The sequence below is a fragment of the Notothenia rossii genome, assembly GCF_949606895.1.
Source record: "Notothenia rossii genome assembly, chromosome: 6".
Taxonomy (NCBI): Eukaryota; Metazoa; Chordata; class Actinopteri; order Perciformes; family Nototheniidae; genus Notothenia; species Notothenia rossii.
Window position 1 is genome coordinate 73,206,210 of NC_136909.1, and position 212,500 is coordinate 73,418,709.

Consider the following 212,500-nt stretch of genomic DNA (forward strand, 5'->3'; position numbering starts at 1 on the left):
TAACCCGCAAGAAGACTTCACAAGTCTTTGATTTTGAAATTTGACTTTTAATGTAACTCCATAAATTGCTTATGTTTGATTTTTTTTTCAAAAGCTGGATTGTGCTTTGATATGAAGAAATAGTTTACATTTGTATTTAAAGGAAACAAAAGAAATAAATCATATACTGTATGTAAATAATTTTATATGAAAAAATAAATATTCTTTCTCACATAACGGGTAATTGTTTTTGATAAATAAAACCACTTCTGTTGTCTGTGTCATATTGAACACTGTTTAACGGGTCTTAACAGTTATACATGATGACACTTATATGCACTATAGGTGAGAGTAAGATGAGAAGATTGATACTCGCATGTTAAATGAACACATGTGTAAGCCTACTTCTTTTCATCTGGATTCTTTCTTTTGCCTGCTAACAAATGAGTTGTTTTCAACAGAAATAACTACTGCCTGGCTGTAGGTTTATTTTTAGTTGATAGGAATAAGGGTTCAATTTGAAATCTCATCTGATTCCCTCTCATCTGAGATAAATCATTACACAAAATACATTTAAAAAATGATTTAATAATGGTCAAATATGGAAACCACAATGTCTGTTATTTAAACGTATGTTTGTTTGTGTGTCTGTATTTGTAATGCCTACTATTTATTGACATAGATCTTTTCACACCCTCCTCCCATTTAGGGGCATAAAACAGAACCCACAAGGTAAATATGAATTGTCTTACAATGGTTCTTTGTTAAGGCTTACATGTGTCTCAAGGGAATATATGTATGTCTCAAGACTGTCCTTCTAAGTGACAAAAACTAGAATGTGTATTTTTCTGTATTGCAACTGTGTATGTGATGCACCTCTATTTCCTTCAATAGTCTAGTGAAGGACAGATGCGAAAGTGCGCTGGTGATTATACGCATGAAACATCCAGAAATGTTCTCTGTGAATCAACAATGCTGGCGGGGGAAACAAGTCGTTCTCTGGAATATCTTGGTTAATAATAAAAAAAAATCTACACAAGCTATCAGACTGTCTTGCCTGTTTAAGCAGCAACTTATTATTATTTAGGAATTTGAATTATCAGCCAACCATTTGACTGTATCGATTGTGGAGAGAGAGGGAATTGGATGGAGTGAGGCAGAGAAGCTGAGGGAGAGAGAGTTACAGAGAGAAAGTGATATTGTCAGAGGGAAGGAGGGAGATGAACACAGCAGGGGGTTTTCTGTATGTGAGAAGAGCTGATGGGCTTCATCCTGCAATATCGACTGAAGGTAAGTCTTGATTTTTATTTATCCAATACACCTTTGAATAGTTGATTAAACTTTACATCAACGCCTCTAGGAAATCTATTTTTTGTGTGCGACTGGCTTTATTTGCAGCGTAACAGGTAGGACAGTGTGTGCTTAGATGTGAATCAGACTCCTGTTTAGGTTGATGAAATCCTTGAGGGATGAATATATTGGCAGACAATACCATGCACTCTGTATGCCTTTCCCTCTCATAATGTTTGCCTTGATATTAACTTTCCCTCTAGATTTCATTCACTGTAGTGACATCATTTGGTCTGAAAATGCAACAGGTGTCTGCATGCTTCAGGATGGCTGATCTTCTTTTGGTATTTTTGTATGCACATTAATGTCTTACAGTATGTCGATCTCTTTCACTTAATATGTATTTGGTTATTATTATTTAACTAAGATTGATTTGCTTTGTGTCAATTACCTTTTTTTTTAGATTTAGATGTGCTTACTTTAGGATTTGGGTAAATCTACATTACATTATTTTGTAACCAAGGCTTAAAATCACTGCATGTGTATTTTTATTATTATTATTATTATACCTTTACAATTGTATTTGCATTTTAGAAACATAGTACACCAAATAGGGGTGAATTAGAATTGTTCATTCTTAAATGTGTCCCTTCTTCTTCTCTTCTCTCAAAGCTTATCCTTGATGAGAGCCCTCTTAAAATGAATAAGATGGTTTGAGAGAGCAACCGAAAAATCAGCCGGTTGAATATTTAAAAAAGCAGATATTGCAGCACTAATCTAAAAGCCTACTCACTAAAAAACAATAACCTCCATCTGGAATAATGCCTGCTAATTGAAGCACTATTGTCACTTTCATTCATAATAATGATCTATTTCTCTTTAACAGCTGCATCACCATGAACCTCTCAGATCACATTTCGTCCCTCTTCAGCTGCAATGTCAGCACCGGCGAGCCGCCACAGCTATATATTAGTGTCACCAAAAGGGAGCCACTGACAATTGCTGTCCCCATGACCATCTTCTACGGCATTATCTTCTTCTTTGGAGTAAGAACAGTCAATATACTTGGCTTACTTCACACACAATCAAATGTTACCTTCTGTGTTGAGTGTGTTGATCAAATACAGCACTAAGCTAAATTGCAATTCATACAATGCATGTTGATGCTGAAAACAAACCAAGGTTCTGTTTTAGGTCCATTATTATTCTCCATCTATATCAACCGTTTAGGTCAAAATGTGGATGGAGCAACTTTACATTTTTATGCGGACGATACCATGATGTATTGTGCAGGTCCCTCCATTAAGGAGGCTGTTGTTAAATTGCAGGCAGTTTTTTATATTATTCAGACTCGGCTCTCTGAGCTTAAGTTTCTTTTAAATGTTGATAAAACTAAGGTGAAGTTATTTTCAAAAGCCAAAAATACACCGGAGACCACTTTGGATATTGTTACTATGCAAGGACAAGTACTTGAAGTGGTTACCTGTTATAAATACCTTGGTATCTGGCTTGATAATTGCCTCTCTTTTAAACTTCAGGTCAATAATCTGCTTAGAAAGCTAAGGATGAAGCTAGGTTTCTTTTTCAGAAACAATTGGTAGATAGGCTGTATTTACACCATAACGGTGCACAGCGGATAGAAAGGGACACCTGGTGGTTAAAGCACATTATTGAATTTTATTAGCCAATTTGTATTATTAGATATTAATAGGAGGATGTGCAAAACAGACAAACTAATAAGGCTTAATTGAAATATTAAAGAATACTTTAGGTTAAGGTCTTCTTTTGAATAAGAAAAAAACTTTGGGGGTATAGAAGAAGAATATGGAGGGATGAGACCCTCTTTAATGGTCACACATGCAGAGCACACAGCACAGTGACATTTGTATCTACAGATAAATATTAAGCCTGACAAAGTACTTAACGTTTCCTGCAATGTTAAATATGTTTAAGCGCTTATTTTAACTGACATTATACATATGTATTATACTCTTATAAGATGTAATGTATGTAGATAGGAAATGTGCAGAATATGACAGTTTAATGGTGGAGGTATATACACATATTGATAGATGTCTTGTAATGCACTGTTGAGGAACCTGCAACCTAAGTTTTTCATTCATTGCATAACTACACCGTAGTTGTGTATGATATGTCAATAAACCTTAGAAAATCTTGAAAGGGATGTGCAAAATAGTCATTATATACAGTCTTTAATTTACTATTAGTAGAGAATAACAAGTAATGAATATACTTTATAGGGATCCTATAAATCAGCTGTGCAACGTTATGGTGTAAATACAGCCTATCTAACAATTGGATCAAATATAAAAGAAAGCCGAATTAGTATTGATACTTCAAGGAGACGTATTGTGTGAAAAGAAATGTAAGATGTTGTTTAATTGCTTATATATTTATGATCCACGTCACGTTTTCAGTTTTGGCGGCAGTTATTCCTGTTTATCAGGGCTCTATAAATAGAGAACTACGGCAGATATGTAATATTTAATGCAGCCGAACCCTGTATTACAATGCCGTTATGTGATGACTTTCAAAGAGAAAAGCAAGCATACTCGGAATAAAGTATTATTTTATTTTTTAAAAATATTTTCGGATTTCACATCGCATAAACACCAAATCCCAGCGTGCATTGCGGCTAAACCAGGGGTACTCAAACTTTTTTGTTAAAGGTCCACTTGTGAATTTTATACAAGGTCTATAGAGAGGTGAAGTCCCTCCCCTTCCGGTGGACCTCCATGGGACCTTTTTTCGTAAAAATTATGTATTGAAGTCAATGGAGAGAGAAAGATTATCTTTTGATCCCGTTTGAATTGTGCCACCAATTACACATATGATGTTTGTCAATTTAAAAGATAATTTTGCAAGTCAAAAAAACAAAAATGTGTCGTAAAACTTTGAAGTAACACATTAGTTTGTGTGAAACGCTCAATGAACTACATCTCTGGTCTCGCAGAACAACACACGTCACCAAGATGGCCGTCACTACTGTCTTGTCAACAAAACTATTGACTACCCTCACTATCACCACAATGAAACATGTCCAGAAGAATGTCATGCAAAGCTGCCTGCCGGCCTTCCTTTGATTATCTCTGAACTGCCTGGTCTTTTTAATGTTTAATGTCAACCATTTGTGCAGATAGTATGAAGTAGAAAAGATCGGCGATCGCCGATGCTAGCGTTAGCATTTCTCCCCCGGGCTTAAATTGTGTATTATAGAATGATCACACCGGTGACAGTACTCTCAAAGGGTTCACGAAATATGACTACTACTCTTACTGTTTAACATTTTGGGTTACTTAATGTTACTTCATATTAAGGCTAATACAAATGACAAGGCTGTAATGCTAACTAACGTGCTAGCTACTAGCTAGGTAGCTAACTTGATCCAGCCACTCCTGCTCCTTTCATCCTTTCATCAGAAGCGAAAGAATGAGCAAGACCCATTGCTGGTATGATAACAACCTGGTACTAAGCAAATAGGCATCTTGTTAAAGTTATCTGATCTTAGCTATCTCTTAGTGGAGGAAAACAATTGTGACATCACTTGCGCGACTCTGGGATTTGTAGTCTTTCTAGTTGCGTATTTTTCATAGTCTTATACTTCGACAGTTTTAAGACAAACTGTGACTTTTTTGACATGGAAATTATTTCTTTAAGATTGAAAAACATAAAATGTGTAATTCGTGGCACAATTCAAATGACAGTAAAGTCCCCCTGTAGCTAATGCCTTGAACCTCGCCAAAAATGTTATTATAAAGTCAAGGTAAACTTGCAGTTAACTTGCGGTCTGCAATGCGTGTCACGCTCACGCACATAAGTACATATATATGCACGTTCATTCTCACAATGCGTTAGACACAAGAAAATATACATTAATGGGGTCCTATCATGCAAAATGCACTTTGAGATGTCTTTTATACATAAATATGTGTCCCCGGTGCGTCAGGGAACTCACGCAGCGTCAGAAAATAAAACCCTCTCCCTTTTCCTCCGTGCCAAAATCTTTTAAAAACAGGGGTACAACGAGCGGATACAGATTTGCTGCCGATCTGACGTCAAATCGGCAGCGGACCCACAGAAAATTGCTAGCAGAAACAATGCCTGACGTGTTTTGGACGTAATCTCGTCTTTGTTTACATTAGCAAGACTCGCTAACTCTCAGAGCTAACCTGTACTGTGTCTAAAAAGCAGGAAATAAAAAAAGAAAGTGACCTTGTGATAAACTCGCAAGAGAAAAAGCATTTGAGCTTCATACTGTTTCAGAAATAATCTTTGATGTGGTTTAGAACAGGATGGCGTTTGATCACAGCAGAATTTAACTTTATCTCCGGTAGAATTCTGACCAGGCATTAGCTCCGCCTCCTCTTTTTTTTTTCCAAGCTAAGGACCCAAAGTCCGCGTTTCTCTAACCGGGCTGCAAAAGAGGGGTATGAGCAGTATGAGGCATGGCTACAATGGGTGAACTGTTTGGTATTAAGCAAAAAACTTCACAGACATGTTTTGTATAGGTATGGCCCTACAATATATTTTTCCAATATAGCATAATAGGTCCACTTTAATTTTTTTTTAAATTATTATTATTATTTTTAATAATGGGACACAGAGTTTGGTCCGGATTGATTTGCAGTTCGGTCCGGATCCGGACTTGGTCCGGAGTTTGAGAAGCCCTGGGCTAAACCATCCAATCATCGAGCTGAGGATCTTGCCTACGTCTGTTTCCGGTTTCGTTTAAGACAGATGTATTTTGTTATACACACATTCCTTCACATTTAAATTTGAATTTGCATTAAAGTATTTTGTGAGGCCTTCTAACATGTTTTTAAATATAACTACGGTTGTAGTTGAAGAGTTTGTAAATTAACATGAACCGAAGCTGTTGGCTGGCAACGCAATCGCACAACGTCATGTCCGTTAATTCCACATCCATACGCATGGATTAACATCGATTTAACACATTAATGTAGCCTTGGTTTCTGCTAAAAGAGGTGTCGACCAGCTGGGGCAACAACAAAATCGGCGTAATCGAGTGTGACTATTACAAAATAAATAATTATTATGTTAATATTGACAATAACAACCGACCGTCGGGGTAGCATTTGCTTGGCATTTCCGGGTATTTCTCCACTGGTTAACATGGGTTAACAATACCGTGTAACTGTCACGTTTGAAGGGACGGAATTGTGAAAACTTCACGTCTCCCAGCATGGTAAATCGTCACATGTTCACGTCTTGCCGTGATACCGGGTTGGCAAAAAGAATGGAAACTGAGCAATTTGGTTCCACTACACGTTTTTAAAGCTCGGATAGATGCTATGCAATCTGATACTGTTGGTACCTGTAAATGTCGTATGTAAATTGTAAATCCCTGTATCTATGTTGTATGATTTCCTTTTTGTTTTTCTGTTGTTTTATGTCAGTGGAACCTACTTGCACCAGGTCTCCCTTGAAAAAGAGATCGATGATCTCAATGGGATTCACCTGGTTAAATAAAGGTTTGAAATGACACACTACTTGTTTTTTTCTCGCTGTAGACCACTAAATGCTGTCCCCCTACCACTTAACAGCTGGCATTCAATGGTGTGAGCATCCTGACCCTCCTCATGGATCCTCACATGAGAGTCCGTGCCATTCGTTTCTACCTTATCAGCCTCGTCATATCAGGTATGCTGCTATCATACGCCTCATGGTAGACTGCTTCATGACAATATTGAACTGATATCTTTCAAAAACTGCCAGCCTTAATTTGCATGTAGTCTTTGGCCAAATTATAACTTAATTAAACAATTTGAAATGTCACGTTTGAATACACAAATTTGAAATGTTTTAAAGTTGCGACCAACAATATATGTTAATAATATACAATATATATACATATATATACACAATATGTTAATGATGAAATTCAATGTATTGTATTGGAAATGTAATTTTCTTTGATTTAATTTGAAATTAAATTATGTGAATATAACATGAAAATTAAATGGAAATGCCTTTTCCATTTAATTATACACATAATGTTTTAGCCATGTTAATTGTCCTGTGGGGGACGTTGAGTGAAACAATCACATTCATCCACAGACCAAGTAAAGTGCTTCTATGTTTCACATTCCGTTTTATTATAATTATGGCAAGGTTGTAGACTGAATATAATTTAGCCATCAATTTAATTTGGGCATGGACTAATGTTTTTTAAACCTAAAACGAATTAATATCGTACATAAAGTGCTCACATTTAGGACTAACAACATTAATTTAATGTTGTCAGTCCTGCACTTCAGTAGTTCCTTTTAACATCACACCTTTGGTTTATTGCCGTCTTCAAGAAACCATCATCGATGTGAAAACCTTAAATTACTTTCTTTTTACATTTTAGACATTCTTCAGCTGTTGACCGTCCCTATCACTCTATATCGGTACTACTGGGAGAACTACCCATGGCGCCTGGGCTCGACAGTGTGCAAAGTCTACTTCATGATCCGTCAAGTTTACTGTGCCACCACAAGCTGGGTTATCATGATCTTCGCCATAGAACGCTATGCAGCCATTTGCCACACCATGTGGTCCGTCTCTAACAAGAAGGTTGATAACCTTTCACTTTTCAAACATTACAGAAAAGCAAAAAAAGCTAAGGATCATTAGGATGGTGTCTATTTTAACCAACATGATTTGAACACATTTTATTTTCTCGCTTCTCCTTCCTTTCCAACAGAAGTCTCGGCTGCCATGCCTTCTTTCAGTATGGATCCTTTCTCTGGTCTCAGCCGTTCCCTTTGCTCTGGTCTATGACCAGGCTCGTGCCTGCATCCTGGACTACACTGCCGCCACGCGAGAAGAGGCCATCCATGTTTCCACTATGTGTGAGATGATCGAGCCTGATCCTGCACACATCTACAAAGGAGCTTTACTTCTGAGAGCAGTAATATTCTTTCTGGTAAGTAAATGCTGTACAATATGCTTGTTTATCGACTAACCACAGGCACTCATCATTGCAAACCTCCAACTCCAGATCCCACTGGTCTCCATCTGTACTCTTTATCTGTTAATCCTGCTCTATCTGAGGCGGAACGGACGTCAGAGGAGAAACATGGGTCTCACTCGGCCAGTTCCAGAAGGAAGACGAGACATCCAGTGCCATCAGAATGGAAAGTTACTTTTGAATGAGAAGAGGGCTCTAAAGCTAATGGGTGAGCCATTGAACATGATTGCATCTTGTTATCTATCTCCCTAGTGCTTGATTTGAGTGCTTGTCCCTTAATGACTACTTGTGCTCTTGGTTACTAACCGGACAATAAATGAACTGAACATAACTCCGCATTGGTTTTAGTTGACTTGGGTTCCCTTTTCTTGACAAAAAAAACACTTTTTCATTTAAGATGAGATCAAAACTACCATCCAGAAGTTTCGCAACCAATAATAAACATACAGTATGACACTGTGACCCTAGAGACATTTAGATTTTGTCTGATTTTCCTGGACAGTCAGATAGCACCAGAGATGCTGGACTAGATGTGCAGTGTTGTTGATATTAGCTTGAAGTTACCTAAAGATAAAGATGTTTATACATGTCATGAACTGTCTACGGTATGTTTTTGATATTCTGCATTTTGCCAAAATATTATATTAAATAGTAATGAATTGCAATATTATTTGAATGTCCTTCAAGCTGAGCAATTGTGCCCTCTTTTTTCTTCCAGGTGCAGTTGTGGTGGCCTTTTTTGTTTGCAACTTTCCGGACATTGCCTCGTCGCTGATGCAGGTCTACGTAGTTGTGTGGACGGAAACTGTTCATTCTGTCTACACAATCTTGAAAACGTACTTGTCGCTTCCGCTGTGGTATATAAACGGTGCTCTGGACCCGCTGCTGTTCTGTATTTCCTCCCACACATTTCGCAGGGCCTGCTGGAGAACATTGGGTAGGCTCGGGCCTCGCTGCTACTTTAAGTATGGAAGTTTTTTTGGGCGGCGGCAAAGACGTTCTAGTGAAGAAGCAAGCTCTACAGCCAGAGAGAGGATGGATGCTAAAAGCCGTAGAGAGAAGATGGATAAAAAGACAGTTACAGTCACTTACAAATCAGTTCAGAGGAACGGCCCCATTCAACCAGAGCTGCAACAACAAGCACTCTGAACCATTGTATTTTTCACGCTATGAAAAATAAATGAATCATTTTAGAATACTAAAGATAAATATGTAAGTTGTTACGGGTCCCAAAAGCTTGGGTACCACAGCAACAATAAAGAAATCTGTAGAAAACAGAAAAGTGCAGCAGCATGAAATAGACACAGGATCCGGTTGATCATCTGGATTGCTTCTTATTCAAAATTCAAAGTACACATACAGTTACATACAAATAGCTGTACTTAACAAACATATCACATTTTTCCATTTAAGTTATTCGTCTATGTCACAGTCAATTACTGTATCTCAAGTGCAACATCATTCCCAACTTAAACATGTATCTCACTCACTAGTAGGCTATTTGACACAGTTTTATACTTCTCAAAACATTCTGTATAATATCACATGTGCAATAGCGAAGCAGGTCTACTATAATATATAGTGCAATTAACAGTAATACTCACTGTATAAAGGGCAAATGTCAAATCTGCACACTGGGGAATTACACTATACAAAGCTGTTACTCAAGGATAAATTCAACAGTAAATATAAACACATAAAGCTATCAAATAATACTTTCTATCAATATATATACCTTTAACAAATATAACATATTATTTTACAATTCACAATGACATTTGTAAGTTGAACTGTTTAGTTTATAAAGCATTCAATGAAAAGCCCAATTAGTATAGGTATAGGAGCTCACATAAATACACTGTCAGTTAGGGATGTCCCGATCACCTTTTTTTGCTCCCGATCCGATTCCGATCATTTGATTTTGACAATTGGATCAGTTCAGTTGTGCAGCATTGGATCAAAACAAAATAAAGCTTATCAGTACTCGTTAGCTTACTGCTACAATTAGACACTGCGCCCTGCCCACTCTGTTGCCAGATTTGAGAGAAATAAGCAACCAGGTCTATGAAAACAAGCCCCAAAGAAGCAACACATACATGATGTTGTGTAATTTGAAACCAAAACTAAGGACTCAAGATGACTTTAAGACTTGAACATGGTCATTTTTGTTTTGTAACATTGAACAAATAAAATAAAAGTATTTATAAAAAAAAAAAAAAATCCCGATCCCCGATTTTTTTCTCCCGATTCCGATCTTTTGAAAATCACGTGATCGGCTCCGATCCCCGATCACGTGATCGGATCGGGACATCTCTACTGTCAGTGTTCATAGACAAAAAGGCATTGTGCCTGCAAGACTTCACTCAGGTAAACAAAACATATCATATAGCAGCTAACCTGCCTGCGAGCCTTTGCTCAGGTGACATTTAGACACGGCGCCGGTGCGGCTGAAGCCCGCGAAAACGGCATCTATAGTGGCCGACAGTTTACTATTTTTAAAGTACCGTAGTACTATGTCAAACATGCTCAAAACTTTCTGACACACTCTCTTAAACATCTCTAACATTATGTCTCATTTACACAAGTTAACATCGATCATTTTCATCATGTACTGACCTGTAGAAAACAGAAAAGTGCAGCATCATGAAATAGACAGGACACGGTTGATCGTCACTCTGGATTGCTTCTGAGGAGGGGGCGGAACTGTCCCGCCTAGGATAACCCAGGTGTCACCGCTCACCTGCCAAAAGTTCCACCTTGGCGCTACTTACTGTTTCTCAAACAGTAGGCCTACAGATAAACCATAAAATGATATGAATGTCACCAAAAATAAATACAGATAATGTTGGGCTTTTCAAAACAATAAATTCACGGTTTAGCAACAATAAATAAAAGTAAACACACAAATAATTGTACCATTTTGTGTACACAAAATGATGTTTAATTTGTTTGAAATATGTCCATATAATTTGTGGGATGTACCCCTATTTAGATGTCAATCATGTGTTTATTGCTTTAAATATTGTATTAATGTTACTGATGTAAAGACATCAAGTGTGATAACACTTCTGTTCGTAAGAAATTATGACAAGTGTGAGATGTTGAGTTTGAAATATATGTTGTTGAAGAGTTTTTTCTGTGTATTGCTCAAGTCTTAACTGTAAATATGACCAGCAGAATGTAACTAACTAATAGGTTAATTTCTTGTTACTTAAAAACTATTTGGAAGCACTTTATTTTGTATTGTTTCAGCTTTTTATCCACCACATTTTGGTTTTAGTTGCCAGTTTTAGTTTGCAGATCAGGACTTTTAATACAAAACATGAATCATCACACCACACATTTAGTGCGAATGCTGTGCAACAGGGTCCATGTTGTATTTAATTGCAAATGACAACATTTCCCCTTTTTTCTAGACTACTATAGACCGACAGTAGATGAGAGCTCTTGACGTGCGTATATTTTCTGCCAATCACAACGCCGTGGGCGGGACTAAAAATTAAACAGCGGAAGATTCAAATCGAAGATGGCGGCTGAAAATGATCCTCACAACAATCACAAACTGAGCCGAAGGTACAAACTTTTCGTGTAGTAGGTCTTACAATCAACATCTAACCTCACATCGTGAAGTGTGAGTTCTTGCCTTGATAAGTGCAGATGCATTATCTTTGTTGTGAACTATTAAGTAGTCGAGTAAGTTAGTATCAGACGTGTTAGCGTTAGCCAGCTTAGCTTACCTAGCAACAGATGGTGCTTTCATTAACGAACATTCACAATCGGGTTTATGCAAAGTGCGTTTACACATACAAGGAATTTTCTTTGGTGTATGGTGGTGCAAACACAAACAACATATGAAAAGTAGTTGTAACAGAAGGTCAATAAAATATAACGATTATAAAAAGAAAATATGTTAACAAAACTATTTTCGCATTCAAACACCAAATATAAATACACAAGAGACTAAAATACCGTACAACTATGAATATATGACAAACTGCACTTTGAAGAATCAATCTGTGCAGATATTTAGAGTGAGGTAGGGATGTATAGAAATGTTCAAAAATATTGTCAGGGGGATGAACATGGCTCACAGTATACAAAAAGAAAGAGATGCGTATGTTCGTATGCATGTTTGTTTACGTTACATGTCATCCCTTCTGTTTTAACAGCTGCATTTTAGAGCCCATTTATTTTAGCCCAAAAGGTTTACTAACCCAAACCGTTGAGCCTTTAAAATGAGCCCCAACCAGTGGTGTAAAGCAACTAAGTAGATTTACTCAAGTGCTGTACAAAATGTAATGTACAACACTCTAAGGCATAAATAATAATAATCAAAACATATGATATCAGGGCTTCCTACACATAGACTATACTTGGGCGGGCCGCCCAGGTATATTAACGGCCGTCCAAGTATATTTCGCGACCCATTTAGTTTTTTTTTTTTAATTAACTTGTGAACAATGATCCCTCGCTCCCTTGCTCTGATCTCGCCTCCTTCTGGCCTGTTAAGTGGCCTGCCTCACACAGGGTGACTGGCTGTCCACATGATGTGGCCTGCCGACATGGCCACTGTCACACAGATCATAAATCAAAGCCCTTGATTGGTCTCTGTGTGTCGTTCAAGCTCGGGATAACCTCAGCTCAGGTGAGGTAAAGGACTCTCTGAGTATTTAGATAGTTAACTTAGTCTAAGTTCTCAGTGGGTTTCAAACGGTGTGGTCACCATTTATTTAAACACATATTTCCATTTGAGAGGGTAGTGACTGGTCTAATGGATAGTGAGGTGGGCTGAAGATCGGAAGGCTGTGAGTTAAAATCCCGCCAGCTACACCACCACTAGTGTGCCCTTGAGTAAGGCACTTAGCCCTTAGTTACTCCAGGGAGAATGTCCATGTAATCGGTCATTATAAGTCGCTTTGGATAAAATATGCATGAATAAATTAAAAAAAAGTTAACTAGGTGAAAAAAGGTAAGATACACTTTTAAAACTTGTTGAGAGGAAACTAGTCTTTGCTGCTGCCTCAAAGAGGAGCAGGGGGAGAGAGACAGGAGAGGCTGATTCAGGAGCACAGACATACTCACAACTATAAATGAACCAAAAATAAATTAATAAACAAGTTTCAGTGTTTTTTTCATATTGGAAATGGTATGATATTGGTTATGGCCATGATTTTATGATTATTGAAATGTATACAGTTCTGTTTAATATAGGTGTTTCTATAGTTCTAGTCTCTTTATTTTCCCCTCAAAATCTTACCGGGGGGGAAAGGCCCCCGGACCCCCCTGGAGGATTTGAGGTCGACCCCCACTTAAATGTAATGGATAGGTTCCTAAATACATTTATAAATACATTTTTTTTTTTAAATAGTAAACCATTTCCATATGGTCATGTGTGGGTAGTAGATTTAAACTATAGGGCTATCATTATGGCCTGTACCTGTTCGCTCTGCCATCGCGTGAAGGGTCTGCTAACAAGCGACTAGCATAAAGGTTAATGTTAATGTTGTTGCACGTCACCTCAACCCCCCCAAGTATATTTCAGATCTGTGGGAAACACTGGATATATATTATTCTGAAATGGACTGATGCATAATGAGTACATTAACTTTTGGTACTTTAAGTATATTTTAATGCTAATACTTTTCTACTTTTACTTAAATAACATTTTGAATGCAGGACTTTTAGTTGTAACAGAGTATTCCTACACTATGGTACTGATACTTTTACAATATCTGAGTACTCCTTCCACCTCTGGTCCAAACCCACCCACTCTGTTTGTCTTCAACAGGGGAACAAAATGCACCATGTTTATCAGCCAGGTCAAGCCAAGCACAAGCCAGTCTGTGATCTTTAACCCGGACTTCTTTGTGGAGAGGCTGAGGCACGAGCATCCACAGGCCTTCGCGGATTTGGTGCTTAGCAATATCACCCGACTCATAGACCTTCCAGGGGAAGAGTTTGCACAACTCACCGGAGAGTCAGAGGCCAAGCTGCCGTCTGCCTCTGGCTTTCTGCGCTCCTTCAACTTCCTGAAGCGAAAAGGTTAGGACACGGTTGTGTTTACACTCTTTGAAATGCAGTTTTAGACTGATATAGTATTTGTGCAATAGCATTGACAAATGGTAAACAACCAACAAAATAAGTGCTGTTTGTTTATCCACAGACCTGTTTAAAGTCATTAAATAACATTTCAGACATACAGTGTTTTTATAGTCCTCCAGAGCTGAAATGATTTGTCCATTAATCCATTAAGCAGTCAATTTATAATTCATCTGTTTATCATTATTATTTGTTGAAGTAGTTTTTAGCTAAGAAAATACCACTTATTTTCCTGAACCTTACAATATGGGTTAGCCTGAGATTATTCATTGTTGGTTCCATTTAATGGATGACAATGCTACAATTTATTAAATGATTCTTATAAGTGATTGTAGGTCATAAATACAACATATACAAACTATACAATCAGTCTTACTGTGTTTCTGATGACTTTCAGACAAAGGAATTGTTTTTGGTGCACCACTAACTGAAGAAGGAATAGCACAGATCTATCAACTCATTGAATACCTGAGTAAAAGTGAGTATTACTCCATACATACTTACATGATGTCATGTTTAGCACACATCCAAAGCCAATATGATGAGTGATATCTTGAATACAGTTTGCATGTGTCACATTGTCACTCCAGGGGGAGACACATCTGAAGACATGACAGTATTTGTGTCAGATAATTCACCTGTAATATTGACCTGATTTACAAATCTCTTGATATACCGAGTTTAATTGCTTTATTCTGTGTCCCTGTTCAGACCTCGCATTACCATTAATGTTAGGAAAATCCATTCACAAGTAGACAGCGCTACGTACTCGTATGAATGGACCCATTAGACTTGGAGATTCGATAACCCACACTACTACTTTAAAATGACCACTTTATTCTAGCAGTGTGTATATCAATGCATCTTGTGCTACATTGAAGGACCACAATCTCAACTGTGTGGGTGTTTGATGTGTGTTTGCTACCCATCAAGAGAAAATATCTTGTAAAATGATGGAACAGTCTGTGCTGCAGATTGAATCCACAACCATTATTGTCCTCTTCACTTGTGTTTCATGCTGGTTACCTAGCACACAAGGAGCCTACAGACAGGTTACATTATCAGTACTGGTTACAAACATCCTCAGAAGTAAAGGAGATGCTAACTTGATGAAGGATTTTGTGATTTCATTAGAAAATATTTGGTTTAAACAGATTAATTATGCTGTTTTGTCCTGAATGTTCTCCGTGAAGTTCGCTGGAGGTGATTTAAATGTGATCGCTGAACCACACTTATTATGTTCTTGTCTGCTCTGATTATTTTTCCATGCAGTTGCCCCTGTGATAATTTTGTTTAAATGAAAACTGAACACGTACGTTTTTATTTACATATAAATAGGGAAAGCGAGATCTGATAACAAGTGGTCACTCGAGGCGCTTGTTGAGGCGCAATCATATGCCAGGTGTGAACCAACCTACTCACAGCTTTTGACTTGTGATTATAATGCCAGGGCTGAACAGGGTCTTTAAGTCTTATAAGAATTTGATTTCTTGGGCATCAAGGCTGTAACCAAGTCGTACTACTTGTTCTTTGATTTAGTTGGAGCGCAGTGAATTAGCATGAGGTCATGGTTTATTTCTAGAAAGCGATGATGTCATGCTCTGAAAGTGGACACTAGGAGAAAATGCTTGGGTCAATAATTTATCTGAAAGCACTTTGCTCCGGCTGTCTCCCTCCTTTCTATTTTGATTCACTCCGTCTCCCCCCCTCTCTTCTGTGTCTTTGTCTCCCTATGCCTCCTTCACTCTTTGTCTCCCCGGCTACACGTCACATCATACTTTTCCCCCTCCACTTTGGCTGTCGCTAACTATCTTCCTCTCCCACCCTTCAGATCTCCATGTGGAGGGGTTGTTCCGTGTGCCAGGCCACAGCCTCAGGCAGGCCGCCCTGAGGGAGATGCTGAACGCGGGGGCAGATATAGATCTAGAGACAGGCGACTTCCACCCCAATGATGCGGCCACACTGCTCAAAGCCTACCTGGGGGAGCTGCCGGAGCCCCTGCTCACACACAGACACTATCAGGCTCACTTGAAGATCGCAGGTGTGTGTTAACTCATGAACAGACCCTTATTATGTCTCAAGATAGCATCATCCTGATCAATTTAAAGACAAGAAATAAATGAAAAGTTCCCCACTTGCTCCCTTTGCAATAATCCTCTTATGTTTTGTGTCCAGAGCTGACTCGCTTTGATGATAAGGGGGATAAGACGAATGAGCCTGACAAGGAACGTCAGATTGAGGCATTTCAGCTTCTGTTCATGCTGCTCCCACCGGCCAACCGCAGCCTGTTGAAGCTGCTGCTGGACCTGCTCTACCACACCGCCCGCAATCAGCACATCAACAAGATGTCTGCTATCAATCTAGCCACTATGTTCGCTCCACACATCATCTGGCCCAAAAATGTAAGGGCCATTTTGATCCTTCGACCTTCTGATAACGATATAACTGTCCACGCTATGTTTGCTATCCAGTAAACTTTAAATATTTGTATGAATTATGTTGTCATGTTTTTTTGTTTGTGTTGCAGGTGATGGCAAGTGATCTTCAGGGAAAAATTGAGCAACTGAATAAAGGGATTGCGTTCCTTATCAGGCATTCACAAAAGCTCTTTAAGGTAAGCAGCTTTATTTCCCCTGCAGTTGACTTCTTATTCTTTACAAATATATATATGTGTTGTTGCTTCTCTCTGTATGATAGGAACAACAACATGATCATGATATCATTAGAATAATACATATAATAAATCACAGCTTGGAGGTTGGGATGTTTTCTTTCTTACTTTATAATGTGTTGCTTATAATGAACCTTTCCTGTCAAGTGATGTTGTTGCCATGGTTGCATTAAATGCAAATGGGGTAAAGAAGAAGAACAATATTGAATTTAAATGAGAAACAAATATCCGTAAAGGTTATTTAATTTGTGTCACATAATCAGCAGCCTTTCAAAACCCAAAACTGTGTCATTGTATTTATTTATATTGTATGCCTGCTTTATTGCCAATGTTCCACCCGGACGTCATCGTTTAGGTTGAGTGAGGTCATACATTTCTAAATACCCTTCACGTGGATCGTATGGTAGAATAATTATTCACAATTAGCTCTCAAGAGGATTTATTTTACATTTACTTTCATTGAAGGCACCTACATACATCAAAGAATATACCCGCTTGTACTTCACCGGATCAAAAACTCTTCAGTCAAGGGTGAGTGTTTTTTTCCCTTAGTCTTCTCTTCTTTTTCTAAGTTCTAAGAAGCATGTGGCGTAGAACCACATTATATTTATCTCTAAAGCTCTTTTCAAAGCTTTCACGACATTGTTTGTTCCCTTTGCTCACTTATGAATCTAGTAATGTCACTGTCTGGTTAATTTAGGGTACATCCTGTCTAAATATAGAACCTTGAGAGACTCTCATCTGCTAGTGCGCACCTAATAGAAGGATTTTCAAAGGACACTGAAAGAAAACCCCTCAATGCTGTCAGCCTTTTAAGGTTTCTTGTTTCTTGCTCACATGTTTTGTGCTGTGTGTGACATAGCTCGTTACATTTGATTATGGTCAGGTCCTTTTGAAAAGAAGTAGATATCGAGTCTCGTCACATGTTATCTCCCACATTTCTAGGACGACTCGACACTCTGTTCTGCGAGTAAACAGGAGCTCATACCTGTGGTGACAGCTGCCTCCCCTTCTCCCTCCGTGAGGACCATCAGAGGGGAGGTCAGCAGTTCCTCTTCCCTAAAGTCCCCTGAGAGAGCGAGTTACACCGAGTCTGCCCTCAGAGAGCTGTACCAGCAGGTCAGCACCATGCCCGAGTCTGCCAAAAAGAAGAAACTAATCAGACAGGTACAGTAAAGGTCCCCACAACTATTGCAAGGCGAGAGGTCACACAGACACTATTTTCAACCCTGCACCTATTATGTGTTGTATTTTGTTTTTAGTTTGACAAGCAGCCATTGCTGACCCCTTCGTCTGACTCTCGGACGCCATTCAGCCGGAAACATTGGCGCTCACGCTCGCTGGGAGGAATGATCAAGGTTTGTTTACAGTAGTCCTGCGCACATTATTATGTTTTTCAGCCTTCCTTCCATTATGTTCAGATTCTAAGGAAATGTTCTTTATGCTTACATACCTAACAACAAGGTTCAAGGCTTTTATTGGTCATACGTACATAGCTACAATGTAGTTATGACGATGAAAATCTTAGGTCACAGGCTCCTCCAACAGTGCAACACAATAAAACAGAAAAAATAGTGCAAGTAAATACAAAAAGAAAAATAGTGAAATAGTGCAATACGAGTCTACAAGTGATTGAATATGATATATTAGATAAATAATGTCTAAGTTGCAGCCTGATTAATGTTATGGATGTTGGCCAGTGATCTACTGTAGCTCCCAAGGCCAGGCTTAAAAGTATTCTGATTTAAAGGTTTATGATAAAGAAAATGCATTTGACATGTTCTTGTTGTAATTTGAGGAAAAACAAACGAAAAACAGGTGTTTTTGTTTTCAATAGAAAAACATAGTATGTTTAATACAACCCTGCCGATCTCATAGTAATGCCTTGTTGTTTATGAAACAGAGGAAGGTGTTGGGAAGCCAGATATTAAGAGAGAAAGAAAACAGCAGACTGCAGAGTCCTCCACCCAGTGGGCAGTTGATGGCAAAGGAAGAGAAAACACCAGCTGTGGGGGAGTGAGTATTGTTACAACGCGAACACAGGATTTTTAATCATTCTAATGTTGTGGTCCTGTAGGCTACCTGCTTTCAGATGTTTCCTCACATAACAGGAGATCATCACATTCATGTCAGGATGACTGACTGGCTCAATAAATAGTTTGGAAACTGATATTGTATTTAATATTCCCCTATGATGGAGGGCATTTACGGAAATACACAAAAGTAGCAATTTCCTTTTTATTTAAACCAAACTAATCAAAATGTCACATTTAAATTGTGGGACAGCATGATTCTCTCCTAAAAGTGTCATCGACTATGACAAGTAGTTTTCCTCCTGCCTGTGCTGAAGCAGCTTCCTGTCTGTGGTTCACCACAGGCCGGCCTGGCCTCTCTTTGACTCAACAGTGCTTACATTGCTAATGATGCCTGATGTACTCTGCTGAAAGGATTAAAATAACCTAACCTTTTTTTTTTTTCTTCTCATCTTGTTTAGGATTAGTCGGCTCTAAAAGAATGCGTTCTACAAAGAAAGATCGGTCAGGCTGTTATGTAAAGGGTATTAAAGGATCTTCTCGAGGCGTCGACACAAACTAAACAGTGTAAGGCACTGAGCAGCTTTGTTTTGACACCATGTTTGGATCTGTACTCTGCTTTTTCTTTCTCAAGAAGTAAGATGTCTTAAAGGTTCTTAAGATAGCAAATTCTTGCAGTTTAGTAAGGTTTACTGAAACTGAAAGTCTAAAAAGAGTTCAATCAGATGATCCATTTTTATTTTATTTTAAGTCAATGCAGTTGACGTGTTTTCTTACGCAGTCCATAGGTGGTCCGTCTTCATTTCTTTACATATTTTTAATGACATTTTTAGCAGGAAGCAAATGATCTGATTTAACCAGTGAATTTGTGGGTTTTCAACTTTGTCATCTGGAACGCGTTTATTTAATTTGCAAACCAAATTGTATTTATTTTGTATTGCTCATATGGCTGTTTTATTTCCTGGATTCCAAAGCATCAGATGTTTTGATAAGATGTGATACAAAGGCTCTTTCTATTTAAATGTGACATTTTTCTTTGTAAGCATAACGTACCTTAATTGGACTGACACAGTCAAAGCAGACCCTTCAAGACTTTTTTTTAGAAAAGTGTGAATTCTGAGTGCCTTAAAGTGAATATGTCTTAAGAAACTGTATAATGCAATGTTTTTTTTTTTACATTCCTAATTGCTTTGGTAGTGTGCTGAAATGTCTATGTCTATCTAATTCAAGCATCATATAACAAGAGAAAGACCAAAGGACCAGCTTGTGTAGATTAAATACATTTAATAAATTAGAGTTTGTCTTTGTTTCCATTAGCTCAATTCCTGGGTGTCAAGCTGTGAGTCTTTAAACTACTGCTACTTTAAAATACTTCTTGGTCTTGCTTTTATATTTAAGTTGTCTTATGCCAGTGTTGACTCTTATGCAACATCGTATACAGTTTTATACATTTCTATGCATTTGTGCAGCATTTTTTCTTTTTACTTTTTTAGATTTGTCTATATTTATCTTTTATTTTGAAAAAGTTGAGTTCAAATGAAGGTTTGTTGTTTGCCTTCAAGGGTGGTGGTTAAAGCAGGTGCTTTCTCTCAGAGTTTGAGCCAATGCCACTTTTAAAGCCTGCTTGTTGTCTTTTAACTCTTTCAGTAGCAGTTTTCAGGTCAATGGTCACTCTGCCAAGCTGTTACAATTCAACTATAATGTGATAATTGCCAACGCTCTACTTTCATTGACCATGTAAACTGATGATTGTAATGCTACTGTGAAGCTATGCAACTTACTGTAATTAAAAGACATCAAGCGGAGTTCTGTTGGTGTCTTTTCATTTGACATGATATACTGTGTGCTTGAAGTAATGATGACCCTTTTTTCCATATTCTTCCTTAATTGGTGTTAAAAGGAATTTGAGTGACGCTCCCCTCTGCAACTGTTTTTCTTGCAGCCACAAGGTGATGCTGTTTAGTTGCAAATAGTTATTCAGCCAGAGCACATTTGGTTCATTCATGGAGTGTATGACGTGCTTTGATTTGTTCGTGAAGTAGAGACAACACTTAAAGACGGGTCAATATGAGAGAAATCTGCAAAACACCATAAGTAAGTTCATAAACATTCAATACTTAACCAAAAAAGACTAATTCTTAATGAATGTAAATGAAATGCATCCCATTAGCCACTCTGAAATAAAACTTATTGAAAATACATGTCGCTTTACATTTTTCTTACCCCTTTCTTCAACTTCTTCCAACTACAATAGTACATGTCCCGATGTCAAACAGACAGAAAGTAGTCAACAAGTTGTGTGTTCATGTTTAGGCTTAAAAGTGTCCATTGAAGCAAATAAGAAACTGGAAGAAAATGAAAATTCAAACAAAACAAATTTGACATAAAAGTTTACATGTTGCTAAAGTTTACAGGTTTGTGAAATAAAATGTAAATCAGTTTGAAGCTAAATATGACCCACACTAATAAGTACTCAAAAGGCCACTCAAGGAATCATCTGTTACTCAAAATCATGCTGGATTTGCCCATGAAATGGACATATTTTACGGAGTTTGAGAGGCAGTGGGTGGATGTCAAGAGTGGAAGCTGCCCTCTACAATAGGAGGAATGTCTCAGTGTGTCATTATGGTGTCCATGTCAATGCATGTTTGGTATTGTAAGTATATGTTGTAAACATCTGTGAGAATGGGCCTGCTTTTTCTCATGTTCTGTAAATATACATCAGACAGCTTCCATGATAGGAATAGCATTGTTTTACAGCCAAAACTCTGGAGGGGCTTTATTTAGCATTCCTACTCCAAAATGAGAATGATGACTGTAAAATGAGTCCGACGTACTGTAATCAACTTTACATTATCTGGTGTGCAACAAAACCCACAAGCACTTATGAGTAGATGATTTTGCTAGTGTTTGCAACGAAATGCCTTTCAGAGGGAGCTCATTCTCTAGAACTACAGATAGAGCAAGGAAGCACTTTTAAGGTTTAAATATTCTTTGTAGATTCCAGCATAATTTTGTATTTTCTTTGTGTCAAAAATGGATGGTTGAGGAAACATTCTTTCATTTTGTCTGAGGCACAGCTCTTCTGAGGGTGAAATAGAAATGACTTGGGTTTGAACCATGCTGTGGAACTTCCTGGATGCTGCATTTGGTTTCTCTTTGTTTTTTCTTTCTCTCTATTAAGCACATTTGGTTTTGTAAATCACACATGTAGGAACTAAAAACATAATTCTTTTGTTTAGGTACGAGCAGCTGCCAACTCTGTCTTGTTTCTTTGATTTCTAATTTAGGATTCCAACTGTTGAAAAATAACTTTTTCAACTGGCTTCAGCACTACTGTGAACTTTAAAATTGGGAGCCGTTTCACATTAATTGCAGTTATTTCCTCATCAGAGTCAATTGTTGGTGAGCTTGTTTGTTTTTGCAAACTCTTCCAATCCCCCAGATGAATTGCAAATTGCTGTCATGTCCTCCCACGGCTTTGAAGGCAGGAGAGAATACACGTTGTGTGTTTGCGTATATTCCAATCACGACTGTGAGAGCGAAGGGACGTTACCACCACCCCCCATTACCACTAAACACCACTGTGCCCTTTTTAATTAGCCATTCATAGGAGAAAGATCTACATTGCACTGACACTTTTACGGGGACAGATGGAGTATTTTTTCAGATGAGGGTATCACACACACACACACACACACACACACACACACACACACACACACACACACACACACACACACACACACACACACACACCTCAGCACATGTACTTGTTTCCAGTTGGTCAAGAAACAAAGCAGACAGACACATGTGCACACATTTTTCTGCTTGCTTATCCCCTCTGGGCCTTTGTTGGTTAAAGGGAAAGTGTTCTTGGGTCTTTGGGACTGTTCTGATGTTTATGTTGGGAGGGATCCACCCTGCAGAGACCTGGTGGCTTAGTTTTAGTTAAACACCAACTTTTAGTTTAGTTTGAGCTTTTTTATAACTGTTTTTTTAACAAGCAAAAACTAAGGAGCAAAAACTGCTAAAAAGTAGCAGTAATTCCGAAAAAGAATCATATTGACTCATTGACAAAACCAACACAACTCTACATGAGTGCATAATGAATCATTCTTGATTAATGCTGAATTTGTACTAAAGGACACCAAACCAATAATGCATCATTGACTCTTTTGTTGCTTGTGCAATCCCGTACAAGAGGGGATGTAAAAGTAACTAATGTTTATGGATAAATAGAAAGCGGTCTAAGTATTTTGTATTGATTTTATGCCGTTTAGCAGTTGATCCTGCGTTAATCTAGCAGCCTCAATACGTAGGTGGTGAGTAATGCAGATACACAAATATCCAGGATCTAATCAATCTAATCATCAACAAGACATGTTGTTGCTCGTTAACCTTTCTCAATTTCCTGCACTTTATTTTATTGTGTCACCATTTGTTTTATTGTGTGGATAACTATGAACAATGCTCTCTGGATTCAACCCACTAAAACCAGAGGGCCATTTCCTACCCATTTCCTCACAGTGATTTGCAATTCAAGCAGCTACAAATCAATATGGATTTGGAAAAAGTTTTGTGAAAGCTACAATTACACTGTCAACAGAGGCTGGACTCTAAAATATAGTGTTTTAACTAGATGTCCAACTTTTGAAAATAATATTTATATGCTTATCATTTAGTTTTCCCTCCTCAACACAGTCCAGTTTATGTCTGTATGCTTTGAGTCCAGTGAAATGCACGATCCTGGAATTAAGAGGGGGATGTTTAGCCAGTTACTGCCATAAATCCAAAGGGCAGAGTGGTTTGGTTATGAGAGTAGCAAGCTTGTCTTTTAATGTATTAGGAAATCATTTCTGTTGCTGTTCATGCTTAAAATAAAGTGTTGGCTTTGTATGGCTGTGGTCTGCCTTCCAACAGATCATTAATATCTGTGTCTGAGTGCGTTTACTTTTCATACCAGGTCCTTCCTGCAGCTTCTGTGTGTGTGGGGCCACTCGATCTCAACGTTAGACCCACATTTACGGATTGTTTAGTCCGTATGTTTGCCTCCAAGGATGGAGGTGTTGATTTCCTCTTTTTCCCAGTGGATTCGCTTTCGCTACATGTATTCAGACACACACACGCACAAACACACACACACACTGAAACAGCCCAATCTCCCCACAGAATCTCCCTTCGGGCAGGGGTTATGCAGTGTCATGCAGGTTAGGTCTCTCTCTAGAGGTTTGCCTGGAGGCCAACCTGAGAGAAAAGGATTGGAGTGAGTAAAAAAAAAATAATACAAATACTTGAAGTAGATCTGTAATGTGAATAGAATCAAGGGAAAGAAAGGGATCTGGAGAATGAGAGTGAGTTCAGGCAGGGTTCTGAGGTGGGGGGGGGTGTGTTGTGTGAGGAGGGAGAGAAGTGGGGGTGGAGAGGAGGGGTAGGGGTGGAGTCGGGGGGCTCTGCTATTTGTAGATCCTTGTGATGGATGACTGGTGTGTGTGTGTGAGTGTGTGTAAGAGAGAGAGAGAGAGAGAGAGACTGTTTTTTTTTTTCTCTTTCTGCTCTTTCTCTATTCCCTCTCTCTTCAGGCGAGCAGAGCAGAGCGGGACTGAGTGAGAGGAGGACAGAGACACAGACGTGTGCAGACCAGAGCACAGCAACTCCACAGAGACAAGAGAGGAGAAGAGTTTACAAGGAGAAAACAAGAGAAAGAACAAAACAAGCTTTTTTTAACATCAGCAAACTGTGGTGGATATCATACCTCCATCAAAAGAAATATAGAAGAACAAAAAGGAATTTGCTTCACAGCTTAGAGGAACATATTAGCATTTATTTTAGTTTTGTCTTCTATTTATACACATATTTCATTATTTTAGAGGACTTGCAAGGTGTAGCAGGACTCTTTTTTTCCTGCAGAGAAAAGGTGAACAGAGAGAAGTAAGGGTTTTGTTGAAGAAGAGCTGTCTGCAGTGGAGGTGAATATGCCCGTCAGAGGTAACTGCTTTGGGGCAGGCATGGGACGGCTTGCCCTCTGGATGTGGGTGGGGATGCTCTGCGCTCTGCTCGTGGGCCACAGCAGCGCCTGCCCAGCCCTTTGTACCTGCAGCGGCACCACAGTGGACTGCCATGGACTGGGTCTCAAAACCATGCCAAGGAATATCCCCCGCACCAGTGAGAGACTGTGAGTACCATCTGTACTCCGTGTGTGTGTGTGTGTGTGTGTGTGTGTGTGTGTGTGTGTGTGTGTGTGTGTGTGTGTGTGTGTGTGTGTGTGTGTGTGTGTGTGTGTGTGTGTGTGTGTGTGTGTGTGTGTGTGTGTGTGTGTGTGTGTGTGTGTGTGTGTGCGTGTGTGTGTGCGCGTGTGTGCGTGTGTGTGTATGTCCATGTGTGAAAGAGAAACTCCCATACTGTGTCCCTCGGTCTTCTTTAGTCAATGTTTTCTCTTCTGTTCCCTTTATCGTAGCAGTGCCCATGACTTTGCTTAGACTCAAACATAACAATAGCTGTGTGTGTGTGTGTGTGTGTGTGTGTGTGTGTGTGTGTGTGTGTGTGTGTGTGTGTGTGTGTGTGTGTGTGTGTGTGTGTGTGTGTGTGTGTGTGTGTGTGTGTGTGTGTGTGTGTGTGTGTGTGTGTGTGTGTGTGTGTGTGCGTGTGTCAGTCAGTCAGTCAGTCAGTCACTAACTGGCATTCCAGTCAGGTATAAATAGGCATGAGGGACTGGAAAGAGCAGGAGCAGATGTGTGCCTTTAACATGTGTCCATAATGTACTTACCTGCTTACTGCATGTATTCATATTTTAAGTTGTGAAAGAAAATTAATTAAGTCAAATTTGTTGCCTTTTTTAAATTTGGAATACATTTAGAAAGAGTTTTACCTAAAGTTTTTGAAACAGAACTGGGTTCAGCAGGTAGCTTAAATGCTCTTCTGTTCGGGGACTTGTTCCCCCCCCTCATATCAAGTGTCCTGTCTGTGCAGAACTGTGCCTCTTTTTATCTCTCCCCCCCCCCTCCCCCTCTCCCCCGTTTTCACTTTCCTCCACTCATGGGCCAAAGACTCCTCTCTCGCCCCCTTCTCATGCCCCCGAACACTCACTCCACAAATTGTTAAATCATGTAGAAAATTAAGCAAATCTGCTTCTTAAGTGAGCCTTGCAAGAGGATCACGTAGCTGTCTTGTAAAACGGAGGGAGGATGGGAGGAGGAGGGAGAGGTGAGGCAGACGCCGGCGTGCCGAGTGGAGTTTCTCTGTCTTTTCTGACGTTCCTCTGAAATATTCATCTGTAAATCAGAAGTGAGGAGTGCAAGTGAAAATAGATTGTTCTATTTCAGCTTTTAAAATATCAGTCCTGAATAAAACATGCTGTGGGAAAGAAGGAGAGAAAGCCTGTGTCAGAGGCAGTGTTGGCATTGTGGGAGCTAGCTGCATATTTTATGCTTTTCGTATTTAATTTCTAAGAACACCTTTTTTTGTTATGTTGCAAGGCGGTCTGCATGCTTCCGGGTTGCTTATGGGCACATGCTCGTTCAACATTTAAGCAGAGAGGAAACATGGTCATTTTGTGGTTTCCTTTTACATGAATGGCCATTCACACTGGAAATGTACCCTGCCGCTCCACTCAAGAGTATTTCTGTGTTAAAAGTTGTTTGTGCATTCATAGGTCATGTACAGCAGGGGTTTTTATCGTTGTAACATCTCTGTATGTTTTCATACACGTCTAGCACACTTAGGATGCTGCATCTTTAACATGATGTGTATAAAGGTCAATGGTAATTTATTCCTAGGTCGTTGCCTTTTTTGGGGGGGGGGGAGTGTGTGTTAACTGCATGCATTAGCCGTGTGTAGGTCATGTAGATAGCCAGTCTCCACGGAAAAGCACTATTTAACAATAAAGTACTTTTCGGCAGGCCATTACATGGGGTGATTCATCACGGTGATTGTGCAAGTCAACGCTGCCCACCCTGCCTCATATGATGGTCCCATGTGCAAAGCTAGATTTATGTGTATGCATTTTTAAAATGTGTGTCTATGTGAATGATATTGTGCAAACCGCTACTGGGGTCATAAACTAAGATCGAATGAGTTGGTCAAGTTTTATAGAATTGTGCCAGAAGTTAGGTCACTGGTCTTGAGGACAAAATATCAACTACAGAGAGACAAACTTTTAGATTACAAAGATATAAAATGGATAATGTTGAAAAATGTCCTTGCCTGTGGAAGAAGGTGCTGTAATGTTGGGAGGGAACGCAGATGCAGGCAAGAGAAAGCAAACAAAAAGAAGAGGCGCTTCACTTTGTCACTCTGATTTCCTGTGTGTTTATGGATATCTGTGTGAATGCATATGTGTGTGTTTGCCCTAACGTATACAGGGTGATGCCTTTGGGAGATAGAGTGTGTGTGTTAAAAGAGGGGGTTGGTTTTCGGGAGAAAGTGTGTGTGTTTGTGGGGCGGGTGTGTGTACAAAGGGTGTTGAGACAGACAGCAGAATCCCATTTGCACTTGTCAGTGTGGGTTTGGATCAGGTCTGACCCCTGCGCTCCTCAGACCGAAGCCTGTAATGAGACTGAGCTCCACGTATTAAAATCACACCCTGCCTCGTACGGGCCACCGGCCTCTCCCTCCCCCTGCTCCCCCTCTGCATCCATCCTCTCTCTTTCCTTGTATTTCTTCTACCTTTGTTTTATACCTCTGCTGTGACAAACTAGGACACAGTAATTACTTTGACATCAGGTTATGCTTTGAGGATACCAACATCTGTAAGGCTGCGTAAAGTGACTTATTACAGGCAATAGGGTTGTCAGTTAGGCTTTTAGGTGCAGGTATTGAACAAACCTGCAGCCCTCTCATTCTCTCTCTCTGCTTTATCTCCATAACAGACCAGCTGTTTAGATTAAGTGTGTGTCTCATCTGTGAATTAGTTGATTTGCAGAAGCGGAGGAGCTGTGTGCGTACCTTCCTCTAATTGCAAAAAGCCAGTGTATTGATGTGTTTTCTGTGCCAGAACATACCCTGTGCTGAGATTTAGGGGCACGTTGGAGCTCCTCCAGAAAGAGGGAGGAGGAGGCTGCTGCACACCATATGTGTGTGTGTGTTTGTGTTTCTGCTTTCATGCATGCCTATATAAATCTGATGTTCACTTGTGTTTGTTCATGAACTTAAGCATGTGCCCCCATATGTGACCATGTGTGCAGTGAATAAGTAATGTTAGATGAAAACACATGAGGTTTGATGGTGGTGAAGATGAGGGGCTCCCTTGCTTCGATAACCATGTTTATGTATTTGGGGGGTTGAAGGTGGGAGGTGTGTGTTCGTGTGCCAGGGAATGCCTGCGGTGTTTTTGGCACCCGCACAGAGCTGGTACCTCTGACAGCTAACCAGCCACCTGATCCATAATTTACCCCGACAAGACTGAACACAGCCCTGCCCACTACCTGCCAACTTGGACTTTGGGACTAAAGGGGAAAGAGCAAGATGTAAAAAGACAAAGAAATGGGGTGAGGGGTGGAGCTGTGGGGTCGAGAGCAGGATGAGAAGATCCTTCAAAGCGAGACTGGCACATTATCTGAGGTAGTCATGGAGGGATTACGGCACAGAGGACTGAAGAAACGTGTAAATCAACCACAAAGCTTATGAATGAATAAACAAGATTGCAATTTATGACAAAGGGCAAAAAGGTCTAGCCTTGAGGCAGATTGATTTTCATTCAGGTCTTTTTTAAAGTCTTAATACATCCATCCTTATAGCCGGTAATCCCGTGAGGAGTGATAATGCCTGGAATGAAGATCATTCAGGGAATGTTTATGCTCAGTGGAGGATTGTGAAATTACAGGACTGGGACATAGTCAAGTTGATTTACGCTCTGCACTAAACAGCTGTGGCCTTTCTTCTCTTGTACTGAATACTATGGTGGACACGATCGCTATAGCCGTCTTTCAAATTCAGTTTTCTGTGTTTTTCAGTCTGTCAAAGTGAGTGGTAACATAGGCATCTTAGGCCAAAGTGTAATTTATTTTGTGGCACATTGTGCGGGTTTTTTTTTTTAAATGGCTCCAAGCATTTATTGAACTTTTTACACTTTACATACATGTACCATGTTGCTTGTCTAAGCACCGTGATGCCAGACTGCTGAGCATTAAAGCAGCTGCTGTGTGTCTAAACTCACCCAACACCCTGATGAACGCAGCTACTTTATGGAAGTGTATTATTGCACTCATGAGAAGAAATTACCCCATCAATGCGTGTCAAAGAATGCCTTCCAACACCAATGCATGCACTGTCTTAGAAGCTTATATGATACGTGTGAGCATGTGCATATGTGAGAGTACATGCATGATTGCCTTACACGCCTATTTAAGAGTGGCTGTATCTCAGCAGACCATGAAAATCGAATTTGGTGAATCCACCTACAGTAGATCACCTTTCATCTCTCAGAAGTCCATCTTTCCTTTTAACCCTCCTGGCTAGTCAGTAAGAGGCTGGCAATTGAAGAGTGAAAGGTGTGTGTGTGTGTGTGTGTGTGTGTGTGTGTGTGTGTGTGTGTGTGTGTGTGTGTGTGTGTGTGTGTGTGTGTGTGTGTGTGTGTGTGTGTGTGTGTGTGTGTGTGTGTGTGTGTGTGTGTGTGTGTGTGTGTGTGTGTGTGTGTGTGTGTGTGTGTGTGTGTGTGTGTGTGTGTGTGTGTGTGTGTGTGTGTGTGTGTGTGTGTGTGTGTGTGTGTGTGTGTGTGTGTGTGAAAACACATCAGTGAACACTCTCCTGACGTTGTAGATATCCCTTCATAATCCACATTTCACGCCAGTCAAGTGGCTTTTGATGTGATGCAAGTTCGAGAGGAAATGCACCGGTCTACACACTTATCTTATTGATGCTCTTTTCAGTACTACGTGTTTCAATGAAAATGTTAATTCTCAATAAGTAAATGTATCATTTAATTCTAAGGTATATGAATAGCTTTAAGCTCCAGGAAGATATCTTAAAATCCAATATTTTTGTCTGACCACCATACAAGCATCACAGCTTGCATATTTGCAGCTGAAACCAGAGAAAGTTTGGCATTTTTACTATAAATATGACCCAAAGAATATTTGATTGTCCAAGGAGTTGCAGATACCCTTTTGATCAACTTATCACTTAATTGACATATCATTCCGGCTTTGGCCGTAAGGTTATCTAGCAGATAAGTTCATCTTTGTAAAGACCTGGAGGAATGCAGATATCAGCAGGCTGAGTGGGGGGAGAGGGCTCTACAAAGAACAACTCTTTATTCTCAGGGATCAACAGACACATGCAGCATCCATCAAGTTACCAGTCCTCAGCGAACATCTGTCAGGCAAACGTCTTCTCAGTGGAGTAACTGAAACATAATAGATGTGGCAGAGCAGATGTCTTGTCCACATGGTACACTTTACAGTCAAAGCTCACAGTCATACAGCCTACATGCCTTCATGCAGGACTCAAAGCCACAACAAAACCTCAGCGTCTGTCACTGAACAAACTACAAATACAGTACAAACCATGAAAGACCCTTCAGTCTGCCTCTACAGCGCTGTGTGTGTTCTTTTTTTCAGAAACATATTGGACCAGATGTTTTATTGATTCACTTAGGCCTGAGAGTGTCGTAATCTATGTTTGATCAGAATGTGGCTATGTGCTACTTTCCTCCTTTTTCATTCCTATGGCTCTTTTTTACAATCGTCCACACCCTTTTGCTATCAGTCTAGTGTCTGTATGCCTACAGCAGCATCTGCTACATGAAAACATTCTGAATCTCCTTTTCAAGGTTGCTGTAGCGTTAGGCCAGATAAAAAACAGCAAAAGAAAGAGGCTTGGGTTTTAGTCCTTGACTTTTACCTGTAGCCGTTCATAACATGATGAAGGCTCTTCAAAATGCAGGGGACCCTGCACCGGTCAAGGCTCCGAGAAGTGGTTTGTTGAGTTTGTCAGTGTCTGTGTGCAATGCGTGTAGGATCTGCTTGGTGTTCACCTTTCTTATCAGAAAAACTGCTCTTGAGGCCTGACTGAGCAGAATAAAAACGGTAAATGGCCCTCGAGGAGCACAGGAGCTGGGAAAACACTCTTAGACGTCTTTGCGCACACACACACTTATGCTTGCTGACGCACACACTAGCTAAAATGTACAGGAGAGGGACTTAACTGCCTGTCTGAAAGCCACATTTCAATGTAGAGGAAATGTGGCGTTCAAGTTGAACAGAAATCTAACCTCTTAGTGCGGACAGCATTGTTCCAGTTGCATTAAAGGGTGTTATTTTGGTGGTGGTGGTCGGCTTTCTCTATCTCTCTTTCTTTCACTTCCTCAGTATCTTGTGTATGAGGTTGTTGTAAACCCAGATGGTACTGCCTGGTGCTGTAGCTTGTTGCTTAACCTAATATGTAGGTCACTTTCACTTCATAGTCTACCAGGCCTCGTTGCTACACTGAAGTTTCCCCGACAGCCCGTCAGCTTCTCACTGCCACACGCAACACTCCACCACACTGCTCCACTCCGTCGCTTTCAGGCAGCTAACAACATTGTCACAGCAGCTCTGTCTTCTATCTGTCTCTCAGTGCCTCTTTCTCCCCCCCCCCTTACTTTCCTCCTGCTTGCTTCACGGCTGTCACGTCCATATGTCGCAGAGTTCGGAGAAATACATTCTTTACTCTTCCGCAGCTTCTCAACCTGCTCAGTTCATTCATTAGGGACAGCGCTTGCTGGTCCGGTCAAATAGCATCATCACTGTGTGACTGTAGTTAATGAGCATCTACGCTCTGTCTGTACATGACCTCAGGTTTCTGATCATCAGATTTTTTCCACAGCGAGGAGTTTGGAAAGCTCTGTGCCACCGATCCTTTATCAGCTGGCTTCTGTCTTCCCTGCCAGGCTAAAGCTGTTCAGGACAAATGGTCCTGTGGTGCTAACATCAGCGATTCAGAATGACTGCACTGCTCAAATATAAGCACCTTGATTAGTCAGTGTAAAGTGAGAAAGATGTGTTCGATTCCCCATCAAAATCCTTACTTGTATGCATTGTGAATCTATCAGTCAGAATGAACTTTGACCTTATAAATAGCAACACTCGCCAAGTTTGACCTTTTAGATAATAGATTATTAAGTAGCTACTCGAGTTTGTTCTTGCTAGTTTAACTGTAAGTGAGTGTGTGTGAGTGTTAGGACAGCAAATGAAGTGTTTGATAAAACAAGTGCTATTCTCAACTTGTAAAAGGCTGTTGTAAGCTTGCTAAGGATGTTTGCTAACCTGGCTCCTTTTGTCACAGCCTGTGAGAAGTACTTTTTTGATTGTGAATTATTTTATGCCTGCAAGCATAGGATTATTGAACTGAAGTCTGTACTTACGTCTTTCCCCTGTATTGAGAAGTAAAGCGAAGAGTTTCAGCATAATATCTTTGAATGATCCAAATCCACAGTGTGGCAGCAATTTAAAAGAGCACTTACAATTGACAGATTAAAAGGTGTGAGACTTTAGAGTGGTCCCATATTTTTCTGACAGATCACATCGCCTTGTTTGCTAACCTGTAATATTCCACATTTCAGCTCTCCATAAATAGATTATCATGGTGGAAAGCTGTTCGGCCAACAGTAGTTTGTCTTGTGGTCATTATTTTCTTTTGCTCTCACCAGCTCCCAACAGAGCAACATTGCCTTTCCCACTGGTACTGTTTGTGTACATGCCAGTAGGAGTGCTTGTGTTCACTCCTTGATACTGTATATGTATATAGTCTTTGTGTATGTGTTTAAGAAACATTGCACATGAGAATTTTTTTACATTTGTGAGACTACATCTGTACGAGGGCCTTAGTGAGCCAGTCTGTTTGCTTATTCTCCCTCTCGTCTTGGGTTTTTATTTCATGTAATGTTGCTCAATACAAACCAGGTCCCCCTCAGCCGTGAGACCCCAGCAGCTGCTAGAAATAAACATAATGAGTTTTTCAGCGTTGTAGCAGCGCCCTGAGCCCCTTTGAATTATAGAGATGTGGAGTGTTGGAGTATAGCTGCCGCGTGTCAACCCGAGGGAAGGTGCACCAGGAAGTACTCCCAGGCATCAATCAGCTCGGAAGATGAAGGGGGATTAGATAGTGATGTCATAAATCCACTGGCTCTCCAGGAAGTGTGTCAGCACAGGGAATCCTTGCAGAGTTTCCAGAGGATGGGATGGATTTGACTGAAGCAGTTGAAGGGTGCAAATCCCTTGCTGTATTAACTGGGTATGATAGTACTGTAATGGGAAAACCAAACTAAGTTGGTACAACAAAACATCTGTCAATGAAAGGACTGAACGTGCCTTTGCTGCTGTGCCAAAAGCCATTGCTTAGTCTCCTTTGATTGTAAAACAAAGAAAGTAGCCGTGACTGATATTATAGCTAATAAACAGCAGATTTAGCTTTGAGGCATTGACATCATATATTACTTTGCCATATAGTGCCCTTATTTAGACATGGACTCTACACAAAGACAAGCACCGTGTACCCCAAACTCCAGAGTAATTTATCTTTCTGTATTTAAGTTGTTGCTTCACCTAGATTTATCTTGATCCATGGAAAACTCCAGTTTCAGTGTGTGCGTGCTCATGCAGAAATGACTTCCCGGTTTAAAATGGTCGTGAATCCAAGTTACTTTACATCAAGGACCATTGTCACAAATAAGGGAGTAAATTGGAATATTTCTCCAGAGACAGAATACTTCCATGGCACCAAATATCAACAGATTGGTCCACTTTATTAGAAAGAGTTTCCTGTTTTATGCAAGATGCATGCTTTGTACAACACATGCTTTTTACAGAGCAGTATAAGAGTAACTTTAGAAGGTAATGCCAACATACAGAACTCATCAATCCAAGGGGCAATTTTCAAAACCTGATTATCACCTGCACAAGGAGTTGAAAACATTGCATGGTTTCGGTTGCAAAATGCCAATGGAAAAGGTCAGGATATGTCATAAACAGTGTGGATCCTGACTAGCTAAAACCTCATAGGCTGCTGGTGGCATTTGAGCACTGCCTAAATGTCATGGCATTGTTGAACAGGTGCATGACAAATGTGATTTTTAAAACGAATATTTTCAACAGGAAAATACGTTTCCAGGAATAATACATTTAGGTCAGTTACTAGATCTCAGCTAACAAAACACTTTAAGATGTGGCTGCATAAGAGATTAGATTAATAAACCCTGGAGTACATGCAGAAGCTATTGCAGGTCTCCTGTTACAGGATAAAGCAAAACCTCATTGCTGGAAGAGAAAAAAGTGGTGTTTCACTTTTTCAAGAGCGATACATTTTTCCACATATTCCCCCTTTCACCCCGCACTCTAACCATCTTACTCCAATTTCTCCTCTTCTATCTTTCTCCTTTTTACTGTCCTCCGGGTGTCATCAGCAATGACCACCCTGAAGATAAGACATTGGGAATCCAGAAGTATGTGCGTGGGTGTATGATGTGTGTGTGCCTATCTGCGTAAGCACCTGTAATGAGCACCACATGTGTGTGTATCGGAGCCCGGGCTAATGAAGCCCAGTTCATTATTTATTTCCCGTGGCCCTGTCGTTTGGCCTGTCGATGCACCTGTGTACACACACACACACACACACACACACACACACACACACACACACACACACACACACACACACACACACACACACACACACACACACACACACACACACACACACACACACACACACACACACACACACACTCATGCATGCATGCACGCACACAGACACACACACACACCCACACACCCACACACTCACCATCTGTCTATAATGACCGCTCTCTTTCGTACTGCATTGCGCTACAGTCCCTGGAGTGGTCATTAGACCAGAGAAGGAGAGAGTGACTCAGGGAGAGAGACCGGTGCTTTTGGCGTAGATTTGGATCCAGTTTTTCGGTTTTGGGTTGGGGGGTTAGGGTGGACTTAGAATCCTGTGGACAGTGCAGTAGCACAACGAAATCTTTGCGTGCTTTGCTTGCTCTCTTTTCCCTTTTCCTCTGCGACTGAGTTGTTATATGGCACGGCAGGACAATACAAACCTCTCCTATATCAGCAGAGGGGACTGCACCAGTGAGAGTGCAACAGTCGAGTTCAGCATGCTACAATTAAAGTTGTACACAACACTTGATGGTTAACTTGTAAGAACCCAACAGTAAATTCGAAACCTCTCCTTTTTGACTTTTTTGTCCCTCCCTTCCTTTGCAGCAATGGCCAGCTCTCAGCAGGGAGGCTGCTTCCATTATATCCCCAGCACTTAGCTTTCTGGCCTTGTGGCCCTACCCAAATCCCCTCCGCTGGCTCCTGCTAATCCTCACCAATAGTAGAAGGACAGAGAGAGAGAGGGGGTTTGTGGGCGATGGGGGGAGAGGGCTGGAATAGAAAGACAAACAGGCAGCTCAAATGTGGCTTCCATTTTAATAGAACTTCTTAAAAGCTCCCAGTAGAGCTTGAACTTCTCTCAAACACGACCTTTCTGATTCAACCCGTCATTATATGTTACATTTCACATCTAGAGCCATTTTAATTTCATTTAAGACATTTTCAGTATGCTATAGTAAACAACTTGGAGCACAGTGTGTGTGTGTGTGTGTGTGTGTGTGTGTGTGTGTGTGTGTGTGTGTGTGTGTGTGTGTGTGTGTGTGTGTGTGTGTGTGTGTGTGTGTGTGTGTGTGTGTGTGTGTGTGTGTGTGTGTGTGTGTGTGTGTGTGTGTGTGTGTGTGTGTGTGTGTGTATGTGTGTTGTGTGCCTGAAGTGTTTGGTTATGTGTGTTGCAGGTTCGGAGGGAAAATGAAATATTCATATATGTTTGCATGTCTGTCTGTTCAGGGAGCTGAATGGGAATAACCTCACACGCATCACCAAGAGTGACTTCGCTGGACTCAAGTACATCCGAGTTCTGTAAGTACTTGCCTTCATGTTTGTATGTGTATCTGTGGTGCATGTCCATGTATGAGTTTATCTATTCATGCATACCTGAGCTGTATCTAACCTTGCAGCTCACACATTGTACAGACTTGCTGCTCAAATTAGCATAAACCCAGTGAAGTGGAAATGCTTCTGTCGAGAGTCCTACTCCAGAGTACATTAAGCTACTGAATGATTGCAGCCAGCGGAGTAATGGACTTCTGTCACACTGTATTCTGTATGTTGTAGTGGCACTTATTGTCCCTTAGACGCACATTCGCTCACTTGCCCTCTGTTCCCACACATCAACATGTAATGTGTACACAAGCGCCAGTCCTAAATAGGCTCTCCACACAGTTAACACATTCAGGTAAAGTCATTGACTCCCTCTGTGTTGAAATGAAACAGCACTTGTGACTTTAGGTATTAAAGTAGTTGTAAAAGTGACTATATATGTGCACAGGAGCACACACATACTTGTGAGTAGGGCTTTAAGTGTTTAAAAACACTACCAGAGAGGAAGCTTTGTGGACCTGAACATGTTTTAAATGTATCACAAGCTGCACATAATTCCTACGACACAGCAAAGCCAGACTGTTTTCACTCCTTAGTTGGCCTTTCTGTTCCAACTGTTCTTGTCACTTAAGGCCTTCCTATGCATGTCCCCTTTCCCGCACCACCTTCTACCTCCATGTGGAGATTAAATGCCTTCATGTCTGCACCTTGTCACGAGCAAGAAAAAAGGAAACAACACCTTCAGGGGTTCAGGGTTCAGACAGCCCTTCTTTGCTGTAAAGCCTATAACTCCCTCCAGGCCACATATGCTCACTTTCTGAAATGTCATCCAACTATATACAGGATGTATGATTACATGGTTAGGTGGTGGTGCATGGCATGTCTGAGAAAACATTTCTGTCTCTGTGTACCGGGGCGTGACCTCTACTGGGCAACAGCATAAAGACTAACAGAGGGTTAACCCCTGACCCCTTAGCAACCCTCAGAAGGAGCCGAAAAGGAACAGAAGTTTATCTTTACAGTCATCTGCCATCTATCCTGTCAGTCTAAAATCAACACAGTTGATTTAGCGCCATTCGTCTGGCACTTCTCCTCTACTTCATTAATGTGTGTTTGGAACAATAGAGGAACAATTGGGCGGAAGAGTGCGATAAAAAAAATAAGTTGATCTCAAATCAAAAGTAGTGATCCATTTTTTCCTTCCATCTAAATTCATGAGAAAGAGATCGGAGGTGAATTGCACTTTTCTCGATGTTTATAGAGTCCGAGCAGTGATTAGCATTTATATTCGATGGGGAGGAAGCCCAGACTGCTGAGTTGCAGCGCGGCGTCACAGGAGACATGAGAGGTTGCCTTCAACACAGAACAGTTGTATACGTAATGAAGGAAAGCTCTTGTTGCTTCTAAAGCTGCTGGACGCTTTTCTCTCCTTCCTGGCCTTGTGTTATTGTAACACTTCCAAAACCATCCAAACCTTTTTTTTTCGGGTGCATTAGCTTTGGCAATGTAGGTGAGGAAAGGATGTGTCCCTGCTTGTGTGTGTGTACAGTAAGTTTGTTTGTTTGTGTGTGACTAATCGCTTTGATGTACTGCCTGCGACTTTGATACTCTCCAACAGGCACACATACACACACAGCTGACTTTCCCTTGTTTGGCCAATTGTGAAAACTCTGGAGACCACCTCAGTTTCCCCTCTTGCACTTTCTGACCCCCTGCCTACCTTTTCGTCTCGTCTCCACCAAGCCCCTTCACCCAGTGGACCACACCAGAGCCCGAGCCCACACTTTCTAAGCCACCTTAGAAACTTTCCTGGCTGCTATTCCTGCTTCTTGTGCCAAGATTCCACACTGTGCCCTCAGTCCACACCACTTTCCTCTGTGCGTTTGTGTGTGATAAATACACTGCATCCAGTTTGAATATACGTGCTGCAAAAAAGCCCGCCACCCAAAGCCCCCTTTACTTTGTTAAAGCCTGAGTGACCTTTTACAGACTCGTAAAAAAAAAGCTGAAGCCACACTGTATCACATTGTCTCTAAAGGCTCTCTTTCCCTCCTCTTTGCAGGCAGCTGATGGAGAATCAGATTACTGTGATCGAGCGTGGAGCTTTTGATGACATGAAGGAGCTGGAGAGACTGTGAGTACCACCCAGCATTGTCTGTAGAAAGCCTGATCAGAAAGAACACTTTTTTTCCCTCCTCTTATGTCAAAGCCCTAATACTGATGTATATCCAGGACTTGGATTAGTAATGTGTGATGAGACTAACAGGAGGAACTGACCATGGATGGTGTATCAAGTGTGAGGCACTTCCTGGTCATTCCTTTGTGGTCGGATGGTGCTGAGAGGGTACCGCGTAGGCTGGGAGTATTTTTTTTATTAGCCTTGCCTGACAGGAATGCCCTCAGTGGGATATGTGGGCTTAAGAGGCCTCCCCCACCACAGACCCTGGCTCATCTGGACAGCACCAGGACTCCTCAGCAGCTTGTAAACCGACTGGGAAAACACACAGACAAACACAGCCGACCACACCTCAACCAGCTCATTAGCAAATCAATAGTGCTAGCCGCATGGCAGCCTGCACAGCACATGACTTTAAGGACACATGCCGTCATGCACACACAGTGGTTAACTTATAAAAGACTTTCCCCAGATCTGACACCCGCATTAACAATTTACATTACCATACTCCAGACGTGTACAGCTCGCCCCCCCCTCCCCTTACTCCTTCGAGTTCAACTGATCCCAAACATTGGGTAGACATATCCGTTTGCCAGACCAATGTGGAAATTAAGCGGCTAGTTTCTCTAATGTTTAAAAGCCACTAACCCAGCAGCAGGTACAGCAGACCATTAATGCCCATTAGGCACTAAATCTCCACCTCAGCTGGCCAAGCACCCTTCTCAGTGTATACAGTGAGTGGCGCAGGTCCCAACATCTGTCTGAATGTGTCTCAAGGAATGGCAGCGGCCTGCCTCTCAGATTTGAGGCTCTCAGTGCCACAGCCGCTGCATTCACTCCCATGTGCCTCCAATGGGCCATTCATGGGGAAGAGAGTTGTGGTTTCCAACAGATTAGCAACAGTCTGTTTCTCATTGACTTAATTGTTGTATTTGCATAAAGCCTGCGAGTCCTGGACGTTAGTTGTTTGACGTTGCCAACCACAATTCCTGTCAGTGCTTCCTTTGGCTTGAATAGTCGCATCCATTTCTCAATTTTTTTATTTAGAAACATATTTTTTTGATAGTTCTCCCACGATAAAATCTGTTCATGCTCAGATAACTGGTGTATGTAATTCGCCTGTTTAAATGGAAATGCTGCAATTCCGTTACTCTGAGAAAGTCAACAGAGCACCAAGTTCTACTCGGCGCAGCATCGTAATTTAACTGTGCAGAGATAATTTACGGCGGTGTCTCTGACTAGAAGTTTAATTCCCCTGAACTTTCAGTTGGATATTTATGTGACATTCAGAGCACACTGAAACACAATAGCCTGTGGCTAAGTCGATTCTCCGGCAGCTAGCAGAAATTATTCACAGCCTACACAAGGGCACGCATGCATAGAACACACACACACACACACACACACACACACACACACACACACACACACACACACACACACACACACACACACACACACACACACACACACACACACACACACACACACACACACACACACACACACACACACACACACACACACACACACACACACACAGAAATTCACCGGTTGATCATATGTTTTCCCTGCCGCAGGCGGCTGAACCGTAATCAACTGCAGCAGCTTCCTGAGTTGCTGTTTCAGAAGAACCCTGCCCTGTCTCGACTGTAAGTACATTCAGTTTTTTTATTTCATTTGAGCACACTGATTTTGTTATTTGTAAGCACACACACACGCCATCTCTCTTTGTCTTTTCCATATTATGCAAGCCACCGATATTGCCCGGAGACCGTATGTGCTACAACAATATACTGCACAGCATGGTTTCAAAAAGTCGGAAGAATGTTGGCTTTGATTCGGACTGGTCTAAATATAATTGAAGGACAATAAAGCTTCAATTTCTCTTTTCTGGAATTCCATCAGATGTCATTAACTTTCAGACTTATTAGGTGAAGTTTGTGAAGTGTGCACTGTGATTTCCATTGTAAAGCTGCTGGATGATCGGAAATCTGAGTGCTTTGCACATTGCTGGGCCTTTGTGCCAAGTCATCTGCAGTTCCTCTGAGTCTGTCTGCGAGAGACTCCGCTGAAAGGGAGTTGGTGTGACATTGGGACTATAACTGACTGCCACATTCGACTTTGAGGGTGAAAGGATGTCTGTGTTCCTTAATGAGGTCGTTTTATGTCACAGGAGAAGTCCCCAAAGCTCACTCTGCCAGTAGAATCACATTCTTCAATCATATTTTGAATAAGATGTGTCTTCACAGTTTTCATTCAGTTTCCACTTTTTATAGCCAATCCTGTACTGTCTCACGCCCCCATACTGTGACACTGGTGTGCCCCATGCAGTAAGACAGTCCCACAGTAATGCTAAACTTTTATTCCCTTCTGCTGCAAGACTCCATTTCTTTTATTTCTCTGAGACAATCAGTGTCCCTTTGCTAGCTGATCATTCCAGCTTCCATTATTCCAGTTCGGATTACTTGTAGCATCTGGGAATAATGAAACAGTGGGACATGGAAAAATAATTTCCCTCCCTTCAATCCACATAGTGGTACAACTAACCCATGATCCCGGCCTCTGTTTATCTTGCTTTTGATGTTTAACACCATCTTGAATCTATCTGTCACTTCCTTGCAACTATCGCCTCACCTCACCTACCATTAGGCCGACAACAACCTGCAGGGCTTTAGGGCAAAGACTCATCTTCTGGGGATAAGCTGGCCTGCTTGTGGCTTACACTGAGCCGCACTGGGTTGTCTGTCTAGCTGGAATAGACACAGAGCAGACCGAGGCCTTCCAGACCAACGGATGGCCTTGAACAAGTGTGATTAGTCCATATGTAGCGGCGGGCTCTGCCAACAACCAGAGGATTGTACTAACACAGCTCCCCTGTTTCATCCAATCTAACTTCACGCTCATTATTCTAAACCTAGCGCTGGCTTTTCCTGCCACATTCTGGAGACTTTGTTTAACATTGCTTAATCGATTCGCTATGTGTCTCTGTATACACTCATTTGTTCTCTATCCTTGGCTGGATAAAAGAGAACCGTAATGGGCCTTAAAGCTTTTTAAGTGTGGAGGTGCCTTACATTCTTTAGCAGTTAAAACAAATGTGCAATCCTGGGCCATGGATTTAAAATAATGCCATCTTTATGGTGCTGGTGTTTGATTGACAGCTGTTACTTCATGAAAGACTTCTAGTGCTTGTTAAAAATTAGGTCCAGTAACTGGGGATCAGGAACAGAGGTAGAAGACAAAGGTTTTTCCTAATGCGTTTCTTAACTCCTGAGCGGCGTGTCTGGGCCACACGGTGGGTTCTGGTTCCAGTCTGATGCGGTTAGGTTACAGCCTTGTCTTGCTCCCGCCAGCAGCTTTTAATGGACTTAAAAGGTTCACAGCTCCCAGAGGAAGATTTTTGCGCTTTTTCGTGTGTGTGTGTTTTTCTGAGGATACCAGAAAAAAAGAGATAGAGACATAGATAGAAGGAGAAACAGGGTCTTGGTTGCGTTATGTATTTGTGTGTGTGTGACTCTGTTCACTTGCTCAAAGTGCTCACGGGGGCTTGTTAGGGTCTGTCTTTATGATCCTAACAAGAGAGGTTAATGTGAAATCCTGCTGCCCTCAGGTGGAGCGCTAACCCAGATGGTTTCTCTTCTCCTGGATGCAGGATTAATTGCCCCTTTCCTTTTTTTCTATACTTTTTAACACTCTTTCCCTCCGTCTCTCAGACTCCCCTCTTTCCCTCTCATTTTGCTCCTTCTGGAGAGAGGCTTTGGGGAAAAGCTTTGTATAACAAAGTGGCTATTTGTCTTAGACGTCCCGCTGAGAGGACAAACAGAAAGAAGGACGTAGGGGATGGAAGAGGGGGGGGATAGCAGATGAGATGGTTGCTCTCATTAAACTGTTGAGGAAGAAGCAAGCTGGGTTAATAAAAGGCTGTTGTTTAATGAGTAGAAGACTGTTGATTTGTGGGGAGTTTTTAAACACTCCACTTCCATGCAGTCATTAAGCTAATTGGGTAATGAGGTTCTACTACAAAGGGAAAATAAAGAGTGGTCTTGCTATAACACAGATGTTAAATGGCTAACAAAACCTACTAATATACAAAATGAACAAATGTTACATCATTTTTAATAGCAAGGTTGCTCAAACCTAAGAAGTTTGAAAATGTGCATCTTGTTTCATAGAAAAGGAGATTCTATGAACATATATTTCATTTAATTTTAATTTCAGTTACGTTTTCTGCTTTCTGTTCTAAAAGCCTATCTCTTTATCCACACTCCTGCTTCCCTTCCCATGCCGGAGAGATACCAGCGACACTGATGCATGAGGGGCAGAGGAGAGATAATTGGAATTGATTGGAGATGATTAGAGATAGTTAGAGTTAGTTAAAGCTGCCTGTGATGGATGGCGTCGTCGAGAAGGCATGGGAACAGCGGCCGGGAGGTGAGAGGTGCTCCGAAGAACATCAGTGAACAATAACAGTGAAAATAGAGTTGCATTCATCACTGTTAACGACCTGTTGCCCCCAGCCCACCACCCCTGACTTCTCCTCATCCCACTTCCACTGCACTTCAGATCTGTAATCTACTCATCTCTGTCTGTAATTAGTGTCTTTCGCAGTGGGAGAGCAGGAGGAAGGAAGGACTGAGGGACGCAGAAAAAAAGAAAAGAAAAAGAGAGCGATAGGTGAGCAGAGTTGGAGGAGTGAAGAGCAGTTAGCCTGATAGCTGGCCCCAGGTAATAGCATCTGGTTTGGGCTCAGGATGGGGGGTTGGAGGAAGAGGCGAAGGGGTATTTTGTGGTTTTTGATCACCGTGTTGCTTGTTGCTGCCACAAACAAATGGCGGCAACAACACAGGCTTGTTTGAAGGGGTGTTGCTTTCGTTAATGTCTTACGTGTGCTATCACGTGGTGGGGGTGAGAGGACGGTTAAAGAGAGGTGTTCCCTTGTGTATCACCCCAGGAGGTATGGAGGAGGAGGAGGAGAAGGAGGAGGAGGAGGGGGAGGGGGAGGGGAGGGTGTGGTAGTACCTGCAGGGGAGCCGATGAAACCCTGGCAAAGAGGGGAGGCCATTCTTCTTTACGATCTTTCATTTTCATGTTAATGCTTGACGACGGGTACGCTGATATACACAAACCCTGAACACACACGCTGAAATATTGCCTGGGTGACACACATGCATAGGCGCACACTCAGAAGACAGAGAAAAAGAGGGAAAATGTAAATAACTCTAATTAGACACAAACACTGGCAGAATAGCGCTATAATTACATCTCTGTGCGCTAATGTGTGGATGGCAGGCACACACAAGGGATTACGTTCTTTATATGGCTTTGAGTGTAGATAAAAGAGCGGCTTCAACTATGTGTTGATGCGGAGCTGCCTCCTCTGTGTTTGTGTTGGAGGGATGCTGTGTTTTCTGTTTGTTGATCGCTTGATGCTTAGGGAACGGTAGCTCAGTGGAAGAAGAAAGAACTCTTCGGGGGTAGCAGATCTAGAATAAATAATGTGCACTATCATTACACCTATAAATCATCTCTCTGTCTCAGCATTCCCACTTGTTTTGACTTCCTTACCATTCAATATACAGTATTGTACCCTTTCATTTTCTGAAGATTGATTGGCTTGTAAAGTCACTCTGGTGTTCCAAGACTTTTTGTGCCACAAAGCCAGCAAATTAACTATTTCCACTTTGGACTATTTGTGTATAACTGCCTTAAAGACTGGCGTGAATGTGCCATTTCTTTTCTCCTCGTGACTGTTTTTATGTGTTGTTATAATACTGCGCTGTGCATGTGCGTGTGAGCATGCATGTGTGCCTGGCAGGCTGTTAATGGCCCGAGCTGGTGTTGCCGTTTCCTTCTCTTTGTCTCTGCTTATGAATGACCTGCCTCGACGTGCTAGGTCTCTCTCTCCCTCGGAGGACCGCATGGGCCCCCGCTTGGCAGCAGTCCCCATGGCAACCCATCATTCCATTCATCAGGGGGTTTCTGTGCCATCGATGGGAGACATCCTGATTCCTTGACTGTGGTTTGTCTGACACTAAGTAAACACTGACTGCAGAGACTTTAGTGAACAAAGTTCACTTCAGACACAATGAAAGCAAAATACCTGCATGCATCAGAGGCTTCTTAGGGTAGGTTCCCCATCAAATTAAAGCGGTTTTTACTCCCAATGGTATTTACCCGTACAGATATTTTTGGTTTAGTTAATGTAGATTTTACAGATGTCCTTTTCTAAGTTTTATGGTGCTGACAGCACTAAGAGGGAAAGAGCATTTTTGTTAGTGGAATGAAAATGTTTCATAATGATGTCTGTGGATTGTCCAGAGTAACAGGGTATAGATATCAAAACCTGTAAAAAAAAAAAGGTTCAGGCTAAGAAGAGCTTTTCCGAGTGTGGGCAAAGCCATTCTTTAAGTTCCAACATTCTAGATGCAGGATTAGACTTTTCTGCAGGAGTATAAAATGACCTGGCAGGCATAAGTCCTTGCCCTACCTCTCTCCCTGGCCCTGTCCTTGTCAGCTGGTAAAAGTGGCTTTTATGGCTTGTCGCTGTTTTCTTTACGAGTCGGACCGTGTGTGAGAGAGAAATGCAGACCAAACCATGTGAGGAGAGCGGAAGCCAAAAGGGGGTAATTTAAAAACCACTCCGCCATCTGAAATATTCACAACCGCAGCACAAGGGAAGCGGGAGAAGAATGCGAGAAAGAAAAAGAGAGTCAAATAAGAGAGAGTGAGACGGTCAGAGGTGCAAAAGACAGGGCGAAGGCAGGAGAGAAACAGCGGTGTTTATATTTACTCACGATTCTGTGTCCTTGCTCATGAATTATTGAACAGATGGATTGAGGCTTGTTAAATATTCACACTAAAGCGTTGGGACATCAGTGATGTGTGTGTGTGTGTGTGTGTCCAGCGTCTCGTACACACTGCTCTACATACTCACCCACACCAGCTCTGATGCTCTAAATATTCGTACGGGCAAATCTGCACACAGACACACACACACTCACATGTTCTTCTGCAATGACCGTCCCAGTCATACACATCTGTGTGTGTGTGTGTGTGTGTGTGTGTGTGTGTGTGTGTGTGTGTGTGTGTGTGTGTGTGTGTGTGTGTGTGTGTGTGTGTGTGTGTGTGTGTGTGTGTGTGTGTGTGTGTGTGTGTGTGTGTGTGTGTGTGTGTGTGTGTGTGTGTGTGCGCATGTACGTCTTCACACTGGGGACTGGCCGGGTCATTATGAATTGATACGGCATGAATAAGACATCACAGTGTGGTCTAGATCCGTCATGAGTATACACACACAGGGATTTAACTCACAGAGGCCTCCTCCTCCTCCTCTCTGTGCCGCTGCCGACAGTTTGCCTCTGTGACGGCTGGCTTCGCCTGGTCCAGATTGGAACTGACACACACAGGACGAAAAGGGTGCCTTCATGTCTTCACACACAAGCGCAAACACACACACATACACTCACTCCTTGAAATCACCACGCAGGGGCGTTTGGAATGCTGCAATTCCAGCCAGGAATAACAACCGTATAGCGCTAGTTGGGTTGTCCTGCTTGTCTGTGTGTGTGTGTGTGTGTTCATGGAAACATGCTTAGTGGACGCGTGTGTGCATTATGGCTATGTTAAACAGCATGGAGCATGAATGCAGAGATCAGAATGAAAAATCCAGCTGATTCATCACAGGCTTAATAGAGTGCAATCTCCCTGCAATAGGTGTTTCCCTCGCTCAGTGCATCTGTCCATCTCGTTACGCTACGGTTTGAGATCTGGGGTTTCGATCAACGATATCTGCTCTGGATCATCATGTGGAAGTGTCGTGTGTGAGGAGCTTAGCAGGAAGACTACAGTGTCCGTGTGTAATCTCTAGTTATGAGCTGTTAGGGTCTGGACTTGAGACTCTGGAGATCAGCACTGGAAGTCACCCAAGCAGACCCAAACACAGCCTCTCCGCCCTTGAGTTCAGAAGGGAGAGGGGGATCAAAACCCTTCCCAATGTCCTCAAAAGCAGGAAGAAGCAAACTGCCCACACATGCGCATGTTTTTTCAAACTCACATTGACCAGCAAACCCACATGCATATTGTAAATGGTTGTTTCAGTCCTATCCTGCGGCCTCAGGCTCCGTCTCTGATTCTGAGATTTAAAAAGAACAAACAAACAAACTGCAGGGCAAATTATGCCTGCACACACACACAAGCTCACATGCAATCACACTAATGCCATTGCACAAATACTTTGCCCACCTCCTGCTGATTTGCTGCTGGAGCAACCAATGCTCTGAGGGGCTCGGGTTGTTTACCTTTTCTGAGCGAGCGGAAGACACACAGCAACACCCAAGAGCTGGGAGGTGAACTGGTTCCAAATGAGCCTCATATTTACTGAACGAGATCTCATACAATTTCTTGGGAAAAGAGCGGTGAAATGGATGGAAAGAGATTTTTGGATTTCTAGTTGTGTGTGTGCATACGTAATTACAGGCTTTATCCTGTGGAAGGAGCGTCTTAGGTTAAACTCCTTCCTCTTCCCCGTGGCCATATTTCTACGTGTGTGTGTTCGTGTGTGAACCCTGAGCTCTGTCTCCTCTCTGTCTGTGGTGAGCAGGTCCATTCTTAGGGCTTTATACTTAGCACACCTCCAGGCCTTTTGTTCACGAGACTCCACAGGGTGCAGAGCTGTTGCCACATAGCAGCTGAACTTAGGAAGTTGGTGACTTTTTCACCGTGTAAAGACAAAGCCTGTGTGCCTCAAGATTAATTAGGTTGACATGGTGCAGGCTATGTAATAAAGCAAACTGGTGACAACATGTTTACTCGTTGAAATCTGAGATCGAACATTTGGTTGGTTAAGTGAATGAGGCAACTTTTGTCTGCTGTTGAGGTGCACGTGAGCACACCACCTCCCTCCTACGGCTCCCAAAGAGCTGCTAATATGCAGCTGTGGGCTGCGGTTGTGTTGTTGAGGCTTCCATGTATTATATATCACAGAGGGCGTTTGGAAGCATTGCAGTTATGACAAAATCAAGGCAACTTTCAGATGTATTATAACAAATTAAACATTAATACTTCTTATAAACTAGATTTTCTAATATAAATTGAAAAATGTTTACAAATATTTTTGAAACATGTGCAATTTCCTCCTGTATGAACAAAACCTTCACAGTTTTTTGTACTGGACCTTAAAACTCACTTGAATTTACTTCTTTAATATCAGTAAGGAAGTAACAGTACTTATTTGTATTACTTGAAAAAGCAAATTCAAACCCATCCTCACTATCTTTGCAGTATTAATTTACATGTAACTAGATTTTCATAATTTTTATAATTAATTTGCTCCAGCTGATATGGACAAAAGTGTAATCAACCTCTTAAACAGTAGTCTACATTTAAAGGACATATGGTTCTGTTAATAATTTATACAAGTTTTGAAATGATAACCACCACTGTTCCAAACAAAAAGCTGTTACTTTGGGTCATAAACACTTCAGATCAACCTCTTCACCCACCTCTGATTTTACACAGTTATGAGTTACTGTACGTGTGCATATGAACACACCGTGAGAAGCAAAAACAGACTCAACACTTGGAAAATCAAGTTTAAACATGTGAATACAACCAGAAACTTCTATCCTGCACGTCTGTGCTCTCTCTTCAGCCATCCAACTTTCTCAGTAAACAAAAGACACTTGTCTGCTGAGGTAAACCGATGGACTGCCCACATTCCAGTAAAAATACATATTGAGCCTTGCAGGGCCAGTGAGCACAGGGGGAAAAGTGAATTCTAGTACAAACGTCTATCTGTTTCCTATATTTGCTCCCTCTCACAATACTCTCCTGCTGGTATCACAGTATGGAGCAGTGATCTCATTAGCCCCAGTGTGTGTGTGTGTGTATGCCCACCGTAGAGATATTTTTTGGTGAGAAACAGTATGTGTCTGCAGGGGTGCCTTCACTTCTTAGCTTTGTACAGTCTAACAGGAAATCTCTGAGGGATGGAATCGATTCCCCTTCCCTGCTGTTTCAACTAGAAGTGTGCTGCACACACATTCACACACACCTGCCCAGCCCAGGCAAAGCTTCCAGAAATGAGTGTTACAACTGAGAAGCAGCCAGATCTATGTGTGTGTTTACCTGGTGTGCATTGTATCAGAGGGAGCGCTGAGGTGGAGAGAGGCATCAAGTATTGATTGACAAGGAATAAGGCACAGTTGGAAACCAGACATGATGAAAGATAGGAGGGCAGGGAAACAGTGATGAAGGTGTGGTAGGAAAGAAATATAAATCCTCTTTTGTAATCCTACAGCAGAGATCCTCTATCCGCTCGGAACGTTTATTTCTTTTCCTTGTAAACTTTAAATAGTTTTTCCAGGTAGTTGAAAACTCCATTCTCTTAAAGCCAGTGAAGTGCTGCAATTCAATCAAGTAAACAGACAAAGAATAGGAGGAGTAAAATGAGTTGGAGGGCAATGGAAGGACCTGAAAGTGACAGACAGTGCTAGGAAGCAATACATAGTGTGGGGATAGAGTAGGTTGGCAGATAAAGCGAAAGAAAGAAAAAGAGGCAGAGGGGAGAAAGATTGGCCTCATCTGTACACTATGAAAGGATTCTCATCTCCTCTCATCTATGTGGCTGTGCTGGGAGACAGAGAGGGAGAGGGAGCCACGGGCACCTGCACTGGAGCATTAGCCAAAAGCCCTATTATCACTTCAAAGCTGGACTCTGCTGGAGGAGGCCTGAGTGACACTGGGGCCCTATGGAGGATGAAACACGCCTCCTCCCTCTGTCAGCTTTCCCCATTTCCCCTCTATCATCCCCCCTGCCCCTTTCTCTGTACCTTACTTCTTCTCTGTCATCTACCTTGTCCTACCTTCCTTATCACTTCCCTTTCCTCCCCCTCTATTACTTCCGCCCTGCGTCTTATCTGTATCTTTAACACCTGGCTGCCCTATATGAGCTCTCTTTCCCCATTCCTCTTCCCTCCTCGATGAATTTCTCCATCCTCTCTGGTTTATAAAAAACCTGGGGACGGGAGGCCCTGATGAGCCCCAGGCTGTGGTAATGAGCTCGCAGGCCCTTTCATGTGGAGATCAAGCTGATGGCTGGAGGGGGTGTTGTTGCTGCTGGTGTTAGTGGAGTGGATATTACCAGCAATGGATTGTGGCTTGTAGAAAAGAAGAGTAATAGGTCAAGCCAAGCCCAGACCGGACCTGGAGATGTAGACAGTTCCCATGAAGTCAAGAGTGTCCCAGCCAGACACAGAGACACACAATGCGGTCAAAGAACGGGGCAAATCATTATGGTCTTTGTAACTTAGTGCATTCCTCTGTCCAATACATTATCCCGGAGACCTTTCCCGATATTTACAGGCCACAGAAGGTCAGATGCTTTAAGCAGGGCAACGACTATAGGCCAGAAATCAATGGCAGACACGCAAACTAATACAACTTTTTCCATGACTTCTCCCCGCTTGCTCTTTGAGCGAGTCAACACTTCATAAAATGGACATCTGAATAAATCTAGGGACACAGAGAGAGGGACAGAGGGATTTTTGAACAATGCCTGATGCTCTTTGATTTGACTACGCCTAAAGAAACGTTGCCACTCCTTAAATCCTGTTAAATCCTCCAAAACCAATCTATGCATGTGTCTGTGTGTGTCTATTAATCCGTAACGCATAGCCACACACCATTATTGCTCCCCCCCCCTGACACCTTCATTAGACCCAAAGACCGGAATTACTTCTGACTTGTAGATTAGGACCACTTTTCTGGCTACAACGTTCATGAATGCTAGGGTTCCAACCATAGACTGTATATATAGTATATGTATATATATATATTCCAACTAAATCATTCATTATTGATTGATGTAGTGTTTGGAATTTTAGAATACGGTGAGAAAAGGCCTTCAAAGTTTTTCAATTTACAGTTTAATAGATAGGAAGGTTGCACATTCTTGCTACATATTTAGTGTTAGTGTGCAAGTGTGTGAGAGGATATGCCAAGGTTCCACTTCATAAAGCTGTTGTAAAGGAGAGGAGGCCATTCATGGCTAACAAAGAGTTTTCACATGAACAAGCTAACTGACTGGTGACCGAAAGCCCTTCACACTTCCTCAACGTTCATTTTACACATTTTTATTTCCTGTCTATTTCCTCTCCCTCTTTCTCAGGAGTTTTTTTGTTAAACAGCTTTGGTGATTTTGGTTTGTAGAGTGCGCTATAAGAAAAGACCTCCTTCAGGATTTATTGCCAGACACTTTGGCAGAATCCCAATCGAAGATGGATATGTAATAAATACATCAGTTGAATCATTAGAGCATCAGTCTGTAATCTGGGCAGGGTTGACTTTTTACACATTCCTTTGTCTTTTTATAGTATAGCTCCTAGTAGTTTCTATGGAGACTGAATTGGCAGAGTGTTGTTTTGCTGCGTTTAGCCCCTCGGCAATCTCACCCTCATTCACCTTCATACCTGTGTTTCTGAATATAGAACGATGAAAGATGGTGAGACGTCTGTTAACACCCTTGCTTTTCTAGGGGCAGAGCAGTTAAGTACTGTTAAAAGTTTCTTTCACATTTCGTGTAAAGTCAAAACTGGGGGATGTCGGAGTCAAAATCGAATTAGTTGAAAGTTTCCCCCTGGCTGATTGAAGGGAACCTGGGAGTTGTCATGATGCTGTCAGCCCTTTGAGTCTCTGTAGCATAACAAAGATATATCCAATGTTTGACAGATGTCGTAGAACTGAACTGCACATTACTCAATGTTTTAATTTTCTTGTTATTTGCTTTTCTGGCTTTCCTCCCGGCCTCCCCTGATAGGAGGAAGGTTGGTGTAACTAAAAAGAAAAGGTAGAAGTCAGACTTGTTTCTTTCCAAGTTGTTAGAGTGAGTTGAGCAGAGTTGAGCGGAGACGTCCAGCTGGGTTAGAGAAGCACAGCCTTGTTTCCCAGGCATGCACCGTCTTTGTGACATGGTTAAAGATGTGTCCTAACACCATTCCCATCACCCCTCGTCCCCTCCTCTCCCCACCTCGGCTACCATCCCTCCCTCCATCTCCAGAGAATAGCCTGCCCTTTGCTCAAGCCATTCCGTCTCCTTGGAGCTCATTGTTCCCTGGTTGCTAGGTGATAGCTGGGGCCTCATTTGGTCACCTTGGATACAGGGGGGAGCCTGGGTATTTGGTATGGGGTCAGGACTGACAGAGGTGATGTGAAGGTGTGTGTGTACGTAAGAGGTTGTGCGCAGACATAGTTAGCCATCAAAGTGTGTGTGGGTGGGTGCGTGCGTGATTGTGTGTGTGTGAGTGTGTGTGTTTGGTTAAGGGTCAGGCGTGACAGCGTCGGTACAATAGGGTGGGGTGTGACCAACCCCTCCTTCACCATTTATTAGCCTATTCAGTCACCCACTCCCTTGCTCCGAGCCAGGCTGGGCCAGGAGGCAGCCGAGCTGTCAGTCAACAGGGAGGGGGAGGGGCAGAGAGGGGATCCCACAACACATTATTAATGTGTAACACAAGAACTGCTGCAGAATCCCTCTAAAGAGGAAATTAACGAAACAAGCAGCCACTGTAACGGCAATTACATCGCTCTGAATAGACCAGTGTCTTCCAGTTGTCAATGCTGTGTCTCTCACACCTGCTCTCTCTTTCATCTCTTTCTCGCTCTCTCTCCATCTACACTCTGTGTTTCTCTCTTCCTGCTCATTCTGTAAAACACACACCAGGGGAGAGCCTCTTTGTCAACCGCCCTCCAGAATTCCGATCCTCAATCGTCAAGCTGGCCGTGGCTGGCCGGCCTTGAAGAGCCCTGGAGTGGCTTTCATAAACCTTCACCAAAAACACACACACACACACACACACACACACACAGACACACACACACACACACACACACACACACACACACACACACACACACACACACACACACACACACACACACACACACACACACACACACACACACACACACACACACACACACACACACACACACACACAGCCCTAAACTATTGTTGCCCAAGCTGAAGCACTTCTAGAGAGTGTGAGAGTGGTGAAATTATCAAAACGAATTTCTTTTGAAAATGAACTCTTATTGAATTGAGGCCTATTCTCAAACCTATTCCTCTGTCTTCCTCCCCCTGCCTCCCCTTATCCCTCTCCTTCTCTCTCTGTCTTTGTGCTTTTACAGTAAAGTCAATAAAGTTTATTTGACTGTGTGATTAGCTGCAGAGGCATGTTTTCTGATATCATTAGCTTCTGCGGTGCATCCCTGAGCCCCTAAAGAAAAACCAGCAATGAGCATTTTACCCCTAAATTAAGCTTCATTGAAGATGACTCACTGTTGATGTTACAGTATGTGTCTGTGATTCATCAGTGTGTTTTTGTGTGCTTCTTTTTTAATCATGAGACATGCAAACTTTTCCTCCTCCTTCTGCCCCTCATATGTCTGCCCCATGGCCCTTATCTGTTTCTTCTGAACTTGCTCACATTACAAGACAGTGTATCATGGCCTTCTGTTGTTTGTTTTTTGAGTAGCAACAAACCAGCACCCAGAATGGATTTTGCAATGCGCTGCAAAAACCTCTGTGGTTGCAGTGTAAAAAAGATTATTCCCTCGGGAATCAGTTTCCCCCCCCCGCAGTGCCCACAGTACATGTGTGTGTTCCAAAACCAACCGTGGAGCTAAAATTGTTGCAGTTTACCAGCTAAATGGCTGCCTTGTGTTTTCTTCACTCCTAATGAGTCAGAAGGAATGTGTTGTCCTCACCAGAGCTGTAACTGATAGCGGATATAAAGATGCTCCAACATGCCGTGCTGAAGGAAAAGCAGAAAGCCTGGCATGGTGGAAGGCATACCTGCGCTGAAGGGCAGGGTGTGTCCGGCCTGGGTTCACCGCTCTGACAAAACCGCAGTGGTAATGCAGCAGAAAATGACTCCAGTAGCTGGCACATAAAATTGAGCTCAATTTTACAGCGGGAGAGTATTTTTTCTTTTTCTGAGCCCTGCGCAGTTTCCGGAAGAGTCATTAAAGAATCATTGAGTGGGGTTGCAGAGAGATTCATATTCATGGAATTCATCAAAACAAGTTATTGAAAGCAACCATTGCATTCATTTAGTGGGTCTGCTGAATTCGTCCATTGGGCTGCATTGATGTGGTGTTGACCCCGGACCACAGCGTGCATTGCTGTCAGTGTGGCTTTGTTGGTGGAGCGCTAACCTTTCTTTGTACCCATGTTTGGGCCAGTAACCTTGCTTTGTGATGCAGTGTGTATCAGGGTGTAGTGTGACTCCCCTTCTCCATAAATCACTGTCAGATTCCAATGGTACGAAACAAAGCCCTCGCCTGAAGCTTGGATAATGGGGTTGTTGGTGTTCATGCGTGTGTGCCCGTACGTGCATGTGTGTATCCCTTCATTTACCAATCAGCGACAAACAGTTTATAAAAATTCATTGACTGTGAGATGAGTTTTTTTTTTTCTTCAGATGAATATTGCACGAATTGCAGCATTGGGTGACAAAACACTCCATCGATTTCAAGGAAGGAAGAAGGGAGGGATTGAAGGAGGGGGTGGTAGAAATGGGTAAGGGAATGAGGTTGATCGCTGGTGCGTGATGGAATAAACTGCAGAGTTTCTGTCACTGTGTGCGCGTGTGTGACAGTGTGTGTGCGTATGTCACACACAGGGGGCTAATAAATAAATGATGTTTGAAATGAGAGCAGCTCTCCGTAGACCATCTCCACTTCATGAGAAGTGCCTGTTTACAACTCTGCGCACACACACATATACAGTGCATGCACCAATCCTCATACACACACGTGCTGCATCTATGGCTATCAGAGCTGATGAATAAACTTTTGCTCTCCTCTCGAGGAACATGTCTGTCCTGTGAGCCTCTAAGTGTGTGTTCCCACTCTCAGGCTTTTATCACATTACTCCCTGCATTCCATCTATGTTGATGGCAAGGGGATGGGAAGCATTACTTTGCAGGCCAAAGCAAATACACACACACACACACACACACACACACACACACACACACACACACACACACACACACACACACACACACACACACACACACACACACACACACACACACACACACACACACACACACACACACATGCATATAAACACCTACCTTGTGAGAGAGGCTTGAGAGCATTAGCGAGCTCAGAAGAGCAAACATGGTGATAAAGGCAGGATTTGGGCAAATTCTAATGGGAGGAAGCGGTGGGGTAAGGAGAGGATTTATCCCCGGTATCCCCGCAGGCCCGGGCATGACAGAAGCCATAAGTAACCAAACAATGTGTGGCGCTGAATCATGGTTCCTATGTGTGCTGTGCGGGCTGTCCTAACATATCATTACTTCTCCCTGGAGAGATGACTGCCTATACCTTCCAGACAAAACCTGACCTTTTACTTTCTCCCAACGGTAGATTAACCATTCTTGATGAGCTGTGAGTGAAAATGAGAGGTGGTGGTGTGTGCTGCTCATGGGGGGGGGGGAGAGAGAGAGAGAGATTCATGGGTGTCAAGGAGAGGGCATTTGTTGCACAGAGGATTTCCCACAGTTTCATTGTTTTTGGAAGATTTTCAAACATCACCATTTCTAGGCAACTGAAGCAAAGGTCAGAATGGAGGAAGGAAGAGAAGAACAACAGACTAGGAGGTGAGGGAGAGGGAGAGGAAGAGGAAGAAATTAGTTGGTTGTAGGGGATACAGCTTTGGAATGCTGCAGTGGTTTTAATTACAGACAGAGGGATAGTCTTTTTAAATATTTAGAGTACAGATGAACTCTGGCTGTGTGTGTGTGTGTGTGTGTGTGTGTGTGTGTGTGTGTGTGTGTGTGTGTGTGTGTGTGTGTGTGTGTGTGTGTGTGTGTGTGTGTGTGTGTGTGTGTGTGTGTGTGTGTGTGTGTGTGTGTGTGTGTGTGTGTGTGTGTGTGTGTGTGTGTGTGTGTGTGTGTGTGTGTGTGTGTGTGTGTGTGTACTACGCACATGTGTTTGTGCATTGCCATGTGAGAACTTGTTTGTGTGTGCACATGTTGTGTTTATGCAGTCCTGAGAGTTACTGATCGCTTGGGGTGCATACATTTGGTAGGAAGGAGAGGAGAATTTGGCATTCAGGTGATTTTCATGCTTTCCAATCAGTTTCAATAGGTTTTGTTATGAGTTGAGAACATTGCCTTTCTTCTTGGTTTAAAAAAAAGAAAAAAGATATCTTCATGCAGGTAAAATATAACTTTTGTATGTGCCCACAGTAACATATATCGAAAACTAAGAATGCTTGTGTAAAGATGTTAAAGACTGCTGAACCTAAAAGTGTGCATGTTTTATGAAATAAACAATAAAATAATTTAAGCAAAAACACAATATCCAGTTTGCTTATAGTAAACTCCTGAACAGAGTTTCAGTTTTGAACCCGACGTTCGAATAATAAACACAAAACTGAATAATTGTTCCCTCTAAACAACATTTTTTCCTCCCAGACAGATTGCAACAGAGATTCTCTTCAAACCCGACTTGACACAAACATGCAGGCTCTCAAAAAGCAGCGAAAGCAGTAAAATTTAGCTATAAATGAAATGGAGTGGTGACTAAAAGCCACAGGAGATAGGGGTAAGATTCCAGAAGTTGTTTAAAAGTGCTAAGTGCTAGATCTTGACAATGTGGGTCATGTTGTGAGAGACAAGCTTGAACTGCTCTCATGGTTCATGACTCTCCGGTCGGATGCAACTGTCTGACTGACGTTAGGGTGCAAAAAGATAGAAGGGCCGTAATCTCCTAATCATTAAACAGGGAACTACAGGATGTAAAGAGATGTGACTGCTGTCTGTGAGCGCTAAGCCGGAGGAAGTCGGGATGCCAGAGTTAAGTGGAGCAATATCCTCCTCGCATGTGTGAGGGGGCTACTCTTGTTAAATGGGTGCTATCATGAGCAAACAGTCTCTCCGTCTCTTGCTGTATTGTTTGCTCAGAGCGATGCCAAGGCCAGTGCAGACTCACACCCAGAATGGTAAATAGGCTGTAATTTTGAGGCAGCGCAGCGTTCTGCAGGCTCACATTGATCTGTCATTGACAAAGTTAATGAGCGTGGACATGAGGCACGGAGTCTCTCCACAAAGACATCAAAGTGCCGCTGCTATGACTGGCCTGCTGTGAGACTGGCCTTCAGGCAGACACCCAGGCTGCCGCAACCCCTGACTCCCCAGGAGGGGAGTGAGGGGAGGGGATGGAGGTGGAGGGGATCTTGGCTCTATGTGTAAGGAGTTTGTATGTCTTTATCCTTTTCTCCTTGTCTTGACTGTCTCTCTCTAACACACACATTTCTGGCGCATGTTTGGCCTGTGTTTGTGGCCCGGAGCAGGGTTAATGGAGAGAAGCAGCAACTTTTGAGCAGCAAACAAGATTCCTTAACTGCTCTGCCTCTGCTCACCACCTGCTGCTTGGGAACCTGCTGGCAGCACACACATGCATACACAAAACTCTTGCTACTAGGTAACCCGTTGGCTAGCTGCCTTTTCATTCCTCTCTGTCAACAGCAAATAAGAGAAGGGGAAAAAGCAAAATCCAACAGCAAATATTAGCCTATGCGGACAAAGGCATTCCAGACAGGCCTGTCACTCGCTCATCCTGAGAGTCCCAACGTCCCCAGCTCTCCCCCACCTTCTCCCCTCACACAGTCACTCCTGTTCAGTCCTTTATTTCCTGCCAAGGTCTCTCTTTTCAGTTTGGAGCTAAGCATTTCTGCAATCTGTAAAACTTTGTTAAAATCATATCAGCCTTGTTATGACAAAATGCATCTCTATTTGTCATGATTGTGTTTGAGTAAATGTTCCAGCTCTCAATTAAGAACCAGAAAATCAACTTTATTGTTTTCCACATGGCAATAGAACTTTTTCATTGATACTGTTTGCTTTGAGATTTACTTAAAGCAATCTCTTACTATTTTAATATTGTGGATGTTGTTTCAACAGTTCAGGTGTTTAACAGTCTTATTGCCTGTGGGATGAAACTGTCCCTGAGTCTGGTGGTTTTAGTCCGGATGCTGCGTTAGCGCCTGCCAGACGGCAGCAGACAGAACAGTTTGTGGCTGGGGTGATGGGGGTCTTTTATAATCCGGAGGGATTTCTTCCTGAGCCGCTGGGAGTAAAGGTCCTCCATGGATGGCAGCTCCGTCCTGGTGATGTTCTGTGCAGTTTTCACCACCCTCTGTAAAGCCTTACGATTGAGGGCGGTGCAGCTGCCGTACCAGACCGTGATGCAGCCGGTCAGGATACTCTCTATGGTGCACCTGTAGAATTGGCAGAGTATCCTGGAGTCCATTATGAACCTCCTCAGCCTGCGGAGGAAGAAGAGCCGCTGTCGAGCTTTCTTGGTGATGGTGGTGGTGTGAAGAGTCCATGTCAGGTCCTCAGTGATGTGGACCCCGAGGAACCTGAAGCTGGTGACTCTCTCCACCGTAGTCCCATTGATGGCGATGGGGACTGAGTCCCTCTCTCTGCTGCTTCCTGTAATCCACAATAAGCTCCTTGGTTTTGCTGACGTTGAGATGGAGGTTGTTTGACAAATAAAGAACCTTAGGCGCATTCACACCGCCGTACTTTTCCCACAAAGGTTCATCAGAACTTAGTTCATGAGAACTCTTTAGTTCTCATGAACTAAGTACAGATCACGTTCACACCGGAATAAGTCCCTGGGGGAGGATTAGGCATCACAAAACTTTTTTGTAGTTTTACGGGGCGTGGTTTGCAATCTGCCCAGCCAATCAGACATAGCAACCTTTTTCTCCCATGAAAGTACCTGCTCTCTAGCAGGGACGGAAAAGGGGGTAAAAAAGGTTCTGATGAACTAATTTTAGTTCCGGCTCTTTTTGGTGTGAACGCAACATTTCGGAACTATAACAGAACTAAAGTGGGAAAAGTACGTGTGAACGTGCCTCTTGAACCTTGAACCTTGATTTGATTTCTCAAATTGTAGGATGCTATTCCCTTCACATCAGCAGTCCACATTCTCCCAGCGTTTTAGTAAGGCTCCTCCTGATGCTCGTCTTCCTCCCTCCCCTGCCTCTGGAGGTTCAGATGTCATTCTCATCCTTGTCAGAGGAGTCTAATGGATCGGTCACGCTCAGGGCCCTCCCAACCTGACTCACAGAGCTGGAGTGAAAGGTCATGTCTAGGGTGACATAGGAAGCTCCGAGAGAGGATATCCGCTTGGCTGTTCCCATCTGCGTGTGTGTTGGCAGTTTAGTGTGTGTTGTGTGTGTTATCTTCTAAATAAACACCTTCTCTTCTTCTCTGGACTAGTATGCTGAGGGGGGGATGATATGCACAGGGCAGTAAAATACACAAGAAAATGAATAGTGATAGATCAGCTACAGGATGTAGCATTGTCAGGTAACCATACAAATATGTATTTACACACGCTCTCTCACTCACACACACACACACGCACGCACACACACACACACACACACACACACACACACACACACACACACACACACACACACACACACACACACACACACACACACACACACACACACACACACACACACACACACACACACACACACACACACACACACACACACACACACACACACACTCCCTGCTTCTGGCATATCCATCATCGTCTCTGGGGTCCTCCTGTTCTTTCTGGAGGTCAGAGTTGAAAATGGTATAGAGTACGCCTACATAGACAAACCGCATAGAGCGTGTGTGTGTCTGTCTGTGTGTGTCTTTGTGTATATGTGTGTGCCAGAGCTGTGCAGAGCATCAGTGTTGATTAGGTCTAGACCCGTGGGGTGATCTATGGCCATCTGAAGAAACACAAACCAAATGTATGCCTGGCAATATGGCAAGTCAACACACATGATGATATATTACTTGAAGTTCTCAGGGTCAGCAGCACTTTTTCTCCAAACAGTTGATGGTCTTTCTTGTGGTTTTCATGATACTGACAGGATTTTTGTCGGATGGATTTTTTCCCCATCAAACAGAAATGGTATAGAAAAATCTCAGCGAGCACGATTAATGCATAGCACATTTTCACTCTGTCCCTGCAAATGTCTTTTATTTCCTTTTTGACTTGGGTGATTTTATTTTGCCACTCTATTATGTCCTGTCCTCCCCTGCATCTTTATTATCCTTTGTTTCTCCTCCACCAACCCGTCTCTCCTCCTCCTCCTCCTCCTCCTCCTCCTCCTCCTCCTCCTCCTCCTCCTCCTCCTCCTCCCTCTCCTCCCTCTGACTTTTCCTCTCCCTTTCTTTCCTGGGTGGTGAGTTTTAATTTCATGCCCCCTGCTCTGGCAGTTGGTCCTTTAGCGAGTGCCAGGCTTGCTTTGTGACACACAACATCCTCAGGGGCTACCAGTCCCTCCACACCACACCACACCACACACACACACACACACACACACACACACACACACACACACACACACACACACACACACACAGCCGCAAATATGCATGCTCTCAGCCTCGGGCAATGCATCATCATCCATGCAGAATTTATGGCAATACAATAATCCAGAAGTTGTTTTCAAGAACAGACAAAGACGCATGCTGTCAGAGGCATGATTACACAAGCAGGCAAGGTGGCAGGTTAGTTGAACAACAATGAATGGACTTGATTCAGTGGTCACACATATGGAACAAAAAGCCACTGTATTCCCTCTTATCCATCATAGCTGTCATTGTTTCAGTAATTTATCTAAAGGTATGGGCCTCATCTGGCTAGCGCCAGTGTGCTAACTGTATTGGCATGCATTCATTACTCCACACAGACGACTGGCAGCCGTGGGGAGTAATCAGGCTTTATGCTAATGTTTTTGGATGATGATGGATGTGCTGCAGCCTCCATTATGTTGGACCCTATCTGTTTCAAAAGGGAATACAATTTCCTTCATTCAGTGCCATTGTTATCTACACAGTTGATAAGAGGACTTGTAATGTTGAAATTCACCTTTGAAGTGCGATATGTTTTTGATTTATTTGGAATACAGTGAGGTAGACAAAGAGACCCCTGTGTGTGTGTGTGTGTGTGTGTGTGTGTGTGTGTGTGTGTGTGTGTGTGTGTGTGTGTGTGTGTGTGTGTGTGTGTGTGTGTGTGTGTGTGTGTGTGTGTGTGTGTGTGTGTGTGTGTGTGTGTGTGTGTGTGTGTGTGTGTGTGTGTGTGTGTGTACTTGATAGTGTGTGTTTTTGGCCGTGTAGTAATCCATGCCTGCGGCGGCACCTCTGCAAAGGTTCATTAACCCTGAAATCGTATTCTTCTCAGGCCTCATCTTTATCTCCTGATCATTGTAAATATCATCTGCTGCAGGCTGGTGGTTCATTAATGAGACACCTCAAGGCCACATTCGATTATTCCAAAAATATTTTAAGCAATGCAAGAGGGTAATATCCCATGTCGAATGAATAAAAGAGGCAGGTAGTCCCTCTGTCAATCCTTTGATGAAAGTTTTTGCCTTAAAGGGACAGAAAAAATCATCACAGTTTAAAAACCCTTTAGGCATCAAAGGTAGTTTTGGTTTCAGTTGTTGAAGTTTTAAAAGTAACTGCTATTAAATATTAGTGTTGTCAGCTTAATGGAGTTACATTTGAAAGCAAAGCCTTAAAAGATGACATAGCTACGTGTCTTCCAGAAACAGTGTCGTGGTTATGCTAGGTAATCCACAGACCTCTTTGTAAACAGTTTTCATTGGAAACACTTTAACCGAAGTAATAGTTCCAACAAAAACTGTTCACATTGAGGTCTGCCATTATACCATGAGGAATAATTGTTAATGTCTCGTTGGTCGTAGTGGCGGATCATCTATATCCATGAGCTGAAATTGTTTGTCTTTGTCTGTCATTATGTGGTGGTTGTAAGGTCTGCTTCACTTACTCCCCTGCCTACAATGTATGTTGGCTGTCAGTGTGGAAGGATGAGGGTATTCCAGTCAGAGCAGCATGGAGGACAGAGCAAACATCCAGAGCACTCACTGATGTCCATTGTTCAGCGCTTTTTCTCAGGATTACTCCCACCCACTGCAGCACAGCTGGGACCAACTCTATTGTCCTCATCCTTCCTCTGCCAGTCTCAGTCTTGTTCTTAAAAACAGAACACACACACACACACACACACACACACACACACACACACACACACACACACACACACACACACACACACACACACACACTCACACTCACACTCACACTCACACTCACACTCACAGTCACACTCACAGTCACACACACACACAGTACCCTCAAGGCTTAGTCACAATTCCAGCTGGGTTCCGTTTCCTAGCAACCAGCACCTCTGCAATTTCTGGCCCCTCACCTATAGTTTGGACTGAGATCCCATCCTGACATCAGGGATCGCATGCACGCACGCACGCACGCACGCACGCACGCGCGCACACACACACACACACACACACACACACACACACACACACACACACACACACACACACACACACACTAGTTGGGGTTTGACTTGCTGCCTGAGTGAAATTGAATCAGAAAAGTATTGGGTCGTTAGCTCTAGTGGAATTACTTTCTTTTATGCAGTGAAGTTAATTAAAGATCACTGATAGAAAGAGGAAGAGTGGAAGCAAAACCCAGAGGCTTTGATTCACTTTCACCCTATTTCTTCCTATTTCTTTCTATGAAATTGTAATTTAAAATAGCCCACTCAAAAGAAAGTCAGCCAGTCAATTAAAGAACAAAATCAAAGTTTTAAAGTTTGTCTGTGTTGTTGTTTGAGTAAGTATATCCAATTGCCTTCCTGACGGCATCATGTTATATTCATGAGAAGATTTCCCTGCAGGTATTTATTCATCGCTTCATGAATGCCTTTACTGAACCCTGACATTTACACACACCTGTCACAGGAAGGAAACATTGCCTCTTCAAAGAGGCACGCAAAAGATAAAACCAGTTAACTTTGTCTTCGTAACTAATTTCACTTCTCATTTATTTAACCTAATTTTCTATGCCAAAATGAATTAAAACTGAAATGATAAGTCAATGTAAAAAAAAACATATCAGCAACAGTTTTGATAACCAATTGAGTTAAGTCATTTTGTTGACAAAAATGGCAAAAACCTACTGGTTCGCTTTGTCTTTGTCTTCCATGATAATAACCTGAATATATTTGGACTGTTGGTCAAACAAAAGAAGCACTTACAAAATGTCAACCTCAGCTATGAATAAACTGAAAAATGGAAACATGATTATATCACTATGACAAATAATGTGCAAAAGTCTCAGAGCAAATTTCCCATATACTGTAACCTTATAATGACATTCATAGAGTGTTGCAGTGGCGCTATCAACAGGTGAAATCTGACCCCTGGCTATAAATCAATTGCAACACTAGAGGATCTTAGGGTCTGCTCTCGTAAACTGTGACACAGATCTCTAATTCCACCTTCTGTTTGTCACTAAGTTGTGTGCGCAGCTTACCGTTACTCACCTATATTGTGTAATTTGTGAAGCACTGAGTGCAGAGATACAGGGACAAAAGACCTGAATTACTGCTGATTAAATTGCAGTCTGGCTGCACTAAGATAACGTGTGTGTGCGTGTGCGCGTGTGCGTGTGCGTGTGTGTGTGAGTGTGAGAGAGAGAGAGAGAGAGAGAGAGAGAGAGAGAGAGAGAGAGAGAGAGAGAGAGAGAGAGAGAGAGAGTGAGTGTGAGTGTGAGAGAGTGAAAGCACTGTATGTATTTGCGAGTGTGCCTCTGAGGGTTTGTTTGTGTGCATGTGAGTGTGTCCTGTTAAAGATAAGGTGATACATGCCCCGGGTGAATTGTTGACTTGACAGCAGCCACAGTGCACCTGTCTCATACATCATGGTGAGCAGGAGGTAGTAACCGTGTGAAAAGCCGGCAGCCTTCATTGCTCCATCACTTCTATTGGACAACTTAATCTCCCACTCAGCGCAATGTGGCATAATTTCCTCAACAGGAAAGTGATGCAAATGAACTATATATATTTATATATATCTGTCAATGCACAATCGATGAAATAGGAAAAAAGAAGAAATGACTGTCCAAAAAAAAAATGTCCAACAATATTTTACTAACGAGTTCCCCTATTTAGAGGGTGTGTCCTTGAATATCTCGGCAGGTACCTTTGGGCTGTTTTTTTATTTCGCTTTCAGAGGGATTTGAAGAGCATGCATGATATAAAGGTAACTACTGTGTTCACCTTCCCCCTGGCTCAGTCCTCTCCTCTCTTGTCTGATACTTTCCATGTGTAACGGCGACTGTGAGAGTTTAAAGTAATGACTTGGAGGTTTCACTCTCGATTACAGTTAGTCTAGAGCAGACTGAGTAGGGTTCCTCTGAGAGAGGACTGCGGAGGAAACAAGATGATCTATGCAGGGGTTCATTTTGGTCAGCAGTCATCAAATCTCCCACTCTTTCTTTCATGTCATATTTTTTTCAAACACATTCCACAGAGGCTTTTCTCCTTCTGCTTCTCGATGCAACTCTGCACCTCTACGAAGTGCATGGAGTCGATTAAGTGTCTGGAAGTGTGTTCAGTTTACGTGTTGATTGAAATAGCTCCTGACTGTGTGTGTCTTTGTGTCAGCCCAGTGATCTGGTATCAGCTGCCTGTGGTTAGGTGTGGTGGATCTGTCATCCCAGCGGCTCAATAACGCTGACCTCAGACCAGCTCTTCCAGGAAAAGCTGTCATACGATCTCCTGGATCAGTTACCCACTTTTTAGGTAGCCAGTCGTTCACAAAGAGGCATCTTTAACTACTTTAGTAAGACCAGATAGTGTGTACTGTACGTGAATGTGTGTGAGCAGCCACCCAGATTGGCTTTGTTCTGTTTCTAAATGTCTGTCTCCTTCCCTTTCACTCCTGTCCAGTGTAAAACATTAGTCTAACTCAGCGAAATGATTTCCAGGCTCTTCTCAGAGATGGAGGTCATTATTTCTGGCTAATGTAGGGATAGGTAATGGCAGTGATAATAGACCTGTTGAGCGGTATGTTTTCTCTCACCCTCCCTCCTTTCCCTTCTGTTCTTCCCACACTTTTTTTCTATTGTCCAGCAGGTAGACAGAATGATGGATGGCCGGGGCTTGGCTGTGTCCCTGTGCAAAGTGGCGCTATCGAACACCCCGCCGTCAGTTGATAGCCCCTGTAAGCGCCTGTCATGATCGATGCTGCTCAGCCCTGCTCCATCACTCAGAATGACTGCCAATGAAAGGCTTGGACACACTCAGAAACACAAGTAGACATAATGGCAGGGGGAAATTAGGGATGAAGCGAGAGCGGGGAAAAAGGATAGATTTTCTCCCTTCTTTCTTCACCATGTTAACTCTTTCATTTGCTTCACGGGTGGCAGCAAAGCACCCTGCCAAATGTATGCGTTCATAATGGGGTTTTTAAGCCTACAAACACACATAGACATCATGAATCACTTACAGTGAAAGGAGAGATGTGGGCATGTGTGTGTTAAACTAGCTTTGTCTTGATTCTCTATGTGTGTGTGCGTCTGTCTGTCAGCCCTCATGTGGGCTTGATAAGTTCCACTGACATTGTGTTTTCTCTTGGTGGTTGCAGAGTGTTCCAGTCTGGGAGCAATGTGTGTTTCTCATTGGTTGGGGGGCTGTAGATGATTAGAGCGGAGTCCATCCATGAAATCCCCTTTAGGTTCCATCGAAAAGAGGCAGTTGTGTGTGTATGTGCGTTATGTGTGTGTTTTTGTTATGAGAGCGATAGAAAAGAGAGAGAGATTGTTTTTCTAGTTGCATTTTTCAACATCAGAATAAATCACAAACCGTCTCCAGATGCGTCCACATGGCCTCCTTTTCCCTCTTTCAGCATGTTTAGAAGCGTACAACATTAGAGGGTTGCATATATAAATGAGGGCTTTGACTATGACAGTCTGTGGGGTCTGTTGGAAATGAGATAATGCTGCTTGATGACTTATTTCCTGAAGTCCATATGAATAAATAGAGAAAGCGACACTGCAGAGGAAAGAGTGACACGCTGCTACGCAGTTATTTTCCCCGGCTGTTTGTACTAGTTTTGGTGGACTTGTGTTGACATTAGCTTTCAAAAGAAAAGCAAATCTACAAAGAAAGAGATGCTATTGAATTATTCTGCCTTTGGTAATAGAGCAGTGTTTGTTTTTCATTAGGATTCTTTGTAGAGTCTATATTTAGGCCTAGAAGGGAGACAGAGAAGCGTTCTCTCCTGGGTTTTTGCGTGAGAATGTTCCTAAAGCAAGCCTGTTTATTTCTCTCTTAATAAGAGCTGCAGTTTTTCCTTCCCCGCTTATTAAGTCCTCCTCCCACTGAGCTCCAACTCGCTGTCATCTCTGACACTAAGGGACTACAGAAACACCTTGCACACTCTGCGTGATTGCATGTCCTATATCCGTGCGTCTGTGCATGATAATTTGTGTGAACGGGAATGAAGGATTTTATTTTAAGGCTGTGTTTTTGACCTCTAGATGATAATGGTAATCATGATGATTATGATGGTGGTGGTGGTGTCTGGCTCCCTTGACCAGATTGCACTGCTGTGTGGAGGCACATATCATTGAGGATAGAAAGCAGAGTTATAAAGTGAAGAGAGAAGCAGATTGGAGGCATGTTTATCATTTATCTTTGCAAGAAAGAAAGCATAATGGGAAGGTGTGGAGAGAGAAGGATAAGAAGGAGGGGGGCATGAGGGTGAGAAAGAAGAAGCAGATACTCTCGACTGCACACAGAAACAATCAGTCACTTTCTCCGGGCCACACAAATACACACATATACATGCTTTTGTTTTGGCAAGCACCCAAAGGCCCTGCAGCCTCGATCCATACTCCTTCTTACCTCATTCTCCTTATGTTATCCCCCACTCTTAAGGCCTTCCCTCTTCCTGACACTGCGGGTTTGTTTCTCTGTACCTCGACCAAAGACATTACTACACATACATTTATCGTGTTAACAAAGTCAGGCTTTTAGTGGAGCTTCATGCACTCTGGACTCAGAAATGGCTTTCATCAAGAGATAATTTGTTCTGTCATTGCTTTCTCATGGTTAGATGCAGACTCCCCTCGGTTGGCTGCATCAGCTGGAGCTTCTCCACTGACAAGGCTAACAGCTTCATTTCTACAACAGATCATTAACTTCCCCTACCTGCTCCTACTGAATGATTTCACACATAGACTGTATATATGTCATAACAATAATATATAGAAGGACAATTGAATTCCCTCAAAAGTTTAACTTGTTTATATTTGTTGCAAGTTTTTAACACATTTTATTTTTCCTCAGTCAATTTGGATTGTAAAAGTGGTGCTGCTTACTCCGCCATATGGATACTACTATTAAGAGTTTAGAAATCATTGTTCTGACTTAGATAAAGACAGAATGCGGATGTACAGTAGACATACACAAACAATTTGTGCTTCTTTGGTTTGTTTATTTTAATGGCTGGCTCCTTTACTCGCAGTGCCATGAGTCATTTGTTGTTACACGTCCGGGGTCAGCCACTTCTTTCTGAAAGCCCACTGTTTATGTGTGTTGTTGTTTATGTGTGTGTCTACTAGTATTTGTTTTACCGCGCAGGGAGGAAGAAAGTAGTTAGCAGTTAGTGGCAGCACTCTGCCATTCTTTTAACAGCCCTCACACACCTCATTAACGCTCTTAATGAGTAAGTAATCAGACACATTCCCCCGATGTCTTTCTGTCTTTTTCGCCCCCTTTTAATGGGAGAATGAAATTAGGAGCACTTGGCAAGAATAAACATTTTCTTATCATGCAATCTAGTCAAGAAATCAAGAAAACAAACACACTGTTTTATGTAAACACACTCTAAAATAAATGCCCTCACTCTGGCACATATACAAGCACCACAGAGGCACCTTGTTTCAGGACTAGTCATTTATCAGTATGAAATCTAATCAGGCTAAAATAAAGGTAAGATCAAGCATTCATGGTTCTACTCAAAGACAGAAGTACAACGTTTTCTTAACTTGACTGTATAATGACTTTTAAATTGTATAAAATCACAATTTTATCAGAGATAGGATGGAATAAAGTTGAGAAGCTATGAAGGCATTACGATTTCTGTCCATATCTGCACTACCTATAAAGTGTTAAGCAAATGTTGATAGATTGTATACAACCTTTCAAGTCATGTTCTTTGCATTTAAAATGCTAAATCTCAAATCACCAGCATTTGCAATCCCTACTATTATAGAGTATTTGAAAGAATAAATTTTGGCTACCTTAAAAGCAGAAAAAAACCAAACCTACCAGAATCACCAGGAGAGAGAGAACAAATATGGAAAGAAGAACATGATGGTAACAGAAAAACAATAAGGGTGAAGGGGGTCATACTGTAGAAGTAGAGACCTCCACATAAATCTGTATCTGGCAGTGTTTCTTTCCTCACTGAAATCCTTTAAAACTAAGATGTCAGAACATCAGACCATCCCATCTGATTTATGATCCACTGTCAACCACTGTTGTCAACCAACTGTAGAGGCTGAGGTTGTGAAATCTTTAGGACATGAAAGAGCCAATTGTTTGTGTTCACATGTAGGCATGTGTGTGCATATGTATTCTTGTGCGTGTTTTCATTTATTCATTAGAAGCTGTATATCGCTCGCCCACAGAGAACCACACTGTGGAGCCTGAGGCCCTGAGGGTTTTACCCAGAAAAGGCTGTCTGTTCTTGAGGTGGCTGAGCCCTTACAACATCGCAGGCAACTGTTTTTGTGGTCGGAAATTAAATATTTAAGAAATAAAAGTGGGAATATTATAGGCATAAAAACCACATCCTGCAAATCTCTTTATGCTGCCTTTTTGATCAGTGGGATTATAATATTTTATTCAGCCACAGTAGGTAGTTATGTCAGGCAGAGGAGAGCTGAAGTTGTGTACAGTATTAGTGTACTGAGATAGAGATCAGAGGTTAATGATGGGAATCAGACAGGAACGAGACATTACTTTCAACGTACGGCTAATCTCCAGACCAGGCGCCTTGAGCTATGTCTGATAACATTGCTAATTATTCCAGATATAGACTCAGCGGGGATTCTCGTAAATAGGCATATCAGTAGCTGAGTTTATTAATTGGGCACTTTACACTGACTCAACGATACCATTGTTTGTACAAGGGAAACCTTAAAAATCCCGACCTCTGCGTGTTACGGGTTGTAGTTCATACAGCGAGGACACACCTGAAAACATGTGTGTTAGCTCATCATTAGGACTACAATGGAAATGAACTGTGAGCAACGTCACCTAAAGAGAGCCAGGCTACATTAATGAACTAACTGCCCGCTTCGAGGTATGTAGTGCATTAAGGTAAATCTATACCAGGTCTAGGACGTTTGAACACTAACTTTGCCACACTCACTCTCGCTCACTCAGGCATGGGTTCACACACCTGTAATGAAAAAGGACTGGCATGCTGTGTGCAGGAAATAAGGAAACAAAGAAGTTGCCGGTCTGACATCATTACAGCACTCTGGGAGATGCCTGGGGGGCTGAGGCTGAAGGCTGCAGCCATGCCTCAGGGTTAGGGTCTTCGTTGTAATGAGTGGAGATGAAGGTTTCTAGAGTCCTTTAACCCTGACCAGATCTGTGCAAGTGGGCCCAGAGGTTAGGACCAGATCTGATACTTAACCTTGTCTTTTCTCTGCCCCTTTCAATGCTTTACAATCTGAAAATCCTCAGGTAGGGTAAGCCTGAATATGTGCCAGATATTTAAAGGCTGAATGATTTGACAGAGAAAAGAACAAATGTTTTTTTCTTAATTTTCCTGTCAATTCTCGCCATGCCAGTTTGGTTAATTACATTTAGTCTCCTTCTCAAGTGATGCACTGTGGTGGTATTTGCTGAAGGGGTTGTTACATTATATTTATCGTCGTGCCTTGGTGATGGAAACCATGGTGGCCAATATCATTGTGGCGACTGTTCTCACATAATCATGCCTGTTTCTGTGCTTCTCTGGAAATCTGCTTCCAAACTGATCAGAAATGTCAAATACCTCAGAGCCAACACAGTCGAGGCTGAGCTTAGAAAATACCAGTGAGGGACAACCACAGAATATGTCAAATACAGCACGGTCTCCCACAGAAATGTCCTGTTTGCTGTTTTAAGAATGTGTAAATGCAGAAATGAAGCGTTGCTAAATGTAATGTTGCTCTGGCTCCTGTAGGAGTTGAACACGTCGATAAATCCCTAAAGGACACAGAATACTTCAGACTCCAAACCATGACCACTAAGATTACTCTCTTATATGTGACAGAGGACAAAATGAACCAGGCAGAGAGACAAAAGTAATATAAGTAAATGAGAGAAAGGCAGATTTTTGGCACGATATATAGCATCATGTATGGTTGTCATGGGGCTTTTTTTAGGCACACATTGTCCCAGAACAGGCCTAAAGTTATCAAGCGACCTCCCATGACCTCAGCATTTAATCCAATCAAACAGCACCATAAGTGGGAGCATATATCTCAAGCCAATCGTGTTAGAGCGTACAAATAGGATTATGGGGTTTTTAGTGTGCGGATTCCACCCTAGAGCTTTAATTTTTACTACTTACACACATGGCATTGTGTTCACATTGTCAGAGCCTTCCTGCCTGGTCTTGCATTCCAGCTTTTTATTTCTGTCGCCATCTCTCTGTCTCTTCCTCTCCTTGCATGTACTGTAGCCTATGGCGCTCCAACCACGCTGTCCTTGCACAGCAATCTGGTATAATCTCTTATTATAACCTGGGGAGCGAACACACAAACTCAAACACACACACAAATATATACCGCATTCCTCCCAGATGTCCATGGGGGGAAGTCATTAACAGTGTGTCTTCAGTAAAGCACAATTGCTTCTCTGTGTGTGAAGTGTGTTTGTTGCAGGAAGGTGAGGAGAAGGTGAGCGGACTAATTAGTCATCAGATAGAGTGCATGGCCAGGTAGACCAAAAACATTCCTCTCGCATGGAGTCGCCTTGATAAGCGGCACCAATATAGCCCTGGTGCCAGACTGACTCAGCTTTCAACTCTGCACTCAGGCTGTTTTGCCAAGAGAACAACAAAGGAGCTGGAGGGAGTACAACTGTTCCCATGCTTTCTTGTAAGGAGGCATGAAGGTGGTTTCATGTTAGGGACATAACCCAAAATGTGGCAGACTGACTCAGAATAGGTAGATTATTGTTGTGTTATTGCTTAATTTACTTACTGTGTTGTCTGAATATCTTTGTTAAAGCAGATGTTATACAGATTTGCTGAGGAAATAAGACCATAAAACCTCAGATGATAAAATTAGAATGTGCCATTAGATGGAATATTTATGTTCTCTTTGAACAAAAGCCAGCGATGTGTGTGTTTCATTTGCACATCTGTACATGCACGTTGCGTATGTGTGAGTTGTGAATAACAGCCGGATAAAGCTGTTGTCAAACTGTTGTAATGTGATTCCAGTTAAGATTAATGGACAGCTTCTTCATTAGTTTATCAAAGGTAAAAAGGTGCGTATTTTATGGCCGTACCAACATCGAGTTATTTCATTTTAAATACACAGCCCTCTCCTAATGGAGACTGTAAAGACAGGGCAAGACCCCACAAGTTACAGCCGTCTGCCAACATACAGCTTGATCTCTATATCACTTTCACTGTGCACGTGCATTCATACCATATGAAATATTGAACTGTGCACGGAACTTTACCATCGTTAAACTTTAAGAGATGCTTTGGATTTCATATATTAAAAACAACCACAAAGCAAACACAAATTCTATTCATTAATTTGGCCTGCAGAGCCCTTTTTTTTAAATTTCTGCCGCACTATAAAGACACAACCACCCATTCATTAGATCGATTGCACAACACAACCCCTGTGGTGATTCCTCTCTTTGTATACTGCTTTAACAAAGAGTGCAATATTAAATCTGGGAGAAATGATGGAAAGGTTGACCCGATGGGGACATAATGTGAGACTGGTTTGTGGCAGGAGTCTTGGGAACTCATTTCAATATCACCCCATGGGGTTTTTGCATAAATGAGTGTTGTGGTGTACATTAACATTAAATAAGTAGAACTCATCAGTCCCATGCAAAACAGTTTCTTTTTAGAGATTGTGGTGTTTTTCTTCCGCCTCTCTATGGGAGGCCATATTTCACTCTGTTTACGTCTGTCCTTGCTGTGGGGGCCGCGTGCGTGTGTGTGTGTTTCAAGACAGGAGCCTCTGTGGCAGCGCCCTACAGTTTCCCCGTGTAGTGTGTGTGTGTGTCTGTGCGAATATGTGTAGAGAAGGGAAGAGCCTTTTTTGAATGAGGTTTGCTCACCATTTAAACGACAGACAAAAGACTCCGCTAATTAAAACTATGGCTACTTGTGTTTCACTCACTCTCCTTCCCTCCTCTCCTCTCTGACCCTCCCCTTTCTCACTCTTACTTTCCACACACATGCACTTTTCAAATGCCTAATTTGTACCCACCGTTGAGTGCTGGGCGGACACACACAGCCTAATAGTAAAAGACAATGTTCTTTGTGTTGCGTCGTCTTAATGAATCCAGCCCACAGGATCAGCGAGGACCCCTCATTGGTCGCCGCCCTGCTGCCTGTTTGTTAGTTGGGCACCTCATACCAGAGCATAGTCAAGCCACAGAGAAGAAATTATAGCATGAATGAACACTGACTAATACAGCTTCTATAAAATAACCACTCCATTGTGAGTGGAGATCTCAATGCAGTACCACACCTCAGGGTTTTGGCACACATTGGAGAGGGGGGAAAAACTGCACTTAGCTTTCTGTATTGCACTGATGAGTGTGGTATAAGGGTGAGTGGCACTGAATAGAGTGTGAGTTCTGCTGGTTGAAAACCATGCTTTAAATACTGGGATTCAAACATTTACAGCATAAATTGTGTTAATGTTGCTTTCATAACACGCAAACTCTACCGAATCAATCAAACCAAGGCAACCTAAGGGTAACGTATGTGCAACTAATGGCTTCTTATTGTCTCCACAGAGATCTGAGCGAGAACTTCATCCAGTCCATCCCCAGAAAAGCCTTCAGAGGAGCTACAGACATCAAAAACCTGTGAGTACCTCATCCCTTTCCGCAGGGATGGATGTACTAATGTAATACGAATTATGAATATAGTTGCCAATGAACTTGCTGTGAGCCTCTGATGTAGTGTGGATAACTCGATGAAATCAATGATGAATGAAGCAAATCAAACTGAAAAACTGCAAGTGAACAGCACTCAGCATAATTCCAGCATGTTAACATATTTCTTTATGTGGCTGAGTTAATAGCCCTTGCTAAGAGTACAAATTGTGTGTATTGGTGTGTTTGTGCATGTTTAGTGAATTGACTCTGATTAAAAATGACACTAGCAGCTCCCCAAAGATGGCTTGTAGCAACAGTGATTTACACCATTAGCAGATTACATGCACATCCACTCACAGAAGCACAGATTTATGGGATGTATTGATGCAGATAAACACAAGTCACGTCCCCCTTTGCTTCTCTTCTTGGGGGTAACATGATCTGAAATGACTAAGCCAGTATGGATTTACAATAGCTCATCAGTGTACTTCTTACTGTATCAATGAATACAACTACTCCACAGGGAGAGAAATATTGTGTAAGTGTCTTGTGTAACAAAGCCTCTCTTTTTTCTCTGTGTGCTCCGCAGTCAGCTGGATAAAAACCACATCGCCTGCATCGAGGATGGAGCCTTCAGAGCTCTGAGGGGCTTGGAAGTGCTGTAAGTATCTGAAGTGACGCTATTCATTCAGCTTCACCTTGCATCAGTCCATTAAAGCACTTAGTTAAATCAAGGCTTTGTTGATAATCATATCTAATATATACACACATAGCGCGGACCTTTAATTAGTATGGCCTTGGTTCTTATGCCAAAATACCCCCAGTGGGCCTCATGAGGGGGCCTGCATGATGGAGACCAAGCTCCATTAACTCATTGTTCCACATAGTTGACAGCAGCGATCCCCTCCATCACATTAACACCCCCCACTCCTCCACCTCCATCTACACACCCTATCCAGCCTTGGGCGGGCCATCTGACAAGGGAGTACCAACCATCTTGATCAAAAATCCCATTCAAGTGAGCATTCCACCCAAGGCGCAGCAGTGGCCATGTTATGCGTTTTTTTTAAACATTTAATTAATCATCCCTTGTCAAAAAAATCATAATCACAGGCCTCTGTCAAAGCTCTCCACCTGAAACAATGGAGGCCGTGGGACAAAGGCACTTTGACAGCCTTGTTATTTTTATTGTGAAAGACTGTGTTGTGCATGTGTGTTTTTTGTTTTAGGGGGTGGGGGAACAAAAAAAAGCCATTAAAGGCTGCTTTCATGGCATGGATGGATTGCAGATGTCGTGATAGGTTTGTCATTATGCTGTAAGAGGGGGTGGGGGGGGGGGGGGGGGGTGATTTGGTGGAGTGATTTGGTGGGGTGATTTGGTGGGGTCTGTGTCTATAGGTTTTATGGGGGAGGAGGACAGGTTGTGTTAAAGGGGGGAGCAGCTTGAAATATGGTCGAGGGTTATTAGGCTGATTGAAATTACCTGATTCTCTCGCTGCAGCTGATGCCCAGGGTTCAATGGGGTGTGTGTGTGTGTGTGTGTGTGTGTGTGTGTGTGTGTGTGTGTGTGTGTGTGTGTGTGTGTGTGTGTGTGTGTGTGTGTGTGTGTGTGTGTGTGTGTGTGTGTGTGTGTGTGTGTGTGTGTGTGTGTGTGTGTGTGTGTGTGTGTGTGTGTGTGTGTGTGTGTGTGTGTGTGTGTGTGTGTGTGTGTGTGTGTGTGTGTGTGTGTGTGTGTGTGTGTGTGTGTGTGTGTGTGTGGTATCTATCAACTACAAGTTGGGGCGCTTTAATGTGTATGCATGTGTGTATATTTGCATGCACGACTGTACGTGTGCGTGGGAGGTGCGAGGGCTTCCCATCTGTGTGGAATGAGGTGTTATATTCCCGATGGGATGCCACAAAGAGAGACAGCAAGAAGGGAGAGAGGGGGTAGATTAAAAAGGATGGAACGGAAGAGGACGGCCGCAACAAAACTCTTTTTGAAGTATAGATGTAAAAATATCTCCCCCGCACTGACGATATGACTTTGTTTGCTCTTTATTTCTCAAAGAACGCTGAACAACAACAACATCAGCAGCATCCCCGTCTCCAGCTTCAACCACATGCCCAAGCTACGAACCTTGTAAGTCACATTTATCTCACCACAGTGCCCTATACCTCAGTAAAATAAAAGATATATTCCTCATGCATGCAGGCACACTAAAGAAAGTGCTGAAGCCCCATGTGATCTCAATGGGAGTAGATAGGGTCTGTCATTCCAGGCAGTGTTAGGGAGCAGCCATAACCACAGAGCACCACAGAAGAGTCTGTATCAATGCCAGCAGCCATTATCCCGTCTAACTAAACACACTCAGAGCAACAACTGGACCGATAAACAAAAATAGCCCCAGAAGCCTATTGTACATTGTGCATTGTATGTGATTACTAAATCTGAAATTATGCACAAATTAAAACAATTATGCCTGCTGAAAACTCTTAGAGCCGTGACTCCACGGCTCTTGCGGTGGCTTTTTGGGCTTCCTCACTCCCAGTGGGCTTATATTAAATAGCTTTTCTGTTTATGTGCTCACTATGTGTCTGTGCACACAGTTTTGCAAGTGAGCAAACGTGCTCCAGAGGTCCACCATACCACAGCGAGAGTTATTCTGGACAGGCACAGCATTTCAGGAATGCTGTGTTTGGAGAATTGGGTTTGTAGAAGTCCTCTTTAGTGTTTCAAATGTGCCATTTACAATCATCCATGTAGCTTATCATTTAGTGTGTCTCACCACAGGGATTGGATGTGATGAGTTCTCGGAATAAATAGACACTTTCTTGCTATTTGTGTCCTCAGCTAGTGTTTTTTTTAGATATGAGAAAACCTTTTAACGCATTCAATTGTTTCTCTCTTTTAACAGCCGTCTCCACTCCAACAATCTCAACTGTGACTGTCACCTGTCGTGGTTGGCCCAGTGGCTCAGACAGAGGCCTACGATTGGTCTATTCACCCAATGTACTGGCCCTACTGAACTCAAAGGACTCAATGTGGCAGAGGTACAGAAACACGAATTCGCCTGCTCAGGTAAGACACATGTAGTTACTAACACTTTAGAAGAGAAATACCAAAATAACTTTGCATTTTATATTGTGTATTGTTTGGTTAGTCATATACAAGGTTAGTGACATGGAAAGCTACTTGCACAGCCTCTCAAAAAGGGATGAAAGGGCATTATCATTGTGGGAACTTGTATAAAATGTTTCATGGCATAAACTCTCTGTGCTATCTAGTAGATATCCCCCCTCCACTCCCACTGTGTCAGTGTGTTCACCTGGCAGCCACCTGACAGCTCCTGTGCCCCGGGCAACCTCACGACTCTCCTCTGGCCCTTTCATGTGTCTCCAGCCTTCAGACGCTGGCAGGACAATGCCATGACATATATATAAAACACACACTTTGAGCAAAGGCCTCACAGCTGACAGTAGTGGTCCTTTTTCAGTAGACATTATTCATGTCCTCTAACCTCTCCGCGCAAGGATTATTTATCTTTTAACTTGCTGTTTTTCTCTTGCCTTGTGCGTGTGAGAGAAAGAGAACATTTGTGATGGGGTTATCATATCAGGACAATGGGAAAACAGCATGAGAACCTCTACTCCCCACAAGGCCATCTCAGTCTCAACACCAGCTGCGGCGGCTGTTTGTGTCTACGTTTGCGTGTTTGTCTCTCTGTCTCTCTTTCTCTCTCTTTCTCTCTCCATGGCTTGTGATTTTTACACAGCCATACTGCGTGACAGCACAGATCATTAACTATTCATCGCCCAGGGAAAGAGACTCAAAGCGTGGGAGTGTAACAATTCCAGATAGGAAAGGGGAGCAGTGGGTGTCAGGGACATTTGTTTCTGGATGGACACAGGTACAAAAAGTTGAGCTTTTGCATGATGGGTAGATGCAGCTCATGCGGCATGCAGATAGAAGCTTCCATTATGTAAGAACTTTTATGGGTTTTTGTGTTTTATTGAGGAAAGCTGTAGGAGATTCATTCTTTGTATGTCTCCAAAGAGAATGATCATTGCACTTTTAAAGCAGGGCAAACAATAGGATGAACATCCATCGCTGTGCTGGCCCGCCTTTCTGTGCAAGAAATACACGGTCATGCATTCACACAAACACGTGCACAAACACATACTCCCAGTTTCTTCCTGAGTGGATGAGTGACCAGAAGTTGAACTCCCAGAGAAGGACTCATTAGGGACTGGCTTGTTGGCACACACACACACACACACACACACACACACACACACACACACACACACACACACACACACACACACACACACACACACACACACACACACACACACACACACACACACACACACACACACACACACACACACACACACACACACACACACACACACACACACACACACACACACACACACACACACACACACACACACACACACACACACACACACACACACACACACACACACACACACACACACACACAAACAGTATTCTTGTGTACGTATTTTGTGCTGTGACCAGGCCAGGCCACCTGCGGGGGAATTTGGGGCGGGGTGGCGTTCTGTTAGAAGACAGGAAGAGGGAGAGAGAGGCATGTTGTTGTGAGGCAGTAGAAGGAAAATGGGGTACAATGTGTTAGTCCTTGTTAAAAATCGGATTATTTTCTGCAGCTTGTCGGCATCATGACTCACTGACTATCACTCCCTGAAAAATGTCACAATATTTTACATTTTTGTCAGTAATGAGCAGAGTAACACATTTACTGCTTCATGGAATAATATATTTTTTCAAGCAGTCGTTTCGCATCACGATAAAATACCTCAAATTGACAGGCTCATTAAAAACTGGGGAAAGCAGACCCCCCAAAATTGGCTTTTAACATTTGTACTGACCATGTTTCAATTTTTTTCTTAGAGACGATCTGGTGCATGACCAGCAGCTCATTTGTGTTTCTGTTTTTGATCTTTTCTCACCACAATGTGATCCTGTTTAGTTTAAAAAGGTGATCAGCAGGAAGTTCTTACCACAGCCAATCCATTTGTATCACAATTACTCTTAATCCTCTTACTCTACTTCAGATTACAACGACTTTAGTTTGTCTAAGTGGCTTCCACTGTGATGATATTGAGCAAAACATTTGCCTGTAAAACCTCTTAATCATTTACATGAGAGGTGAGTAAAAGTTGGACGCCAATTGAGGTTATAGGACATAAAAAATGATGACTATTGCATTGAGTTAATGCCCCCAGGGAATAATAAATGAAGTAAAAATAATGTGTTTTAAATTAGCTATGAGTATTGACTTGCTTGAGGGGGTGAAATAAAACACAACTCCTGTGGTGGGAAACAGGGAAGAAATGACTGCATGTTGCGACGAGAGAACCCAAATGTTGTTCTGAAAGGGAATTCAAGGCAAGAGACAATTGGGAAGAAGCCAGTGATAACATTTTGAAATGATGAGAGACATGAGGTGGAGTAAGGTTAGATTGGGAGCAAATGGACGGGAGGTCATAAATTGTGGTGACGGTCATTGGCAGATATATGGTTCTGCCACGCTAAGAAGCGTGAGAGGGAGCAGAAGAGCAGCTGGAGGAAGGGAAAGTGATGGAAAGGTGCGAGCAAGTAAAATAAGGGAAATGGGAAAGGAGTAGAGTGGTAGAAACAGCGGGCGGGAAAGAGATAATGGGGAAACCAGCTCCAGGAGTAACAGGGGACGAGCGTACATCAAACAGCTTCACCTCAAGTATACCTGTCAGAGAGCTGTCATTGTTAAGGCCGCTCCAGCTGTGCTCTGCACTTTCCCTGATCCCAGGCCTGTCAAATATGCCATGTTAGATCAGAAGGGAGTTCTTCTCTGCCCTACACCTGATCTCAGATCTGTCAAAGCTCTGCCATCCCAGATCACAGGGCCTCAGATCACGTGGGTTGAGCGACTCTTTGAGTGTGGATCCATGCTCTTGATGCTATTTGTTGTGTTTACCTGATTGCCAAATCTGTCAAAGAATCTTTGCTCTTAAGGTAATCTAATATGATTTTCCGGATACAGGAAGTCTGACCTTAAACGCAGCTTAATGGTTTATGGTCCAAGAGGGAGATCCCATAATTTTCTGGAACAGGATGATGTTTGGCAGCCATCTTTCTTTCAGTTTTAGGAAGAGGAGTTTTGAGCACGTTGCTTTTTCTGTCACTGACTTTCACCATCACTCACTCTGGCTTCCTCTCCCTGAATCTCTATCCCCACTCCACTCTCTCTCACCAACATTTTCCACACAAGCTAAGCGATGGATAGGAAGGTAATCAAATATTCATGGTTTGAAACTCGGATTAGTAATGCTGTGTAAATGAGGCCATTTAAAAGTCTGTTTTATTCATTTTATCTGGGTTAGGCTTGCATACACACATCTTGTACACACGCACACGCACACACACACGCACACACACACACACACACACACACACACACACACACACACACACACACACACACACACACACACACACACACACACACACACACGACTCAACCCACACACACACACAGACCCAACACCGCATACTGCCAGTGCAAGCTCTCACTCTTCACCATATCGTTGACAGTGCCGCAGCTATTTGAACAGGTATCTAGAGACAGCGTGATGGGTTCTGTGCTCTGTATGCAAATGTGAAAGTTGAAGTGTTTTAGAACAAATGGAAGTGAAGAGGTGGGGGGTTGTAAAGCTGAATGTGCAGAATGGCATCAATTCCACCCAGAGAACGCAGACTCAGGAGAAAAATGTACGGAGCGATCAATGGATGTTATTGGGAGGCCTTCAATCGCTGCTCCGGCTCTATTATTCATGTCTTTCTTCTTCTCAATATACCGTGGCACTCCTTTGATAAATAACCCAGTTTCTTGCCCATTGATTCTCAAGGATGTTGGGCTTTACAACAAAGTCAAGAGTAGGAGGTTTCATTTATATTTCTCAATGTCAAAACATCCCTGGGAATGTGTGTTCATTTGCAAATCAGCTTATAAAGCACAAAGGGTTGATGACATGAACAGCAAAGCAGTGTGAGCTCCACGTGAGCGCAGGAGCTGCTCCATGTCGGCGCACAAATCCTCCGGCAAAACAATCTCGCCCCCTAATCCTGCTCAGAGTCATGCAGCTCTCATTCAAACAAACCAAATCCATCTGTAATCACACACCTGTAGTTGCATGTTCCTTTCTTATCATAGTTGTTTCTCACCGAGTTTCTCTCTTTAAATATTCCTTTCAGGTCACCATGAGTCTTCCGGCCCTCAGCCCTGCAGCATCGGTGGAGGCTCTTGCCCCGCCATGTGTACCTGCAGCAACAACATCGTGGACTGCAGAGGGAAAGGTCTCACCGCCATCCCAGCCAACCTGCCCGACACCATGGCTGAGATGTAAGCACGATACCTGTTTTCTTTTGCCGTTTTTAGACCTGAAAACAGATGCACAGTTCTATTTGTCCCAATGATAGACACACTAAATTAATCAATTATTTGATTGAAACATTCTGGCTCCTCATTTACAGTATGTGGCATGGAGAAGAATGTGTGAAACTTTGCTGAAATCATTTGCGACTTTTTAGAATAAAATCTTTAACTGTGAAGCAGCTGTGGGTACATTATAAAGAGTTGACATTGTCACCAACTCTTAAGTTATAGTTGTTTAGGTCTTTTTTTGTTACTAGATCAGTCAGAAACTTTGCAACGTGCAATTACAGCTCCATCAAAGGGAAATTAAATGGAAGGAAGATTTTGCATCATGTAATACCATCAAAACTATTCACCCTTCCCAATAGGATATGACAATAAAATGGCAGACAAATCTATACTTTTTTTTACCAATCAACATTTACATTATTCAATCATGTAAAGCTCAGTTTTGATCCTTTTTGGGGGGCAGATAACCCTCAGAACTAGACAGCACTTTCATATTAAGGAACTTTAGATTCCAGTGGAACCTGAGCAGCAGAGCTAAATGAATGAGATGCAGGGACATCCACAGCTGCGTTGTTCTGTGAAGCATGGTTCTGCCGGGCAATCTTTATGCAAGTGTGTGCATTAAAGATGTAAATGTGTTTCCAAATATATATCTCTCCGTCTGTGTCAGCACATGCCTGGGTTTAACATGGCTGAGAAGATTTAAACATGCATGTTTTATGTACATATGTTGTTCCAGCTTGCTATTCTCACTATGCATCACCTGGCAGCGAGGCATCCATCAATTAGCTGTACAGTGTGAGCGACGCACGCAGACTAAAGCAGACTTAAGACTGCTGCTACATGCTCTTATCAGCTCAGATGGCTGTGAACCACATGTGTGCACTTTCCCTCCGTCAGTTTATCAGTCCTTCAACATCTGTCTGAGCATTAACTGTTTACGCCCCACATGCTATCAGCGTACCATAATTCCCCGGGAATGCACGGCTAGACTTTTCAAGGTAGTGCTTTTACTGCCTTTATCGGGGGGTTTAATGCGCCCGGCAGAAGTCGGCATGAAATAGTACAGCGGTTATAACTTATAAGCTTTATGCACATTGAGGAAAGGGAGGATATAGGGAGGGGCGGCAGTCAGATTGCATGATCTTCCAAGGAGCATGTGTGTAGTTCAGAGGACACAGCAAGTTTCTAGGTCTCCTCCTCCCCATGGGGTCTGTTTATAAATACCCAATTATAAGGGAGTCACAGATCCGATGTTCCCCAATAACCCTGACCCATTTCTAGAGCAGTGGTGTGCTGGATTTCGAAATGTGGACGTATGGTGCACACTTCTGTGTGTTCTTGTCTGATTAAATGACCACCCAAAAACACTGGGGTATTTCAGACCATTTTAAGTCTTCGCACACGCTGCGTATTGACTTTTGAGATGTAAATAATTCAACTTCACCATTGCCTCTCAGTTTGTGCCATGTTTTAAGGTTTGTAGACTTCCTTGGCGTGCCCTCCAGTTGTAAAGTGGAGTATCTCGTGGAGACTGATGTGATCTATGAGCCCAATAACCAGGGAGCAGCAGTAATGGGAGAACAGGGAGATGGCTGAAAGATAGCTCCAGCATGCACAGGTTTTATAGACAGTAGATTCTCTCGGCACAGCAGATGAGTAAAGACATTTTAAATGTCTCCATGCCCTTCAGATCTAATTGGTGCCTAACCACGTCCTGCTAATAAACTCTACTATGTTCTGATTCATGGTTTACAAGACCAGGGAAACACTGGCTTTGAACATGCACATTCCTTCTGTCCTGCCCATCAGCGCATTACCGTACAGGTTGTATTCCCACATCACTTTTCCTTCACTATTTCTCCTCCTCTCTTGATTTCTTTTCCTCCTCCACATTTCTCTCCGTCTTTCCCTGCTTGCCAAAGCACCACAGGCAGGTTTGAGGAGGCAGATCAGCAGTGAAGGAATAAAAAGACATGAGGCGGGGACTCCGCTCAGTAATTTGGTGCAGCAGGTTGGATCTGTGCTTGAAGTTCATTATAAGATCAGTTTCAATTACAGCAAGGCGGGCTGCTGGGTATCAAGGCCAGCCTAATGCCTTGTTAATGAGGCACTAGGAAACTCACATACACACACAAACACACACATGCTGCTCTCATTACGTACAAATCGGAGAACGGCAACCTCCATGCCCTGGTCTCCCCTAATGAATGCCAGTGTTGTGTTTATGGCTGTGGGGATGTGAGCTGGTTTCTGTACTCCTCTCTTGTGAGACCAGGCCCAGTTAGCCTAAACACTACCACAACAGATTATTATGCACCATAGTCTGCAATGACTGAACTCTGCCATAAAAATGCACCCCCCCTCTCCCCACTCCTTTCATCCACTGCTGCGGTCCTGCCATCCATTTCTGACTCACGCACGCATTGGGTGAATACCCAAAGGCGTAATGTGTTTCCCCTTAATGAAAACCATGCTCAGACCCTAATGAAAAGGATGAGGAGCATTGATTGGGCTGACACAAACACCAGCTCAGAGACACACACAGACACACAAACAAATGTCCTGCCTGACAAATGGGATAGGAATCATTGATTGTCCGTCTGAAGGCGACTCTGAGAGATTGTTTCTTTTTTCTCTGGTGATTGGACAAAGCAGCTCCTTTGTTGATTGGAGGGATTAAGTCGCTTGCACATATCGATCTGCTAGCAGCCACAACGCTTTGGCTAAAAAGTTGTCAAACAGCATTGTGTGCCCTTGTCTGGCTCGGAGGGTTTTGTTATATGCTGACACACACACACACAGCTTGTAGATGCTGAAACACATGCAGACATTATGAAGAGTGCCAGACTGGTTTGAACCGGGCAGACAGACTGGTTGATGAGAGAAGGCGCTAAAGCCACTTGGCCCAGCACTCTGCCGCATGGTGAGGGCAGAGGAACCACAGCGCTGTCACTTAGCTGTAAATCCACAGACACACTGGAACAGGCAGACAAAAACAGACGGAGAGAGCATGCACACCGCAGGAATCTGTGGTCTGGAATCACTGCTATCCTAAGAATGTCAATTACGCTCCTATATCGCTCCATAAATGTAGGCTACTTCTTTGAAGGGTAAAGAGTCCTGATTGAAAAATGTGGAAACTCAAAACTGTTAATTGGCTGTGGTGAATGTGTAACAAAACATTTACCCCCCATAAACAGACATAAACAGCAGCCAAGAGGCATGTAATAAGTCTTTCTCTAGTAGAATAATTAAATTATGTGGAAATGGTCATGGACCAATAAATTACACACTTAAGAGAGTGATGGTTAAAACTATCAACAACATTCAGTTTCCAATAAGTGTTTTAAATATTTCTCATTTTCCCTGTGGTAACAAATAGCGTTTTAATTATCTTTTAGATTCTGTTTTCCTCTGGTCTACCAAATCTTGCATAGGCCCATGCCTCCTGTTCTGCCGCCAGTTCCTCTGCATGGTCCGGACAACCAGACAGGCCCACAGCTGGCTCCCTCCAGGCCCTGCTAAGCCTTGTTAAGGATAGTTTTAAAAGCTGTGAAGTGACCTGCAGATAAACAGCCCTCTGCCAGATTCACCAGGGAATTGCTCTGGGACTGAGCTGGGTCCTAAGTAGCAGCCGGCCAGAAACACACAGACATGCCCAAACTAATGGGGTTGAGTGATGTCTGGTTCCCCGGGACCATCTGACACTGATTAGAGTTTGTGACTGTTCTGTTTTAAACGACCAATTGTATGTATGTCTCTGTGTTCATTTCGCTCCTTGACAGTTTTTTTATGGTGAGATTTTGTCCGACATTTTCCTTGTCAACGTTTTGCCTCAGCAGCCCTCTGGCTCACAGGAAAGAGTGAACTAGAAAAGTCATATTTCAACGCAATGCAAAGGTTTCAGCGGACACTTTGCAGACACCCAGAGGATAAAAACAAATTTCACAAGAACAAGTGAGGTCATTATTGATTTCATGATATCATATGAGAACATTAGTGCTGGAAACTATAAATGTTATACTAAAAAGAAATATGACTTAAGTTGAAGGCCTTAACACCCTCTCACAAATCGAGACGGAGCCTTTTCCCCTCCAGTCCTTTTCCACAGCACTTTAGTATTCAGACTGTTTATTGGTTCTGAGGATGTTATGACTCCAACATGCCTGGACCTATTACAGCTGGGAAATAGATCTCCGTTAATATAATCAGGCCAATCACCAAAGGTCAGAGGTAATGGGAGGATTACTCAACTTTGTTACCATGGAGAAGTCTATTGTTGGTTAACTGATGGTATCTTTTTCTTTTCTCCTCTTCTCCTCTTCTCCTCTTTTCTCCAGACGTCTGGAGCAGAATGGGATTAAGTCTGTTCCTCCCGGAGCCTTCTCTCCCTACAAGAAGCTGCGTAGGATGTAAGTACAGCGGTAGACTCACCTCAGGGCTAAATAATACAGACGAGAACAAGAAGTTGAGGGCTGGAAAGAGAAGCGACAATTGGCTTCTCATTCCACTCCTGAGGAGCATGAAGTATTTATTTTTTCTGCGCCGAGAGAACATATTCCTGTTCTCAGACTTGGGGTGGCATGGAAAGCAGGCATCAGATGCTACATGAGCATAATAACAGTTCTCATCTTTCATGCTGCGTACTGGTATTCCCCTGGCTAGTATTGTGTCCAGTCTGTGTGTGTGTGTTGTGCCTGCGTGGGCACACTGTAAACTGCGGCTGGGAGGATGATGAGGGGACGGAGAGTGTGCTGGAATGAGGCCTCGCTCTCTCTGGGAGCGAACAGCATCAGGCTGGTAGATGAGTGGTTTTTCACCAGCTGTCTGGTCAACCAGCCAGCACACACCAGTCGGCCAAACCCACAGCTCCAACACCACCAGGCCTGACCGACATAGCAGCAGGGAGAAACTGAGGGTCACGGAGTTTCTCTGCACTTCTTTAAGGATCCCTCTCTGCTTTATAATCCAACTCCAGGGACAGTTTGATGTTCAAATGAGGTACTATATGCTGACATGCTGAACTCCTGAGGAAACTGCTTTCTCATTGCAAATCATGTTTCTATGTTATTGTAAAGGAAACACTTAAACTAAATAAATGTTAGGTTACTTTGAAAAATGGTTACTGGTTACAAAAAGGTAATTGCTATTTACTGAATAATATGATACAAACTTTTTGGATTTTCATAGAATATAAAAAGCAGGTCCAATGGCAGTTTAACAGATTGAACAAATCCATATCAACAAACTGTTAAAGTTAATGTTGTGGCAAAAATATGATGCATGAAAATGCTAATCTTATCTTAACTCCATATCTTAAATTAAGTATATCAAGTTTTACGGCAACTTTGCTGTTCTTCTTTAGGCGTTTGGTGAATTATCTTTATTTTTTGTCAGTTTATGCTCAAGAAAATGTCAGGTTTCTCGCCTTTAGCTAAGTAAAGCAGACATGAACTGCTACTGTTGCTGCTGCTGAATCTGCATTTAGCAACAACAATGCATGGCCACATGTCTGTGTTGACCCTCCGTCCCTCTGTTGATTCAGCTGGCAGTGTGCCCTCACTGCCGGCCTCTCCTGTGTCCAACACCCCCATAACACACTGTGTGTAGACAGCATCCACATCATGACACATACAGTATGTTCACGCTATGGGTTCAGACTCTGCTGATGTTCATATGTATGTCTTACAGTATAAATAGATGTTAGTTATCCCCACGTATTATCTGGAAAATATGTTATTGTAAGTCATGATTATGTAAGTTAAAGTTATATTTAGGGATTTTGTGTGTTTGTATTTGTTTATACAATTTATTTGTGGAGTTATGTGAGCATCCTTCTCCTCACCATGTGTGCCCTCCTCTCCCTGTAAATACCAACCATACACATTTTCTGTCACCTTGTCCCAGTTTAGATGCCCTACACATGAACCGCTCCTTAAGATTGGGATGCAGTAACAGCCCTCACACCGGCACACACACAAAAACACCAGTGTCTGAGTTTACAGACACACACCGGTGCAGATTTGGCTCCTTCGCCACATTTTTTGTTTCCAGAAAACCTCAGTCCTTTGCAAAAAGACGAATGGGTACTTATTTGACTGTTACCCCCAAATAAGAAAATATCCCTCTCCTTCACCACATGATGATTTTCCTTCAAAGGTATCCAGTCGACTGGAGTTCAGTCCACATAGTCCATTAACTCTCCCTCTCCATCTGTCTTTCTCTCTTTCTGTCCCACTGTTCCTCATTTACTGTTGGATTTATTCTCTCTCTCACACACACACACACACACACACACACACACACACACACACACACACACACACACACACACACACACACACACACACACACACACACACACACACACACACACACATAAACACATAGGCACACAGGCTTAGTGGTTATCCTGTGGGGAGAGGCCTGTGGATCCTATTAACTATGTTCAGAGGCAGTCTACTGTATTTATCTTTGGATTCTAGCCCTGCACCCCATTTTGACTCACACACACTCACCTTGATACAACACAGGGCCAGTTGATAGGCCACAAATAATACAAGCAAATGTTTTGATTGGCTCCAAAACTCTAGCTTGCTCAATTTCATTAAATCCCTTGAAGAGACGAACCAGCAAATATGGGAGAGAGCTGGAACTCATCTCAATCCAGCTCACACTACATTTACTTCCTCATTGCTTGCCAGTGACACCAATGGATGTATTATAAGAACACCCAGGCAACACTGGGGTAAAGCCTTCCACAGAAAAATGACTTTTTCCCAAGACCTCAGTTTCCTTGACTAAAATCTCTGACCTTCTTCTTCAACGCAGAGACCTGAGCAACAACCAGATCTCAGAGATAGCTCCTGATGCCTTCCAGGGCCTGCGCTCCCTCAACTCCCTGTAAGTGGCCCTGAGCCGAGTTTCTGCATGTATCTCTGCATAAATATTCACCCTGTTGTCATTTCCCGTGTCTTATGCAAGTGTGTGTTTTGATTTCCCAGTGTGCTGTATGGAAATAAGATCACCGACCTGCCCAAGGGGGTGTTTGACGGCCTCTACGCCCTGCAACTGCTGTAAGCAGAACACACACACACACTCTGCTGATATACTGCAGACATAAACTGAATACCACGCATCCTTTACTCCCACTCAGTAAAATAAGCCATAACCTTCAAATAAACTTTGTACCTGTGCATAGTTTTCTAGATGGAATGCATAATGAATGAATATATAAAGAAACTCTGACAGGCTGCTTCCCTCCTTCCTTCTTCCTCGCTCTCTCTTTGTTTCCTTTTCTTCCCCCTTGCTCTCAGGTTGCTGAATGCCAATAAGATTCACTGCGTTCGTGCCAACGCCTTCCAGGACCTGCAGAATCTCTCGCTGCTATCACTCTACGACAATAAGATCCAAACTGTTGCCAAGGGCACCTTCACTTCACTACGAGCTATACAGACCCTGTGAGTGGAACACACGCACATGAACATGCTGCTGCTGTGCACGCTCTGACACATACTGAGCTGTCACCATCAAACATGAGCCAACACAGGAGTTGTTTACTTGCAGATCTGTGTAATAACACAGGAATGATGAGGTAGAGAGGAGAGTAAATCTATCATCTCCACAAACACGCGGACACACACAGCTTCTGCGGCCAGATCCAGATCAGAATCCGCGCACACCACACCCTCTTTCCACCGCCGTTACCCAGACAGCACCAATTCGGTCTAAATGAATGTTCTCCTTTTTTTTCTTTTCCGATAAACAAGGCAACCCACATGCTGTTATCAATACAGACCCCACACCATGGCGCCTACCATGTCTCAAACACACCGCATGAGATTGTCATCCATATATGCTAATGTTTCTAGACACCTGTTGAAGATGATGATGGATAGTGCTACCACTATGTTCAACACACACACACACACACACACACACACACACACACACACACACACACACACACACACACACACACACACACACACACACACACACACACAGCCCTGGGTTTAAGGGTCCCAGTCTAAAAACAAGCTTCTTGTTTGGCCATTGCATGTATTTATACCCCTTCAAATCGGGTTATTAATACATGCAAAGTCTTCCCACGATCTCCTCACTCCTTAATTAACTTCATCATTTGGATTAAAGTACACACTGAGCTGGAGTAAAGTTAAAGCGATGTTTATTACATTATTAGTTATGGTCTTGGATTCTTTATTTTCTGGTACTTTTTATTGAATTAGTGTTACGCTGAGAGGTGTAGCTAATCTTGAGTCAACTCCATTTATTGCTCAGGAAATTGGACAAATCTGTCAACACAATATAAATCTCTAGCAAAACAAACTACTGCCTCAAAAATCTTTTCAATATATTAAATGTATGCAAAAATTATTTACTAAATAATCAACCTAAAGTTATTGTGTTTTACATTATTGTAAATATGATGAATTATGTGGGATCAAACTCTTAACATTGTCAGTAACGGTTTAGTTCTTTTAGTTTTTGAGTAGAGTTTTCCCAGAATCATAAATCAAAAACATTTACATTTTAAGAAGTTGCAGATGGACAGAGCCAAGATAGTCTCTATGCCAAGCTAAGCTAACCAGCTACTGGCTGTAGTTTCATATTTACCTCACAAGAATTAGAGTGGTATCAACTTTCTCTTTTTACTCTTGACAATAAGTAAAAAGACATTTCCTTTCCGTGTCAAACTTTTAACATAATAAGATCATGTTATTATGACATGACTTAACCTTAAAGTCAATAAACAAAGATATAAATATAGATATACTCTTTATGATGTTTCTGTTGGCCTTTGGGTTACAGTTTCCATGTATTTTAATTTGTTACTCTCTCTCCTTACTTCCCCTCCCCTTTCTCCAACTCTCCCTCGCTGTTCTCCAGTCACCTGGCCCAGAATCCATTTATTTGTGACTGTAATCTGAAGTGGCTGGCAGACTACCTGCGCTCCAACCCCATCGAGACCAGCGGCGCCCGCTGTGCCAGCCCTCGCCGACTCGCTAACAAGCGCATCGGACAGATCAAGAGCAAGAAGTTCCGCTGCTCCGGTAGGCCGGTGGCTTCGTGTCACTCTGAACAAATGTCTCCCTCACATTTCTCTCTCGGGCTTTCTATCTCTCGGACAGACTGTTTTTATTCCACTTGTTTCTCACCTTCTTACTCTGACCTTCTCTCTTCCTCTCCACTGGGAGTGGCTTTTATCTCTGCTTTGTTCCCTCTACCTTACAACATAGTAATGAGTGATAATTCCTGGCTAAATGTTTTATTCGGCCATTTGCTGTGCCGGTGCGACTCAATCAATATCGCCCCAGATGAACTTGGGGCCAAGGAGAGACAGATTGTTTCGCTGTTTCTCCGTTTCCCCTCCATATTACCACAGTGTGGTTTCATATTCAAACCGCAATGAGCTGAGATCACCAGTCGAGGCTGGTATAAGGGCTAGAGTTTCTTTACGTGCCCACCATTCCTCTGCCCTCTGCCAATCTCAGCCTCCAACTCCCCCCTGCTCCCCACTCTCTGCCTGCCAGGCTCAGGTTTCCTTCACCCCCCCCTCACTCCTCTGCACTGCACTATCCATGCCTCACCATCCACCCTCCCTCCTCCTCTGCCCACTATTGTGTTTAAGCGCTGTGTTACGCTGTCTGGCACTCTGCGCTGCTGAGGTTTCACACTTCTTTATAGCCTCATTTGTTTGGCTAGACCTGCTGAAGAAGGGAGTCCATGTGTTTTTCTCTTTCTTTCTTTTTTCTATCTTTTTTTCTCACTGTCTTCCCTTCATTTCACTCTTCCTTAGCAACAGCCAAATATTTACCACCTTTTCACATCGTTACTAGTTCCTCCACATTGCCATGCACAGAGACAGTCCTAGGCTTCTCTGTTTGAATGTCATATACCTTGTGTCGTCATATATAATCTTTATATATGACTGTTCTGAAGCATAGCAACACCACAGCTATGCCGGCCAGACTGGTCTCACTGACATCCGTCCCTCTTTCTTTTCTCCATCACAGCCAAAGAGCAGTACTTCATCCCAGGTGAGTGCTTGTAAATGTTCACACCTATCATTGTCTTCCTCTTTTCTTTAATTATCCCACCGCAGCCGTTTAGAGGCATCATTCATTCCATTACGTACTGCTCATTTAAATACCATTCTCCTGCAGTTTAAAGGATATTTTCAGTTTATAACAACCTTTTTGTAGTTTTGGCACAATTCCTTTCCGTAATGATAGCATTTTATTTACCAAGTTTATTGCTGAGAGCTGGAAACCTGATGACACAGGTACTACTTAGTCACATGGGGGTGGAAACAATAGCATTCAGATGCCAACAGAGGAGACAGAATGATGTTGAAGTGGAAACAAAAGAGAGTCAAAAGGATGACCCTTAAATACCTCTTGTGTAATTGTAATATCCTTTCATTTGGATAATGGTAGGATGAGCAGAGGAAATGAACTTCAGAGAATTTACTTTGGGCATCAGGGGTTGAAATTATTCAAAATGGGCATGCTAGTAGGAATGTATGCATATAAGAGCAGCTAATTGGGCTTTTGAGTGACTGGACCCATGTGTTCATCTTAATGAATATATGTGTGAGAGCGTCTGTTTCTCCTCAGCTCTGTTTTCCTAACAGTCTCAGCAGATAGAGTCCCAAGGAAGTGGCTCTTTGCTTTGGCATGAGCACAGACAGTCACTCACCAAGAGGGGCAGAAAGGGTGGGGGGGGGAAGAGAAGGACAGAGGGGAAGGAAAGTGTGTCCCTTCTATCAGTAAGAGCTAAAGAAAATAAAGCCCACCAGAGGACCCAGATTCCTATCAGCGGATGTTTCCGGACCTCTTAACAAGAGCACTTCCAAGAAAATTGTGTGTGTGTGTGTGTGTGTGTGTGTGTGGGTTGAGTCGTGTGTGTGTGTGTGTGTGTGTGTGTGTGTGTGTGTGTGTGTGTGTGTGTGTGTGTGTGTGTGTGTGTGTGTGTGTGTGTGTGTGTGTGTGTGTGTGTGTGTGTGTGTGTGTGTGTGTGTGTGTGTGTGTGTGTGTGTGTGTGTGTGTGTGTGTGTGTGTGTGTGTGTGTGTGTGTGTGTGTGTGTGTGTGTGTGTGTGTGTGTGTGTGTGTGTGTGTGTGTGTGTGTGTGTGTGTTGCAGTTGCTTGTGTGATTCAGTGTCTACGCCTGTTTGTCTGCGTGTTAGTATTTAATTTAATTAATGTGTCTTTGTGCACTGGGCTGAGATAAAGCCCTTCACTGGCTAAGAGAACAAATGGGAGTAAAATGTAAGCACAAGGAAGATCAAAGCCAAATGTGATTAATGAGAATTTTACTCCCTGAATGATAACAATAAAAGCCTCCACGATACACACACACACACACACACACACACACACACACACACACACACACACACACACACGTGCACGACTCAACCCACACACAATCACAGACAGCACAGGAATTCCATAATCCATTGATAATGAGGAACCAAGCTGCGGGGAATTGTGAGAACTCCTACAACTCCAGCGATGAGTCATTTTGTGCCTCAGAGAGGGAAAAACCTAATTCGTCTCCTCCTGCATTTTCTCCTGTTTCGTTTAAATCTGCTGACAGTAAAAGTGTCGCCACCACCCACTTTTGACGATGACGATGACTCAGGCTCGTCACGAATCTCCCCCGGCTCCTTTACATCCTCAAGATCAAAGCGCTGAGCTGTACTTTCATTGCTTCCTCTGTAGCAGGAAATGCCTTTTCCTGTTGTATGGCCTGGTGAGGGAAAGTTTGTTAATGACCTACATTAGTGGGGCTATCCGCACCTTCCACTGAGCCACTCTGAGAAGTGACACAGATTAAGGAAAGTCTTTGCATTGGCAGCCAGTGGAAGTCATTTCTGAGACTGCAAATTCACTCTTTTTCTGTCCAAACGGATTCTAATAGCATAACAAATGAGGATTTGGGGTTAGGTCATGGTTTCAAATGACGCTCCATTTATGTGAAAATAATGTTGGTGCATTAAATGTAGGGTTTTGTCCTGGTTGTTTGAGGTTTTCCTGCTCGGTGTCCGATGGTGCTGACGTCATTACCAAACCGGAGGCCCATCGGTGTGACCATGCAAGAAAGGGAACAGGATGTCAGGATATCCACAGAAATCACTGGGCTGTTCCCTCTAAATTGGACATTTGCACACACATTAAGTCTACATGCACATATATACAAAGACACGAAGACACAATACACAAACTTAGACACACACACTGTTCTAAGTGGCTCCCAGTGCTTCTCCATTATTGAGCAGCCATGATGTAACTGGCAGCACGCTTTTTGGCACGTAACGTCTATTCATAGACAGAGGAGGTGCAGGAAAGCGTCCCACATTCCCCATGCTGCCTAATTCTTGCCCCTCCTCTCTCAGGACAGACGTCTTTCTGCACCTTTGCCACTCACCTTTCATTTCTCTCTCATCTGCATGTTCACATCTCTCTTCCTTTTCTTCCCTGCATGCATTTCTGTCCCTCATGCCCTTCTTTTTGTGTTTGCTACCTCTCCTCTCCTTTGACTCCACCTGTCTACACACGCTTCCTGTGCTCTCTCTTGGGTGCTCTGCTTCACTAAAGCTGACAGCCTAAATCCTCTTTGGCATCCCTATCTCAATCTCCCCTGCCACTGTTCTTTTCACCCCACTGCTCCCACTCTATCACCTCTCTAAAATAACTCACCCTCGCCCCCACCCTTCCATCTCCTTGCCCTCACCCGTTCATTTCTGTCCTATGAATAGTAGCAGAGCTGCAGGATGTTCTACAGCGTGCCTAAGGTTAAAGATTTGTTAGGAAAGACAGGACAAACTGACATCCAGCTCATGCCTGACTACTGCATCATGGGCGACTAAGGCATGTTTCTCGTTATAGGGAAGAGACTGATGTCAATCTGTGTGTGAATTTGTTCCTGTTCAGGTACAGAGGACACCCGTCTGAATAACGCCTGCAATAGCGACCCAGTCTGTCCTCCCAAGTGCCGCTGTGAGTCGAACGTAGTGGACTGCTCCAACCTGAAACTCACCAAGATCCCCGAGCACATCCCTTCCTCCACCTCTGAACTGTAAGCAATCAGGAACACTTTTAACAGAAAGAGATAATAAGTCATGTGTATGTCCTGTGTCTGACTAGGCACACAATCACAGACATAAGTGCAAACTTCTCAAGAGCATGATGTTGAAGAGGAAGTTGTTACACTGAACATTATAGAGCTATTCAATCTCCTTTTAGGACTCCATACATTAACTTCCACTTTGGCCATGAGAGGAAACTTCCAAACATCAGATATTCATTTCAAATGCTTAGTTTTGGAGTAGACTTGTATAGTTGTCTGATCAGAGACTCTTTACATTTTTGGTGGTAATCCTCGGATTATGCGGATAAAACCTTTTTTAGTGTACAAAAAATAAAATACATAAACATGAATTCCATAGCAGGTTCTTTGTGATGGTCGGATATTATGTGATGTAAACGAAAATGATGTGACTTAACAGCTCGTAAAGAATAAATACTATGAACCTTATGTGAAATATAACCTCATCCAAAGACAAAGGTCCCTTTGTGCACAGTTAGGCTCAGGAACATTACCAAAGCTCCAGAGACAGGCATGTTAATGCCCCTCCAAAGGAGGATAGACCTTGCTTGTTGGGTGAGCTAGGTGAAATTGAAAATGAGGTGCACTTTCTGTTTGACTTTCCTATCTACGGGGACATAATATATTTACTCTTTATTAAAATGACATCCATTATGTGGAAAACTGTTGGCTGTATGACAAAGCAAATTGTACTTGAGGAAGGGAATCTTTTTTGTAGCAGATTTTATCTGCAAGGTTTTGTAAAGAATGCGTTTGAAATTGAGCGATAAAATTACCAGTTTGACCATAGCAAATAAATAATTCAATCAATACAGAAGGCGACAGAGTTAGCAGAGACAGCATGAAGAGAATGGAGAATAAGTAAAGAGTGACCTTTGAATTTGTTTTGAAGGGAATAGAAATATTTGAAGAGAACTTTACATTTCAATTGATATGTTTCATTATTTATTTTCAACTTTTTCTCTCCAGCCGCCTTAACAACAATGAGATTACGACTCTGGAGGCAACTGGAGTTTTTAAGAACCTTTCCCAGCTTAAGAAAATGTAAGTTGGACTTTTATTTTACTTTTTAACTTTACCTTCCAGCAGTCATTATCTAAATATGAATGTACTTCCTTGACAGTAACCTCAGCAACAACAAGATCACGGAGGTTGAAGATGGGTCGTTTGAAGGGGCGTCGTCCGTCAATGAGCTTCACCTCACGGCCAATCAGATCGACTCGGTCCGGAGCGGGATGTTCCGCGGCCTTGAGGGATTGCGCATGCTGTGAGTAATGCATCTACACATACAATCACACACTCAAGTATGGTGTATGTCTACAGTCAAGATACTATTCTGGATGTTTAATGATTCTGTGTTTGATTTCTTTCCTCTTTAGGATGCTGAGGAACAACAAGATCAGCTGCGTCCACAACGACAGTTTCACAGGGTTGCACAACGTCCGCCTGCTGTCTCTGTACGACAACCAGCTGACCACGATCAATCCAGGAGCATTCGACACTCTGCAGACTCTCTCCACACTGTGAGTCCCTGGCTTGCACACAACTTCAATCATGCATTTAATGTTTCAAAGCTCTCACAAACCTTCTTACGCTCACTTTCCCCCAGTAACCTCTTGGCCAACTCCTTCAACTGTGACTGCCGGCTGGGCTGGCTCGGCGATTGGCTGAGGACGAGGAAGATTGTGACCGGTAACCCTCGCTGCCAGCGTCCTGCCTTCCTGAAGGAGATCCCTCTGCAGGATGTTGCTCTGCCTGACTTCCGCTGTGAGGAGGGTATGTAGTGCCAAGACACACAACACACTGCCTCTGATTTAAGGCTCTTTCTGTATGTCCTTTTTCAGACCGTATCTGGACTTTCGTTGCAGCTTCCCCACTTTAAATGAAGTAATCCGTCTCTGTGAAAGCAGATACACATCTTCAATATAGCAGTCGACCTCCACTATGTGGGAAACTAACCTGTCTGGGTATGACTGATGAGGATTTTAACGTTGCACTCTGCTCCAAAATACATCATGACCGAGAGCTGCTTAAAGTGTCTGAGATCATCTTAAATAATGACCGCTATTGTGTGTTTACTGAATAGATTGCTACTCAGCAGTTCCTAAGCTGCTGGTCGATGCCAGGCTGAGTGGAGCTATTGAGCTGTTTGCCTTATTGACCAGTCAGCCTATTTGCACCTGAATGAATGTTGGACTTGTCTTTGGGTTTCAGGCAGCTTCCTTTCTTTGCTCTGGTTAATCGATATTACATTAGCGAGGCTCCTCTCCCTCTGTCCTAACTTACTTTTCACATTTGTTACTTCCTCCTTTTTAATTTTCAGCTAGAAGGATTGCTTTGGCACTGTTGCTTTGTCTTTCTACCATTTATTTTCCAGGGACAACAGCTCTCTTTCTGCTATCCTCCACATCTTTCCTCCTGGTCATTCCTCGTTTCTCTTCTTGTCTGGTATCTGACTCGCCTCTGTCTCCTCTCTTCTTTCCCAGGACAAGAGGAGTCGTCAAGCTGTGTGCCCAGACCCCAGTGTCCCAGTGAATGTACTTGCCTGGAGACTGTTGTCCGCTGCAGTAACAAGCACCTCCACACACTGCCCAAAGGCATCCCAAGAAACGTGACTGAACTGTGAGTTCCTCGGCAATAATTATGCCAATTGCATGCATATCTTATCAGTTTGAGTTCCAGGTATTTTTGTTCGTTTGTCTGGCTTTGGTCTGGGAAAAAAACTAAGGAGACGATATATTCAAAAAAAGTAGGGAGGAGGAATGAAAGAGATAAGAATTAGTGAGAATAGTGGAGACAAAGAAGACAGATCCCATCGTCTGGAAGAGGGGAAAGGAGTCAATAAACCCTGCATTTATTCTCTCAGACATTCTTCTTCTGTGTTCCCTGCAGCCCTCAGGGCTAGCACTGATGTCACTCTGGCACTCCGAGCCAAGGATCAGAGTCTGTGTGTGTGTGTGTGTGTGTGTGTGTGTGTGTGTGTGTGTGTGTGTGTGTGTGTGTGTGTGTGTGTGTGTGTGTGTGTGTGTGTGTGTGTGTGTGTGTGTGTGTGTGTGTGTGTGTGTGTGTGTGTGTGTGTGTGTGTGTGTGTGTGTGTGTGTGTGTGTGTGTGTGTGGGTGGGTGGGTGGGTGGGTGGGTGTGGGGGGGGGGGGGGGGTGTGTGTGTGTGTGTGTGTGTGTGTGTGTGTTTGTACATATTTTGTGTAAGGGCCAAAAGCCTGTCCACAGGAGCATAGGGGAGCAAGAGGACATTTTAATGAGCAGTTTTCAATGGAACGGGGAGGGAATGGAATTGGGTCTGGAACTTTCCAATACTGCTTCAAGTGATTCAGACTTAGTCACACACACACACACACACACACACACACACACACACACACACACACACACACACACACACACACACACACACACACACACACACACACACACACACACACACACACACACACACACACACACACACACACACACACATACACACACACACACACACACACACACGCTGTGAAAGCCTTTAGGCCTGTCATTGTCCCAGCAGGTGTGACCAGGTGTGCCCTTCTGTTGTGGGCTTTCATCTATTCATCTGGAGAGTTTGCTTCTCCATCATTATCCCAAGTGTCCTCTGCACCATCATTACCTATCATTACCTCTAAACCCAAAGGCCCCCCCTAACTAACCAGCAACCCACCCCCGCCTTCCCACCCAGGGAACAGTCAACAAATAGCAAGAGAAAGCCCCTGCAGCTAGGTTCAGAAGGACCAGGACCCTAAATAAGCCATTTATCAAGGTGACAGCCCTCTGGTAGCACTTTATGTTGGCAGTCAGCAGGGTGGTTGCATCCCTGCAGGCATTATGTCAACTATAGTTGCTTGTAAATACATCAGATGTTAACACACACATGAACAAACACACACTTAAGTGGTGGTACCTCAGTCACTTAAGAACGTGGTGTGCTGGGTCACATTCAGAGATCTCAGTGAATGTTTTAAATTAGCTGTATTTCCCTCATTTTTAAGACAAAAGGAATGTATATGTATTTGTATTTGTATGGAATAGAAATGCAGGAAGCTAACAAACCCTAACCTCCAGGCATGAGACACAATCTAAAATCAAGAAATTAAAAATTAAAAAGTGATTTTGGTGGTGGTTGGTGCAATATGAGCCTTAATGGGCTTTAACAGCATGTAGAAAAGTGTTGTTTGTAAAAAGTGTGATGTCCTGCAACAAAGCTTTAAGCTCAATAAAGAAGGAACATAATATGCTGACAAGAAGAAGAATAACATTTCCAAATGAAGAATTAAATACATTTTTTTTCCAATTTACCTGTAATATGAATCCCATATTAAAATACCTCTAATAATGTGGCAGTCCCTAATTAGGTAACTGGCAGCAATACTGCTCAACATTGTGCTTTCTTACATTTCATAAACATATCCCATACAATACAAATATCTGAATCATTTTCTGACTCAATACTGAGCTGCTTGTGACTCTGTGTTCAGGTATCTGGATGGAAACCAGTTCAGTGTTTTGCCAAAGGAACTGTCTGCCTTCAAATACCTACAGCTGGTGTAAGTATTTGTCTTTCTGCCCCCTCTGCTTCACTTTGCAGATCAATATGATGAATTATTGTTTTTTTAATGTTCCTTTCAGAGATCTGAGCAACAACAAGATCAGCTCTCTGACCAACTCGTCCTTTGCAAACATGAGCCAACTCACCACTCTGTAAGTCCCGTCTCAGCCAAGAGCTAGTATTTCATCCTGGTGCTGACAGCAGGATGGAAACAGATGACTTCTATATATATAAGCATATGTAATTATTTTTTACTTTTCAGAATCCTGAGCTACAACTCTCTGCGTTGTATCCCCAAAATGGCCTTCAGTGGACTGCGCTCTCTCAGACTGCTGTGAGTTTATTTTGCTATATTTTAAAAACGTTCCGATTTGTGTGTTTTTAGGGTTAGTTTAAAATACTGGTTTTAAATTCATAATGTATCTGTCCAGTGGTATACAATGCATATCTATTGTTTGAAAAGTTGTCACATCATTTCAAGACAATGGTCAAAACAGCATCTTTATTTGAAACAGTTGACGTTATTTTGAAAGTAGCTTTCTAAAACAAGATAAGACTCACATTCAGACTAAATGAGTTATTGAAGAGGATATTTTCACAGCTTGCACTGACTACAGAGGCGGTGCAGCAGATGCCGAGAATCTTTGATTCTCTCCAGAGGACCGAAACACAGTCTAAACAGTTATGACAGCTTATGAATTTACACAAACACACACAGACACACATTCACACAACCTCTGACCTATTTTCTCTGTTTAAATGGCAACCATGGGGGCAGCAGCAGTGTTGTTGCAGCTTCTGCTCCTTCCCACACCTCATATAGACATCTTCCCAGTCTGCCTGTTCACCTCTTAACGCCCCGAGCTCATCACTGCCTCACTGCAGGGCCAAACACTCGCCCCCACAACCTACTGTACAAAATCACCCTGACACTGATTACCAGCGAATGTTTGCCCCGCTAACCGTAATGGTTTTGACTCTGCCTCCGGGCTTTTATGAAGTTATGATGTCTTTGATTGTGTCCTCTCAATGACCATGGGCTCCCCGTAGTTGAATCGGTCTGCTAAATAACTGAGATGTAGAATTTAAATACGTTTGACAGATAAATGACGAAACCAAAACCAACCTCATGGCTTTCTCCGCAGATACAGCAGCTGGATGCCTCACACTTTAACTCAAATGTACAGTTTAGTTCTGTGAGGGAGAAACAGCGATCAGGCCTAGCAGCACTCCTTATGAGATTATGTTTGCCTCTCTGTGTGTGTGTGTATGCATATCATCTACTGGCTCGGTGCCTGTTAGTATGTGTGTGGGAGTAGACTTATCGGCCTTCCATGTGTGCTCATAGCAGGCACACTTTTTACTACTGACAACAAAGCTTTGACAAAGCCTCTTTTTACGGCGGGATTCGACTAATTTCCCGATCATTACGGGGCACAAAGCGTAAGAGCCCTTTTAGCGTGGAATGAGAGTGAAGTTCAGTCATCATTACCCGATGCCGCCTTGCTAGCCCAGGCGGGTCGCTTTGATCTCTAATGAAGCAGCATCCGTTATTTCTGCTCTTACTCACTCACGCCACCTTCACTTTTAAAAATAAAGCAAATGTGCTAGACGCCATGTGAGGCTCTCCCCTCAACGCCATCCGCCCCACAGACACCACACAGGCTCAGAATTATATAAAAGCTCGCACAGACTGTCTGGACTACCTTATTGTCTCAGTCAGACGGGAGTCCACATGAAACTTTGATGTCTTTACTGCTGGAGTGATCAATCATAAGACTCCCATTAAATGTGAATTGGTGCCATGCTTTTTTTTTTTTACAACAAGGCTGTGTGGGTGCAACGAAGCTAAAGCGACAATGAGCTCCATTTAATGGTTTCAACCCAGTTCAAAGTTCAAAGTTGGAAGCTTCATAGAAAACCACAGTGAGATGCCAAAGCTTACAAGCGGGACACACACACACTGAGGTGCCAAAGGCTTTATAAAGCTGCCCCTCTGGCTTTACAGAGCAGTAAAGAGGAGAAGAATCATTAACGCTCAGGGCTTCAAACAGACCAGGGGTCTGAGCCTGGCATGGGTGTGGTAATGTGGTTTGATGCAAGTGTACATATATGTGTGCGTGTGTGTGTGTGTGTGTGTGTGTGTGTGTGTGTGTGTGTGTGTGTGTGTGTGTGTGTGTGTGTGTGTGTGTGTGTGTGTGTGTGTGTGTGTGTGTGTGTGTGTGTGTGTGTGTGTGTGTGTGTGTGTGTGTGTGTGTGTGTGTGTGTGTGTGTGTGTGTGTGTGTGTGTGTGTGTGTGTGTGTGTGTGTGTGTGTGTGTGTGTGTGTGTGTGTGGTTTTTGGAGCTGCAGATTAATAAGCTGCTAATTGGCCTGCTGGGTATTAGGTGTGAGGTAAGTGAGCTGAGACAGCGCTAGGGCGTGGCTCGCCAGGGCTTGGGTGGGAAGCTGTAAGAAAAGAAAGTGATATGAAAGACTGTGATAAAGTAAAAAGAAAGTAATAGCCTGGAACAAACGAAATAAAATCCGACATTTTTTGAAAAATGCGGTTGGATGCAGTGCTTTGAGGAAATTCCAGTATCACATGATCTTCAAAACACGTGGCTCAGAATCACAAAAACAGTATTAACTGGTTGCAGGTGAACAAGCCTGTGTGCACATTTTGAACAGTTGGATAGCCTGAGCACACTGACTGTACAGAACGTCTTGTGAGCTACAGAAACATCCATTGCAATCCCATGCTTATGAAATGCAAGATTAGAAATAGATGAAGACATAGGTAAGATGGAGTGATGTAATGATTTACAGCTGTAGAAATTAAATACAAAAAGAGAATGCAGGGGAGAGGATCAGGTTTCTTCCTGGAGACTCCATGGCTCCTTTCTCCCATGAGATCTGTGCCTAGCTGGCACACTGCAGCTGGCTCCATGCCCTCAGTATCCTACCACAACCCAACTGCTCTCTCTACACTAATAAGCATGCTCCCCTGCACACAGGCCAATTAACTTGTTGTCTCAGACGGTTACATTGTATGTTTTCCTTTTCGTATTCGAGCACGGCTCTGCATCTTTACGCTGACCAGCTACCCCCCCCCCCCCTCTGTATCCTTTCCCCTGACTCGTCCACAGCTTAGTGGTAATTCACAGATCAAACAAAGAAGGAAGTAGGGTTTTCAATGTCTGTTTATACATCCCTTTTCCTCATGCAGGCACAGAGAGCAGATGTGCCATGTATTGGTGCTGCAGACTGAGCTGTGGTAACATTAGCGTGTGGTCAGCTGAGGGTTGGAGGTGGTAATGACCCTGCGGATTACAGCAGCCATCAGTCATTTAGCCATTAAGCCATGTTGGCTTGTCACCCGCCATAGAAGTCAGAGCAGAGCAACAGTATATACACAATTGTTTATATACACTCATATATTACTATGGCATGTGCCCAAATACACAAGCACATAAATATGTGTAATTCAGCATACACAAATGTTTTTTTAGTTTCTGCATGTGGTGCAACTTTGTTACCCCCCCTTCTTTTGTGGAGTTTGTTGGCCCTGCCAGCCAGACATACATGGAAATTTGACACCAGTCTTTCACAGACGCACAGAGCTTCACATCTTTGCCAGCTGCACAAGGCTCAACCAGAAATACATACCCAATACAACACTGACAGTATTTCCTGTTATTCTCAGTGCTGTTTAGTTGTCCCCAAGCAAAGTACAGTATGTGGTTGGATTGCAACTAACCTGTATTTATTACCATTAAATATGCCAATTAATGTCCATAATATGTCAGAAAATGGTAAAATAGACAATCACAATCTCAAACATTACATTTTCCAGAGATAAAACATTCAAATGACTGACCAAACAGTTCATAAACCCAGAGATGTTCATATTGAATCATAGAACAAAACCAGCAGAAATTCAGAAACCTGAAATCGAAAAATGCTGTGTGATTTAGTGATACATTTATTACAAAAATAGTTATTTTGATTTAATAGTTATGTCGAACTGATACTGCAATCCAAAAGTTGCACAAAAAGCCTTTATGTTTCCTTTGATAAAACTTGTTCATGGTCTTAAATTATCTCTTTTTTGTCATCTCTTTCCTCCATTGCCCTCCAGGTCTCTCCATGGCAACGAAATCTCCGAGCTTCCTGATGGCATCTTTAACGATGTGGCCTCACTTTCACACTTGTAAGTAGCCACATACACATACACACACACACACACACACACACACACACACACACACACACACACACACACACACACACACACGCGCAGAGTTACAGGCACAGAGGGGGTCTGGTCAGACAGCCGGGGAGCGTGGCTCACAGTAGTCTGTCTGTAGTCCTCTTTGGTGGGCTTCACATGAGCCAGACCCTCCCTTCATCAGCCGCAGTCCTGTGGTTAAAGAAACACACAGACCCCTGTACTGTCTCCTCTCCCTGTGACATCTCTGAAACACACACACCCGTTCACTAACACACACACACACACATGCACAGACAGATTCTCCATGGTGCGTGGGCCTTAGTGTTTGTTTTGGTTTGCTTATTTATGTCTGTAATTTTGTGTGTGGTGTGTAGCTGTGTGGTTTTGCATGTACTCGTGGACATGTGTAAAACTACACAGAGGTATCTTTGCACTGTGCCCTCCTCTGCCATCCAGCCTACATATTCACATCATCCCCTGAAAGACACTGATCAATAGACCTATCAGTGTCAGGAGGAAGAAGGGAGGATGCAGAGAGCTAAACAAAGACATTTTTTAGGAGGGCGGCACAGGAGTAAAGGCTGCATTCAAACGGGCTGAAGGGAGGGATGGAGGGCAGCCATTGATCCACAGTCACAGTCAAGTGGCTTTCATGTTAGCAGATGTCAGGTGTCAGCTATTGGCGCGGCCTGAAAGATGAGCCTGTGTTCCACCGTAATGGAACAGCATCGATTCAGGAGTGTTTGTGCATCTAGCGAGAGGACAGAGCAGCATTGATTCACGACCACCATGACAGAAGTGGTTAAGAGTGCCTTCTGTTTGCACCTTTGCCTATTATTAAGAAGCCTACCTCAATATAATGTATGGCACAGATTGACATTGAGCATCACACTTTAAATCTGTTTTATTCTTAGAGAAGCAGCGTTTTAGTTGTATGATACAAAAAGTTGAGTTAGTTTGTTTTTTGTAAGGTTCTAGAGGCACCTGCTGGTGATAGAGTGTATTACAGTAACATCATATGGAGGTGAAAATAAATAAAAAATCCGTTATTCCTCCCACACACAACAGGGACATTTAAAATGTTACAGCAAAAGGACAGTGCAGCCAAAAGGCACAAATAAGAAGGAGGAGAGTAGTAGAGTGACATTTTAAATCAAGCAAGCAAATCAAATTAAGAAAAATCAAAGAGGTACACATCCATGGTATCAAAAATAGGTAGCCGCATTTTTTATTATTAAGTGAACATACTGTATAACAGTAATGAGGCAGCAGTAAATGAGAATATTAAGAGTGTAAAAAAAGTGTATATTGTATATAGCAGAGTCATCACATGAGTAAATACTAAACATTATATATTGCACATAGTAGTGTTATTGTTACAGTCTGTGTTGTGTGGTGGTCTTCCAGGGCTGTGGTGAATGTATAGTCTGCCTGCTGCAGAACCACATTATCAAAGCATTGATCCATTTCTTTTGTCTCCTTTATTAGGGCAATCGGAGCCAACCCCTTGCACTGTGACTGTCGCCTGCGCTGGCTGTCTGACTGGGTGAAGACCAGCTACAAAGAGCCTGGCATCGCCCGCTGCGCTGGTCCTCTGGGCATGGAGGGCAAACTGCTGCTCACTACACCGGCTAAGAAGTTTGAATGTACAGGTGGGTTATTGTGTTGGAAACTGAAATATAATGTTAGCAGCACTAGAATCAACATGCAATGAATTTGTATTGGTCTGGCATTTCCTTCAGGTGATGCGGACACTACAGTGCTGTCCAAGTGTAACCCCTGTGTGTCCAGTCCCTGTCTCAACCAAGGCATCTGTCACAGTGACATGGTGGAGGTCTACAGGTGCAGCTGTCCTCCAGGTTTTAAGGTAAAAGCCACATAATGCCCATCTGTGGACATCCTTAAGGTGTTGTAGGTGCCAAAGTATGCATAATGTAAATCTAAGTAATAATGAACATTATCTCTGTTCTGTCTCAGGGTAAGAACTGTGAGTCAGCTCTGAACGCCTGTGTGAGTAACCCCTGTGCCAACGGAGGAACCTGCCAAGTGGTTGAAGAGGCCGAGGGAGTATACAGGTGAGGAAGGGAGCTTTGTAAATATATTCATCAGAAGGAACTTTAGAACATAACGTAATGAGTTTGTATGTTTTTTGCAGTTGCACATGTCCTCTGGGCTTTGAGGGCCCTGTTTGCCAAACCAACATTGATGACTGCGATGACAACGACTGTGAGAACGGAGCGACCTGCCTCGATGGAATCAACAACTACACTTGTTTTTGTCCCCCCTACTACACAGGTTAGTGCGGGCAGGACAGTTTGTACAACTGCATTGCAGAAAAAAATAACCTGTACAAAGAAGCAAATGTATTTTCTATTATAGAGAAAATGTGTGTAAAACCATCAAATCTGGCAGTAAAAAAAGATTTCTTTAAATATAATACATATATAGCTACGCAATAAGCTACTGCTAACAACGACTTGCCTCAAGCAATGAAATAAAGAAATTAAAGAAGATTAATAATAAATGTTATTAAATACATTGCCTTTTAACTACATACTATTTAGATAGAAATATAGTACTTCTTGAAGGTTAACAATTTTCTTTGTTTAAAAGGAAAATAAAAAACTAAAATAGTAATAGAAAGTTTAATGTTGCAGGTTTAATAATTGAATGCAATAAAGGAATGACTGATTCACTGTCTATTATTGATTGTATTTGTTCTTGTGTAGGGGAGATGTGTGAAGAAATGGAGGATGTGTGTGCCCCTGGACGAAGCCCCTGCCAACATCAGTCTACCTGCCTCATCACCTCCAGTGGGCCCAAGTAAGTGCCAGCCATTAGAATCAGCAATATATGATGATGCAATATATGAAAAAACATAAAGACTAGGGGGTATCTTTTCGTTGATTGCAGTATTGTCTGTGTGTTGCAGGTGTGTGTGCTCTCCTGGTTATGTTGGTGACGACTGCAGTGTAGACTACAACGACTGTGAGGAACATCGCTGCCAGAATGGAGCTCAGTGTGTGGATGAGCTGAATGGATACTCCTGCGAATGTCTTGAAGGATACAAGTAAGAGGAGCATCGATAAAAATATGCGTTAACTTCATAGTTTGCTTTACTAACGTCATCCTTCCTCTCTATAGTGGTCAGCTGTGTGAGGTCGCCCCGTCTCCACTGTCCCTGTGTGAGCTGGCCGACTGCCAGAACGCTGCCAAGTGTGTGGAGCGAGGCGGGCGGGCCCTCTGCCAGTGTCCTCCTGAGTTTGGGGGGCCACGCTGCGAAAAACTTGTCAGCGTCAACTTTATTGACAGAGACTCCTACCTGCTGCTGTCTGACCTCAAGAACTGGCCACAAGCTAACATCACCTTACAGGTATCCACAGAGTGTTCATGTGGGAGCGTGTCTGTGATTCTTCTGTTTTGATGCTGCTTATCTGAACCATGAGTAACTGCTAATTTTCTCTGCATAGGTGTCAACAGCTGAGGATAATGGCATCCTGCTGTACAATGGAGAAGATGATCATATTGCTGTGGAGCTCTACCAAGGTCATGTCAAAGTCAGCTATGACCCAGGCAGCCAGCCAGGACATGCCATCTACAGGTGATTTTCCTTTTAGAAACTGCAGGTTACTTTCACTGTACGTTGATGTTGTATTTGTATTTGTTATTATCTCTAGTGACTATATCTGATGTCAAACCTCTGTTTTCCTCTACCAGTACTGAGACTATCAACGATGGCCAGTTCCACACAGTGGAGTTGGTGACCTATGACCAGATGATGAACCTGTCCATTGACGGGGGTCTCCCTATCACAATGGACAGCTTCGGGGCGGTGCGGCCCCTCAACGGGGAGGCTCCACTATACGTGGGGGGTAGGGGCCCTCTCCAGAACACACCTCCCTCCTCTGCAGGCACTCTTAACTACTACACTACTGTCAATCACCTCCCCTCCCCCCTCGCTTTGTCTCCACCGCAACCAACCCCTCCCCTCTACCATATAATCCTTCAACCCCTTTCCTACCTCCACCCAAATCCAACCCCTCTCCTCCATCAACACCTTCGGTCAGGACTGTGTTTGCTAGGTCACATAATGTATTAATAGCTAAAACATTTCAAGATAAAACATAACTTTCAAATAGCAGATCATAGCCCATGAACAAACAATACACCACTTTATAATCCAATAGTTGTGATACCGTTACAGTTCATTTCTTACATTGGGTCAAGAACGCCCTCTAGTCATTACAATAGGAACTACCAGACACAGTCTCAACTTTAGACTTTTCCGTTATTGCATGAATGTAATTCCACAAAATGTTACTGTGTTTATTTGTAATGCGTGATTAAGCAACTCTTGACATTTGAAGAATTTGTTGATTAATTCAAAAAAGAAAAGCCTTTCTGAAATGTGTTGTCGTGCCCCCCGAGCTTTAAGGGGTTGACATTTAGCTCAGGAGTGGCTCATAAAACGTTCAGTGTGTTTCAGTGCTGTGTTGTGCTGTCCTGATCTTTGTTCATACAACACTACAGAAGACATTTTCCAATACAATTTTTCTTTTTGCTATCAATTGTTTCAAGGATGGAGTGTCTTGTGGTGCAAATGCAAACTATGAAAGCCAATCTAAAAAAGAGTTGCCTATAGATTTGACATAATTGTTTACGCACTGTTGGAATACCCATGTTTGAAATATATTCCTCCATTATCTCATACCAGCCCTGTGTTAGTTGTCTGTGTTTGTGACCCAGTATGCACGTCTTCACATCTTTTAACATCTTCTCTTTCCTCTCTCCTCCTCCTCCAGGCATGCCGGTGGATGCACATTCAGGCGTTTTCCGTCTCTGGCAGCTCCAGAACGGCTCCAGTTTCCATGGCTGTATCCAGAACCTGTACATCAACAATGAGCTCCAGGACTTCACCAAGACCCAGATGAAGCCTGGCGTGGTCCCCGGCTGCGAGCCCTGCAAGAAGATCTACTGCGTGCACGGCATCTGCCAGCCTGATGGGGCTCAGGGCCCGGTGTGCCACTGCCAGCCGGGCTGGAGCGGGCTGCAGTGTGACGAGCCGGTGCTCAACCCCTGCCAGGGCAGCAAGTAAGCTAGCTAAGAGGGTTGAAATTAAAGTAAAACATATTAGAATAAAAACAATGTAAAAATACTTTCTTCCGAGTCAAATTCCTGATTTAAAATCCTGTTTTAGTAAAAGTATCATTAGCAAAATGTTCTAAATGTTTCAAAAGTATATATATATATATAGATAACATTATATGTTTGTTGGTACTAAGGCAACAACTTATATTGGCATTTTACTGCTGTTGCTAAGGTTACTTTTAAACAATTCCACAACCAAAAGCTTGGGCCCCCTACAAGGTGAATCAGAGGGATCAACATACCACTTCTTGTTTGTTTTTTTTTACCAGAAAAATAAGTCAATTGTTATTTTTACTGAGCAGGAAATATAATCAAGGTTATTTTTGTCTTACTAGGTGCGTCCATGGAAAGTGCATCCCACTGGACACTCAGTCGTATCGCTGCGAGTGTGAGGAGGGTTACCGCGGCGCCCTGTGTAACCAGCAGGGGGAGCTGTTCAACCCCTGCCGACGCCTGATCTGTAAACACGGTCGCTGCCAGATCTCAGAAACAGGAGTCGCCTTCTGCCACTGTGAGAGTGGCTACACCGGGGAACTCTGTGATGCAGGTGGGTTGTCATTCTGTACGTGAAGGATGTGAAAGGGGCAAAGCTGATATATTATTTTAAAGGTAATCTATTATGCTATATTTGAACAATAGGGCCATCCATTCATCCGTCCACCATTCAATATACGGGTTTGAACGCCACACAAGCTCTTGTCATCTTTTATAAATCCAATGCTTACTGTGAAATGTTTTACCGTGGAACAAATGAATATGCTTCACCTATAGTGAAGCTATATAATACGTAACGGAGACCGTGATCTACGGCCCCAGAGATCACCTCCGTTACAAGGTGACCTTTAAAAGATCAAGGAATTTCTTTATTTTACTTCAGTATTCCTGTGTATACTCTGATAACATACTAATGTCTGTGACTGTTCTTCCTGTTTCCAGAGTCTGAATGCCGAGGGGAGCCTGTGCGAGACTTCTACCAGGTCCAGCGAGGCTACGCCATCTGCCAGACGACACGCATGGTCTCTTGGGTGGAGTGCTCCGGAGCGTGCGACACCGGGGCCTGCTGCGCCAGCCAGCGAATGAAACGCCGGAAATACACCTTTGAATGCAGCGATGGAACCTCCTTCAGCGAGGAAGTGGAAAAGACCATCAAGTGCGGCTGCGTGGGCTGCATGTAGCACCATTCACTCACATTTCCTGCCGCTGCCGCCGAGCAGAAGATAGAAAGAGAGAAAGAAGGGATAGAAGTAGGAAGAGAGAGGACTGGAGGAAAGAGAGGGAGGGAAAGAAAGAGTATAAAGAATATATATAAAACCTCTATCTATATATCATGGACAACAATGTTTGTAAAATAGGACATTTCCTCCCCTTACAAGGGTGTGTGACCTACAGTAACACAGAGAAACCAACATCATGAGCAACAATGTAGATGTGACAACAACGGCAACAGAACCATTGTATCTGCAACATTGTTCCAAAGGGGTCCAGAGATTTTAAAAGTGTTGCATTCAGAGTGAAGCATCCCTCCAACCCAAATTAACCGGTGTGAATTCCCCATCCATCCGTGAGGCCTCTGACAGCCTAACCACCATCCACCATCTTAACCTCGTGGAGGCAGTGAGGACAGCGGGGTCCAGCCTGGCCAAGAATGGCAGAAGACAGGCAGAGAAAGACACACAGAGAGACACAGGAGAAGAGACTTTGACTTGGCAAAGCTATCTTGAGTTGAGCTTGGCTGGGTTACCCGGACCGGGCTGGATATGGTTTGGGTTGAGTTAAGGTCGTTGTTGGTTTGGTGTAGCAATTTCTCTGCCAGGAAACAGTCATCCATCCACACATGCACATGTAGAAGTGTACAATGGAAAGGAAGGGTTAGAGTGGCACATAATCCGGTGCGGATGTCGTAGCTTCGAGGCCCGGTGGCGTCCCAGATGTTCGCTGTGAGGTACCGTAATGTAGAAACTCCATAAAAATAGAGACTGCACTGACTAGCAGCACTGAAAATGACATACACCTCTCTGAAGTACATCATCACACGCATGGCATACATTCATTTAAACAGTCTTAAAAAAAAAAGTGAGAGGGCTTGTGTGGTAAAGCGATCCATTCTGTTCGCACAGCAAACCAATCTGGTGCTGGCAGTGACCAGTGGTTATCAATCCCCCAGCATGCATTGCCTCAGGGTTAGGATGATTTGCATAATCCCACGCCCTCAGAGCAGGACGCTGCTCCTATCGATGCCTGCAGTATTAAACTTGTGCAAACAGTTGCATGTGTGGAGAAGAGTTTGCCAACAAATATGTAGAGCTCCTTAATATCGTTATAAATGTTATTACAAAACAAAAGTTTGCAGAATCATCTTCTGATTTCTGTTTTGTTCTGTCTAATTTCTCATATTGATATGTTTTTATTTTTGTTATATTTTGTCTCATGATATAACCTAACTCCTTTAGCTGCCCCCCACCCTCCTCAACAACTCTTTATATAGAAATGCCTAACAGATTCTAATATATATATATTTGTATTTCATTTTGGTATAGTATTTTTCTATGTTAAAGAGTAAGTCTGTTTCTGGAAGCTTTGGGACTGGTGGAAAGGCATTCAGTTGGTTCCCTAGGTGTTTTTATTTGTTGATCACACTCGCTCCAACAAGGTTATTAATTACATGAATTAGCCACAAATACAGCAGCTGGTTGGCCTTGTTGTATAGAAGGCAGTATTGGTCTAGAAATGTGTGTAATATTGTATATGTTGTCTTCCATGTGAATATTACATCTAATTCATGAAAGTCTGTGATTGTTTATATTTATTTTATCTAAAGGCGTTTTCTGTAGAAAGTAAAGGGCATACATGTTGCTGACTTTCAGATATTTTAAAACATTTCAAAAAGATGAAAAAAGGTAGAATAATGAATACAAATAGCATAAACATCTGTAAGGTATTTGTAACATCACTTAATAGCAAGTTACAGCAGTGTTTTCCTCCTCTCTGGCTCAACATTCCTCATTCGCTGCAGGAGCTGGAGAGGGCCGAGCCGGGATCCAGAGACCTCCCCCTCAAATTGACCTTGTAATTACCATACCACGCTAAAAGGCTTCTGATTGTTTTCATGTCCATTTTGTTGAAGTGTCCTGTTGTATTTCTATCATTTTCAATTGAGATATGTTTGCCATAGAGGTGTTTTTAGTTCAGTAGTCAAGCTCAACTGATCATAAGCTGCTGTCAAGCCACAAAAAAAGAATGAAATGCTTCTGAGGACGACGATCATGTTAGGCTTCATCGTTCGAGATCTGTCTGAATAGGCGACTGTGGGGAGCATTACATGCCTACTACTGACAGATCATAAATGAGAGGTCTGGACATTTCAATGTTTGTCGGTTCTAGCTGGCTATCCACACAAAAAAGTAATAAATGGTGCCAATTACAGTGAACACAACAGTCATACCTGAATGTATAAATGTGTATAGATAAATATGACCTATGCTTATTCATGAAGTGGTAACTTTTAGCTGTTATTTAGTTTCCAATGTAAGATATAGAAATCACATACTGTTTAATAAGTAACAGTCCATCAGGATGGCTTAAGGCATTGTTCTTCCTGCAGATTTGGATTGTGTTCATCCATTTTGCCGATCTAAATGTTTAAAGTCTCTTTATAGTGTGAAAAGCTGCAGAGCCAGATCTCAGCTTGGTACATTGCACACAGAGCTTCTATTCATATTGCTACCCATGTTAACTTTGTTTTACATGCTGTTGATGTGATCCAAGTGTTGTACAATAACTTTAATAGAAGATCTCGTAAAGGATTCTTGTGAGCAGTCACTGTAACTCTTAGGCTGTGTGCCTCGTAAAGGCGCATATTTAGTTGAACGTGGCTTTCTTTTCATGTCTCCTTTCCTTCCTCTGCACTGATCTATACTGGACTGGTGCATTCAACTTTCTGGTAGACATCTTAGTGGTGCTTGTGCTATATTGAGATGTAATTCAGTTATCTGGTCACATACCAGAAACACATATTTCTCATCCTATGAACTATATACATAAATATGTTATTGTAAACGACACGATGTCTCTGTTGTATTGAAATGGTGCAAACACTAAAAAATATCCCTCGTTGGGTTCTGTCCATTTGCTTTTTGTTACAGGATAGATGGTGGGATTAAGCTGAAAAAAAATCCCAATATTGCTGAATGTATGTAGTGCCACCGACAAAATGTTTACCAAACCTCCACTCTTTTTCATTAATTAAACTTAAATGTGTGTGCTTTTAAGAATGTCTTGTCTTTTTTGTTTTAATTCATGTGTTCTTTGTTTTTTGACAATTTAAAAAACGAACTTTGATAAGCCAACATAGATAATTAATCCTTATAGGGCTCAGAAAAATCAGAATTTCGTTGATCATAGACATTTCGTGAATAGTCATACAAAAGTTGCTCATAAAAATTGCCAAGATATAGTAAAACATTTAAATGTAAAGAAATTGTAAAAAAGTCATACCATAGTATGTGATCTAAATATAAAAATGTCATAATAGCTTATTATTAAAAAACGCATACAAACGTCAATATATATAAGGGATTACAGATCACTTACAATATACCTGCAATATACAAGCAGGACTCTTTTTAATGAAATGTACTGTTTTTCTATCCACTTGTCAGAGAGGTATCACAGTCCGAAACTTAAAATCCTTAATATATCTAACCAATTAAGAGGCTTGATTTACAGAGAAGTCTATGAATGGGGAATGAAATATCTGTACCCACTAAGGGTGACTGAACAGTCACAGCCTTAAGTGGACGCACCCTGACCTCAGCAGTGACAGAGTAGTTTAGTGGCTTCACATAGCACGAGTATCTGTCTCAGTGGGGCTCTGCCTGAAGGGCTACCAGTGGACAAGTGTCGTGCCCGAGATGATAACATCCAACAGCTCGGCTTAGTTCAGATACAATCACAGGCTCAGTTTGTCGGCCGTAAGTAATAAGAGAAAAATCAAAAAGTGTTTAAAATAAAAGGTTTTGCTTGTGTTGGATATAGAAACTTTGGATTTCACTGTTAAAAAATATATAAAATTACACATTTCCTAATGTCATTTTGGAGTGATGTTGTTCCCTCTCAGTTTTTTGCAGGGCCTGAAGTGACGGAGGCCAACTGTTCACCAATCTGTCCCACAGTGGGAGCTTCCTGTGGTGTTCAGGACTCTGCCCCTGAGCCGTATGCCAGGGCACCGCAGTGTGAAATGCCTTCATTGGCTACCACAAGTGATTTAACGAAGATGAAAAACTGCTAAGTCCTTCAGGAGCACTGATGCCTCCGCCTAGTTGTCATAAAGGGTGATACATATTAGAGTGGCAGGGTCATAATGCGTCAACTTAGGCAATTTAAAAGGTAACTTATTATGCAAATTCCGCTTTTTCATGTCTTTTATACATACACATGTGTAAAGAGATTCTGAAAGTTTCAGGAAAAAAGATTTGCTCACTTTTCGTCCTGATCCATTTATATAAAAACCTGTCTGAAAATGAGCTGATTAGATTTTGGCCACTTTATGTCATAACGATTTTTTGGCTTGTGTAACCATTAGCCAATAACCAACCAATGTAACACCCCCCTCCCTCCCCTTATCACCTGAATCTCCTCCTAGAGCTCCATTGTGTTCTATTCAACCAAATATCTCAGAGGGGCGTGGCTCCTTATTTTCATCTAAAGTAACAGACAGAGAATCAGCACTTTTGAAACAGGGCTGAAACAGAGGGGTTTATGGGATGCTACAATGGGTGATCTGTTGAATATTTCAAGCCAAACACTTCAGAGGCCTGTTTTGTATATATCTGAGACCTATAATATATTGATGAAAAACAGTATAATAGGGGACCTTTAAGATTTTCCAACACTGCCTGAAACAGACTCTTCAACTTGAACAGTCCCACAGTGGGTAAGAGGGGGTGAGACAGTTGTCTTTCAGAACAGCTATAAGACTCTTAAATGTTTATTTGTGTTTATGTTTAATAGTTTATTTCAAGCAAATGGAGCACTAAAGTTTTCACTTTGCCACTTTCTTCACTTCGTTCAAGTTTGGTTAAATAACATTTAAAACACTTTAACAAATGAGCCAAAACACCAAGATAAAATTCCAACATCTTTATATCAACTCCAGCAAAAATACAAAATTCTGAACATAAAGATGTATCTTTCTTGGGATTATCACCAATAAAGCAGTCCTTTCTTTCTAATATACAAAATCAAAATCTTTAAATAGCAACTGTAAAGAATAAACATGTTCAAGTCCGATATTTGGTGGGCTGTTATAGATTAGCTGACAAGGAGTTAAATAACAATAAAAACATGTGTTTGCATTTACAGACAATTTACCCTCTAAAGAGAAATGAACATAAAAAAATAACACTGTGCTAAAAATGACAATACACTAATGAAATGTACTACTGTGGAAGTTAAGAAACTTCACATTATGAGAACATCTGCCTGACAATAATAAAACATAAAACTGCAACATACATACATTTGATAAACAACTCAGAAGTGACTAAGACTAGCCAAACATGTCATATCCAAACTTGTAAAATCAGGGAAGGAATGACTCACCCTATAGTGTGCCATTAATGCTAAATAGGCCATAACTTCATTCATATTTACCAACCAAATATACATTTTTAGGCCTTTGTTAGGAAACATCGTTGCCAAAGTGATACATAGGCCAGTATCCCAAAGTTCATCGCATATTTTTCAGTACAGCATTTTGACTTTTAATTGTGCATACAAAGTCCTGAATGAGGTTAGTATTTTTCGAAGTTCAAGGGTATAAAGATAGGTATGGGTTTGAGCTCTAGGAAGTCAATAGCTATAATGCAAGAGTTGCTGTCTGCACATTACCAAGACCTAACACATGCAGAAGCAGGTCAAATACTTAATGGGATGTTGAGTAGAAAACAAAAGGTCGATAGGGATGGAAAAACCACCGCAAACATAACAAATGTATTTCATGACACATACAAAGCACGGCTGTTCGTTTAACAATTGACTCTTATTTGCTTGAACATCTAACATCTAAAGTAAGAAGGATATTAAGTTAATGCTCTGGGAAAAAAATAGTAATATAAAAATAAACCTTAATGCCTCAGTCAACATAAGAATGTAGAGATGACACACGAGGCATAAGCTGTGAAACCTAACCTCTTTACACACTCTGAAGCTAGTTAATGCAGCCTCTCCATGAATTGAACGATTGTATAGCTAAAAGGACAGGAGTTTTCACATTTAGCAACAGCTTCGATTTGTTTACACTTCATAAATAAGGCACCGGGTCACAACAGTCACATATTCACAATGTTGTGTTTAGAAGACAAGCTGGAGAAACTAAATGCCTACTAACTGTGAGTAAAACCTTATAGAAAACATGACCTCCCTTCTCATAGCAAGCACTCAATGCAGTGTATGCTATTATCTAAAACAATAACTGTTTACAAAATGGCAAAACAAAACAAAACAGGACGCTGAGTGAACGTAAATGTCACCTCGATATCTGCATCAGATGTTTGATGTTTATCCCAACTTTTAAAATCAGGTTTTATAATGTTATCTGCAGCCTTGTCTTGGGTAACTGGAACAGAAACTACAGCAACTACATCTATGACACCTCATGTAGGACTTGTCTGTAGACTTCAACTCAGAGCAAACACTCAGCAAATATCACATTGGTTTTTTCACACTTTACAAAAGCCTAAATTACTTTCAAAACCTTCTTCACATAATTGCCAACTGAACAAGGTGCCCTGTGAAGGGCTGTAATGAGAGTGGAACATATGTATTTCTGGACTTTCTGAAAAGAAAGTAACAGAATCCCCTAACTAAAGATTGTCCTTCTCTGCAGGCGCACTTTCATTTAGAGAGTGATGTCCTGGTGCGTTTTGCGGGCGTCTTTAAAGGCTCCCGAGCTCTCTTGGTTGCGGATTTTGTCACAGTGCGTGGTAACACAGCCGTCTGCCTTCCTTTCGCCCCTCTTCTCATCAGCATGGGTCTCTCTGATTTCTTGACTGCTTTAGAAGATGCATTTTTTGATTTCATGGACTTTGCGGCCTTCTTTGCAGCCTGACTAGGGCCCCCACTCAACGGGACTGCTACCTCCATTTTCCTCTGGGATCTTGTTAGTACCTGGTCAGGTGAGGTCGGAGCCTTGCCATCCACACTTGGTGGCGTTTCAGCCTTCTCGGCTCCTTTGATTACAGCGACAGTACTTTGTGACGTTTCCTTTGCGAGCGTTTTGCTAGGACTCCCTTTATTTAGAGCTGCTTTTTCAACATCGACTCTCTCTGCTTCAGTTAGTTTTTTATTGTCGGCCTTGCTTTTGGATTTGTCGCCCGGGTTATGGTCAGATACTTTAGGAGACCCTATTCGTTGAGAAGATCTCTTTGGCATTTTGTTTTTTTTAGTTGCATCTCTTGAAACTCTACTGCTGCCCTGAGCCTTGACCGCCCTCTGTTGAACCGGAGGCTTTGTAGTTTTTCTACCAGCCAATGTTTTCCTTCTTTCCATCTTTGCAGCAGATGCTTTCATTTTTTTCCCGACAGGTAGGGCTGATTTTTGTGCCTTCGTAGATGGTTTCACATTTGACTTGGCGGCCGACTTTTTACTGTCCAGTCTTTTCACATTGTTGTTTTTTAAGGTTTTTGAGGCCTCTTTCAGTCTAACATTGGTTTGCTGAATCTTCTCTCTGATATTAGAGTATTTCTTCAGGATCCTTGCGCTAGCTGGATTCTTTGATTTACCAGAGGCTTTCTGGGGTTCACCCTGGGCACAGGCTTTGGCAGTCTGAGTAGAACTGGGCAGTTCTTCTCTCTCTTTGACTGCATTTGCCTCCAGGGCTCTAGCAATAAGTTTCTGACTCTTGGGGTTGCTCTTTACAGGAGAGGTGATGGCAAACTTCTTCAAATGTTTCTTCAAACGCTCAGCCTGTAGGCTTGGAAATATTCCCTGAGAGGCCCCTGAAGAACTAGCACTGTGGAAGCACAGCTGAGTTTCTGACGGAAGACGTGTATTTACCTTCTTGACAATGACGAGGGACTTTGTTTCAGTTGTTTCAAGGTACCAGCGACAGATACTGGAGAGATTAAAACCTTTCACGAAGAGCATTTGGAAAGGCGAGTATTTCTGGTGATCCGAAGACTTTGATTTCCGCGCCCTGCGCTTACTTTTCCATATGGCTGCCTGCCTGTCTGATTTGTTTTTGTACTTTGTGGGCGGCTGACCCTCTTTGTCCAATTGCACCCAGCCTTTTTGCATTTTATCATACTTAATGTTCAGATTTGTTATTAGGTGTTGGTTTTCTTCACCATTCAAATGTTCAAGGAATCTGTTGGTTTGTTTTGGGGGCTGAGATCTTTGTGTATTGATAGGAAGGGCAGAGCTTTGAGGAAACTCAGGCACAACAGCCACTGAAAGAGGCTTCATCTGAGCTTTGGCCGCTTTTTCTGGGATTATTCTAATAGGGGAAGCTAGGTCAGTCTGTCTTCCAGCTACAGTAGCACTGGTAGAGGGTACAGCTAATCTCTGTGATCTCAAAGCCAATTTCTTGTTGTCAACTGGTGATGAATGAGTAATAGTTGGAGGCATCTCAGTCTTACTCTCACTCCGTAATGGCATTCTTGCCGGTTTGTCTGAAAGGGAAGAAATGCTCTCATCTCCACTTGCAGACTTGTCTCCTAAAGGTTCTACATTTGACTTCTGCGGCAAAGCAACATCACTTGCTTGTGCCTCCTTTCGGAGAACCCGCTTACTTGTTATTGGCATAATCTGCGTTGGCATTTCAGTCGTTACAGGGCTTTCAATTTTTAATGGACTTGATACCACAAGTGGCTGTTTCTCATTCGTATTGCTTTCTACTACAGCATTTGTAGACGGTGGTTTCTCGTTGGCCTGCGATGTATTTTCTTCTATGTTGTTTTGTATTTCTTCAGGGGTTGCCTCTTCTTGCTGCGAGTTATCAATGTTATCTTCCGCCAGTGTCTCTGGGACTGGGACTGTGTTCTTTTTGGACTGTTCAGGGGAAGATGACTCGATTGAAGGAGGAGAAGTAACAGGAAGCGAAGAAGGGAGGGGTAGGCAGGGAAGGGTCTCTGTAGATGGAAGAGCATGGGTAGCAGTAGGTTTTGGAGATGAAATGGCATCCTTAGATTCGGGCGATGAAACTGGAGTTCCTTTCGATCTAAGTTGTCGCTGCTCGGACAGTACAGACAAACCATCCTTATCTCTTTTTTGTTTCCGGGTTAATTTGGTCTTTGGGGGAAATGTAGATGTTGGACTCGTTGGTGGGGCAGAAGACGGTTCCTTATCTTTCTGAATCTCAGGAGTAGTATCAATAGATTTTACAGCTATGTCCGTTTCAGCTAGATGCTCCTCCGAATGTTTGTTTTCAACAGCTGAATCAACCAAAGTCTTGATGTCGACACTCTGACTAGTTTTAACTGGGGTTTTAGTAGGAGATGTGGTGCTATTTGATCTACGCCGCAGACTTCTATCAGAGGCCGATATGGGTCTACCATTGACAAAACCCACGACCACAGCGTCTGTTTCTCTTATCAGCTTTGACGGTGATGCTGCAGTACCCTTTTTTCTACGCCAAGGGGGCAATTCCTTCAAGAGCGCGTCAAGTGACTTTGTGGACAGGTCTTCGTCATTATCGCATTCAGTCTCTAAAGGCACTACACAGTCAGTTGCTTCAGATGTATTCATTTCTGGCTCTTTGTCTACTGGCTCCGCTGCCAAATCAGTGATGTTGGACTTCTCTGTCACGTTGAAGTTGTCATTGTGTTTCTCTGCCTCCGGTTGAAGATCCTGACTTTTCTCATCTTGTATTTCTTCCCCTTTATTCTCCTTTATTTCTTCCTCAACTTGAGCCACTGGTGATGGGGCACTAATCTGCATGAGAACAGGCTCACTGTTGTGCAGTCCATCTAATGAAAGTTGGGGCTCATCTTCATTTATGATATTATCCTCTAATGGCCCCACTAATGTTTCGGTGGCTATTTGCTCAGGACTTTCATGCATGTCCTCTTGAGGCTCATGCTCGTTAAAAGGTTCTGCTTCAAATGGAGCCTGAGAAACAAGTTTTTCAATTCCTGTTGTCTCCACTGAATCTGCACTTGTGTCCATTTCTACATCTGTGTTCATGTTCATTTCTTTGTTTTCTTTTGGGGACCTTATCAGAGAGGAAGGGACCAACTGCTCTTTGCTCTGACACCTGTCTGTCTGACTATGTTCTACTATTACGTCTTCTTCACTGGCTGCTACCTCCACCATATCTCCTGTTCCTGGTATCACACTCTCATTGGACACTTCTTTGGACATTTGCTGACTCATTGTCTCTCTACCTGCTCCAGCAAAAGGCATATCTACATATGGTACACCTTCAGGCTTTGAAAGCATTTGTTTTGGGGTGACCAAGGTGATCATATCTGGCATTGGTTTGGGACAGTTGCCCCTCCCCGCCAATGTACGGACAGTTTTCAACTCCCAGATTTCATCTGAATACAAATGTCCTCTGGTGCTTTTCCTGGCATTGCGGCGAGGAAGCAAGACACGCTGCTGTTCCTTAAAACACTCTGTTATTGGTTTGTCAATAAAAACAATGTCACAGAGGCCAAGATCAGGGTCAGCCAATGCTTTACAAGTTGAGTCCCTAATCCCATGATCAGAGGACGACCTGACGGTCTTCCTGGCAGTCCGCGGAGAGTCGGAAGGAATGCTCATGTGAAGTGAATACAAGTTTGCTGGTTTATCTTTGGCATGGCCAAGAATATCTCTCTGCCTAACATGATTTGCATGACTTGTTTGAGTGTGTCTTTTCATAGAGGAGCTGAGTCTAGCACTGTGATTCTCTGTTCTGTTAGATACATTTGAGTTACCCTGTCTGTCCTCCAATGTGTCAGAGTGAGATGAAAGAGAGGCGTTGAGCACGCATGATAACTTTTTACCGGCAGCAACATTGCTGGCCATGATTTTCATCTTAAGAGGAGCATGATCACCATGGCGGTTGTTTTCTGAATCCAATGGATTTGCAGTGGGAGTGACTAAAGCTTGGTTGCTCCCTGACCCAGGGGTGCGAAGATCCAGAGCAGGGGCAGTTGATGTTTTCAGCAACACAGCATTGTTTGGAACTTTCCCAATTGCATGGATGCTTGGGATAGAATAGGACATATCCTGGACTTCTGACTTGGGAGTGGATTCACTGGGAAATCTAAGCTCAGGGCATGACTTCTTAGGAGTGAGTTCATTGGATTTTGAAGTGGAAAAAGCACTTCCCTGGATCCCAGAGGGAGAGTTAGAAACGTTCTGTGTATTGGAAGATGCCAGTGCTTTGACCTCAGTCTGTAGAAAACCTATAGCATCTACTATCTGTCTCTGATGTTGAGTACAGAGTTTGGCCATGAAGCGTTCCAGCGTGGAGGTCGACTGCAGGTCTGTTGCCTTTGCAATAGGAAAGTCTTGAGACTCCCTGAGGGAAAAAAAAAAAGATGTTATTGCACACAAAGAAGAAGCATTTTTGGTTTATACTATTGATTGGTTTGTGATTATTAAACTTATGCAGAGAAATGTTCCTTTGAATCTGTTTTGACCAGTTTACTGGGCAAAAGTTGGAGCTTAATGTTTGTTCCAAATAATTCACAAATGGTACGCAATGTTTATCATTGCATATTTATTAGAAGAATAGGTGATTTTAAAAGTGAGCCTTTCATCCAGTGAACATGACCAATTACATTGTTACAGATATTACATTTTTTTTTCTTTGCACAGTGGTGCCTTTTGTTACAGTATACATCAAGAACATCTTACACATGCACAACACATTTAGTAACGGTGGCCCACTTTGATTAAAAGGTCAAACACATGTTTATCACTTCAAAGAGCAAATACATTGGGGGGAAATATAGAGTAGATATTTTTTGTAAATTTTTCATGTATTTAATAACTAGTGCAAAGGGTGGCAATTACATATAAGTGCTTAACAACTTAAGACAAATTAACTAGTAAAAGAAAAATCAAGCATGACTAAACAAAGCAAAGTTATTATTTCTAATACCTGGGAGGTTTTGTTTATGTTGATGCAAATCTAATGTTATCAGTCAACTGGGGGGAGCATGTTTTATATTTGTGGCTAACATTTTTTTCAGTGAGGTAGGTCTATTACAAAATCATCGCGACCTTTGGAGCATCTATATCATTACATTATGCCAAAAATATATTTATAATTCTGAAAAGGTTATTTTCTTTGTAAAAATAAAAAACAAAAAAACAAGTCCTTCTAATGATACAGTGGTCTTTCAACAAGAACAATAGACAGATACATGAAACCACATCTGGATTCCTGAGGTGACATGTCACAAGGCTTTGCTGAGTAATGAAAAGGAGACATAGCTTAGCCCACAGCGTGTGCCGCTGAGAGAGAGGTGCTGGCAACTGCATGATGAATATGTGGTCATAAAAAGCTATGTTGAGCATTGTCTGACATCTTATGCTCCAGACAAATACTTGCAAACTATTTCTATACAATAATACATTTTGCATTGCCTAATAACATACTAAGAAAATTTATTCTTTGACTAAGTAAAGCTGAAACCTATAGCGTTTCACATATCACCCTTAAGCTATAGAGGAGATTGTGGTATATCTAGTGTAAAGCTTGCTGTGTAAAGCTTGCTATGTAGCCGATATCTAGTATGATACTCCAGCTATAAAGCATAAGTGGCAAAGTGAAATTTAGATTATTAATACTATTGGAGTATTGTCAGTATATTCGACTAGATGCAAAAAGAAACAAGAAGGACAGTGATTTAAAAATAAATATGGATTTCAGCTCCAATTCGCAAATGAAACAATACACCCTTCAAGAGGTGTAAATGCTGCAATGCAATATCTGAGATATATCTTAAGACTTTCTGTAAATATCTTCAGAATGTCTGCATGTTACATTAAGTCTTTTTTTAAATTAGATGTGCTGTTTGAGGCACTGAACTTGAAAGAAAAAGTTGAACTAAATAGCCATTGGTCAACATCGTACCTGTAGGTAGGTTATATTGACATTCATTGTGTAACAAGTATGAAAAACAATAAAACGGAGAAAGATGCACTGAGATTTGTTGGGATCCAAACACAAAGCTGTATGGCATGCCAAATATCTCAAATGTACATTTTTTGAAAAATAATTAAGAGATTAAAAAAATAACATTTGCTGGAACCTGACCAATGTTTTGCTAAGCCCTCTTTAAATCCTGCCTGCAAGCTTCTAAGGAGTAAAGTGGAGTACCTGAATAACTTGTGGTAAGTGTTTCATCCCTGAGAGTTTCGCTCTCTGTTTTACTTTGCAATAAAGTAGGGAACTGACACAAAGTACATGCCTTGTTCTTCCAGAGGATTACAATAACTAAACAAGCAGAAGCAAACATAACTCTTTTCAACAATATTTCAAGCACACAAACATGGAGGTGTTAACTGATCAACAATGTCCATATACTGCACATTGCGGAAAGAAATTATCTGGCAGTCAAGCACAACTATATTTTACCACAGGTCCAGTGAGCCACTAACCAGATTTGAACAGGTTTCTGGATATTTAACTTTCACAGTTTATCTACTTGATACATTGTTGACTTGACAGTAAACACACCAACACTCCAGTATTTTCAATAAATCACCCCCAAAGATAAACCGTCACCATATACAACTAACTTCCCACTGACACAAATGATTTAGTCCAATCATGCAAAACATACCCAGTGTCATTCCTGTACAATGTTAAATCAAACATAAATTATGTACATTTTCTTTTTAAATACAGGGATATTCTCTGCCCTGGACCTTCAGTCCTCAAACAATATATTTACCAAGCAAAAGTTTCCCAACACAATAAAGCGGGACAATCTTAAATGCTATCCCTTCGCATTTATTATGCAAGATAGTTAAATATATATTTTAAGCATTATCTTCCTATGTCTATTAACACTTCAGTGGACAACCTTTTGTTTGATTAAAGCCATTTACATTCATGGTTACTTAAGTGGTGATAAAATCATTAGTTCATAAATATTGATTAATAAATATTGCATTAACAAAATAACTCCACAGATCAGTTTGTGTAGAAATGCAAGGGGATGTAAACTCTTCCCCCACTATGGAAATAAAAAGGTTTCCCTAAGTCACAACTGTGCGAACAAAAGCCGGACCCGAAAAAAGGGAGAAGGATTAAGACAACATAAATATTAAATATATGAGGAGGCAATTAACTACAAGGATACGTTGAAATATTTACACACGGTTGAATTCGACAGATATTCTACCGTCCTATATAACTTTTTGAAAGCTTTTTCTGTAAACTATTCACCTTCACTCAAATATTTTACAATAAACTGTGTTGTGTACATGAGAAATTGCTACATAAAACAGCTATGAGAACAGTAGACTGTGATATGGGATTTCCAGATGAGGTAGTCGGCCATTAGATTTGCTACAATAGACAATAAAGGAGCAAACATTTAATTTTTTTTACCCGTCAATGAACCCAAAACGCATGTATGCCTTTAACAAATTCATTAAGCATGCGTTTAACACTCGGTAGGAGAAAATAAGTGTGGCTTTTGAGTCATGCTGGATGATTGTCAATGCTAAAAAATACAGTTAATGAAAGCGAAACAGCGAGTAGATTTGACCTAATGGTATTAATCTTACAAGTGTACTTGGAGTGGCTACTCATTTTTTAACCAAGACAAAGTGATGACGACATTTTGTGAGTATGTTAAAAAATATATGCAATTAAGAGCGGTTGATTTGTTAAATGTATCAAAAAGTTTAAACTAAACGTGAGAGGAGATGCAACCCAATTTAAAACAAAGTAATAAAGCCTGTATTAGGAGAAAGTCACGGAGGAAATTCAAAAAGTTAGAAGGTGTACCATCCAACAAAGTTATTCCATTGTTACATTGCGATTAACATACAAGTGTGCGAGTCCCTGAACTATGTTACTGCTGAACCAACTCTCAATTCAAAATGTTGACATGTTTAAGTTTATGTTATGTTAGGAGTTAAATGCTTGAGGTGAAATAATCATTTCTTTTATCAAAACATCCATTTTCATCCAAGCAACATTTATAATGCTGGAGGAAAAACAAAAGACCAAGATTTTCTCGAACTGTGCATCGACCTGATAGAAAGAATATTGGGCCATGATCCCATATTCTGGAATGTCCTGAGGTATAAGTGGTAATGCACGATGAGGCGTCCTGATAGAGCAAAAATACCGGGCAAACATTCAATGAAAAGGGCTTTTAAAAGCTTTTTGTCCTTAACGTGTTGTACCATTCCCATGATACAACACAGAAACACTCTCAAGGAAATGGTGGAATGAGTGTTAACCCGCACTCTCACCTGGTTCAAGATGAAGAGATTTATTTTCATTGAATTTTTGCCTTGGTAACTTCAGCAATAGGTGGATGTGGGTAGAGGCATGACAGCAGCTAACATGTTTGCTAACTTTTCTAGTTAGCAAATGTTAGCAAGCTAGCACAGTCAGTCAGTCAGTGTGTTTGACTCCAGTTGCTAATATTGATGGATAAAAGTTGTGTTTTTTATAAAATAATGACTGAGCTAAGAGCTTCTGAAATGACAGATTTTGACTCTAACATACTTATTAACATGACGTAAACCTTTTTAACATATACATTATTGTATTTTAAAGAGTTAAAAGTTAACTGATAACAAGTGTTCAGCTAGTGCGCTATTTTGACTGTGAATAATCAGGTCACTAAAACAGAGTATCATCCCCACAAACCTGATACATGTTATTAATTGACCCGAGGGGAATTATTTATCATGTGCCGAGTGCGAGCGAGATGTGTACATATGTGCTGTATATGTATAATTGTTTATACATCGTAAATAAAAAAGGAACAATTCTGCCCTTCTCCTGTGGAGAAAGACATTCCCAGAGATAATACCTGAAATCTGAAAAAGACAAGCCCTGATTCACAAAGGACTGTGATGCTCTGAAGGCTTACACTGGCACTGAAATGCTACTGAAAACTAGTTAAGGTAGGTTGTGAAGTTATAGGAGAGTTAAACACGCATACTTGTCAGAAAGACATCCTGAAATGTTACCTCAAAAAGGGGGATTTGGTCATCAACCCCTTTAGAGGTGACTAACATGAAGCAATGCTTCAGTTAAGCTTATCTCTAGCTGAGGTATATTAATGTGTATACAGTGATCTACTATCTGAGAGATGTTTTTCTTTGACTGACAAGTATTGCTTCCCAAACTGCATTTATCCTGAGTGCAGTGAAGGCAATGAAAAAAATACCATTCATAAAAGGACAACACATAGGGATAAAAGTTAGGTGGCAAAGATGTGTCGTGCTTGACTTGGATTCATAAGGAAAGTGAAAATTCTGGACAACACATCATGCTATTGCAACAGACTAGAATAATAAATAAATGTGTTGTATATAGTGTTTGGAATAAATACATACTCTGAATATAATTTACTTACATCTCCAGTGTCAATTTTAGTGATAGAAGTGCATTTGCAAAACAGTGACAGAGACCTTCGCTGTCACCCATAATGACCTACATACTCTGTAGGATAAGCTATATGTTCATTTTGAACATAACAAGTGCTCTGAACAGTACTGAGAGAAGACACCAAGGGGCGCCACTTCCTTAACAACTATTCAATATGGCTCTAACATGTTTAAATACATGTTAGAGCCAGGAATGACTCATTTAAAATTTAAATTTAAAATTTAAAATTTAAAATGTACATTTACTAACAATATTGTTAATTATAATTAGCAAGTATGCCTTCCAGGCACAATATATAGGTCAAGGAGACACTTTGAGTGTGTAAAATAGATGGCCATAGCATTTTCAACTGACCAAAAGGTAGGTGAAGAATTAAATAGATGAATAATAAATATAGGTATAAGATTTAAATGTTACTGTAAACCACTAAGGTTTGTGGGAAAACAAGTCAGCTACTACCACTGTCTGGCAAATGCAACCTCTGCAGGGTTAAAAAGTACATCATTATTGGTACATTAAAGTTATATCACTCATTTGATGAGAGGCTTCCGTCATGGAAATCCTCTCCGTTCTCGTCAGATACACTCTCCCTTTTGACAATTTGCTGGGAGAGTTGGGTCCTCTCTGGGGACCGTGAAACACCATGCTCCTCTATCTTTAACAGCTTCAGTTTCTTTTTGGGTGGGTGTTTCAAGGTCCCCAGTCGCTCTTTCACTTTGTATTCCAGGGTGCTGTGTGGAATGCCATAGATGGTTTGGGCTTTGGACACACTCATTTTCCCACCCATCACCATATCGATAGCCTCTTCCAGCAGGTCGGTGTTATACTGTCGGTATCGCCCACGCTTCTTCCTCGGCTGCTTGTTACCTAGATCTGACTCTGATTCCTGAGGGTAGCTTCCCTGAGAGGATTTGCGGTCAGTGTCATAAGGCCAATAGTCCTTTTCTGAACCTGAGCTACTAAAACCCCCACTGCTCTTTTTCTGGATCTGTCTGGGTAGTATGGAACGAAGTGCCTTTCCCAGACCGTTCTCATAAGGTGATCTCGAATACTCGGTGGAAAGGGAATCCCAAGACGAGTCTGTTGCTGAGGTCAAAACTCGCACCTGGGGGATCTTGAGGTCAAAAGGTGATGTATGAGAAAGAGCGAGGCTGTGGTCCCTACAGGTCTCCTGGAGGTTTCTTTTGTCATAGGCAAGTGACTTTGTCAAAAGTCCAGCAGCCTCCAACAACCTGGGTATGTCTTTAAGGTGCTCACTAGCCTCGCTGTTGGTTTTGAGTTTGAGGAGGGCCCCAAAATGACTTTTAGAACTCCAGGAAGAAGATCCATTTTTGAAAAGGTCAGAAGGTCTGGAGCCGTTGCCGAGAGGTGACTCAGGGTCGCTCTCCAGATCGGGCTCCTCTTTGATGTGCAGCGAGTATGCAAGAGCTGAGGAAGGCTTATAACGGTTGGAGTGGCCGATATTCTCCCTCCTCATCCCATCCTGTAGGCTCTTCATAAACAGCCCGACTTGCCCGTCTGCTCTCAAGGAAGGCCTGATTGGATGGAAGGAAATTGGGTGTAAGCAGAGCTTGCACAGTGCCTGATCTCTCTTTTCTAAAGGAGGATGGGTTGGGGAGGGGAGGATGTTGGCCACTCCTTTATTATATGACCTTGCTTTGGTAACATCACTGTTTTAAAATACCTGACTGCGTAGTTGAGTGTGACTTTTAAGAACAAAAAAAAGTGTCAAGTCTGACCATTTTTTATTTAATTGCTGTGATTGTTTACAACTTTTGCATCAACATAATAGATAAGAACGAAAAAGAAGAGAAAGGGCAAAGAAACATCAAAACAAAAGCAAAGAAAAAGGCATTTATTGGAGTCTTGGCTGAAAAAGCATAGCCAGAAGGAGGTAATACTTGTTATTGCAGTAAGGCAGCTTGGCACGTAGCTGTTGAGCACGGCACACTAACAATGTCATACAAAATGACTGATGCAAAGCTCTGGACATTTTGTGTGACGTTACCACTGAACAAGCGCAGAAATAAAAGAGTAAGCCAGCAGAGGGTTTTGTGTGTCGAGAGTCAAAACCCAACTGAAGTATGGTCACACAAAGATACAAATAATGCAATTCACTTTTTTGGGGTATTAATTAATAAAATATAATAGAAAAATCAGAGCCAGCTTTATACCTTTAGACTGATCATCACTTTTTGATTATATCAGCTCTCAAAACATTCATTGAGGAGCATGCAAAGCCTCTAGTGTTTAATAAATATATATGTCATTATCGGTACATTTAAGTCCAGATGGATACAACAACTATCAAGGGGCTTTGCTAAAGGGGAAAACAAAAACAGAAACAAAATCAATTCTATTTGGATAAAGGTATCGTCTCAAATGTTTGATTTAATCAAGAATTAATTACACGACTACAGCAAATTCCATTTAAATTGGAATCATGTCATGTTTGTGTACATATTGCACGTATTCTAGGAAAACTACCTGTGTTGGCAGCATAATAACAATGCTTACTGTTTGAAAATATAAAAACTTAATTCAATTATTCTTCGGGAGAAGAACATGAGTTGCAAATATGACATTATTTATTTAAACACCTCTACTTCTGCTAAAACATAACCCTAACCCTCTGAGGATTGGGCTAAAATAAATATGTATAGCTATATCCGCTGCATTTGTGCAGGGCCACAGTCCTCAATGAGACTTTTTGATAAAAGGAGTTGCAAGACTCAAGAACATGAGCAAGACTGTGAGTCCTGTCGTAAATCATTATAATCAGGCCAGCCAGTTCCTTGCCAGACAATAATGGACCACAACAAGGCAGAGCTAACCAAATCCTTTTAAGCCGAGGTAGCTTGCAAATTACCAAGATGCTACCCATTATTCCCTAGCTGGCCATACCAGTGACAGGTCACACAGAAATCAGGACCAGGCGGCTGCATTAAACTCATGTCTGCAAGTCATTTATTTTGAATAGCAGCATGAAACAACTGCATCCACAAGGACACACTGGAGTGAAGTTTAAATTTAGAGTCTAATAGCAGAAGCACACAAAGAATGTCCCTTTCTTGCAGTTAGAAAAACCCTTATCTCTTGTTTATTTGTAGCAAAAACACTTTTAGCACAACCCTGTGTTTTGCTGTTGATTTTGTTCAAGCCTCTGAGATGTCAGGACTGAGCTAATGCAAATTAATTGATGCCACTAACTCTATCCCCTCATTCCAAATTCATTTTGTGACTCACCTAAACTACAATGTAACATATCTTTGAAATCATCACGGCTTAAGGAGTGGAGACTAAATAAAAAAAGATATCTTACCCTTTGAGTGTGGAAGTGGCTGGAGAAAGGCAGGGGCTACGGTCAGACAGGCTGCCGCTGCTGTAGCGGTTCTTTTTGACAGATAGGTCAAGAACTCCATCTGTAAAATGAAAAAAAAGGAAGGAAGGAAGGGAAAAAAACTCAATGTTAAGTTCAGCCTGGCCAACTACCAGAGCCCTAGCTCAGGCATGAATAGCTGCCCTGTTGCAGAAGTGTTCACACTACCTTGTTCAGTAGGCAGAGACGGGGGCCTCTTGATGGTGAGGTCCAGAGGAGCCTCCTGGTCAGCCATGAGGAGCTTGCTGAGGACGGGGTTCTGGTTGTGTGCAGGCCCAGCCACGGTGGCAGCGGGGCTGGCAGGAGGAGAAGCCCCTGAGATCAAGGAGGGGGTCGGCAGGCTTTGGTCAGAGCAAGGCTGGGAATCAGAGCCAGTGTCCTGAGAGGAGCTGTTCTTTGAGGTATATTCGGCAGCAAACTGTCGCATCATTCTCTGAAGGATCTCTCGAGCCACTACAGGAATGTTTGGGTCCGAGAAATGTGGCACATCTGAAAGGAAATACACATGGGGTTAAAAACTGTCAAGTATCTTTAGTGAAAATTCACTAATGGATCTGTAGCAATAGGGTAGAACATTTACATTTATCATTTACAATAAAAGCAGGTTCCCTGTTAATAAGCATTTTAGTGTCATAACATTCAAGTACTGTTGCAGTAAGACTCGCCTTTTCTGCCAAGGACTGCATGGAGAAATTCCTCGGCTTGTTTCTCTAGTCGGCTGATTGTGCTCTGATCTTTAGCCAGGAGAGGTTTCGGTTTGTCTTCAATCCCCTCGTTGGTTAAGCCAATTAAGTGTTCCTGTCAAATGACAACCCTTTTAGTCAACGGTCTTCAGACCTAAACAGGACATATATACACTGACCAATACATGGGAATGTTGTTTCATTCGCTTTACTCAGTTCAGACTGATATTGCTCTCTTTATGTAATTTGACGACAACTAATTCTGCTAGTAAACAGCAAAGTATTAGAGAGCATGGGCACTTCAAATGCTTTCCTAACATCCATCCGTCTTCTGATTTTAGTATTTCCTCCAACAACTTTAGAAATTCTGAAAGACACCATCAAAATGTAAGGAAAGAAAAAGAGAAAACATTCAATCTTACCTTTACATTGTCTCGTCTCAAACAGCAGAATAAACAATTTTCATCGAATGACCAGTCAGACACTGCTGTCGGCTCAAGGTCTAAGGGCACAGAACAGATGACAAGCAATGAAATACAACTGTGTAACAAATCTATGCTTTTTTGCTTTTCTAAACAATGTGTATTATCAGACAACCTAAAACTCAAGTGCCTCAACATGGAGGACACTAGAGGAAGATTTGGCCCACGGTTATAGTAAGAGCTTTTAATAAAAGGTGCAGCAACAAACCTTTTGACATTTAATAACCGCCCATCATAGGACGATCAGGCTGCGGTCACTGCTTACGTCTAGCCAATGCCACATTGTCACAGCCAATATACATCCAAACCACTTCTGCTCCCTCCTACGCCTACTACCAGAATGAATATCTTTAAAAAAGGGGGTTCATAATCAGACTGAATCTTATGTTTGTTGGTTTCAACAGAACCCTATTTTCTTTATATTAATATATATTTATTAAGCATATTGAATGATGCCCTGTTGTAGGAGCCTGGGAATGGGAAGATTAGTGTTGCCACCACCAACTACACTATAGCTATTGTGCATAGGAAAATAAAGCCTTAGAATCTTTGAATGTTAAATAGTTGGGATACATCATAACAATGGTTTTGTTTGAAACCTACAGTCTCCAACAATCAGTATGCATTATTCTTCAGATGACGACTCAATAACAAGACAAAAATGTATGAATGAAAGAAATGCATGGGCTAGGAAATAAAGGGTTTTTGATTTGTTTCGGTGAGACTGAGTGAATCAAAAGTAGAGCGATACATTTTAACATAATGTCCAGCAGCCGTATTCCCCCCATTGCTATTGTAGAAGGTCTACTTAGACTTTGACAATCGTCTCAGTGAAACTTGAATGAAAACCAAATTAATGGCCACTATTGTCTCACTAGCATCATGCATTTGAAAAATGTCTGTAGTACACTGTGGACTTTTACACTAGCCCCACCACGCCCTCCTAAACAGCAACCCTGTGGGAATACAAGGCGTCTTCTCTTCTGCAGTCTGGTAGAGTGAATGTAGAGAGGTACCACATGGTACAATGCAGCAGTCATGACGACACTTTCAGATTTAACCAAAAAATCTCATTCATGCACTTACCTTTAAATAATTTGAGGTCCTCTTCCAGCCCTGGAGTAAATAGACCTTCGAGAATGCTCTCAAACCCTGAGGAAAAATATGAAATACAATAAATATGCAGTCAAAAATGCTATACATTTGGACGTAGTATTTGTTAAGATATACTCCTAACTGAGGCTTTGTGCTCAAAACAGCAGAACAAAATGAATCACTCTTTAGGGCAGCCTCATTCGCCCAAGGGCCCAAATTAATTTTTTGTAGTCAAGGAAGAAAATAAAATGGAGCATGGTCTACTGTACATCACTGACACTTCACATGATAATGTCTAGTACATTCACCCAGGCGGTCTTTGCCTTTCCATTTCTTCTTGACAACCCCTGTGAGCAATCCCCCACTTCTTTTAAAAAAGACACATTATCAGCTTTCACCCCAGGTTTTTACTTCAACAGTAAATACATGCACTTCATCCTCCTGTTGCCAAGCAACTAAAGCACCTACAGTTGGGAGTGACTGCCTGCTGTAACATTAAGGAGAAGAGCGCTATATGATAGTGTTAAAGTATCCTATACAATGTTGCAGATTGGGAATCCTGCCAAACCAAATGTTCACATTTCACTAGATGCAGTTAAGCAACTTCAAAAGAGCTAGCAAAACATCCGTTATCACATAAACAGACAATCTTGGATGCATTACTGATGAGATGGTGGTGTCCTACAGCCCCAGCTGTTTCAAAGATGTAATGTGTTATGCTGCATAGGACTTGGTTCAACAGTGCATTAACACAATATATGCAATGTCTGCTTATTGCCGCGGGGTCAATGTAACAAATCCAAAACCACTATATGCATTAAATCAAGCGCTAAAGAGGTCAGGATAACATCTGTCTACTGAACTGGATTTTAAATGAGTCAGAGTGCTACATCAAATGAAGTAGGCACCAAAACACAGAAGTAGAATGAATCAAACCATTCTGACATAAAAAAGCCAAACAAATGGCTGTAAAAAAGAAAAGAGGAAATTAAAAACATATTTGCATTTGTAGAATTGACAAATTATTGAAGAATTTAGACTTATATTTAAAATAATAAAAACATCACAAAATTACCCAAATGTGTATCTAACACACTAACATAGTACTGAAGGCCTATTTACAATACGTCTTCACAGAAAAACTAGTGAGAAAATGAACAGTCCTTACCGTCCACCCTCTTCCAAAACTCACAGTGGATTCAATAAAAGCTGTCATCTGTTAAAATGCCCTCGCTCTGCTCCCTACTAATTCCCACCCACTTTTCAACAGCCAAACATAAAGAGGGGAGTGTGGGGGGGGGGTGAAACTCTGCCTTGCCTATAGCTGCATGAGTCTGTTTCTGGGTTAGTGCACAGGACTTCAGCTGAAGCTATCCAATCCTATTTTCTGAAATATTTCAAAGGCAGGGGGAGAAAAGTAGGTCATCCACTTTCGTTTGACAGAGAAGCGGCATGACATCAAACTACTCTTCAGGAATTCAGTTTAGGGCATTTTAAATGTGTCATAGTGTAAACCATGACTTTGAGGCAACGTTAACATGCATTCAGACTGGCAGATAGCGCACATCACACTATGTGACATCATTGAATCATAAAAAGAACCTCTTCACAAAAAAACTAATCCAGCAACTTAAAATATTTATAGCATGTATGGCTGTCATGCAAGCTCTACAAAATAAATGTGTATGAAAAACGGAATAATGGCTACAGTTAAAATGCACAATAAAAGGGAAAGAAACACCATCACTGTATCGAGTGCCCTACAGTTGCCATAAATGTAACGCACTTTCGGATGTAAAAATAACTGAGAATGGTCAACTTTTCCGCTATATTTCCTGTTTAAAGAGGGACATTCACAAACTAATTAACTTTAAAAGGAATTAGGCCACCATTGAGCTCTCACAACATATATCTGGTTTGGTGTATGGTTATCTGAAGCCAGATACAATAATAAGCAAAGGTATAAAGTGACATTGAGAACAAAGCAAAAAAGAAGACCGGTAGTATTTGCCATCGGGCTTTAGACCTAATTATAAACATATTGAGGATTAATGAAAATGACATACGAGCGATATCAGGTTAATGAGGCTAACAGAAGTCATCTCATCCACTGCAAAAGTTGGGAGGTACGAATCTCGAGTTCTTTTTTTTTTTTATCGTAGGCCTTACTATATACAGCATATTACGTTTTTTTTTTTAGGACAACGTTACTCATTCTCGTTAATCATTTTTCTCTATACGGGGAAAAGGATGATTCAAGACCATTTTGTTATTTTCAACCCTTGTTGCCTTGTTTATTTATTTACTCTAAATGCATATTGTGCCTTTCCTCCAGACAATTTATAGTTGAGTGAAGGCAAAGCTTAAATTTAGGTATGCTGAAATGAAAATGTATTAACATACCAAGTGTGTTTGCTGAAATGAAAACATCTCTGTTGAGGAGATTAGAAGAGCCACTTTTGTCTACAATTTAGTACTTAATATAAAAGTTTATTTTAACCAAGGAATAGAAATGATAATAAGAATGTTTTTTTAAAACATCACTGGCATCATATACTGTAAGCTTACTATTGGTCCATTTGAAATGATACATTTTAAATCACATACTTGCTATTATTCCTAATCGTATAGCGAAGTCAAAGTCAAAAGTTAACCATTATATGACGACGATATCTGAAATTCAGTAATAACAGATACGAGCAGTTAAATGCAGTTTTATGTTTTAATCATAGAGAAATGCTGTTTATCTTTACCATTACTCTCCCTGGACTAATGACCATTATTGAGACATCTATGATATGAAGCACATTTTGACTGAAGAAAAAATGGTCTCTCCCCAGAATCTAGAGATACCTACTCTTTCATTTCTCTGAGGAGGGCTTGGTTAAAAGGTAAAGGACATCTCTGCAGGACTAGCTTTCCACCAAGGTTTTCAAACAGGAAACATGAGAAAGAAAGTCATCTGAGTTTTAGACTAACTTACATTGCTTACAATTTGGTTTTTCTGCCCCAAAAAAAAAAATATATATAATATATATTTTTCCATTCAAAAAGATGTCATGGTGTGTAACTTAAGGAGATCCTATTGGTAGAAATTGAATATAATACTCGAGTCACATTAAATTAAAAAGCGTTTTGTTTTTGTCTGGACAGAATGTGAACTTCACGTTGACTAAGGGCGCATCCTCCTCTGCGAGGTTACCATGTTTCTACAGTAGCCCACAATGGATCAAATAATGGCTCCAAACTAGGGCTGCACGATATTGAAAAAAAAACTGACATTGCAATATTTTTTTCCCCTGCGATATATATATTGCGTTTTTTTTTAAAACTACATTTAACCGGATGAAGGATTTTAGTCACAGACGTCTGGATCTTAACTGGTTGACTCATCATCCCTTAAGTAATGATCTAACATGTCATGATAATGCATGTTGCTTACCCTCAAATAAGGGGGTTCATCTGTGAATGAAGAACTTTTGTATCCAAAATAGTTCCAGATGGCAGATGTTGCTTTTCTTTTTGGAAGTAAATCTTCATTCTCGCCGGTATTGTCCTCCTCTGCCTCGCTAATTTTTTACCGGTGTTTTGATGTGCTGCAAACTAGCGGGGCGGGGCCTGCTGTGATCTGATCAAGAATTATTGTGATTGGTGGTTTGCTGTGCATGCAGAGCCTGCATGTCACTCACTCAAGTACCCCTGACATGAGAGCTGCGCAAGTTTTCCTTTTGTAGCAAGCAGCACAATAATTGTAACATGACGTGTTTGAGTTAATGTACCTACTTCATTCATATCGCACGTCCTAAAAAAAGCAACAAAAAAAAAAAACATAATTATAAAAAATGTATAAAATTGCACGTCCCTGCGATGTGAATATCATGCATGCGCATATCGCGGTTATCGCCATGACACAATATATCGTTAAGCCCTACTCCAAACCGTCTTTAACATTTCGCATAGCCTAAATGCTATCGTAGGTTCTTGCTATCGTACGCTGAGTTAGCAGAGGGGTATTGAGTTGGTTGCAATCGTACCGCTATATGCCACTAAATCCTACTGACAGGAGCAATAGCCTTCTTCTGACCTACATCTCAAGCCAATCAGAAAAAATGAAGCGCGGAATGATTAGGAGTGTACGACACACTCTCCGCTAGCACTTTGAAAGATTAATCCCACAGATCTACGATCAGCTTAACCTTCCTAAATCCTAACTTTAACCTATGATGTACATCACTGTGAATTGAACATAATGAGTGCTAAAACCCCTCTTTACTGCTTATTGCTAGCTCCACGTGGGTTGGTGGTGTGGCCAAAAGGTCAATATTCAGCATATGCAGATTGCAGTGGAAGTACACAACAGTGAACAGGCCTATTTGACGTGAACATGTATTTCTTTGAAAACGTCCATGATGTTGCTCGATTCCACAGAGGATTCCTTCAGATAACTTAGCGATAATGTTTTGTGGTCCTTGGTTACAAGTGTCTTAATTGTTTAAGCCATTTTTGAGAAATCTTTGTTCGTAAATTATACAATTCTGCGCATTAACCTCCTCTGCAGTTGTTAAGACTTCATCCAGAGTCCTACATTTTAATCAGTTTTATCCGAGCAATTACTACAACATTATAATAATAATAATAAAAAATTATATTTCTATAGCGCTTTTCTTGAACACAAAGACACTTAAATTATGATTATGATAAGAGTATACCCAAATTAATCCAAAACAAAAAGGAAGCAGCTACGGAAATGTCATGTCCTGTGAGCCTTTGAAAAGCCTAAAACTAAAAAGCTATGTATTAATGTGTATAGACAAAATGGATGGACTTTTACTTCCACAACCTGGCTACAAGCGATAATGGGTTTTGGTATCGCTATGGCACCTGTCCACTCACAATTATGCCAAACATTTATAAATCAGGTCAAATGTTTTCCTCTGACGAACCACAACTGTTTCTGACAAACCAAAACCTGTGTGGCAGGAAAGGTTATGTGAACATATTATAAGTATCAAGGACTTCCTTATGAATTCCTTTTACATCCATAATTTCTACAAGCAATCACCCACATTTTAATTCTGAACTTAATCATGCTTAAATGTATGCATCACAAAAAACCCAAATGTTAATAAAATGCTTACATTTAGCCTCATCTTGAGACTGCAGTGATCTTTCCAGTGGATGACCCACCCTTCCCTCTGCCGCTCTAGTGCTGAGGGTGTACAGTGCTGCATCAACCCCCACTCAGCCCATCCCCCACTGCAACTACTGTACAAACGCTATCTCTGAAGGAGTGACCACAAGCTTGCAAACGGGAGCTTCCCTAAGCTTGAATCAGTACGCAGCCAAAATAAACGTCGCTATATCTGGCACCTTTGGCTCCAGCCTTTGGAATACACAGATTTATCCGCCATACATTATTTTATCTTATAAAAACCTGCAGCATGTTTTAAAAATCCAAACAATTTTGTGTGTGATGTTTAAGAGTGGAATTTTGTATGAGGAGGGTCACCGATATCCCTGAGCAGCGCTGTTATGAAGATGTTAGAAGGGGCTGGGGGCTGAGGATGAGTGCAGAGATGAGAAAGTTGCACAAATTAGTCGAGATACACAACATGACTATTTTCATCCGACGGCAGCTCATCACAGAGACCACTTCTAATGCATAACCATCTCAAATGCATTTACTGTTGCTTACTAAGCTATATACAAAAAGGGAACTCACTGTGGGTCAAAAAACATGCTTACACATTACATGGGCGTGAGCAAAAAGTGCTTAAAATGTCATTTGGCTACACAATGTGTTCATTAGGAGAAGCATGCAGTAGTTTGGAGCAGGCTTTACAGCAATGAGGTGGCAGCTTTGGGCAACATCTACAGCAAGGAAACAGCCTCTGCATGAATACTTAACATGATATGATGCAAACTGACAGTCAAATGGTGTAATGCTGCGCAAAGCATCACTTTGAATAACAAATATGATACGGCCATGATTTTAGGCAAATATAAAGAAAAATATGCATGCACACACAGTGTGCTGAAGTACACGCAAAGAGAAAACACACAATTAAAGAAAGTGCATTCCATGTGAATCCATTAAAGCTGGTGGTTATGTTTGCAAAATGTCAACAAACCTCAGCCGGCTTTTTTTAAAGGAAAATGTAGGCCAAAAGCCCATCAGAGGGGACATGCTGGAGGAGGAAATGGGCCATGCTAAAGTTTAAATAATAAACAAGACAATCTGCCTGATGTCAATATTTGCTTGTCATTTATTTGAGCACTTTAATCTCACTGACATGTCCAATGTAAGCATGAATAACTGGCATTCTCAGATGTTAGCAAATGTTCCCAAATCCACACAGAACACACATTTGTACACACACGGTTTTCATCTGGGGGCTGGTGGACCATGAACACATGTAGAGGCAAACATACAGAGACAATTGTTGCTGCTGTTCTATGGGACAATTGCCCTTGTCTCAGTTCGACTGCTCGCATTAAATACACAAAGACAAAATGTCCATTTCAGCATTGGCAGGGTGGTGGTGGCGTGCAGCCCTCTCCACCAAAAAGCCAAACAAAAGTATGTCCTTGTTGTCATGGACAGAACATGCCATTCTGCCGAGAGCAGACTGATGCTGTTGTCATGTACTCTGCAGCTTTACAATAATAGCCCAAACACAAGGGATATTTGTCAATCATAAAGGGGGTACTGACTGACTGGACTGACCTGGGTCTGGGGGTAGTGAGTGACTAGTCAGAAACTATTATTCTTCCTCCAATTCGTTATAATAATGAGCACACCTAGTATTGTAGACTTTAACTGGAATAAGTTTCTTCTTGCTGGGTCTAAATTGTTAGCTTAGTCATTGAAAGTAAGCTCTTGAATAATATGTATATTATAACGATCAGCTGTGCATGTATAGCCCCGCTATTCCACCAAATAATGCTGCAAACTTTTAGATTGTGCCTTTCACATCTTACATAATCCGTGACATAATGGCTGTTGAACTGGACTATATGGCTGAAAGTCACACACGGTTGGCATCGTCGACTGGTTTGTGTCAATTGTTCTGCTGCTCCTTCTGGTTATGAAATCAGCTTCTTCCTTTCCTAAATAAACTAAGAGCTGAAAATGTTTAACATGCATGAATTTGTGCACACACATACTACACGCCTTGTACATACATTTAAAAATTCAATGAGACCTATTCATAGAGCAGCCCGATGAAGTGAGAGTGATTAAATGTGACATTTTGAGATCAGCAGTGCCAGAAGTGGTGTTCTGGGTTTTAAATACATTTGATGATGCATGTGTTCATTTTAAATTCATTTTCATATTCTGCCCAAAACCATGAAATGCATGCATTTAAATTAAATATAAGTTGCATAAAAAAAATAAAAAAAATCATAGAGACCTTATTCAAAACATGGACAGACAGATTTATGTGTATAGACTTGTTTCATAATTTAAGTTTGCAAGTTTGTTTTCCTATTTAGCCAACAGAAGGCCTAAGTATGAGAAGGAAATGGTTTCTTAAGTTAACACAGGAAATTATTTGATTCACATTACCCTATGAGAAAGACATAAGTGAAGATCAACTTTGTTTCAACCAGACAAAAAGTAGTAACTGATTTGATTTGAACATTTGGGTCACGGAGCAACTCTCTCCTCATTTGTGTGATCAATCTGTGTGTGATGGTGCTGAGTGTCCACATTGGCTGTTGCTATGTTACCCACTCAGAAAAAGGAGGTTGGCAAGGCATGGATTTAAAAATGGCCTCTCCATCTTCTTCAAGTCCTACTGTAACATTGTATAACACCACTAAAGTCCACTGATTTTATCTGCTGATAGTTAGTCCTCAAACTTCTCACAGATACATTCTTATTGTTTAAGGAGGAACAGGTTCTTTTAATAATCGAGTGTTACAAAAAAACATGAATTAACAACAGAAAGGTCTAATGTCCTACAGCAGCAAAGTAAAATGGTTGTACACTACTGAAAGCAAAGCAGTTAAAAACCAATAACTTTTCTAACAAATTCCAATGCTTAGGCAGACCAATTGTTTGTAAACAACAAAAGTTAAAGATATTGAATGTAATACTAAATGTGAAATCAAGGGATTGCACCTAGAATGCATCTCAGAGAGAAAAAATGTGTCTGTAGGCTACCAAATTGTGTTACTATCTAACCATAAAGCAAAAACATTTCACTAAAAGCCAACTGTCAAACTGCAAGTGGCACTAGTTGAGGAAATGTCATTTGACTCTGTATTCTGGACCAAAAAGGTGGAGAGACACCGCAATAAGCATAGCTAAAAGTCTTCCTTTCCAACCCCCCAGGTCCTGTTCTGCAAGCTCCTGCTATTTGACGAAATTGCTTTTGTTATAATTGTTCAAAATAGTTTCGATTCAACTCACCCTCATACAAATATGCATAATAAAATAGCTTTAAACCCTCAAGTCAAGAAGGCCTTTTTAATTATTTGCTTTAAGGGTTACTTCAAGTTAGTGTAACAATACCAACAAATAAAAAGACCCCCAGCAGCAAGGTTTCTGCCACTTCCTCAATACATAACCTCATGCATGCGTGAGAAAAACAAACAGAAAACATCAACCACGGGCATATCTCGCCCTCCCCCATCCAAAATACTACAGTATCATTACACGGGAACGCGCATCTCAGCAAACGGGGTCTTTTAGCCGACGCAAACGCATAGAGACACTCCCTTTAAAACAAGCACGGTGCCCTTTAAACAAACTAACGCCAGAATCGTTAGATAACTCAAGTCTACAGTTCGGTTGAAAATGCAAAACAGCGAGGAAATCCAAGAAGTATTGCAACATTGTCACAAACAGCAGTATATGCAAGTACTCAGGCTGGCTGCCGTGAGAAGGAAACAGTTGAGGACAAAAAGTCGCTCGGAGATGCCCCGGTAATAGATGGTTATTTACATCGATAAAGGTCGCACAGAGGCGAAATTCAACCGGTTAAATTGTACACCGTGTACCTGGCATTGTCCTTACCTACACAGTGAATGAGTTTATGTTTCCAAGAGTCAAGTTCCTGCCGAAAGCCGCGCCTGTCGATTGTGCATTGCTGCCTTTTACACTGACTCGCCATTTTCTATCGTTCTTGTCTGGCGGGCACGAGCACGGGAAGAGGAAGCACTCTGCTATATGAACGCGCACGCCCCTGTGTTGAAGAGGAAATCACTCCATAGGGAAATGTAGGTTTCAGTCAGTGGTGGATAAGTAGCAAAGTGCATTTACTCAAGTCGTGTACAAGTACCTCATAATTGTACTTAATTACAGTACTTGAGTATTTCCATTTCATGCTACTTTATACTTATACTCCACTACATTTAAAAGGGAAGTAATGTAAGTTTACTCCATAAATGTATTTAACAGCTTTGGCTACTTTTAGCTAAATGCATCTCTAAACAATTAAACTATTGGTCTTTTTCAATAAAAAAATATATAAAAATATTGGATTTACTCGTTAAGTCACAAAAGAGTCAACTTATTTAAATATTCTACAGAAAGTCTGTCACAACTGTGTTTGTCTACATTGGTAAGATTCTACTTAATGCAAAAATGTTATCAATAAATGTCACATATATAAATATAATTATAAACACACAAAAAGTGATATTAAAGTGAAACTTAGTAAATCAATGATATATTACATTTAGTCAACCAATGTAGGCAACAATAAGAATTCTTAGTTTATTTTAAATACAATTCTAAGGGTTCAAGGGCTTTATTTTTTTCATATGAACTACAGTATAGTGGAGTTTTTGGAAAGATAATCTTGAGTCTTAGGCTCCTCGAGCCATGCAACATGCGATGATGGTTCTTCAGGACTGCTTCTTAAGCTCAAATCACACTCTCGCAGACTTTTCCGGTGTTTCTAAAGTAGATGACAATGTATGTGTGTCGGTTAAGAGGAAAAGATGCCTGTTTTTTGTTGTTGTTATTACTGTCAGGAAATGTACAACCTAACCCTGGTCCGCCCAGTAGTAGTAGTCAGATCGCTACTCCTGCTGATTTTAAAGCTAGGTCTGGGTTGGGTTTCATCCATTTGAATGTGCGCAGTCTGTTAGGTAAACTAGATTTTGTCCGCATCTGGGCGAGCTCGACTGACGCTGACGTCATTGTTTTATCAGAAACATGGCTAAATAAATCTATTTCGGCCTCTGACATTGCCTTAAATGGTTATAATGTGTATCGTTCCGACCGGCCTAATAAAGGTGGTGGCGTTTCCATTTATGTTAAGAATAAGTTCAGTGTAACCACATTAGTGTCCAAATCTATCTGTAAGCAATTCGAATTTTTAGCCTTAAATATAGAAGTGGCAAAGGGGCAACAGGTCATGGTGGTGGGCTGTTACAGACCCCCCTCAGCTGGCAAGGACTCCTTGTCTTTGCTAGCAAAGCTTTTATCGCAACTAGACTACAAGGAAATAGTGCTACTTGGAGATTTTAACTGGGACTGGTTAACTGCAGTGTCAGAGGATTTTAAAAACATTTGTATCTCTTTTAATGTTACTCAGATTGTTGACAGTCCTACTCGCCCTAACATTAAGTCCCCTAATAAATCCTCCCTAATTGATCTCATTTTAACTAATGCTCCCTATAAATACTTATCTGTGGGAGTATTTGCGAATGATCTGAGTGATCACTGTGTTGTAGCCACAATTAGGGACACTAAGGTTCAAAAGGTTAAACCTCGTATTATTATTAAGAGAGACATAAAACATTTTGTGGAGCAGGGTTTTGTTCATGATCTATTTGGTTTTGATTGGGGAAAAATCGATCTGTGTGCTGATGTAGAAACTGCATGGTCTTATTTTTATCTTGGTTTTATGGAGAGCATTGATAGACATGCACCCCTGCGTACATTTAGAGTAAAGGGACGAGACAATCCTTGGTTTTCTGCTGAACTGTCCAGTCTCCTTCATGAGAGAAACAAAGCCTGGGCAAAGTCTAGGCAATCAGGCTCAGAGGTAGAATGGCTGCGTTTTAGGCAGCTAAGGAATAGCTTCACTTCAAATGTCAAAATTGCAAAGTCGAAGTACTATTTGTCAATTACCACAGAAAACCTAAATAATCCTAGGAAATTTTGGAAAGCCATAAAATCGATATCCACCGGTGAGATCCGTAATTACCACAGCATCTGGCACTATATCGGACAGGGCTACCATGTTGAATTGCTTTAATGAGCATTTTGTGTCCTGCGGTTCTATGTTTCATTCTGTGACTAACTCTGCTTCTGTGAACACCCCAATCCGTGACTCTGAACAATGTGGTCTGGAAAACCCTTTCAGTTTTACTCCTTTTACTGTCAATGTTGTTCATGAAGCCTTATCTAAGCTAGATCATAAGAAACCGGCTGGCCCGGACAACGTAGAACCTTTCTTTTTAAAGATAGCTGCAGATTTTATTGCTCTTCCTCTTACTACACTTTTTAACCTCTCCCTCAGCACAAATGCAATTCCAAAAGTATGGAAGTCAGCTTATGTCTTACCTTTGCTAAAAGGAGGGGAGGCAACTATTTTAAATAACTATAGGCCAATCTCAAAATTGTCAGTTCTGGCGAAGGTGCTCGAACGCCTAGTGAGTGAACAGGTAAAGGAGTTTTTATGTAAAAATGATATCCTGTCCAAACATCAGTCAGGCTTCAGAAAGCAACATGGCACCATCACTGCGACAATGAAAGTGGTGAATGACATTACGAGTATTTTAGATAATAAGCAGAGTTGTGCAGCTCTATTTATTGACCTTTCCAAAGCGTTTGACACCGTCGATCATCGCATCTTAAATCAGAGGCTGGTCAGTTTTGGCATATCCGACCATGCAGTGGGGTGGTTTGTGAACTACCTCTCTGAAAGGTCCCAATGTGTTCACTTTGATGGGCTGTCTTCTGAGTGGTTAAACATTGCTAATGGTGTTCCACAAGGTTCTGTTTTAGGTCCACTTTTATTCTCCATATATATCAACAGTTTAGGTAAAAATGTGAATGAAGCTACTTTACATTTTTATGCGGACGATACCGTGATGTACTGTGCAGGTCCCTCCATTAAGGAGGCTGGTGTTAAATTACAGGCTGTTTTTAACATTATTCAGACTCAGCTCTCTGAGCTTAAGCTTCTTTTAAATGTTGATAAAACCAAGGTAATGCTATTTTCAAAAGCTAAAAAGACACGAGAGCCTGTTTTAGATATTGTTACTATGCAAGGACAAGTACTTGAAGTGGTTACCTGTTACAAATACCTTGCTATCTGGCTTGATGATTGTCTTACTTTTAAACTTCATGTCAATAACCTGCTTAAAAAGCTGAGGGTTAGACTAGGTTTCTTTTTCAGAAACAAGTCCTGTTTCTCGCTTGAGGCCAGGAAAAGGCTAGTCACTGTGAACTTTTTACCTGTGCTGGACTATGGTGATTTGTTGTATATGAATGCACCTGCCTATTGCCTGAACAAGTTAGATGCCGCCTATCACAGCGCACTGAGATTTGTCACAAATTGTAAAGCACTTACTCAACACTGTACCCTGTATGCCAAGGCAGGTTTGCCATCACTGACTGTAAAGAGGCTCAGTCATTGGTACATGTTTATTTATAAAGCTTTGTTGGTTAACTCCCGTATTATATCTGCTCTCTGATAACACAGAGAGTTGCAAGCAACTATTGTCTGAGATCGCATCGGATGTACTATTGTTAGATGTGCCAAGAGCAAGGACTGTCTTAGGTAAGACAGCTTTTATGTGCGCAGCTCCACTTGCTTGGAACAGTCTTCAGCAAGAATTGAAACTGAGCAATCTCATTCCTCTGCATGTTTTTAAAGCTATGCTAAATGAAATGCTTGTTGATACTATGGTCACTTGTAAATGTCTATAACTATGTAAATGTATCTTGTAAATATAATTGATAATGTCCTTTATTGTTTTATGTTTCATGTGGAACCTACAGTATATGCTGCAGGTCTCCCTTGAAAAAGAGATCTATGATCTCAATGGGACCAATCTTGTTAAATAAAGGTTTGAAAGCATGTTCTGCAGCCCAAAATGCCCCGGTATATGTGGCCATGGGCGCAATTTCCACTGGGGACAGGGGGGACATGTCCCCCCCACTTTTCAAAATCCCATTTGTCCCCCCCCCGCCCCACACTTTTTAAATGTTTTTTTTTTTTTTACTCAAGCGGTCATCGTCACGGAGGAGCGTCTGTGTGTGTGTGTGTGTGTGTGTGGCACGAGCGTATCTTGTGAGAGAGAGATAGAAAGAGAGAGAGACAGAGAGAGAGAGACATAAGAGGTTTCTCAATTCTTAAATGTCCCCTCCTCGACTCCCCTCCTCGACTCCTATCCTCGTTACTTAGTCCCGCAAAAAGTACAGATGCGAGCGGAGGACTGAGGAGGGGAACCGAGGAGAGAGGAGGGGAAGCAGCAGGCGGTTAGAGAAATGAGAACTCCTCTCCTCTGAGCGGTCATTTTAAAGAGAAGTCCATTAATGATGACAGTAGGCACAGCAGCCCTCTGTCTGATGGACAGATGTGTTCATGATGACTTACATATTTACTTTGATTCATTGACAGTGCGGTATAATGAGACAATAACAGGCTACAGATGCGGGGATACACACACACATATATTGTATATAAATATATACAATTTCAGAATCAAACAAGTATGAGAGCACTCTCATAATAACGTAACACAATCAGAGACTGGATATATCCCCCCCCCCCTCTCTCTCTCTCTCTGGTTGCTGAAATGGGGAATTGAAAGTACGGGCCAAAAGTTTTATTTACAAGTATTAAAAGTAAGCAGAGGACACCAAACCAACTGAGACCCGTCTGTCCGCCGCATCTACGCACTGTACAACACACACACCTACACACTGTACCACACACACCTACCTACAGCTCCTAAAGCATAATCAGGCTACAGCTGTTGTGTGTTTTATTATGTGAAGCACTAAATGGTCTTAGAAAAATATCGACTCTTTGTTTGTAGATATCTACTAAACTGAAGCAAATAAAGAGAGTAGGCCTGTTATACTGAGTGATATATATTATACACACTGCTCAGCTTTCTGCACGGAACTCACAGCTGTTCTCTCTGGAAACATCGCAACGTGATGAAAGCAGTTTCTAAAATAATATCCAGGGGATGCATGCAGAGCTCTCATTGGCTGAGATAAGTCCGCCCGTGCGTCACGCCTCCACCGTTCCCGGAAATGCATCCGCGGAGGAGCCGTGGAGGAACCATCTTTGGCCGTTTCTCAATCTCGAGGATACTGGCTTCCAAGCCAATATTTCAAGGATGCTACTACGTCATCGAGCGCCGCCGAAGTACTGTTCCAATCTCCAGCATACTTGGAATTCCACCGAGGCCACGTCCTTGGTTTGGGGGAAATTTCGAGGCTGCACATGGGTAGATGGGTAGTCACTACCGGAGGACCGAGGAGTCGAGGAGGGGAAATTTGAGTATTAGTCAGGTTCACTATATACTTTTGTGGGTTTTTTGTGGGGATTTGCCATACTATACATTTTTTTGGAAAGGATATTGTATAAGGATTCAGAAAATCCATGTTTCCATTTGCCCAGGTGTTTATATGGCGGCCATATTGGAATTTCCAAAATTGGCGCCGTAAAATGTAGGTTTTGTAATATCTTGAACTCTAAATAAGCTAGAACATTGATTTGAACTTCTAAACCCACATTTTCAGGATCAAGGAATATAATGGTGCAAACAATAATTAGGTAGAACTCACTAAATTGCATGCTAACATAACTTTTATTGAGGACTTAACAGATAATTGACATTAACTGATTAAACTGAGTTTAAAATGGTGAACTTCAGTATCATCATGACATGCACATTTTGTGACCACATAAAATAAGCAACCTTCTTCATTAGACATCTAAATGTATACACATCTACGCATCATCATCACTATCATCATCAACACTTTCATCCATCACGGCATGGGAATCATTGTTGTTCTGGCACTGGCTACTGCACTGACACATATCAGTACAGGCTAAGTCACTAGCTCTGCAGGAACATCTTCCAGAAGAACAGTTAGATTTACATCTGCATTGGACCATCTCAATGATGGCCTTTGGGACTGGGAGGACCTCTGTGGTTGTTGGTTTCATACCATCCGAGTCTCTGAAATACCCATTGTGCAGGGGGTCCAGCTGCGGATCCTGCAGAGCAATGGCTGCATGTGCCCATACCCTAGCTTGGAGATAGACCCTCAATATATGCTGCTTCAGAGCTCCAAGTGTTGGAGGGAGCTTGTCACTCTCTGCCCTGTGTTTGCAGAAGAGATGCTATCATAGTTCAGGGATTGTCTTTATGTTGATACCCTTGGGTGAGTAGGCTGCACATACAAAGGGAGCCAGTGTGGACAGCATTCCTTCCGCCACTTCTGCTTCATCCAAAAGCATCTGCAGAGCATTGATAATATCTTCATCTGCTTTTAAATAGATCTGCAGCCAGGTTGCCTTGCCTATACGTGAGAACCTGCCTGTTTTGTCGGCCCCAGTGAATGAATGGAAAGCTGGCAATGCCTTTGCTCTTTCTTTACCTAGAGCTCGCCACAGTGGTTCAATCTACACAACACCAGAGGCCATCAAAATCGATGTGTTCTTCAGCAAGAGATCATAGTTTGCTGTGACTAGCACTAGAATGTCTGTATCTGGTGAGAAGAACATCAACTGTGCATCAGCTGGGTTTCGGTGTGATGCCAGCACAGCCTGGTGGATCAGCAGCGTGTCTGCTTCTTCTTGCTTATTTTCTTCAAAGAGCAGGTCTTTGCTGCTCCTAGTGTTCCCAGAAGCTGACGTGATGATCAGCTTGGAGGATCCCCTGTTGTATTCTAGAATTTTGGCTGCAAGATAGTCAGTCAGATCGGCCTTCATCTGGCCATGAGAGAGGAACCTGCTCAGTTGGATGTGTTTGATGTTGGTGTCATCTCTGACTTGGTACTGGATAGATTTTCCTTGTCTTCGTTTATCTCTGGTTGCACTCCTCAGAGAATCTGTCCTGTATGTGTTGAACACAAGGATGATTTCATCATAATCTCTTGTTAGTGAGATCAGTTTGTCATTGAAGCAGCCACTCAGATCCTTGACTGTCACTACAGTGGCTGGTTTTTTGCTCAGCCTCTGCACAAGCACCATGCCGTCCACCAGTGCTATCTTTCGACTTGGCTGATCAGTAGATGTGGTGTCTGTGAATCCTGTATTCATTGCATCTTGGTGGGTAGTACTTCCAGCTTGAGGCAGCTGATGGTCTTCATCGGGCACATCTTCTCTTGCCAGCTTCTCAAGGAGATTGATTAACTTGGACTTGTCATGGCATGGCAGGATTGTTCCATTAGAAGCGAACAGTGCCGTTGGTGTTAGAGTAAATTCATAGTTTCCTATGGCCTCTTTCTGGTTGATGTCTCGGGTTGACCTGAACCATCAGCCTTGTAAACAGGTCCTTGGTCTCCTTCAGATCCACAGTATTGTCTCTGAGTTTCACTGTAATCTCTTTGTTCCCAGACAGGAACATCTTATTGTTCACTTTCTTCACAGGGGCCCAGAGGCTGACATCTCGATTGATCCGCTCTGACACGTAGTATTCATACAACTTCTGGCCAGTGACATCAGCATTCAAGATCTGTGGTACATACTCATCTGGGATGTAGGCAAGTGTGATTACATTGTACAGCTTGTCACCTTCAGTGGTCAAGGGGTTTCCATGACTGAGTGTGGCTGCCTTGATCTTGTCAATTGTACCATGTGCCTTCTTGACTGCACTTGGCCCAAGCTCATGGTGCTCTTGGTTCTGTCAGCTTCCATGTCGAATTGACTCTTGAACTCTTTCGACAGACGTGAAAGTTCTGGTGTGACCATGAAAAGTCTCTGTCTGACATTGGCATTGTTAGAGATGCCAATAATCCCAGAGCGAATCTTCATCAGCTTGTTCAGATGTTCGCATGCGTGGTCAGCCCCAACAGACACAAAGGGAATGACACTCTTGGTGACAGATATATTACCTGCGTGTAGTTCCTCCCAGGTCTGAGGGTGATTGATCCTCAAGTCATGCATGTCTGCGATGTATCTTGGCCAGAGTCTCTTGTACTTGATGCGATCCATAGCAAAGAACAGCTTGCTCAGTGCTTCTCCAGCCTGCAGATGGAGTTCAAGGTCAGCATTCCGAGTTGCTGCTACGAAGAACAAGATTGTTTCCACTTGATGTAGGTAGCTCATCATGGCCTTGAACATCACATCCTGGGATTTTTGTTCCTCCCATTCTTGGAATGCTGTGATGACTTCAGCAGTGGCTTCCAGGAGGGTCCTGTTGACTTGCTTCACAGATTCAGCCTTGATGTATTTACCCTCCGAGCAGGCAGCTTCTACTCCCTCTGTTGCCTTCAGGCACACATATTTCAGTTGTGGGTTGTCCTTGAAGAACTCCTCCAGAGTCATTTCATAGAGTGCTACATACGAGTAGATGTGGGCATGGAGAGCTCGCTTGTAGTGTGTGCATTTCAGGATGTGCCTTGTTGTGGCAGTACCATACCAGTGTTTCCCACAGATCTGAAATATACTTGGGGGGGAAGGTGCCAGGGGGGGGGGCTGCGAGCGGTGTGAGCGGACCGCGGGGCGGGCTTTGTGACGTGCAACACATGTGACAAACAACAAGTTTTAACAACAGGTTTATTCATTAACTTTACATTACTGTATGGCAATATTCATTTTGTACAAAGATGGCACTGTTTGTCAAAGCACTTAATCCGTCTAGGTTTGTTGAAGAACAGCTCCAACGCCTGTGTGTATGAGAACGCCTCATCCCATCCCGCTGGTCCACTGACTGCTATCCGCATACATGCAGCCAGGTGCTCCCCTTTCAGTCGGTTTCTCATGTCAGTTTTCATCTGTAAAACAGACAGTTTGTTTTAAATGAACTATACAGAATGACATGCAAGACACGTACCCTGTTCATCGTAGAAAAATCCCTCTCGCAGTTTACACTGGAGACAGGGATGACCAACCCCGCTGAAGAGAGAAGGCTGAGGTTTGGGTATATTTCTGCCCATTCGTCCTTCTCACTGGCCAGGAGCTGCATGATCTCAGCTTGTGTCTTGTCCTTCAGAGATTAGCCAAGGCAGGGCAAATGAGTATACAGTATAATTGAAACATTTACAGATGTCAAAACAAGCAATTCTAACCGTCAAGTTCATATTAATTTAGGTATTTACCAACCTTAAATGTTCCTTCAAGAACATGCTGCTTGTAGGAGGTCCACTCTTGGATAACTGTGGCATCCTGCCCTGGGATGAATTTGTTGGCAAGGGTCTGCAACATTGAAATGTTGGTTACATCATTGGAGGTAACTGCCTTTGGACCCAGGACACTGAAGGCCCCCAGCACTTCAATATGCTGGAACCTGCTCTCAATGTTGCTCTCCAGGCTGCAGATGTAAGGTTTGAGGACCTGGAATGATATTATACATTTTTCAGTTCAAGGAAAATAAATATTGGAATGTAAAAGTAAGAAGGGATGTATTTACATCTCTGACAAATCTGGCCCACATATCTTCCCGGGGGCGCTCCCCTCCTGATCCTCTCCTCCTCTCCGGCAATGCTAAACGCCCCAAGTCCACCTGGGTTGTCCAAGTCTTGGTGTAGGCGAGCAAGGAACGTTCCGGGGAGTGGGGTCTCGCCTGCCTCCAGAATTCTCCTCAGAGTAACAAGTGTGACTGGCACCTAAATGTGGAAAAAGACAACAATATAATAGGATGGATAATGCAAATAACTGGGAGCATCAAATGCATTTCTTTGTAATCTACCTACTCCTTTATGTGGAGAAAGTTCACATCAGCTCTCTGAAACACCTTAGACAGCATTGCAATGTGGGCAGCACATCCGCCTGAAGGTAGAGGGCAGCCACAAAGCGGTATGTGGCACAGACATTATAGACCTTTGGCCACTGGGCACTTCCTTGTGGTTGCTTCTTCCGCCAGAGCAGCCAGCACAGCTGTAAGGTTCCTCTGGAGGTTTTGAACGGCTAGGTGCTGCGATAGCCACCTTGTATCTTTCACCTCCTAACAACAAGTAGAAACACTGGTAAGTAAAATATATGTAAATAATATGACACCACAATAGTATTATGAAAATAGGTGAAAACACACCTTGACTTTCAAGTCGTTCAGACCAAGAGTGGTAGCGGCAGCACTCAGTGTGGCTGACCTATTTGCACTATTTCGGAAGAATAGGTGCAGTCCCTGCAGGTGGTTCCTGAAGTTTGCCATATACCTGACAGCATTTGAGGCATCTTTGCATGCCAGTGCTAGTCTGTGAGCAGCACACGCTACAGAAACCAGCTTTGGAAAACTGTCTGTGAGCTGCTTTGCCACTCCATTCAGACGGCCTAAGTTTAAGAATTAAATGCAGTGTTGAGGGCGTCATTTTGTTTCCTTTAATAACAGCTGACAATACACATTTCACACAATCCATTAGATTTAACCATAAACTCCATACCCGTCATCACTGCTGCACCGTCTGTCCCGAGTCCATAGAGCCTGTCTACCGGGAGATCCTTCTTCTGTAGTACACTCTTGATGGCAGCAACAACGCTGTCAGCTTTCCCATCTTCCAGAGTTACCAGGTCAAGGAAGTGGTTGAAAACATAACCCTCTTTATCCAGGTGTCTAAAATAAAAATGTATAGGTTTTCACCATATTAATAAATATTAAGTTTAACTAGGCCTACATCTTTATTTAAATTCACATCATACCTTTAAAAAATACCCCACCTAACATGTAAATCCAGCTGGCGGTTTACAGATACATCTGTGGTTTCATCAACCTCTAGACCTGATTGCTTGAGATGACCTTATCTCTTCCAAAATAGGCGACTCTACTATCTCTGCAAGGATCTCCAGCATTTCATCCACTATTCTGTGTGATTGAAAATTGTTTCTTTGATCCACCTGAGAAAAAGACATCATTTAACATTTAGCTGGTCAAAGTTCTTAGTTTCACAAGCATCATTTTGTACTAGGTTTACCTTCAGATTTTCAAAGTAATCACAACCCAAAAGCTGAGCTAAACTTAAGAGCTTAGGGTAGTTGGTGTGGTGAGCCATCTCATTCTTTACTAGCCAGTAAAGACATTTGAATCCACCTATGACGGCCTCATGCTCCATAATAACTGTGGGCTCAAAAGCCTGCATCACTGAGTAGCCTAGACCAAGGGCAAAGACATAATTCATTATATGAGCCAAACATGGTTGATAGGTTGTAGAAATTAGCTTTACATAAAAAAATGATATACCTGATGCAAGTGAGACCTGATGCTTTACACTATATTGATGAGGCTCTGAGGAGATGTGGCGCTCGATATAATCCTTGCGGAAAACAAGAATCCCAACTTCTATGAAAGCCCATTTTAAGGGGCCTTTCTTTATTGGAGGCTTGTGTTGCCTGCAGATTCGGCCAAACATTCCTTTTTAAAAAGAAAAACGTGTTAATTCTTACAAAAAATAAGTTTTATTACAAATATGAACTTGCAAATGCCATTCATACCATGCTGGGTGAGGTAGAGCTAATTCTTGAACTGTGGCATTTTGAGCCAATCAGGGTTCCATCCTGAGTGGCGATGCTTGGAATCTGAAAATAATGCATTGGTATTACTGCCTTTAAATGGTAGAGTTCTCCTTGCTATTATACTATGTCTGTGTCTGTGTCTGTGATGCTTGGAACTGTGCTGCTTGTTCACCTGCACCTGCTTGTACCACACTGGGACCTGCTGCTGCTTGTATCACACTGGGACCTGCACCTGCTTCTACACTGGGACCTGCTGCTGCTTCTACCACACTGGGACCTGCTGCCTCTCCCTCAGTACTCTGACTAGTTGTGCCAGCATCTTCACTGACCACCGGCTAGAATTGAAAACAAGCTTGAATCTAATTTGGTCTCTGCATTGCAACTCACTGTTGACTGCAATTGTATAATTTCAGGTCAAATGAACCGACATATATCATTATTGAGACTTATGCATTTATTATTGCCATTGCAAGCAAAATGCTAACATTGGCTAAGTTACCTGTGGTCTCTCCTCCTCTCCTCGTCTCTCCTCCTCATCCTCACGCCGTATTCTCTTAAAATATTTTTGAATACTCATATCTGAGGAGTAATGCAGGGGAAATTAACAGTCTAACCTTAGCTAAAGTTAATCTGTGTCCTTCTAACTGGCATAGCCCGAAGAGAAAAAAAATTATAATCTTTTTTATATTTAATTTAGCACACGTAACTTGCACGCAGCAAAGTTGGCCTGGTTACGTTAAATACACTCTTAGTTGCCATTAACTTCAAATAATTCGAATCTCCTACCAAAGTCAGAAAACAGCAACACAATAAGGAGAAAATAGTTACTTTACCTTAGTGTCCGCGTCTTCTAAATTAACGTCGTCTTCTCCGTTTTTCGTTTCCCTCCACGCGATGGCAGCACGAACAGGAGGTGTCGAGCGAGGGATCATACACTAGTTAATCGATCGCAGAGCGAACAGGGGGGGATTATTGTCCCTAGTTAATCAACCGCAGAGCGAACAGGCACAGGAGACGTAGAGCGAGGGCTCATTGTCCATTAGTTAATCACTCACAGATGGCGTCACTCGCGGACGGATACATTTTTTTTTTAAAAGGTCCGAAATATACTTGGGCGGGCCTTAATATACCTGGGCGGCCCGCCCAAGTATTAACATTGTGTGGGAAACACTGCATACACATCAACAGAGTTGACCACTCGTGTGCCACCGCTGGCAATAGTGGCAAGGCTCCAACCTGTGTCAAGGGAAGGCTTTCAGACAACAGTGAGTTGTATCCTGCCCAGCCTGGAATATTGCTTTCATTCTGGATAATGCAGATGCAACAACCCATCCTAGATGTGTCAGACTGTTCTGACCTCTTGGCATGCTGCGGTTTTGGCTTGTCACAGTGAAGTATGTTTACACGGCAGGGAGTGACTGATAGACTCTGTGCATCACCTATGATGAGAGGCTCTGCAACAGGTTCTTTAGAAGGATCAATCTTCTGGTGCACTGCAGTGATCGTCCCGTGGGTGGTTCCTTTCCCATCACGAGTGTCCTCGGCAAAGTCTATGTCATCTGCTGCAAAAAACAGGGGAATGGTTGTACACAGAGGCCTTGGTGCGCTCTGGTGTTTTCTACAACAGCATTGGCCAGGGAAGTTTCCATGAGAAGGGCACGACCATGTGAAACAGAGTAGCCATGAGCATTGAGCAGATTCATCAGCTTCTTGTTGCGTGTGTCATGGTGGATAGTCAGTGCCAGTCCCAACACTTGTGGGTTCTGTCGTGCATGGGGTGACCTAAATGATGCTGACTTGTACTTTACCTGGGCACTGGATTTGAACCCATGCATGATATTCTGGCTCACCGTCAGTGTGGCTCGGTAAACAACTCTGGTCCTCTTTTCAGTTTCCAGTGTGTTATTGATTGCACGTTTTCACTGCTCATATATGCGGGTTTGGGTCGGGTTGCGGATCTTGTGCCGACGGGTCGGGTCGGGTTGCGGAACTAATTGGCAATATGTGCGGGTAGCGGGGCGGGTTCGGTATTGCACGTCGCTGGAGCGGGTCTTGAAAATCAGACCAGTGCAGGACTCTGCTTTAGTCTAGTTATCTCAGTGGGTCTCAAACGGTTTGGTCATGTAAACAAATATTTCCTTCTATGTCATATTAGTTGTATATAAAATAAGTTAAAGGTCCCATGTCATGGCCATTTCCACTCGTCATAATGCCATTGTTTAGGTCTACTAGAATAGATTTATATTGTGCAATTTTCCAAACTCAAATTGGTTTCTCATACAGCATCTCTGTAAACTACGTGTATTCACTGAATTTCACTCTCTGTCTTTAACGGCTCGTTGTAGCTCCAATAGCTCCAGCCCCAACCCTCCCTGTGAGCACAGTGTGCTCTGATTGGTCGGGACGTTGTGAATCGCGCTGAGCTCCGTGGAGGTGTGGTTTCCTTGTTTAGCGATACACATCGGAACACAGCCAAACTCATCCTGAGCACACACAAAGTCACAGCCAAAGTAAAAACAATAAGTGTGGCTTGATATTGAGTAAGGAAAAGGTTGATAAACGCTGTGAGAATGGGTCTGCAGAGAGAATTTCACCGCGATCCCAACTGTCTGTTATCAGCCTGCAGCCAGGGAGGAGAAATCAGCAGAGCTGCCTGCACTGTGTGTGTGTGTGTGTGTGTGTGTGTGTGTGTGTGTGTGTGTGTGTGTGTGTGTGTGTGTGTGTGTGTGTGTGTGTGTGTGTGTGTGTGTGTGTGTGTGTGTGTGTGTGTGTGTGTGTGTGTGTGTGTGTGTGTGTGTGTGTGTGTGTGTGTGTGTGTGAGGAAGTCCGTCGATTGGTCAATTTGGACCATTCAGCGGGGGCTTAACGTAACGGCTCCGCGGAAGTAACGTAACGGCTCCACGGATTGGTCCATTTGGTTCCGGGTAACGCATGACCGTATCGCGTCATAGCTCTGGGCGCGCTTACTGGCCATTCCTACGTCACAATACCCAGGGAGTAAACAATGGACAATGACGTATCTTCAACGAGGCGTTTTGGGGAGGTATTTTCTGTGTTAGAGTTTTACTCGCTACAGGGTGTACTTTGAGGGTTTTGGCTCTGTACACCATTTACATGCATAAAAACCTTCACAACTTCATCACTCTCCCAACCCATCAGAGACTGCACTGACCTCACCACCTTAAAAAAACTCACAAAAACTCACCCCTTCAATCTGGATTTAATGTGTGATTGTTTTTGTATTATTTAACTTTAACTTTATATTTATTTGTTGCTGCTTTCTTTTCTTTTCTCTTCACTATATCTGTAAAGCGTCTTTGAGCACCTGTAAAAGCGCTAACAAATTAAATATATTATTATTATTATTATTATTATTATAACACACAAGGGGACGGGTAATAACCGGAAAAGCATGACATGGGACCTTTAAGAAATCCTTCCAATGTGTACTATAGGTCAGTACAAAAATAAAAAACACAGTTTGAAAGGGGAGTGATTAGTCAAATAAGCATAAATAAAAAGAAAGAATGCAGATAGGTAAGATAAAGAGAGGAGAGAGGAGTTGATCAAATATTTGTTATTGCTTGTGAGAATATTATAATGTTTTTTTGATTATTTAAATATATACAGTTCGGTTTCATATGAGTGTTGAGAGCTGTATCCATACATCTCTTAATGTTGGCCTCAAAGTGCACCAGATTGATGCATTTATCTTAAATTTAAAGAAAAAATATCTTCCCGGGGTATATGCCCTAGAGCAGGGGTCTGCAACCTTTTTGATCAAAAGAGCCATTTTGCTCCTTTTTCCCAAACATTTTTTTGTCTGGAGCCGCAAAACGTATTTCATAGCTTGTTAGCTAATAAAGTTGTATTTATTGCTATATCAGACAAAAACTACAGTTTTTTTGCATTTATTAGGCTATTTATTACATTATATAAAACTATTAACCTCTAATAAGAAACAAAGAACTCCTATAAGGAGAATTTAAAATAATACACAGGCCTACTTTAAAATAAATTAAACACAGCACTTGGGGAGTCCTGTGCACATTTGAAGGAACAAAAAATCTTATTAAAGTGGGCCCACTTTGAAATAAATAAAACATATAGCTGCACCCTAAAAAGAGTTAAAGGTAGAGTAGGTAAGAATGGAGAAACCAGCTCGAGTGTGCTAGAATTTGAAAATACACAACCGGAAAAAATATGCCTCCTCCAACACACACGAACGCGCATCATCAATGAGGCCAGTCCACGAGATAAGTTTGTGCACAGATGGAAGGCTGACAGGCAGTTTAGGCCATCCAGTTATTTTAGCCGGGCCGGCTAAAATGATTGGTCATGCTTTTTACAGCGCTACGGCTTCCACAGATGACATTTTTGTATGTATTTATTGTCAAAGTATTTAATATATTCATTGCTATCGGGACGTTAAGAGCATTCCATGGAATATAACAAAAAGTGTTTTCTGAAATAAATTACATACCCCATTGAATTATGAAAGAAGATTGTCAGCTGTCTTCCTCTCCCTTGTTGTTCCTCGATACGTAAAGGCTGCAGCACCGTTGACAACTTCTCTCTATATATTAAACATACCAGTAAACCAGCATCGTTTGCTGTGAAAGCATATAACTCTGTCCACACATAATTAAATCCTGTGTTCCTCCGGTACTTTTCTTTGATTTATCCATAGTTCGCTCATCGAGCCGGGGGTCAGGTTATTCGCATCCAAGAAAAGGCGCTGGCGCGGGACCGTAGCAGGATGTGACGCATATTTTAGTTGACCTAATTAAAACCGTTTTGTTTTTTATTTATGTGTCACAGTATCACCTCAAAATACAAGATACGAAAAATGTTGAACCATGCAACAAAATATAAATAGTCCTACAAATACTTTTATTTTATTTCCTTCTTATTTTTGTCTAAACTCAAGGGAGCCAGAGCAGAGGGGTTAAAGGGCCGCATGCGGCCCGTGGGCCCGCGGGTTGACAACCCCTGCCCTAGAGGGTGTGAGGTCATCACAATTAAACAGGTTCACATGGATAGGACACTAGATAAGTGTGCACACTCATTATATACACTACACATTTTTCTTGGATTTGTTAACACCATAGTCGCTAATATATTTGTAGAAAGGCAGGAAATTGAATTAAATTGAGAAAATGTTTCATAGCGGAGGACCCCCTGTTTTGTGTCCCCCCCACTTCTCAAACCAAAGTTACACCCTTAAGTGGCCAACAATGTGTGGTCATTTCATTGATTGAAAAAAACAAAACTGAAATTGTTTAGGTTTCAAGGCAGATCCCGCATTTGGACTTTCAATGCTTTTCCACACTGAAATATCTCCATAAATTACCGTTAAGTTTAGTAGATAATACATATTTGATAGTAGTAGTAGTAGTAGTAGTAGTAGTAGTAGTAGTAGTAGTAGTAGTAGTAGTAGCAGTAGTAGTAGACTAGTAGTAGTAGTAGTAGTAGTAGTAGTAGTAGTAGTAGTAGTAGTAGTAGTAGTAGTAGTAGTAGTAGTAGTAGTAGTAGAAGAAGTAGAAGAAGCAGAAGTAGCAGAAGTAGCAGAAGTATGTAGTATTAATAATAGTAAGGGTGGTGGTGAAGAGCTTTAATAAGCTATTGTCAGGCTGCTGTTGTAATGCTGCCAGGCTGCTGTTGTAATGCTGCCAGGCTGCTGTTGTAATGCTGCCTTCAAATACTGTCGGGATTATTGCCATCGTGAACTGAACCGAGCGTGAACGTGAACACGAAAACAAATTAAACACTTTCAAAGAGGGAAACGTTTTCTATAAAAGTTGTTTAGTTGAGCATGTATTGGTCAAGGAGCATATGAAGCAATTCCACATGTTTGACGTTTAGATTGTATCATGTAGGAAGATGGTTTGCAATGTTCATGTGACCTAGCTGCTATAGCATAGCCATTCCTCTCAATTCTAAAATTAAATAACGACCACTAAAATATTTTATTGACGATAATCTTAATTTGTGACAAAGATATTGCACTTGAAGCTTATTTTAACATCAAGTACGACATCAATCTGGGGAGGAGGATTTTACGAAGAGTACCTGAATGCGGCATACGTTTCTCAGCCGGTGTTTTCATATTGTACGCCCCTCTGCTGTTGTACGGCTGTTTCCATGCTTCATAGACGACAAACGTAGCGTACAGGTAAATGATAGTAATAAAAGGTGTTATCGGTTTTTGCTTATTAGCTATGTTGCCATAGGTTACGGTCGATTTCCATTGGCTTGTCATTGCAAGCTATAGCCTATTTAGCATACGTAAAGGCTGCACTGATTAAAAACATTGACAGTCTAAATTGGCTATTATTACGATATCGTTTGAGTGATTCGATCTGTTGTCAGCTGATGAATTATTTAGAAGTTTCAATGGCGCCCCATGGGTAAAACTACACCTGACTGCCATTCTGTAACACACTGCTATTTGGTGTAAACATTATTTCGAAATGGGCACTATGTGATAAGCTTTATATCTGCAGTCATGCCACAGTCACGTTTTCCTGCCTATTCCGTGTCAGAAGGCGTTGTGCCCCCTAAGTGTGCTTTTAAAATAGGCTAACACACCTCAACTACAAACACACACTAATCAGACTTCTTAGGTTAACACTTATAGGATCTGGGGTTACTTGTCTTCATCCTTTGATCCCAACCATACTTAGGTAAAACATATCATTACAAAAATGTTTTTTTTTTCTCTTCACCAATTCTGAAAACAGCCTCCTCACCAATGAAATATATGAAGACAGAAACAACTGCCTCAGATACTTAATTGTGAAAGCTGCATGACCTGACAAATAATCCTTAAACTAATGTATTCATGATGTGTGGTACTGTAACTAAAGGAGCTGAATACTAGTCAAATGAGGTTGTATGCTACTTACCCTCATGCATGATTGTCCTCTGTCTTTATTGTTATTTATTTTTGTACTAATGGTTATGCCCAATTAGTACTATGTTTAAAAAGCTTGGGTTAGTTGCTTTCATTACAATTGTAAAGAGCTGGGTGTTAACAATATGTCCTTAAGAGACAATTGCTACCTCTGCTTTATGGGCTGGAGGAGGATTTATAATCCCAATATGGAATAGGTATTTTTGTCTTACTTTCCTCCATAGTTTAGGTTAAGGTAATGGTCAGCTAAACAAAAGTATTTTAGAGCTGAAAGCAGTTTCTTTTAAATGTATGTTGCTGTTGAATGATTGTGTTCTTAAGCTCTGTTGCCAATGTGTGTGTCTGTGTTTTGAAAACAGGGGGGACATGACTCTGACCAGAGGATCTTTCACCTATGCCAGTGGGGAAGAGTATCATGGCGAGTGGAAAGAAGGCAAGACAGTCATGCATCTTGTTTAAAGATTAAGTTTGTGTGCAAGGATCCCCAACTTAACTACACATATATAGCTTCACTTGCACCTTCTGTAGTGTACACAGTGCTCACAATGTCTCTCTGAGGCATCATTATGTTTGCAATCAGTCCCGTAAAAGAGAATGAGGAGACACTGAAAGACTGGAAAAATGCATTCAGGGTTTTTTATTGTTTTTTTAAACTCATTATTATGATGTGCATGTACCACATTGGGAAAACAATTCATCATATCAAATCATTTTTAATATTTCTAAATCTATTGCCATACTAAGTGCAGCTCTACTTATGCACCATATTTCTAGATCCTAACAATGGTCTCATGTACACATGCAAGTTAAATTGTAACCATAATTAACAAAGCCACAACTGAGGAGAATGACAAATGCAAATAGGGTGCTGTTAATTTACCTCTGAATACTTACATCTTGTGACAGCAGTGATTGTATATAAAGGATCTAACATTGTTTAATTTTAGAGAAGTTAAATGGAACAAATGCAAATACCAGGAACATCAATAATTGTCTTCTGCATGGATGCGTGCATACTACAATGTTAAATATTCTGTCAAATGTTCAGCAAAGATTTCATGGATGTTGACACTGCTTTAACTCACTCACTCACTCTCACACACACATGTGTGATGTTGGGGACATGCAAGCCTAAAGCTGTTTATTCAATCCCAATTAGCTAGTACTGGTGACCCATGACGAACAGAGCCAGATTTAATCTTCTGGATTAGACTTTGAACCTGTTTCGGAACTCTTAGAGAGCCCTCTGTCAGCTTCTACTAAATAAAACCAAATCAATTGAAATACAAGGTTGACTATCAAGGGGTTTTTATTCCATCTTTACAATAATGTAATAATTTACACATGCTTTTCGGTCAACGAAAACATAGTCCATACCATTTTAGCTGGTGTATTCCTTCCACCTTCAAAGGCAGCCTGACCTCCTTTTCAAGTTTGGCAAATGCAAGCATAAAGCCAGTTATAGCAGATGTCCAGACAAGTGTAGGTGTGTGCCCTCTGACATGCTTATAAGCGGAGGGGGAATGCAAGAACATTCCTTGACTGTTTTTACAGTCTGCATCTTAAAGTGGAAATCCCTGCTAAAAAATCTGATGGATTAGAGTGCTGTAATTCCCACCACACAGGAGGCAGATGGGACTCCTAATTCAGTAGTAAACCCTTAGGTGACAGAGAGGGGGGGAGGATACCTAAATCCCAGCACGTACTGACTTGTAACATACAGTGGGGCAAAAAAGTATTTAGTCAGCCACCAATTGTGTAAGTTCTCCCACTTAAAAAGATGAGAGAGGCCTGTAATTTTCATCCTAGGTATACCTCAACTATGAGAGACAAAATGAGAAGAAAAAAATCCAGAAAATCACATTGTCTGATTTTTAATGAATTAATTGGTCAATTCCTCGGTAAAATAAGTATTTGGTCACTTACAAACAAACAAGATTTCTGGCTCTCACAGACCTGTAACTTCTTCTTTAAGAGCCTCCTCCGTCCTCCACTTGTTAACTGTATTAATGGCACCTGTTTGAACTCGTTATCAGTATAAAAGACACCTGTCCACAACCTCAAACAGCCACACTCCAAACTCCACTATGGCCAAAACCAAAGAGCTGTCAAAGGACACCAGAAACAAAATTGTAGACCTGCACCAGGCTGGGAAGACTGAATCTGCAATAGGTAAGCAGCTTGGTGTGAAGAAATCAACTGTGGGAGCAATTATTAGAAAATGGAAGACATACAAGACCACTGATAATCTCCCTCGATCTTGGGCTCCATGCAAGATCTCACCCCGTGGGGTCAAAATGATCACAAGAACGGTGAGCAAAAATCCCAGAACCACACGGGGGGACCTAGTCAATGACCTGCAGAGAGCTGGGACCAAAGTAACAAAGGCTACCATCAGTAACACACTACGCCGCCAGGGACTCAAATCCTGCAGTGCCAGACGTGTCCCCATGCTTAAGCCAGTACATGTCCAGGCCCGTCTGAAGTTTGCTAAAGAGCATTTAGATGATCCAGAAGAGGATTGGGAGAATGTCATATGGTCAGATGAAACCAAAATAGAACTTTTTGGTAAAAACTCAGCTAGACGTGTTTGGAGGAGAAAGAACACCATACCTACTATGAAACATGGGGGTGGAAACATCATGCTTTGGGGCTGTTTTTCTGCAAAGGGACCAGGACGACTGATCCGTGTAAAGGAAAGAATGAATGGGGCCATTTATCGTGAGATTTTGAGTGACAACCTCCTTCCATCAGCAAGGGCATTGAAGATGAAACGTGGCTGGGTCTTTCAGCATGACAATGATCCCAAACACACCGCCCGGGCAACGAAGGAGTGGCCAGTCTCCAGATCTCAACCCCATAGAAAGTCGAGTTGAAAGTCTGTGTTGCCCAGCGACAGCGCCAAAACATCACTGCTCTAGAGGAGATCTGCATGGAGGAATGGGCCAAAATTCCAGCAACAGTGTGTGAAAACCTTGTGAAGACTTACAGAAAACGTTTGACCTCTGTCATTGCCAACAAAGGGTATATAACAAAGTATTGAGATGAACTTTTGTTATTGACCAAATACTTATTTTACACCATAATTTGCAAATAAATTCTTTAAAAATCAGACAATTAGATTTGCTGGATTTTTTTTTTTCTCATTTTGTCTCTCATAGTTGAGGTATACCTAGGATGAAAATTACAGGCCTCTCTCATCTTGTTAAGTGGGAGAACTTGCACAATTGGTGGCTGACTAAATACTTTTTTGCCCCACTGTATGCAGTGGCCCTCTCATACTAAGTGAATATAAAACCATGAGCTGCATTGCGAGTTCAAATGTCATGCTCAGTTGGTCGTCTCTTACAGTATGTTGCACCATTATGAAAGACTAATCCATAAGAGGCTAAGTGGTTAGAAAGGGTATGATGACACCCTTGAAGATCAAATGTGAATTGACAAATGGTATCAAGGTCATATGCCCTTAGAGGATTACTTGTATTTCTATCATCTGACAGAATTTCAGCCATTAATCAGTTTGATCTGCATCTTTCCAGGTCGGAGGCATGGAGTTGGCCAGTTGAAGTTTCAAGATGGAACCTGCTTCTCTGGCCAGTTTGAGAATGGACTCTTTCATGGCTCTGGTGTACTGCTCTTTACAGATGGATCCAGGTGTGTGTGAGCCAAAAGAAAAATAAAGGCATGTTTAGTCCTCAATCAAAAGTTACAAATAACAACCTAATCTCTTTTTACCATGTCAGGTATGAAGGAGAATTTGCACATGGAAAGTTTCAAGGCACGGGAGTCTTTAGTCGATGCGATGGCATGAAGTTTGAAGGAGAATTTAAAGATGGACGTGTTGAGGGATATGGTGAGGCTTTTACACCATTAAAACAGGTTGCCAATCATGCTAGTAGTATTTCCCTTCATTGTGTCCTGTGTCCGTGTCTCTAGGGCTATTGACCTTCCCAGACGGAGCTCATGGTGTCCCACGAAACGAGGGCTTGTTTCAGAACCACAAGCTGCAGAAGAGGGAGAAGTGTCCAGGAGTGGTGCAGCGTGCACAGGCCTCAGCCTCTAATGCTCGCATTCTGACACTTTGACCTTCATGGACCCTGGAGGACACGCGGTCAGGGTTCCAGCACCTTCTAGGAGCATCTCAAGGATACAGTGCACTCCAGCTCTTCTCTCTGTGTCCTCTCTTTTTTCACCATTTATGGGTTTTTTTCTGCATCCTCCTTGCTTAGCCTTCACAGTGGCTTGGAATGCACATGCAATTTGACCAAATAATGGCTTTCTTTCTGACTGACTTGACATTTACAACACCATTAAGCACACCTTTAACTCCACAATTCATGCACACACCAAATGCTGCTGTTTTCCCCTTGTACTTATTCCTGCACCCATAAACAGTGTCTTAGTGTTTTCTCTAGAATAGTTAGCTACGATATAAAACAACTTGTTCTACAATTGTAGATCTGATACTTTAAAAACGTTTTTTTTTCTCCTGCATTTGGAGTAGTTAAAAAGGTACTCTGTAATGTTAAAGACTTTAGTTACTAATTAGGCCAATTAATCTTTTTAACGGTGCATTAACCATTACAAGAGAGTTATAATGTCCTATGTGGAGACTTGGCCTCTGGTACTGCAAGCAAGCACAAATGGATCTAAACAATGCACAGTTTTAAAAAAGAAAATCAATTGACTTTACACATTTTGTTAAAATTAAAGATATACACATTGTACATTTTTGTGAATGTACTCCACAGGGCACCTCGTCTCCATTAACAGTGCTGCTTCAAACTCTAGCTTTGCATGTATGTATCATCGCTGGTGCGTCTCCTTTTAGAATATCAGTATTCACGTTTGCCTTAAACACATTCTGGTACGAGATTGTAGTTCCTGGATCTTCATCTGAAAATACGATGACTCACAGTTCCGTTCCCTTCTCCTCTGCATCATTCGCCCTAGGTGTCTGTCATCTTAATGAATTTGAGGCCTGTTTAAAGATTGCCTTCACTCTGAGGGACATATTGTTAAGCTGGTACTGAGTCTTCGCTACCATTACTCACAAGTCTAGCAGCTCTCCTCTCTACAATAAACCTCCTCTCCCAGTGGAAATCATGGGACTCTGCTGGTTACTTCTCTCATGTTTTCCCCTGTATTAACGAAAGACTTGGATGACTGGACATCCTCAAGGTTGTTAAATAATCCTAATTAAATGCATTGAATTGGGGACATTTATTTTAATTAAGGCAGCTGAATGAAATCATTTCTAAACCAGATGTATATATTAGAATATGTAATTATGTATGTGTTTTTCTGTGTGGCGTATACATATTCATTGTCATCAGTTGAGTTTTTCTGACCTTAAGGAACTAGTTGTTTCTTTTGTCACGTAGGAAACAAATGAAACACCTAGTTAGCTGAGTTAGCTGAGACCGTGTGGTTGAGTATTTTGTAAAAAAGTATAAACCATTATATCCAATCACAGCTATTGTGTGATTACAGATTCATTCCGTGTTTGGTTACAGCAAAAGCTTCTACATAGACATTTAACCAAAGACAATCAAATGGTATTACAGGTAACGAAACCTGGAACAGAAAACAGGAGTTACATGTGTGTTGTCTCACTGCTTAGCGATAGAAACAAATCAATAAGGACAAACCCACCTGGGGCTTTAGTGCGCATTAAAAACAAAAGGACTGAAGATTAAACAGGGAATTTTTATGAGATTCTGTTTCTAGCCTGGATTATTGCTGATTTCGATTGTTGTTTTATTCTGTGAGGAAAAAAAATCAATACTCTGTGTCATGAACCCACACTGCAAGTTGCTTTCAATCCCTTCTTCGGTATGACAGTGTGCTGCAAGGTGCAATCAGAAGTATTGAAGATAACATTAGACATAAAAACAGACCATTGCATGCCTCAGTACCGTCCTCTACGATCACACAATGATGTTTTAATGCCTGTATGTGCAAAGTGTGTAATATCCTGTATTTCAGATCATGTTATGGTATTTTTCCTTTCTTCTATTTCGGCAATGGCGCTAACTCAAGCCTTCTCTACCTACACATGTCTGCCTGAGTGGAATTGAACTAACACAAATCCACATTTTCCAACTGGAAACAAATGGTGCTTGAAAAGCGTGCCTTTTCCAGACTTTCATCTTTCTATGAAATATCATTGCTGTGGTTACTTTTTTCAATAACAATATACATTTGTTCTTAGTGCTCTTAGATCAAACTACTGCACAGTATCCCCTCATTCTCCTTGAATAGGTCTGAATATGTATTGGAAAGGCGATAATGTGTTTAATAAAGCCTTGTGTTGAGAAAAGAAGCATGTGTTTCATTGGGCTTGCTTTTAGAAAGTAACATGATAGAGTTGTTCAATTAAAGATGACTATTTAGTTATTTCTGATGTTTTAACACCAATGGCTAGATTTGCAGTAGGGTATATATGCAGCTGTAGATAAGGAACGTCATTTCATGGTTAAACAGGTTTCTCTGGTTTTTGGCTGCCACACAGCACAAAGCAGAAGCATCCAGTTCTCCCATCCCCCTTCTCATTCTACACCCTCAGCAACAGCTCAACAGCACACGGTTTGTATCTCTCACATGGCATTTCAAACAACACAAGTGAAGCTGTTATACTGATATAAGTCCAATAGATTTAATCTTCCAGAACTACATTACATTGAAGAATGTATACTGTATTATCTCTGTTAGGGTCAGGTTGACAAACAAGATGTCCCGTAGCTAACCTTGTATTGTACATATTACGTGTCCCTGACAGTTGTACAGCCATGCCTGGAACGGGAAAAACTGTGTGTGGCTGATAATGTATCTGATGGGCTTCCTACATGAACATATTGCTTTTTTAAAAAAGGCAGGGGTTGCATTCACACTATGAAGCACAATATTTGTTGAACAAAATGAATAGCTGTGTGTTTGACGACTAACTGTGCATAAACAATTGCATTGCAAGCAGTGGAGCAAGCTGTTGGTATCCCCTGTTTAAATTAACAACCTCCCTCAGGAACATTTGAGCCACTGATGATAGAAGGAAAATATGTCCACTGAGCTCCCCTTCAATCCCTGACTTTAGCGGGGGCATACCAGCCATCTCTGCTATCGTCAGCTGACGTCTCAAACACAGCGCTACTGTGTGCTCTGGCCTTGTCTGTCGCCTCGATAAAACAAGGACCTCTTGATGTATATCCAAACGCAGCTTCTGCACAGCACTATCTATTAATATTATTCAACTTCTAAAGGCATGATGACAAATCAGATATGAAACATCCATGAGAGTGATCCTCAGATCATAAAGCTCTTTAGAAGTAAACATCAAAAGCCAGGGCTTGGCTAAAAGATTTGAGAAATTCAGCTTTGTTTCCCACATTTATATGTTTGTGTCTCCTTCTTTAAGATAAGCAGATCATTTTGAATCTGTCACATCCAAACTGACATTTTCTAGTGTCAGAGTTCAGCCTAATCTCAGAGGTTTAACTGCCATGCCCTAGAAAGGCAGATTTGGTTGGTGAGCACATATAATGTATGTATTCAAATATGATGTACACAGACCTACAGTGGAATTACAGAATCTATTTTTAAACCTGAGAAAGATCATGGAAAGAGATTTTATCATTTGTTTAATGTATAAGTATTTTCAGCTTTTGCACTATTCATTCATTCCTCTCTCGTGAAGAGTTTTCAGGTCCCACCTCCGTCAGCTTCTCCAGTCTCTGAAGGGTCTCCATGATGTCAGACTGCCATTGTTTTACCTGCTGTACTGCGGTCACTCCCTCCTGTAACACAGTTACACAGTTTTTGTTACGAGGGGGCATATTGTACAGTATTTTGTAGCTTCACATTTTAGCTTCTTATATGCAATCAATGAGTATCCTTTAAAGGAGCTGTTTTAGATTTTGGTAAATAACTTACACCTGCTATAGACTGCCGGTTATCTCCTTTTTAAATCACCAGCATTTTTTTAGTTAGCTTAGCGTTAAGACAAGGAACCCAGGTAAACAGCTAGCCTAGATCTGTCCAGAGCCAAAGGAAACAAATTCTGCCTATCCAACACATAAAAAGCTCCCGATTTACACCTTATATCTTGTTAATAAAAATTAAAAAACAGAATAAAAAAACATACATTTGCCATTTTACTAGGGGGGGGGGGGGGGGATGGGGGTTTGGGGTTTGTGCTGCTCTATTTCTTGACCAACCAAAAAGAGTTGGGAATATTATCACCTCCTTCAAAAAAAAATGCAATTGTTATACTTTGTTTTTTGTATTAATTAAATAACGAGATATTGACCACTTGGTTGAGCTTGCGACCTATTTACTGGGGCTTGAGACATTTTGAAAAAACTCACATGATTTTTTATTTTTGTGTCAGCCCCTGCATCTATGAGCAGCTTCACTATCTTGTATCTGTTGAGCTGTACAGCATCATGAAGGGCTGTGTCGCCTTCCTGTGAGTAGTAAAAAAGGTATTAAATGCAGAAATGAATTATCGAGAAGATGAAACATGCTGTTAAGCCGCTGCCTACCCTGTCCCTGCAGTTGATTTTAGCACAGCAGGACAGAAGGTACTCCACGATGGTCGTATGGCCTGTTCTTGTGGCCACATGCAGAGGAGTGCTGTACAACTGCAATGTGGACATTGACATACATTCACTGTGACAAACACATTAGGGACTAACTGTATAGGCACATTATAACAGTACGACAGTATGTTAGACAGTATGTTTCAGATACACAAGATCCAGGCACAAATAAAATGCACATTCACCTTATCTCTAACATTCAGGTCAGCCCCCTGGCTCCTCAGGGCTTTGACAACTCCCAGGCTTCCCCCTCTGCACGCCCAATGTATGGCCCTGGAGCCCAGCTGAAACAAAGTAGGATGGCCCCATTCTATTAATAGCTCACTCCAGGCCACTAGAGGCTGGAGCTTTAGTGAGTGAAGATAATCTCAACCAATCTCATAATCATCTTTACAAACAAGCCATGTGCCCGCACGTCTTACTTCATCTTCGAAGTTGATATCGGCTCCTTTTTCCAAAAGCGTTTGGACAACTGCAGTGTGTCCCTCTACAGCCGCACGGTGCAGGGCTGTCCTATTCAGCTTGAAAGTTGAAACATATCATGAGTATAAAAGGGACTTGTTGTATAGTATGTTGTAAATGTATCTGATTTACTGACACACAGGGAGAGCATACCTCATCGTGCACATTAGGGTTCCCCCCATCATCCAGATATTTATCTATTACATCCAGTTTCCCTTGTCTGGCTGCTTTCATGAGTTCTGCAGTATCCATGTGCTCTATCTGTCACGCACATGCACACAAACACACACACACACACACACACACACACACACACACACACACACACACACACACACACACACACACACACACACACACACACACACACACACACAAGTGAGGTATAGATCAAATGTTATCTATTGTATCTTTGTTGGGCACATGAAGATAGGATTCTTGAAAAACTTAGCTCACCACAGTGATTTCAGCTGACACCCTGGGCGAGCATGTCTTCTTGGTCATCTTTTCCCTTTTGCACAGATCTGTAATATTCTCTCCTATGCTCAGGTCCAACATTTCACAGTGTAGGTCTGAAGACATCCTCGCTCTATCTTCTGTCTGGAAAATGACAGAAACAGTGATGCGGTAATAATAATATATATTTTTTTTTTTAAACAAAATAACATGGTTACTATTAGTTTGTAATTGAGCTTTGCCAAGTTTGCTAAGGGGTGTTGAGAGTTGACAGTGGTGGCAGTGTCAAAGTCAAAGTCAAAATACATTTACAGCATACTGCAAGCTAGGCTTGGTCATAAAAGCAACATTCACTGCTGTCATTATGTTTTTGGATTATTAACCATTGAGAAAGAGCACCTACACACTCAAATCTGTGCAAAAATCTGTTCAATTCAAAAGCAAGGCTAGAAAATGTCCTGATTAATATATCTATAAATATATATAGATAGATATTTAACATTTTTGGACAGCTTTGAGTGTGTGAAAGCTCTTTTTTATTAGGTTTGATAGTCTATAGCTCTGGCAGTGAGCAGTGTTTTTTTCCCGCTAAATAATAAATCAATCACAAAGATTTCAAAGAAACATATCATTGTGTGTATGTGATCTTTTATCTCCCAGCTTCTTTTTTGATTTGGCTTATTTGAAAAAAGCGAAAGAGCATTGTTATTAATTCCATAATTGACACGTTCGTGGTGGTTTCTTTGGTCTTTTACTCTATGCTTGGAAACCCTTTAATTGACAGAAACTCATAATTTGGTTCATAGTGATACCGTTTTATATTAAGTTAATGTGAGCAATTATAGAACATAATGACCGTATCTGTTTGTATTTCATTATTTTATTGGCTGCACATGAAAGGAATACAAATTCATCTGTGGCAAGATTAATTGTGTGCTTTAGAGCTATATCAGAAATAAAGACTAAAAAATGTTATGAACTCACAAAATAAAGAAAGAAACAAATGCATTGATACACAAAATGTTGCTGTTGAACAGGTATCAAGATATCATCTCTCCATATCATTGACAAAGCATATGAACAGGAGTCTTTTCTTTTAAGTAAAACAGTATTTAATGAAACTATAGTGAATTCAATGTCACTTAACACAACACATTAGATTATGCTTTAAAATAAAATAATCCAAATACAATTTCATATCTACTGTTTTTGATATGTACTGTATGTGTGTTTCTCACTGTAAATGTTGTGGATGTTGAAGTAGGCTGACAGACATTTCTCTCCTCATGTTCATAACAGATATAACTTCCTTTTGTCATAAATCAGGGCATTCGTTACACATTGTGATATTAGTAACATTCATTTTCTTCAAGAAAAAATAATCACCATAGGCGTCTAATGATTGTCATGCCATGAGCCATACTGCCATATTAATGGAAAATCATCACACATTTTTGCCTTAGCATGTTCCTAACCTACCTGAACTTTTTTTTCTGCTCCTGTCTTGAAGGTGGTCACATCAATTGACAACTGCTCAATGTCTTCCATCTCTATAGAACTCAAAGATACAAACAAATAAAACCGTCAATAAAACAATTTTGAAAAGTAGAAGCTTTATAACCTTGGAGTTATAATACTGAGTACAATCTGGCCGGCTGAGTGTTGCTTTATACAGAAGCGCTGCAAGCCCAGTGGCTTCCTGGCTGAAATATCGAGTTCATGGTGGGACATTGTGTCACCCTATCAAACAGGTGTGTGTGCATTTTGGTGTGTGTGTGTGTGTGTGTGTATGTATGTATGTGTACTTGTCAGCATTAGAATGTCCCTCTCCCTCTTTTCCTCTCTGTCACACACACACACACACACACACACACACACACACACACACACACGCACACGCACACACACACACACACACACGCACACACGCACACACACACACACACACACACACACACACACACACACACACACACACACACATCCAACCCTCTTGGCATGTCATGCCCTGGGTCATGGGCTCAGTGTTCATTCCACGAGATCCTGATTTTACTCAGTACGGTTGCTGCAACATTGTGTAACGCTCTTCACAGGAGAACAACCCTCATAAACACACCGTTTTGGGGGATTGTGTTATTTATAAAGGTTTCATTACTGCCAAGTGATAGCTTGTAAATATCTGTTTGATAGCACACCAACAATCAATCAGCGTCCAGCCAACCATGTTATGGGTATATCAGACGGACTGAGCAAACACAGTAGATATAACAATTCTTTTTTTAGTGCATCAACACTTTAATGTGCCATCCAGTGTTGCTTTATCACTTTTTCTCACAATGAATGTGTTTCTGGACACGCCTCATCTCGCTGACATTTGCATGCCACAGTTTGACCAGGGTAATGGTTAACCAGTGTTATTGAGGGAAGTGGCAGAGTTCAGAGGAGTAGGAGGCAGCAGCAGCCATTTTAGCTACATAGGACTCTGTTTACCCTTCATGCATGGAGCCAATAGCTTAGATCTCTACCAGGCTGGCTGCGAGGTACTTTGTTTGTGTTACTCAAGTACTGTTGCTTCAGTTTGTTTTTTACACACAGTGTTTGTTGAAATATAGTCTTACTCTAAACTCCATAAATACGTACATGTTTTTATATCAAAAGTATGTCTTTACTATGGAGAATAGCATTATTGGTACATTGCATTTTAATTATAGGATTATGATCATTGCTGTGATGTGTGTGTTTCAGGCGGGCGTACAGGTGCCATGGTGACGCTGAATCATCTGAGTGTAGAGGATCCAGACGATGGCTCTCCTCTGCTGCCTGAGGCTACAGAGGCTGTAACACCAACGCCTGTCTTTCACAGACAGCGAGGGATCACAGAGACTGACTCCAGGGAGTTTTTCCTGAGCAGGTGCATCTCGCAGGCGCTGTATTTGTTCAGTGGACCTGTTATTACCTACTGCTATAATACTGTTGTCTGTTCTCTCTATGATTCAGGAAAGAGAACCTTGCTTTCAGTCTGGTGCTGCTGATAGGATGCTACTCTGCTATTCTGATTCCTGCATATCTTCCCTTGAAGGTTGCAGTTCTCAGTGATGACAACCTACATCCTAAAGATCTGGTACAGATACACAACTGAGCTTTTGTTTTTACATCATCGGTATCAGTAGCCTCATATGTTAAGTTATAAGTTAGCAAAATCAATCAAATGTAGGTACATTTGTCTTGATAATTGAATATTATTAAGGAAAAAAACAACAGAATTCTGCTTTTTTTAACAACTAAGATTTGTTAGAAAATGTTTCAAATTGAATTGACTGCATTTATGGAAACATTGGGCACATGAATAATACTGTGTCATATATTTGTACACATATATTTAAGAGGAACATTATAAGTGAAGCACAAGTTTCAGGTGTGTGCCATATTCCATTATACTTTTAGAATAAGCTGAGGGCCAATCAAAAATGGACCCAGGGCCGTAGTTTGGACACCCCTGTATTAGATTATTACGTCACTCTTTTCAAACCCCTCTGTTTTCTGCTCCCTTCAGGTCTTACTAAACCAGTCGGCATCCCTGCTGTCGGACCCCTGTCAGCCTTGCTGGGGTTTGAACCACCTGAGGCCTCTGTCCTGCTCTGCTGGCCTCCTGGACATCCCAGTGTTTGTGCAGCAGGACGGGCCGGTGCCCTGGGATCTGTCCCCTCCTCTGGGGCTCCAAGGCAGCGAGGAGCATCTGGCCCTGGCTCTTGCATCTCTGCCTCAGCCTGGCCTGCCTCCATCACTGAGGAGAGATGGCAGCTGCAGGCGCTGTGTGGTGGTGGGCAGTGGAGGGGTTCTTCATGGGAGCCATCTAGGACCCCACATTGATCAGTATGATGTCATCATCAGGTATGTGTGACAGTGTTAGTCAGAAACATGTGGGAGGAATCTTCCTCATGTGACAGGCACTAGTGCTATGTTAGACCTGAGCTGATGGACCCTTTCCTCAGCAGATACAATTGGAATGAGTTTGAGAGGAAAGTCTTGGCCTGCATCATCAATTTCATACTTTCTCATCTCTGCTACCAGGCTTAATAATGCTCCAGTGCTTGGCTTTGAGAAAGATGCTGGTTCCCGAACAACCATCCGCCTCGTGTACCCAGAGGGAGCACCCCACTCTGCAATTGAGTACAAAAAGACCACCATGGTTGCTCTGGTGGTCTTTAAGAGCCTGGACCTAGACTGGCTCACTTCTGTCATCACCAAAAAGCCTTTGGTAAGCCTACATCACTGAAACCATTGCACACAAAAATGGAGTATTACATAAGCCGTGTGCGTCATAGATATTCATCATCACACTCACTGCCTCACATGCTCTACATCTCCTGGGTTGATTTTTAATAGAGCTTCTGGTCCAAAATATGGTTCTGGAGGGAGGTGGTGGATGATATTCCTCTGAGACCAGAGAACTTCAGGATTCTCCACCCAGAGATAATTCACAAGACAGAACAAGTCCTACAGAAATATGCTCTGAAGCCGAGAAATGTGAGTTCCATCGTGCTTTTTTCTTCTCTTTCATACAATACTGCCAACAGAATACCAATCTTAGAACAGCTGGCCTTACCTGTCTTGAGTAACATATGTATACAGTATGCCTGGCTCTGACATGTATTGACTTTGTTATAAGCCTATGAATCAAGGGTTTGAAAGATAAGCAAACACAACCTTCAATTCAACATGCTCATACTATTACCCATGCTCTTTAAAATGAGTAAACGTTATAACAGTATTTGGTGCTCAAACTGTTTAAAGCAAGGATAAAAGACAATTTCTCTTATCTCTTCTAAAAAAGACAGTCCCAACACTAGGTGCGAGTGCGGTGGTGATGGCCTTGCAGCTGTGTGACCAGGTGAGCCTGGCAGGGTTTGGGTACGACATGAAGCACCCAGAGGCGAGGCTTCACTACTATGAGACCATACGCATGGGTGCAATGAAGGCTCAAGTAAGTTTATATTACCAAATGTTGGTACTAGGCTGGGAAATGAAGTATTTTCTTCTCACCTACCAAAATAGCAGGTTACCGAACATTTCTATCAGTCACTCAAAGTTGTTGTCTGTCTTCTGAAATCTCTACATTATGTTTTAGAATTCTAAACACTCAGTCAATAGTTCAAGACAGTAAAAAAACATCATGTAACCTGAACACCTGGCTATTTTTACCTCTGGATTCTGCTCTGTATCTGCCAAATAATAGGACCTGCCATCTGCCATGGTGGCACGTGTCCTACAATTTGACCCGCCACAGCCAACATTAACCGTGTGTTTGGCAGGTGGCCGGTGCTAATTGCATTCCTAGAGCAGTACGCAATGTTAAAGCTAGCAAGCCTCATGTTTTGTTTTATTCATGCCTTGTTTTTATTACCGTTGTCCAGGTGGTGCATGATGTCAGTGCTGAGAAACTCTTCTTGAGGGACCTGGTGGCTGCAGGAGCCATCACAGACCTCACAGGAGCTCTGTGAGCCAGCAATGCAGAAACTGAGAGAGTGTGGAGTCCTCCATAAGCTTGAGGAATCGTTTGTAACGTGGACTGACCTTTAAAATGCTCACAGTCTCCCGGGTCAACTGACAATTGAGCGAATTAAAAGGTTAGACAATGATGGGTGAGAATAAACTTTAGAATATCTTTATTAAATTCAATACATTTGTTACAGTACTTGCAGTTACCATTGTATTCATTGTCATATGGTTGAATAACTGTTCCTTCACACCTAGGACCAAGCTCAGCAATTCACTGTATTTTGTAAAATTAATGTAAGGGTGAATGGTTCAAATGGTGCCATTTCAATTCTGTTTACAATGACTCAATTAACAAGTGAATGTGATATTACTGAAGTTTATTGTCTCCAAAAACACATCTATACTCATAGAGACATACAGTAATTACAGTATTACACTAGCACTAGCGACAATGGAAATATCTGCATTTATAAAAACGGATCAACTGTATGTTTAAAAAAGCTCTAAACAAAAAACAAACATACAGAATTACTTATAAATAGGGAATGTCATAAATTCAAAAAATATATTAGAAACGTCTAGGAGTGATATTATCATTATTATTTAAACAAGACTCACCACTGTGCATAAGTTCAACACTGGTGTCCGATTGAGTTTATAATGAAAGTGCTTCGAATAAACAATATGTAAATAAATATATATCATTCGTGCCTATGTTCCATTTTTCCATCACTTATATATATATATGTATATAAAGACAGTGAGAGAGTGTTGTTTTCTCTTCTTGGCAATACAACAAACAAGTAACTTGGCTACTGTGACTCAGTCTGAGTGTGTGGGTGTGTCTACAGCAGAGGATTGCGAGATGGCTCCCACAGTTTGCTTGCCAGCTGTCTGCAGTGCTGGAGGATGACCTCAGTGGGGATGACCCCCAGGTGAACCGTCAGCAGCTCGTAGCACTTCACCACCTCACCCTGGTGATTCTTGCTGTAGTACCGCAGCAGCTTCCTGCAGGACATGTTACTTTCTTTAGCCATCTTGTTTAGATTAATCACATCTATTTTGTCATGTGTAGGTGTTTACCTGTAGTAGTCCCAGGCAAGCATCCCAACGGGGGCCGAGTCGTCAGGTAGGACGGGTATGTCCCCTGCCTCTAACTTGTAGCCCTGATTGATCACATACACCATTTATATTGTGCAGTTTTTTTACCTTTACCATATTACATGCTGCTTTTTTGCATTATCATTTGATATTAAAACACCACAAGCAAGTTACTTACAGTTTCATTTTCAAACCACAGGAAGTAGCAGAAGTAGAAGTCTCCGTCGCGCAATGTGACCGTGGAGTAACCCTTCTGGAGATAGCGCCGCGTTGTGCTGACCAGACTCCACACCTTCATGATGGATAGAGAGAGAAAGAGAAAATCATTTAAGACAAAAATGAGCATAACTATTGAAGTAATGTTCATTCTAAATATAAAAGTAAGGAGTGATACAGAATGAGCTTATTTGCTTTGTTGAAGAAAGCTCTCTGTTATCTGTGCATTATATATGAAACTAGAGACAGTTGGCTTATCTTAGCACAAAGAGAGAAAAAGCTCACTAATAAATATAGTTGATTTTGTTTAATCTTTAGAAAAACTTAAGGGTTGCAAACGTTTTCCCCAATTCCAGTCTTATTGCTAAGCTAAGCTAACAGGCAGCACATACAGTGTTTACTGCACAATTATTATTGTTCTCATTCAACTGTTGGAAAGAGCATATTTCTCACATGTTCTATATATTCCTTTAAGCAAATACATGTAACTATACCTAAGCAATCACATAAGGAATACGTATTAATGTTTTTATAATATGGGTTCTTTGCACTGAAAGCAGGAATAGACTAAACTGAAACTTGAATTACTTGATATGAGATAAACAGTTTCTGGTCTGCTCTGCATGTATCAATCAGAAATTAAACTCAACATCAATATGTTTTAAGGCGTGTACATTCAGTATGCCTGACCTTGCTTTTGATGAACTGAGCCAATGGCCCCTTCCCCAGCTCAGACACGTTGCGTTCAGTGATGTTGAGCGACGGTGCGATCATTTGGCCCGTGGATCGGTCCACGCAGATAAAATGTATGAGGCCTGGGAAGTCCTCCAGGTACGTGAGATTAACCGGGTCAAGATCAATACACTCAGGATAACAGTAAGACATATTTCAAAGAAATTGCTGGGTGTATGCATGTTATTAAAATATGCATGCACTTCCAGAATTATCCCAATTCACACAGACAACACGTCATCATAGGGAGCAGGTTTCATTTGCTGAAAGGATATGACACCATGGTTATATTCCTCTTGCTTTTTACCAACAAAAAATCCTTCCAGTCCATCAGCTTGTCTCTGGGAGAGAAGAATGACAAACAGACATGAACAATGATGAATGCCGACTGTCTGGCAAGTATGCTTGTACTAAACACAAGTTAAACTAATTCAGAACAAATTCAAATCTGAAAATGTACAAAAACAAGCATGTTCTGCTGAGTGATACGCACTGCACCATGGTCTGGGCCCGCTCCTGCAGGCCGGGGGAGAGACGTCGAGGACTGTCAGCTGTTCCAGATTCAATGAGGAAACACTGGCGGTATACTCCACAGAGCTGGGTCTTCATATTCTTACAACTGCGGATAAGCCTAAAACAAGAACATCAATATAATTACTGAAAGCATCATCAAACAACTGTGCTATGACGCATGTTGGCCAGCAGAGGGCTGCAGACTCACTCTCTGTTGAACCCTGGCCCCCCTCTGCCGATTCGGTTCTTGAAATCTGTCCAGACATTTTGTAACTGTGCGGACTGAATAGAACATGAAGAAACAAAAGCAGATCTTACTATTGGTCCAAAAACGGGATGACAATCACAATTATTTTGTAATATGCAATGAAGGTCAAATCTTCCAACAAAAGTTTGATTTGCTACATCATAGGAGAGGTTACAGTAAGGTAAAAGAAGCTTTTCACAGCACATGCAGGCACTGGATTTAAATGTATTACCCATTTTTTCATGGGTTGTGAATGACCATTTTATTTATGGCCTTTGATTGAAAAAATACAATATTTTAAATGATTATGTACATTCATATTCTTAACTCCACTTGAAGACTAATGTCGGGTATTCTTTGATAAAGGTCGGCATGTATTTAAGTTAAACATAAAAGCCTAACTTAAAAGCTGTTGGATATATTGTGTATGATGCAAACCATGTTGGTGCACGTAAAAACCCATACCTGTATCTCACTGGCCCCCAGGGCTTTGATGAATTTGTCCAGTTTGCTGCGGATGTCGTGTATAGTGGGCTGTCCTCTGGTAGCAGCTGGTCCTTCCTGGCCTTCGTTTAGACGCTTCTCCAGTTTGGCGAAGGCCTCCAGAAACGTATACACTGACATGGCCACTGCACTGGTGGGAATCTGACAGATAGAAGTGAAGGTGTTCAATAAGGGAGCATAAATGTGTGTATATAATGATAACAATGAATGCCGGAAAATTGTGTCACAAGGTTGCCCCCTGCTGGCTTTACAGTTTTATAAAGATATACAAATAAGTTATATAATATATTGTACAATTAAAAAGAATGTATGTAAAAAAATAAAACACTTTTTTTTTTAAACGAATATAAATGAACTGATATCACTTAATATAAAAAATAATATATACTGAAATTAATAAAAGGTAAGTTGATGAATACCAGTTGACTGAGAAAGAGTGAATTGGGCCTGAAAATTAGGATGTAGGTAAGATTTTTGGTTTCCACAAACCTTAGTTAGCAGCACAAGTGTGATGCCGGGCCACAGAGGCAGGCAGTACATGGAGTGAGGCATCATGGGAAACAGCCCATCTTTGAGTGAGACCTCTAAGAAAACTCTGCGAGGGGTTGAAGGGTCGGGCGGAGGAACTTCCAGAGTGTGCAAGCTGTCCTCTGCCATCTGATAACACAATTTATCCAGTCATGAGGTCTCATTCAAACAGAACTATCGTTTGATTTGCGTTTCATAAAATAAATCTGGATTGACTATTAGGAATACACACTGAGATATACTCTCACCTGGACGTCTGGGTCCACAAACTCAAACAAAGGAGTGCTTTCTCTCACTGGCATGTCTGCTGACACACAAATGAAGACAGCCAACTGTTGTTGTTATAATGTAATAACTGGGTAAATATTGATACACAGACTCCAATACCAACCTGAACTTCTCGAGTCCATGTCTGTAGGAGAGGGCTCTGGGGTGTAAAAGCTTTCAGGACCAGAACCAGATGTACTCTCAATGTCCTTCAAAGACAAACGCACAACATGTACAGAAACAGACAATAAACAATCAGAAATAAGGTGACTAACAACGTGTGTTGGTGTGAGCCTGTCATCATTTTCTACCTCAGGATTTGGATCATCCTCGTCCGTGTTGCTAGGATACATATTCTGTGACATGATGATGAGGGCTAGGAGGTCTGAGGTGGAGAGTGTGCTCGCATTGCGGCTAGAACAAGCAGAATAGAAAAGAAAAGTCATCATTTATAAAGAAAACCTTGAATAAATAAAAAGAAGCCTCTTCACTGACTCGGAAATTATAAATAATAGTGATAGGAATAAGGTAAAGGGGTTTAAAGGACTAATCTGTACCTAGAGTAGAAGGCGAGTAGTTTAGTGTGAACCAGGATGAAGGCGTGCAGCACTTCCTCTCCCGCTCGCTCCACACTGCTGTTGAGCTGCTGAACCAAACGGCGCTCCAGGAACTCAATGCACTGCTCACACAGCGTGGGGTGTATCAGCCTCTCCACTGCCTGAGAGGGGGGGGGAGGGGGGGAGAGGAGAGATGGGGGAAGATGAAGATGTTTTAACCACATTGCTTCCATCTTCTCCTGAACATGAGAAATGTCTGCTCTTTAAATGTGCTTTATATCAACCTAAATCTGAATCCAACCTAAATCCAATATGCTATTTTCTAGGTTTTCTGATCTTGTTCTTACTTGCACACCTGTTCTTATATTTTGTATTATTGATTTGGTAGCTTGGTTTGTCTTGATGTATTTGTACTCGTTTTCATTTGACTGTTTTATATATTGCCTTGTTTATTCACTTTATTGTAAAGCACTTGAACTACACCCCCTGTATACAAAAATACAGTAATAAATACAGCTTTAATATTCGTTTGTTGTCAAGTTGTAACTGGTTTAGTGGCTGATTAGAAAGCTGCATACACAATTAAAAAACAAGGTAAAAATAGTATAGAGAAGGGGTGTCAAACTCAAGGCCCGCGAGCCAAATCCGGCCCACAACCTCATTTTATGTGGCCCGCAAGAGCTTGCAAAGAATATAATAAGTTTATTATACGGTTACACTGAATCTTGAATCTACATGCCACTTTACAGAAGCACGTTGCAGATAAACTACATGTCCCACAATGCATCTTGTTTTGTGACATGCGCACTGAAGAGACTTGCAATTATTTCTTCTTTCAGACGTAGTTAATTATGAAGTTAATACCCTGTCCGATAATAATCCAATGCAGAGGTAATCATATAATATACTACATTATTTATATAGTCTTAAAGGTACAACCGGCCCTTTGAGTACAACCATAATGCTGATGTGGCCCGCGAAGAAATTGAGTTTGACACCCCTGGTATAGAGAGAACACAAATAATATAAATACCAAATTAAAAAAAGGGAATTTCTGGCTATTTCTGCCATCTAGTGGTTAACATTTATATGGGCAAAATTGAAAATCATTCAAATGGCTGTTTACCAATACCCCAATAATGTAAGGTTGATGGAAACATAGATCTTAATAGAAAGTTAAGCAAGGACAATCTGTAGAGGGAAACATTTGCGTAAAAATCTATACCAAATTTATAACAAATAGGAAACAAAAGCGGGGGGAAATGTCCCCTTTAAGGCCTGCAGTATATCGTGTCACTGCACCTCCACTAGGAAGCTCTGGTCGTTCTCTCGGAGGTGGCTGTAGGTCTCCAGCAGACTCTGGAGGTGTTCCCACAGCCTGGCTCTCTGCTCCGTGTCCTGAGGACGCAGTCTGGGGACAAACACAAGTCATATTTCAACTAGATGATGCTTAAAGTCTGTCCAGTATTAAAGAAGTATGCAGAAAATATCTTACTCTCTCCTGAGGAGGTTACTGCTGAGGGTGACCATTCCAAACATGACTTCAATCATCTTTTTCATCACATAGATTTTCCTCCTCAGATCCCCCTCTCCCTCCTCACCATCTCCATTCACAGCGATGTAGAGACACTCATCAAACTAAAGAGGACACAAAATGACATAATTAAGACTACATTTCCCTATGCATGTACATTTAAAGAAAATGAAGTTAGTTGTTTTTAAACTGTTCTCTAGAGAATACATATTTTCCTTAGAAAGACCTGTTGACACTGACTGAACCTGAAGTAATTACCATGCACTGCAGGAGGACAAAGCCTGGTTTGATTCCTCAAGACTCACATGACTAACATGACGCTTCACTGGAAGAGAGGCCTGCTTTTAGATCACAGTGCTGCTACTGTTAGTAAAGCAAAGTTAAGGAATGCAGGAATTTGCTTCCAACGTGAAAGGATTTAAAAAAACAAGGTCAAAAGAGGTTCAATTGCATCCTTTTTGTAATGGATAAGTGTGGATAAACTACTCTGAGAATTGTGCAGGAGTGAGAACAGTTTTTACTTTGGAAGGTAGACTCTACCTGGTGTAGGACGTAGATATGGTTGTTCTCTGTGGTGAAGGAGGTATAGCTGTCCCCCAGCCTGTCCACCATGGTGATGCAGGAGATAATGATGGGAGCAAACAGAGTGCTGATGCTGTCCTCAAAGGCTGGAAGCTGGCCATCACAACAGAGCAAGGTAACAACAAGAGTTAGGAGGTATTGTAAGAGCTATAAAGCACTTTGAAATGAGTACAAACAGTCTTGGTTGATTTCCTTCCTCCTTACCCCATGGCCATCTTCTTGGGACGCCCCGTACTGAGCCTGTACGTTCTGATAGAACTCTGGGTCGGTCCAGTGGAAGAGGACCTCGGCGCTCTGACTGGATATCAGCAAGCACTTCATCTGTCCTGCTGTGCTGTGGTGTCCTATTTACTGCAACTGCTCCACATACATTATGCTATAAAGAAAAAAAAGTATTGAAAGAAAAGATACATGGATTACAGTATCAGCCACTGGGGGGACATTTTTCCCACACTCCATTGCCCTAAAGTAAACAGTATCTAAGAGCTGATATTTTATCAGTGACAACCTCTGGTGAGAGCACAGATTTAAAAAAAAAGGTCAGACGCAAAAATGCCAACTGTGTGGGACTTAAGGATGCTGTCCGTCAGAGCAGATATAAAAGTCCACAGCACTTCCATTAGCTGATGTGATATGTGATTGCGCCTTAAGAAATATATTTTTTATTTAATCAATTAAGGATTTTTTAAATGATAAAAAAGAGTTGTCTAGTATTGAATGTTGATCTAATAATTCTGCATAATCCAAATGCCATTAAACATCAACAATATTTTCAATTCAGGTCAGGGGAAGATGCACTTCTATTTCAAAACTCTTTGTGAAGAACTGGACTTTGTTTACATGACAGATGTGTCTGCTCTCCTCTCACTATTGTAGAAAGGCAGAACACATGTGATGCAACACTTCCTTAATACTGCTAACCATCATCAAGGTTGTGCACAAAGCCTGCAGTGACATCCCTTTACTTACACATTAGATCATGTTAATGTGCTGATGTTGTAACAACATGTACTTTAGCTGTATCAATACACTAAACAAATATAAATGTGCAGTTACACGTGCATAAGTGAACCATGGCATACATACTTGTACTTTACAGAGTATATAAATGTGTTGCCACTTTGTACTTCTACTCCACTACAATGCAGAGGTAAATCGTATACCTTTGCTCCACTACATTTATTTAATACCTTTAATTACTTGGTAGATTTTGTTTAATGATGTGATATATAATCAACTCTTAAAATGTTGCTAAACCTGGAGTAAATTCACAAGCTACCCTGCAGTATACACAGTGATTAAAATTAGCTGCACCTTTACCAGCTTTGATAAAACTTTAATGCATCAATAATTATAAAAAAATAATAATACAGATACAGAGAAAGGGGCACCTTCCTCTGTATCTAGTACTACTTTTGCTGGTATTACTTTAAGTACCTTTTCCTGATTATACTCACTTTTACTGAAGCAGGACTCAGTAGAGTTTTACACTAGGTATTGGTAGGCTTCTTTTTCTTTAGTCAATGATCTGAATATAATATAAGCCTGTATACATTTTAATATTTTGTAGCTCTGTTCCGATCTAAAGAGGCTACATCTCGTGTTTTACCTTAAGCTGTTTACTTCCCCTTACCAAACTTCAACTTCCTTAATTCACGCTGAATGCCAAATGTCGAAAACAAATACAAACTTATATTCATGCCCCTACTCACTCTGTGTTCCCTGCATCTCAGTCCAGTTTCTCTGCTGTCCCAAACTCCAGCAGTCCTCAGTTTGTGGAAGTTTTCATGTCGGCTGCTGTCTCAACCCAACCTGCTTCTTCCTGCAACACGCGGGTCATGTGACAGCAGCAGCAGGAAGTTAACACACAGATAAGGCGCTACTGAGGAGCGTCTAAACGTCTAAACACAGCCCAGGGTAAAGAAAGAGAAGTAGTAAATGTGAATGCTCTTCTCAATGGGTTGTCCACCTCGAGGGATCAGCGAGCCATTGAAAATCACATGTTAGTGCCTAAAGTGGGGCACATGACTGAGGCTGTGTGCACACAATGGTTTGGTATTTGTGGAATGCAGTTTACGGGTTGAAATAGAGATTAGACATGGTCAGTGTTGGGTGTAACGAGTTACAAAAGTAACGGAGTTACAGTAATATATTACTTTTTGCTGTAACGAAGTAATGTAACGCATTACTAATGAAATTTGGGTAATATATTACCCGTTACAATGCTCAGTAACGCAGTTACAACTGATTTTAACCCGAAATTAAATGGTGTTTTGTTTTTTAAGAATGTACTAACATAGCGAGACATTCCGACACCGGACAAATTGTGCGGGTAGATTAGTAAACCTGGTGTTTACCCTTCAGGCTTCGCGTCGAGATCTTCGGGGAAGTTGAACGTTATGCAACCATTCAAAAAAGAGAACGTAGCGAAAAATACAAACAACAAATTGTGTCAGGTGCACGTGACCTGCTCCGCTGCGCGTGCATCATTTCCAAAGTGCTTCCACAGCAGTGACACACATCTGATCTGTGGATAATCATTTATACGAAAATGGTCAAAGCAACCATCACTAAACGCCAGCAACACTGCATCTACTGCAGACAGTAGCAACAGGTCAGATGCGGACATCACGTTACCCTCCGTTGTGGACACTAGCTTACTCCCGCCTGACTCGCCAGCCCCGGAGCAGCAGTCTTCGTCGCCCGAAACTACGCCGCCCCTCTGCGGCCCGCAGGTGCCAGGTATATTTAAACAACTACCCGCCTGTACAGTGGGGTAAGGCGGTCATTTTGCAGCTTGTGGTATAAAAATAGACAATGGCTAGAATATTCATGTGAAAATAGTACCATATTCTGACATGCCTGTAGAAATGTTGGGTCAAAAATAATGCATACAATAGCACAGATGCCTTCACCACGAATCGCTACAAAAATATCTCATATCCTAAGCTTATTATCAACGAGCTGATGTTGCAGCTGAAATGTTCTCCAGGTCACAAAGTCAACCTCACATGATGATGTGATACCAGTTTTCAAGCACAGTAAATATTCTCTTCCCAGCGTATATGATGGGACCAAGGGGATGATGTAGTAGGCTACATGGTTTTAATAATACTTTTGCCTTTCAATGTTTGCCATTTCAAACCATGAGCATGGTTTAAATAATATTTGCCTTGATTTACAATATGTTAACCTTCATTATAGTCCTTGACAGCGGTTTGTACTGCTGTATTAACAACGTGTCACATGTTAAGAATTTACAATCAGAATGGAGTATTCCACTAAGCCGTGTAATACAAGTTGTTAGTAGCCTTAAGGGCCTACACAGTTGTTATGCTATACCACATTGCCCTTCACTGGATGCATAATGAGCTTCACTAAACTACATTTTAGCATTTAAAATACCTAGCTATTCTTTTGCGGTTATTTTGGTGAAAGTAACTAAAAAGTAACTAAAGTAGTGTAACTCATTACATTTCAGAGACAGTAATATTGTAATGTAACTTATTACTTTCTAAAGAGAGTAATAAGTAATATGTAATATATTACATTTTGGAAGTAACTTGCCCAACACTGGACATGGTGTATTGCAACAAAAAAAAAGCATTATAAATTAGGCTAAATCAGGCCTGAGTAGCCTGATAAAACACCTGAAATTGGGCATTCTACCGAATTAGTAGCCTACAAAGTGCAGTCCCACAACAAGAAAAAAATATTTAGACATAGATATTTACTAAGAATATGTTATGGTCTATTTAAACACAAGGAATTACATTAGATAAGCTTAATATATACAAAAACATCATTTATAGGGTACTTTATATTGGGAAGTAGCTGTTCCCAACCCTGACATCTAAATTTCAATTTCTGTAAATAAAACTAAACATTTATTTGTATTTTGTTCAATGATGTATTTAGAAGATCTTTATGATTACATTCAAACAGAAGTTGGAATATTTAGATTTATTGTGGATCACAATGTGTCCCCAGTTTTCATGTCACTACCGAAACACAAGGGGTTTTAGTCCAATGGCTGGGCCTGGTTTTTAGCCACACTCCTGCATTTTTGACAAGGCAGTGACACGGCATCCCTGTCCCTCATGGCTGAATGGCAAGTAGCTATATCCCATACTTTTGATATAAATCTGTTCAAAAATCTGAAAATCGGCGTGTAAACTTAATAATTGTCACTACCGAACACATTATCTTCAATTAAGTACACTTTTTCTAGGTTTTATGCAAAGTATTAGGTTTTTATGTGTGTAAACCTCTTCAAAAACGTGTATGCTAGCCATGTACTTGCTAGCATTCTTTAGTTATGCTCAATTTTAGCTAGAATCGTGACTACCGAAACATATGGTTACGTTTCAGTAATTGACATGATCATTTCGGTTGTGACTAAATGGAATGGTAAGCAGGTAAATCCCATAGTTTTGAAATAAATGTGTTTTTAAAGTCTGAAAATCAGTCTGTTACTTTGACAGCGCCACCATTTGGCAGAGCACATTTTGTGTCTTGATATCTTGTTGAAAAATAAATAAAAAAGTTGAACTCCATCTGATTCAGCCAGCTCTACCATCTGGTTGACTTTTTCAGAGTTTCAGAGATGTTTTTCAATACAATATGTTAAATAAATAGCTAGATTCATGGTAATATTACTAAATGTAGTACTGCCTTATGAGTCTCAGAGTGAAAGAGTGGTAATAATTTATATAGCACCTTTCATGCATGGCATTCAGCCCAAAGTTGCACACAGATGAGCAAGTTAGGCCAACACAGGATATAGACATTTGCTGTTAGGCCAGTGGTTTCCTGTTAGGCCAATTCAGCATATACAGTAAGATGAGAACAAAAATACTGCAGTCACTACTGAAACAGTGGATGTTTTGTAAAAGGTTAAGTATATTGAGTTATCAACTAAAATGATACTGATTGGTTTAATGTATGTTCAATTTCAACAATCATCAACTCTGGAATCAATATGATCAGTATCATGCATGTTACAAAGAAAGTTTGCATTATGATTTTTATGAATTGTATAAATTGAACTTAGAAATTTGATTAAAAATGCACTTATATTAATTTAATTGTAAAAACCCTAAAGAAATATTTGTTAAAATACTATTTAGAGAAGGGAAGGTAAAACAATCTTAACAGGTTAATATGATACTTTTTTTACTACAGTGTATGTACTATGTTTCAGTAGTGACCATTTTTGGTAGAGGAAAAACATTCCAATACAGTCTGAAAATACGATATAAAAATGTACGGTTCTTTTACTAGATATGTGTAATTTAGATATGGTACAAAATATATATGGACAAAGTTTTGGAAAAAAAACATAAAACATTTAAAAAAATGTCCAACCTGACTTTGGTCCAATTCGGTAGAATGGCCCATATAGCTTATTGAATTTATTTATTTTGACATGAATATAGTTTACTTCATCTGCATCACTTGCTCATTGGTCTTGCAACATACTGTAATCTGCACTATTTTATTCTAAACTATTCTACGTGTTCTTCTTGCATTATATTAATATATATATTTTCTTTATTTTTGTATGTCCTATAGCTATGTTGCAATGTTGGTGGAGCTTGGGACTTTTCATTGCCATTTCTACACTGTAGCTACTGTGCATATGATAATAAAGCCTTTGAATCTTACATCTTTGAATCTAGAAAATGTAATTTAATAGAAAAAGATAATAATAGAAAACATAGAGAATATAGAGAATTCTGATAAATAATTTGAAGTTATAATATGCATTTACTTGTTTACAGCTTTCCTATTGCATACATGGACCTGGACATTTTAAATTAAAAAAAGTCAGAGAAATGATCTCACAAACGTACATGTAATCTATCTGGTTACTATTGCTAAAAGACAGTTATTACTAAGATATTTAAGACATGCAAAACAAACTTTAAACTCAATATTTACTAACCTCCCACATTTGTTCCTATATAAACATAAAATAAACAGGTTTTCCATCAATTGAGGAACTTGTAGGAGACATACATTACATATGCTGCATATACACAAATATACACTCACCAAACAACAGGCTGTTTCTCAGAGAATGTTTTGATGGCTATAACAAATCTGTGTTGTATCACAATATTCAGCACAGACTGTATGCTTGGCTCCTGAGCAGAGCAAAGAACCCCATAGTTAACATAAATATTTATGTTTTATTAACCTTGCTCGGGTCAAAATGGTCCAAAATGCCAAGAGAGTTCTTCGTTGTGGGCCGCAGTTTAATCTAGTCCATCAGTTTTCTGTGGGATCCAGCATTCATGGAAGTCTTATTTAAGCTGACTCCTGTATATACAGAGTAAACATCATGAAATCCTCAGTGTACGCTAACAGAGTGAGGGGGCCTTGCATGTCTCAAAATGGATCACCGAGTGTAAACAGTGGGAGGCAGGCCTGGCTAACAGCTACCTCCGCTAAGGAGGCACTGTCACGCAGAAGTGGCCAGACTCGGCCCAGTCCGCCTAAATCACAACACAATTAGATTTTGTCAGAGGGAGTGACGCTCAGCAGTTGTTGTTACAAGGTGCAGGTTTATATGAACCAAAGTTTCCCAAACAAAACCATTTCCATGGATTGGCTTGATAAGATCCTTTTCGGAATGTCAGGAAAATCCTTAAGACCGCATTGATCGATATCTCTTTGGTAATTATTACTTAGGTCAGATACTGAATTTACTCAAAAACATACTTACACCATAGGTTTAGACCTGCCATGGCTCTAGTTAAAACATGTTGTCTATGGATAAAACATGTAGCTGATCTAAGAACTTTTATAACTAACACTGACAACCGCTTTCAAGATATTTTCTTGAGGAAGAGCAGCCCCATTCAGGTTCTCTGTCCATTAGCAGGTCTGTTCTCTCACTCTGTTTTCCCAGGTTTGTGTGTGCTTTAAAAACAAAGAAAAAGTATCCAAAAGGTGCATACATGTATGGTCTTTTGGATATGATGAGTATTTCATTTCTTTGCAAGCATCCGATCACACAGACCAGGTGTTAACGAGTCTGGTTTGACTCTTACGCGTGAACATTGTTGTTTGAAATGAACCACATGCAAAATGAGATGGAGTTCATTTTAGAGACCAAACATTTCTGCTACTATCATAAAAGCAAAAAGAACATTTCCCATAACTAAAACAAAATATAATTAAGGGTTGTGCTTTGGATCAGCTCTGAAAAGTTGCCAATGTTAATGACTCACCGTCATGCAACTTCAGTTCACTTTTTATCGAACCTAATTCAGGGCAGTATGAGCTTCCTCATACCATGCTTGTCTGGGGGAAACGGAACAAGTGTTTTATTCAAAGGGCACCCTCAATCTTTCATCTCCCATCATGATCCTACCAATCAGATCCCAGTTGTCTCTGCATCAGCAGACACTGAGCCAGGTCTGTTCCAGGTCTAGTCTGTCTGGGCCAAAGCTACATTCTGCAGGTTTAGCCCCATCCTGCCTTCATGTTTCCAATCAGCAGCTTCTCACTGCAAGGACCTGATACAGCTGCTTCCACATCTGGGGCCACAGTCGTACAGGTTGTGTGTGTGTGTGTAAGAGTGAGTGAGAGTGCCAAGAGCGGTGACTCTAAAACTGCGGCACACTGTTAGACATTCATGTTGATTATTTATGTTATAACTTACTGACAACAGTGTGGTCAATTGAAGAATATTAATCTACGATCAAAGACATGTTACAAAAGAGGTACTCGTCACAATAATTGTTGACAAATTAAGTCCAGTAATTTTATGTCATAATACAACAATATAGAATTGTGCACATGTGCTCATGCAAGCTATGGACGAAAACAATGAAGTCTGTTGTTTTCTGTATTTGATAGAGAGAGTGAGGAGGTTTCTTATTAGGAAATGGTACCAAGAAATTAAAATGTGTTCAGTTTCAGAATCATTTGTTCTTAATTTCGGTGGTCCTCTGGTGTGCAATGGGATGGCTGCTGGGTGTATTTCAATAGAAACTACATTTTGCAACCTGTCGGCAAAAGCTTGCAATTATATATCAAAGACTACGCTTGGTGTGAATGCTGAATATAGATTTATGGAGATTCAAGGTATCATCAAACCAAGACCAAAATGATACAGCAGGAGTACTAGTTTTTTTAAATAATGAATTGTATGTTAGTATTATTATTCCTTAAATAAGTAGATATACTCTATCAGGGTATATGCAGGAATCCTGAGGTCAAATTTAATACCTTTTTAAGACCTTTTTTAAGACCCTTTCCATACATTTTAAGACCTCATCGCAACTTTGAGTTCTAACCGGTTACATTGGCGACACACTTTACTTCACATTTACTATATTGATTGTAAGATAGCACAACTAAACAGAGTGCAGACAGACTACTCTTTTGTTTGTCGACCTTACTCGTAATATAAAGCGTCTTTGGGTCTAGAAAAGCGCAATATAAATCCCATTTATTATTATTATTATTATTATTACTACTGAAGCCTCCTCTCCACATGAACTTCAACCTCTCTGTGAAGGTCAGGTTTAATGCAGTATGCTGCTTTGTTGCTTCTGTACTCTGTGCTCTTTCATTCCAGTAAAACTCCTCAGAAAACATTAGAAACCAGTATTTGACCAATAAACGAAACAATTGACAAAACTTTGAACTATGAAATATATTAAACTTTGGTGAGCTTCAGCGGGGTAATGCCATAGGAGCTCCCTTACAAATACCGAGGGGTTAAATTGGGCTGGGGCTGTCCGGGGCTAAGCCCTGGCACATAGGACGATGCTCTGACGTCATCACCCTCACACATTTGTCATATGTTTACAAAAAACGATATATATGTTAAGACTTTTCTCGTTCTTAATATAGACTATATTTAGGGTCGATATGTGTTGACTTTACTTTAAAATAGCAGATCTCTGTGACCGGATATAGTTTGGCTTAGACCCCTGCCCCAAGAGGACGCATACGGTAAAACGCATACGCAAACGCAAAAAAGTCTTCCGTTCACACGCATTCGATTCATTAATGTGTCCGTTCACACTAGAACGCTGCAAATGCTGGAAACGCTTAAGTACATATGCCAGGCCTGTAAGAGGCGCTGCTGCCGCCACAAAATACACCAAAAGCAGCGAAGAAGACCCCGGAGCATGGTTGCCCTTCTGTTTATTCTCCGCGGTGGACGACGTGTTCTCCTGCTGTATATCTCTCAGGTAGTCCACCAGCAGATGAAAAACACCCACCCCTCCGCCTCTTCCAAGGAGCGAGGGGACCGTGCGGCAGAGTTTCCGTTAAAAAAAATGTTCCGCCGGTCAACATGTCCGTTAAAGTTTAAATCTTCCGTACAAAATTAGAAAAGTGCCGATCAGAGGTCTTCTTTGTTATTTATTGAGCTTTAAAACAAATTGATAACGACTCTGTTCTCTGTATAATATTTAATAAACGGTGCCTGCCTCTCTCCCCCCCCCCCTCCCCCTCTTCTGACAGCCCAGCAGCAGCAGGAGACGTTGGGAGAGGGAGGCGGGCTATTTCATCGTAATCAGAAAATGATCATATAGGGCTACACACGGAGCCGTTGGACCCCCAGAGCGTTGCGTATGCCGGTCTACCCACCTTGGGACACCCCCCCCCCCCCACAGAGCGGAGCAAGGCAACGAAACTTAAAATAAGAAGCAGCATTTTACGGCGCGCTATGGGGGCCGCCTTGAAGGGGTTTCCCGACATGTCGTTTCAGTAAATTAAAGGGTGTTTCATGTTGTCGTTGCTGTGGGACTTCTTAATACCTTGGAAAATGCCGTTTAATACTTTTTAATAGCCTTAATTTTCGCTAAATTGATTTATCCACTTTTAATACTTTTTAAGACCCCGCGGACACCCTGTCTATATTTGCATTGCTCAGTGTTTATTTACATGATGGGACTGTTTATACAAAAGTATCTTTAATGTATGCGAACTAGTGAGTTTACAAGCAAAGTGTATAGAAATGTATTTAGCATAAATGGAACAAATACAACTACAAGGTATTTGTAAGTGTTTATTATCAATGTAAACTTTTTTTTAAGAAAAAATAATGTATAGGCACACTTTACATATTAAAATAAGACTCTCCAAAAGAAATATGAACATCTCTACATCAACTATGAACACATTTAAAAGGGACCTATATGTATATATATTCAACATGTTGGGGCTCTGAACCTGCTCCTGTGTTACTTCCACCACGTAAGAAAGTACAGATGTAATCATTGATCTTATTCTAAGAGCACATCATGACCCATTTTGACTCACTATGTGGTTGCAGTCCAGAAAATTACAAGCTTATCTGGAAATAAGATGATTAAAATATTATGAACTTTAAGTAAAATAAATGGGAAACACGGGGAATGAACCATTTTAAATCTTAAGGTATTTCCCTTTCTTCCAAATAAAACACAGTCTGTGACGATGACATTTAAAACTAAAAATGTTAAAGCAAAGCAAATTATTTAGACATATAAATTAGATGTATACTGTTTGTAAGTAAACATAGCAATCTTAAATCACGTATTTGCATCACTCTTTCTTATGTACAATACAATACCTAATAGTTTGACAGTAAATCTGTACAAAATTATGTAAAATATATGTATATTTAGTACAAAACACTCTAGCAGCACAAGAGGATTATAAAACGTTACATCACAAGGAAGATAGTGACATTACATCTGCACAAAACCCAGATTGTGTGTGGAGGCTGGATGGGAGCGGAACGTAACGACACACACACGACACACAGAACAGCCTTTAGAAGAAGAATACTTTCCCTTTAAGCCCCTTGAAATGGCAGAGAAGGAACCACAGTTTCAGAGACAAATAGACTGGACAGACACATCAGTAGCTTTATCCACACACACACACACACACACACACACACACACACACACACACACACACACACACACACACACACACACACACACACACACACACACACACACACACACACACACACACACACACACACACACACACACACACACACACACACACACACACATACTTTGTATGTTCTTGACTTGTGTAATCTTCAGAAACGCTGTGTTTTGTTTCTCTTCATCGGTCAGTGAAAGATGAATTAAGGAAAACAGAAGAAACCCTGGGCAGACAGAGATAACATCTCTAGCTTTTACAATCCAAGCAGAGAAATGATAGCTCAATGAGTTGCATTAAGGTGGACTTTTGTGATATTGCATAACTTCATACAAAGTCACACAAACATCAGAGTCTTGAACAAAGAGCTGCTGGAGAAAAGAATTGAAAAGAGTTCAGTGCAGCCCTTTTGTATGTGTTTTGGGCAAGTCTTTCTTTAGTCATGAATAATGATGAAGACTACATGATTGTACTGTACTCAAGTGTCCACTCGACTGAAGTGTCCTTGAGCAAAACATGCAAATTCTAAAAAGCAGTTTTTTCCGACCTCCCTGTGTTTCAGCAGAAAAGGGAACAACATTTAAAAAGCCACATCTTTTTTGGAAGCTTTGGATCAAAGCTGTGACTTTGAGGAGTGCTCCTAAAGCTCCGGGTGAGGGGTCAGTGCTATCTTCGGCAGGCGTATGCGTTAATGTTTTTGATGACATAAAAGCCAATGGTCATGGGAGGCATGGCTATTGTCCGTCCAGCCCTCAATGTCTTAGGCTTTAACTCGGGAAATGTCTCATTGTCCACCATGAGCAGCTTCTCCCCGTTCAGCTGGACATATCTGTAGGATTAAAGAGGAACAATTCAAAACATATGTCGGTAAATGTGACAGAAAGATAAGATGGGGTTTTCACCTCCCCAATAAAGTGAAGCAAAATGTAGCAGCTCTCTAAAATGCTTTTGATTCTGTCTGTGTCCACGTGGGGGAGCTGTTGTAAAAAAAATTGCAATTTCACAACGACTGTGGAATTACAAACAGTTGGAGACCTGAAACAATCCTCTTAGAAGAAATGAAAGGACAGAAAATACTCAACAATTACTTTTTGTATTTGCAGTATGTTTATAGAGGTACACAAATTATAACAGTACAAATAAAGATTATACAATACAGCCTTTAAAGACAAATTGTTAGGAAAAAATGTTGATATAATGGAATTTCTCATACCCATAAAATTACCATTTTTACTACACATTTTAGTAAAAAGTTCCAATAAATTAATTATTGTAAACACCTAAAAAAAAAAAAAAAGCTTTATTTTCCTTATTCGACCTGTTACCATAATAACATATTCAGAATACATATTGTTAATGAGATGCTTCAACACATCACAGTTATACTTTAGGGTGCAGTTCTTTGTAAAAAGCGATATAGGCAGAATATAAGCGTAATGTTATTAGAAAAATATTCTACAATATTTAATAAGACTTTTCACACAACAGTCACCTTGAGTCAGACTTTCAGTATTTCATATTCCTTGTTTCTCTTTATATTTACAAGTATATTAAAGTCATTGTAAGAGTTCAATAATAAATCATGCTCCTAAGAAGTAACCACCTTGTATTGTATTTTTAGTATACATTATCACCTTTAACACATACCTTTCCAACCTCACAGTGCCGTTGTTATTAGTAACCATGTTTTTTAAAAATATATTAAACTATAAAGTTCACAATAACGTAGAGATTAAGGCCAATAGTCTGTAAATGTTTATGTGAACCTCAAAATTCAATAAAATATCATATTAAATTATACTTTATAAGGAAAAGTTGCTCAAAGCCTTTCTGGAACACCCAATGGACCTAAATACTTGGCCAGAGTTGAAAAGTACCTCTGTACTCAGAAATGTTTATAGACATCTGGTGTTGCTAAATTCTTCATAAAAGTTTCCCTGCGCTGCGTGTGGTTAAGGAAAGCAGTTAAGTCCTGAGAAAGGCCCATCGTTAGCTTTCTCTCCTATTAATTACCCTGCAATCCTGTTCTAACACCTAAAACATCCTCCATCCTTATGGTGTTATTCAAGGATCATGCCTAGCCACCATTAGGGCCCAATGCCGGTATCGTATAACACACACACACACACACACACACACACACACACACACACACACACACACACACACACACACACACACACACACACACACACACACACACACACACACACACACACACACACACACACACACACACACACACACACACACACACACACACACACACACACACACACACACACACACACACACACACACACACACACACACACACCTACCTGAGACTGTTATTCCAGGACTTGAGGCTTAAGCCTGAGTCTCAGAATAACAGGTTTAAAGGAGAGAGGGAGAGCCTGAACCTTTTGGGAAATGTGATTTATATGACCTTGTTACATGAAGTGTAATATACCAGTTATATACTTATAAGTTTAGATCGCAAAAATCTGAAAGGAAATAAAAACCCATACAAGATTCACCTGTCGCAGACTCCAACAAAAGGCCTTCACACAACACACCTTTCGTTGATCTAAATGTGGGAATATTTTGTGACTCCTTTGTCCGACTAATGTGTAACCTGTTTATACTATCATACTGGCAAAATAATAATAAAAAAGAAAAAAATTAAAGATAGAGTTGGTAATATTTAAGAAAGCATTCTAACATTCTGCAGTCTATATTAATTGTTCATTGAAAAAAGTAAAAGGGTTCAAACTGTATTCCTTTCTTTTTGTTTCATTCTTTGAGTCGCCTAAGCTATCTACCGTCGGGTTAGGCATGAAGAAGTAAATGCTTGTAGGTTTGTGGTGTGTCTTCACACAACATGCTGACCCAGTGTGAATTATAGCACTCAAGTCCAACACCCACTGGTTTCTTAAAATGCATTCACTGCAGCGTTTGAAGGGCCAGCTTAACACCCTATTAAGGGTGGAAAAAAATAAAACAATTAAAGACCCATAAACTTGTTTAGAGAAGTTCTCATTATCCCTATTCCTCATTTAAATTCCTTTCACACGTTTGGAAAAATACGAGCCGTTTTGGTAACCTGGTTCTGTCCTCAGCGCATTTGTCTTGTTTGATTCTCCCAAATGAATTGCCCAGGATATTCTAAAGAAAACAATAACCCGATGCCGCTGAGTGTGTATGTGCACGTGTGTGTGAGGGGGGGGGGCGGTACTCACTTGGCCCTGAGTCCGTCAGTGCCGTAGGGTTGCAGCAGGTACTGATGGACGATGTTGTTCCGTAATGTCCCCGCCAACTTGATTTTCTTTCGCGACCGATGCAGGTTGATGATGTAGATCGTTATGGACCCTCTCACATAGTTATGGCTAGTGCCGCAAAGACATTGAGGAACATCTCATTAGTTCTCCTTTACCTTAAGGAAAGACAATCAGGAAGAGAAAAGGCTCCTCTCCACATCTGTTAATATGGATTTATTAGAGATATTACGTTGCCATGTTGAATACAATTCTCCATAATTAAAGATGACTACAAAGAGAAGGAAGCCTTTGATATGTTTATCACACATAGAAAGAGGATCAAAGCACAACTCCTTGATCTAAACTGGATCAAAAGGCTAGCAGAAAAAGAATACAGAAAGATAAAGTATGCTTAAGAATGGAATTCCATTAAGCAGCAAGTTATCCTCTATATTTAGTTTGAACCATAATAAACCACATTTCATTTTCAAAGCCTTTATGATTCCTCTAAAGGCTATCTGATGCTAAAATCTGCTTCTCGTGTACACTGTCCAATGTTTAAATCTGACGCTGTACAGCCCAGGGTCAGATGAAGGGTGTGAATGCGACAGGCAACTCTTCTTGAGTTACACAGACAACAGAGTGTGAGTCCCGCTGCTGAGAGCAAAGCACTGGGGACTCAACTTGATAGGGAGACTGGCCAGAGGTAAATAACTAAGCGAGACATGATCAAATCTAATAAGGGCCCAGATAGGAGGACAAAGACAACACAGCTTTAGTGAAAACCACATGTTCGCCTTGGTGTTCGGGGCTGGGAGACGATCCTCCCTGTTCCCTCCTCCATAATCTTATATCTTTAAAGAGATCTTGGTTTTTGGTTGGATGTTTACCTTGGCTCTTTTGGGACCAGGGTGAGCAATTTATTTCATTAACTCAACAAGACTGACTATATTAGATATATTCACAGAGAGAAATCAAGTATTGAGGGAATGCTGTGTGTCTGGCTCCGTGTTAAACTCTTGCAGCCTTGTTTTTGAAAACTGTGGACCATGGCTCCGAATAATAGATCAGATGGTTAGATGGAGGCAGAGATAATGACCTCTCAGGCCTTTCAAATGATGAGGTTCTCAGCGATCCAAACCAGGAACATAAACATGTGTTGATGGCGTTTGATGTTGGAGCGTCGCTGGAAAGTGTAAAGAAATGGCAAGCAAACCACTAAAAGGGGTAAAAGTGCAGTGAAAGTCACATATCTAATCTGCAAAGACTTTTTAAACCAGGGACATCCTGAGCACATTAACAATAGTTGTTGTCTTACACAAACCACTAAGACTACAATGGTTTGTCCTTTTTAGTGCTGACCGTGTTCCTCAAGGTTTCAGAAATAACCACAACTGAAACGTTGTGTCTTACTGACTGATCAAATGAATCCTTTGGTGCATCAGTGGAGCTAAGCCACTTCTCCTTCTCCCAAATTCACTATGCATACCAGGTGTCTACTTTGAGAAGCATTTCAAATATTTGCGTGTATGTCATCAGGCCTCATGTGTGTGTTGGTTATGCAACTCCTGCCCAGTTATCGGCCATCTTTAGGTGCAGCGTTCCACTATTTTTCTAAGAGATGCAGCACCTGTAAACGCAGCCTGTCTAGAGTAAGGCCGTAAGTCTAGCCTGGTGCTGACAGCTGCTGGCCTGGGTTAAATGATAACCTTGAACAGACCATGATGGCACTCTTTATCTCCTCCAGGCACAGACCGCCTTATTGTCCCTCCCCCTCCAATACCCCCCTCCAGCCAATCTGAGATGGGATAAAGGCCTAGCACAGCTTTCAGCGGCTCTTTGACGGCAGGGAGACAGAACCCACACACCTGATAAGTGATACCCGTTAACTTTTATAGGCTCTGAGCTGTGAATGAGCGGGTGTCTGTGGTCTGCTTATTTATGGGAAGCCGAATGGCCCGGCCTGGGGTTTTGTTCTTCCTCACCAGACACTGAGCCTCAGGTGATTGCATGAGGACACGAAGAAGAACAAGTTAAAACCGCAGCGGTCTGTTTTCCATCTAAATCCTCAAGGACATGTAAGTATCGCTACACCTCACTGGAAGGCTGAGAGGATGTGTGCTTCGTCATCTGTCAGCTACAAAAGAGACCAAAATCACAGTTCATAATGATGCCGTGTTAAGGGGGTCACACTGTAGCACGTACTTGTAGTAGCTGGTACAGTGGGCGTAGATTTGCAGCTTGTCCCGTATGACTCGTCCTGGTTGTGGCTTCCGCTGCAGTCCAGCCACCCGCACGGCTAAAACCCTCGGACCAACCAGACGCTTGTAGACCAGAGAGAACCAGTAATCCTGTAAGAACAAAACCATTGCACACACGCACACACACACACACACACACACACACACACACACACACACACACACACACACACACACACACACACACACACACACACACACACACACACACACACACACACACACACACACACACACACACACACACACACACACACACACACACACACACACACACACAGTAAGGGTTAATATGATCATGATCATGGTCCCTGTGTTATAAGAAAGTCTTGATCTGACGCTGGCATTGAAACAATTTCAAAGCACTGCAAACCACACTGTAAGTAAATGCAAGGTTAAATCTAATATACAAAGTTTTATTAAAAGAGACCATTTGTCATAAAGAAGCCTTGTTGGATTCTGGATTCCCATGAAAGGAAATATTACTGAAATCTCCATTTTGATTGTCCAGCCATGAAATGTTCTGGAGATTAGGGTTTAAGTTTCATACACTTTGAGATGTACAAATGTGCCTGCAAAGCAGCTGGTCTATGACAGAGTGAAAGTAGAGATTTATTGAAGGGAAAATGCCAATCCAATATATGTCAACATTTTGACAGCTGCCATTTCGTTGGAGCTGATTGGCCCTTGTAAAATGTCACATAGTATAAATGCAAGCGCTGACCGTTTTCACATTGACAGATCTTATATACGACGTTTTTACAAAATATTATGCTCCATTGTGAATTGCTGTTTTCTGTTATCATTATTGAGTGGTCCACCATACTGTGTCTCAGTCTATAGACTACACAGACTCAACACCTCTCCAAGAGACCCAGAACAACATGTGTTCCTCAGGAAGTTCCCATGCAATCCTGCATATGGCAACATTTAAGGGCTTCTTTTTTCCATGCAGACTTTAACTTAATTTGCTGCCAAGGCATCGAAGAAGCAGAGCACAGCATGGAACTGTATAGTGTTGGCCACAGGCACAGGGATGGATGGGTGCATGTATGGCCAGAACTGTGATCTATGATTATTACATGAAGTATAAAACAAAGAACAGCTATGAGTCCGAAGCTTTATTTGAGCAAGATGGCCGGAGTGATGCTATACTCTTGCTTGGGGTTTAAATGTCACAACTCAAGTAAGAGAAACCATCAATGAATTGGTATACTTTAAACCACGACTGCGTTTAAATCCACAACCAAAAATTGTGCGGACATAACATTTCATTTTTAGAGGAAAATCTGATATGATCCTAATCCTAAACGGCCTCTCTTTGTTTTCTGTTTCCCTGTCCAAGTGCTTATCTTTCTCATCCTGTCTTTTTTGACCCCAAATATTCAGATAACAAGTGGAGGAACAAACATCCAGATACTATACAAACCAAGAAACACAGTTAATAACAGGCAGGAACAAGTTACCTAGTATAATGTCATGGACTGAGGAAACGTAAATCCATGCACCAGAGACCAATAACACCCAACCTGCCCAGAACATGCAGATCATAACAAGGAGAAAACACAATTAACCGTTAGTGTTTATTGTAATAGGCCAAATGAGAGTCAGACTATTTGGCTGAGACGCTGTTAATCCATGAGATCATTAAGTATGAGGTCATACTATAACATTGCATATAGCGGCAAGTTAAAACATGTGGGTGTTTTCAATTAAAAAACAATATTCAGCAAGCTCTAATTGAGCTTCCCAAAATATACTAAAAGATGACAGCTGTAAAAAATGAGGAGAAAAACAAATCCAGGAAAAGGTCAAAGAGATGCAAGTATACCCACAATATGCTGCTATTAAGGTTTGCTAGTTGGGGGGGGGTCCGACCTCATCTCCCTGATGTCTATGTGCTTTGCAACTGCCTTTCATTTCCTGCAATATTGTCTCTCTTCAAAGCATTTGAAGGGCAATGTTTTCTAACAGGAGCAATATGCCTTCACACTGCTAGACACTCAATACTGGCATTTCTGTTTCTCAAAGATGAATCTTACTTGCCCTTAGTGTAGGAGTTTACAAACCAGGCGTGTGGACTGTAAACAAAACAAAGATGATTGGATAAAGATTGGGACAAAAGGGCGAGTAAAGAAAAGGCAGAACTGTGTTAAAAGGAAAGGTAGTTGATTCATTCAGGGGGAAGGGGGGTTCAAATGGATTCTCCCATTGGAGGAGTCGTCCTATAGGAGAAGGGGCCAGGTCATAAATTTCAAGGACAGGTTGGCCCTGCAGTGAATTCTCTCAGCAGGTAGGCTGGGGCAACCTCTAGACATCCAGCCATGTTAAAAGCATTGTGATCCTAGCGGGACGCCGCCATTCCTGGAAAAAGAATGGAGAGGAAAGGAGAAGAAAGATGAAGCTAAACGATACAAACGAGGCGGCTTCGCCAGTTTCTTTTCTTCTTTTCCTCCATCTTTCTCTGCTTCAAAAATATCGAGTAAAGAGGACAAAGGATTTAGTGAAACATTTTTACGATTTTGTAGAAATTGATTATTTCAGATGTGCGATAACATTAGTGGGTAAAATAGTACTCATTCTGGCAGCTTCTTATAAGCAGGACAGGAATAAAGTCATCTCGAATGATAAGAAATGTTTGATTCCGTCTCATTCCACTTGATTGTATTAGCAATGATTTACGATACAGGCCCCTAATGCAACCCTCTCACCCTCAGCTAAATATAATCCATTTCTTTAAAAATGTAATGTTTTGTTGTATGAACTTGGCTCATGTTAGACTTTTGTAACTCCAATTTGTTTCCCAGCTAAATTCAATCAGACTAAAGTCCCTACCTATCTCCTCTGTTTTACCGAGCAAGAAGCATCTCATGTTCAGCTTTTAGTCAAATAAAGGAACATTATAAACTTAAAATTAGGCCGACACATGCTTGTTGTTCAAATCAAAAATTCTTCATGAACAACTTGTAAAAAGATCAATGTGTGTCAGATGATTAATACTGTTGTTGTATTCTGTACCTTGAGGGACTTGGGATTGGGCAGGTCCATTTTAAACACTGTTGCAGGCTTTTTCACTAACATGCCTGTGTATGAGCATCTCAGGTTGCAGATCTATCACCGGCCGACTGTCCCGCACAGAGAAGCGCACAGTTGTGATGGGGGTTGACGGGAGCAGTGACACTGTCCTGAGTTTCTGACAAAGGGCTAAGGTTACATGGCATTTCGCCCCCACGTCAAAGCACTCATCACCACTAAACGCCTTTCATCTCGCCTAATAGCTCCCACGGGAAAGAGCGAGAGGTGCTATCGAGGCACTGGCTCTGGCACAGAGAAGGTCCAGATAGTAACAGGACTACACAGGTCAGAACCTTGTTATCATGAGGAAAAAAGAGGAATTGAAGCCTTGAAAATAAGACCCAACAATCCTCGAAGGACTGAGAGACTCACAGGCAGAGGGTTAAAGTTCTGGTCCACAAGGTGTGTGTATCCGTAGTCAAAGAACGAGTGACGCAGGACAACATCAATCCCCTGCACAGCAGCCATTCCCAGCGCGTTCACCCACCTGGAAAACATAGGAACACATACACAAAGAGACAAATTAGGCCTGCAGCAGCAGATGCCTCTCATTGTGATACAGGTGGCCCAGAAAGCATTGGAAATAAATATGTTTTTTCCTATTAGTTTATGAATATTAATCATTATCCACAAAACACATCGCGGTGGATTTAGCGACAGCATGATAGCAGTACTCACAGAAAGCCAGTAGCGTATGTGTCGGAGAGATTGTTGATGCCTCCTGCCCACGCCGGCCCGAGCCCACCCAGCCACACCTTCTTACCAGGAGAGTGTGTGTTCACCACCTGCATGGAGGGACAGAAACGCAGGTGTATCAGCAAAGTCAACCATGGAATCAAGTTTATGAAATCTAAAAAAAAAAGTCTTTGAATCAATACATATTTTTTTACCAGTTAAACTGTCACTGTACTAAAATATGCTTCTCCTAAAATGACTGCATTTTGAAAGACTCTAATGTAAAGTCATTTCAAGTAGTAGTTAACAAACTCTACATGTGCAAAGAGACTGAACCTTCGAATTGCACACAGAATAAAAATATAGCTACACAAAAAGCTGAACTCACTGACTTTGGCTGAGTGGTACGGCAAAAAGGAATCTCACTTTTGATACATTTCATTGAATGTTGTAACTTTTTTTCTTGGCAATGATTGCTTATTTTCCCCTGAGGCACTTTGGCACTGTCCATCTCTTACAACTCAGCAAGTCTGCCATATCAGCCAGTGTTGATAATATTACCTCACGGTGGAAGACAACCATCTTAACCCGAGGGCTCGTCTCGTGGTGAGCACATGTGGCTTTATCATTCCAAAAGCTAGCTGAGGACTGATGCAGGACCTTGCAAACTCAAAAATGCTAATATAACTTGTGATTGAAATTAGTTGTTTCTTCCTATCCAGCCTGGGGGTGTTGTGAACGACCTGTGATATGACATCTGAAATATACACCAGACAAATACATGTTGTATCTACAGTACAGCTCTAGAACTGACATATGATATTCACCGAGGAGCAAGCAATCCAAATAGTTGATGTAAATATTTTCACCGTAGGAGATCAATTTCAGGACTTTAAGTGAAACTCAAGTACCTTGGTGACTTTATTTATCTGCTCTGTCAGTGTGTCCAACAGACGGGTCTTTAGGAAGTCCTCCACTTTCTTCACTCTGCCGTCCATATAATAACTGTAATGGAAATGCAAAGAAAATGCTGTGAGAGAAACACTCTGTACACGCTTTACAATAAGCAACAATCATTATCATCACATCTTTACAGCACTGAATGGTTAGAAAAGTGAAATGTAAGCCATATGTTGATTTTCCATCAAAACACACACCAAATATGAGCGTGTGTAACTTAAGTTCAATTGATTGATAAGAACTATATATTGTGTTCCTTCTACATGTTGGACCATATTTCAAAAGACTTTTGTTCCATACGCTAAACACAATGGACCAGGGTGTCTTCCTATTGGTTAGACACCCTCTATATTTCATAATAACATATCACACAAGCAGGCGGGTCAATGGTAAGTTAAACTGTTCAACAACAATAAAGAAGCTTCACAAATGCTATACTAACGTAGCTGCGGTTCCTTCTTGGGTTGCATCAAAGAGCAATTGGAAGCACTGCGATTTCAAACTGACCAATGCAGACATCCATGTGTTTTAGAGAGAAAGACACAAAGAGAGATGATAATGAGAGATGATGTTAAGAGATGAAAGAAGAATGTTATGGATGTTAGAGCCAAAGTCCGGAGGAACATCACCCAGACAGAAAGCCTCTCCAAGATCCCTGCAAGAGTCCAAGAGAGGAAAACCAGAGAGCAACAACCACACACTCCTGCTTCAGGTCACATGATACACATAATACACAGTGTATCTGCACTGCTGAAGACAACATGAGTGTTGAATTGATGATAGTTAAAGATATATCTCCTAACACTATCCCAGATTCTCAAACTTCCAGTGAAAAAAATCAACAATTTAATATATATATTTAAACAGAATATATTTTTTTATCTTCTCTCAGTAGTGTGGTTAAGTCATTTTGCTGAACTAATCTACATTAGTCAGGAATATTACCACTTAAATAAATATTTATAAATCAATGTTGTCGTCGACAGCAGAAGGATTTGAATGCTAACTTATGGATATGGTGAAAAAACGTTTTAAAAGTGGAATAACCCAGTAATGTCATACGAATGCATTCATTCGCCACATAAGCGATGGAAAAAGTGACACGTATGAGAATCAAATGACTCATGAGGAATCATTCTTTTTTACAGCACCATGACAAAAGAAAATAAGGAAAACAGACACAACACGTGTTTATTAGATATGTAAGAACAAATCTGTGAGTCATCGCAGAGCAGATTTCTATTCTGAAAACAACAAATGTTATTCATCAAATACCACATCAGCTCGGTAAAAGTTTTATTCCCAATTTAGAATTACTACAAAACACTTGTAAACTGGGATGAGGGATTCAAGTTCCATGCTAGTAATCAAAGTCTCAACACATTAAAGGGTGAAAAGGCAAGGGAGGTTTGCACTCCATCCAGAATAATAAGGCCAATAGACAAATAGAGCATATCATCATAACAGCAGCATCAATAGTCTGATGTGTCAATAGAATCACTTAGACAACAGCTGAATTAGATTCATGTGGGGTGTAGCAGTGTTGCAATCTGAGCTTAACCTCATTGAAAATGTTGTCCCCGTGTTGGAAAAGTCCCAAACTCCTGGCCTCAAACTGTAAACAACTCGTGGATTAAGTCATAGCTTTACACAAATTATTTGGTTATCCTGTCATCTTTCCAGAGAGCTCACAATAACTCTTCAGACCAGACCCCAGAGAAAGAGATTCCAGTTCATATATGGAAACAGAATAAAAAAACTGAGCAAGTTATTTTATAGCTATACACTAGACGTGGGGGCACTGTAAATAAAGCTATTATGGTCAGAGTCTAAACGAGAGCAAGGCAAAAGGGCAACATTTGCTTCCTTTGCTTAAGTTTGTTGGTTCATTAGAGTAGAAAACTCATCAAGAAATGAATATAAGGAAACAGTTTAAGTACGTTGACAAGGATTAAGGGGATTTCAGCTCGGTATTCTTAGGATTGCCCAGGTCTAAGCTCCCAAAACAGAACTACCGGTAATAACTTTGTCCCTTGTTCATCCAATATGTGGCATGACTCTTAAGCTGCCAGACTAAAATGCAGAAAAGAACAACACGGGGTCCGAATGTTTTCATACAAGATCCATTAGGTTCTAGCTCTCACTGTGCCAGGACTGCACTAAAGACAGCTCACTAATAAAACAATCAGCACTCTATTTCAAATGACAGCATAGACTACAGAAGAAGTGGATGTGATCAAATGCCAGACAGGGACGGGTTAAAGCAAAGAATATCAATACCAAACAAGTGAAAATTCATAGATGTTAAATTATTTTTTGAGAAATGTAGAGATAAATGAAGTCTGAGAAATACTAAAAATGAATAGTTCCTTTCACATGAATGTTTTGTTAGATAATGATCACAGAGGACTTGTTTTAAATGGTCTGATAGTAGCAGTCTCAGGACTTCTGTGAGTCAAATGCCTTGTGTGTTAGACATGTATCTGTTTTATTATGCCGCACATTTGAATGTCAAAAGGTCTTTTCGTGGGGAGTTATGTTTCCATCTTCTGCATGGATTCCTCTCCTCATCCTTTTAACCTCTATTCTGTAAAGAAGTAAGAAGATGTGTTTCTTGATGTGGGCGAGCAGGTTGAACCCAGCTGAGCGATGTGTAGTTTCCCTCAGGAATGCCATCAGTGATTTTACAGTGCCTCTGTGAGTCTCACATGAGAAAGGATGGGATCACAAACCTTTCACATGTATTTGTTCTAGCCTCAGCTGTCAATGCACGCACACCACTCATGCTGACAATGAACGAGAAAGGTGTGAGTATCGATGTAACCTTGGCTTTGAAATGTGGCTGTGTTGCTGCAAAGCATGTTTCGTTCTTTACACATACGATGTTTTATCAAGACAACATTTGCAAGGGAATTTTAAGGAGAGTTTGCTTGAAACCCACCAGGTTCTTGAAAAAGGGCATTCTCTAGGCAACATATTGGCCTACAGATAGTAATAACAGAAATGTTGTATAAACAATTTGCACTTATCTATCAATCATTTTACACAAAATAAACAATTTAGCAAAAAAGTTTACGACCATAGCTGTCAAGACGTTTCATTGAAAACCACGACATGGAACCACCAGAGGAAAAGTCACACAATATTAATCTTCTGTGGACAATAAATCTATATCAATCTAATATGTGTTGAGGTGTGTTAGCGTGGACCAATGACGAGTCCTCAATGCATCTTGAGTGCATTACCACCTGGACTTAGAGATGTACACTCTTGTAAATATCAGCTTTGAGCAGGGCCACGGAGCACAGAGAGGTCTATCCAGAGTATGTGGTGTGAGCACCACAAATTAAATTATATTGACAACAATTGTATTGGCCCGAAGGCAGAAATCTTAGACCTATATATTTCAAATACTGAGTAAACAAACTCAAAACAGTCAGCATGGTTACACACCACCAGAGGTATGCGACAAATGTTTTTTCTCATCATTTGGGTGAATTTGACTTTAAGTATCAACAGAAAAAAACGGATAGAAATCTGTACATCCAGACAACCAGGCAAACATCTTGAGAAACAATGGGCACACTATCTAAAGTCTGAGATAACATTAAACAGCAGAAAGATGGAAGGGGGGGGGGGGGAGAGAGACAGAAAGAGAAAGATCATGTTTTGTTTGTGATTCCAAAAATGCATAAGCAGCAGTAACTGAGGCAAGATGCTCCAAATGTCAAACTTAAATGTTGTGGAAAAAACGTAATAACATAATATCAATGCTTTCTGCAACAGAACATCTCCGACTGTAAGCCATGGACAGCCTGTCTAGAAAATCGATATGATTCTCTAAAGTTTATAATGAACGCTGCGTTTCCAACCTGCTACGCTTGATACACACACAACTAGCCAGCTGCAAAGGAGTAAACACCGTGTTGTAGACGTGTTAATGAGTGGTCCCTACTTTTAAACGTTTGGCTTTTTTTGTAGAGGTCAGAGTTGCCGTCTGGAAGGCTGGTTAAACAGGAATCTGGATCTCTAGTGTAAAACGGGCTAATTGACAGAGGGAATGAGCCAGAGCATATGGTTTGATTTTAACAGTGTGGGTGGTGTTTTTCTAAGCCTTACTGACAGCCCTGCCTCCTTCCGTTTCTTCTAACTTCTTCTAATTAGACCTGACCTTCACCTTAATGACCATTCACTCAGTCGCACAGGGTGTGTCTGAGCGTTCAGAGGGTGTGTCTTTATAATCTAACACGTGTTTAAAGACATACCGATAAAACACGGGACAAAAGAGCTAACCATTGATATCAAGCATTCCTACACGATGTGCAATAGACAAATTGCAGGTGTTACTAATTTAACACACAAACACTCTCTCTCTCTCTCTCTCTCTCTCTCTCTCTCTCTCTCTCTCTCTCTCTCTCTCTCTCTCTCTCTCTCTCTCTCTCTCTCTCTCTCTCTCTCTCTCTCTCTCTCTCAAGTTCCCTTTCCTGTTGTTCCATTGACTGGATATAGCCAGTTATCCACATTATGCATCAGTCTCTCTCAGTAACACGCTTTAAATTGATTGTTGCTGCATGACAGCATGGATTCGGTGTTAAACTATGGACAAAATAATAAAATAGAAAAAAAGGGTAAAATACCTACTGTTGCCACGTAACTGCATCTACAACAGAGCCGGCATTCTTCATGAACCTGAAAGTCAGAAAAACAGAGTTATCTTCATATGAGTGGACCTCTTTTTAAAAACTGGTTGTTATCAAACTCATTTTCACAGTTATTTTAACATTGAACCTACAACGTATCTGCTGACACATGGGAATATAAGACAGGAAGGCAGGGTGCAATATCCTTGTTTTAACACAACAGATTTGAAAACCAGGATGTGAAAAAGATACTACTTTTATGTGGAGTAAGTGAAACTGTTTTCAAAGAGCAAAATAACTTTACTCTACTCTTGGTTGATATGTACATCTACATCTAATGGAATATGTCATAGAGTTGGTTAGATTAAGTGAAGACAATCCAATATTCTATAGGGGAAGTAAGAGCTTAATTAAGACGGTCAACCTACACACATAGACAGATTTCCATTTGAAGCCCAGTATACACCACATTTTGTTCAACCCAAGAAATACACCGTGTTTTCTTGAGCTTTTTCCGCAGCCTGTACAGTTTGCTTTAATTATGTTAAATACAAACTCCTGCACACAAACAACAACTCAACACATACACACTGGGTGTTTCTCAATCTGGAGTACGCTTGCTTGGTAGCACATGTCTTCCGAGTCACTTGCTTCAGAAGCGAGGCAAGAATCCTTCCTGGCATTCGGAAAATGAAGAGTGGAACAGGCAAGTGTACAGGTGTGCATCATACGAGAGGCCCCGCCTTACAATTTCCGCCACAGAAGTGCTAAAAATGCTAACTTACTTCCGGGTTTTAGGACGTGTCACTGCGGTTCTCTAATGGTCCGTGCGCAAAGCATTGTGGGGATTTTAAGACCGCGGAGTCTACACATGTGCAGCCTAGAAATTTCTCGCTACGAAGTACGCCGGCCTCGGTAGAATTCCAAGTATGCTGGACATTGGAACAGTCCTTCGGCGGAACTCAATGACGTAGTATGCTTGAAATAGTGGCTCTAGAGCAGCCTTCCTCCACATTGAGAAACACCCAGTGACTCGGCTGCCTTCCTCCTCCTGGGCTTCTGCATCTCTGTGTGTCTACCTGACCCAAATCTCTCCATATTTGGGGGTAACAGCTTGGCTTTAATGTGTCTCTCTAAACTTTCACCCCTCCAGCTTGTTTAGTCTGTCCAGCTCTGATATTTGGACTGTTGAGCAGCTCAGTGTCTAATTCATCTTATTTCCTGAGAGCAGTAGAGTAGTTGGGATGTCAAACACAAGAGCCACCCCCTCGTAACCGTGTCAAACACACAAGGATCACTCTGTCGTTAAACGTGTCACCAGTGACCTGCAGATACTCCATCCATCTCCTCTTCATCCACTCTTTCCCTCTTAGCTTCTCAATGCATCTTTCTTTTCCAGTAGGTCCACTCCTTATTAATCAGTACACACACACACACACACACACACACATCATGTACACACACACACACACATCGGTGCACAAACACACACACACACCTTTTACTCCTTAGTGAATTTGATCTGTCAGCACAGCGAGATAAACAGCGGATCATAATGGTTCCTGTGATGTAAGTAGCTCGAGTACCTAGAGGGGGGAGACCCATATCAAATGATTCTCTCCCCCCTGTCTTCCAACTAGCTGTCAGAGTGTGTGAGGCTGCAGAGAGGAGCTGGAGACAGATCCAGGCTGAGATATACAGAGACATTAAACTGTTGTATGCTTCTGCACACAAACCTTTTTAGCCGACATTAGTTTAATTTCATGGACTCTACTTAGCTTCATGAGATGCTGTTTCTCGTTTTACTGTTTTCAACATTTCAGTCAAGGTCAGAGAGCACCTCTGTCCTTTCAAATGGACTCATTAGTCTGGAGAGAAATACATATGTGATGACAGAGAAGTATAAGCATTGATTATAGCTTTCTTTCAGCCAACGGGCATGACAAGCTAACGGTTGAGTGTCTCCAACGCTGACCATTCCACTCAAAATCCATACAATATATATCAGTAGTTTATTTGTATTCTTTCACCAACAAAAGATATCTCGATATCTCTAAGAAGACCACATCTATAGTGCATTATGAGGGTATTCATCTTGAATTATGATTCATTTGAGTATTATCCCACTGAACACCTGCATCAAGTATTCAAACTGTAACATTGACTTGTGTGGTAATGCCTTATAGAGTTGAACAGCACTATTAACACTTTATAAACCGTTTACCAGTTAGTTAGTGAGCAGGTAAAAGTGTGTTTTTTATCTTTATTTGTCAAACATGATGACAAATTCTCCACATGAGACATATTTTATATATAATTACATTTGGACTTTACGTCATTATCTGTTTATACACCAGCGGAGGAGGAGCTATAGGGGTTGGAAAACACATGAATAAAAGGTTTGATCTAATCACAACTAGCATGTTATAAACCATCTATAAAATGTTTGTATATGAAGTCTTACCACTTGTTAAAATCAAATTCCGTATTCAAGTTTAATATTCTTGATAGTACTGAGCAATTTTCCTTTTCAGGGTAACAAAAACATCTCTTTATAAGGTCCCGCTTTATTTGGAGCATCCGACAGTGACAGAGCCGTGTGTATCCGTCCATGTTTTATTTTCAATCTGTTTGTTGTGCAGGGCCACTGGAGCATCCATTTGAGTCAACTTTGTTTCTATTTCAACAGACCCAAAGCAGAGTGGCTTCACTTTTTGGGAAGTGATGAATACGTTTGAGAGCTGCGTCATCTATCCATAGAACTGAGAGAGTTTTTCTGTCTTAAAGGGGTTTTAACAAACTAAGACAGGCAGAAACATCCAAAAGTAGCATACATATTTTCAGAGTCTGATTCATCAGAGGGGTCAGTTAGAGTTCATATGATCATACAAGAGCCAGAGCTTGTGTTGCATAGAGAAATGACATTTTGGGACAAGTTTTCGTTTATTTCCTATCAAAACTGGGCCGTCTGATTTAAAAATGTGCAATTTGTTAAACAGTTCCATCATTCTTTCTCTGTACTAAACTGCTTTCGGGCAATTTTATTACTTTGACATTAAAAGCTTAACTTTTTATTAAACTTAAAGCTCGCAAACTCTTATGATTTCATCTCATGATGATGATTTTATCTTGCAAATGTGGATTGTAAGAGATATGTGTTTTCACAAGTCCTTAAATGCAAAATGAAGTACAGTACAATCCAGAAGTGAATCAGGAAAAGGGCAAACAGTAAAGTATTACTGACCTGTAGGTAACAGGCAGAATACAAAGCTGCCTTTTTTGCAGTAAAAATAGAACTAGAAAGTATGAAATGACCATCTCAGGAATAGAGAGAGAGCTGTTGGAGATCTATTAGAGTCGGACCAAAGCTGGTGGAGCTTATGGGTTAAACCAGCAGGTGGGACGTTGTGCCGTCACGTTATCAATCAGATGACACTTTATTTAGGTTGACATGGTATAACTGGAGCTGAGACGCTGAAACCTGCAGAGTGGAAATCCATAAACACAGAACACTTCTGCAATGTGTGTGTGTGTCTGCGTGTGTGTGTGTGTGTGTGTGTGTGTGTGTGTGTGTGTGTGTGTGTGTGTGTGTGTGTGTGTGTGTGTGTGTGTGTGTGTGTGTGTGTGTGTGTGTGTGTGTGTGTGTGTGTGTGTGAGCGCTTTAAACACAGTAAGAGTCAGAAACCCCTGCAGCATACATTCCACTACCTTAGCCCTTTGTTCCCCTGCAGGATAGCCTAACAAGGACACATATCATTCCCTCTCAATGTGTTGCATGCTGACACTCACCCGTCCAGCAGCAGGATGGCGTTCTTCCGAGGTCGACCTGCGTTGGGGCCGTAGAGGTGAGCTCGGTGGTAGTAGCGCACAGACTGCAGCAGGGTCCGCAGCTTGGTGTGGTCCTGAGCCAACTGCGTGCTGTTGACCGCTCGACCCACCATGCTGCGGTACGCGTTGGGCTCTGGGAAGAAGAGACGCAGTACACTGAGCCACAGAGATATATTTTACAAAAACAACATTGAGGAGGTCAAGGTGAAAACATTTGTGTTATTGTAGTCTGATCTTGCTTTCCTAGAGAGTACCAAACATCCAGTAGAACAAAGGGTAATTGGGCAATTTGCAGAAATAGAGACAGATGGACTGCATGTGAGACGGATGGTCCAAGCACACAGGGTGGCCTAGCAGAACCAGGAAAAGAAGATACGGAGGGAGATAGTTTCCCCAAATGGATACAAATACAATGTTACAGGCACTTTCCTTTTTAACAACAAGCGTATTGTTATTGTCTTGACCAGGTTGGGCTTTCAAATATATCTTTCAATATGTCTGCTTTGTGTGTGAATGAAGCTGTGTCTGTGCTGTGTTCCGTATCTTTAATGAAAATATTATTGGCAAATTCAAGAGGATTAACTTTTCATTCCACCTCTCAAAACTAACTCTGTGTCTGCAGTGTCTGCGTGATTTACTTTAGCTGTGCTTTTGCTGGGGTCCAAGTCACACATGGTTCAGTCAACCGATTTTCAATGGTACTTTTAGGCTTAGTCTAAAATAAAAGTTGCTATGGTGGGCTTAATTGCAGATGAAATTAAATGAATTCTGAAGTGATGTGCAGCATGGGAACACATGGCTTTGTGTGCAGCGCAGGGTGACATGAGAGCTTGCAGTTCCTTTGATCCCTGAATGAACCCCTTGCTCTACTCTCACATACAGCTTGTTCTCTACATTTGTTGTCATTCAAAGCTGGTATAACCAGTAAATGTTTAATAAACAAATGTGTAACTGCTTTCTCATAGCACGGGACTTTAAACAAGTACTTTTTTGGACTAATCTAACAGTAAAAGTGAAAGTCCTTCATGCTGTATTACACATAACAATGCAAGTCATACAGTGTTTCTGGGTTCAAAATAGAGTGTATGTGTTTGTTCAGACGGCAGCTTATCATGTTATTTAGTATGCAGCATGTGGTGTGTATGTGTACTGACCGTTTCCAAGCTCCCAGGATATGTTGTACTTCTTTCCAGCGCCGTACTTTAGGAGGCTCAGGGTGGAGGAGGTGTTCCAGGAGTTGTCTGGGTTTCTTTGCAGCGCGTTGAGCCCCAGGATCAGGTGCAGACCAGCACAGTCGGCAAAGTTGTACAGTTTGTCTAAAGACCTGGCTGGGAGAAACCCACAAAGCAGTTGTAACTTTGATTCTTTTTATGCATCTGGTATCACATGGAGACCATGTGCAACTCATCGACGTGCTGTTGTACATATCTATGTGTTGTAGGAACCCCCTACTTTTCTTCTAAAACCATGTCACGATCCTGTTTTATGGTGCTCTTTGTACCATAAGCACCAATATTTGCAGCTTTAAAGAGAATATCAACATGGGATGAAACGTAGTTTGCATTATTGAGTACACACTGCCCTCACAGTGTTTTTGAGTAGGTTTGTGATGCTATTTTACAAGCTATTTGGTCTGTTATGTGTTCTCTAAAGAGATTTCAATGCTGAGAAACAGTAAACAATTTACAAATGGAAAAATAGGTTTATTGGAAAAACATTGGGTTTGTCCATTTAAACAAACAAGTTCTTTCTCTTGTGACCCTTTTGAAAAAAAAGTGACTTCTTCTGAATTCTTCAACCTCAGTAAATCGTAACATATACAATTAGTTAAAGAAGATTCGATTTCTCAGAAGTAATGTTCATGAAAGTATGTGTACTGTATTTTGGATAAATTACAGGACACCGCCGGCATTTATTTTACAAACATTTGTCGTGTGCCAGGTATTGAACTTTGTGTTTGCATCTGCATGTCATGCACATGACAGCAGAGTCTGGTCTTTAGCAACATTCAGTGAGAATCCAGAAAAAACGATTTTCCCATCATGGACTCCTGCGGTGAACTGAATGATCCTGTGCTCCTCAAAGCTGTGAGCACAGGATCATTCAGTTCCTCTGCAGCTGACCACTCACTCACGTTAATGTCTGCTGTCTCCGTCACATCACGTTATTCTCACTGTGCAGTAAAGATAGGGAGCCCTACACAGATGCTGGCAGGTAGTGAAAGTGCCAAAAGAGTTTGTTGATATGTTAATGTGTGACTGCAGGCTTGTCCTCGAACCTCAGGCTCTTGAATTGAAATGTTATCTTCTTGGAGTCCTTCCATTAATGTATAAATTACCTCTATGTCCGACCCTTACTTCCTAAGTTCAACAGGAAACAGATGAAGTGTGTGTGCAGGTCTGGTTCTGGCTAGAATTTGCCTTCAACGGTGTGTTCGGCACAGGCTGAGCTTGCCAACTGTTCGCTTTGTCCTAACTGGAATGAAGAGAAAAGTGGAGCCGAACAGGGTGCATGTGAGGTCTTCTGGATACATATGGAGCTGTTACGACCATGTGAACCGTATAAGGTTCTCTCATATTTAATAACTGAATGTGAGAGATACAAACGTCTGGCTTTAAGAGTCAAAATACATTGGAACATAAAACAATACTTATTAAGTCACACCTTGTGCAAATGTATTTTTTTATATTCAACATTTACTGTAAGCCTTTATACCAATAGAGTAGTGGTTATGTATAATCTACGGAGCAAACAGCGAGAACAGAAAGAATGCATGTTGCACCTGGCATTCATTCGTTTTCCAGCAACGGCAGGCCAAAGGGTGAAAACAAAACGAAATGCTAGCAGTTACAATGGTTTTATTACACAAAGTGCTCTTTGGGAGTGTATCTCCTGAATAAACTGTCTGTTCCCCATCTCATTAATAAGCACCAATAAAGTTATTATCCTAAATGCTATTATCATAGCTTCCTTTCTTTGTGGTTAAACCAGATTGGTGTCTGTTTGCAGGAGCAACGTTGAGGGAAACAGGACAGAGAAAGTAGCGCCAGATGTGGCTGTCAGGGTGAGTGATTCCAGGCCTTTCCTCACCTGAGACCTGAGCAGAAGGCTAGCACAGCCAGCAGCCCGCACACATTCATAAAGGAATCATTTGACGCCGCAAGCTGCTAAAAACATTGTTTCTCTGCTGGCAGGTCTGAGAGCAACATGTACACATAAATACATGTCTAGGTGTTCAGTCCCTGGTGATCCTTCTTATCCAACAGCAGACAAATTCATAACGATCAAAGGTATACAAATCAAATATCAAACTGCAATGCTGGCCGTTAAATATATAATTTATCTGTTAATAATATCAAACAAATGAATGGATATAAAAACTGGGATGATCACAGTAGATGGAGCTGAAATGGGCAGTTGATTAATCTATAGAAAACTAATAGGTAATTATTATAGTACATTTTTAAAAACATGATAAAAATGAAACGTATCCTCAGGTTGCAACTTCTCCAATAGCAGAATGTGCTGTTTCTCACTGTCATAATATATTTGTAAATCTTTGGGTTGGGCATTTGAATATGTCACTTTAGGCTATCCCTATTATT

The 212,500-nt window shown here is 41.5% G+C and overlaps 11 protein-coding genes and 2 long non-coding RNA genes across 21 annotated transcripts in view; 6 read left to right on the forward strand and 7 right to left on the reverse strand.

The window, feature by feature from the left end:
• abcc2 (ATP binding cassette subfamily C member 2) overlaps positions 1–1,986 on the forward strand; it is a gene marked incomplete at its 3' end in the record, with an annotated part of 22,867 nt that extends 20,881 nt beyond the window's left edge. Inside the window, 1 exon segment of the mRNA XM_079689957.1 lies at positions 1,942–1,986. Within this exon segment, the coding sequence (XP_079546083.1) occupies positions 1,942–1,986 (45 nt within the window).
• Positions 1,987–2,165: 179 nt separating this feature from the next.
• Positions 2,166–9,415, forward strand: LOC307044647 (pyrokinin-1 receptor-like; the record flags this gene model as incomplete). Its single annotated transcript, XM_079689958.1, has 6 exons — positions 2,166–2,315; positions 6,855–6,951; positions 7,664–7,869; positions 8,000–8,221; positions 8,297–8,474; positions 8,985–9,415. The coding sequence occupies 6 exons, from the start codon at positions 2,166–2,168 to the stop codon at positions 9,413–9,415; spliced, it is 1,284 nt and encodes a 427-aa protein (XP_079546084.1).
• A 2,294-nt stretch (positions 9,416–11,709) lies between these two features.
• LOC307042274 (rho GTPase-activating protein 19-like) lies at positions 11,710–20,874 on the forward strand. Of its 2 annotated transcripts, none has more exons than XM_079686072.1 (11): positions 11,710–11,839; positions 14,055–14,308; positions 14,763–14,843; positions 16,197–16,406; positions 16,541–16,767; positions 16,893–16,979; positions 17,502–17,567; positions 17,982–18,203; positions 18,299–18,394; positions 18,940–19,052; positions 19,531–20,874. In XM_079686072.1, exons 1-11 carry the CDS (start codon positions 11,793–11,795, stop codon positions 19,544–19,546), a joined length of 1,419 nt encoding a protein of 472 aa, XP_079542198.1. In that variant the 5' UTR covers positions 11,710–11,792; the 3' UTR covers positions 19,547–20,874. The 2 variants fall into 2 exon arrangements, with proteins under 2 accessions (XP_079542198.1, XP_079542199.1); XM_079686073.1 differs by having other exon boundaries at positions 11,761–11,897.
• Positions 20,875–24,671: 3,797 nt separating this feature from the next.
• slit1a (slit homolog 1a) lies at positions 24,672–111,043 on the forward strand. 3 transcript variants are annotated; one of them, XM_079686964.1, is made up of 37 exons: positions 24,672–25,244; positions 35,893–35,964; positions 38,048–38,119; positions 39,742–39,813; positions 72,158–72,229; positions 72,831–72,902; positions 74,292–74,363; positions 75,139–75,302; positions 79,509–79,656; positions 84,042–84,113; positions 86,533–86,604; positions 86,706–86,777; positions 87,018–87,161; positions 88,612–88,775; positions 89,739–89,762; positions 92,662–92,806; positions 93,806–93,880; positions 93,960–94,103; positions 94,216–94,359; positions 94,446–94,612; positions 95,323–95,458; positions 97,342–97,410; positions 97,493–97,564; positions 97,675–97,746; positions 101,532–101,603; positions 103,113–103,276; positions 103,367–103,491; positions 103,602–103,699; positions 103,780–103,919; positions 104,354–104,447; positions 104,557–104,694; positions 104,769–104,997; positions 105,095–105,225; positions 105,342–105,535; positions 106,427–106,715; positions 107,108–107,319; positions 107,709–111,043. In XM_079686964.1, the coding sequence occupies exons 1-37, from the start codon at positions 25,045–25,047 to the stop codon at positions 107,945–107,947; spliced, it is 4,641 nt and encodes a 1,546-aa protein (XP_079543090.1). In that variant the 5' UTR covers positions 24,672–25,044; the 3' UTR covers positions 107,948–111,043. The 3 variants fall into 3 exon arrangements, with proteins under 3 accessions (XP_079543090.1, XP_079543092.1, XP_079543091.1); XM_079686966.1 differs by having other exon boundaries at positions 105,342–105,496; XM_079686965.1 differs by lacking the exon at positions 89,739–89,762.
• A 1,852-nt stretch (positions 111,044–112,895) lies between these two features.
• LOC307043481 (ligand-dependent corepressor) lies at positions 112,896–139,136 on the reverse strand. 2 transcript variants are annotated; one of them, XM_079687958.1, is made up of 7 exons: positions 139,015–139,136; positions 129,981–130,046; positions 128,835–128,914; positions 128,395–128,527; positions 127,898–128,218; positions 127,673–127,772; positions 112,896–119,277 (listed from the first exon to the last, which is right to left on the reverse strand). In XM_079687958.1, the coding sequence occupies exons 1-7, from the start codon at positions 139,109–139,111 to the stop codon at positions 114,666–114,668; spliced, it is 5,409 nt and encodes a 1,802-aa protein (XP_079544084.1). In that variant the 5' UTR covers positions 139,112–139,136; the 3' UTR covers positions 112,896–114,665. The 2 variants fall into 2 exon arrangements, with proteins under 2 accessions (XP_079544084.1, XP_079544085.1); XM_079687959.1 differs by lacking the exon at positions 112,896–119,277 and adding an exon at positions 119,462–125,885.
• Positions 139,137–147,625: 8,489 nt separating this feature from the next.
• LOC307042165 (uncharacterized protein) lies at positions 147,626–148,906 on the reverse strand. 2 transcript variants are annotated; one of them, XM_079685889.1, is made up of 5 exons: positions 148,843–148,906; positions 148,560–148,755; positions 148,253–148,483; positions 148,042–148,136; positions 147,626–147,924 (listed from the first exon to the last, which is right to left on the reverse strand). In XM_079685889.1, exons 2-5 carry the CDS (start codon positions 148,581–148,583, stop codon positions 147,921–147,923), a joined length of 354 nt encoding a protein of 117 aa, XP_079542015.1. In that variant the 5' UTR covers positions 148,584–148,755; positions 148,843–148,906; the 3' UTR covers positions 147,626–147,920. The 2 variants fall into 2 exon arrangements, 1 of the variants encoding a protein (XP_079542015.1); XR_013809027.1 differs by having other exon boundaries at positions 147,633–148,136; positions 148,839–148,856.
• An 18-nt stretch (positions 148,907–148,924) lies between these two features.
• On the reverse strand, positions 148,925–149,947 carry LOC307042166. Its single transcript, XR_013809028.1, has 4 exons — positions 149,804–149,947; positions 149,530–149,699; positions 149,181–149,419; positions 148,925–149,093 (listed from the first exon to the last, which is right to left on the reverse strand). It is a non-coding gene; the product is annotated as an uncharacterized lncRNA (long non-coding RNA).
• Positions 149,948–150,569: 622 nt separating this feature from the next.
• Positions 150,570–151,569, reverse strand: LOC307042167. Of its 2 annotated transcripts, XR_013809029.1 has the most exons (4): positions 151,429–151,569; positions 151,095–151,174; positions 150,768–150,930; positions 150,570–150,658 (listed from the first exon to the last, which is right to left on the reverse strand). It is a non-coding gene; the product is annotated as an uncharacterized lncRNA (long non-coding RNA). The 2 variants fall into 2 exon arrangements; XR_013809030.1 differs by lacking the exon at positions 150,570–150,658 and having other exon boundaries at positions 150,699–150,930.
• A 5,113-nt stretch (positions 151,570–156,682) lies between these two features.
• On the forward strand, positions 156,683–163,826 carry morn4 (MORN repeat containing 4). The gene is made up of 5 exons (XM_079686639.1): positions 156,683–156,770; positions 157,871–157,944; positions 161,051–161,165; positions 161,255–161,364; positions 161,448–163,826. Exons 2-5 carry the CDS (start codon positions 157,878–157,880, stop codon positions 161,594–161,596), a joined length of 441 nt encoding a protein of 146 aa, XP_079542765.1. The 5' UTR covers positions 156,683–156,770; positions 157,871–157,877; the 3' UTR covers positions 161,597–163,826.
• A 1,348-nt stretch (positions 163,827–165,174) lies between these two features.
• Positions 165,175–167,133, reverse strand: ankrd2 (ankyrin repeat domain 2 (stretch responsive muscle)). The gene is made up of 7 exons (XM_079689259.1): positions 167,027–167,133; positions 166,724–166,831; positions 166,531–166,629; positions 166,294–166,392; positions 166,052–166,150; positions 165,875–165,973; positions 165,175–165,304 (listed from the first exon to the last, which is right to left on the reverse strand). The coding sequence occupies exons 1-7, from the start codon at positions 167,126–167,128 to the stop codon at positions 165,182–165,184; spliced, it is 729 nt and encodes a 242-aa protein (XP_079545385.1). The 5' UTR covers positions 167,129–167,133; the 3' UTR covers positions 165,175–165,181.
• A 2,319-nt stretch (positions 167,134–169,452) lies between these two features.
• On the forward strand, positions 169,453–173,235 carry st3gal7 (ST3 beta-galactoside alpha-2,3-sialyltransferase 7). Of its 2 annotated transcripts, none has more exons than XM_079686079.1 (8): positions 169,453–169,566; positions 169,772–169,937; positions 170,024–170,147; positions 170,580–170,917; positions 171,098–171,284; positions 171,413–171,553; positions 171,861–172,010; positions 172,441–173,235. In XM_079686079.1, exons 2-8 carry the CDS (start codon positions 169,789–169,791, stop codon positions 172,525–172,527), a joined length of 1,176 nt encoding a protein of 391 aa, XP_079542205.1. In that variant the 5' UTR covers positions 169,453–169,566; positions 169,772–169,788; the 3' UTR covers positions 172,528–173,235. The 2 variants fall into 2 exon arrangements, with proteins under 2 accessions (XP_079542205.1, XP_079542204.1); XM_079686078.1 differs by having other exon boundaries at positions 169,472–169,588.
• hps1 (HPS1 biogenesis of lysosomal organelles complex 3 subunit 1) lies at positions 172,886–181,250 on the reverse strand. 2 transcript variants are annotated; one of them, XM_079686076.1, is made up of 18 exons: positions 181,019–181,250; positions 179,511–179,682; positions 179,265–179,399; positions 178,686–178,828; positions 178,493–178,601; positions 177,191–177,351; positions 176,945–177,047; positions 176,758–176,842; positions 176,615–176,673; positions 176,328–176,495; positions 175,800–175,979; positions 175,296–175,369; positions 175,068–175,205; positions 174,850–174,915; positions 174,533–174,677; positions 173,805–173,918; positions 173,609–173,691; positions 172,886–173,533 (listed from the first exon to the last, which is right to left on the reverse strand). In XM_079686076.1, exons 2-18 carry the CDS (start codon positions 179,625–179,627, stop codon positions 173,371–173,373), a joined length of 2,043 nt encoding a protein of 680 aa, XP_079542202.1. In that variant the 5' UTR covers positions 179,628–179,682; positions 181,019–181,250; the 3' UTR covers positions 172,886–173,370. The 2 variants fall into 2 exon arrangements, with proteins under 2 accessions (XP_079542202.1, XP_079542203.1); XM_079686077.1 differs by having other exon boundaries at positions 176,615–176,670; positions 181,019–181,245.
• Positions 181,251–189,329: 8,079 nt separating this feature from the next.
• hpse2 (heparanase 2) overlaps positions 189,330–212,500 on the reverse strand; it is a 48,397-nt gene continuing 25,226 nt past the window's right edge. Inside the window, exons 4-12 of the mRNA XM_079686969.1 lie at positions 210,050–210,223; positions 208,857–209,028; positions 205,069–205,116; positions 200,379–200,472; positions 199,471–199,577; positions 199,165–199,279; positions 195,662–195,807; positions 193,439–193,585; positions 189,330–191,046 (exon numbers count right to left, since the gene is read on the reverse strand). Coding sequence (XP_079543095.1) covers positions 190,884–191,046; positions 193,439–193,585; positions 195,662–195,807; positions 199,165–199,279; positions 199,471–199,577; positions 200,379–200,472; positions 205,069–205,116; positions 208,857–209,028; positions 210,050–210,223 — 1,166 coding nt within the window. The 3' untranslated portion in view covers positions 189,330–190,883. The remainder of the gene's footprint in view (positions 191,047–193,438; positions 193,586–195,661; positions 195,808–199,164; positions 199,280–199,470; positions 199,578–200,378; positions 200,473–205,068; positions 205,117–208,856; positions 209,029–210,049; positions 210,224–212,500) is intronic.

What these genes read in the sequence shown, in the direction of transcription:
- slit1a (XM_079686964.1), top strand. Translation starts at nt 25,045, where the DNA reads ATGCCCGTCAGAGGTAACTGCTTTGGGGCAGGCATGGGACGGCTTGCC. An exon ending in ATGCCCAAGCTACGAACCTT is followed by an intron (nt 74,364 to 75,138) that starts GTAAGTCACATT and finishes CTCTTTTAACAG; the next exon opens with CCGTCTCCACTCCAACAATC. An exon ending in GTGGCCTCACTTTCACACTT is followed by an intron (nt 101,604 to 103,112) that starts GTAAGTAGCCAC and finishes CTCCTTTATTAG; the next exon opens with GGCAATCGGAGCCAACCCCT.
- LOC307043481 (XM_079687958.1), bottom strand. Translation starts at nt 139,111, where the DNA reads ATGGCGAGTCAGTGTAAAAGGCAGCAATGCACAATCGACAGGCGCGGC. An exon ending in TAAACTCATTCACTGTGTAG is followed by an intron (nt 130,047 to 139,014) that starts GTAAGGACAATG and finishes ATTTTTCCTCAG; the next exon opens with GGTTTGAGAGCATTCTCGAA. An exon ending in TGAGACGAGACAATGTAAAG is followed by an intron (nt 128,528 to 128,834) that starts GTAAGATTGAAT and finishes GTCATTTGACAG; the next exon opens with GAACACTTAATTGGCTTAAC.
- LOC307042165 (XM_079685889.1), bottom strand. Translation starts at nt 148,583, where the DNA reads ATGTGGGCCAGATTTGTCAGAGAT. An exon ending in GGGCCAGATTTGTCAGAGAT is followed by an intron (nt 148,484 to 148,559) that starts GTAAATACATCC and finishes ATATCATTCCAG; the next exon opens with GTCCTCAAACCTTACATCTG. An exon ending in TTCTTGAAGGAACATTTAAG is followed by an intron (nt 148,137 to 148,252) that starts GTTGGTAAATAC and finishes TAATCTCTGAAG; the next exon opens with GACAAGACACAAGCTGAGAT.
- hps1 (XM_079686076.1), bottom strand. Translation starts at nt 179,627, where the DNA reads ATGAAGTGCTTGCTGATATCCAGTCAGAGCGCCGAGGTCCTCTTCCAC. An exon ending in CCCAAGAAGATGGCCATGGG is followed by an intron (nt 179,400 to 179,510) that starts GTAAGGAGGAAG and finishes TGTGATGGCCAG; the next exon opens with CTTCCAGCCTTTGAGGACAG. An exon ending in CTTGCCTGGGACTACTACAG is followed by an intron (nt 173,534 to 173,608) that starts GTAAACACCTAC and finishes CATGTCCTGCAG; the next exon opens with GAAGCTGCTGCGGTACTACA.
- morn4 (XM_079686639.1), top strand. Translation starts at nt 157,878, where the DNA reads ATGACTCTGACCAGAGGATCTTTCACCTATGCCAGTGGGGAAGAGTAT. An exon ending in TCATGGCGAGTGGAAAGAAG is followed by an intron (nt 157,945 to 161,050) that starts GCAAGACAGTCA and finishes GCATCTTTCCAG; the next exon opens with GTCGGAGGCATGGAGTTGGC. An exon ending in CTCTTTACAGATGGATCCAG is followed by an intron (nt 161,166 to 161,254) that starts GTGTGTGTGAGC and finishes TTACCATGTCAG; the next exon opens with GTATGAAGGAGAATTTGCAC.
- st3gal7 (XM_079686078.1), top strand. Translation starts at nt 169,522, where the DNA reads ATGCATGGAGCCAATAGCTTAGATCTCTACCAGGCTGGCTGCGAGGTA. An exon ending in ACCTACATCCTAAAGATCTG is followed by an intron (nt 170,148 to 170,579) that starts GTACAGATACAC and finishes TGCTCCCTTCAG; the next exon opens with GTCTTACTAAACCAGTCGGC. An exon ending in TGGGTGCAATGAAGGCTCAA is followed by an intron (nt 172,011 to 172,440) that starts GTAAGTTTATAT and finishes ACCGTTGTCCAG; the next exon opens with GTGGTGCATGATGTCAGTGC.
- LOC307042274 (XM_079686072.1), top strand. Translation starts at nt 11,793, where the DNA reads ATGGCGGCTGAAAATGATCCTCACAACAATCACAAACTGAGCCGAAG. An exon ending in CAACTTCCTGAAGCGAAAAG is followed by an intron (nt 14,309 to 14,762) that starts GTTAGGACACGG and finishes GATGACTTTCAG; the next exon opens with ACAAAGGAATTGTTTTTGGT. An exon ending in CATTGAATACCTGAGTAAAA is followed by an intron (nt 14,844 to 16,196) that starts GTGAGTATTACT and finishes CCCACCCTTCAG; the next exon opens with ATCTCCATGTGGAGGGGTTG.
- ankrd2 (XM_079689259.1), bottom strand. Translation starts at nt 167,128, where the DNA reads ATGTTGGACCTGAGCATAGGAGAGAATATTACAGATCTGTGCAAAAGG. An exon ending in ACCCTAATGTGCACGATGAG is followed by an intron (nt 166,630 to 166,723) that starts GTATGCTCTCCC and finishes TCAACTTTCAAG; the next exon opens with CTGAATAGGACAGCCCTGCA. An exon ending in ACCTGAATGTTAGAGATAAG is followed by an intron (nt 166,151 to 166,293) that starts GTGAATGTGCAT and finishes TCCACATTGCAG; the next exon opens with TTGTACAGCACTCCTCTGCA.